Consider the following 288,358-nt stretch of genomic DNA (forward strand, 5'->3'; position numbering starts at 1 on the left):
TAGAGTGTTTTCTCTCCATCCTTCCTCCTCCCCATCTCAGTCATTGCATTTCTCTTGGGCATAAATTCCAAATGGATAAGCCATTTGAGAATATTACTACTCCATGAGTGAATGCCCTCAGTTTCTTCTTGTCAAGTCTAGACATAGTGGCTTTTAATCAGATTCTGTACCACTTCTCATAGGCTACATTCACTTCTCTGTTTCCATAAGTATCAGAAAAGTGAACCCTGAAGTTAATACCACTGGAATCATATGATACCAAATGGCACCCTGTGGCTTGAAAGAGTCAAAGGGCTTCATTGAGCATTTCACTTACTGCTTTAAGAATTAGGAACAGAAGAGAATATAGCTCATTAAATTTCTTAGCTTCGTTAAGGACTTAGTCTAAGATCACACAGCATTTTGTATATGCCTCAATCACAAAGTTAAAAGAAAAATTTATGAAGGCATTTTCATGACTTTCATGGACTTAGTTACAAAGTGTTCAGACCCTACGACTTTTCTGGGAACACCTAAGAATTAGAAATGAACTAGGAAAGGTCACCGATTAGACGAAAAATTCCATCTTTCATTTTTGCTTACCTTTAATAATAAATGCATATCAGTTACTGAATCTAAGAATATTTAGAAAGACATGATGTTGAGTAAAATCAGTAAGGCTTGCAATTTTTCATAATATGAATAAATGAGATAGGATTAAAAATATTTCCCACTTAAATTAACGCTGTCCAGTGGGAAAGAAAATTAGTTTATGCTTAGTAGAAAGATACATAAAATTTTACTATAATTCAGCCCTAAGGAATTTTTTAATTACCTCAGTAATGAAAAATGTAAAATTACTATGAGTGCATGTGCTGGGATCTTTCAACACCCATTCCTCAGCTTTAAAGCACTTGCCATTTTCATATCCAATTTCATAAATATTATATTTCCAAAATGTTTGGCTCTTCAGAAGACAGGCATGAATGCAAGATAACATCTAGCAATAGTTTGCACTCAATAAGGAGGGAAAAAACGTAATACCCATGGACTGTGCAGATCCATCTGAGTTTAAATGCCAGCCAGTCATTTCTTAATCAGGAGCAGTGACAAAATCACAAATTCCATTGCTGCTTTGTCTTCAGAATTACGTCCAACGAATCAAAAATAACGACCTTCGCTAGTTTGTGTGGTCTGGCAAAGGATTAAGCCAAAAAAAATAAAATAAAATATTTTCCCAATCAGCAAATGTTCCTATGAATGGATTGGCCAACAACCCCAAGTTCATTTCTTTGAATTATATCTTGCATGCAATCCCGTTTTTCCAATGATCCATTAGTTAACCAGAAATACTGTACATATTTTAATGGGTTAGGAGACCTTAAGGGAATTGATGCATCTCAAATGTGATGCCTCAGGGGACTCTGGTTTATTGCATAGAAGATAATTCTTTCCTGAAAAGGAGCAAGCTTCATTTGAAATTAAGATTTGAAGATCATAAACGGAATCAATTGAGCCAGGAAGTCTTTTGTAATGTATGGCACAGGGGAGGCAAATGAGTGGTTTGCAGGTTGAGGTGGGGGGTAGGGGAGGGGGGGCCTGGCAGAGTGAAAGAAACCCTTTTCCCCCAATCACGTCACTTCAGAGGTGTAAACAGTATGTTTTGTGATAGAAATTTAAAAAATTTTCTCGGTCAATGTGCCGCACTAAGCTGACCATTAAAAGAGAGAAAGAACGAGAGAGGGAGAGAGAGAGAGAAAAAGTGTTGGTTATGTTCCAGAATATCTTGACGCAGTTAACCACAAAATAAGTTATTAGCTTATTGTCAGAGCAGCCAGTTTTTAAAGTAATGGAGTAATCCACTGTGGATTGCAGCAAGGAAGTGGGACAAAGGGTGTGAAATGAACAGATGGATTTGATTTTAAACAAATTAGACCCATGACAAGGGATGTAACAAGTCATTTTTTCAGTTTTCCATGCTATGGGGTAACTTTCCTTGTGACCTTTCCAACCTGCGAGCTCATTTTTCCCCTACCAGGAACTCTGGGCTTTCTGGGAGAGCAGCCTTGTGCACTGCGATTGTAAACCACCACTGTCTCCTGCTTCTACTAAACTAATCAAACGAGGCACCACAGGGGACTGCCTCCACAGAGGGCTTGATTACTTAATTTCTAAACTATTTGTTCTCTCAATCTCAGACTCATTCCTAGACACACTAATAGGAATGAGAATGAGAACAAATGTTCAGGAGATGTCATACCTTTGTAACTCTGGTGTCTGAGCATCCCCGACAATCCCATTTTGGCATTTACTCATCAACATGGCTGCCACTAACCCCAGGCTGATCCATGACCTGGGCCATCTTTGTTCTTTCCATCCTTTCTTTAAGCCCACCCCCTTCCTCCCTGCCTCAACTGCATTTGTTCAGTGGCTGAAAGGTGCCAAAGGTGGCTCCTCTGCTGCGAGGCACACCCCCTCCACTAAGCCTGAACTCCCTGGCAGTACCCACTGCCTCAGAATATCCTCCTGTCTCCTCACTGCCTCAGTAAAACTCCCATCTCCTCATTGCTAATGTCAACTAGAGCTTTGGAGAGAAATAATGGGTATATATAAATTCATACTTAGAGGTGAATGGCTCTTTTGACCTAACTTACAAGTCTTCTAATTGAACCTTCTGCCTCCACAGAGCTGCTGTCTAAAACGAAAACTTGACCAGATTCTATTGGTCCCCTTCACTCCATCTGTATCACCATCCTACCCAAATACCTACCAGTGTGGTCCAGGCAACCCTGCTCTACTCTCTTCCCATCACAGGATCATACTGAAATATCTACCTTTTCTCTAAACTTTTTAAATTCCACTTAGAACACACTTCAGTTGAAACCATTTGGCAAAAATCTGAGTTCAAGCATCACCTTCTCTGGAAACTTCCCTGACTCACATCCACCAAGCAAAGGTCATGGCTTACTGGCTTACTTCATCTTCTTCTTCTTTTTTTTTTAGGGCCGCTCCCATGGCATATGGAGATTCCAGGCTAGGAGTGTAATTGGAGCTACAGCTGCCAGCCTACACCACAGCTCATGGAAACGCCAGATGGTTAACCCACTGAGCGAGGCCAGGGATTGAACCCGCAACCTCATGGTTCCTAGTCGGATTCATTTTTGCTGCGCCATAACAGAAACTCCCATGGCTTACTTCTTAGTGTCAAATTTTTACCATGTATGCCCTCAAACCGGTCAGCATAGTCATCATTAAGAAAAATCTGAAAATAGCAAATGCTGGAGAGTATATGGAGAAAAGGAAACTCTCCTAGATTGTTGGTGGGAATGTACATTGGTGCAGCCACCAAGGAAAACAGTATGGAAGTTCCTCAAAAAACTAAAAATAGAGTGGCCATATGATTCAGCAATCCCACTCCTGGGCATATATCCAAACAAAATCATAATTTGAAAAGATAACATGCACCTGTACATTCATAGCAGCACTATTTATAAGAGCCAAGACATAGAAACAGATGAATTGATAAATAAGATGTGGTATATGTAGAAAAAGGAATATTACACAGCCACAAAAAGACTGAAATAATGCCATTTGCAGCATCTAGAGATTATCCTACACAGTGAAGTAACTCAGAAAGAGGACAAATACCATATAATATCACTTATATATGGAATCTAAAAAAGACACAAATGAACTTATCTATGAAACAGAAACAGACATATCGAACAGACTTGCATTTGCCAAGGGGGCTGGTGGATTGGGAGTTTGGCATCAGCAGATTCAAACTACTACATGCAGAAAGGATAAACAACAAGGTCCTACTGTATATCACAGGGAACTATATTTAATATCTTGTAATAAACCATAATAGAAAAGAATATGAAAAAGAATGTATAATGGAATCAATTTTATGTACAGCAGAAATTAATATAACACTGTAAATCAATTATACTTCAATAAAACAAAATTTATAAAAATTCTTACCTCATCCATGACAGCAACTCTCAGCAACTTTCACTTAATTTCTGCAAATTCCACCCTGTGGAAGTTGTTCCATTAATGAGCTATAAGATGTGACTGATATGGCACTTATGTATTAAGTACAGAAAAACAAAATATTCCAGTGTGTGAACAAACATGAAAAATGAGCGTGGTAGAGGGAAGCCAATCAAAGGAGGCTGGTAGCTTGCTCCAATTTCCAGAATGAGGGACACAGGGCCTTGTGCTTTGGTCTCATCCCATAGTTAGATGCAAGAGAAAAGGCCCAATGATACAAGGTTCCAGAGGTTATGTCCACCTGACAGCCACTGGGCAAGCCAGAAAGGATGGCCTGTCTCCTAACACAGCCTCCAAACCCCTCTCTACCCTCCAGAGAAGATGGTTTCTGCCAGCCTAATTCTTGCTTGGAACTAGTTTGTCGCTTTAGGGCTGATGCAGAATCCAAAAAAAGCATAGCAGGGACAGCATGAAAGAGCCAACAGGACAGTAGAATGCCATCTGCTTGCTCATCAGCTCTGCCTTGTTTCCAGAGCACAGGGAGACCGTGCAGGACAAAAAGGGAGTTAAAGGAGGAGCTGGCAGGTCACTGAGAGTGAAGAGGGGGAGGGAAGCTGAAAAGGTACAACGGTCGAGTCCAGGAGATTATTCAAGATGAGCAGGTAAGCGGCTTTGGAAAGGCGGTGGGAGCAAAAGTGGCTAACAGGTGAGAACGGCTTTGTCAAGTGTTACTGTGGGGAAATCTCTCGAGAACTGCAACGACTGACTTCCTCCAAAATGGCGCTTCCCGGAGTTCCTGTCGTGGCTCAGTGGTTAGCGAGTCCGAGTCGGAACCGTGAGGTTGCAGGTTGGATTCCCTAGCCTCGCTCCGTGGGTTAAGGATCTGGCCTTGCCATGAGCTGTGGTATAGGTCGCAGACGTGGCTCGGATCCTGTGTTGCTGTGGCTGTGGTGTAGGCCGTGGGTACAGACTCCTAGCTTGGGAACCTCCATATGCCCCCGGTGTGGCCCTAGAAAAGACCAAAAAAAAAAAAAAAAAGGCGCCCCCGTCGGGGTGTGAGTGTCGGCAGAGAAGGAACACAATGGGGTCTTCTGGGGTTCTGGAAATGTTTCACATCTTAATGCGGGGGCTTGTCACATAAAACTATAGGAAACTCAGTTAACTATTTGGGACAACTAATGTCCCCCAAATTACTTGTTTATCTGAAAGTCAAAGGTAACCAGCTGTCTTGAATTTGCTAAATCTGGCAACCCTAAGGTGGTACTTACATGAGAATAGACCAGTGCTTCTTAATTGGGGATGATTTTGACCCAGCAGACACGTCTGATGACGTTTGATGGTGTTTTTGGCAATCATGACTTGGGTGGGCATGCTGCTGGTACCTAGAAGGTAGAGACCAGGGATGCTGCTAAACTCCTACATGGCATGGGGTGCAGCCCCCACAGCAAAGAATCATCCAGCACAAATGAAGATAGTGCTTGTAAAAACTCATAAAGCTGACATTTATTTGTTCATATGTTCTTTTTACTGTATGTATGCTCCAATAAATATAACAAAAAATAATTCTGAACCAACAAAATTATTTACACTGCACTATTAGAGACCTTAAAATGAGTAAAAAAAAAGAAAGAAAGAAAGAAAAGAGAAAGAGAACAAGAAAAATGGGGTAATGCATCTCAACAACAGGGGGTGGGGGAAGAACTACTTTTAACTTCATTTGTTCTGTTGAACTGTTCTTCCCTAAATTTGAGTCCATGAGGAGATTGGGCAATATGAGGCTCCAGGGTTGAGGTGCATATTTCTGCAACATTTGCATAAGGTTTCATGGCATGGTTTCCTGTGGCACCCCAGCAAACTCAGGGACACCAGGAGATACTTTACATTTCAAAGGAAACATAGTTATTCAACAACTGCCAGACATTGTACAAAATACTAACCTGAGCTCATTTACAGTTTTTAACATTAGATCGGAAAAATCAATATAGAACAGGAAATGAAGAGTGACAGTATTCAACCTGCTTCCAAAACCTGAGAAGTTGTAGAGTTCCCCAAATGGTGCACACATCCCGTTAGTAAGCATGGTCATCTAAAGTTTTTTTCCCTGTGATTTATGTATATTTGTTTTAAGTGGCTACCAAGTTTATAGGACGCAAGTATTATAAGCTGTTTGGACCTAACTTCTTCATAGGTGGAATTGTTAGATATTTCTTTTGACCTTTGGTGCTATGAACAGAGAAAATATGGGGAGCTCTGCCTAAGGGAAATGAATGGCTGTATAAATTCAGTGGTATTTATATATAACATATATCATGCTATTTTAGTTTTTGAAAATAAGTGTCTCTCTCCTCCTTAAGGAAATCATCTTTGCCTACCTAAAGACAAGGAATGTTTGCTAAAAGACTACTGTATGAAGGGGAGAAAATGCCCTCCCTTTTCTCTATTTTTTAAAGCCACTTGTATTGATATATGATTAACATACAAAGAGCTATACCTATTTAATGTACACAATTTGATGAGTTTGGAAACTATCAAGACTAAGGTGGGGTGGAGGTGAGGAGCGGGGGAAGCCTCTTTAGAGAGAACTTGTTACTCCCAGAAGAATGTAGCTAACGTGATTTCAATCAATGGGATAAAATGTGAAAACCCACACAAAAAAAAAAAAAAGAGAGAAGAAAAAAGGAAAATTTGGGACCAGAAGATTTGAGGAACAGCGTTTTCTTTCTTCATGTTTTGACGTGACAGTGCAGACACAGAAGTTCCTCTGTTGGTGGGAGCAGCTTGGCCTGTGTGAGCCCAAAAGGCACAAGATAAAAGTTCTTGGGCTGAGGATTAGAGCGGCTGATGTCACCACATCTATCTCATAATCACCAGTGGAAAACAGCCCGTTCCTCCACGAGTTAACACAGAATTTTTCAGTTATGTTCAAAGCATTGCCACAGATACATTCATTTTGTCACCAGTTTCTCACTTAACAAGCAGAAGGAACATTACCAGGCCCCCACGCCTGTCTAGGTTCAAATTCCCTGGCTTTCTAGAAGGCATCCAGTCCTCTATACTTCTGTCCAGGGGAGTATCCCTGTGACTTTTTGCAGTTTTTCATGGTTGTGTCACTCACAGGCAAGCACAATTAGTTGCACTGCCTAGTGCCAAGGGAGAAACGCCAAGCTGGTGAGGAAATGAATCAAAATGAATTAAAATTACCTGCAGAGAGCTAATGAGGGAGACTCAAGCTGCAGCAAAAAAAAAAAAAAATCAACGAGTGGAGTTCCCCTAGTGGCTCAGTGTTAACAAACCTGACTAGCATCCATGAGGATGCAGGTTTGATCCCTGGCCTCGCTCAGTGGGTTAAGAATCTGGCACTGTTGTGAGCTGTGGTGTAGGTCACAGATGCAGCTGAGATCCTGCAATTGCTGTAGCTGTGGCGTAGGCCAGTAGCTACAGCTCCAATACGACCTCTAGCCTAGGAACTTCCATATGCTGGGTGTGGGGCCCTAAAAAAATAATAAATAAATAAATAAGTGAAAAAAATGGTCTGCCTGAGAAAATCTATGAAACCAAAATGAGCTGACCATAGAGAAGATTCTTTCATACACACAGGCCATGCCTAACTTTAGATATGCTCAGCAAATACAACCTTCATCCAGCTTGTTGAAGAGAAAAGGACCTTGCCTCTGCAGCGGTGCTTCTTAAACTTAAATGTACATGTGAGTTACCTGGGGAGCTTGTTGACATGCAGATTCTGATTCAGGAGATATGGGGTGCTGAGAATCTACATTTCTAACAAGCTTCCAGGAGATACTGATGCTGCTGCTGTGTGGACCACACGTTGAGAAGCAGGCATCTAGAGGCTTCTCAGAGTGGTTTGGTCCCTGAACCAGTGGCATCAGGGAACTTGTTAGAAATGCAAATTCTTGAGCCCCACCCCAGACTGACTGAAGCAGAGATTCTGGGGATAAGGTCTAGAAATCTGAATATTAACAAGCTCTTCAGGTGATTCTGATGTACTCTTGCATTTCTGAACCACAAATAGATGGTCCCTGATCATCTCTATTATGAAAACTTCCCATGGTAGGCAAACCCTATGATCCACCACCTTCCTCTGAAACCCATTATCTTTTTACTCTCTATGTTGTTAACTTTTCTCATGCTCTTCTTCATCTCCTAAATTATATCAAGAGCTACTCGAGATGAGGGCCATAAGCTGTTCAACTCTGCATCTCCAGCTCAGGAGTGTTTGCTATACAGCATGTGATCAATAAACATTTGTTGATAGGCTGGTGACATTATGTGGATTCATGTTGAAGTCAAATATGATTGAAGGGCAGAAACTTAGTTGCTAGTGAGCATCCTCTTCAAGGAAATTAAAATGTTGAATTATCTAGTGCTGCATAACAAATCATCCCAAAACATAATGGCTTAAAACAATACTCATTTGTTATCTCTCGATCTTTCTCAGGATCAGGAATTTAGGGCTGGCTGGGCTGGGCAGTTATGGCTCAGCTTATGGGTCTCTGATGAGATCGTAGTCAGATATTGGCAGGCTGAGGTCAACCAAAGACTGGACTAGGCCTTAAAGATCTGCTTCTAGGATGACTCACAAGCCTGGCAAATTGGATCTGGGCTACTTGAGTGACCCCACAACATAGCAGCTAGCTTCCCCCAAGGGAAGCCACCCGAGAGACCAAGGCAGAAAGTCCCACACTGTCACTTTCTTAGTATTCTGGTCACTCAGGTGAGCCCTGGCAACACAAGGGCCTGACTACCAGGAGGCAGGAGTAGCAGGAGCCCATGGAAGAGGCTGGTTGTCATGTGTATACCTTCAGCTTACCACAGATACTGAGTTTGCTCTCAAGGAATTTACAGTCTTGAGGAGGAAGAAAAACAGTAAACAAGTTCCCAAATAAGGACTTAAGACAGAACACATACATGAAAAAATAAAACAATAAGAAAACTGGATGAGGGGAAGATTAATTTTGCGTAATGATGTCAGGGACTCTTTGAGGTGGTGATATTTGAGCTGAATGATGAGACAGAACCTCCAGGTGGCCACCAGGCAGGGGGAGTTGTTTGTGCAAAGGCACTGGACAAACTCGAACAAGCTTGGCAAGTTTCAGAAACAGAAAGAAGGCAAGTGTGGCTGGAGGGTAGTAAAGAAACAGGGAGTGCCAGTAAGGAGTCGCCAGCATCCACAGAGACAAGAGGCAACCTGTTTGTTGTCACCAAAGCCAAGACAAGAGAGTGTTTCTAGGACAGAGTAATCAACTGTTTTAAAAAACTTCTGAGAGGCTGAACAAGAAAACACTCAAGAATTGGCCAATGGATTTGGCAAGGAGAGCATTGGCGATCTCGTCAAAAGCAGTTTCCGAGGCGTGGCTGGGATTAAAAGCCTGATGAATCTGTTGAACTGAGGCTGGAGGTGAAGAAACAGAGGCAACTGGCATGGAGGTATTCTGGAAAGAACTGATGCAAGAAGAAGACAAACAGAACAGCACCCCTGAGGGTGTGGAGTCAGGGAAATTTTGATGTTGAGCTTCTGGTTTAGGGTTTCAGTTTTAAGATGGGAGATAGGACAGCCTACGTCAAGTATGCTAAAGGGAATCTGATGAGATATAGAAGTCTCTGGAACATGGCAATCTCTCAGTGTATGCAGTTCCCATCCTGACCCTCCCAACTGAATTTTACTCAGACCCAACTAAAGTGAGACAGCTAGTTTGGCAATTTGGGACAATTTTGTTCCTGATTTCATTGAGAATTATAGGTCTCTTTTTAGCTCTTCTCATTTAACCCATGAGTAGCTTTTTTTTTTTTAATTGAAGTATAGTTGATTTACAATTTGGTGTTAGATTCAGATATATAGCAAAGTGATTCAGTTATACATATTTTTAAAGATTCTTTTGCATAATAGGTTATTATCAGATATTGAATATAGTCCCCTGTGCTATACAGTTAATCTTTCTTGTTTGCCTATTTTATATATAGTGTTGTGTATCTATTTATCCCATACCAGGAGTAGCTATTTAGACTTTTGTGTCTAATTTTGTAGAATTTTTAGAAGTAATAAAGCCATCTCTTTTCCACAGTATGCAACTTTTCAATCCCATTGATTTAGACTAGTCTCCTTACACTCTTCTGCTATTCCTACTGAGTTTTTGTGACTAAATGTGGCTGGGTACAGAGCAGTCATGGCTGTGCCCAGCCTACAGTGTCTCCTGGGATCTTAGAGGGTAGTGAAAACTTTTCTACAGATTACTGAAATAGTTGATGTTTATTTAGTTTAATTACATGTGTATGCCATAAAGGAAGGCTCTATTTTAAAAAACAAATAGCCAGGGAGTTCCCATCGTGGCTCAGTGGTTAACAAATCCGACTAGGAACCATGAGGTTGCAGGTTCAATCCCTGGCCCCGCTCAGTGGGTTAAGGATCCAGCGTTGCCATGAGCTGTGGTGTAGGTCACAGATGCGGCTCAGATCCCTTGTTGCTGTGGCTCTGGTGTAGGCCAGCAGCTACAGCTCTGATTTGACCCCTAGCCTGGGAACCTCCATATGCTGCAGGAGCGGCCTTAGAAAAGGCAAAAAGACAAAAAAATCTCAAAAAAACAAATAGCCAGGACTTCCCATGGCTGCTCCAAGACACACAAGGGAAATGACAGGTCCCCACAGTAGTTGCGATACTCCGCATGAGCAGCCCCTGGCTTCCCCCACTGTATTGGATGAACACTTTCGTTTTCCGCATGTGCCACAACCTGAAGAAGATTGTGAAATACAGATTTGAAAACACTGAGTGGGAAGTTTACATTGTAACTCAGTGGGTTATGAACCTGACTAGTATCCATGAGGATGTGGATTGGATCCCTGGCCTCACTCAGTGGGTTAAGGATCCGGTATTGCTGTGGCTGTGGTGTAGGCCAACAGCTGCAGCTCTGATTCAGCCCCCAGCCTGGGAACTTCTGTATGCCACAGGTGTGGCCCTAAAAAGAAAAAAAGAAAAAGAAAATAAAAATAAAAACACTGAGTGGGAGTCAAACATCAGTCCAAGCCTTCTTCCTTTTTTCCTGACATCTCATAGATGGGCCCCTGGGCGACCTCTCAGCCTCCATCACCCACCCTGCCCCTCTCCCTTGCAAGGTCCTACCCTCCTTCAACTCAGCACCTTGCATAAACAGGGTTATACTTAGGTTTAAGGTTGCTGCCTGAAGAAAGAGGCAAAGGAAAAAACTTCAATAAAATCAGTGATCCACACATGCACATAGGTAATGTCAGCCTCCATGGTTGCTGTGAGTTAGCACAAACCCTACTCCAGAATCCCTACTCCAGAGGCAGTCGATTAGGAAGTGAAGAACCCTAATCAAGGGTGCATCCTCCAGAGTCTGTAAATCCTTCAAATATTATCTGAATCAGCACCAAATATTTTGTGATTAGCACAGAGATGTTAGGTTTAGTTTTTCCTTGGGGCTATAGGTGTTTTCAAGCTATCTGGTTGGTTAGAATGATTATGTATGTACCATCATCCTGTAGGAACAAATCAATAAGCACAGGAAGGCCTGCAGCTCAACAACTCCAGAATACCATGTGGTCCTGAGTGGTCTTATTGCCCATCCAACTAGAAGACTTGCTGATCCCTCCAAGCAGAGTGCTGTTCACAATGCCCATAAGGATGGAGACCAGGGTTGTACCAAGCATAGAGGAGAGGTTGTATTGTTTCTAAACATGTTTTCTTACAGAAGCTAGAATACTCTGAGAATAGCTTCTATTTTTAACAGACCACCTGTCTCAGTTATCTGCTGCTGTGTGACAAACTACCCCAAACTTACTAGCTTGAGGCAATGGTTTATTAATTTTCATAATTCTGTTGGTTGGCCATCTGAGTCATTGTTGTGCTGGTCTCATGCAGGTACGGTTGTCTGATGCTTTGCCTGGAGCTCTTCCTCTAAGTGAGCACTCATCCCTCAGGCCACTAGACCAGACTTCTTCACAAATGATGATCTCGGACTTCTGAGAGGGTAAGACTGGAAGCTAAAAGGTCTCCAGAGATATTTGCTCAATATCACTTCTGCCATGTGCCATTTATTACTCAAAGGATGTCATGAGGCCAGCTCAAATTCAAGAGAGCAAAAAAAAAAAAATAGACCCTGGCTATTGATGGGACTAGCAACATCATATTACAAAGAAGCATGGTCATAGGAAGGAATAATCCATGGGGGAGGTGTTAATTTAATCATATACTCCCCTATCTGGCAGTGAGGTGGTAGTGGAAGAGACAAGGAACTCCTCCCCATTTCTAATCATTTAACAAAAAATTCAACACCTTAAGTTGAAGTGTGTCCCTAACCAGAGTGGAAGTAAACCTTTTTTTTTTTCAAAGAGTCTTCTTGATAATTTGGAATTTTTCTTCTGGAAATCCCAATTTTTTTTTAACTCATAATTTATAAGAATTCCAAATATTCCAGGTAGGAAAAGGGGCAGCACTAGAATTTTGGTTCCTTGTGTTTACATCATTAGTATTATTGTCAACCTCCAGTTCAACTGCTGGAAAGTTTTTAAGTCACCTGCACAAGTGGTATGTGTTAGTTGCTAAAAATTAGATGGCTTAATATAAAAATCCACTTGCCTTTCACATGGAATCTACAACACATCACAATTTGCTATTAGGATGCCATTACCAAGCCTCCTCCACTACCCCTGCCATTCCTTGAGACACTTTGTGAACTGAATGGAACATGTGGCTTGCTGACATAAGGACCGAGTAGCAGTTATATCATTAAACCTGCTTTATGTATTAGTAAGCCTTACATTATTATTGTAGATTACAAATAAATAAAGAAATGTATATGCATATTCTATACACATACATTTGTATACATCAATATTTTCTTCCCATGCCTTCCGTGGAACATCTTTTACACCTCTCTTTGGAGACTCTACAATTACCACAATGGAATGCATCATTTGTTACTTTATTTTATAATTAGCTGTGTGTGGAACATCTGTCATACTTAGAACCAGAACTAGGGAGAAGTGAGAGATGCACACATCAGGGACAGAAAAATCTAAGGGTGTGCCAGAAAAATCTGTAATAAGTATAAATAATATTTTAAAGCAATATTAAAACAAATTGATGTCAAAAATCCATGATGAACACATCATCAGTATTTTAAGTAAAGATCAGATCCAACATGACCAGTATTAGGTGGCAGCAATGTGCAAGAACAGGGTTGGATATGCTTTTATTTAAAATCATATTGTGTTTATCATAGATTTTATTTTTCCTGAATAGTTTGAGGTTCAGCAGAATAGAGTAGAAAGTACAAAGAATTCTTGTATACCTACTGCTCCCACACAAACACAACTTCCCCACTATCCTACCATCAACATTCCACACCCAAGCAGTACCTTGTTACAACTGATGAACCTACATTGATACATCTTTACTATTCAAAATCCATAGTTTACTTTGGGCTTCACTCTTGGTATACATTCTGCATAGACTTTGACAAAAGTATGATGACATGCATCCATTGTTTTAGTTTCAAACATTTTCACTGCCTTAAAAATCCTCTGTGTTCCACCTATTCATCCCTCCCTCTTCCCTTCTCCCCTGACAGCCACTGATCTTTTTACTGTCTCCAAAGTTTTGCCTTTGCCAGACTGTCACATAGCTAGAATCATACAAGTATGTAACCTTTTCAGATTGGTTTCTTTCACTTAGGAATAGCATTTAAGTTTCCTCCATGACTTTTCATGGCTTGATGGCACATTTCTTTTCTTTTCTTTTTCAGTTTTGATCACCCCAAGGCACTTGGAGCTCCCGGGCCAGGGATCAGGTCCCAACTGCTGTTGCAACCCAAGGCACAGCTGCAGCAATGCTGGATCCTTAACCCACTTTGCTGGGCGAGGGATCTAACCTGTGACCCAGCCCTTCCAAGACACTGCCGATCCCCTTGGGCAGGAGTTCCAGCTCATTTCTTCTTAATGCTGAGTAGTATTCCTTTGTTTGGAAGCATTGAAGTTTATCTACTGTATTGTTCTGGGTTCTCCAGGAAAATAGAACCAATATATACATAGGGTGGGGGTGGGAGGAGTAGGTTATTTGGAATTTGGTTCTCATAGCGATGGAGCCTGAGAAATCTCAAGATTTGCAGTCAGCACCTAGAGACCCAGGAGAGCCGATGGTGTAGTCCCATTCAAATCAGAGTTTGAAGGCAGAAGACTGTTCCAGCCTACAGATAGGCAGAAAGAATAAAAGTTCTCACCGAGTCTTCAAGCCCTTACCTACTAAATGAGGCCCACTATAGGGGAGGGCAGTCTCCTTTACTCAGCTTACCCATTCACATGTTAATCTTATCTAGAAACACATTCACAGACACAACAGAATAATGTTAGACCAAATATCTGGGCACCCTGGGACCCAGTCAAATTGACACTTAAAATTAACTATCAAATACACTCACCTTCTAAAGGATGTTTTAGTTGCTCCAAGTTTCGACAATCATGAATAAAGCTGCTATAAACATCCATGTGCAGGTTTGTGTGTAGACATAACTTTTCAACGCCTTTGGATAAATACCAAAGAGCATTGGATTGCTGGATCAAATGGTAAGAGTATGTTTAATTTTGCAAGAAGTTGCCAAACTATCTTGCAAAGTAGCTGTACCATTTTGCACTCCCACCAGCAATGAATAAGATTTCCTCCACGTTATTACAGATTTTTGCACTAATTTTGGTATTTTAACTATTGTAGTAACTTTGCTGCACACCTGAAACTAACACAGCATTGTAAGTCAACTATATTTCAACAATGAATGAAAATTAAATTTAAACTTTTAAAAATAAAAACAGAAAAAATTATAGTAAAACATAATTTATCTTGATCATTGAGATTTTTGGCATTATGTTAAACTTTGAGCCCCAGAACAGTGCTTTCCTCATTTCACCTTAATCCTGGCTCTGGACACAGCTCCTTCAGGGCAGAAACCATGTCTTATTATTTTTAAATGAAATATGACACTTAGTAAAGTACTAAGTAAAGGGTACTTAGTAAAGTACCTAACATACAGTAAGTACTCAATAAATGTTAACCATAGTGTGATTATGTCTCTTAAATAGCACTTACCAGAGCTATCTGCACATAGTAAATGTCTGTTGAATGAAGTAATGGCTTTTTACACAAATATTATCTATCCTCTTTTCACAGATTTTATTTTATTTTTTTTTGTCTTTTGTCGTTGTTGTTGTTGCTATTTCTTGGGCCACTCCCGTGGCATATGGAGGTTCCCAGGCCAGGGGTTGAATCAGAGCTACAGCCACCGGCCTACGCCAGAGCCACAGCAACGTGGGATCCGAGCCGCGTCTGCAACCTACACCACAGCTCACAGCAATGCCGGATCCTTAACACACTGAGCAAGGCCAGGGATCGAACCCGCAACCTCATGGTTCCTAGTCAGATTCGTTAACCACTGCGCCACGACGGGAACTCCAGAGAGGTTACGTTTTTAAAAGACAAGTCTAGTGCTTTTAGGTAACAAATGCTTCCACTGAGTCTTGGATGGAGAAAAGATTTTCTACATAGGCTGGGGAAAAAAAAAAAAAAAGCTCATTTCCTTTGCCTTTCTTGTTATGGAGTGTGATGCAAATATGCATTTGCTCTGGGATTCTACTGGTGATTAAAATAACATTATGATTCAATAAAAAGTGCACCAGGCAGTGTTGCTTACACATGACTACATGTCACTGTGGTTGTTTTCTATTTAAAGTTCAAAAAATAAACTATAACTCAGCACTGACTTTGGGGTTTGCACTAATGTTTTTATCAACTCTAGTTTTATTTGACTGGCACTCATTTCTTCTATGATTTTCTTCACATGCTGGAATTATTGAAATGTTGATCCAAATGACTTTGAAGATTTCAATTACTGGCGAATTATAGAAGTGTATTTCCTAAAACTGAAATAGCCATAAACCAGAGTAGCTCAGAATATAGATATTGATGACAAGAGAATCTTGTGAAACAGCCTATGGAGACGCCAGGAGAAAAATCTCTCATTCTAACAGGATAGACCCTGATATTCTTGTTACTGTGCCAAGAAGCTATTCCAAAAGTTCTTGCACTTACGCAAGGCAAGACATTTAATAACCTACTTTTGAACAGCTGTCAATTGCCAACATAAGGAACCACACACAGCACAGACAATGAAATTTCTGTTTAAATCAAATCAAAGGCATATTTATACACATTTCTGTTATCTCCCAGCCTAACTCAAAGAAGTCATACCTGCCTCAAGGGCTTTAGATCAGCCAAGTGGGACTTCAGCTTCACCCACTGCATGGTCAATCTGAGGAAGAAAAGAAGGAGGAGCAGAGAAAGTGGTAAGTTTAATGTTTTTTAGCTTGTGAAAATATTAGCTAACTGGTGATTTATCTTCATGTTTCTCTGCCCCGAGGAGGGAAAGAAAGGCCAGCACCAAAATCCATTTCAGCACTTTTCTCATGTGAGTCATTCAAACAACCAACCAACTCTTCAACACCTCGCCCTCAGAAAATGTGTTGAGTTGTGGCTAATGGGTAGGAAAGCGTCCCTTGGCCCAGGATGTTAAGAGGAATGTGGCCAGCAAGGGCAGCGTGGTCTCTGGTTCACGGTAGAGGGGTATTGCTCTGCAGATGTGTTTTTTCAGACAGGCAGGTTTGTGCTAAAGAATTTAAGTGTATGTATTTCATACCACCATTAATAGGTAGTAATGAATATCTACTAATAATCTATTGAGGTTTAAAATGTAAACAGTGAACATCTAGTCAATTTAACCTAAATAATTTCGGTCTAATGTTAGGAGAGGAGTCCAGAGTAGATGGGATTCTGAAGTGTACTTTTTTTTGTCTTTTTGCCATTTCTTGGGCCACTCCCACGGCATATGGAGGTTCCTAGGCTAGGGGTCTAATTGGAGCTGTAGCCACCGGCCTATGCCAGAGCCACAGCAACGTGGGATCCGAGCAGAGTCTGCGGCCTACACCACAGCTCACGGCAACACCGGATCGTTGACCCACAGAGCAAGGGTAGGCATTGAACCCACAACCTCATGGTTCCTAGTCAGATTCGTTAACCACTGCGCCAGGATGGGAACTCCTGAAGTGTACTTTTATTTTAACAAAAGCTGACTGGAAAGACAAGCATTCATGCTGTGAGTGATCTAACATCTCTATGCAGCAACGGTATAGGCTGAAATCACTTTGAAGCACTCTGGAAGTGTCCCTTCTGCTACCAATTTTCCCACATTACCAAAAAATAACCATCCCCTCTTGAAATCTTCAGTTGTACTAAGGCCATGACAAAGCTTTTTTTTTTTTTTTTACCAGCATTTCCTTTACCTGTGGGGGATTCAGCTCCACAGATGCTAGGGACGGCCTAGAACTTTTCGATTATTTGGATGCAGATGTTAAGACCTAGAATGATTTCATCCTGAGCGTCCATACCTTCTAGAAGGCAAAACATCTGAAATGGATATAAGTGAATACACAATGGGACCACATGTTTAGGCACTAATGCAGAGATTAAAAACAACACTGCCATTTACATTCGATATATTCTGAAAGTATGAAAAGTCCACATATTCCAAGTGTTAAAATATCCTATATAATAAATTACAGCCTAGAGGAGATAGTCATCATGCTGCTAAGCATGAGTCCAGAAATTAGAAAGACAGGAGTTCCCATCGTGACTCAGCAGTTAACAAAACCAACTAGTATCCATGAGGATGCAGGTTTAATCGCTGCCCTTGCTCAGTGGGTAAAGGATCTGGCATTGCCAGAGCTGGGGTGTGGGTCACAGATGCTGCTCATATCCTGCATTGCTGTGGCTGTGGTGTAGGCTGGCAGCTGTAGCTCCTATTCAACCCCTAGCCTGGGAACTTCCATATGCCGTGGGTGCGGCCCTAAAAAAAAAGAAAAGAAATTAGAAAGACAAACATGGTAGACAGGGTCTACACATTGACAAAGTGGCGATGATAGAAAGCAGTAGTAATCACCTGGACTGTATTCCTGAATTACTGTTCGATAAAAGGTCAGAAGGACAGACATCTTGGCTGGATGAATTCTATTTTGTTCACTCTTCAAATCAAAGAGTCTTTCCAGCCCAATGATAAGTCATGGGATCGTACGAATTGGCATTTGAGGATATCAAAAGGATGTCTGCCACCTAGAGAGACACGTGAGTTTACTGTCAGTTGCTGGCTTGTCTGATCCTGTTTCCATGGAAATTGACATTAGATAGCGGAGGGGAGGGGAGGGGAAGTTATGTGTTCTTATTTCATTATTTCAAATAAGATGTTTGAACCTTTTACCTTCTTTGCACCCATCTGATACCGGTTTCCCTGGTAACGGAATCAGGATGCTCCCCTCAACCCCGCCAGGAGCTGAGAGCAGGATCTCTTACTTTGTTGATCTCAGAAGATAGCACTGAAGGGGAGAATCAGGGAGGCTATGATTCCTGGGCCAGGTGAAGGGGTGAAAGAAAGAAGAGGAATTGGACATGACCGGAAACTTCATAAGGTTTTTTTAAAACAATAAAACAAGGGTTTCTTTAATTCAAAATCTAGTCATTCAAGTAAAACAAATATACAGGCGATGGTCTGCCAGGACCTTAAAAGCTACCATCGCACAGGTCTAAATAGCTCCTCTCCTCTCCCCACGGCTCAGACCGTTTTTACTCATGCATTTTCTTATACATCAGGCTCACTTTTCTTAGAGGGAAAGAAAATAAAAAGGAAAACTCCAGACTAGGGCTCATTGGGTCATTTTTTTTCCATAGATCAATGTTTTCTCATACTGAGTGATTTGCTTTCCAAGGGGCTATGGTTGTTTTTAAAAGGATTTTCACTGCAAAGGGTATGTTAAATGGAGAATGTGGTGGCACTAAAATGGCAGTCTGCTTAAAAAAAATAATATGCAAGAAACCATAGGGGAAAGAAAAGAGTGGCCATTAAACTAAACTATTAAGAATGGTTGCACTTTACATTCCAAATGTGAAGTTATGTATTGGGGCTATTACAATTGCAGAGTGCTGTACAGTGGATTCAGTAGAATGGCCATGTAAATTGAAAAGCAAACTAATGTCTCTTCAAGCTCTGGAAACCACAGAAGGAATTTGCTCCCAAGTGGGAAACTCTAGGCAATCAACCAATGAATCACTCACCCAAAGAACAAGAGCTTTGTCTTTCTCATCAACTGTCTTTTACACAGAAGTAAGATACGGGTCACTTGATAACAATATCAGGGAGAAAACCAGAAGGGCATAGATTTTGGCACATAGAGCTCCCTTGAGTGCTGATGATTTGTATTATGGAAAGGAATGCAGTGTATTCCTTTAATTTTGCCATATAAAACGTTCTCATGAAATATTACACCTGAAATGCTGGATAAAAATACTCTTGATTGGGATGCTTATGTTGGTTAGAGTGAAGAGATTACACACAAGAAAGCCAACTGCAGAAATGAAAAATAGGCTTATAATACATTTACACCAGAGGATCTAACAATCCCATGTTTGAGGTTATAATGAAGAAAAAAAATTCTGTATTATGAAGATGCTTAATGCAGGAGTGGTTATTAGAGTGAAATGTGGTTAAAAATATAATCAAGCAACACTGCAGAACTAGAATACTGAATAGTGGTGTATCATTTGATGGAACCAATAAAAAGAACTGAAGATTATGCAGAAAAATGTGGGGATAAGAACTTGTGAAGTTCCCATTGTGGCTCAGGAGTAACAAGACTAACTGGTATCCATGAGGACGTGGGTATGATCCCTGATCTGGTTCAGTGGGTTAAGGATCTGGCATTGCTGTAAGCTGTGGTGTAGGTCAAAGATGCAGCTTGGATCTGGCATTGCTGTGGCTGTGGTGTAGGCTGGCAGCTGTAGCTCCAATTCAACCCTGGCCTGGGAACTTCCATATGCCACAGGTGCAGGCCTAAAAAGACAAAAATAAAAAATAAAAAATTAGAACTTGTAATAGCTTACTGTGAAGATTTGAACACTACAGAATGTAAGGAGCACTGAGCTTACAGAGGAATGGACATAGAAAGAGATTTAATGGAAATACATCAAAAATAGAAATGTTGAGATAGAGAGGTTTGCATGGTTTTTAAATGCTTTGTAGCCCTTTCCTTAATGATGTTGATCTATCTATCTATCTATCTATTTACCTATCTATCTATCTAAAATAAGATAGTAATTTGATTTTTGGATCCTCTGGCCTCACTTTTGTAAGTGGATTTGCATGTTGGTCATTGCTTACTATATCAATTACAGAGCATACAGTAAAGCTAGGTTGTTACACTGGTTATCTCTCTAACTAGACACAGAATGAGGAAAATAAATAGCAGTATGCTCTGCTCACAACCAGGGTGATGGCCACGTGCATCCAAAAAAATGCTGGCAATTAACTGAACAGGTGGAAATTGTACAAGCTTTATAGTTCCCTCCTTTTTGGTGAAATGCATAGTATAGCCTTTAAAATTGCAAGAGGGAGTTCCCGTCGTGGCTCAGCGGTAAAGACCCCAACTAGTATCCATAAGGACATGGGTTTGACCCCTGGCCTTGCTCAGTGGGTTAAGGATCCAGCATTTCCATGAGCTATGGTGTAGGTCGCAGATGTGGCTCAGATATGGCATTGCTGTGGCTGTGGCGTAGGGCAGCAACTGCAGCTCTGATTTGACCCCTAGCCTGGAAACTTCCATGTGCTGTGGGCATGGCCCTAAGAAGATTAAAAAAAAAAAAAAAAAGCAAGAGATATATGCCACCCAAACTCTAAGGGATATTGAAACATTTTCTTCCTAGAGAGAATGGTCTAAATGATCAGAGTTGTAAGAAATGAAGGTACCCTCCCAACCTAACCTATGAAGTTAAAATCCATTTACCGACACTGTCAGCATTTTTTTCCACAGCTGAGAGATGCTATGCAGAGTGGACAAACGCCACTTGTCAGCAGACGGTGTCAGGCCCAAAACAAGTCTGCAGCACCCCTACAAGTGCTGCAAAGCAATCCCAAGTTTCTTTAGAAATTGCCTTTTCAAAAGTTGACATTTGAGTTTGGTAATTTCTAGGGAAAGACGACAGTTCAGAGGGTCCTAGATGCAGAGGCCTGACTTTACAAGATCCACAGATGTGTTTGAACAGACTAAACCAGAGTTGCTGACAGTGCCAGTTACTGATGTGTGAGCTTTAGTTCACTCTGAGACCATCTTCTCACTGCCCCAGGCAGTGAGTTCACTCTGAGACCATCTTCTCACTGCCCCAGCTGGTGAGTTCAGTGGTCAGTCCAACCAGACTCAAGTGGCCACTTCGCAGAGAAAATTCTGAGCAGTACTGAGTTAAATTCTCAACGTTGTTAAAGTCTCAAAAAAATCAAAATTCTTAAAATTTATTCTAAAAATCTCAAATTTGTTAACATTGTTTAATCATTGAATTCTCAAAAAAAAAAAATGACATCTCATTAACAGTCCTGGAAGGTAGGCATTTTTATTCCAATTTGGCAGTTGAAGAAAGATCTGGAGGGACTAAAGGACTTGCCCAAGGCCATACACGTGTGATAAATATGAATCACCCCAGGATCCTTACCTGATGGGAGTTTATTTGAAATGCAGCGTTCTCCTAACTCTACACTGCCCAGTTTGTCTTCTCATTACAGGCAGGATGTTACTCATGCAACTTCAGAAGAACCCATTATTTGAAACAAAAACGATATAGAAGTTGGTTAGAGGTCACCGTTTTTAACTCATTAATAAGGTTTACCATCATTTTGGTTTCTAAATCACCTCTTTGAGGCCAGCAAAGAATAATGATGGAAACTAATTAACACACTTAATTATTAAAACTATTGATTCTTTTTTTTTTTGGCCTTGGCGTGTAGCACCTTGCTGTGGAATCTCAGTTCCCAGACCAGGAATTGAACCTGGGCTGCAGTGGTGAAAGCACCAAGTCCTAACCACTTGACCATCAGAGAACTCCCTCACACTACTGTTTTTTGTTGTTGTTGTTGTTCTTTCTAGGGCCGCACCTGTAGCATAGGGAGTTTCCAGGCTAGGGGTCCAATTGGAGCTATAGCCACCGGCCGACACCACAGCCACAGCAACTTGGGATCCAAGCCTTGTCTGTAACCTATACCACAGCTCTGGGCAACACTGGATCCTTAACCCAATGAGCGAGGCCAGGGAACGAACCCATGTCCTCATGGATGCTAGTCGGGTTTGTTAACCGCTGAACCGTGCATGATAGGAACTCCCACACTACTGATTCTTAATATTGAAAATAAATCCACAGATTTACACAAGAGAAAGCTAGCTTGAAAAAATTGGACATCCATTTTAAGTGGCTAGAAGAAGCTCTCAAGGGTGGGTCTATGAGGGCTTTCTAGGAATTGCTAACAAAGACAGCCATCTTAAGTATAGGGACAGGGGAGTTCCCGTCGTGGCACAGCGGAAACGAATCCGACTAGGAACCATGAGGTTGTGGGTTCGATCCCTGGCTTCACTCAATGGGTTGAGGATCCAGTGTTGCCATAAGCTGTGGTATAGATCACAGACACAGCTCAGATCTGGTGTGGCTGTGGCTGTGGCATAGGCTAGCAGCTGTAGCTCCGATTAGACTCCTAGCCTGGGAACTTCCATATGCCACAAGTGGGGGCCTAAAAACCAAAAAAAAAAGACAAAAGAAAAAAGTATAGGGGTAGGAAGATCAATGAGCTGAGCTCTTCAGCATCCTTCCAAAGAATGAATCTAATGAAGAGCAAAACTAAATGGGAAAATGAGATATCATTTATTGCCTATCACTAGCTGAATTTTTTTAGAACAAGAACAATGTAGCCAAATGAAACAAGCTAGCATTGCCAAGCTTTGCTGGGGGTTAGCATAAATGGGCCCAATATTTCTGGAAAGCAAGGTGACAGTGAATAATATCATAGATCTGAAGGAGTTCCCTGGTGGCTTAGTGGGTTAGGGACCTGGCATTGTCACTGCTGTGGCTCGAGTCACTGCTGTGGCATAGGTTCAGTCCCTAGACTAGGAACTTCTGCAATTTCATTCTATCTTTTGATGTAGTAATTCATTTCTTGGGACTAATTTTAAGGAAAGGTACAGGACTAAAGAGGGAATATATCAACATTTTCTTTATAAACACTCTCTCAGTGTTTGAAATAGCCTTTATGCCTAATAAATTAGATAGGGCAAATTATAGTAAACCCAACACTGTAAGTTGTTTTTTGGAAAAAATAAAAATAAAGTCAACTCAATAGCCAAAACACCCCCCAAATAACCTAATTTTTAAAAATGAGCAAAGGACCTGAATAGACATTTTCCCAAAGAAGACATACAAATGGCTAAAAAGTGCATGAAAAGGTTTTCAAGATCACTGATCATCAGAAAATACAGATTAAAGAGTTCCCACTGTGACATAATGGGATCGGCAGTATCTCCCTGGCACCAGGACGCAGGTTTGATCCCCAGTCCAGCACGGTGGGCTAAAGGATCTGGCGTTGTTGCAGCTGTGGTGTAGGTCGCAACAGTGGCTTGGATCTGATGCCTGGCCTGGGAACTCCATATGCCACAGGGCCTCCAAAAAATAAAAATTAAAAAAATGCAGATTAAAACAAGGAGGTATCACTTCACCTCTGTTAGAATATCTATAACTAAAAAGACAAGAGCTAGCACTCATGAGAATGTGGAAAAGTAAGAACGCTTGTGCACCATTGGTGGGAATATAAATTGGTGCAGCCACTGTGGAAAACACTATGCAGGTTTCTCAAGAAATCAAAAATAAAACTAGTTTATGATCTAGCAATCCGACTGCTGGGTATACATCCATAGGAAATGAAATCATCTTGAAGAAATATGTGCACCTCCATGTTCATTGCAGCATTACTCACAATAGCCAATGTGTGAAAATAGCATCAGATCTTGTGTCCATCAACAGATGAATGGATAAAGGAAATGTGACCTCTGTGTGTGTGTGTATGTAATGGAATATTATCCAGCCTTCAGAAGAAAACTGCCATCTATGACAACATGCCAGATAAAGATAAATACTGCATGCTATCATTTATATGTGGAATACATATTTTTTAAAAAGTCAGACTCATAGAGTAGAAGGATAGCTGCCAGGGGCTGAGGGGGGTGTTAAATATAGGAAGAGGTTGGTAAACGGTACCAATATTGTTATAACATAAATAAGGTCGAGGATAATAACAAAGTATTGTATAACTGAAATTTGCCAGCAAAGTAGAATTTGTGTTCTCACCAAAAAAAAAAAAAAAAAGGTAAATATGTGAAGTGATGCATGTGTTAATTAATTCAGTGTGGGGAATCCCTTTACAATGTACACGTATATCAAATCATGATGTTGGACACTTTTACAGATGTCTTATTTGTTAATGATACTTCAAAGTGAAAAAAAAGGAAAAAGAAAAGAAAAAGTGAGAAGCAGTTTCTAAGACCACATGGACAAGAAGGTAGAGAATTAAGACAATGGGCTCTGGCATCTGACCACATTGGTTAAATATCACTCCACTAACAATTAGCTGTCTGATCTGAAGCTAATTACTGAATCTCAGTTTCCTCATCTGTTAATTGAGCATGAAACCAGTAACTGCCTCATTGGCCTTTTATGAAAATTCAGTGAGATAACACCAAGGGCTCAATTGTCCTTGGCAGAGTAAACACTCAAAAAATGGCTCACTATTATTCATCTATACTATAGTTGACATAATTGGCATAAAAATGATAATACGTTAACGTTGCTTTTAGGTGGTACATTTTCACGTTTTTATTTTTCTTCCTTGTACCTTGCCGTAGTTTCCAAACTGAAAATCAGAGGTGTACAATAATTCCATTAATGAAAAAAAAATTATCATGAGAAATCATCTGGAAGCCCTTGGCCCAGAGCCTGGCACATCAGAGTTCTTCCAAATACTTGCTGGAATGCACCCCCCCTCCCCCGCCCCGCCCCTGGGTGTCCTAGCCATCTAATGTCAAATGAGTAATTCCCATCCAAGACCGCTGAGAGGTGCCTGCCCACCGCTTACACTGGTCTCCTTAGGGAAGTGCCTCACCCACATCCGTCTCTGTTACCACCAGCAGACTCTTTCCCGGCGTCCCCTTACTGGAATAATTTCACTTTAGTCACCAGTCCAGTGACCACCTTGCTGAGGTCACCCACTCAGTAAATACGAGCTGACTGACTGAACCTGATAATTTGAAGAATAAAAACATTCTATAAAGTCAGCATCTTATGGTTCTACATAGAGTTAAGTATTCCAGTTTTTGAGGAATAATTTCTAACTTTTAATTATGCGTCACCACCCCAATTAAACATTGTATACACTCTCAAGGCTTCTACCACATTAGGTCATTATGGTAGGTTTTCCAAGCCTTCTAAGACTCACATAATTCACACTGAGTAATGAATGGCTAAGTAAATAAAAAGCAACTTTTTTAAGAACTCAATTTTGGTTTAGACCTATTATAATATCCCACTTCAGAAGTTAGTTTTGGGGCAGTTCCTGTTGTGGCGCAGCAGAAACAAATCTGACTGTATCCATGAGGATGTGGGTTCAATTCCAGGCCTCGCTCAGTGGGTTGGGGGATCTGGTGTTGCCATGAGCTGTGGTGTAGGTCGCAGATGCAGCTCGGATCCTGCGTTGCTGTGGCTGTGGTGTAGGCCGGCAGCTGTAGCTCTGATTGGATCCCTACCCTGGGAACTTTCATGTGCCACGAGTGCAGCCATGAAAAGCAAAAAAAAAGAAGTTAGTTTTGGGGAGTTCTCATGTGGCACAGAAGGCTAAGGATTCTGCAGGGTCACTGCAGTGGCTTGAGTCGCTGCTGTGGTGTGGGTTCTATACTTGGCCACAGAAACTTTCACATGCTGGGGGCATGGTCAAAAATAAAATTTTTAGGAAAAGGCTAATGTAAGAAAGAACAACAACTTCAAACAATCTGCCTTAGATTTTACTGTCATCTTACTTTTAATACTCAGGCCAAAGCCAAAAATAGAGGATTCTTTCAGTCTTAAGAGGATATGAATATACCCTAATGGCTGATCGCTCTATAGGTAAACATTGATAGGTTCTACTGTAGATTCTTGCTTTAGATGAGCAGTTCTCAAAGCGTGGTCTCCAGACCAGCAGCCTCGGGAACAACTAGGAACTTGTCTGAGAAATACAAATTCTCAGGCCTCAGTCACCCTGACCTACTGACTCAAAAACTCTGAGTCTGGGGCCCAGAAATCTGAATTTTACCTAGCCTTCCTGGTGATTCTGATGCAGACTAACGTTTGAGAACAAATTCTCTAAACACAGGCACCCAATTAGCACCAAACCATTTAACTATTTAAGTGTTAGGACAAAATTTGTAGCCAGAGAAGCTTTGGTTGTCTTGCAGAATAAGTTCCCTGGGGCAGAAAATGCCACCCCTGCTTTTTTAAAACAGCTTTATTGAGATATAACTGATATATTAAAAATAATATATTTAATATACACTATTTTCTTAGTTTGGACATATGCATACATTCATGAAACCATCATCACAAACAGGATTAATAGACATATCACCTCTTATTTTCTTTGCGCCCATCCGTTGCTGTAAGAACACACAACTTGAGACCTACTCACTTAAAATTTTAAGTGTACAATACAGCATTGTTAACTATAGGTGCTATGTTGTATAGCTGATCTCTAGAACTTGGACAACTTGCAACTGAAACTTTATACCCATTCAACAACACCCCATTTCTTCCTCTCCCCAACCCCCTGATAACCACCATTCTACTCTCTTCACTATGAGTTTGACTGTTTTAAATGCCACATATATATGGAATCATGTATTTGTCTTTCCATGAGAAAATACCCTTTATACAAGCCTCAGCTTGCTCAAGAATCCCTGAAACTGTGTTGATCTGACAATGTCATTGCCAAGTGGACAGGAGATATCCTTGAGAAACAAACAGGAACTCAGTGGCTCAGTGGGTTGGGAACCCGACTAGTATCCAGGAGGATGTGGGATTGATCCCTGGCCTTGCTCAGTAGGTTTAGGATCTGCAAGCTGTAGTGTATGTAGGTTGGCAGCTGTGGCTGCAGCTCCAATTTGGCCCCTAGCCTGGGAACTTCCATATGCCCTAAAAAGACAAAAGGAAAGAAAGAAGGAAACAGTCCAAGGACATACAGCAGAATAGAGGGTTTGAAATGTTCTCCCTCAAGCTCAAGCTAATAACAGAGGCAATAATCCCTCAATGGAATTAAATAGCATGCTGAAATTAAGAATTTGAAACCTCTCTTTGGTTTGTTGAAAATTTGGGAGGCAAGACACCACCTTCGGCGTGCCCTTAGCCAAAGTGCAACTTTATCAATCCCTGTATGAATGCTTTGGCGCCAGCTGCTACTTACCAGTCCTGAAATCTTCAAGGCATTAACCCATCAAAAATCCCATCTCTCAGACACTGTAAGGATTGTTATGTCCAAAACTTCCCTATCACCTGTCAACAACAGAAACTTTAAAAATATTAATTACCATATTGATGAAATATTTTGCCTGATTATGAAGTACTAGAAACATCTAGTTATGATAAGGGCATTACAAAACTAATCTCACTAGGCCTTTAATTTTTACCCAGCTAACTTCAAGTCCATGGAGGAGCCACATGACATAAACTTACATTCAAAGTTAAGACTTAATGGAGTTCCCATCGTGGCTCAGTGGAAACAAATCCAACTAGGAACCATGAGGTTGCAGGTTCAATCCCTGGCCTTGCTTAGTGGGTTAAGGATCCAGTGTTCCCATGAGCTGTGGTGTAGGTCACAGATGCTGCTCGGATCTGGCATTGCTGTGGCTGTGGTGTAGGCCAGCAGCTGTAGCTTTGATTAGACCCCTAGCCTGGGAACCTCCATATGCCGCTGGTGCGGCCCTAAAAAGAAAAAAAAAAAGGAGTTCCTATCATGGCTCAGCAGTTAGCAAACCTGACTAGCATCCATGAGGGCGCGGGTTTGATCCCTGGCCTTGCTCAGTGGGGTAAGGATCCAGCATTGCCGTGAGCTGTGATGTAGGTCACAGACACGGCTTGGATCTGGCATGGCTGTGGCTGTGGTGTAGGCCAGTGGCTACAGCTCCAATTGGACCCCTAGCCTGGGAATCTTCATATGCCGCGAGTGCAGCCCTAAAAAGACAAAAAGACCAAAACAAAAAAGCAAAAAACAAAAAACACTAAAGTTAAGATTTAAGACTGAGTGATAAAAAACCCAAGATTAAATATATATAAAACTTATTAAAAGGAATGGGAAAAACAATTACTTGCATAAATTAACTCACAAATTCATGAACATAAACTTATTCATATACCTATATACCATCTTATACCTACATGCCAATTTATACCGATATACACCTATACATATATCAGGGTAATGTGTCAATACCTCAAATGAAGTGAAGAGGAAACCTGGAGTGCTGGGAAGTCATGGGTCACTTTGAGACTTGAAACAAGATAGGACTCTTGTAAAAGCTGAATCCAGTTCTATCTCCCATGAGGCTGGGAGGACACAGCTTCCCTGAGCCTTGGTTCCTGAAACATCATCTCTTGATATTTTTTATATGTGAAACTGTCTTGCATGGTTCTCAAAGTGAATCTGAATTTTCTGAACCCTAATTAATAATCATCCATATTCAAGGCAAGAGATACATAAACATTTGGCTTACCCAGGTCTCAGCAATCACATGCTTCCAATCTCCTGAGGGAGAAGAATGGGGCCTCCTAACTTCACAGTTTAGGAAGAAATCCCCTGCTCCCTTCCTCCGTGTGTGAGACAGTTGGCGCTTACAGGTGTCACATACCTGATTCTGACCCTCAAGACCCTGAGAAGTAGGCATGACCTTTTTTTTAATTATAGTCGATTCACGATGTTATACTAATTTTTGCTGTACGGCAAAGCGATTTAGTTATACACATACATACAGTCTTTTTTAGTATTCCTTTCCATTATGGTTTTTCCAGGAGACTGGACATAATTCCCTGCACTGTACAGTAGGATCTTGTTGTCTATCCATCTAAGTGTAATAGTTTGCATGTACTACTCCTAGACTCTCAGTCCATCCCTCTCCCTCCCTGCCCTCTCCTCTTGGCAACCACAAGTCTGTTCTTTAAGTCTATGAGTCTGTTTCTCTTTTGTGGATAGGTTCACTTGAGGCATGACTCTTACTGTTTCCATTTTGCAAGTGGACAAACAAGTGTTTAGGCAATTCCCCAACCCCTGCCCCCCAACCGGAGCAGAGGGACTAGCTCTACAAAATGCCTTTTCTGGGACTAGACTGGAATCTCATCCAAAGGCAAATGGAACTGGTTTCATCAGATTCAAAATAATTGATAATTGATAAGCTCATGACCCTCAGAAAATCCCCTATTGGGAGGTTAGGAAACCATGAAGCATGAAGGGAGAAAATGCACCAATAGAAAACCGGAGAGTTTTTTTTGTAACCAGAATCTTTTCAAAGGTGTCCCCTTCTCCCTGGGTACTCACTGCACAGCAAGAGACTACATCACCCAGTCTCTCACATGACCAAGTTCCCACCGTTGGACCAGTAACCAAAGTGATGGACAAATTCCTAGTCACCTGCTTGAGAGCATACCTCACTCTCTGGACTTCTGTTCTTTCCCCACAGCTGCCTGGGAGTGCAGGCCACTGGGGTAACCACAGAAGCACAGAGCTGCACCACTGGCCTGGGTCTCTGGGTTGCGGATGGGCAAGACAACCCTTTGTGGTCTCAAAGCCACTGGCACTGTTGGTTGCTGGTGGGGCAACTTAACCTCTACGGTACATTACAGAAAGGAGGGAGGGTGAGGCAGGGAAGGAGGAACAGAAAAGAAGCCAGCAGAGTCTGTGGTAGAGAAACCTACTTCATTACACAAGGAAGGGATGAGAGAGAATCAGCTTTAGTAATTAGGGCTTTGCCATTTGCTTAATGAGAAGAGAAAATATTTAACAAACTGTACATAAACATTATTTTGGCAAAAAGCAAACAAAATAATGTTAAGTGTATAAAAACAAGGAGGTCTGGATAACAAATGAAAAATATTAAGACAAAACTGCCAACAACTTACTGGATCATAAGCAAACAAGAACATTAAAAAATTCTTTAGGTGCTATTTTTAAACAGCCAGAAAACCTTGCTCAAAATTATTAACCATTATTCTCAAAAATATCGCAGTAAATAATAGGTATATAAAGAATGAGTCATGCAGCCGTTTCAGAGGGAACCATGCATGGCAACTTATTAAAAGCCCAGGGTTACAGGTTTCATCTAATCAAATTAGTAAAAGCTTGTCCACAAAGATAAAGACCAGACTAATGACAGGGAGCAAGGGCTGTAGCTGCAGGGAAAGCCTTAATGAGAAGGATGGAGTGAAAGTGCTGGGTGTGGTTGGTGCAAGTCAATTAATATAATAGATCAAATAAGTATTAATGAGACAAAACCAGCGGGCATCCCACCTTTCTTTTACAGGTTAATGAACTCCACAGCTTTGTGGATATCATCAGTCTTAACACTAAACACAAGGCACCTCCATTTCTTAAATTGGGAAGCTTGTGAAGGGAAAGACTATAGGTTTGAAAATGTTGGGCTTTCCTAGAGAAAAGAATAATCTGTCTCCCAGTGAATCACCAAGAAAAAGCTGAGCTTTAATTTGTGCCCTCGAATCACAAGAGTAGCCAAACAAAAGAATGAATATTGAAGTTATTTTTGCTTCTCAAATAAAATCATCATTAATAAAGCTTCAGTTACTCATTGTCCCTAGTTCTGAGTTCCTGGTAACCCAGAAGTGTTAATTAAGTTCTAGTGCAGTGGGAGTCTGTGGCCAAACACATTTATAAAACACAAAGTGCATTTGAAAAGTTCCTCTGCACATGTCTAAAGTTTGCTTATGATAGAACCCACACCAATGATTCCACAGCATTGATAAAAACAACAAAGGAGAAGAGAAACCACTTATTGGTACTAAAGCCTTTACTGTAATAAACCAAATATATTTACAATTTATACAAATGTTTAACCTTCAACAAAAATACAAAAAAACATTTCACAAGATGCAAAACCAGGAAACAAGTTTCATTGGAGACACCACTGCTCTACCAAGGGCAGGCAGCCAGGGAATCGCAAGGAACAGAAAGTTGATCTCAGCAGATCACACAGAAGAAAAGGATGGACTCTGCCCTGGTCGGCAGGCTCCATTCCTCAAGCCGCAATCCTTGCCCCTCTGTCCACCCTGCCTTGGCGCTCCATTTGGTCTTAGTAGACGGGTGGCCTGCTGATGTGCTGTTGCCTCCTCTTTGTAGACGCAAAGTACTGTTTTGTGTCAAGGCTTGGAAACAGGTTTTTGTGTTTCTTAAAGTTACAACGTTTCTATTTCTACAAATTCAAAACATTTTGGCCCAATTCAACTATAAACGTTAAACCACATAATGTTTTCAGTAGATGACTTCATAGACTGTTGCCTTCTTGTCCCCTGAGCCAGTGACTATGTACTTATCATCCACAGAGATGTCACAGCTGAGCACGGACGAGGACTCTTTGGACTGGAAGAGAGAAAACAATGGACATATGTTTAATGTGGAACAGACAGAGTCAGGGGCCCTGCATCTTCACTTCTGGAGCCATCGGGAACACTGTGGTCCAACTGTCATTCTAGATAAAGAGCACCGACTTACCTGGAATATACTAGCTCCATAGGGGGTCCGCCAAGCATTGAGGAGGTTATCTTTTCCAGTACTCACAAACCATTTACCTAGAATTAGCAAAGGAACATGTGGTTAAACAAGATCATAATCCTTGCTATACATTAGCTACATCGACTTAAATTAGAGCCTTTTTAATCATGAACTGTCATGTGCAAGGGGTTGGGCTATGACATGAGTAGAAAGAGCAGGTTTTAAATTTGGGCTCCGGTGTGAACCAGCTATAATCCTGGGTTTAACCAAAGTGGTGGGAGGGACCATGTCAGCCCCATCAGCCATCAGATACGTGACAGGTAGTCTCACACCCAGCATGCAGTGGGTCCTCAAATAGTCCATCAGTGAAGTTGTTTCCCTTTACTCTCTTTAGGATAAAAACGGGACCAGGAAGGATGAGATGACAAATCTAAGTAAAATAGCAGACAGGATATATGGTACACAGAATGTGGTTAACATGTGATAGCTACTCATCCATCCATCCATCCATCTCGGGAACAAATATTTAACTCCCCATGAACTTCCTCCCTCATTATCTTCACTGAAGAGTATAATGGCCTGGGTACAGCTAAACATTTCCTTCTCTGACCACAGGTTCCTCATTCTGGCCAGTCCATTGCCACCTCCTCTGCTCCTGTTCCCTTCTCCTCCAGCATCCCACCCACCCCTCTCAGACTGGTAACTAAGTGCCCCCCACCCACACCCTTGACTCTCCCCACTAAAAACAAACATGTGTCAAAACCCTGTATTAGGCAATTTTATTGCCTGCTGACTTTTCTCAAATTAGGGAAACAGACTGAAACCGACATCGCTATGCTCTGAGGGACATTTTAAGACAATAGAATTATTGCATCCAGCTGCTCAGAGAACAACATTTTTTCCAGATATGATCTCCACTGTATTTTTGTAGAAGTATTTTCCATTCAGGCCATCAGCGTCCTCCAGTTTCCTTTCAGTTGAACTCACCACAATAAGCAAATTTTAGGGACAGCACACAGCTCTCATGGAGATGCAGCTGGTACTTGTCGGGTTTGTTCACGTGGAGAACTTCCACGTTGCTGCTCTCCATGCCCACAGCCAGCCATTCTCCGGTTGGGCAATAACCAAGGGAGAATATCTATAAGAAGCAGAAGAGGCTCGCTGAGTGTTTTGCCCAATGAACTTAGGAAGTGACCAGACAAAAAAAAAGGGAGGAAAACTAGCAGGAACAGGATGGGGAGTTCATGTCGTGGCTCAGTGGTAATGAACTCAACTAGTATCCACGAGGATGTGGGTTCCATCCCTGGTCTCACTCAGTGGGTTAAAGATCTGGCGTTGCTGTGACCTGTGGTTTAGGTCACAGACACAGCTTGGATCCCAGGTTGCTGTATCGGTGGCATAGGCTGGCAGCTGCAGCTCCAATTCGACCCCTAACCTGGGAACTTCCATATGCTGCAAGGTACAGCACTAAAAAGCAAAAAGCCAAAAAAACAAAACAAAAAACAAACAAACAGGGAGTTCCCGTCGTGGCGCAGTGGTTAACGAATCTGACTAGGAACCATGAGGTTGCGGGTTCGGTCCCTGCCCTTGCTCAGTGGGTTAACGATCCGGCGTTGCCGTGAGCTGTGGTGTAGGTTGCAGACACGGCTCGGATCCTGCGTTGCTGTGGCTCTGGCGTAGGCTGGCGGCCACAGCTCCGATTAGACCCCTAGCTTGGGAACCTCCATATGCCGCAGGAACGGCCCAAGAAATAGCAAAGAAAAAAAAAAAATCCTTGTTAAAAAACAAACAAACAAACAAACAAAAAACACCCCACAAAAAACAGGAGGATGGAACAAGCAAACTTCAAACTGTGTGATAAAGTCTATGGGATAAGCAACCCAATCCAGATAAGGCAAGTGCTGAACACCTTTATGAAATAATTAGAAGGAATAAAGAAAACAACATATATGTGTGACTGGGTACATATATGTATGACTGGGTCACTTTGCTGTACAGAAGAAATTGGCACAGCCTTGTAAATCAACTATACTTTGCTTTTAAAACTACAAGACAAAATGAATAAATAAAAAATAATTAAGAAATTATTCTTCATAACAGTACTCATGTATTTTGTTTGAAAAGACTCCTTGTCTTTTACTGACACTATCAGAAATATGTAGGGACAAAACAGTATGATGTCTGGGGTTTACTTTAAAATAATCCACTGTTTGGGAGCAGGGAAAACCGATGAGACAGGACTGGTCATGTGCTAGTAACTGTTGAAGCTGGGTGATGGGCATATGGGATTTGTGGTTTGGACTTTTATATATGCTTGAACATTTTCTGCTCTCATATATATTTGAAATTCTCCATGAGAAGTTAAAAAAAAAAAAGGGCAGACCAAAAATAGGATCTTACCCATAACAGGAACAGGGCTGGAACACGAGAGACTCAACAAAATTGTGACAGGGCCATGAAATTTAGTTGCATGTATAGTTGCTTTCCATTTCTGTCCTATTTTTCTGAGTGGAATTACTTTTATTACCAAAAAAAAAAAGTAAGGAAATAAGCGATGATAAAAAGAACAATTCCACCATCAGAAAGCACTTAAAATGGCATGCCCTGTCTTTCCCCAAACAGGCTTAGAGTCAGACATTCAACATGTAAATCATCTCCACAATCCACAATCAAAGTTACCATTTTTATGCCATTTCAATACTCCATAAATCTGGGCAGGCATGAGCCCAGTTTTTAAGGGATGAGTAATAAGACGGGCATCCACTGAGATGCCTGATGTATGCGAAATAAATTAACTCTCAGACCTATCATGATTATCACTGCGTATTTTTCAAGGTCCATTTCGATGTGGACCAAATCATCATCTCATCTCTCAACCCCATGTTAGATGGTGAGAAGATGGACAGCAGATCAGACCCTGTATGTTCTTCCAGGCGCAGATTCCTGAAGCAAACTCATATACCACTAAAACAACCCACAGGTTGTTTAAACCACAGCAATTTTAAAACACTGTAAGCATTTGGGGGTGATTTCTGGGGTCTGTGTGTATGTATCTCAAATTAGAGCCCAGACTGTTTGTCTGGCTACTACTGTGCTGGGGATGGGAGGGGGGAGGTGGCTGCACAGGGAAGGACAAGCCCACACCTGGGAGGTGAAGTCGTGCTGCTGCAGCTGCCGCCCTTCACGCAGGTCCCAGGACCGGACTGTGTTGTCCAAGCCGCCCGTCCAGAGCTTGGTGCCATCGTTAGAAATGTCAATACAGCTGGCCCCGTCCGTGTGGCCCTGGAATTGCCTGATAAAACAAACCAGATTGAATAACGATTTCCTGCCAGGGCTCAGGGTAAACACTGTTGTGTTGTTGGTTTTGGACCTGCCGAGCATGTGTCATCTCCTCAGTGTCTGCTGATGTGCAAGATCAGACCAACCTTCCCCTGAGGAGGAGAGGAAACAGCACCTGCAGATTTTCTTCTTTTTTCAGGATCCAAGTGCTGAAGAAACTGAATGCCGTTTTAGGTCACCACACAGGAGAAGTTAAATACGCTCCTAGAGCTATTCTTACAAATTCGTCTGGAACGAAAAATTCCTCCCAGGTCTGGAAAAGTGTTTAAGTGTGAAAAGACGGGGGGAGGGAAAAAGGCAAACACACAGAATCCCAAGTGTATTCCTCCCAGAAAGAGGCAGGCTTGGCCTTTAACCGCGTGGGCCTGAATCACCACATTACCAGCTCAGGGCCCAGAAGCACTCCTGTCTCCATGAGTGAATAACACAGCGATGCCCTTCCTGCCAACAAAGCATGAGCTCATGTATTTACTCAACCTCGCTTTCTCTACTAGAAAGAGCCCCGCATTAGGAAATGTGGACTCGCAGAGACAAAGGGGCATGCCGGCCTCCTGACTCAGAGGCGCAGAGCAGAGACAGAGCTGATTGCTGGGACCGGCCCCTGGCACAGCGTGGCCTCGAAGCTGAGCACAAGGCTGTTGTTCTCTTAAAGAGGATCCTCGTGCTTTGGTCAAAAACCACCACCCAGAACAAGCGACCAACCAGGATCTGCCGGGCGCAGGTACCCTGCCAGGTCGCAGGTGGGGCTTGCTGTGGGCAGGGGGAAGTAAGCCACCACAGGGCCAGAAGGTTGGGGGTCATGAGTCTGGTCTGGTCCATGCCAAGAGGGAGCTGGCAGGGGAGAGCCGGGAACCAGAGAGAGGTGTTCGGAGGCCTGAAGAGGATGGCAAAGCAGGCAGCATCCAGGAGTACTTCGTGGGAACCTCAACACCCAGAGAAAAGTTTCCAGTGCCTCCCCTTCCTGTTACCTTCTCACAGAGCGGCAAACTTGAAAGCTGAGTCCAAAATTTAAAGGGCCTGGAGGGTAAGACAAGAGCAACCCCAGTGCCCTGAATTCAGAGATAAGATGTGAACTGCCACATCAAAAACAGCCCCTCTGGAGCTCCCATAGTGGTATAGTGGAAATGAATCTGACTAGGATCCTTGAGAACCCAGGTTCGATCCCTGGCCTCACTCAGTGGGTTAAGGATCCAGGGTTTCCGTGAGCTGTGGTATAGGTCACAGACACAGCTCAGATCTGGTGTTGCTGTGGTTGTGGTGTAGGCCAGTGGCTACAGCTCCAATTTGACCCCTAGCCTGGGAACCTCCATATGCTGGGAGTGTGGCCCTAAAAAAAGCAAAAAAAAAAAAAAGTCACCTCTGAAAACCATTCAGAACTTCCATCCTGGTCCTCTCCTCCATGCACCCAACTCTCCTTCTGAGGCTTCCCCTCTGGTCCCCCAGGCCTGGAGTAGCCGCATACTCCCCCCACCCGTTTCCAAATTGCTGCTTTTCTGCCTTCAAATAGCGTTTGAAACCCAGGGACCTCCCTCTTCATTTCATCTTCCGAATTCCTTTTACCTCTGGAACTCAGGAAATACTTTGATTCCTTGAATATAGAAATTTTTCTCTGCTGACTTAAGCACCCAGTGGGTATTTCTCCATCCCTGCATCCACCTATCTCGGTGCTGTCCTCAGGCTCCTCTGGGTCACAGCAGATGCAAGATATTAAGGGAGTTCTTGTCGTGGCTCAGCAGTAACAAACCCAAGTGGTATCTGGGAGGGTGTGGGTTCCATCCCTGGCCTTGCTCAGTGGGTTAAGGATCTGGTGTTGCCTCGAGCTGTGGTGTAGGTCGAAGATGCAGATCAGATCTTGCATTGCTGTGGCTGTGGTGCAGGCCGGCAGCTACAGCTCTGATTCGACCACTAACCTGGGAACTTCCATATGCTGTGGGTGTGGTCCTAAAAAGACAAAAAAAAAAAAAAATCAGTAGACTCTGCATTGCCCTGTCACGTCACACAAAGTAGCCACTAGCCACGTGTGGCTAATCCAAACTGAGAGATTTGTGAAGCAGGACTCTGTCATAGCCATCAGGTATTGAGACCCTGGCGGTCAGCAAAGAGAGAAGTTCAGAGCACACCCAATGGAGATGGATGCCTAGGCCCTATCACAGCTCCTCCATGATAAAATCAGGGTAACAGCAATGAAGAAGCAACTAGGGTTAAAGAGATTAACATTTGAAAAAAGCACTCTGAATTAATATTTTGGAAGCGGTTTTATTAAATTAAAAAAAAAAGAAAGAAAAGAAAAAACGGCCAACACTTGCTAGGCTCAAAGTTTGAAAAGGCTGTTGGCTCTGGCTCCATCTGTCCATCTGTCCATTTTGCTCATTCTAAGTTGCCCAGTGAGCAACAAGAAAAATAACTCCTGCGCCATCACCCTCACATAGGGGCAGAGCCTAGCCCAGTGACACTTACTGGATTTCTACAGATGAGGTTGAAGAAAGAGTGAGCTGCTAAAATGAATTCCCTAATCCGTCCCTTCCCTCCAGCTATGGGCGCGGAAGAACTGGAGGAGCCCTGCTGACTCATGTGTCTAAAACTGTGTCAAGAACCATGTTTCTGAGTGAAGGTGACACAGAAGGGTGAAACACATGCCTGTTCTGCCTTAGATGTTTAATTTCATGCTTCCTTTTCTTTTCTTTCCTTTTTTTTTGTCTTTTGTCTTTTTAGGGCTGTGCCTGCAGCATATGGAGGTTCCCAGGCTAGGGGTCCAATCAGAGCTGTTTCTGCTGGCCTACGCCAGAGCCATAGCAATGCAGGATCCAAGCCGCGTCTGCAACCTACACCGCAGCCCACAGCAACACTGGATCCTCAACCCACTAATTGAGGCCAGGGATCGAACCCACAATCTCATGGTTCCTGGTCGGATTCATTTCTGCTGCACCACGACGGGAACTCCAATGCTTCCTTTTCTAAAGGCTTTTCTCTAATACTGTTGATGTGAGCGCTCCCTTTGCCAGATGGGGCGAGCTGGCCAAAGCCAAGGAGAAGGTGGTAGATTCCAGGCAGCTGGGCTTGCTCCTGGATAAAATGACACCTGGACAGGGATTATTTAGTTATTGAGAAACACTCGATACTCTTAAACCATTTTGTGGGTAAAGTTCATGGAATCTCCTCTTCTAATGTTCTTTTGTTGATTTTCTGTTATTCTTTTATCACTTGGCTCCTGTTTTCACATAGGAGGGTCTAAGCAAAGCCAAAAACATCTAGTATTGAAGACCTTTGGTACCTCCATCTAATTTATGGTATGCCACCCTTTAGCAAGAGGCAGGAATGTTTTTTAAACAAACCTGGCATCTGTACGTGGCTGAAGAATGAGAACATGAGGGAAGGAAATATAAAGTCTGGGTGACATCCAAGCACAGCAGCAAGACCGTAAGCCCCAGCCCCATGAGGACGGTGACACGGTTTCGTCTTTTTACTCCTAATTCTAAGCCTGGCATACGGTAGGCTCTTAATGCGTGGGCTGTGCGCCTGAGGGCAGCAGCCAGAGAAGTAGGAATAAAAGGGGGCCTTCTGGCCCAAGTACTCCGGGAGGGAACCTCCCCTTGGGAAACCACCTCTGCTCACCTCACCAGCGTCTGGTTGTGCAGGTCCCACACGGCAATGTTGCCATCACTGCAGCAGGAGAAGCAGACCTTGGAGTCAGGGCTGATGGCCAGGGCATAGCAGGCGGGGGCCGAGGATGTCAGCTCTGCCTTGATGCGTGGGGTGGGAGCCGCCAGGTCCCAAATGGACAGAGTACTGGCTTCTCCTCCCACTATGAGAGTGCAGCCATCAGGGAGCAATTTGCAGGAACGGATGTAGTTATCCCTGTTCTGTGAAATAAACATAATTCAATTGCTATAATGCATGACCAAGCAGTCACAATGCCATTTTCTCCAACTGCTATCTTGGCTGTTGACTTAAAAAAGTGGTATTGCATGGACACTAGCAAAGCACGAGTCTTGTGATAAAGATCAGGATCTGACGGCCACTGGCTCTTTAGAAGCGGTAAACAAACACCCAGGGTTGCTCAGGCATGTGTGGTTACCCAGAACTGCTTCTGATGCCCAATTTCCTGCCGAGTAGACAGAACTGCAAAGGATCAGGAGACGTAAGGTAGGTGCCCACGTACTTCTCCGTGCAGAAACCACTTTTCAAAGCTCGTTTATAAATCTTTGACCTCATCACCCTCCGTTATTTACTATATAGAAATGGCAGACCCGCTGCCTCTGTTTTGGTTTTCATTACCCTTAACTCTCTGCCTAAGGCTTGTACTGTGTCTTCATTAGCCAGATGGATCCTTGTCTAAGAATTTAACAAACAGCTGCTTTCTCAAGATGTAATGAGGCTGCTGTCATATTTAAGCCTCTCAATCCAAAGGCCAAAGAAATGAATAAAAGAAGGCATATCTCTCTCAAAAATAACACATTAAAAAAGGAGGTGGGACCTAAAACAACACCCCCCGCCCCCGAAAGAAATAACTGCTATCCTTTAACTCAACAGATACAGGTCAAGTCTTTACTATGCTTTAACTGTGGCCTGTTGTTCAAAGATTAGAGAAACATTAAGCAACGCAATTTCAAAAAAGGTGAGAAGTGTTACAAAATTCTCCTACCACTGTAGTCTGTTGGTCGATGTTTATGTATGTTTCCCTATGTTTACATTGCATTAATGGAGATATTTTTAAGTTATCTGATTGAAAAAATAAACTAAGAACTATCCCAAAGAATCTTTTCATCACAAAAACAATCACGCTTTTTTTTTTGGAAACACCATCTCGGGAACCCTTGCCATTTCACTTGCCAGGCAGGCAGCGGGGACAGTGAACCAGCTGCCACAGCAAAGTGACACCCTACGGGAGCAGAGCGGCCTGCAGTCTGCCTATGGCCAAAGGCAAATGGTCCATAAATCCTGTGGTCACTGCACAGAGAATATGTCGAGACATGTACTATGATGCTCAGAAATGCAACATGGTATTGTCACACTTCGGGGAAGGTAGACTGGTGCCTTGGGGAAGCACTGCTCCCACCCCCACTCTGCTGATGACCGCCCTGATTTTTCACTGTGATCTATTAACTCTTTCCTGAAGTTAAGATCATAAAACCCAGCCAGGTCTCCCTGAAAACACAGACCCTGTTCAGAATGGTTTTATGCCACATTATCAAATGTTTACTCTTCAATATTTATCCTAAGGCTGTAGGGAAATTACAAGTCGAGTGGATTGCAGGGCTCAGAGTCCAGGCCTAGCTGTGCTCCATCCATTAAACGGGAAACCCCCTTCTGAATACATTCACACAAGGACAGCTTCTGTAAACTACTGTGAAAATATTTTTTAAGAGAAATCCATCAACTCTGGGATTTAAATCACTGAAATAGCAACAAATGAAACCTTCACACTGAGGGGAGAGGGTGGGGAGAGCTCAAGAGCTAACACAGGAAACAGAATGGGCTTCCATTTCCTCATAATGGGAATAAAACCCAGGCCCCGACAGCGATTTCCTTATTGAGTCTCCAGGGGGAAATTACCCTTGTGCACCGGTGCCTTCTCACTCACCAGACAGTCGAGCTGAGAGACGGGGCTCTTGTTGCCGGGGTGGCTGATGTCCCAGACCTTGACGCAGCCCTTTCCCCCCGTGTACACGTGCCTCGTGGGGTTGCTGATGGTCACCGCACACACCACCTCCCCGTGGTTCAGGGTGTTGATCTGGCGAGCGTGGCGGGGGATGCCGGGGCCGATGAGGGCGTCGGGAGGGAAGGGCACAGGCTGCATCTGACCATCTGCAGTAACGTGGAAGGAGTAGGCACTTGTGGAAAGGAGAGGATTAGGGAGGAGAGGAGAACAGGAGCGGAGAGAGAAAACACATTTATCATAAAGCCATTAGTCATTACCCACCCCCCCACCACTTGCGCAAAGGAAAGAGGCTTGCTATGATTTCCTTTTGAAATCAATATAAATTGAAGTATTTGCAGATGGAACAAACAAAATAATAGCCACAGTCGAGGGTGTAACTGAACTATATTTTAAATTTTTTAGATGTTTAAATTGTGCTTCTTCGTTCCATAAAACATTCCTCCAAAACCCATTATGAAACAGTGAAATGTGCTTCCAAATTAACACAGAATACCTCCCTCCATGTACCTTGTATAACTGTATGATTTCTTAGAGTGATATAACGTGATGATTTTTGATGCTTAAGATGAAGCTGTCATACTATTAGCTCATAATAATTACACATAGTAAACAGTATGCTTCAACACTGACAACAACAGCTTTCTAAACATAGCATTTTAAGTTTTGGACTTAAATTCTCTTTTGCCTAATTCAGAGAAAATAAGAGCTTCTCCTACATCAAATGGCTTTGAGACAAAGACTTCAAGTTTCCTCCTCGACAAGATCTTTGGCCACAGAGCCCAGTTTCAACCAAGGCAGCAAAGCTCCCAGCCAAAAGACTATTTCCCAGCTTTGCTTTAGCCAGCTGTGCTCATGTTCTGACTGATAAGATGCGGGCAGAAACTGTCATGTGGCCCTTGGTTCATAACTTAAAAGAAAGGGGGCCTTGAGCGACATGGAAACTATCTGTCCTCTCCACTCAATTTTGCTGTGAACCTAAAATAGCTCTAAAAAATAAGTTTATTAATTAAATAAAAAAGAAAAGAAAAAGGGTTTAAAAAGAGGAAGAGGGGTATTCCTGTCCTCCTCTTCCTTCTTCCTGCTACCTGAACTACAAGCAAGATAATTGGAGCTCCAGCGGCCTTTCTGGGCCACGAGGTGACTTTGAAAATGAAAATCAATTCCCAAGGAGGGGAAGAACATTAAGATAGGAGGCAGAGGCCCTGGTGGCACTATGATGCTATGATAACTTCCTTGGGCACGGAGAGAGATAAACTTATATGTTATTTAAGCTGTTGGTAAATACCAATAAGCCCAATCCTAGTGCACGCTTCCACCCAAAACCGTAAAGCATACTTGTTCCCTAATGATCTATTTAAACTTCAAGCACTAATATATTATAGACACTATAAAATATGCACAAAGAACTTATAGAGGAAAGAAGACATAGAAGTGCTACTATTTCCCACCCAAATCTGAACAAGACACACTGAAGACCACTGCTTTCACTTTCTTCTTATGCAAAGCTATCACTTGCTGATTTAGAAATTTAACATTCAAGGAGTTCCCGTTGTGGCACAGTGGTTAACGAATCTGACTTGGAACCATGAGGTTGCAGGTTCGATCCCTGCCCTTGCTCAGTGGGTTAAGGATCTGGCGTTGCTGTGAGCTGTGGTGTAGGTCGCAGACGTGGCTCGGATCCCACGCTGCTCTGGTGTAGGCTGGTGGCTACAGCTCCAATTGGACCCCTAGCCTGGGAACCTCCATATGCCGCGGGAGCGGCCCTAGAAAAGGTAGAAAGACAAAAAAAAAAAAAAAAGTTCAACATTCAACTTTTTCTATAGGTCTGCTGTACACATAAACAATAAATGAAATATGCAGTTTCCCCCTTCCCATAACCCTCTGGGATAAGTCTAGGCTCTTTCTGGAACTTATCACTAGCACCCTGCAGTCCCTTTACAGATTCTAAAGACCATGGGTATTAACACAGAACTTAAATTTTCATTTTAATGCTAACTCAAATTTGGAAAACTAACTTAGCATGCACAAAACTGAAAACCGATACAAGATATCAGGTTTCTACCTGCCTGCACATAGAACCCACACACTTCCTGGCTTGCAAATAAAACATATGCAATTATTTTCTTTCTAAAAAAAAATATCCAATATATGAAAAGACTTTTAAAAGAATTTCCCCTTCCCTCTACCAAAAGATATGTAATCTCCTGGTAAACTGGTTCCAATAATGAATATGAAATGGCTATTTGGCCCAAATCCTTAACATTACTCTTCATATGAATGACTGACTACACACAATGGGAACCACACCAAATGTCATAGGAAATGAATACACATAAAAAACCACCACAGTTCAAAGCCTGTATGTCACCAAACCACTAAATCTCCTATTTTTTTAAAGTATAGTTGGTATTTGTTTGCTTGTTTATTTATTTGTGTTTTTTCTCCTTATTTATTTATTTATTTATTTATTGTGATTTTTTTTTTCCTCCTTTTCTAGGGCCGCTCCCACGGCATATGGAGGTTCCCAGGCTAGGGGTCGAATCAGAGCTGTAGCCACTGGCCTATACCAGAGCCACAGCGATGCGGGATCCGAGGTGCGTCTGCGACCTACACCACAGCTCACAGCAATGCCGGATCCTTAACACACTGAGCAAGGCCAGGGATCGAACCTGCAACCTCATGGTTCCTAGTCGGATTCGTTAACCACTGCGCCATGACGGGAACTCCTATAGTTGGTATTTAATATTACATAAGGTACAGGTGTGTAACAGTGACTCACAATTTTTTTTTTTGTCTTCTGTCTTTTTAGGGCTGTACCCGAGGCATATGGAGGTTCCCAGGCTAGGGACTGAATTGGAACTGTTTCTGCTGGCCTACACCACAGCCAGAGCAACACAGGACCTGAGCCATGTCTCTGACCTACACCACAGCTCATGGCAACACCAGATCCTTAACCCATTGAGCAAAGCCAGGGATCGAACTCATGTCCTTATGGATACTAGTCGGGTTTGTTAACTACTGAGCCACAATGGGAATGTTGCGATTCAATTTTTAAAGGTTATTATACTCCATTTACAGTAATAAAATATTGGCTATATTCCCTGTGTTGCACAATATATCCTTGCACCTTATTTTACACAAAGTAGTTTATACTTCTTAATCTCCTACCCCTATATTGCCCCTCCCTCTTCTCTTCTCCCCCAGGTAACCAGTAGTTTGTTATTTTCATCTGTGAATCTGTTTCTTTTTTGTGATTAAATCTCCTATTTTTTTTATGTCACAGTATCCTTTGATATCCTTAGTAACGTATCAAGCCCACATGATATTTATTTATTTTTGTCTTTTTTTTTTAGGGCTGCACATGATATTTAAACATACATACATTATAGTTAGTTAAACCTATGCCATTTATTTGGAGTTGGAATCAAATAGGATTGTATCAGTGTCCTGGAAGATGAGACCACAAGACTGGGGTTTAAGGAGTTCCCGCTGTGGCACAGTAGGTTAGGAATCCCATCCACAGCTATGACTCGGATTCAATCCCTGGCCCAGGAACTTACAAATGTTGCAGCTGCAGCCATAAAATTAAAAGAAGAAAAAAAAAAAAAAAGACTGGGGTTTAAGTCTATTCACATTCTAGGAGAACTCTTCAAGGTCCAGAAGCAAGTTACGTGACCCAGGCACCATGACCTGGGTCTGAGAATAACAAGCAAATAACGAGATGGAGCTGGAGAAAATGACCACTAAATTTTCATAAAATAAAACAATCAAATGGAATGTCTTTTCTGAAAATGGTGGTTGACGTGGGGAGAGAGCTTGCCTCTTAAAGCTTTCTGTGCTGTGAGAATAACAGCAGATGTAAATTATGTTAGTTATTCCATTTGCCATAAATCAAGGTGGGCACCTCCAGGTAGGCAGTCTCCATCAGATCCCCTTTTAGCAATTCCAGATTTTTATTGGAAGAAAACGTTATCTTGCTTCAATTGAAACCCTTCTTCTTACAGAGTTAAATGTTCCAGATTAAAATAGATGCACGGAGGACAGACGGAGAGCTGTATGCTTGCCTCTGGAAGAGCCCCACCTCTCTCCCAGGTGTCCTCTTCTTCAAACTGCACAGGAGGTCTGTGATCATCACACTGAGGTGGTTTAAAATTGATTCACAGTACAGCGAACTGCTGCCAGAAGCTGTGAACATTCGTCCGTCCCAGGGGAAACCCATATGGATGTTAATACATCAGTCACAGGGGGCCTTGGAGGAAGCTGGCGCTGCCCGCTGTGCTGGAGAGCCTCATCAAATGAACAAACCCGAAAGAGGCAAAAGGCTTGGGGGTGGGTAGAGAGGGGCTCACAGAGAGACTGATGGGAAGGGACAACCAGGGGAGCAAAGGAGACAGCCTGGAGTCACTTATTCACCTATCCGCCTCCAGGAACAACAGGAATGTCTTTGAGAAAAGGATACCTACCTTGATAGTGACCATGTTAAAGAGATTCCAGAAGGACACTTACCCTCTTGACTGACTGAAGAACTAGGAAAAGTAAGATCAACCAGGAGGGGGAATTTATAAACAGATAATGTACGTTCATAAATAGCTATCAAGACTGAATTCAGAGAGAGGCTGCCACAAAAGAATGCATATGGCACGGCTGCATTTACAGGCAGGATTCACCTCTGGTATCAGAAGTTGGGGTGGTGGTTCCCCTTGGCAAGTGGAAGGGGGATGGGGGGGTTTCTTGGGTGGCTCTGGGTGCAGAGTCACGGGGCTATACATGCACTTTGCTCATGTATACCACAATGTGAAAAGCTTAGATTTATGTGTGTATTCAAGAAAAAAGCAACAGGAGGGCTTCTGACCAATGAACACAGTAGATTAGGTCACAGCCAGGGTGAAAGCCTAGACTCTGGCATTAAAGGGACCTGAAATGTGGAGCCAGGGTTCATGGCCCCACTGACTATGGTCTCTTAACTACCTGTGGCTTATAATACGTCTGTTTCCTGATTGACGAGATAGAAAAAAATAATATAATATAAGAGTGGCAGGGGTTGTTGTAAGGATTAAAAGATACAGCAGCTGCAAAAGTGCAAAACAGTTAACACTATGCTCGACACCTGCAAGGGCCTTCGGGAAATGACAGCATCGTTATGAAACACCCATGACTTAAAAAGAGGAAAGTGAGGCTAGGCTGAATCCAGGGCTCTTATCTCGACCAGTGGACAAGTGTGAGGGCCAGGAATGCGGAAAGGGAGGACGGTGCAAGGAAGCAGCCAGGAAAACACGAGGCAATGATGCGGCCAGGAAAATCAGCAAGTTCATAAATCTTAAAGGCGAGGTGGGGAGATAGCACCAGGCAAAGGGGAGCAGAGGATGTTCGGAGAGGCTTGGGACAAAGTGTGGGGGAGAAAGGAAGAGCCCCTCAGGCTCTGGTTAGCGGCTGCCCACTCTCCTCCTGGAGCCTCAGAAAGCTGAGTCCCCAACCACTACCTCGGCTGCTTGAATCAACTCCAGATCAGGAGCTAATTCTGAGATCTGGCGGCAGAAGTGAGGGGAATAAAGCCCTCTGGACATCACAGATTTAAAAACTGAATGAAATCAAACTCCTTTGGAGCAGGGCACACAGCAAAAGTGAAGGAACCAGAGTTGCCACAGGCGCTGCCAACGGGGAATCAGGACAGAGTTGCTGGGAATCAGGTTGTCCTTCCCTAACAGAGAGGCCCCTGCTAATAAAACCATGCTGTGTTCTCTGGCCAAAGGAAAACAGGTGTTCAGAGGTGCTGGCTTTCTGGAAACAGGTCTGGCAGTGGCAAGACCCAGCAAGCAGTAACGAGGAAGCAAGGATCCAGGAGATAACGGCTGCGGCCAAGGCCCCGCTGCCTGTGGACCTGGCCCTCTTGATGGAAAATTTCTTGCCATACAACCAGGTATGCAAAAGAATTCTGCTCACATCAAAACCTTCACTCGCTCTTCAAGCAGTCAGTGAGCCCTTCACGACTGAGTGTCAAGGAGCCTTGATTCCTGTGACCGTCTTGTCTCCTCAACTCTCAGCCGCCGGAACAGGCCAATCCCCTAAAATATCGCATGCTGTCACATCTTCACAGTGCACACAAACTGTTCCCTCCTGCGGAGAACAGTGCCGCCTCCTCCTCAGCGCATGTCACTTCTTCCCTTCCTCCTTCCCTCGGCAGCCTGCATAACCCCCCAGGCTGAATGAATCCTTTCCAGGGCCTTGGCTTATCCTATAAATTGGAATCATGCTGAGGACTTCTGCCCACGTTTACATCTGTCTGTCTCATTCCCCGGTCGTCCGGGAACAGGTGGGATGACTTCGCCCGCAAGCATACAGTGGGCCCTCAGTAAAAAAATCCAAATGCCCTATATTGCTATTTGCTATCGAATGACAATAGATTAAGGCGAGAGAGGCTGTTCCATCAAGGCGAGGAAAGTCAGCTCCAAGAAGGTGGGGATCCTTTCGCCACCAGGGATCTGCCAGCTGATGTTCCCAAGTTGTCCTACCAGATTAGCCAGTCGTCCTGGCTAATAGGTGGTACCAAGCTTCCCAAAGAGGGAAAGCAGTCCGCAGAGACTCGGAACTGGCCACAGGCAAAACAAAGACAAAGAGAGCAATGGTAATCACGAAATTCACAGCCCTGCCCCAGCAGCAGGGCCCAGCAGACGCTGGACCTCCTCAGACACCATCTGCAGTAGAAGCAGCTGTGAGTCACATGTGACAAGCTGGCTCCTTGAGCCTAGGTGCTGAAGAACATATAGGACAGTCCTGGAAGTGAGGAGACCCAGATGAGAGTTTCAGTTTAATCACTAATAAGATGTAGGGACCATATGGAACTTATTCGGGCCTCAGTTCCCTATTTTTATAACATGTCCTGATGAAATGTACCCTGTAAATGTGACTGCTGAGGCAGGGGGTAAATGAAATCGTGTGGCACAGTCCACGCAGAAAAATACGAAGCATAATAGAGACGCAACCTTTGGTTCTCATGTCACAGGGGAAGCTCGCCGCTGCTTATTATTTAGAGAGGAGAGGAAGCAGTACAGGAGACAGTAACTGATCCAACTCTGTTCGAAAGTAGGAGGTCAGGCCAAGCACAGAAGCGGGGCTCTAACCTTTACCGTAGCTTCCACTACCTTTGACACTCTCACTGCAAGAGGGTCACAGGAGTGCGATAGAGTCACCTACCCTACACAGAACGAGAACACCAGGCGTGTCAGCATCTTCCCTGTGCTTCCTTACGGAGCCCTGGGCAGAGGACTGGGGCATCTAGCTCACTTTAAGTCAAATGAGAATAATAAGACCCTAAGATTTTGGAGGATACTCTCAGCCTCAAGAACTAGTGCAGTGAAGGTGGTGGCTGGGGTGCTGTGATGTGGAGTCATAAGAAAATCAGAGCCATATTATTCAAAGATTTCAGGGGAAAAAGGGTCTTTGGGTGTATCACCTACTTAGGGCAAAATCTCTTTCTTTGCCAATATAACAAGCTTTACCTTTAACATGTTTTAGGGTCTGCACATCTAACCCATAACCTCTGAGAAGTCTTGACTTCTTCCACAGGACTTTTCCAGTTTGACTTCCAGGCATCCTCCCAAATAGCAAACCTGCAGATCAAGGCGCAAGCCCTGCCCTATGTGAAGACAGCAGTTCTACATTAACGAAGGGCTTTGGTAACAAATTACAAGCTGAGGACTTCAAAGCATTAAGACAGGAGACTTTGTTTGTTTCTTTATTTAGGTGAATACACGACTATTCTCATTTTTTAACAAGGCAGATACAGAACTTCTTAGAATAGTTAGGAGAAAGAAAATTACTAAACAAAGCAAACAAGAAGAGACAGCCTATCTGATACACTAGAAGGTTCCTTGGCCAAAGTCGGCATTTACGATTCTGATCTCTAGGCCCTACTTTCTCTATAAATTAAATGTTTCCAAATTGTAAACATACTGGGCAGCAACAGGGCTCCTATGCAGGACAAAGGTACAAACCGAGAAATGCCTGGATGAAAAGTACAACAAAGGTAAATCTGAAATATGGCCACTTCAAAGCTCAATTCAAAAATCCTAGCAAAGGAACAAACCACGACAGGCAAGCAGTATTTATCCGAGCAAGAAAAAGACAAACTGCACTTACACCTGGTAAGCTGAAAGCCATTTCTGAAGAGGTGAGGGACGAGAGAGAGAGAGAGAGAGAGAGAGAGAGAGAGAGAGAGACGTAAAGGGAGGGACAATTGTGCAACAGCTAAACATAAGTCACATGAACAGGAAGGGCCTCTCACCTCAATATAATCCTAAGAAATTAGCCTCACATTCCAGACCTTCAAAAGGTAGAAAAACAGAAGTCAAACCAAAACCCACATGGTGATAACATCGCACAAAACCAGCATGTTACTTTTAGCACTTAACAGACCGAAAAACACCCAAATATCAGAACAAGTAAAGAGGATGCTGAATTAATTTTCAAATCCACTAAATAGACCAACAGTGGAATCTAGTCATGGTCAACAGAGAAATGAGAAGCAAAATCAGGCGGGGGGAGGGGGTGGCCCCTGAAATATGCCTTCTCGGCCAGAAGCCAGGAATGCCTCTGTTCACTGCTGCAAAACATGTTTTCCTAAGAGGCAATTTTACCCCAAATGTAGCTTAGCTTTTCTCTTCTCTTTAGGCTCCAACTCCAAAAAGGCAGTTTAAAGATTTATTTAAACACTAAACAAGTGGGTGGAAGATTTCTCAATTACATGTCTGGCATTAAAACACAGGGTAAAGGAATCTGGAACTTAGCTGGAATCTTAAGCCAAGCTATTATTAGTGTGAGTTACGACTGACCTCTAGGTGCTACTATACGAGGCAGGTAGAGCTCGGCCCCCAGGTATTTATGGAGAGAAAAAGCGGTGCCAGGGGACTAGGAACACACCTTGAGGGGAGGGTGGCGCAAAGCACAACAAAGATGTCAATCTATCTAAACCTCAGGATGCTCTTTTTTTTTTTAATCAGTGATCTCCACAGAATTCAGGGAATATATTTCCTGAAACTGAAGTAGAGCTTGAATAAAGTTGACCAAACAATAGCAATTAAATTTCACCTTGAGGGTTTGGAAACACAGTCAGGGTTACAGCTTCTAAGTCAGCACTACCCATCTCTAAAATGCAAACTGTAACTTCCTTTGGAAAGAGGATGAGTCATAGGGTCTTACACAATCCTGGGCTCATCTTCCACCCATCAACGAAGCAAATATTCATTCACTGGGAATCAGTGCTCAAGGGAACTTTAGAAGCTTCAGTTCTAGTGGGGAAGAAGCAGATAGAAGTAGGACCTGTACACTTGATCACAACTCAAGACTAAAGTGCTATAAAATGTCCATGGAGAGGGATCACATGTGGGAAGGAGAGGGGTCACAGGTGGGAAAGCATCAGCAAAGGCTGCATGAAGGAGCAAGCAGCTGAATGGTCTTCTTTCTTTCTTTTCTTAAAAATTATTAAAGTATGGTTGATTTACAACGTTGTGCCAATTTCTGCTGTACAGCTCAGTGACCCAATCTCTCACACACACACACATTCCTTCTCTTATATTACCTTCTATCATGGTCTATCTCAAGAGACTGGATATAGTTCCCTGTATATAGTAGGACCTCATTGCTTATCCATCCTAAATGCAATCGTTTGTATCTACTAACCCCAAACTCCCAGTCCATCTCACTCCCTCCCTTCTCCCCCTTGGCAACCGCAAATCTGTTCTCCACGTCTGTGAGTCTGTTTCTGTTCTGGAGACTGGTTCCTTTGCGCTAAAATAGATTCCACATATAAGTGATTTATTTAAACATGCATTTGTCTTTTCTGACTTTGAGTTGGTCTTTGAAGGACAGAAAATATTTCCCCAGGAAGAGGTGAAGACTGGTGAGAAGGGAAGTTGCTCCAGGTGGAAGAAGGAGAACTCTTCATGGAATAGGGGGTTGTCCCACTTGGCCAGAGCATAAGATGCGAAGAATACAGGATATGAGGCTGGAAAAACAGGCTGAGGCTACCTTACCAGAGGGGCTACCTTGGAGTTTATATGCACCTTTTGAAGATTTCTGAGTAAGAAACAGACCAGGTCAGATAAATATTTCATAAACGGAAAACTCACTTAGGATCTCCATGAGGATTTTAACAAATAAGAAGACTGAGTAAAAATGGGAGTTATACAAGGAAGAATCAAAGGCTAAAGTTTGGGCCCAGATGTTGTACAGAACAGGGATGATGCCTTGAACAAAAAGAAGCTATGAGAAGTTAGAAATGAGGGAGAGAAAAAATGTCCAGGTTGACATTCTCACCATTCTGTACACATTTTCCAAAAAATGTGTACAGAATGGTGAGAATGACATCTTGTTCTAGGTCACTTTGATAAAAAACAATGGAAGGCCACAGGGCCTTTGCATATGCTGGTTCCTTTACCTAGAGGCTTATGCCCTACCCCTACAGATTTACTGCAGCACATAAAACACTTTGAGAATCCTCCCATGACCCTCCAGATGAGATCAGCCCTTCACAGGGTTTCACAAAACAGTACTCCTCTGTTATAGCTCTTATCTCCATTATGATTATACATTTATTTTTGTGATTACTTGATTAATGCTGCACTCTATCCTAGGCTGTGAACTCCCAATAGGATTCTCTATGCCTATACAGCAGATCTCAATGAAATGTGCAGAAGAGAGAACAGGAGGGAGGTGACTGACCAGACTGTGGTGGGCAGATGGCGTGGGAACCGGAAATCACATCCAATGGAGACAGGGCTGAAGCAATGGCCATATTCAGCCAGAAGAGATGCCTAGTGGCCAGATGGTGGTCCCCAAAGATCTGAAGAGCTGTCTGTCCTGAGGAGGATGGATTAATGGCACACTGTGTGGTCTTAGCGGGTGGGAAAGAACAGGACTGAGGGGTAAAAGTTCCAGGGAGAGACTGGAAGAGTCTTCACACAGCCAGGGAGCAACTCTGTTTTTTTACCCGGAGTGGCTCTGGGCAGCAGGTTGTCCCCACCACTAGGTGCTGCGGCTGAGGCGCACAGCCACTTGGCGAGAATCTTGAACCACAGTTGAGCAGTCACACGAGAGGCAAGCACTTTGAAGGTAGGTCCCTCCAGCCCCAGCTGAACTCTCCTGGCTGGGCTATACCACTCTTCTCACACCCTCATCCGTCTGCCTGTGAACCCTCAAGCTCCTTATCTGCCGGGAAGCCAGTGACCCTTCTGCCTGCAACAGCCCACCCTCCCCTCCCACTCTGCCCAGTGGGCTTACTCCTTTCAGCACAAGCAGCAGCTTTCTGCATATCTACCCTCCCCCAAGAAAGTCCTTCCCTTCCTAACTTTGGTCCCTCTTTACTTGTCTGCTTATCACCTGCTGCTCTGCCTTCACAGCACTCAGCATTTGTCACAAACTTAACTCAAGTATTTACTCTTCCTTTCATATTTCCCTGGCATCAGTAGCCACTCCTAGCCCCCAAAGCCGGGAAGATGAACATTGTCTTTCCTGGAGCATGCCTGGCACCTAACAGTTTTTTGTCAAACATCCATGAAGAGCCTCCAGCTGCCCTTCCCAAATATTATTTCAATTGGTTTTTCTCAGAGAACGATGCTTGCAAAACCGTTACCACCTTGTTCACCCTAGCCTGGACATGCTCACTTATAAAGAGTTAAGTGTCGAGAAACTTTTACACAGCAACTCAGAGTCAATTCACAACTGCTGACTCTTGTAATAAAAAAACTGGGACTTGTATTTTCCATCTTTCCCCTCCCATTTGTCTGTGTTTGTCTATTAAGAGAGTATCAATCTTTGTCATATTGGGAAAAACCGGTCTGTCATCATAGCTGGTTTGAGAAGCACTGTCTCAGGTAGTATAACTTTACCAAATGATGAGAACAGAAAGTCCTCTCATCCTAATTAACGGATTAATATGGGGACTAAGGCTGCATAACCCAGATCCCAGACAATAGGCAAGTTCATTTTTCCCTCTGATAACAATTAATTCCATCTTCCTTCCCAATTAACTCAAGCTTCCTCCTGTAATATGACTCACCTCAAACTTGAAAGGGAATCCAAAAAAATTATTTTAACTGTTTAGAGAGCAGTGAGACCTCGGATCCACAGACCATAGGAAAGCACTGTCACAGGTGAGTCTTACAACTTCACCTCTCTGCCTACTGTCCCTGGGCACATTGGATCCTACCTTATGTAGCTGTGAACACAAAGATCCAAGGCGCTCACAAGTCAAGGATGACGGTAGTACTATCATTCACTGAAGGTGTAAACTTCACGTCTAACTGCATTTTTAACACATACACAAACTGTTAGGAATTGAGTCTGAGTTAACCCTCCCCTACACACCAGCCTTCAAGACCAGCACTGTAGCTCTCAGCTCTGCCCACCACACCCCAAATGACTCACATTTCACATTCAGGGTGGGGACCTTGGCAGCTGGACAACCCCCACAGCTCTGACTCCTCAATCTGGCTTTCACTAATGGTTAATTGAACTTGGCCTTGTCTACTATTTCCCTGAAGATTCATCCGTTATTATTAATTACTACCATTTCTCTTAACATTACTAGTTTGCCCTTTATCCATTCACTGTATAGTAGGACACACAACAGCAAGCCACAATGTCAGCAACCACAGGTGACAAATACCCACAAGTGGGGCATTCCAGTCTGGACAATGGGGGACATTTCCAAGAAAACATAACACAGTAGTCCACGGTATTCAATCAGAAGAGATCCACCAGCTGAGAAAGTATTGCAATAGTGTTCGGCTTCTCAATCCTGGTCTTCCCTGGGTTTAGATATTACCATGAATTCTTAACATCTCTACTAGTTCACAGTATAAACCAAAGCTTCATTTCACCATGAATCAAATTCCCATGAAATAGAGCAGGAAAAGAGGAGCAATGGGAATCTGCTTTTTAAAAGCAGGGGACAGGGGAAGGAATTCCATCTTGCCTCATGCTATTGGTTTGTTTAAAGCAAGGCTACTACAATGAAAACCACATGAGGATGACCAGATAGTTGAATGGACCACTCAAAATAGTGCAAGATGCAACAGATAAGTAATAACAAAGCAATTACTACCATTTCTCTTAACATTACTAGTTTGCCCTTTATCCAAAGGGCAAAGGTGGAGGGATAAGCAAAACAAACAAACAAACAAACCTGAAGACCTGTGACATGTATCTCTATATGTGGAAAAATCAACAAATTGGAACAGGCTTTATTCCCTGTCATCTTCTAGCCTAAGGAGCGACAGAGTATTTGCTGAGAAGTTAAGACAGACCCTCAAATTTCAAGTTTGTACAGAAAGTGAGGACTCAACGAATTCTTTGAAATCATGCTTCTAATTACTAATATTATGGAAAACAGGTGATTTTAAGTGACCCCAGAAGAATAACCAACAGGGCTGTTCAAATTTTGAATGTTCTCTTGCCCTTTAACCTATCTCTTTTGCTTCCCCACCAAAGCCATGCTGCACTTTGTAATCCCAGATCTCTCAGAGGAAGGCACTCACCAAAACTTTACTTGGGGGTCAACCTCTGATGCTGGCATCCAACAGAACCTACCTTTCACATAACCCTTGGTTCCACCAAAATAAGGAAAAGTTAGCAATGAGCTGGATTAAAGAGACAATGTGATTCACACGTCTGAGATTTTTGTGACAGCTTATTGTCCACCACAGCATCCAGTGGAGTATCTCCAGTGGCTACCCTCTAACTAAATGGCAAAGCAGAGCAGCTTTCTGAGGAAGGATCAAGTGAGGAGGGCCAGCCACCCCGGGTTTATACCTCCCTCCTCGTCCTTGTCTCCAACACCTTCTCTGCAGAAATCACGAAATGCATGAGATCACCCACAGTGAGAAGACAGAGACGTGACACCTACCAGGTGCCTATTTATAGAAAGTGTTAACACTCCTCAGGAAAAGACACTAGAAATCTCCTTGGAAACACCCAAGCCCATGTTCCCTTTGGAATTCTAGTCTGCCGCTACCCATGACTAAGTAAGCGCCTTTAAAACAAAACTAAAGCATTAAGGTACTTACGGCTTCCCCCCTGGGATTCCTGCCAGGTTTGGAGGAATTGTAGGTACGCGCATGTGAGGGGGAGGATCAAACCCAACCTGGAAACAAAAGAAAGCATCGCATACTCAGTTTATGCAGGGTAGGCACTTCGTGACATCTCTGAAGACTTGGCAGTAGAAACTCAGAAATCCCCAAAGCAACAGAAAGAGGAACATGTGCTAGCATTTTTTTCAAAAGAAAAAATTACAATGGGTGAGGTAACAGAGCCACCTCTAAACAGCACAAGACACACTTCTTTTGGGGGAGGAAGGAAGGCTTGTGATCTATCTGTGCACTGAGAACCAGCCTCCCATGGTAAATTCGCCCTATGGACTTAGGATGTCCTGCCCATCCAAACAAGTACAAAGAGCAATATGCTGTCAGCCTGAGGACAACCTGACGATCACCTTCGGCACTATCGATATTTTAGGCCAGGTATTTCTCGGTTGGGGGCAGGATAATTAGCAGCATCCCTGGCCTCTACCCTTTAAGTGCCACTAGTACCACCCCTGTTCAGAGAAACAGAAGTGTCTTCTGATAGTACCAGATGTCCCTAGGGGGCAAAATTACCCCCAGTTTCACACATGGATTCTCTATTTTGTGCACCTTAACGAAGGTACCTAGTCCTTCAGCTACCCGTTTGGCTTTAAACAATCCTGCTGCCCACTGCACAGTCTTTCCTACTAACACAATATAAGAGAAAAAAAGGTAAACTTCTATATTACCCCAGATTAGTGGAGGTCGTGAAGGAGGGAGAGGAAAGAAATGCAAGGGACAGATTTCAAAGAACCCACAGAAATGATTCAGGAACTTCCATGTGCTATGAGTTATAATCTAGTCCCTTTTCCTGGTACAATCACGGACTAGTCAGTCAATTTTCCCTTCACGGTCTCTCTTCCTGGTCAAACACAAGGCCATCTACACACTGGGAGAAGGCAGGACAAGGAGAACCTGCCCCACTGTTTCAGTCCCTTTGTGATTCCCCCTGGTGAACTGAAATCACTTCTTAAACCTGAGCCATGCTATTGGGTTTAAAGAATAATATAAGCACGGAAAGAGAAAATTACAGCTTCTCAAATATTTTTTCCTAAGAATTAAGGAGGAGAAAAAAAAAAAAACCCCAAGAAACGAATGAAAAGGCTTCTGTGAGCTACTTGAGTCATTTCATCGCCTTCCAAAAAAAAAGTCTACTTCGGTGGGAGAAAACCAGATGTCCCTGAACCGCCGAAGCAGCTCCTAAACACTGCCTTTTTTCATCCACAAAAACAGTCAAACAAAACGCGTTTGGCCTCAGCTTAATGAAGCGGCATGTTGATGAAGGCGGACAAGAGGGAGGCGGGTGCGGTGGGGACACTGGGTCTTTGTCCGCAGGTTGGGGGCTGCCTACCACCGCCGCTGCCGCCGCAGCTCCCGCCCGCACCCACCTTCGCCCCGGCCATCCCCGTCGTCCCTACCATCGGAGAGCGCCCGTAGGCGACCACGGCAGCGGCGGCGGCGGCTGCGCTCATCTGTGGTGACATGTTGTGGAGGCTGGCGTAGGCGGCGCTGGGGCTGGTCAGCTCGCCGTTCATGCCCGCGTGGGGCACCATCCCGAAGGGCGCGGGGTACGGGCCGGGCACCGCCAGGGGCGTCCTCAGGCCGGCTGCTGCAAGGAAGCACAAGCAGCTGTGACTTACCTTGGTTCAGGTCCCAGCCTGACCAATGCCAGGGTCCTCTCCAGCGCCCATCATTATAGGAAAGGAGGGAAGGCTGGGGTGGTATCCCTTCCAGTTCCTCCATAGGATCCCTTCTTCCCATAGAACTGAATTCATCTCCAGGGAAGAATGGACCCCAGGAGAAGCACTGCCCACGCACTTCCTCCTTGGTTAGAATACTTGGCAACACTGGGAGGGAAGGCAGTTTTAAGCAGTATCACTGTACCCAATTCACAGAAGGCAAACTGAGGCACAGGTACCACCTAATGTGACTTGAAGGAAGGTATTCTTGATAAAATCCGAGATGTCTCCTTGAGCTCAAGGTTTCCATTCCCTGTTAACAACTCCAAATGAGAACCTGATCCTGGATTTATGCAAACCAGAGCGCAGCTTTAGGAGAATATTCTGGGGCCTCTTTTCCCCTGGGCCCAGGGTGTTACGTTTTTCCTTTCCCAGGGAGGAAGATAAAGTTAAAAGTTATGAGTTTATTCAGGGGCTGGAGGCGCCTCAGGGAAACCCTCCCAATTTCTACTGAAGGAGAGACCACTGACTCCTAAGGGATGTACTAGCAGAATGCTAGCCAACGAAAGCAAGCAAGAAGTATACTTGAGCTGGCCAGACCGGCTGTTTCAGTCAATATTAGCAAACTCAGACACACAATGATAGTTTGGTAAGGAGCTTACATGCGGAATAATTATCAGAAACTTTATTGAAGTCCCTGGGATTTGGATTATTTGGAAATGAAAGAAAAGCCAAATGTAAACAGTCGGAGACTGAACAGAGTGCAGCTGCTGAAACCCAAGGACAAACATCTGTTTCTTATCATGGCTTTTCGGAGATAGGAAAGAGGGAGGCGGGCAGAAAGTGCATTTCATATTCACGGGGAAACAACATCATGAGACAACAGATGAATCAAGTCGGAAAGGGGGAACACAAAACACAGCACACGAGAGGTGATGCCCTACCAGCCTGGTTAACGAGGGGGTCCATGGTTGGAGGCTTGCCGAGGCCTGGACGGAGTCCTGGAGTGGCACTGGTGCCCGGCGTTGGCATGTCACTCCGAGGCGTCGGTGTGCTGGATTTCAGAACAGGCGTGCTGGCTTTTTCATGCTGGTATCATTAAACAAATTAAATGAGTATTATTTTTAATCCAAGCCATATTACACAATTTATCACAACAGCAGCTGGGACACTGGGCACCTTCTAGCTACTCCCTCAGCCAATTTTCATAAATCCACACAATGTTGACAGCATTAACTTGTGAGCGAGAAATGTTGACCTTTCCTCTTCCTGCCAGAATTAAAACTCTAGCTAGAGACACAGAACATGATCACACTCCTTCCTCCGCAGATTTTATTTTAAAAAGTATTTTTCCATCAGGCTTGTGGACTTTGGATCTAGGCCAAGTGGGAATGATGACCACCCCAAGGAAAGTTCCCGGTCACTCAGAAATGAATACCCCAGTCATTCAGACTATCTGAGGGAAGACTCCCTTTCTACCCTTGCCTTTTAGCGGCAGTGGGATTGAGAGTAACAGTAGAGACAGCAGGCCATCAATTTGATGAGAAGCAAGCTAGTATCTCACAGGCAAAAGCCCTAGGACTGGTCCTATCATTTTGAGAGATGTACCTAAAAAAAATAATTCTTTGGCATTAAGCAGCACCACCCACTTGCCTAACATAAACAGTATGGAGCCAGAGTCCTCATCATGGCTCAGTGGAAACAAACATGACTAGTATCCATGAGGAGGCAGGTTCGATCTCTGGCCTCGCTCAGTGGGTTAAGGATCTAGCATTGCCATGAGCTGTGGTATAGGTCGCAGACATGGCTTGGATTTGGCGTTGCTGTGGTGTAGGCCAGTGGCTACAGCTCCGATTCGACCCCTAGCCTGGGGACCTCCGTGGGCCATGGGTGCAGTCCTTCAAAAAACAAACAAACATGTGTGGACCCACTGGTTCAGAGGCCCTTAGGAGTCAAGATAGTAACAGGGTTGCAGGGCATCTTCTGCATCTCAACACTTAATGTCTTTTTTTTTTTTTTTGCTTTTTAGGCTGCACTCACAGCATATGGAGGTTCCCTGGCTAGGGGTCCAATCGGAGCTGTAGCCGCCAGCCTATGCCACAGCCACAGAAATGCCAGATCCAAGCTGTGCTTGCAAACTATACCACAGCTCCTGGCAGCGCCGGATCTTTAACCCACTGAGGGAGGCCGGGGATTGAACATGCAACCTCATGGTTCCTAGTCAGATTTGTTTCCACTGCACCATGATAGGAACTCCTCAACCCTTCATGTCCTTTTAATCACAGTCTGAGAAGCGCCACCGGGTAGCAGAGAACATGGGCTAGAGCCCCAAGCTCCCTCTGACCTTGGATCTGATGAGCTGGGTAAACTTGGCAAGTTCCTTAGGCTCTCCTCCCCATCAGTGAAATGGGATAATGCCTTGGGGGACTATGTAAGGACTCACTGCAGGGTTGTTGGGGTGTGTTATGGAGAGTGAAAAGATGACACACTCCTCAGTGTTTATTGAATGACTTAAAGCATGAACGGGCCTGCAGCACCCCTCTCCCTCCACCAGTTTCAGGCTTCCCCCAATGCTGCCTTCAGTACATCACCACCTGCCCAACAACCTAATCACAACATGGCCTGACAGGATGGGTCAGTCTAAAACCAGGGGAAATGCACCACTGAAGAAATGAGGCTTTCTCAGGACCTGAGATGTTTGAACCATTTGCCAACTAGGAAGCTTCAGAAAGCCTGTGCCGGGAATACACGAGGCAAGAAGGCAATGGACCTGGAAGCTTGTTATCTCTAACCATGGTCCAAAATAGACAACCCAGAGGGAAAAAGTCATCACCTTGGGGACAGAGAGCAGGACAATGAGTTTCACTTTTAAACACTTTAAAAACTTAACTTTCAATCAGTAAAAACCCCACATTTCAGATACTTTAGGAGACCTCTGGTTCCCAAAAACTACATTGCTATACAGGCAAGTGACAGTTCTCATGACCTACCAAGCTCATTTCTTTGGATTTCAAAGAAGTGGAACTTCCCGAGGAGGCCGTGGACGCCGGGCTGCTGGAGGCGTCTTTCTTTAGTAGGCGGTTTTTATCGATCCCGTTTTCCCTGGGCGAGTGGGCCGGGCTTGCTCTCGGAGAAGAGGGGTCCTCAACAAACGTAAGCAAAACTCTCGTGATTTCATTTATAAGGGAGAGTATCCTTCCCTTTAACACTCTATTCCTACGTTTAATTTAATTTAATTCTATTTGATTCCCCAAAGGAGAGCACTGAACATCCTTTAGATTTGGGGAACTTGAGGGAGAACACCTTAACGCTGCTTTTACAACAAACAGGAAGGTGTTTGCAAGCACACCCATGAAGACGCCATAAAGATAAAAAATCTAGAAATAATCATATTCCCCCTCACAATCAAATACTTTCCCCAGAGGGCACAGGACAGAAAGGAGCACCAGACACCAACTTAGGAATCCAAAATGGTTAGGGGAAGCAGGTTTCTTTTTTTTAAGGAAACAAAAGTTTGTGTCGGTCTTAGGCTATTAATGCTCTGTCCGTGAACAACCATTAAATTCTTCATGTGTAAAGTTGCAAAAGACCAAAACAGTGGGCTCTACTTCCTTTCTCTCACAAGCCACTCTGAAAATAAAAGTCTGATGAAGGGAATGGTTACCTCATTAGACACATCCACAACTAAGTTGTCATCGCTTTTGTCACCATCACTGTCCTGAAAAACAGAAATTTTAATGACACTGACTAAAGGGTTTGAGGTTTAATAAATTTTTATAGTTCTTGGTAGCAAACAAACTAGAAAACGACCTGGGACACACCTACAGGTTCCCTTCCAGAGTGCCAGCCCTGGTAATTAATACCACCTTCTCCTCTTCTCACCTGACCTAGGGAGGCACAAAGCCCCAGCAGGAATTCTGTTACAGCAACACACCAGCTTATACAATCACAATGTGTATACAGATGATGACAAGCTGTAAAGCTTGGTGCAAAGGCTAAGTAAACACTTGGAACAGCACAATCTCTCTTATCAATCTGAAATCTGCATGTCCTTATCTCGGAGAACTTCTACCATTAGATTTCAAATTAAGAACACAATTTCATGTCATAGCTCTTATGTATATCACCTTGAAGACTGCCAAGAATGCCAGGGTTCATGGACAATTCTTAATTATAAAGACAGACTTAAGGAGTTCCCGTCCTGGTGCAGTGGAAATGTATTCAACTAGGAACCAGGAGATTTGGGGATCGATCCCTGGCCTTGCTCAGTGGGTTAACAATCCGGCATTGCCGTGAGCTGTGGTGTAGGTTGCAGACGCGGCTCAGATCTGGTGTTGCTGTGGCTCTGGCGTAGGCCGGCAGCAACAGCTCTGATTGGACCCCTGGACTGGGAACCTCCATATGCCTCGGGTACGCCCTTAAAAAGGACAAAAAAGACCAAAAAAAAATAGACAAACTTAAACCTGTTTCCATGGGGTTACTAATTACTGCCAAAAAAAAAAAAAATTCAAATAAAGCAAACAAAAAAACAACAAACAAAGCTAGCTATAGTTGGAATAACATACCAAGATCTAGCCACCTGTTAAGAATAAAGCTCTTTAGTAACCAGCTTGGACTATTCCAGAGATGGAGGGAAGACAGGATAGCAGTACCTGGAGGGCACCAGAATCCTGTGGTGAGGCTTCTGTTTTCTTGTCATGAAGCCATAAAATTTGCTAATCAGAGGAAACACCCAGGTTGCATTAAATTTGAAAAAGCTTCAGAAAAACTGCTCAATTTAACAATGTGATCGCTTCTACATCAAGCGCAGAGCAGGCTGAAGAAATCTACTTTCTTAGCCAAAAGGCCTTATTGTTCTTTAGCGCAGAGCCAAACAATGGACTTCTGGAAAAATAGGATATTGCAATGGGTCCTCATTCTCAAAAAGGAGTAGACCCCTACTTAATGATTTATGCAATTCTTTTACTGATGTCACTGTCAATTAAGAATACGCAAATAGGGAGTGCCCTTGTGGCTCAACGGATTAGGGATCTGGTGTTGTCACTGCAGAATGCATTGGCTTGGGCTGCTGCTGTGGCGCAGGTTTGACCCTTGCCTAGAAACTTTCATGTGGTGCGAGTGAGGCCAAAAAAAAAAAGAAAGAAAGAAAAACACACACAAATAACGTTTGGGAAATATTAGTACAACTGCAAATATTACGCATTAGCTTAGCTTTTTTTTTTTTTTTTTTTTTTTTTTTAAGAGCTGCTCCTACGGCATAGGAAATTTCCCAGGCTAAGGGTCTAATCAGAGCTACAACTGCTGGCCTATACTACAGCCACAGCAATGCCATATCTGAGCTGCATCTGCAACCTACACTGCAGCTCATGGCAACACCAGATCCTTAACCCACTCAGTGAAGCTAGGGATTGAATCTGCATCTAGTCAGGTTTGTTTCCACTGAGCCACAAAAAAGGAACCCCCCCTTTTTTCCCATTAGCTTTTTGTTGCCCCCAAGTCCAGCTAGAAAGGTACTCTCAACTTTAAACTCACATCTTAAAGTTTTATCTAATTGTATTTGGAACATTATGTACAGGAGATCCAACTTACTTTCTTCAATAATGTGTTACTAGATATATTTTAGTCATTGTTATAAAGGTACCATGCCATTCACCAGCAATAACAAAAAGTTATAACCAATGAGGAAGCCTGGGTAATTCAAAGTAATGGTCTATTAAACGAAGTATTTTCATGCAATCAAAGAAAAACTTAATACTAAAGAAAATTTGCTTTCTCTTAGTAAAGCCCACAGAAAAGCACAAATGTTATCAGGTGTTAAGAAATACAGGGTAGTACTGACAAAATATAAGCCAAGGAGATTCCACTGTGGCTCAGGCAGTAACAAACCCAATTGGTATCCATAAGGATATAGGTTTGATCCCTGGCCCCGTTCAGTGTGTTAAGGATTCAGCATTGCCGAGAGTTGTAGCGTAGGTCGAAGACACGGCTCGGATCCCGTGTTGCTGTGGCTGTGGTGTAGGCCAGCAGTTACAGCTCCGATTAGACCCCCAGCCTGGGAACTTCCATATGCTGTGGGTGTGGCCCTAAAAAGACAAAAAAAAAAAAAAAAAGTCAGAAAATGATTAATGTAATGTATAGACCAAACTGGCAAAAAGTAGCAAACAAGTCATTTATTATAATGGAACTCTGAAGTGAGACCTCAGGTAGTCTAAAATCTAAATCTGATTTGTATTGGACCCTTCTGCAAATATAACCCTTTACACCTATCACCAAACATCTAAGCTCTGAGTCTTTTGCCCCAGGTTCTCTAGCGTCGTATCAATATACTGCCCTCCGCTACCTATACAATTAGCCATAACTAGTATAAGCAGGTTACAACAAAAGTCATGCAGCACTATGGAGTCTAGATCACTCACTACTAAATGACTTTTCGACACAGGCCTCATACAGAGCAACTCAGAATTGTATCATTGGCAAAGCTGCAAATTTCTGCAGGTCATGGACTTTTTTGACTAGCTTATACCAGTTGATGCCATATATCAAAGTACTTGTGTGGAACACTGGCTCTGAGTAAAAGATAAGGGACAAATATGTGCAAAAAAGGCTTGGGCTGGGGTGGGGGAGATCACAATCTGAGTGCTGAGGATGTTATTACGGTACAAGGTATGGACCAGTTTGAGAACCTCTGGCAAAATATCCAATCCTAGGCTCTTGCTTCCAGAATCCTAATATAGCAAGAGAGAGCGTGGATTCTGGGGTTAGATATCTCCAGGCTCTGTCACTAATTCTGACGTTGAGCAACTCACTTAAGAACTCAGATGCTTCAGATTCTTCATATATGAAATGGAAAGACGGTACCAAACTCAGAGGGTTGTGCTGAAAGTTAAACAAAACAAGCCACATAGAAGCAGAGCATGCCTGGCACTAACTTGAAATGTTGCTCAAGAAATGTTCCCTGTTGTTAGCCACAGGCTCAACCCCAGTCAGCAGGAGGCAGAGATTCACAATCAAAACCTTCACACAGCCTGCACACCAGCCAGAGGTGCACATTTCTTCCTCCAGGAGCAACAGGGAGAGGCCTAATTCGCCTTCTACTCTCATACTGTTCCTGAAAAAGCATCTATCCTCAGACTCAGGGACATACAAGGATACTGCCAGCTGCAATGTTTATGACCCCGAGACCAGAGCCATCTGGCTTGGCTTGCTCTCCTTGTGAATATGGTTTTAGTTAGGTTTGAGTCAAGAGTCCTCACTCCATCAGCCAGTCATGTGATCTCATCTGCAGGGTTTCAATGAGATGCCCGCAACATTTCTTCCACTTTTACCTTGGACCTTTATCACTACACTGCTCACTGTGGAAGAGGACGAAATCTGCCTTAAGGCCTAATCTGAGCCTGAATATATTACCAGAATGGCATCCAAATAGGTAGTTTGTGCCACCAAAATTGTTACACTCGTTATTTTAGCGGGACACGCTACCAAATTTGCAAGGCCCGGGACAAAACACAAATGCAAGCCCTGGCTCAAAAAATGAGAATCTGAATATGGCTGAGAGCAGAGCATTAAACCAAGGGCGAGACAGGGTCATTGCTGCTGTGCGCACTGTGCAGCATGAAGGCGGCCCTGCATTTTGTATCCCCTCTCATAAGTAACTACAGTAGAAAGCCCAAAATTTAATACTGAGTCTGGCAGATACATAATTTACAGCTCTAGAGGGAAACAGTATCCAACACTGTTAGAATCTATCCTCTTGATACTATTATTTTAAGGGATGTGAAATTATCCGTAAGGTCTGAGAGTCCTTTGTATACTCACTTAGAAGGTGAGTAAGGAAGCAAACAAATATTTCCCCTCTTTTGTTTACTTACATAGTGGCTGGAATCCTTATCGTCCACCTTTCTTTTTTTGATGTCATTGGCAAACTCAGGTCCATTTCTGCGTTTATCTGTGCTTCTCAGACTGTCTGGGACCAAGAGGGAATTACTCTGTAAGACAAAAAAAAAAAAAAAATCAAAGATTTCTTCCCAGGTATCTCCGTACACATGAAAAGCCAATCTGGGTGTGATACCTGTTTTAAAAAGGTGATGCCTATGCAGCCTTTCATTCCATTTAATTCATCTCATCTGAAGATTTTGATAGCAAACATTTATAGAGACTTAAGCACTTAAAAGGGAGACCATGACTATGTAATCACACCATCCAAAGCCTGGTGGAGCCTGCAGGCCCTACTCACTTAAAAAGTTCTTCTGTTCTGTTTGTCGTTAGAGAAATGGGAGCTTGCTGTTTATATGTGGCTGTGTTTTTATTCTTTCCCACCGAGACTTCCTGGTCAGAAATATGAATGGCCTATAAGCAAAAACCCTGAGATCACTCTATTAGACATATTCTGTGGTTATAAGAGTCAATGTGTGCCTCTCTGAAAAGACACAAAGAGAACGGGTGGGATTAACAGCATGGCTTCCGAAAAGGCAAATCACATTTTCCACAGCAACAATGAAGGAACTCTTTTGAATTCTTTTAATTTATTGTTGAAAATAAGATTTGGTGTTCCTTGCCAAGAGTCCTGAAATTTAAGACCCAAAGCAGGAATTCCAGCAGGCCAGCTCCCACATACAAAAGCAGGAACAAGGACTAATCTTTTCCACAAACCACACAGGATACTTTCATTCACATGCGCTGAGTATGAACTGTTGACCCAAGGAAAACAGGCATTTTAGATATTTGAGGGTCACATGACACAATCTGACATCCCTTCAATTCCCACCTCCCCTCCAGCTAAAGCATCAGAACAAGTTACAAAGAGTTCTTTTAAGTGCATGATTAGCATATGCAAGGGGGCAATTTGTTCAGTGATGTGTTACTGCCTTGAACAATGCTGAACGAGCTGTGCAAAACTTCCTTTCTCAAAGCCCAGATAACCCCAATTTCTGAAAGACATTTGGAGAACTAAGGCAGCGATGTCCAGGGCCAACAGACAATGATGTTACCTTTCTCTGCCACTATTTAAAATTGAAGGAAATCTTTTAAGTTAGACCACCTCTAAGGCAACAGTAGGCACCAGGAGCAAATTTTTAATGGTACAGTTTTAGAGGCCTCGGATGGGTCTTCATTCCTAACCTGCCTGAGCACATCAGCCAGGAGTCTGGTTCTCAAAACTCCCCCGTGACAACCGTGGACCCCACCATGGGAACATTCTCAGCTCAACCACATGCAGGAGGAAATCAAAAGTGGGAACCAGAAGCCCTTCTGATGCCTCCTTGCCCACTTCAGAGGCTGCCTCTGATTGGAGCTGAGCTTTCATTCATGACCATTCAAGCTCCACAAATGCCAGGAGGCTTACTACATAAAAGCAGGGGGCAGGGTCCAATGCAATTCAATATGGAGAAGCTCAGAAAAATGTCTCTAGCACAATGTGGGGCTGAAAGGTGAGCTGGCGGGACCCCTGAACTAATTACCTTGGTAAATGTCTGCTGAAAACTAAGCCCTCTGACCCAGTGCTAACATGCTGGGGAGGGGAGCAGCATCTGGCATGCACTTGGGAAAAGTGTCCAAACACACCTGTCTATGTTCTAGATTCTATCAGCCCCAAAGTTTCCACCTCCAGACTCAGACCAGATGCATTAAGGGCAGGTCCGTATCCTACCCACTCAACTTGACATCTACCCAGGTACCCAGCAGAACATACCACTGCAATTTCCCTGAGGCCCCCTGTGTAGCCCTCCTGCTGAAAAGAGCACTAGGCATCCATACCACTGAGTCAATCAAAGAGAGCTTTTTAATAATCGGATTTTTTTTTTTTTGTCTTTTTTCTATTTCTTGGGCCACTCCCTCGGCACATGGAGGTTCCCAGACTAGGGGTCTAATTGGAGCTGTAGCCACCGGCCTACGCCAGAGCCACAGCAACTCAGGATCCAAGCCGCATCTGCAACCTACACCACAGCTCATGGCAACGCCGGATTGTTAACCCACTGAGCAAGGGCAGGGATCGAAACTGCAACCTCATGGTTCCTAGTCGGATTTGCTAACCACTGTGCCACGACGGGAACTCCAATAATCGGATTTTTTTAAAATGTCAACTGGCATTATGAACATAAAAGTAAATGACACACCTCTTAGGAACAATGCAATTTGTTAGAAACAGTAACATTTCTCCGTCTGGACCTGTAAGCCTGTCACACTTTGAGGTCTCTGCCATCTCCAAGTTAAACGTTAAATTCCTGCTTGAGCTGCTTAAGTGAGGCCCATCAACTGAAAGGGTTTTGAAAAGCTTCGAAATTTCTCTAAATTTGGACTGGGCTGGTAATTAGCACCCCTGCTTATCTGAAAATTGGCTCCATTCAGATGGAAGACTGAGTCAAGTTATGAAACAAAAGGTCTCATCATACCTTTGATGCTGTAAAACTGATTCAAAACAAGGCAGGAAAGAGTGTGGGCTGCCAAGGCCTGGGAGAGCCATGGTCTGGAGCCAGGGGGTGCCTCACGCATAATGCAGCCCAAGGAACCACTTTCTTTCCCCCTTGTTCCCACGAACCCCGTTTGCTGCTTGTAACTGCCCCTGACATTTTCCAGCCCTGACATTGCTTTTACTGTTGTTCTTGATTTAAGCAAACAGTTTCAGCTTAATGAATTTCACTCACCGTTGGCAACAACAGTTTTGGTTAACTACTACCTAAGTGACCCTCATCTTCACTGTTCCCTCATTTGCTCCCTAGAAACCCCAAAGTGACTTCATGATCACATTCTTGAATGTCTCATGATACCTAAGTCTTCTTCCCACAGGCTGTGTTTTGTCCTCATGTACCATCTTATGTTCCTCAGGGCTCAGAAGTGGAATACAGTCATTCTGATGGTCATTCTGAGCCATTTTACACATATTTTAAGAATGAAGAACTTATACCTGGGTACTGACTGAATATCCTTTGGATCCTTTAAAATCTAGGGTTCTATCTTGATTTGTCAGATTTGAACGAGGATAAGACAGAATCATGCTTAACGTTAAAATTTAATATTTAGCCAATATTTAAGAAGAGTGTTTGCAAAAGAATAAAACTGAGGACGCTTCGCTTTAAGTTACTGAAAAAGTTATGCTTTCTAAACACACAAGATAATTAGAACCAAGCCTCTGAAGAGGCCAAAGCAACCTTAACACATACTCATCCTTTTCATCCACTTCATTTTATCTAGAAGATGAACAGAGTGGGGAGGCGATTTGCTGAAAGTCAAAAAGCACTAACCATTAAGTCAAAGTGCCTCCACTCCCAGAAGTGATTTTTTAAAAAAAAATTATTGAAGTAAAATAAAATTTGCTTTACAAGGTTTATTTCTGCTATACAGCAAAGTGCCTCAGTTATACAAATACATTCTTTTTCATATTCCTTTCCATTATGGTTTATCACAGGATACTGAATATAGTTCCCTGAGCTATACAGTAGGACCTTGTTGTTTACCCATTCTATATATAATAATTTGCATCTGCTAATCCGAAACTCCCAATCCAACCCTCCCCCACCCCTCTTGCCCTTGACAACCACAAATCTGTTCCCACAAGAGTGGTTTTCAAACTTGGTTTATGTACATCAAACACTAGTACCCAAATACTTGCCCCATAAATACTTCTCACTTAAAAGTCACACTGGCTCCGTACTTAACCTATTGCACTGTTAAGCTCAATTTTAATGTGACATAATAATGCCTAAGACATGCTTTCTGATTCCCCTCACCTCCTGATCACAGACACACAAACTCACATATACACACACGCACGCCCTGATTTACTTGGTTATATGCCCACCATAACAAAACTGTGAACACATTATAAAAAACAACAACGACCTTTTACAGCCTATTTTTAAATGACCTGAAAATATCCCCAAATTCCTAGCTTTCCACTCATAAACCAAGATTCACACTAAATAAGACCCTGACATAGAACAAAAAAAAAGCCAGGAACCCACAACACCAGTTTCATGCCACGTCAACCACTGCGAATAGTGGTTCCAAAGACCTATTTGCTGTTGCAGGCTTCTCTTCCCACAGTCCATATTTTGAAAGATATTTATCTACCAAACAGCATTCATCAAGTAAAATTCACTTTTCAAATATTTATTTGCCAAATAAATATTTAACTGTGAATCAGAGTTTTTAATCAGCATGGGAACTAGTGTTACCACACTGACTGATATACTCTAACTCTAGCCAAGGAATTCTAATTCTAGCCAAGATGTTTTATTTCACCTTGCAGCTGGTAAAATTTAATTATCTGCCAGAATTTTTCAAACACTGTAATTATTGGGCAGACTTCTACTACAAATGTTCCGAGAACCAGGATTTCTAGACTGTATGTAAGTTTTCCTTTGTTTAAAATTTTTAAGAACCAAACAAAATCATCTTATTTACCTTATGTCTTCTGCAAGAACTCAAAATAGAAGTTTTATACAGCCCACGGGGAATATTAAAAGTCTGAGCAAATCAAGATCTAAAAACACATTATGTTTTCAAAACAAGCTAAAATTTGCAAACCATGATGATTTTCTGCACCTTACAAGTTGCACACACTCAAGTTGACTTGAGAGCCAAGTCAAACGATAAAGAGAGGCAGACTGGACAAGTCTCTAAAGAAAACAAGATCCCCCAGAATGTTCAGTGCCAGAGACAGAGTGTCTAAAAGACCCGTCAGCCCAACTGGCATGCTTTCCTCTCCATCTTTAAAGAGACTGCACATGAAATGAGTACATGAGGTGTAAGAACAGAGAAAATGTATGAACCATGAGAAGGGACTTCTCCCTCCTAAAATCTGGAACTGTTTGAGAACCAAAGACCTCAGTGAGCATCTTCACTAACAGGCAAATGGTTCACTACAATTACCCTGTGCTTCTGGTCACTTCTCTCTCACACTACCAGTGATGTGATGATTAAGAAACATTATGAGAGTGAGCAAAAAAGCTACTCAGAAGAGCAAAGGAAACGTAGGAGGTCTTGCAATATTGCAATCAGTGTGCACTCCTTGAGTGGTCAGATCCAGAGCACAAATTTCCCAATTGGGTGAACCACGTTTTATAAAAACACACACCAGAGCCATTCCCTGCTGTAGCTGAGGGGGCACAAGTTAACTAAAGGCGGTAGTGTTTGAACCTAGTGGGCAGAAGTGGACAATACATTCTCTTAAAATAAAGCAAAAATAAACATCCAAACACTAGTATTGAACCTTCATATAAGAACTTACAATGTCAGCAGAATGGCCTTTTGCACTTCAAGGAGCAGTCGGTCAAATCAAAAGAAAACACCAAGATTTGGACGTTGTGTTGCCTTTATTCTGACAGTTCTAGACAATGATAATTCTATTTCATGTTCTGAATACCCACCCACATAAGACCAAGATAGGGAGACTCAGCTGCTTCCATATGAATAAAAAGCAGTCTTTACAGCCTTGTTCCAAGAATTTTACTTTTCTTGAGCAATTTAACAGGAATGGTTGTGCATGTATACTGAGGTGTTTTCAAAAGGTAAACTCCAGAATGTACAAAAGAATGCGAATTTACATCGTCAGTGCTACCAGAACACTTTATAAGAGCCTTCATGTTTCCTTCAACTATCCTGAGACCTCAAAGCAATTCTTCTGCCAACCAAGCCTAAACCTGGAAGCCACCAGCAGCAAATGTGAAAAGAAAACCCACTCATGGAGAGAGCAAAAGCTAGATGGCCTTGCCTAATGTGAAAATAATGCACATTATTCAAACAGATTTCTTCAGCTGCCATGCTGACTCCCCTGGGGACGGTCTCCTCCTCACAGGAAAAGTGTTTGTGTCAGAGGTACAGATTGGAAACTCATGACACCTCATTTATCCTCAGTTACACCACGGCGGTGGGAACCTAATTTGCTAGCGCACTCTACACTGACAATTAACTTCTCGGTGAACATTAAAACAATTAGGTAGCGACGCACCCCATCACATCTGTGTACCTTCCCATCCGCACCTGGTCCCAATTAAGCCATCACCCTGTGTGGGACTTGGTGCTGCAGTCCAGTTGGTCATTCGCATGTTCTGCCTGACACTTCGACAAATGCATTTTTAACCCATAAAACTAACGGGATTCCCCACCTGTCAAGGGTGAAAAGTGGAGGCAAGTGGAGATGTGTGGAAATGTGGAAATCGCATCTCGGAAGCCCAAGCGGTGAAGTGAGTCTAAAGGGTACAAGTCTATTTTTCATATGGTTTAAGGGCTAAATATGGGCGAGGGGGCGGGGGGACCAAAAAACACAAAAAACTGTGTGTACTTGCACCTCAGTCTAGGAACTCGGCACTGTTGGATGCAGAGTGGTGACTCAGGAGGGCTCTCAGAATGAAACGTGGCCATAGCCACATAAGACCCAGTGAGTATTGGAGCTGGAAGAAGTGCTAAACCAGGCAATTCCTTTAGCATCACTCCCTCTATCCACAGCTTGCCCTTCCACCTTCCTGCTCCAGACAAAAACGAAGTAAAACCAACAAAAATTTATTATAGAAATATTTTTTCTTTTTCTTTTTTGGCCGCCCTGTGGCATATGGAGTTTCTGGGCCAGGGATCAGATCTGAGCTGCAGTCCTAAGCAACACTGGATCCTTAATCCACTGTGGGCGGGCCAGGGATCAAACCTGCATCCCAGCACTCCCAAGTTGCTGGCGATCCAGTTGCACCACAGTGGGAACTCCTAAAAATAATTTTTAAGTGACCTCATAACACCTTCATTCGCCTCATTCCTTGGTCACAGCAAAAATCAAATCTGTACTTCAAACCTTTTTTAAAAGCATATTTGACACGCTCTTAGCTGTTCCTGTCCCTCTTCATTCTCCAGCCCCTGAAGAGGTGCTTCCACTGCAAGAAAAGCCCCTCAAACTAGAAAGCGCTGCATCAGGACTTGACTGTGGTGTTTGGATGTCTGACAGCCCTCACATTCACCTCTCTTCATCGGAAAGACCAAGATACAAAGTTCATTGCTTACTATATCCTAGAGGGAATGCTGAAAATGATCATGGGGCCTAAGTGGAAAAATATGTTCTTAAAATCTGCTCCAAAAGTCAGGCATTAAGTTTTCTAATTATGGAACATAAAGTGAAGCCTAAAAAAGGTTTTGGAGGGAGAAATTAGCCTCTACCAGTTTTTTTTGTTTAAAGATGCCCTATGATCGCTGAGCTCACAGTGAGACCTGAACTTTTCTTCAGTCACTCATGTCCAACACCCAGCAGTGAGCACACACTCCCACCTGGCACAGGTACACACCACTCCTGACCAGCGAGAAACCGCCAGGGACACCACTCCTGACCAGCGAGAAACCGCCAGGGATTTCCTTCCTTCACCTTTCTCGTGGCAATGACACTAGTCTTCCCAGTGGATGTTTCTCTTAAGCACAGCATCTTAAACTCTGCCAGAAGAAAAACTACTGAAGCCACTGCTTAAGAAAACAGTGTTTCCCACTGTGCCTTAGTATTTTGAGATGTCAGGTGGGACTCATCTCAGTTTTATCCTTGGCTTCCAGGCAATTCCTTGACATAAGTCAGGTCAAGATAACCTGATAAACATTTAGGTGAAAACACCTCCTCCTAGTCCCTGTTTCCCCTTGATGAACATGAGTTATCATGAGACTCATGAGGACCAGCCACCCAGTCACATGGGCCCTCATCTCCAGAAGAGCCTCATGCCTTGTTTAAAAGGGGAAGGAAACCACAAATAACTATGCTGAGGTGACTAATGATGCATTTACTGTTGTCTGGTTACCCTGAAGGTAGAAGTGGGAAGGATATTCCTAAAGGCTTGCTGTGATATATCTGAGGACTTCCCATGTATGGTCCCTAAAGCCACACCATCTGAGGCATGACCATTTTATAGAAGAGAAGGTTCAAAAGGATGAGAATTCTTGTTGGTGCAGCCACAATCCCACTGGGGTCTGCCTTTGTCCAAAACCTATGTTCTTTCTATCACCTCCTCCCTCACCCCCAAATCCATGCTGTCATAGCCCTAAAGAACCACTGGGAGACATTGTGATGTTGAAAAATACATTTTGTAAAAAGGCCAAGAGTAAAGTACTCCCCAAAGCAACGCTCACACCTTATTTCTTCCTTGCCCCCTATATTGCGGAAGGTCATCTGAGAAAAAGTGAAATGATGGGTGGTTCATAACTAGGATCTGGTCCTTCCTCTGCCAGTTAACTAGTCAAGTAGCACAGCATAAATAAAGTGATAGTTGTCTTAACTTCTTTACTTTTATTTTCTTTGGAGGCACCTGTGGCATATGGAAGCTCCCGGGCCATGGACTGAATCCCAAGCTGCAGCTGCGATGTACACACCACAGCTATGGCAACACTGGATCCTTATTAACCCACTGCGCCACAGTGGGAACTCCCATAACGACTTTTAAATATATTCTAAATGTGAACATGATCATTCTAGAGGTCCGTTACAGAGGAGAAACAGAGTTCCTCAGAAAGATACGATCTAAATCTCTACTGCATTGATGTTAATTAACTCCATGACCACAAGCAATCCAACCCCCCTTGCCCTTGGGGTCACTGAGAAAATGATAGTGACACACCCTTTTGACCACTAAAGTAGATAAAAAGTGCTTAGACTTTTCTGGGCCAGGAAACTTTAATGAAAGTTATGATCTTTCCCCAGCATTGTGCAAGAGCACTGACCCACAATACTCTGCATACAATTTTACAGGGGTTCCAGGACTTTCTCAAGTCCACGTAGGAACCCGCCCAAGACTACAGACCGTCCCTGTTCTGGAGTTTCTCCCAGACAACCCTCTCATGTCTCCTCCCTTTCCCAAATGTACGAAATAATGATCTCATGAGTGAGGTATTTCAGTGTTTTTCATTCAACAGATAATCTGACTTTGACATTAAAAGGTATCACTGCAAAATGGCAGCAAATATACACAGCGCCTCCACCAGTGCCTGACACATAGTAAGTGCTCAATAAATACATGTGAAATGAATGAGTATTTAAACATATATTCTATCCTATCTTCTTAAAAGCCATGCAACTCCTTGTCAGTTCTCTAACTCCAGGTTTTTCAAGCAGACATATTTAAAGGACATTCCCTTCAAATTTAGTGCAATTCACCTTTAAATTAACTGGAATATCTAAAGTTTTTATTACTCCTGAAGAAATAAAGGCTCTTGTTAGTTCATTTCTTAGCTGAGAAGTAGTACTCTGATAAGTAGGCTTACGTTAGGAAAAAAATTAAAAAGCTCACCAATTAGAAAAACAGTCGTCAAATCTTAATTTGAAACGAACAGCCAAAGAGCAAAATACAATCTCAAAAGTTAATAGCTTTATCATTCACCCCTTTCAGAAATAAGAAACTTAAAAATAGTGTCCGTATTTTCACTCTGTTCTTAGTACTTTCATTTCCTGGGTTTTCCATTAAGGTTCATTTGCTTTCCCACCATAAAACCTTAAATGAGCAAATGGAATAATCCGTCACTAAAAATAAATAAATATAAACTATCTAAACTATCCATGAACCAGCTTTAGATTCCCATAAAAATTCACACACACTCACATTCCCTCTAGATCTACCTAAGTCCCCTGTTTTCGTACTTGATATAAAAAATACGTTTAGTCAACAGAGAAAGAATACCGGAAGAAAAAATAAAGACTATATGCCAGCCTAGAATTTTTCATAACTTCTCGGACTTATTTATGGATTTACGGCAGAGATTCTCAGAGTTTTGCCCAAGGACCCTGAGGGTCTCTCTTTGTGGGCAGATTTTCTTCCAAGACTTAAAACAATGTATGGCAACAGAGAGAATGCAGAAACTGATGAGAATTCAGCTACCCTCTTTTAAGTCAGGTACTAAAGACATTTACAAATGTGCAAAAAAAAAAAAAACCCCAAAAAACAAAAAAAAAGCTACTCTTCCCATCACATTTTTTTTAATTTGGATAAAATTATTTTTCATTAAAAATGTGATTTAAGATAATTAAGTAGCTCTTTATCTGTTTAAGTAATCTTAAAATCTGCTTTATTTCTAACCCAGAAAATTTTCATAATACATGACCCACATATACAAAAGTTCTGTGGGGCCATCAATAACTTTGAGGGTATAAAGATTCTGAGACCATAAGGTTTGAAAATCACTGCCCTGTAATGACTGCACTTAACCCCACTGAATGAAAACAAAACACAGCAGTACAGAGCAATCATTTTTTACCTGTCAAGTAAAATTCAACTTCTTAATTCAAACCTTTTCACTAAATAGATAAGCACTCTAATATTTTGGGTGCTGACAGTACACATTTCTTTACCCACTGTGTCTCCTATTTAATTTTACACAAAGTTGGAAGAGCTCATTAATTCTATATAACTGTAGCAAACTCCCACTTATATGGACAGTGAACAATTTAATTCCTCTCAATAGACTGATTTAAGTGTTTGGGTTACAAATTAGTGCAGTTCCCCCATTTCATATCATCACCATGCGTTTTCTGCAATAATGTGGCAGGAAACTCAGTATATATACTTACTAGGAAAATATGCATCGACATAATCATTAAGACGTGCCAAAAATTTGGTGTGTAAAAGGAGACATGGAAATAACACATTAAGTAACCATGTATTTTATATCATTTTATAGATTGGTTTCAGCAATGTATTTATGACATTTTGACTTGAAAGTTCACTGACTACTAGGTCAACACAGACTTACTAACCGCTGGACTTAAAAAAAATCCATAGCCTAAAATTCAAGAACTATTTTGTACTTCCTGAAGGGTACAGTTCATCCTCCTTCGTCCATCCCACCCTCCCTTCCTCCAGTCTCAAAGAGGAGATTATTAATATACTCAGAAACACAAACACACCGAGTTATGGAAAAATGTCTCCACAAGCTTAACAGTACAAATTCTACTCATTCCTGCCAGTGGCATTTCAGAGAGGCACACACTTGGTATCCCTTCCACAACTGCCTAGAACTCTTGCTGAAACTTCCTATAGTCTTGTATCTTCTAGTATTTTTGTTGCTTTTCCTTGGTCCTTTGAGAAAGGGTTTGTGACACATATGCCCACATTTCCCTTACTATAGATGCCTTTCCTACATTAACTTATATACAGTGAACACTCCATAAATACACAGTGACTTAACGTCAAACAGTAGTACTGAGAACAAAAAGTTGAACTAAAGTCTCAAACCTAGAATAAATTTGATAAAATTAAAACAAGCAGCAGACTAAAGGCCCTGGGCACACCCATTATCATCTTCTGCCATCTCTGTTCTCTAGTCCAGGGCTAGGGTTTTTAACATAAGATGACAGTCTATGGGGCCACTGAGGCAGCAAACCAGAAAGGTCACCTCCATATATCAATTTACTCAGGTCTGTGAGTAGGATATTTTAATCCCTAACTCCAATTTTTTCTCCCCCTTTTCTCCTCCCAACATTTTCCAAAGACAACTTAGAATTTTGAATTGCAAAGATTTACATATCTGCCCCCAAACTTGTAAAAAAGTATCAGAATGATTTAAAAATTCAGTATCCCATTTTCTAACCATATTTAGATTAAAGATGATCGAAATACTGACATTTGTTCAGAAAGAAAGAAAAGGAGACAAAAATTACAAGTTATCTTAGTTGAAAAGGGGCCAATTCCTCACTCTATTTGCTCCACAACGTTTGAATCCATTTTAGAGAGAGTAGCTGTCCCCACAAATAACTGGTAGATCTGTGTATAGGTCAAACGTACATTACATAAGATGGGTAAGATTTAGGCCGGTGAAAAATGAACTCGATAAACACAGAGCCCCGAATTCTGAATTTCCTTGTTTTTGAGAGCTGACTCAGACACCCAGTTCTTTGGACTAAAATAAAGTTCAAGTTCACACTTCAAGGACATTTATGAAAAGAAAACTAGATATAGAAACCTAGCAACTAAGATGCTCTGCAGAGCATAAGGAAAAGTTTAGGTAGAAATAACATACCAATTTCACATATGGATTGTGACCTCTTGCCTGTAGACTTGACTAAGATAAAAAAAAATTAATCCTCTATTGAACTACAGGCACACCTGGACTCAAAGTGCAATGATAAACATATTTTTTAAATGGGTCTGTGGCACATAGGGATCAAACTGTATTTTCAGGTCAATAATCATCACAGCAAACAGCTTTGTCTCCAAATCATGTCCCTCTCACTTGATGGAAGTTTTATAAAAAGGATGGGGAGCGGGGTGGGGGTGGGGAACAGTCATATTAAAAAAGAAGAAGAAAGAAAAAGAAAACAAAACACAACAGTAGCTAAGGGACAGGAGAATGTACGTGGTCTGTGGCTGTGTTAAAGAAGGGCAGCTGGGGGTGCACTGCGGGGGTGGGGGTGGGAGGGAGACGCGTTTATGTGCAGCAGGCGTCAGGGTACTTACTGTGCCCGGTTCTCTGTCTGCTCCCGAGGTTACCAAGAAACGCACAGACATGCCCGTTCAGACACAGAGGCAAGAACAGAAATAAAAAAAAGGGGGGAATAATTAGAACACAAGCCCCAAACAGTTTTAAAAATGGCTTTTATTTATATAAGTCATTGCACATTCCTAATACAGTGATTTCCTGAAAATTACAGTATTTTGTAAACATAAGATTTACAGCTTAACCATACACAAAAGCCTATTTTTTAAAAATTTCTTGACAGAATAAATTACTTTTTTTTTCAAAAAATTAGTCAAGTGCAATTTTGCCCAATATTTAATGCATACTAGAATTAAAGCCTATGAAACTAAGTAGTAACAGATGCAATTATCAAACCTTTCATTTGAACACATTCACTTTCAAATTTAACTTCTTATTTCGCCCCATTTAACAACATTACTTTCTTTGAAAATTACCCAATTAAGCAGTTAACAGTTTTCCATAATATGGTACAGGCCACTGGCATTAACGAGGCAGTTGCCAAGATGTCAAGATGCCTGCAATCTAAAGAGATCGAGAAATCTACAGATGCCCACGTTAAACCCTGAAAACCTCCAGGGTGAACTGTGTTTCAGTGGCCAAGCTTTGCGACAGTTCCTCTTAGCTCATTGTTTGCTCTCTGTATGGGTTGGGGCTCTCTTTAGCGGTGCACAAACTTTGCAGCACTGTAAGAGTGTTAGGACAAGGTCCTAATCTGGCTTGCCCGGCCTCTCACCTCTGTGGTGCTCTGCATCGTGGTGCTTCTTGTCATCTTTAATTGCCAAGTGAGACTGCCCACTCAGAGCACTAGACAGCGCCAGGAGGCCGGCACTGCCGCCGAGGGGTGGGATTCCAGGAGGCTGAAGTCCCGAAGGGTGAGGGGTGAGGGGCACTGGAGGTCCGTGGCCGTGAGAAAGATGCTGGGCTTGCAACTGCTGCTGCTGTCCGTGGTGGTGGTGGTGAGAGGGGGAGAGGAAGGAGGGGAGAGTGGGGGAGGGGAGCGGCATCCGGGGGTGAAAGTAGACATGACGACATGACGTGAGAGGATGGAAGACACAGACCAGGAGGTTGGACACACACACACACCCACACACCCACACACATACATACACCAAGGGAACGAAGAGAGACAGAGGGAGAAGAGGGAGAAAAAAAGATGTGGTTAGCACTTTCAGTCCATCAAAAGCTTTCATCTGCTCAGTTACCTGCTATCATATCATCATCTCAAAATATAATCCTCAGAGTGACATTGTCACATTCTGCCTAACTCACCCCCCGAGAGTGAAGCTGTGGATTATGAGCAAGTCTAGATAAGTTAGTCAGTTCCATCTCTAAGCGCCTCCAGGAATGAAATGCAGTGTGTCACTGAATCTAAAATGTCACCGATGTAAGACGAATCCTGATTTCAGAAAGGTGAAAATGGGAGAGGCACAGATACGCATCCTACAACACAGTAACTTTATTTTCAACCAGTCACCAGTAACTCAGTGACTCCGATTCACCCCAGCATTCTTTCTTTCTTCCTTTTTTTTTTTTTTTTTTGCTTTTGAGGGCCATACCTGTGGCATATGGAAGTTCCCAAGCTAGGGGTCAAAGTGGAGCTACAATTGCCTCTCTATGCCACAGCCACAGCAATGCAGGATCCAAGCCAAGTCTGCAACCTACACCACAGCTCATGGCAACACCGGATCCTTAACCCACTGATGGAGGCCAGGGATTGAACCTACGTCCTCATGGTTGCTAGACGGGTTTGTTAACCACTGAGCCACAACGGGAACTCCTAGAGATTATCTTTCATTAACAGAACTTGGAAGGCAGGAAGAACTAGCATCCCTCTTCCACTTGTGCGTCCTCAACCTTATGGAGCCCTCACAGAACTGAGGGAGTACTGTTACTCCCATTTCACAGAAGGAACCAGGGCTCAAAGCCTTGAGTGTCTCCCACCAGGTGGGAGGGGAGTGGAGTCAACACAGGAAGAAGGAGCCCCATGGCTGTGCACTAGTCACTGTACCACACACACACGGAGGCCTCAGGGAGCCATGCAAGCCACAGCTGGAAGAAACCTTCCTGGCAAAACTTTTTATCCCCTCTTTTCTCCTGAGCTCCATGCCCCAAACCCACCCCCTTCCACGTCACAGAGGAAACCATCGGGATGCAGAGGCCAAGAACCTTGCCGAGAACGCTCTCACCAGCCATGTGGGACTCCAACCACGATGACCGAGTTCCCTTCCCAAATGCCGTCTCCTCTGTGGTTTAACCCATTGCAGACCTTGTAAATCTGTTCACATCAAAAAGCATTGTTGCGCTCATATATTATATTTAAGACAAGTTGTCGGAAATGAAAAAGTATCCAAGAAAAAGTATCCCTGGACCATAAATCTGGCCACGTTTCAGCTGTCCAACATAAAACTCGTTTTTGATGAGACAGTAAAAACGATTAAAGCTCAATTTCTAAGGTGTAATGTTAGGAAATTCTTAAGATTCTGATTTGTGCTCACTTCTCTGGGACTCAATTACTCGTTTTATTTATCACCCCCTTGCATGATATATATTAGATCTTCACACCAGCGTGTGGGTGATTTCCACACCGACCACTGATCTTTAATTGAATCTTAAACATGCTTCTGGCCCTTAAGAGCAAGAGAAAACAGCACGTAAAAGGCAGACATCAGTGTCCACACTCATTTTACAGTAGATTTTCAACCTAGTATCTTTTAAAAAATCTTTAGGCGCCAACCTTCTCTTTAAACTTCCATTCCTTCTGAAGAGAGTATAGTTCTAATTAGAGGAGAAAATGGAAAAGAAGGTGAGGTCAGAGCGAGCAGCATCAAGAGTATTCTTGGAAAGTATTTATAAACTACTCATTCTCCACTTACGATCATAATAACAATTTCCTTTCGCATAACATCACCTTCCTGTCATCCCAGAGACACTAATTCTTGCTCTGTCACCTTTTAAGAGCTCAGCAATAGCCAGACATAAAACTGAAGGAGCTGGCAGTGGCATCACGGTCCACTAGGCATGCTCATTAGCACTTAATTAGGAACTAGACACCTGCCATAAGAAATGTGCTTGGAGAAGGATGAGGAACAGGTCTGCCCTACCAGCGATTACTATCATTACTCTGAGAGTAAGAGCTATGTCCGGCTTCAGGGTTGGGGAAAGGCAGTGATGCATACACAAGTGGGTGCAGCGGGGTAATTAAGCACGGCACTGATTAAACCAAGATGAGAGAGGCTAAGCAGGGGAAGGAATTTAACTACATGGTGGAGGATACCACCCTATCCACCCTTCCTCACATCTAGTCCCATCCCCCTGCCAATGGAGTCCTCAGAAGATGACTCCAGACCTGGGATTATTTATGTCAGAGCCAAGGCAGTCTCAGGTGATATTGGGATATGCTGGAAGAGAGCTGATTTTCTGCCAAACCCAGGATGGTTTTTAGAAAGAGGAACAGGAAAGCATTCTCTGATGTACTGTTGAAAAGAAACACTGAGCTTATAAAATAAAAGGGATTTGCCACACCTGTGAAGCAGGCGTGAAGAGAGAAACCCAACATTTAGGCAAAGAGCTCTCAACAGGGCTATCCAACAGCCTAACTGGCCATGGGTAACACCCACTGCTACCCTGCTCTAGCTTTCCAGGCCCCTTGAAGAGATAGCTCACTGTCTATTATTAGAGCCAATTGGGTTCTTCCATCCTTAGCTTAGCCATCTTGAAAGCTCCTTCTTCCTCCTTTTTTAAAAAAGCAAAATCCTATCAGAATGAGAGGAGTGTTAACTAAGTATTGACAGGATGAATCAGCTATGAAGATGCTATAGACCCAGAAAACGTGGATAGTGCTGCCTGACATGCGACTTCTTTAGCCTGCCAGGCAGTGCTCCCAGGTAATATTTGTAGCTTCACTACCTGGCCTCAGCTCAGAACACCGGAGGGAGGGAGGGTGGGCATCACAGCTCCCATTTCACAGATGAGTGGCTTGCCGTGGGGCTCACAGCCAAAGCAATGACTGCAAACCTTTTGTTCCCTGAAACAGGAGAAATCCTATGGCCCCAGAGCGCCTTGTTCACAAGGAGTCTGTTACAGACCTAGTGTTCTCAAGCAAAGGGAAGGACAAGGGCGATGTCTTTCTCCACCAAAAAGACCTCGTGTTTCTCCCTTCCCTGGTAAGGAGACACTCTTGCAAGAATGCACACCCAGAGACAGTCCACCCTTCACCACCAGACATTTACGGGGAAATAAAATCATCTTCACGATGTGGTCTCATCAGCAGTGACAGATGAGGATTTGTTCAAAAGATTTACAATTCACAAGGTGCCATCTCTCCAGTCCCCACTTCCCAATTCCCTGAATTGGAGAAAGGAAAATACCTTTTGCTCTCCCTCTCTTCCAAGGAAGCCAATGAAGAATCAAGCCTAAACCGAGAGAGCTCTGGCTTCTCTCAGCAGATAAAATATTTTCTAAAATGAATAGAGGGCCCACATACAGAAGACTGAAACAACTGACTCCACAGGGGTTGCCCCATGTGTCAATCTTGTACCCATCACCTTCACCAAAGAAATATGAATGCTACTTTAAAAATGCACCTTAGGACAAGAGATCCTGCCGCTGTTATATAGCCAGCAACACCTCAAAAAACCTAACGGCTCTGCCGATGAGCAGACTCTACATGCATCAGTCCTCCACAGATCCAAACCTGTCCATAGCACTGCAGAAACTATAAAATGTTTCATGACAGCAAGGCTGGGAAAATTCAACCTTCTACCCATTCATTAGCTTGTACCAATTAGTAAACTTTTTTTTTTTTTTTGCCATTTTTAAGGGCCGCACCTGTGGCTTATGGATGTTCCCAGGTTAGGGGTTGAATCAGAGCTACAGGTGTCGGCCTACGCCAGAGCCACAGCAACGCAGGATCCGAGCTGCATCTGCGACCTACACCACAGCTCACAGCAACACTGGATCCTTAACCCACTGAGCAAGGCTGGGCATCAAACCCTTGTCCTCATGTATCCTAGTCAGGTTCAGTACCACTGAGCCACAATGGGAAATCCTAGAAAACTTTTTTTTTTAAAGTTAATGCTCATAGATTTATATACCACAGAACACAAAAGCAAAATAGTTCATGAAGCTATCAGAAAAGGCCTTTTTGATGAACAGTGGTGGTTTGTGGCAGTATGTATCAACCTAGACTCAAAGAAAGCAACTGCGACACCCCTTTCCCCAACCCAGGGACATCTAGCAACATCAAGAGACATTTACAATTGTCACAACTAGGAGGGAAAGAGGAGGAGAAGTGCTACTGGCATTTAATGGGTAGAGGCAGGTATGCTGTTAAACACCCTACAATGCACACAGGACAACCCCCAGGACAGAGAATGAGCAAGCCCAGAATGTCAACAGTGCTGAGGCTGACAGATTTTGGTCTACATCTAAGCTGGAATTCTGTCCCATTGTATTAGAACCCATGTTCTTATACGCCAAAGGACTTGCCAAAGTGTTGCTTAAAAATACTCCCAGATGGCAGCTATACCTCCAATTTGACCCCTAGCCTGAGAACTTCCATATGCTGCAGGTATAGCACTGAGAAGCAAAAAAAAAAAAAAAACCCAAACAAACAAAAAAATGAAAAATATTCCCAGAAATACTTTTCAAGGGAGTTCCAGCTGTGGTGCAGTGGGTTAAGAATCTCACTTCAGTGGCTCAGGCCACTGCAGAGGTACAGGTGTGATCCCTGGCCAAGTGCAGTGGGTTAAGGATCTGGCATTGCTGCAGCTCTGGCATAGGTCATAGCTGTGGCTCAGATTCAATCCCTGGTCCAAGAACTTCCATACGCTGCGAGTGCAGCCATAAAAAAAAATACTTTTCGGGGAGTTCCTGTCGTGGCTCAGTGGTTAACAAATCCAACTAGGAACCATGAGGTTGCAGCTTTGATCCCTGGCCTTGATCAATGGGTTAAGGATCCGGCATTGCCGTGAGCTGTGGTGTAAGTCGCAGGCGAGGCTCAGATCCCGGGTTGCTGTGGCTGTGGCATAGGCTGGAGGCCACAGCTCTGATTAGACCCCTAGCCTGGGAACCTCCGTAGGCTGTGGGTGCGGCCCTAGAAATGACAAAAAAAGACCAAAAAAAAAAATTAAAAAGTACTTTTCAATATTCGACTCTTCATTGTCCCTTCCCCATCAAGTACCTTGTTAAAATTCAAAAAACTGGAGATCCCGTCGTGGCGCAGTGGTTAACGAATCCGACTAGGAACCATGAGGTTGCGGGTTTGGTCCCTGCCCTTGCTCAGTGGGTTAAGGATCCGGCGTTGCCGTGAGCTGTGGTGTAGGTTGCAGACGTGGCTCGGATCCTGCATTGCTGTGGCTCTGGCTTAGGCCGGTGGCTACAGCTCCGATTCAACCCCTAGCCTGGGAACCTCCATATGCCGCCGGAGCGGCCCAAGAAATAGCAACAACAACAACAACAACAAAAAAAGACAAAAAAAAAAGACAAAAAAAATTCAAAAAACTGACTGAGCATCTTCTTCCCAATGTTGACCCCACTAACAATTCAAAATAAAACAAACAAAAACTTCATTATTTTACAAAACAATTTGGGAAAGAGCTACACCGGGAACTTTTACATACTGATCTGCTGCCTCAAAGGTGATCTGGCAAAAGTTCAGGTTGAGGGATAAGGAAATAAACGCATTTGTTCTTACCTCAACAATTCGAAGAGGCTGAGAATGAGACAAGTAAAACAAACACCAAACCCTGAGTTAATGATACTGAAAACCCACAAGGAATAAAATAACCTCATCCATGTCAAACAACAGCCATGCATTTAGAATTTTAATTCACATTTTTACCTAGCGCAGACTGGGTCAATTATGTTGCTATAATGAACCTGACTTTGCTATTTATTCAGAGCTCTAATATAATAGGGCAGTGGTTTCTACATTTTTGTTTCTAAAACAGGTGGAGCACATGGTTTACCACCAAAGAGCAGCCTATATAAGTGGAAAGGACACCCAGAATAAAAACGAAGGCCAACATCCCCCTCATGCCCACTAGATGCCAAGGTCCTTATCACCCACCACTGAATCAACTGGAATTTCTGAAATTTAACCCACTTTATCTAACCTTTGGGAAAACTATGTCACACAGATCACAACTCAACCCAACGAGAACTAAAACCATGCCCCAAAATAGCATCTCTAATGCTAAAAGCATGACCTTACGTGACATTCATAGCACTTGATATTTAAATACTTTTAAATGGAGAGGGGGAAAAAAGTAAAAAGTAGCATTTGTTGACAGTTCTCTCCAAATTGCTCTTCCTTGATTTCTGCTATTTCCTCTGTTCTTTAAAACACTCAGTTCTTATCTGGGGAGAGTACAGAAAAAGAAAACTGGTACGCTACAATAAACAAGCGGGAAGAGTGGGGACGAGCTGTGTGGCAGCAGAAACATCAAGGACACGACTACAGGAGTTATCGGAAAACCTCCCATTGTGTGGATGGCCTCTCGTGTGGAGAGAGACAAGGGTGATAAACAGGCAGAAACTGCTTGCTGGGGCCAAGAATTCTCAAGCCACTTGAGGACAATAAAGAAATAAATAAAAAATAAATCCACCAAAAAGACCCCATCTCATCGGGGAAGTGCACAGAAAACGACACACAGAAGCAAAGTGGATGGGCTGTGCGTAGGCAGGCACCAGGATGAAGGCCACCAATTCTGAAAAGCATCTAAACTCCTCTTTCCTCCTTCTGAATTTCACCTAACCCACATAGGCCCACTCATGCTGCATCATCACCCTGACTTATTCATCCCCACCTGCTCAGGATGCCTGTTTTGGTTGTGACGTAAAGGCCTGAATTAGACTAGGTTTTAACCATGTTTACTTAGGTAGATCCACTTGCAAAACCACGGATGGTTTCAATGAAAAGATGCTCAGCATCACCAGCCATTAGAGACACACAAATTAAAACCACAAACGAAGCAGCAGAGGACACCCACTAGGACAGCTAGAATCCAAACAATGGACAGTAAGTGCTGGATAAGAAGAGAAACTGGCATTCTCAGCCCCTGCTAAGGGGAACGTAACATGGGAGAGCCACTGGTTGTGCAAAATGTTAAACAAAGTGACCAAACGACTCAGAGATTCCATTCCTAGATGTAAATAACCAGATAAAAGAAAACATGTCCACACAAAAGTATGTATGCAAATGTTCACAGCAATATCATTCCTAATAGCCAAAAGGTGGAAATAACTTAAATGACCATCAACTGATGAATGGATAAAAAAATGCAGGAGTTCACATGGTGGCTCAGCTGTCACAAACCTGACTACTTTGATCCCTGGCCTTGCTCAGTGGGCAGAAGGATCCGGTGTTGCTGTGAGCTGTGGTATAGGTTGCAGATGCAGCTCAGATCTTGTGTTGCTGTGGCTGTGGTGTAGGCTGGCAGCTGCAGCTCTGATTTGACCCCCAGCCTGGGAACTTCATATGCTGTGGGTGCAGAACTTAAAAAACAAAACAAGGGAGTTCCCATCGTGGCGCAGTGGTTAACAAATCTGACTAGGAACCATGAGATTGTGGGTTCGATCCCTGGCCTCGCTCAGTGGGTTAAGGGTCCAGCACTGCCGTGAGCTGTGGTGTAGGTCAACAGGTCACAGGTGCATCTGGGATCTGGTGTTGCTATGGCTGTCGAGTAGGACGGTGGCTGCAGTTCCAATTCAACCCCTAGCCCAGGAACTTCCATGTGGCAGGTGCAGTCATTAAAAAATAATTAAAAAACAAAACAAAACAAATGTGGTATATTGATGCAATGGAATACTGATCAAAAAGAAGGACTGAAATACTTGCTGCAATGTGAATAAACCCTGAAAACATTATACCAAGTGAAATAAGCCAGACACCAAAGGACACATATTATTTGATGCCATTTATATGAAATGTTCAGAACAGGCAACTCCAGAGAGATAGGAAGATTAGCAGTTGCCAGGGGTTTGAGAGGAGGGGGCAGGAGGTTTGACTGCTAATATGGGTTTCTTTTTGGAGTGATAAAAATGTTCTCAAATTAGCAGTAATGGCTGTGCAAGTCTGTGAATATACTAAAAACCTGTGAGTTGTATGCTTTATTTTGTTTAAGTTTTATTAAATAGAGTTAATTTACAATGTTGTGATAATGTCTGCTGTACAGCAAAGTGACTCAGCCAAACATATACACATATCCATTCCCTTTCAGGTTCTCCTTCCATATAGATTATCACAGAATATTGGGCAAAGGAGTGCTATACAGTGTGAGTTGTGTGCTTTTAAGCGGGTGAATGATAAAGTAATGATAAAGTAAATCACATTAATTTTAAAAACTGCATAGATCTAATTTCTAAAACAAGATACTCTACTTTCTATTCTGAAGAAATTTTTTCTCCCACTAAAAAGAGGGAAAATATTATAATGACTTCTAAGAAATCCAAGTAAAAATCATATGAAAATGCATGGGGGTGGGGGCTGAACAAGTAAACAACGCTTCAGCAAGTTTCCTAGTAACTAAAGAGCACACTGCCTATACAGAGGAACCCAGATGCAGAAGCCAAGCTCTGCGTTTGTCAGAGATACCTAGTTATACTCTCAGTTAAAAAACTAGCTTGAACTAAGGAAGGAGGATGCATAAAAAACTTCTCTGCAGTACTGCTTAATCCCTTTGGAAAATTAATAAAAGGGCTGGACTACTGGAATTTAGGTGGCAGGTATGTCACTACATAGAAGCTGGGAGAGCTGGAAGATCCATGTTTGTTGTCATCATTTTATTTACTCCATTTGATAGCAGGCTATGTATTATTCTCCAAGGGCGAATTTGTTTTATAAAGAAACTTACAGCTGGGTTATTGATGGGCTTTCCAGGGATTAACCACATACTCATAAGAATAAGAGGCTAACCTCATCCTCTTAAACTTCACACACTACAATCCTATAGATGGCTGACAGCTATGGCCTGGAGGAGAAAAATAATCCAACGTTTTTTTTTGCTAATCCTTAAACCAATCATCTCATGCAACAACAGGGAGGCCTTTAGGTCTACAACTCAATCTGTTAAGGACATAAAGGCTCCTATGGACCCATTGCGAGTTTGTATTCACAGCCATCCCCTACACAAACATAGTAGGGAGACACCACTCTACACCTTTTTTATTTCATATTACGTTGTTTTAAAGTATAGAGACTTACCAATTTCCCTATGAAACAGAAATAGACACATCTGACCAATAACTGGACCCCAAAGGCCTTGACAGAAATTATATTCATGGAAAGTAATTAAGACCCCATTCAAATAAATGAGAAAGGACAACAACCTTGCTGACATTAACCCCAAATTTCCCCCGAGTTTCCAAAGTTGACAGCATTGCTGTGGGGAGTTGTTTAAATTTTCTTATATCCAACAGTTAGTATCAAGGCAGCTCTCAGAAATCTAGCATTTCGTGGTAAAGAAGGACAAGCCCCACTGGTCACCCAGCCATCTCTTCTTCTTCCTCTTCTCTCCTTCCTATTCTATCACAAGGACCCCTGCCACCTCTTGGTGCCAGCCAAAGGCCTGGTTCCCTTTCCTCTTTACGTTGAGAAAGGAAGCCAATGATGATGCCTTGTCCACACATTTTTGCTTCTCAAATCTCTCTCCATCTGTTCCTCAAACTTAACTTTTCCCCCCTGGTTTTGATCTTTTAAGTTTGTTCATCAAAAGTTAAATGGCAGTGCTTTTGTGCTGCTGTGTCCTTATTAAAAGTCATTCAAGCACAACAACTTAATAGCAGGAGCAGAGCATCTGGCTGGGTCTAATCTCAAACACAGACATTCATGTTAACCACCATGAAAAGACAAAGGAGGAGGTGACCTGCTGCTCAGAGCAACAGCCCCTCGCAGGGGCTTGGCCAGTTGGACCCAGAGATCTGCTACAGGCATTGAGAGAAACCACGTAGCCAAAACCACAGTTCAGGGAGATAGGACCATGTGCTGGGTGAAGGCTACCAGCCAAGGGCTTACCCCCACAAAAGCCTTGTGAGCTAAGTGGTATGATCCATCTGTAGACTAATGCTAACAGAAGTTAACTGACTGTATGAGGTCACAAAGCTAAAAAGTAGCAGTGTCCCAACCAAGTCATTCTTATCCCAGGTCCACACTTTGTCCAAGGTAACACAATGCAAACAGTCTTAGAAAGATGAGCTACTAGGTTAGAAACAGATATACAACCATGCGACTGTTTTCTTTAAAAAAAGAAAATTGCACTTTGCTAATTATTCTTTTACTTTCTAATCAAAAAGCAACCATGCTTCTTCAGGAGGTAGGACCACTTGGCTGAAAAGAAACACAAGGGGCCTTTCTGGGGTGGTGGGAACCATCTGTACCCTGAGAGTAGTGTGGGCTACAGGATGTGTGCATGGGCCAATGATCCTTAAGACCTGTGCACTTCACCCGTGAATTACACGTCAATTTTTAAAAAATCATGTGTGCACAGGTGTCTATATCTACATTATATATATTAGTTACATGTGATATAAACCCAGTGAAAAGGTAATACTAATTATCTGGAATCCCAATCTTGATTTAAAATCAATTGTTTAGTATCACAGCAGGCAGAAGAGAGCTCTTAGCTCCCAACTCCCCAAACACTACAATGGGGCGTGATCTTAGAGTCCTTCGGTCAATCTTCCTCACCTTCAGGTAGCCATTAGCTATTCCACAAATAAAATGTTCTCTCCATCAATAATCTACTTTGTTTTCAGCATGTGAGGTAGCGCTCCAAATTAAAAAAAAAACACAAAAAACTTTGAGAAATGCTGCTTAAATTGTGGAGGCTGATGTTTAAAAAGAAAAAAAAAATTCAAGTTCAAATAAATAAGTTCTCTTCCCACAATGAACTTGTTTTCTAAAGTACAAGTGAGCATGTACCAAATCAAATAAACTGCGCCTATTTAGATCTCTGCATTATTAAATACTTTTTATCGTTACAAGAACATAACATGTTTGACAGCAAAAGAGCTTAAAAAAGCAAAATTCAAAAAAGTTAGGTTGCGGTTATCATTCTGCCAATTATCAAATTTGCCATCAGTCAAAGCTGTTAGAAAAAAAAAGCATTAACAAAAAACATTTAGAGTTTCTCCAAATATCAAATATCTAAGAAGCTTATCTTTCTTAAATAACAGTAATCTATTTAAGCTGAAGGCAGGTGCTGTTGTGGAAAGTGGAAAAAGATTTAAAATTCAGTATTTTCTCCCAGATATAAGAGGACTAAGTTTCTATGCAGTGAGAAATGGGCACCATTAGTTCATGCTAACAAAAACGAAAAATAAATAAATAAATAAATAACCTCTCTCTTCCTACTAAAAGAGCATCCACAGAGTCCCAGGATATAGCTGAGCTTACCTAGAAGCTTGGTGTCCTTGAGAAGATTTAACTTTTTCCAGGTTTGCTAAAGAGAAATATCTTTAGCCCTGTCAAGCAAGCAGTAAGCTCCTTGATTGTACCTTAAAGGGAATGAGAATGTTTCGGCTCATTTGCATTTTAAAGGGTACTCTTTCATGATCTTTCACACTTGTAATAGATGTCTAAACCGTTAAATTACTATTTCTTTTCTTAGCCTGAAAGTCGATGCAGACGAAGAGCATGGCCTCTCCCATTGTTCTTTACCCTAAGTCGGTCCCTGAACAATACTGACAGCTGCTATCAAACGGGGGCAGCATTTACTCAGCGCGCAGCTGCTGCTTGTAGGAACAGACAGCCTCCCGGAGCCTCCTCCCCTCTGGGGAGACAGGTTGACACACTGCATGTTCAATGAAGGGGTGCAAAGGTCCACTGAATTGTCAACCCAATTTTATGCTACTTCGATTTTCCAGGACGAGCACAATTCCTTTCAAGCAAAAATCAAGCATATGCCAGAGCATGAAACTTACGGAGCGGGATAATTATTGATCACTACAAACTTTAAAAGAGCCTGCTGACATAAATTAATATACTGATCCAAAAATTACAATTATAAAAGCTGCACATGCCAGTATGCTGAAGACACACAATTGGCGTTAAGTCTTGTGCTGGGCCCAATTCACTGATTTGGGTTATTGTTGCTAGCTATCAGAGCTAATCTGCCTTTATAATCTCAACAACATGTTTCCTGGACGAAAGCCATTCATAAAATTAGCGATTCATCTGCCCTTCCAAAACAACCTGCTAGTTTTATTTTCTGATTCAACTCAAAATGAGTATTACCTATAAACATCTGGTTAACACGATTTCCTCCTTTCTAATGGGTAGGATTGAGCAGTGCCTTTGAGGATGTAAGAGTACAAAGTTTTACCATTAAGAAATGATATGTAAAAATCTAGAGCCTATCAGAAAACAAACATGTTCCACAAAATTTAACTGGGTACTTGAGAACTGCTTTGCATATGTTTTCCTTTAATCAAAACAGGCTTTTCCATCCTCATTCATTTGGGTTAAAAAAAATTCTGGGCTCGAGCTACAAGTACAATTTGCTATTAGTCTTTGCTAATCAAACACGGTACATGCAAAAGTACCAGTGAATATTTGATTTGATCTCTGAAATAAAGCAATTCATTACACAAGAAAAGGGTACAGAAGGCAGCAGACAAATGCAGATGTAATTGTGTTTTTTGTTGAATGTGATTAGAGAGCCCACTAAGTAACAGTCAAAAATGTGATACTAAGGGGGAGAGATGCAGAGCCCGGATCTGGGGGGAAGAGGAGGAGGGGAGAATTGTTTATGCAGAGCTAAGCTGTCAAGTGTAATAAAGCAGCTTGAATAAAATTTAAGCTGAAAATCCACTGAAGCTCCCCATTTCAGGGAGGAAAAAGCTATTAAAAGGAAATGAAGGTCACCCTCCCAGTTTATTTCACCTAATTGACTGCCAATAGCTTACCACAGGCAACCCGACTGCAGATCTGCAATTGAGAAACTGATGAAAGGAGAGTTTTCAAGCTGAGGCTCATTCTTTAATCCTCCTTGGCTCTTATGTTTTTTCTCCATCTCCAGTTGGGATGTAATTTTAAACCCTGATGGATTAACTGGTTCCATTGTCTGTGGCCGTCACTGCACTATGGCACTCTTAATCCGTACAGCAGCATGTCTAATTATCATTACAAAGTGTCTGAGGGAACTATAAAGACCAGCAGGGCATCTTCTCACAAGCAATTAACATAAATTGATAAATGAGTGATTTGAATCCGCTCAAGGCACTCACATATGAATAAAATCAGAAAGGACGGTCCCTTGTTTCAGCTACTTCTTCTCTGCTTAGTCTGGAAGGGCAGAAAACATGAGAACCGTCCCAGACCCTGTAGTTGCGGGGGTGGGGAGAGATGAACTCATGCCTGGGATGGACTGAAGGGTTCACAGGGCTCATTAACGCAGAGCCAAGGACTTGTGATTGACAACCAGTCGCCAGCAAGGAGCACTGACTGAACTCAACCTAGGAGTGCAGAAACCCGGTAAAAGGCTAGAGGGCACCAGGACAGACAATTATCACTTCTTCGACAGCAAGAGAGCTTGCTTCTCCATCGAGGTGCCACTTAAAAATTCATGGAAGAGGCACAAGAAAAGCAAAACAGTTATTTTTAGAACGTAGGTTCTAATACCCTGGGAAGGCAAAAGGCAAAAGGCCACTAAATGAAATCATTCTGAGACGTGCCTTGACCTCACTGAGATCTAAGGTGATACAACAGATGTGAGGAAAGTATATGTTTAAAGTGCTTCCCTAAAGCTTCAACTGGACTAAGGAAGCAGGAGCAACTACGTTTATTTTCCCAGTGAAAAGAAGAGTTATTCTTCTTCCCCTCCTACAAATGTTTCTGTCATCTCCCTTATGCTAATTTCTGTTCACCGACCCACCTCAGCATACCTGAAACTGCCATCCCCGCCCCTGCTAATCAAATGGGTCCGGGTTAAGCTACATAACATGACATACAGAGATAAAGATTAAGCCATCAAGTTAAGAAGAAATGAAAGCTGGTTATACACACTGTAGGAGGTAGACCTGGTAGGCCACGTACCCCGATGATGGCATTCAGCTCTGCCATGGTCACCTGTTTGGCTCGTTCAACAGCCTGGGCCACCTGTTGTTGATGCTTGAAAAACAAGAAGAAAAAGTGTTAGCGAGGAGGCCAAGAACTTTCCTGTACCCTCCAAGAAGACAAATGCTACATGTGGTGCAGACTGAAGTGTCATACGGAGTTAAAGGTGAAGCTGCTGGAGCACACATGATTTCACAGAACACACAGACAGTGGGAAAGGAAAACAGCCAGTGATGCTTTCCTTACTTCTAACCAACAACTTCTGATGGGAATTTGTGGCTCGGAATAGTAGAAAGTCAAAAAAGGACATCAAAAACAGTAACGTGAAGCCTTGAAAAATAAATAGTATGAGATGCGGAAGATCACCCTAGTTCTCAAAAGCGGTTTGTGACGATACGTTTGAGCAGGACAAGTTTAGAGTCATTTAAAAACACTCATTTCGACACCTAAAATTTAAATATTAAAAGTGCAACTGCTTCTCTGGTCAACAAATCTCAGTCCACTAGTTGGTTTTGGAAAACTCTGGAAATTCCTCTCCTCCTTCAGTCCTTAGATGTTTCATCCTCCACAGAAGAAAGGAAGGGCCACCCCCTCCATTACACAAAGCTCTGAGATCACAGGCTGGAAACATCTGCATACCTCCTAGTCCCATCCACAAATAAAAACAAAGTTGCACTATTGGGGGACTGGTCTCTTTGGGGGAAAGGAGATTAGAGCAGAGACCAGGATTACTAAAGTCTAACCAAGGACAGCTTCACAAGGCCAACAAATCTAAACTGCAACATCATGTAAATGCTATGCTGGAAAAGGCTGCCATGAGGATAGGTATGGCGCCACCTTGCTTGGAGCAGTAGATGCCAAGGAGAACAGACACTCAGTATGACATCTCCAAGGCCTGATGCTTTTCACTCTGTGTCAAGATGTATGCATCCTGTATACATTTAAAACACAGTTGTTCATTTCTTAGTTTGGATCCAAAAGTAAGAAACATTAAGGCAAATTTAAAATCTACTGGGTTTTTCAAAATACTTTTTAAATTTTATTCAAGTATACTTGATTTATAATTATTGTGTTAATTTCTGCCACACAGAGAAGTCATTCAGTTATATACCTATATATGTATTATTTTTTCATATTCCTTTCTAGGATACTGAATACAGTTCCTTGTGCTGTATGGTAGGACTTTGTAAAACGTATTGGGTTTTGAGTCAATTTCATAAATTACTCATAAAAAGAGCTTTTCCTTCTCAAAACATTAAGGTTAAACTTCTAGGACTTTGTAACTTAATAATATGCCTTATTCATGTATACGGCTCCGTAAGCTAAGGTAACGAGAAATGTGTAACATGAATGCTCTTATCCTTAATTGTATCAGCATGCCCTCCTTCCGGGGAAGCCTTACATCAACCTGCCTTGATGTACAAGGACAAATGAAATACCTGCTTCCATGGTCAAGTCAACCCTGATGGAACCATTTTAAAAAATGCAGACTAAGAAAAGCTGCCTAGAGAAAAGACACCCGTATCATCAGTAGCTATTGAGCTTATACTACTCCTCTAAGAAAAGGAAAGCTTTATGCTCGAGAGTCATTTTGCAGTTTTCCACAGAAAAAAAAATTAATTTAAGGTTGAGCTATTGTCACCACTTCTACAGTGTGCCCTCAGATCTCTTAGATGGAATAGCAGGGGGTTTACACACTTCAGCTATAACAGATGTTCTTCACACTTGTTCCTCACGATAAAATTAACATCTTAAAACCAGCTAATTTGCAAACAGAGAAGCAACATAATTGCACTTTAACAGCTGAACAGTTTTACTTACTTCCTGAGACAGAAATGGGATGACTTGTGCACAAATCGTATTCAATCTCTTGGCGATTTCGGTCTATAAAGACAAAGCCATATAAATGTTTAGTATATTTCATAATCAGTTCAGAAAGATAAAACTTCATACCTAACCCTTGAGTCCTCCACTACCTCGCTCTTGAGGGCATAAAACTGCTTTCCCAGGCTACATTAGCAATATTTATCTTGAGATAAACAGTAGATATTAATCCCACTTGCAAAGTAAGACATAATCGCACGCTTTATTGGTCACTTAAATAAGAGATAATGGGTAGTTTAATTGAGTCGGAAAATCTGCGTGGTTTAAGGCTATGTAATCATTTAACCTGGTGATTGCAAACCCCTCCATACACTTATTCAATTACAGGGCACATTTATGTAGCTCCAGCAAGTCCATTCAAACTGGAGTCAGAAACCTGGAGCAGAAGCAACTACCCAGGCAGTCAAGCTCTCAAAATAAGTGAGAAGGCAAATGCAATAAATGAGAAAGCAAAAGAAGACCTCCTTCCCTCTTGTCCTAGCTCCCGCACAGCTGAAACTTTAATGTCAGTAAGGCTTCATTCACCAAGTCTCACAATTTCAAGCAAGCCTAGAAAATACTGCTGAAACTGAACTCAAGTTGTGTCACAATCAAGTCAAGGTACTCTGGGCTTTTGCAGTTTCACCAGAACGCAGCATCAAATGCCAGGATCTCACTGACAGGCTCCACGGTTCCACTGAACTCATTAAGAAAATGTGTCCTGAGTGTCTGTGGTATAGGCTATACTAGAGAAAGCAGGAAAAGTCCCTGCTCAGCTCCAAATGCACAGCAGTCCCTGGCAAGGGAAGAAGTAGAAGGTGCTCTGCTTCCAGCCTAGGGTAGGAGCCACCTGCCCACCCTACCTCAAACACTCTCCAGTGACACAAAGCAGCCCTGCTTTCCTCTGAAGAACCAGTTCTGCTTCTTAATTTTTATTAATTTTTTGAAAAGAATTCTCTTGTGATGCAGCAGATTAAGGATCCAGCATTGTCACCACAGCGGCCCGAGTCACTGCTGCAGCAGGGATTCCATGGCTCTAGGAACTTCCTCATGTTGGGGGTATGCCCCACCACCCCCAAAGTCATCTGAGGAGTCCCACTTATTTATTTCATCACTTTCTGTCAATGCTTACTAATGCCGCCTCTATTACTGATTAGGCAATGAAAAGGATTATGAGAAGAAAATTATGAAGCACACAGCCCCATGCCCTTGAGAGAGAGAATGGAATAAGTGAGATAAAGTAGAAACCTCAGAACTGTATAGTCAAGTACATTAAAAAAAAAAAAAAAAAAAAAAGAGCTGCCTTTTGTCCTCTGAGATGATTCCAGTTAACTGAGCACCAAGCCTTTGGTTTTATGGGATTGGACTGAGGCCAACCCAACTCAATTCTCCCTGACCACCAAAGAGATGGGGTTATAGACCGTGGCTTAGAAGAAATGTACTGGAAGGGAAATGACTGGTATAGAGAACAAACCCGTGACCTTGCTTGAACAAGCAGGGCAAACAGGTATATATATGCAAAAAGGGTGCAGCTGGACCAGGTGCAAACACAGAACTGGGTCAGCCCCACCCAGTCCATTTAATCACCGCCACCCACTCAAGCTAACTCAAGGTCATGGCTCTCCTCGAAAGCAGGCACACACTACCCTTGCCTCTGCAACAGAGTTCTACACTATATATTTAATGGTGACCTCTGTGGACTCTTGCTCCCCACTATCCTACCTACCATACATTCCAACAGCATTCTGTACTTTCCCCGTCTCTAAAACTCATTTTTCAAAATGATATCTGTTCCCTCTGCATACGCATACACAGATGTATGGTATACAGAAATACACTCGAAAGTTAAAATAACGAAGTCCACCATCCAGAAGATAACCACGTGTAACATTTTTCCGTGATCTGCACTCCAACATCTGTCATAGATACCCTCCCACTCAATAAATACAGATATGAATAAGGACATCATCAATATATTCCACTATACAAGCAAACAGGTGTCTAAGCACTCCAGATATCAGGGGATATTTATGTTACACCTAAAATTTTCCAGTTATAAACTCTATGTCAAATAACACTCTCCCTAGATCTCTAAAAGGAATCCCTAGACGTGAAATTGCTAGGTCCAAGTGTATGCATATTTTAAACTATAATGCACGCTGATGAACTGCCCAGTGGAAAAGCTTACCAATTTACATTATCACCAGTTTATGAGGGTACATGCTCCCCCACTCAGTGTCAATACTGGATTTTGTTGACCTTTTTTTTTTGAATCTTTATCCATCTAATAGATGAAAACATTACCTCATTTTTATTTGCATTACTTGGATTCTTCCTGAAGTTAAAACTCTTTTCAGATATTGATTGGCCTACTGTATTTTTCTTTTCTCTCTTTTCCTCTGTTATTTACTCATCACCCGTCTTTCTGTAGTAATTCTTTCCATAGGACAAATACTGACTCTCTTTCACAGTTTTTCCACTTGTCTTTTAACCTTTCTTACTATGGACTTTTTGCTGTGCAAAAATGTAAGTTTTTGTTTTTGTTTTTTTTTGCTTTTCAGAGCCGTACCCATGGCATATGGAAGTTCCCAGGTTAGGGGTTGAAACGGAGCTGGAGCTGCTGGCCTACAGCCACACTGGATCCTTAACCCGCGTCCTCGTGGATATTATTCAGGTTCCTTTCCGCTGAACCATGACAGGAACTCCCAAAACTTTAAGTTTTTATGTGCTCAAACTAAAGAGTGGTGTTTCTATGTTCCTGGCCTTTGGAACCCCAAATTATAGAAGTCATTCTTAATTTTCTCCCAGAGTTGCTATGACTATCCTTTCTACACTTAATTACTTGACATAAATGGAATTTATTTTAGTTTTAGACATAAAGATGATCTCCTCTTTAAGTAATAATTATATATGTTATAACACGAAGTGGCTTCAAAGTAAAAGTGAACTTGACTGTCAGGGGACAGTTAAGACCTGGTTTCAATGAAATGAATTCATAAACCTTTAATAACATTAGAGTTATTAAGAACCAAATTAAAAAGTACAGATTAAAACACAGACAATAGCCAAGACTGCAACAGGAGGCCGAGGGTTAAATATCAAAGCTCAAACTGGTGAAGAAACATCAAAAGCCTTACCATTTGTCCTGGGAATCCGAAATAAACGGACTAGAGAAGAAAGGGAAATAAGGACTACAGAGAAGGATCTTATCCCAGCTGTCTGACTCTTCCCTCTGCCAGGTCTCTCTAAACTCTAATCTTAAAACTATGACAAGTGAGCTTGATGAGCCAGGAAGCCTAGCTTCAAATTTCACCTCTGACTCACCTTGAAATTGTCCAAGCAAGCTGTCCAGGCTTCAAGAGTACCTACTCCTGGCAGCATGAAGATGCAATGTGTGCTATCTGAGTTCTAAAACATCACCACCACCGAAGGAGGGTTTCACAAACTTTGTGCCCAGCCCTTAAAATAGTGTGGATGGCAGCATAAAAACTGAGAGCGATTCTTTAGTATTATCTCTTGCTTCAACACAAGGGTATTCTGATAAGACCTTTAATATAGCGCCAATTAACGAGTAGCAGCATTTTCCACCTGCCCTTCTAGTCCTGACCACAGTTTATAAGCAGGTTAAACTGGATAGCACGTTAACACCGCTTAAGCAGGTGTTAAGAAAGTTCTGTAACCTTTTCAGACTGCCTTCTTTCCACCTCCTCCAAAGACTAGACAACTCCAATGGAAAAAAACTATATTTTCCGCCTAGAAATCACTTTCCTGCGCAAAGCTCAAGATATATTTGGTATCTGCTAATAGTCACAATGTTTATGAATAAACCTACCCTGTACTACTGACACCATATAAGGCAACAACAAGTCACCATTCAAGAGCTATCCCTGGAACCTCTGGGCCCAGAAAAGTAACCAGCTTGGTAAAGGCCCCAGTATCAGACTTCACCTCAGGGCCAGCCACTACTTGCTGAAGCAGCAGGAAGCAGGAGTCCAAATTATCAGTCCAGAACCATCTTTACTTTCCTCATCAATGCCAGCTCCCTTCTCACTGATTTCTTATGGTAATAGAGTCGTAATCCAAAAACTTGGTTTGCATGTCAGCAGACAAATGCTAAGTTAGGTGTTCTTAGTTAAGTCATTTCAACTGCTGAGCCCCAGGCTCTTATCACCAATCTGCTTAAAGTGTTTCATCAGAATCAAGTAAGCTAATATGTAAACTACAGCTGTACTACTACAAAATGCTATTCTCTTATCCGAGTCCTTCAAGGCCTACCTCAAGTCCACTTAGAAGCTGCCTTTCCTCCCATAATACCAATAAACACACTCTAAGCCCTTCAAGTTCCTCCACGGTGTTTATGGTCCTTTGGCAAACTAAGACTATTTAAGATCACATCTTATGTGAGGCTTCTGTACATTTTTCCTAACAGCTTCTGGCATCAAGTCTTCTCAACACAATAAGGTGGGAAGCATAAGAAGACTTGTGCCAAACGTTCGGGTATAGCCCCTCCCAACCCTCCCCACCAAAACTGACCACAGGGCACACATTCCACGTAGGGTCCTTCCAAAGGAACTAAAATGGAATCCCCGCACACCCTAAACTCAATGACCAACACGTAACCGGGTAAACCATTCCTAACCAGTGTCAGAAGAAGGCTGTTTTACTGTAAGAATTCATATCTTGGTAGGTACAAGATTCAGGTACATGTATATATTTTCTTATTTATTTATTTATATATTTTCTTATTTATTTATTTATTTATTTCTGCTTTTTAGGGCTGCACCCGAGGCATATGGACGTTCTGAGGCTAGGCGTCTAATCGGAGCCATAGCAACGCCAGATCTGAGCCACATCTGCGACCTACACCACAGCTCATGGCAACGCCGGATCCTTAATCCACTGAGCAAGGCCAAGCATCGAACCCACAACCTCATGGTTCCTAGTCGGATTTGTTAACCACTGAGCCACGACGGGAACTCCAAGTTCATGTATATTTTAACTGAGTTAAATCAAATTCCTCAAAGGCCAGGAACGAACCAAACCCCGGTTTTGCAGAGCTCTTTAAACTGAAGACATGGTCTTCTGGGCAGCTGAACTTAAGTTTTAGGACTTCATCATTCCCGAAAGCTTGGCTCTCCACATTTTCAAACTCCGTCCACCTCATCTAATTACCAGACTGAAGAGCCAGCCTGCTCCCCAACGTCTGCCCACTTTTCCACTACACACAGAGTAATATATAATGAGGGTTGTTGGAGGCTCAAAGCAGGGTGAGGACTGCTTAAGAGTAATTGCCCATGGGTCTCAAAGCAATCCAATGGCACCTTGCCCAAAGTCAGCTTAGGGAGGGGAACTCCACCACCATTAAATTGCAAATTGATGGATCATAAAAAATGCCGCTTTATGCTGAGGGCTGGCAAACTGATCTTTTGGTTTCCTCGAACCAAGCGGGAGGCCAGGAGAAAAAAACAGAGTGGAGAGCTGGTAAGAAGTGTCTGGCAAGAGATAAACGGGCAAGAACATGAAAACAAAGCACACAAAGGAAATAAATAGATAATCTCTAAATCCCCTGACTAGAAGGTTCAGAGTCTATGAAAAGAAAGCCTTCAATACAGAAAAAATGTTCAACCTCACTAGCAACCAAATAAAACGCAAATGTCTCTGTAAGTAAGGTGGGTCACTCTGCACCGGTTAAGTTAGTTTATTCTTTTAAAAAAAACTAATGAAATCCAGCGATGATGAGTCCTCTGGGAAACTGGAGCAATCATACATTACTGATGACAGAGTAAATTGGTACAGTCGTCTTGGAAAGCAACTGGGCAATGTATTTCAAGAGCATGAAATTATTCAAACCTTTTGGTAAGGCTTCCCACAGCTAAGAATTTATCCTAAGGAAACAGTTCAAATGAAAAGCATTCCATGCATGAAGCTGTTCACTGCAGCTCTGAGTTTCAAAGCAAAAGAGACAAAGTCAGGTGAAGATATAACAGTAGTAGTTCAACACATCACAACCATCTGCAGTTTTGGAAAAACTTAACATTTGCCCTACTGATAAATCAGATGTCTAATACTAGGAGAATGGTTAAATACACAACATCAACCCAAAGGCATGGCAAGCAACCATTCAAGTCATATTATGATAATGATGCTTAAATGGCCAACACATTTACTAGATGAAGCAGGATGGGAAGAAAGAACAAAGCTGTGGTGTTAGGGTGCCTGTGTGGCTTTTTTATTTATTTATTTTTTACAACAGGAGCAGTGTTCAAGCACTGTAATTTGATACCCCAAATAAAACCAGTGATTATCCTGGTGTAGCAGGGTTATCAGTGCCTTCCCCCCCCAACCCCCGCTTCCAATGACCTTGTAGATGCTGCCCTTGATTTACCAGCTTGGATGTATTATTAAGCAGGGAAGGGAGCAAAGGCTGGTCAGGCCCACCACTCCCGTAATTGACCCTGGCACTGAGTCACAAAGATGCTGGCCAACCCTGCTGGCAAACTCTGAAACCCTCTGGATGTCTGGCCCTCTTAGAATCCATATATCACACATGAAGAGGGCAATGCCTAAAGGAAATGATTTGCCCAGGATCATAAAGACTACAAACCATGTTCTCTGCCGAGTCCTTTCTCCAGGAAGTGGAAGTGGGAAATTGGGATGTACTCGAGACCAGAAACAAAGCTGACACACTCAGCCTTGTCTGCCAAGCAATACAGCCCTAACAGGATGGCAGCAATAAAAAGTCAAGGCCATGTCATTCCCTCAGCCAACAAGAGGACCACAACAAGGTGCCCCGGTCTGTCAACAACAGGGTCCTGGTCCTCTTGCTGCCATTGGCATAAGTACTGTGCCTTTTATGAGAAGTTTCAGTGATACACCTTGAACCTTAAATAAACAAGTAGCAGCCAAACTTCACTTTTTTTTTTTTTTTTGTCTTTTGAGGGCCACACCTCGACATACGGAGGCTCCCAGGCTAGGGGTCTGATCGGAGCTGCAGCTGCCAGCCTACACCACAGCCCCAGCAATGCCAGATCCAAGCCTTGTCTGCGACCTACACCACAGCTCATGGTAACGCCAGATCCTTAACCCACTGAACGAAGCCAGGGATCGAACCCAAAACCTCGGTGGTTCCTAGTCACATTCGTTTCTGCTGTGCCACAACGGGAACTCCCAAACTGCACTTTTGTCCTCCCCTTCCCTTCGCAGGCAAATAGAATTAGTGCCTCGGCCCTTATGTCAGACAATCTGGCCCATTAGGAAAGCATAGTCCACAAAAACACATCCACAAACGCATCTCTCTATTTCATGAAGATGACACCTGATGTACCAAAAGAAAATCCAAGATGTTTTAATAAAATTGCATACTTCAAATGATATATGTGAAACTCTGCAAATAATCTTCCAATACCCCTCGCACCCCACTCCTTTATAAGAGGGGGAAAAGTTCCTTGGCCTAGAGATCTCCTTCATAACAATGGCTAGTCACCAGCCTATCTCTCATCCTAGCACCTTGCTTCACCAGCACACTCATGAAAAGGGGATTTTTATCTTAGATTCTAATGCATCAGAGTAGTTTTCCGTTTAACATATAACTATGTCAATAAAAGACTAACCACAATTTTGGGGAAATCCAAATGAAAAGGACTTGGGGTCTCTTTAGGTCAAGGTTATAATGGTTATGAGGTTATTGGCGGTTTTCAAAGGTAGGGGTGCAACAGGATCAACTGAAAGGCTTGGTAAAACACAGAGGGCTAGGCCCACTCCCAGGGTTTCTGAGCCAGGAGGTCTGGCAGCCCCCCCGCATCTGCATTTCTAACAAGGTCCCAGGTGATTTGTGGCTTGTTGGGCTGGGGACCACACTTTGAGAACTGTGGCCATTGAATAACCACAACAGCAATGGCAGCAGTTTCTCCAGCTTAGCACACACCGGATCCTCTTGCATTCAGGCTCTAAGTGTCAACCAGCGAAGGTGCTCCTGGAGACTACACCGGAAGGTTAAAATAACTCACCTAGGGTCAGAAACAAGCAGGAGGGGAGTTCAGACCTGCCTTTCTCCAAATTCTTGGCACAGACAGAGATGATTGCCTGTCTCCATGCATTTTTAGAAAACAAGACCGAGGCAAGAACATAGACGGAACAGGGGTGGAAGAACCCATCTGCCTACTGTGGGAGACCCCAAAACAACATTCATTTAAATGAGTCCACCTGTGGCAATGTAATCTTGCCCCTTCTTCAACCCGATGATTAAAGCAAAACAAAGAGTACCAGCTGACAGAACCCTCCCAGCGGCTCGATTAATCCAAACACAAGTCGCCAATTATGGGCAGATCACTTTTATGTTCCGTCTCCCCCTCATGTGGGGGCTCCGGCAGCCTCCTAAACCCTAGCCCTTTCCCACTGGGTGCCCACTCTCTCCTTCCACGGCTCACCCTTCACCTTTGCAGCTTCTCTCAAAACAAGGAGGGGTTAAAATAAAGGAAAATCAAAACCTGCTGAAGGCTGCTGGGGCGGAGATAGCAACACTAATTGCTCCCATTCTCTGGCTCCTTGCGAGGCAGATTGCAGGGCCTGCGTCTCCGGAGAAAGCTCTCGGATCTTCGAGGCAGCTCTCAGCAGAGCAACTCAAGTGCCCTTAATTGTTTATGTTCTTAATGCAGAGCCTCTTGAATGCATTCATTTTTAATAGCAGGCTTGAGTGTGGGGCCCATCAAAGAATGACAAAGCAACTCTATTCATTGGTTCCCCTTCCCGCAATGAAGGCCTTCTGATTTATTTGCAAATGACAAGCTTGGCAGGCCCCACTTGAGAACTGCCCTCCCCCGCTTTTTTTTAAAGAATTCAGTTGCATTTTCCAAGATGAAGTTGAGTCTGCAACACTGTGTATTTGTGTAAATTCTTCCCCCTTCAGTTCCTTCTAATTAATGACTTAAATGTTTTGACCCAACTGTTGCCAAGCAGAGCATTTGGGCTTTAATTTGTCATTTTGGTAAAGATGCATCCTTGACAAAAGCATTGCAGCTGTCTCAGTGCCTAAACAGCACATTTCCATTATTCAGAAACCCTTGTTATGGAGTTCAGAAAGTGCTGTTCACAGGAAATCATCTCGGCTTGTCCCATGATGGAAAAAGACAGCATTTCGTAGCATCAAAGGAAAATGCACTCTGTTGCGCCCCAAGAAGGGTTTCAGGACGAACACCCGCAGGGTGAATCACAGAACACTACCACGAAGTCAACGCCTATTGCCCTGGGAATGGAAAGAGAGCCAGCCTACACCTTTCACCCTCTTCACAGGTCTTAGTCATTAGGAAGCTCACGAGAGAAATTAGATAATACCATACAATAGCAGGATCGGTGGGAGGAAGAGCTGGCTACATCACTATGGCATGAAGGCTAAAATTGCAATTCTGAAAATAATACATGCCTGTGAAGTCAAAGACTGCACAGGAATATGCAAAAATCAAGTTGCCTCTGAAAACCCAGTTTATGAGTATGGTCTTTACTCAAAATGTGGAATGGGAGTTCCTGTCGTGGCACAGTGGTTAATGAATCCGACTAGGAACCATGAGGGTTCGATCCCTGCCCTTGCTCAACGCCGGTTAAGGATCCGGCGTTGCTGTGAGCTGTGGTGTAGGTCGCAGACGCAGCTCGGATTCCGCGTTGCTGTGGCTCTGGCTTAGGCTGGCAACTACAGCTCCGATTAGACCCCTAGCCTGGGAACCTCCATGTGCTGCCGGAGTGGCCCAAGAAATGGCAAAAAGACAAAAAAAAAAAAAAAAAGAACAAAAAACGTGGAATGTCATCTTCCTTGCAGTAACACTTAAACCCTTTCTTTTTCATCATCGCAACCGGTTAGGCCTGTGTGGTAATCTGCTTTTGGATGGTACTGACTCCCAGTGGTCTGCATTCCATGACCCTGTATTCCATCAGGAGAAAGCAAACGTCCAGTGCACACAACTATGACACACCATTTATCATCAGCTTTAGCATTTCTCATCATTCCCCTGCCTACATCTTGTGTGGATGGAGATCACTGGATAGCAGTTTGGGTGTGAATGTGTCCTTAACAGATTGGATCTTTAGCCAATCTAGACAGTGGAAAGGAAATGTCTTGACCATGGGACAGTGGTTCCCTGATTTTAAAGCATGCTACAGCTGAATGACCCACACATGCATGACGGCTGCCACTGTTCTTCTAAGCAACTTCTTAGGGAAAGCAGTACTCCATCAAGAGACCGGTGCCATCAAAGCCATGTGATATGCCAGCAGAATGGTCTCAAGTTAGAAAGATGTGTGTGTGTGTGTGTGTGTGTGCGCGCGCGCGCGCATGTACTATGTGAGCCCCAAGCTCAGCCGTAGTTGGAAAGCCCCATCTCTGGGCCTTCCTCCTCACAGGCCAAGATGCTAGAGAGGTAGTCCTTTGGGAAGGAAGACAAAGTTCCTGGCATTCACAGTTGAAACCTAGGATTCTTTTCAATCAACATCATGTGCCAAGAAAGCTGCGAAGCTCCAGAATGCAATTTACTCCCAGAGCGGCCAGAAGATGAATGTGAAGGGAGGAGGCTCAGGAACAGTGAACCCAACAAGTGCCAGCAGGGCATCAAAGACTGGGAGCCACTGGGATAGAAAAAAAACTTGTGTGCAGTGAGGTCAACAGTCAAGAAAAGAGTTTTTATCTCAAAAGCACCTTAGATCATGATTTAAATGAATCTGGGAGGCTGGTGAAAATTTACAAAGCATGCCTCTTTGGAAAAGTTTTTAAGTATTTACAAGATGGTAAGTGCAAGGATCCTAGACTTCACTAGTGCATTAAAGAGTCACAGAATATTAGCTCAGCTATGCAGGTGGAGGCAAACAGAAATATCGTTTTAAATACAAATTATTTCTTAAACACACACACACACCTGATCATCACAACACAATACAATACACAGAGAAATCTGAGCAAGAGGAAAATAATCACCATTTTTCCAAGATAACAATCAAGCTATTTTCAGGGAAAAAGTGTGCTTTGTTAGGATAATTTATTCAAGGGTACATGGATTGACCACAAATATATATAACCTAAAGTATTTAAAGAAAAGTCCCCAGTCATATCAACTTGTTATTTTATTTTATTTATTTTTATGGCCACATAAGCAGCATATGGAAGTTCCTAGGCCAGGGACTAAATCGGAGTCATAGCTAAGATCTATACTAGATCCTTTAACCCACTGCGCCAGGCTGGGAAATGAACTCACACCTCCTGAGCCACTGCAGTTGGATTGTTAACCCACTGCACCACAGTGGGAACTCCTCAACTTATAGTTTAGAAAAGATACGTTACAATGTGCTATCTAAGATATACTGGGGAAGCGTTAAACAAGAAGGGATAAAGACACTAGGTCATGGAAGTGAGAATCGTTTATAAACCAGGGGCCACCACAAGTTACCACTCCTATCATTCACCAGTTATTACAAGTGGACAAATCAATTTATGTGCTTGTGTGTGTTTTTAGAAAGCATCCTAGATATTCTTCCATTAATTATGTGGGTTCAGGACATGTCAATTCTTGTTTCCCAGAGCACAAGCAACCAAATTTAACCCACGTATTGTGTTACACTGGTCTGCATTCGCATGGTTCCCACAGGGCTGGGCTGGCTCAATAAAGCCAGGCTCCTTCTGGAAGAACAGAATAGACTTCCTGCCATTTGGACTGTGAAACACAGTAATCCACCAGGGAATAAAGGTCAATGTTGCACTTTTGGTCATTACTGAATCATTTGAGATGATCTGCGGTGAGGATGAGAGGAAAATCGAAGGCTGTGAGAACGCTGCAAATGGCTTGACCTCAGACCAATTTCCATCTCCATCTGTCTAATAGACATGTGGATAAAAAGCCTCCCTCCTTCTGGACTACTCGGCTGTTTTCAAATCCGAGGCACAAGCCAGGAACCAGTTAAACAATACATTAATAAGGGGAAATAACCTTCTAAGCCCCAGTCTGACACTTATTCAGGTTTTAGGTCATCAGCTCAAGTTTGGAAAGCAATTTTCCAGTCTGCAAGCAGTACTGCAAAGTAGAAATTTTAACGAAAATGGAGAATCATCTGCAGTGCAGGGGCATGTGCCAAAAATCTCCTTATTTGTACATGCAAATATATGCATGCTTACACCTCCACCCCCCACCAAAAGATATCCACACAATTTCTATTACGTCTGCTAACACACACACAAAGGGGAACAGCCATTACAAAAACTGCGTGCTGCTGAAACAAGTCTCTTTTTTTCCAAGTGTCCAATTAATGCTGCTTAATCATGATTAAGGCATTTCAATCCTTAAAAACAAAATATTCCTAGGAAGCCAGAGCTTAATCCTCATTTAGGTTATGGAACAAATGTTAATATCTTGACTTTATACTAATACTCCCCTTTACCGGTTAGGACAAGCTCCTTTTTGAAGGTAATGCTGTGCCCTATATAAGTTTAGGCCCCCACAGTATATCAATGTCAAACAACATCGTGTCAAGCTAAGATTCAATTCAGGTAAGTGCCACTGCCAAATTTTCTTGTTCCCAGACGGGCTTTAAGATTATTTTATTGCTTAAAATTTAATTTGTTCCAACTCGTGTCTCCATGACAACGTTGGCTAACCCTGCAAATCATTTGGGTAATTGGATATCTTATCTTTCTATTGCTCTCAAATCGAATGATTCTGCTAGAATTGTAACAGCCAATCAAATTTACAGTCCTCCTGAGTAATAGACTTGGAAAAGTAGCCACATTCATCTCCTCTTTACAGCCATATTAGCCAAGATGCAACACACAGTAGAATCTGGTCTTCAAACTATACTCCAAATTGTAAATGGTGTCAATACCAATACTCTCACAGTGCAAAGTCTACTCAAAAAGCCCCCTCCCTTTCACACTATTTTAATATGAGAAGCAATAATTGTTACTCATTCCATATAAACCTTGAGCAATTTCATTACTTTGAGGGAAACTGACAAGAGTAATTCCACATGCTAATCAGAAAAAATAATTATAAAATAAAAATCACAGCTTTTGGGGGGGGTATTTGACCTTGTGACTTTGACCTTTGGGTATTTAACATGACCACACCAATGGCTACACAAGATGACGACGACATACCAACACCTGTTTGCAGCTCTTTAAGATGGGTAAACCACATCTGACTCATTGTAAGAAATAAGAATGAATACATATTTCACAACCAGTTCAAAAATCACTATTCCCTTGAAAAAATGCACAGCTAAAATGTGACATCCCGTTATATTTCACTTAATTCATGAATATCACAGCATCCAGCGTAGTCAATTATGGAATACAGAGTTCTTAAAAGATTCACAAGTCAGCAGTTCCACTCTTGAGTTAGTGGTATGATTTTGGCCTTTGGTCAGCTAAAAAGTACAGAAGTTGGACACATTTCAGGAGTCCACTTCCAACCTTCTCAGTAGCTGTGCAAGGAGATTTGGCTCCTTGGGAGCTCAGGGCCCAGGCACTGTAAGAGAGCCAGCCGGCTTACAAATGGAAAAGGCTCCAGAACCCTGGCCAACTGGCAGGCAGAGGGAGTTGTCAGGAACCTCGTGCTTCGCCTACAGACACTCAGAAGACTTCAGGACCACTTCCCAAGCTAAACACAAAGAGGCAGCAACATGGAGCTTCTCTGCACACTGATGTCAGCAGGTGGCAGAGCTTCTAAGCAACTGTGGGAGCAGGTACTGGCACCATTTGTCAGAGCTGTGCCCTCTTTCATCCCAAATACTTACAGAAAAGTTGCTACTGCATCATGCTCGGCAATGAGTCAACTACCTAAACCCTGTACATCCAATCCCAAAGGGCTCTGCTTTCTTCCCTCCTGTAAGGTTTTTTTTTTTTTTTCCCGTTTCCTCAACTATTAGCACATAAGCAGCAGCTGTGAATCAACGGGCCACAGAAATCTCAAGCCCATGGAGCACACAGAGAATACTGCAACCCAACTATCCAAACTTTGCCCCCACTTCACAAGTTTTCATAGCCAAAGAAACCTGTATGTATGCACAGGTCATCAAGGTGTGCGATTGTTTTTTCTTACCAAACACAGCAAAAACAGCCTTTTTACTTTTCCCCCCTAAGGATAACAAAAATCTCTCTTCAAATTCAAAGTTAGATTTGCCACATTACATTAAAAAGAAAAAAATTGGAAACACATCTCCTATCCTTTATTCTGCCAAAACTCGGAATAAAAGGAACCAAATCCTCTTTGTTGGTCTTTGTTGTTCATCCATCCTCTTAAACAAAAAAACTCAACCCAAGGCTATTCTCACTGGTGGTTGTATTAACTACTTAAGGCTGTTGCCTTCCAAGGGCACATTTTCCTGTTTGGCTTAAATAAGGCATCTTAATTCCTCTAGATTCCTCAGACAACAGAGGCTGCCAATAGGGGCTTAAAAAAAGAAAAAAAAAAAAAAGTTTCCTTTTGAGCTGAAATAAACACTTCTGATCTTAGAAGGAAACAAATTTAAAAACCCTGTCATTGAGAGGAAATAGTGAAAAGTGAACAGTTCAGATGCAGGAAGGAAGGAAACTGGGCTTGGAAAAACAAGATGGAAACATGACCTAGAATTCCGACAACGGGGTACAGTTTTAAAGGGATCAATGATGGAGTCAGATAACAGATTTCCAAGAACAGCTGTCCCTGAGCAGGACACATCAGTCACTCAATCGTGATAACACCCCTATCCAGCAGGTGCCTAACCTTCTAGCCTGGTTTTTCCTTTGCAAGGAGGAATAATTAATATCCACACAAAGGGAGGCTGGAAGGATTTACAGAGAGCTTCTACAGCAATTCCTACGGCACGAGGAGCTCAATGGATGGACTACGACTACTGACTCTTAGGTTCCCAATAAGCTTACTCTACAATAATAAATCCAAGAAGCTGACTTTTGAAAGCCAAAGAGCTGAAACAGACAAACTATCTGAAAACCATGCAGTCACCTGTAGCTGCAGGCTGGACGGGGGATTGGACACCCTTCCTCCCTCCTGGTGGCCCATCCATTATTCTCTCCATACCAGACCAGGACACAGATCAATGTTAAGACCCCCTTTCCTAAACCGAAAGCGACCTTTTTTATTTTCACTCACTAATCCATAGACGCCTTTCAAATGGCACAAATAAAGGCGGCTGCATTTTGTTCTCTAAATCAATTTTCTCCCCAGCCATCAACTAGATGTTCCTGCACAGAGAAAGAACAGCCCTTCCCTTCTAATTCAAAAATCCATACTGCCACTGCCCTTGCAAACTGCTAAACAAGCAGTATCGGCAAGTCACTTGTGTTCTGTAATATATTTACTGCAAATCCCAATGGCTCACCTCCTAATGCAGTTTTCTATTGTGTCTGTGTGTGTCAATACACTGGCCGGTCACCTTACTTGTAAGGGGCTCTGCGAGGCTGTTTGCTCAAGGCATCAAGAGGGCGCCGCGGACAGACAAAGGCTGTGTTTCTGGAGGCCCCGGCCTTGGAGAGCCTCCTCTGCACGCTGAGGTCCTCAAAGAGGTTTTCTTTTCTGGTCCTTCACACCCCTGCACCACCCACGGCCTCTGAGACAGCTTCAATTCTCCACCAGGACAGTTTCCACTCACGCAAAGCTCAAAATCGCAGTCCTTTTGCACCATGACTTCCCAGTTTCCACCTTACCACCACTAAAGCTGTTCCTCCAGCAAATACAGGGATAGCATCTTAAAGGTGCCTTTTCAAGGGCCAAAAGGTAGGAGGGCTTAGGAAGTAAGGGGCATCTGGCTTTTCTAAGTCTAAACCTCTGCTTTAAGGTGACAGCTGAAAAAGCAAGCAGCCTAACACCATGTAATGGTGGATCACTTAGTACAACCACACCAAAAACACAAAGGGCAAGTCTAGGAGGCAAATGTTATTAAAAAAAAAAAAAACAAAAAAAAACACCTGTTCGGATGGGATTCTTGAAATGTCCCTGGAGAAACTCCCCCTTTCGTGTGCATCAGTCTAAAATGGGTTGGGTTGCTAAAAGAAAGGCTTGAATTTTTTCTTTATCTTTTGGGGAAAGGGGAGGGCAAAAGCTCTGTGCAAGATATGTGACATATTACATATTACATATTACATATTACAATATGTTACTTTACAGATTCCTGGTATCAAAGAGGTAGGTATAAGACAAGGTGTTCACTGTACATTTCTTTCTCCTTTTCTGTATATTTGAAATTCTTCATAATAATACATTTGTGGGGGAAGAGACTCTGTAAAGACTAGAAGTAAATAATGTGTATAATCAGCATTATTAAGAAACTGACTAAGTCAAGGTCAGTGCCTTTGGAGAAACTTGTAACACAACTTATCTACAACATTATTAGTGGCTGTGGTCATCCTTAGGAGATAAGCAGTGGTTCCTGGGCAGTGATGCATGTACCTGCTGAATTCACAAGGAAACCCAGGCCTCAGCAACATGCTACTTCTGCTTTTTCTCTCTTTCTCTTCTATTACAAACCCAAATATATTACTAAAATTAAACTCCCCATTAAGAAGCTTCAGTGGGAGTTCTCACTGTGGCACAGCAGAAATGATTCTGACTAGTAACCATGAGATTGCGAGTTCGATCCCTGGCCTTGCCCAGCAGGTTAAGGATCTGGCGTTGCCATGAGCTGCAGTGTTGGTTGCAGACTCAGCTCGGATCCTGCATTGCTGTGGTTGTGGCTAGGTGGGCAGCTGTAGCTCCGCTTCAACCCCTAGCCTGGGAATCTCCACATGCCGCCAGGTGTGGCCCTAAAAAGCAAAAAACAAACAAACCAAAAAACAAGCCTCAGTGGATATTTGACTGTAAATCACTTTTCCAAAAGAAAAACAACAGAGCAAAAGCAATCAGATACGATTAAAACCATAATCCTATATAACACCTAGTAAAATCAAATAGATTTCATTCTTAACTTTGGCATAAGGATCCATACTGGTACTCTAGATTTAGATTTTTAATCTGGATGCCATGGACTTGCTGGAAGATCTTAAAATGTCCACACACAACCAAAATTGTTGGGCAAAGCAATCTTAGGTATAAAAATATGTTTGGTTTTTGGCCAAGCAGCTTTCAGCTGATTTTCATATGGGTTCAGGATCCCAAACATTTACAATCACCACTCTACCTAAGGAGCACCTTAAACACTACTTAACAAGTGCCTCCTCGAACTCACTGGGAAGCAAAGTGGCAAATCTCAAACTCAAGCCTCAAGCAAACTGCAACCCTGCTGAAGAAACGGGAAAAGCCACATGAAAAAACATTACTACAAAACTTAGAGCAAAAATAAGCCATGTGACAGCCCCCTACTGGAGCTGACACGGAAGGCCTTCATGTAAACAGACAGTGTTGGTACTCGAACTATACCTTGAAGGATAGTGAAAAAGGCCATGTGAAGTTTGACAAAAAAGCCTGGACTTTTAAATAAACAGAAAAAACACAAAACATCTTTTAGGTACAAAAAAGAGAACTTTAGTCCATTTGGCTGGATTAAAGGACCGGGAGGGAAGAGGATGGAGGTGGCCAAGAAAGACTGGCATGGACAGTAATCAGCAACAGACAGAGGCTGTGAGTGATGGCCAAAGAGGCAATTACTAGAGTGGGAAGTCACAACCATAAAAAACAGGCATAACTAAGAGGCCACAAGACCCAGGCCCCTAAAGAATTCTGCATGCACTCCCTTCCATTCCAGGGCCAGCTTTCCAAGAGTGTTTAAAATGTAGACTAGGAGTTTCCTTCGTGGCTCAGCGGTAAACGAACTATGAGGAGCACTGAGAACATGAGGACTTTCATTTAACCCCTCCATTAAAAAAGTCCATTTATTATATATGTACACAATCTATCAGTATAGTAATACATTTATAGAACTCATAAATTCATAAGTAAACATATCTGGCGATATGTTTTGAAACTTCTTGACAAGCTGCACAAAACACTGCAGACTAATAATCTAGTTAGATCAGGAATGGCGCTGATATCAAACCTGGTCTAGAGCCACACGTATTTCAGCCGTGTAACAAATTGCATGATGGGGACATGCAAGTTCAAATTTACTTACATTCTCAAAAACAACTGATTCCACTTTATCCAGTGAATAATGCCTATCTAATGAGTATCTACTAGTACACTGGACATACTACACCACCCCTTCCAGCATTCACAGCTGTGTACACCCACCACCCTGAGGAGCAGTACTTTCACCGTGAACAGCAGTTCTTCTCCATTTGGCAAGTGAAAAAAATTAATTCAATGAACAGAATTCTTCTAGTGTGTCCTTATACCTAAAAAAACCCTTCATCCTACCTTTTCTGGCTAACAAATTTTATAGTCAAAGAATGACTATGTAGCCAATGATACTACTAGAAAAAACAAAAAAAAAAGTGTCGGTTATACCTAATTTGAAAACATGTAAGGGAAGGGGGTAAGCAATGTTTTCACAGTTATGATTTTATGCTGCCTCAAAGCAGGCAAACAGAATTAAAAACTCAGTAATTACTAAAAATTGAAATGTAAAATAGTGAAATATAAAATAAATTATTTTATAAAATAAAATAATGAAATATAAAGTAAGTTATTGCATATAATGAAATAATGAAATATAAAACGAATCATTTTAAATAATAAAATAATGAAATCATAGGGTATTTGATAAAACTTTGTGTCAAACTCTTGGAGTTTCAGAAAAATTGTTATGGTGACCAGGTGATCTATAACTAGAGCAATTCCATAATCATCGTGGTTTTGCAAACCATTTTAGAAATAATTTTTCTTTTTTTCAATTTTAGTTTTTATTTATTTATTTTGCTTTTTTTTTAGGGCTGCATGCACAGCATGTGGAGGTTCCCAGGCTAGGGGTCAAATCAGAGCTACAGCTGCTGGCCTGCGCCACAACCACAGCCACGGCAATGCAGGACTCAAGCTGAGTCTGTGACCTACACCACAGCTCACAGCAACACCAGATCCTTAAACCATTGATCGAGGCCGGGGATTGAACACCCGAAACGTCATGCTTCCTAGTCGGATTCGTTTTTGATGTGCCATGACGGGAACTCTCATTTTTTCTTTTTAACCAAGGGAATGGCAATACATGAATATCTTAATCTATGCTAAAATGTCAGTGTAACTTTTTTCCATTTTTTAGACCAAACCATGCCTCAGAAAAAAATATTAGAAATCTCTCCTATACTGAGAGCCCATTCCTACACACACACACACACACACACACACACACACACACACAGTCTCTACTTCAGGCATCAAGACATTATTCCTGGAACAATCCTATGGCACATTTCTTCCTACAGAATTCACTGATCTCATTAACGAGCACTATTTTGAAGCTACAAATGTCTAATCTTGCCAAATAAGCCAACCTCCTAAAACAGCTAGCTAAAGTTTAATTAAAAACCATCACACCAAACACTTTCCATGAAAGGTCCTAGTTCTGAGAATTCCAGTTTTTAACAATCTGAAGCAACAGTAAGCATCCGGGAACGGAAGGGTGGCAGGGGACACGGACACCACTGAGTCAATCAAGCATTAACGACAGCCCAGTCAGTTTCTCGGTTTCCTCCAATATAACCCACTTCTGGAGACCACAAAAGTTTAATAATAGAAGAGGTAGAGACTCGGATCTAAGGAAACTTAAAATGGTGCCAAGAGCCAGTAACTGAATATACCTTTATTTTTTTTTTATTTTTTATTTTATTTTTTTTTATTTTTTTGTCTTTTTCTTGTTGTTGTTGTTGTTGTTGCCATTTCTTGGGCCGCTCCCGCGGCATATGGAGGTTCCCAGGCTAGGGGTCGAATCGGAGCTGTAGCCACCGGCCTACGCCAGAGCCACAGCAATGCGGGATCCGAGCTGCGTCTGCAACCTACACCACAGCTCACGGCAACGCCGGATCGTTAACCCACTGAGCAAGGGCAGGGACCGAACCTGCAACCTCATGGCTCCTAGTCGGATTCGTTAACCACTGCGCCACGACGGGAACTCCTTTTTTTTATTTTTTATTTTGGTCTGTCTTTTGCCATTTCTTGGGCCACTTCCTCGGCATATGGAGGTTCCCAGACTAGGGGTCGAATTGGAGCCATAGCCGCTGGCCTATGCCAGAGCCACAGCAACTCTGGATCCGAGCCGTGTCTGCAACCTACACCACAGCTCATGGCAACACTGAATCCTTAACCCACTGAGCAAGGCCAGAGATCGAACCCGCAACCTCAGGGTTCTTAGCCGGATTCATTAACCGCTGAGCCACAACAGGAACTCCTGAATATACCTTTAGTGTCACTAACACACAAAAAGACTTATTTGAATATTTGCTAGAAGAACAGATTTTTCCTTTCTGTGTTTCTTAATAAACACTATTTGGAGGAACATCTTAAGCCCTCTGGACACTCTTTGCAACTGACACACACAAAGTGCTGAGTTCCAAGGCCTGGCTGGGATGCCTTCCAAGGGATGAGTGCCCTCTGGTGAAAGGCCCTACTTTAGGGCCTGCCTAGTCTAACCCTCTTCACAGACTACATAACCAGGGCCAGGCCACTTGTTAGCAACTCACCGATGTCTCTCAATAAGTGACCTCAACCAACTACCTCACCCCAAGGTTGGTCCTACAGATCATCAGAGCTCCCATGGGACATCCCCCTCCCTGAAAAACAAAGGGGAAGGGAGGGAGGCTCTCCGACCCCACACTGTCTCTCTGGTCTCCCTTAACCCTATTCCCAACCCTGTCACTACATAATTGTTGATATTTTGTTCCATGTGGATTTGGGGGATTTAATTTTGATTTTTTGCTTTTTTTTTTTTTTTTTTTTTTTTGCTTTTTAGGGCCACACCCAAGGCACATGGAGGTCGCCAGGCTAGGGGTTGAATCAGAGCTGTAGCTGCCAGCCTAAGCCACAGCAACTCAGGATCCAAGCTGAATCTTCGACCTACACCACAGCCCATGGCAACACCGGATCCCCTACCCACTGATGGAGGCCAGGGATCGAACCCGAATCCTCACCGATACAACTGATTCATTTCTGCTGCACTACAATGGGAACTCCTAATTTTGAATTTTAAAATTACTCTTTATTGGCATTCTTTTGTGATGCAGCTGGTTAAGGGTCTGGCGTTGTCACCATAGTGGGCTAGGCTGCTGCTATGTCAAGGGTTTGGTCCCTGGCCTGGGAACTTCCACATGCCATGGGAGTGGCCAAAAAAAAAACACTGTACATTTTGAGTGGCAAGTTTTTTGACACCTCCCTTAAATTCCATGCCCAAGATAAGTGATTTACTCAATTCACCCTAGTCGAGGCCCAGGATAGAAACCCACAACTAATCCAGCTATGAAAGGGGTCAGGAGGGTGCTGGTTAAGGAGTGAGGCATCCTCCCTGCTTGTCAATGAAAAACAAAGGCTAATCTTGCATCTTGGAATCTAGGCTCTAAACACACAGAGAGCTTTATCTCTTAACTCCTACTTGTAAAGGACAGGCCTGGCTAATGAAATAAAGTGGGGGGCTACTCCAACCTTGATGACAGCTACTTTCTTTGTATTACAAGGTGGAGCTTAAAGCTAAGTGCCTATACTCCAGCTGATCAGTTGCCATTCTGAGATACTGACTTAAAACACACATGGTTAAAAACAGGAAGAAAGGTAGAACAGACAACTAGCAAGTCAAATCTCAGGAACTAACCCACAGGTGAATTCCTAACAGTTTCACCTTAACACATTTAAACACTACTAAACAACAATTTATTTCTCTAAAGAAACTTTAAAGCACACATCAAAACTGTGAAAGCAGTTTCACTCCAGAATTTATATGGTCTGAGACAGGGTGCTCGCTGAAATATCACACAGAGTTTGGAAAGGTTCAGCTCTCATCTACTTTTTTCTTTCTCCTCTCCTTCCCCACCCTACAATCAGGATTGCAGAATACTTTCCTTCCAGAGCTAGTCCTTTCATTTATTTTTAAAATTCTCCACTGCTCTAGAGAGCCCTAAGCAGTAACTCTCTGCTCTAATACAGCACGGAGAGGCAAAGTAACTGATCAAACTTACTGCATTGCTGAGTCTCAACCAGGAGTCCTGACAACACACTTCAGATTGTCTTTGATTCCTAGGCATATTTTAACCTGCAGAGAGTATTGCTTGGTTGGTTACAACTATCTACCCATGGCTGGTCCCAGAGACCAATCAGTACTGCTGATTTTCCTAATTCTTAGAACATGCACCTTGCAGGTGGTGAAGCTGGTCAAACTAGACAAAGAACAAGAACAGGAGGGAAGTCACTGAGGCAGACTTGGGTCTGCTAAGCACAGGTCCAACGGTGAATCCACCACTGGCCTTGTTTTCCAATGACAGCAGGGTGGGTAGAGTCAGGGAAAAAGCTCTGGACTGGGGACCAGGTGATCCAGCTTCAAGCTTCAATAGATGCTTGGCCCTGACAAGTCCCAGATTCTGAGCACATGCCCAAAGCAAAACACCTAGCCCATCTACTCCACAGGATGAGGCAAATCGCTTTTGTCAACTGTTAAGTGCTGTACAAATTCATGCCACCGACGACAACTTACGTCATGGCCTTATCAGCACGCTGAAAAGGTATACAAGTGAGATAAATAAGGCTTACATATGTATTTACAGTGCAGCTTGTTCCCCAAAATATCAAACGAGGTGCACCACACCACGTGACAGAAACAAAAACTTTAAATATCACACTGACAAGCACACTAGGCACAGGCCTCAAAAATTAGACTCACATGAACCTGCTATTTTCATGTAGGTAATGTGGTATCAGAACTGCTGTCTTTCAATAGAAGTCTCTGCTTCTCTGTACAGAGAAATCAAGAGTTTATAAGACCTACCTAGAAAGAGGAGGACAGGCAGGATTCTAAAAAAGATTCGAAGAAAAAAAAATTGTCTCCATCCTATAATGAAAGATTTCAACATCCATTACCATCCTGATTTCGTTGACTTTTGGGTAACCAGCCACAAATGGGAGCAGAGAAAGTAAGAGGAAGGCTTATCAGGAAGTGTTGACACAACATAAACACGGACTGTGGGCACCAAACCAAGTAAGGAAACCACAATTATACCATTCTTGATGTGGACGCACTTCCACTTTAAAACTTCCAGCCGGAAAAGTCAGTGGTGAGATTTGACACTGAAATCTCTCAAACTCACTCCGACAAAGCCGCTGAAAGGTGGGGAGTAGAGCGGTCGTCACATTAGAGACAAATCTTAACAACATTAAAGTTTCCCCATCACTGCATTTTTTTCTTTTTTTGCAGTAACAAAGATGTTGTCAGAAATGACAATTTTTTGTGTCCCCTGATGATGCCTTGCTAGCATTTGGTTATAAGCCATAAAGCAGGACTAATTTCAGCCTGTCAGGAGTCTCACTAATGCCCAGTTTCCCCCTAGAGAGAATTCCTGTCAAATCTAATGAGAGCTGCAAAGGCCCTCTCTACAATATAATGAGCACTTAGGCCATGCTGGTGATCAGGCGGCAAAAAGCATCAATTTGAGCCTGGCTACACCCTGGGGGCCAGACGTCACCAGTTTTAATAAGAATTATGATTACTAGCTGCACCAAATGCCTCCTCAGAACTTATTATTAATGTGTGACATTCAGAAGGATGTTTTTCAAATGTAAGGCCACTTTAAACTGAATTACAGCACCGCTCTGCACACCACTCTAGTTAAGGGTCTGTCAGCATTTACAATATAAACTAAATTTCAGGGGGCTTAATATTCTACTACGAAGAACCCTACGTCTCTCAGCTTTTCACATTTTTCAAATTACTGAGCCAATTATACACAGCATATTATTAATGCACAGTGGCTCATGGACAGACAATATATACCCACAAATGCCCAGTGGAGTACAGAAACTCATTAGAAAACTATTTTCACACCATGGGGTTCCTGACCCTCCTCACCCCTTCTTCCTTCTTCCTGTGCGATAAAGAAGAGGTCACTCCACCAAGTAACCTACAGGAACCCAGAAGAATTTCACACCTCTCTGTAGTTACCCCAATAAATCCAGCACCAGCCTACAACATCACAGAGGTGGGGCTCCCTTGTATGGCGTCGTGAGGTTATTAAACCCTTTGAGGTTGTGAGTGTAAGAGAAAACTCAATCTCCTCTTATGCTTCCAGAATATGTGTTAGCAAAAAAAGAAAAATAAGTGCCCTTAGGGTAACTTTTTAAGAAGTGGCAGGTCAGAACTCTTCAACCAATTTTATTTGCATAATTCATTTAAATGACCACAGATCTTCTAGCTCAATTACTACCAACAAGTTACAATTGCCTCAATCAGGCACTAGCCCTTTAAGCTCTCAGAAACAAAAGCACAAACCCAACATAAACTAGGCTACCAACTTTGCAAATCAGAATAAAATCAGCACTTTTAAAGACCCAATTATACCGTTAATGAAAGGTCCCGAACATAACCAGCTTCTTCCAAACATATATCTGAGAACAGATCTAATGTACACGATAACATTACAAAATCTATGATGAATTAAAAATCAAAGAGCCCAGAGTTACAAAAGCAGAATTCAACTCTGAAACACACTTGCTTAATGAAAGTCTTTGAATATGAGGAAGATCTGAAGGCTGAACTAATCAATTTCTCCACTGTGCCCCAGCCGGTCAGCCATGCTCTTTAATTTAATGAAACAAGGGTTTGAGATGAAATAGCACATATACATCAAGTAAGAATTGTATTGTTGCACTTTGAAATGTGTCCAACTGTGCAACTTCATCTGATGATAATTTTTTAAGAGGCAATCGATTTCTAAAAGACTTATTGTACCGGAGTCTTGATGAAAAAGTGAATGTCAGCATATCTCCAGAATACTTACACCCTGCCATTAATGCTTTCTTTGGCAGACAATGACTACTCAATCGAGGGTCCTTTGGGCTGAGCAATCATTTAGCTTTTCTTCTCTTATGAGGTCCTTAGTGCCTTGTTCCAGCTCAATACTCTTTTTATACACCATTATAGTAGCCATAAGTGTGAATTTTATGGGAACTTGCAAACTCATAGTCATAGCTCGAGCTTTCCAGTCACTAATCTTTTCATGCTTTTAAAACCACCAGGACCGAAGAGACTCCCAACATATGCTGTGGTCATAAAAGGATGCTTTTTTCCCCTCTAAACCTTTATCAACTGAGACATTTTTCAAAATGATGTTTGCTAATAAGCCACTAATCCTGAGTGTCGCTTTTTGTAGCCCCAAAGCATAGAGAGAACCCCCAGGTAAATCATTTACCTGTATAACCTGAATAAAGAAACTCCGGAAGACCTTTCTTTCCCCTACAGGTCCACACTTCTTTCCAAATCAGCACAAAAACATTAGTTATTCTGAACTTCAGAACTCTACAGGATACCGAGATCTTTCAAGAGAACAGTGTATCCACACAGAAAAGTCAAGCAGAGCCTCAATTCCTATGTGCCTATAAACAGGCTAGTTTACACTTCCAAAGCACCTCTCATCTAGTAACTTAAACATTCTACAACTATTAAGAAGCAACTCCTGCTGCAGAATACCACCACCAATTCGCAGGAAGGGAAACCAAGGCTGAATAGCGGCATATAAATCCCCCCACTGCTGAAGTCAAAGCCAGTACTATAAAATCATGACTTATTTATCATTTCAACTTGAGATTTAACTAAAGCTTACCTGTTTATGCATTTCTATGTTTAATCCATATGACATTTCATAATACTGTAAAAAGGAAAAAGAACCAAGCATTTCATTAACTCATGTTTTGCAATGCTCAGAACACATATTTGTTAATATTACATGGAAAGGAAAAAGCTTAATCTTTGATACCTACCATCACGTAGTGCCTCTGCATTTCTGTCTTTTCACTTGCCAGTTTCTCACATTCCAATTTAAGGCTACAAAAACAAAACAGGCAACTTAATGTAAACATTATGTCACTTGTTTTAACATCTGCCTCACATATTTGCACTTCAAGTAAAAACACAGACCAATTTGGAAAAGCCATAAACTATCTAGGTAAACACCCAAAAGCTTTGTCCTTGCATTTAATAGGGAAAAGGAATACAGTAAACAGTTCAGGGTATCCACTAAGCAACTATTCTTTTTCTTCTAGGTGCAGACCTGGTCTGACGCCAAGAATGAAAAAAATCTGTCAAAACCTCAGATCTACACAGAAGACTGATTTCTCCTCGTGGTCATCAGTTCACTCCTATTTCCTTCCCGGAATCAAAGTTTGGTGCCCTGGACTCCACCAAAACCTAGCCTTTGTACAACCTTCAGTTGAAGGCACAGGCTGTACTATCTGTGCCAACTCAAAAAGTCTCTAAGTTTGAAAATTGTACCTGTAAAGTTACTTCTACAATTGTTGTTTCCTTTTAAAACCTTTGTTTTTAACTCCCTGACCAAATAGGTCACGTAACTACTGCAATTAAGTGGGATGAAGTCCTCCCTACCTGATAAACATGGTGTGGGCAGGTATGCGTCAAGCTCTAGAGATTATTATCTTCAAGTAGACAAAATGTCAATAATCAGAAAGCCCCTGACAAAATAAGAAAATTCACACCCAAGTATCTGTGTGCTTTTGCTCAAGCACAGCAAACATAAAACCTGTCATTACACAGTCATTTCTTAGCTCTAATCACCTAAGACTTCATAGAAACAAAGGAAGAAACTAACATTTCTGCAAAATCCACTATGGACAGAGTGCTTCACAAATAGTTTTCATTTATAAATTTTCTGAAGCAGGTCTCTTCATTAGATAAAGAGACTAAAGCTGAGATGGACATAAATGGGACTCAAATCCCTTGTGCTACCCAATGCAACCCACAATGAGGCCAAAGCAGGTGAGCTTTACCCTACACATATCCACACCCTCACTAATGATAGGAACAGCTAAAAGCAGCTACCTTTCCATAACGGACTTTGTCTCAAAGAACCCAATTCTAGTATGGCAAACAGCGATTTCAACACCGGCTCTGCCTCCCTGAACCTGCACTCCAGAGCTGGGGCATCGATTGAACCAAGATTTCAGCTCAGCCTGTTGCAAAATAAATAAATGAAGTGCAAATATTGACAGTTCTCATGCAACTCCTAAATACACGAAAAAAGGCTCCCTGGAACAGCAGCAAACGGGCAAAAGGGAAACAATGGGAGGAGGAGGAGACAAGAGAAGAGGCGGCCCAGGAACAGCCAGGAAAGTGGGTAATGTGAATGACAGGTCTTAACTGCGACTCCACACGCCACCGCCTGGACGCAAGTACTAAGTACAGCCACCGCCGACACTGGGATGGGCGACCTGGGGCAGGGCGCTGCCGGGGCGACCACTCACCGGGCACGGACGGACACGCACCTGTGATACTGAGCCTGCAGGAACTGAAACTCCTCTTTAATCCGGTCCAGGGACTCCGGGATAGTGAACTTGAAGGGCTGGCCTGCAGCCTGGTGCGGCGTCTAGAGACGACCAGGGGGACCGGAGGACCGGGGATGCGGGCGGAGGGATAAAGAAGTAAGTCAGAGGACGAAAGAGTGGGTGGGACATAAACAAAAAATGAAGTTAGAAGTGGAAGAAACCGGAGCCACGGACTCGAGTTTGCCCTTCACTATGGGGAGGGGGAAGGTGGACCTCCCCAGATCCGAAGCTTCTAAAATGGCTTGGAGCCTCTTCTAGCCTCTAGGACGAATCGCGTTAAGTGCGAAAGGGTCACCTGGTTGAAGGGATGGGGGCTCCCTGGCGGGCGGCCGAGAACTGGGCCAGACTGTCGCTGTCGCCGCCGGCCCCTCCCTCACGGGGGCGATAATGACCCCAGGGACCAGAAAAGAGAAACAACTCTTCCCGTTCCCAGAGCCGCCGGGGCCACCTCCAGCATTGCTGGAAAGGGGGCCGCATTGACATGTAAATAGGCAAGACGAGAAACAAAGGTGGGGGCGCCCTACTCGCCTCTGGGAAGGGGGAGGATGTGTCTGCTGGAAAGAAACCCCAGTCTCTCCGGGCGCCCCCACCCGCCCAGTCTAGACCTCAAGTAGGAGGGGGCACAGAGCAAACGGGGAAATTTAGAGTTTCAGCCCACTCCCCAACCCAGGAGAGGAGGGCCCTCGACCTCCCAAGCCAGGGGCTCGGCCAGAATTCAGCACCCACCCATCTCCTTACCGCACAGCAAGAGCGCCTACCACCCCTCACCACCCTGTCCCCCACTCAGCCAGCCAGCCGCGCCTCACCGGGTGCCGGCTCTGTGGGAACATCGCTCTGGCGGCGGCCGCGGCTCCGTTCCCGGGCAACTCAATTCTCCGCTCAATTTCCAACTTTAATCCCGCCGAAGAAAATTAAGCTGAGAAGCCGGGCAGAAGCGGGAAGTGCGGGGGGTGCGCTGGCCACGCACGCAGGCGCGCTCCGCTGGGCGCAGAGGCCACTCGGCGCCCAGCAGCTCCTGTTCCCGCCGGTGCGGGCTCCCACCTTCAGGGCCACATCACAGGGCACCCCGGGCCCCGCTGCACCTAGAACCTGCGGGGCGCCGCCGGCGCCCGGGGCCGCACTCCAAATCGCGAGCCTGGGCCGCCGGGGCGAGGAGGTGGGGGCGCGGTGACTCGCCGCGCTCCCCTCGGCGATCCGCCTGTGCCGCACCCGTCCCGGGCAAACAAATCCAGGCGGGTTGCTCTCCACTGTTCTTCTCCTGGTCCGCCTCCTAGCCGGGTTTTCCCCGCGGCGCCAGCAGCCGGGGAGGTGCAGGTGGCAAGCGCCCCCGCTAACCCCACAAAACAAATGTGACGACGTTCACAGCCGACCCCTGCAGGTCCGGGAGGCGCCCAAGACCGGGCGCTCGCAGGGTCCCTGGAGGCGGCGAGGGGCGAGGTCCGGGCCCCAGCGGAGGCTCCGTGTCCGGCGCTCCGCAGGCTTAACCCGAGCGGAGGAGCGCGGGATGACGACGAGGTGGGCAAAGTGTGGAGGGCGCGCCGGGAGGCGTCTCGGCACGCCCCGTGCGGGCCGCTCTTGCTGTTTTCCGCGGTTGTACAAACCCTCTTGGCCCGACGGGGCTACTCGGCGGAGAGTAGTCCCGCAGCCTTCCGCTGCTCCTCGACCCCTGGGCGCATCCGAGCAACACGGCCCGCCCGGCCACTCCGGACCCCTTCTTCCGAGCCTCTCCGTCAGCCCTCTTTCTTTCCTTCTCTTCTCTACCTCTCCGCAAAGGGCGCTCCAGCCCGCTCCAAAGTTCTCTCACGACCCAGGGAACGACATCCACTCGATGGTAGGGAAAAGCGCAAGAGTGCGCTCCGACGCTTGGCCTCCTTACCCGGCAGGCAAACTCCGTGGGCGAGTCCGGAGTAATCGCCAAGGGCCAGCGAAGGTCCGGGCTGGTGGCGAGGGAGCCGCCCGGCCGTGCGAGGGTGGGGGTAGCGCAGTCAGCTGCCTCAGGGACGCGGGGCAGAGGGTGCCCGCCGCCGCTGCTGCTCCTGCAGCCGCCGCCGCTCCCGCCGCCGCCGCCCGCGCCTCTCGCGCCGGTTACATTAACACGCGGTTTCACACTCCGGAGCTAACCAGCGCCGGCCCCGCCCAGCCCTGCGCGGGCGGGGGCGAGAGCGAGGAGCTGGCGGGGTACGTGGGCCCGGCGAGTGGAGAGGGGGAGCGGGAAGGCCCGCGTCAGCCAATCGCATGCGCCAGGCCCAACGTGGGGTGGTGACGCGTCACCTCCCCAAAGCCTATGGCAGCGCGGCCCCGGACGGCGGTCTCCCCTTCTCCCTCCTTTCTCTCCCGCCCCGCTTGCTTCCCTCTCCGCCGTCTCCCCCGTCTCTCCTCCCATCCACCCCCACCTCCCCTCCGCCAGCCGCGTCCTCCCGGGCTCGGCGAGGAACTGTTCCTGAAGGAGCCGCGGGACGCCGAAACCAGCCAATGGAAAGCGGCGAGACGCGGAGATTGGCACCCGGGATGGGAAGGTCGGAGAGAAGGAGAGCGGCGGGGCCGGGCTGTCAGTCAAAGTAACGTGGGGCAAGCAAGGGAACGCGCGGGAGCGCGCAAGCGGGAGGGACAGGCCAACGTGCAGCGGTCGAAGCTGGGGGCTCGAATTTGCAAAAATGCTGCCCACTTGTCACTTTTCCCTTTAATGAAAATCTTTAGATCTCAGTGAAACTCAGAGACTAACCCCGTAGGTTCTTATGAGGGAGAAGGGGTGCTTTTTGCCAGTTCGAGCCAAAGGAATCTTTCGGTGCTTGTCCCCTGTTTGATGCTACTATTGAAAGTGAGGTCACATTCAAAAATTTCTCTGAGGATTGTTTTTCCTCGAGCTGCCTTTTGGCGGATGCAGGAGAAGTGGACTGTGCACTTGGTGGAAAATGCGTACATGAGCAACTCATTGGCTGGCGTACTTACAGCAGCCGCATAAGACTAGGCTTTTAATGCCCACGCCCCCTTTTGCACCCAAGGTGGTAGGAGTTGGTTTTTATTAGAAAATTTCAAACCACCTTGCAAAAAGATCGGGCTGCCTTGATTTGGCGGGAAGGAACCCAGGGTAAGGCACGCGCGTCGTAGTCTCAGATGCGATATTTCGCCCGCGGCGCGAAATTTCGGTTCTTCTGTTAAAAGTCCAGATTTCGCTGTGTTGGGAGATAGCTGCTCAGAGTTCTAGGGGCTTCTCAGCAACATGACCACGAGTCTGTTTCCAATTAGTAGAAACAAAGAGAGTGTGTGGGATAAACAGCATCTAGACCTGAACAACCTGTCCTGCCCACCCCACCTCCACAGTTCGGATGGTACCCCCACCCCCGCCCCTGGGCCGGCTGAGCTGTGTAAGGCATTGATTGGGAAGCTTTGGATAAATGACCTGGCTAAAATTCTTATGAGGTGGAACTTAAAAGGGATTCCAAATTTTTAAATAGACAAGGCAAAATGTATAAATCTCCAGTTTGGGTCTGTTTTTCTAAATACACCACATAGCAAATAACCCACATAGCAGAAAATCTTATATATTGCCGCATTTATTTGAGTTATTTCCACGTGATTGGTAAGTGAATAATGCCGTTTTAGCCAAATGGTGGTGAATTCTTCCATAAGAAAGACACATCTTTGACAAGCATTTATCTTAGGTTGGAACGTACTGAATTTTTTGGTGTTAATTGCCCCAATGTTCCCATTATTTTACCTTCAAGAGAGTTATGGGAAGGCATTTATTAATCAGAAATAACGTTCTATTTTGAGATTTGCTTTTACGGAGATCTTTTTCTGGAAATATTAAAAGAATCATTTTAGACAATACATTTCAATGGTGGAGTTCTTAAAAATGTTTAATATTGATTTGTCTATAATTGGATCAATCTCAAATATCAATTATAAATGAAAAATTAAAGGAGCGATTTTAGGCAGTCTGTATAAGGTCATAGTAATTCTCCAACAAGTTCAGCATTGTGGCTTTACCATGTTCTCATTAAGTGAGGTTGGAGAGTGGTTCCTATTATTCATTTTGCTAACTTGGAAAATCAATAGGAAGGAAGCGCTGCCCCTTTTTTGGTTAAATTTGGTGATGACAAGACAGGTTTTCTCCCTATACAAGAATTTTTGAATTATATGGCTATGGGCAATTTAGCTTTGTCCTTTGGCTGCCTGCGCCTCTTGAAATCATCTAGTGATTGGCCGGCTTCTACCAGTCTATTGTTGGTTCATCCCATAATCAGCTCCAGGATTGTGTAGCAAGTGCCACACATAGACCTGTGCATGCTGGGACAGCTAGGGCAACTAAGACTTCTCCCTGGCTTATCCACACTTTACTTTGATTTACTAGCACAAGCTGGTAGTTAAGTTTAAATAGAGAAGTTAAAACCGGAGCAAAAGGGTTGCTGCTTCTCTTTTTCTCCCCTCTCCCATCCCCTTCAAAAATCAGTTCTAACACATTACCTTTAAATGTTCTCTAACATAACTGTTCATAGCAAACATGTCTACTCACCATATTTCCTAGTTTGCCATGGGTAAAAATTAGAAATTCTCTTTTAACAAGTGTTTCTTTTCCATTAGAGTCTGACACTCCAGGTCTTCTGATTACCTTATGATATAGTATCTGGAGAAAAGAAAGAGCAATGATTTGAAAATTGGAAGGCCTTTAATTTTGTACATGAAGATGGTTGGTTTTTCGATGGTTTCTTTCTCTTACAGTGCATCCTCCTTGAGAGAGGAGGCTGGGCCCCTCTTCAAGGTCATGTTTTCTCTGTGATTGTCATGCTGTAATAATTATACTACAAAACTCTCATCAAACTGCATTACAAATGATGGTGTTTAAACAATCAAGTAGCTTTAATCTTACGTTTTAAATAAATAATATATGTGCAGATTGCCTACAGCCTGTTTAAAGGAAAATAGTCCTACTCATGAAATCTGTAATTTTGGTTTTCTATTTAAAGTCTGTTAACCATAATCTTCCTTACCTTTAACATATTCATGTGTTGATGTTTTTACGTGAAGTAATATTAAGTACTCTGCTTCCCTAGGAAATTGTCTCTGAAAAAAAAAGTTCCTTCTTTATCCTCTACAAAAGAAACAAAGATTGCCAGATTGTTTATTTTCTCATTGACGCACATATGCGTATATTTCCATTCATTTGTTGCTGAGTTATCAAGTTTTCAACTTGCGAATAGTATAAGTAGTGACAAAAACTATATGTATCTGCTAGTATAAGAGAAAAATATGAATGCTGGTCATAGACGTTATGCATCTTTTAAGTCTATTGCTTTTTTATTTGAAATAATGCATGTTTTTTTAAAAGATCCCTTTTGTCATTTTCTATTCCTTTCAGCTATTATTAGTTATACATTTCATCATTTGAAATTTTTTTTAAACTGGAGGTTTTCTTAAGAATGAAGGATCCGGAAGGAATCTTCCCAGCGTTGCTTTCTTCCCTCACCACTTTACCAAAGAAAAGGGCAGGATGGCATGGGGTGGGGGTTGGGGGAGGACAGAAAGAAAAAAAATCAGTAGCAGATCCATGCAGCAGTAAAACCTCAAATAAAATCACATCCAAAGACTCTCTTGCGGTTTCACACAATATGGTAAAATTAGAGATTGCAGGAAACCAACTAAATTAAACTGGGAGCATGTGAAGAGAAACGAGCAGACTTTATGAAAATGACACGTTGACTGACCAGTATGCTTTTTTATCAACAATTTCTTTGTTAAGACGCAGATCAAAGAAACCTGCATATGTTTTCATTTTGTTGTAACTAGAAAATTACATCCAGATGTTTAATAGGCATTTGGTTGGTTTTTCAGCATTGATTAGATATGTTGGTTCTGTTTGCTTACAAGTGTAGCCGGATCATTAGCTAATGCAAAGAAATGTTTGCTGTGAGTTGCTAATTAGGGCTTTTGGAAAACCTCCACGCTCAAGAACAATTTGTACAGTGGCCAGAGAACTTGTGGGACTTGGGGAAGTTGTTTTCCCTCTTTGTCAGGGTGGGGAGAAGCAGACAGCCCAGTTCCCTAATCTCTTTCTGCCTAGGGGGATTGCGATGCTATCCCTGAGGAGTGGAGTACAAATAAATTAGGAGGAGACCACACAGGCACTCCTAAACACAGAGATAAATGTGCTCTTTCTGGAACCACCACTATGCAGTCTTTGTGGGGTGGGGGAAGCGAACATCTAAAATGCTGAACATTAACATGTGGAAGATGCTTGGTGCTAATGTTATCAAATACACAGCCTTTTAAAGTATACTTTAGAGACAGATGGGAAAGCCCTTTATGATAAACGAGTGTACTTGAATTCATTACTGTAGTACTTATAATTAAAAATGTCTCCTTTGCAATTTCAGTACTTTTCCAGGGTACAAGAGACCAAGCTTAGGAAAGGGAAGGCTGGGGCTAGTGAAAGGAGTGAAGGAGCAGGATTTTGGAGGTGAGGATGAGACTGAGAGGAAATGCAATGTTTACCTTCACAACCCACCCATTTGTTTACCTTGTTAAAGCCCCCCAAACTTGTAGGAGATTAGCCATTCACACAGAATTCAAATAAACTGTTGGAGAATTTGAGGCACCAGGCAGATAAACTTCTTAACTAGCCAGTCACATTTTTTAAAAACACTTGGCCTGCAGAAGAACCCCACCTCAGCCAGGGCAAACTTTTGTTTATTTAAGTCTATATTTCTGGAGAGGTATAGGTCCAAAATAGCCTGTGTTTATAAGCCATCCTAGAAGTGCAGATACAAATGCTCTTCTACATGTCACTGCCTCTTCTCAGCCTGTTTAATCTCCTGCCCATGTATGGCACATGTGTTAATTTGTTAGTGTAGACTGGTAAAAGTTGGGATAATACCCTTTTTTTTTTTTTTTTTTTCCTATCAGTTTAGCATTTTAGGCCCAACAGAAGCAGAAGGACATTTGGTAGACAAAAGAAAAAAGTAGTTAAAGGAAGCACCTTTGATGGTCTTTCCTACATATTCGCATAACAAGAGCAGACCTTGGCCCCTGAAAGTTCTCTGCAGTGACCCAGTTTGCTGCAGGCCTTGGACTTGCTGGGAAATCTACCTTGAACTGGAGCACCTTTTCTCTGACCTTAAAAGCCTTTGCTTTGGCAGTATCCTTGAAGCTGAAAACTTTTTTTGAAGGGTTAAAGCTGAGTTCAGCTAATCTCTGATCTCTTGGTGTTCCTTAAGGTGGAAGGCAGGTGAGCTCTGAAGATAAGAAAGGGGCTAGAAATCGAGAGAATATTCCAGATACCTCCAAGGTTTCTAGAGTGCTATGTCTAGACCTAGGTGAACAAGTCAAGCGAGGTAGCAGAATGTTGGGACATTCCACAAGACCACTAGCATGGGCTCTTAAAAAAAAAAAAAAAAAAATGGGGGAAGGACTATTCCCTAAACACAAAGACATATGAATGCAATATGGGAACCTTTATTGGCTCCTAGTTGAAAAAAACAGAAACTCAGCAGCTATGAAAGACATTCTTGGGCGGTTTTAGTGTGGAGTGAATATTGGGCAATAAGGAATTATGATTAATTTTTTTTTAATGTGGGAATTGTTGTGTCAGAAGATGTTCTGAGAAGGTGCATGGTGATACATGCAACTTCAAATGATGTCTACAGCTGCAAAGAAAAGTGTGTGTGGAAAAAGAGAAAGCAAATCTGATAAAAAAGTCAGCAGTTGAATTTAGGGGTAGAGTCTGTAGCTACTAATTTTACTATCCTTTCAATTTTTCTGTTTGTTTGAAATTTTTCATGATAAAAAGTGGGAAAACCATTTTACATTCATTGTCTACAGCATTTTCTTCATATGTTAAATGGAAATTCCCTTTATAGTTGAAAGATTGGCTTGTGATGTTCCTAGTTTTAAAAAGTACGAAAAAAAAAAGGTGAAACTTTTTTTACTGGTCATGGAGAAGGTATTGTACCAATATCCAAAGTATTACCCAGTGTTTTTCTCTGGATCTCTTAGCTCTTTTATTATTAGTGCTATTTTTTTTGTCTTTTTTTTTTTTTTTTTTTTTTTTTTGCCATTTCTTAGGCCTCTCCCTCAGCATATGGAGATTCCCAGGCTAGGGGTCTAATCAGAGCTGTAGCCACTGGCCTACTCCAGAGCCACAGCAACTCAGGATCCAAGCCTCATCTGTGACCTACACCACAGCTCACAGCAATGCCGGATCCTTAACCCACTGAGCAAGGCCAGGGATGGAACCTGCAACCTCATGGTTCCTAGTCAGATTCATTAACCAGTGAGCCACGATGGGAACTCTGAGTGCTATTTTATTTTTGTTTTTGTTTTTTCTGCAGTCTTAAATGTCCCTAAGTTATCAATTAATGTAAAGTGGAAATCTTTAAATAAATTAGGGTATTACATTAGCAATCCTCTAATGCATCATTTTGTGGGCCATCAAGCTCCGAATCACCAGAAAATATACTATAAAATAAAGAAGAAAATTGCTTACATATTAAGAATAAGGTAGTAGCAAATACATTTTATTTCAGTTTCTTAATTCCCTTTATAAATAGTTGCTCTGCTGATCTTTTCATCACTTAAACCCAGCAGTGAAATTTATAAATTGTGAGTTTGAGTTGGAAATTTCCGTAATATTTTGAAATATGATACTGAAAAAGATTATTGCTCTGTGTTCTAAGCTTTAAATATTAATCTTGAAAAGAAAATAACCCTAAACCTTGGACGCTGATGTTATCCTCATCTAGAATCACAGAGGCACATATATATGATGTGTTAATAAATACATAGTTTTCCAAAAAGTTGTGAAAAGTGACAAGGCATAATCTGAATGTTGACACTGGGAATGCCCCATCCATCAATTTTTTTTCCTTTAATCGTGCCTGTTTAGAATGATTTTTGTTTTTCCTATCACCATTATGTTTATTAAAGGAAAATTTTCTATGGCAGTGGTAAGCAGATTCCAGTTTGAGTGTGAACAGATTAAATCCACAACTTCCAGTAAAAAAAACTTGAGTGCCTTAAAGCAAGGCAAATATGAAAGTACCAGAAAACGAGGACTTTTTACACAGTGTCCATTATTTCCAATCTTCATCCACATAAGCAATGCTTATGTAAAATGAAAATGATAAAAATAACTGATTTACCATGACAGGAAAAGCCCCACGAGGATAGAGTTATCCTTCTGGTTTCCTCCATTGGCAGTCTCCACACTTCAGAAGAACTGGCAAGCTACAATTGGCACTTGAAAAAGTGTTACAAAACACTGACAAGTATTAGAGAAATGTTGATTCATGTAAACAGCCTGCCCCAATACCTTTCTTAAGAAAACTGGTTTTCTAATTAGCATTTCTATGGAGACAGGTATCTCTAGGTAACTGCAGGAAGTGTTTCCAGAAGTTATTTGCCTTTGCTGGAGAGAGGAGGTATCATATTTATGTCTTTAATTTCTGAAAACGTGAAAAAAAAATTGACGGGTTAAAAAGTCAATGGGCCTTCATAAAAAAGAATGACATTTTGCCCTTTGCAACAACATGGATGGCCTTGGAGGGCTTTATACTCAATGAAATGCATCAGACAGAGAAAGATAAATACTGTATGATAATCAGTTATATGTAGACGCTAAAAAAATACAACAAACTAATGAATATGATAAAAAAGAAGCAGACTCATAGATGTAGAGAACAAACTAGTGGTTACCAGTTGGGGTAGGGGGGTCAAGATGGGGATGGTGGAGTGGGAAGTACAAACTATTTATTAGGTGTAAGATAGGCTACAAGAATGTATTGTACAACATGGGAATATAGCCAATACTTAGTAATAATTGTAAATGGAGTGTAATCTTTAAGAATTCTATCAGAAAGAAAATAGTAGTCAATCACCAAATCTTGGGAGTTCCCATTGTGGCTCAGGGATAACAAACCCAACTAGTATCCATGAGGATGCTGGTTTGATACCTGGCTTCGACTTCTATATGCTGTGGGTGTGGCCAAAAAAATGGTTAAGATGATAAATTTTGAGTTGCCTGTATGTTACCCATTAATTTTTTTAAGTCAGTAAGATTCCTTCTTTGGGTCATCACCAGTTGTACAGTGGGTTCTCATCCTATTCACATACTGAATGTGTGCCTTCCATTGTTTGTTTATCAAGCACTTACTACAGGTCAGGGACTATTCTAAGTTTATATTACCTCATTTGACCCTCAAGGCATTTCTGTTAGCAAGTACTATTACCAGCCCAATTTTACTGACCAGAAACTAGAGACCTAGTCCTTTCCCAGTCACTTGTAGGAGAGCTGGGTTTTGAGCCCTGACACTCCAGAGAGCTCACTAGTAGCCGCTGGCCACAGTGAGTACTAGTTCCCCTTAAGAATGCTATTTCTGGATTTCCCTTCATGGCGCAGTGGTTAACGAATCCGACTAGGAACCATGAGGTTTCGGGTTCGATCCCTGGCCTTGATCAGTGGGTCTCGGACACGGCTCGGATCCTGCGTTGCTGTGGCTCTGGCATAGGCTGGTGGCTACAGCTCTGATTAGACCCCTAGCCTGGGAACCTCCATATGCCACAGGAGCGGCTCAAGAAAAGGCAAAAAGACCAAAAAAAAAAAAAAAAGAATGCTATTTCTCACTCTCCCCTCATACCTCTTATTGATCTACTGATGGAAAAAAATGTGTATTTTACTCACAAGCTTGGTGGGCTTTCTCAGTACTTTTGAGGTGAGGTTGATACTTTAAGAATTTATTTTCCTGCAGACAGAGCTGCCTCAGGGCTCTAGAACTGTGTCCACCAGCAGAAAAGTGCAGCCACCTTCAGTTGTGTGCTTTCGGGCACACCTGATTCATACTCCTAACTGCCGGTCAGCAAAAAAAGATTGGCTCAGTAACCAGCTGAAGCAGGGAAATGCCAAAGACGGCAAGTCTTCATTTCAGCTAGGACTAGGACAGCAGAGCAACCATCCTATTTACAACTTCACAAGTGATAAAAGTTTTAAAGATAAGGGAGTTCCCATTGTGGCTCAGCAATTATGAACCCAACTAGTATCCATGAGGAAATGGGTTTGATCCCTGGCCTCGATCAGTGGGTTAAGGATCTGATGTTGCTGTGGCTGTGGTGTAGGCACGCAGCTGCAGCTCTGATTCAGCCCAAGCCTGGGAACGTCCATCTGCCATAGGCACGGCCCTAAAAAGACAAAAAAAAAAAGCAGGAAGGTGTATAGAGTTTTGTGATTAATAATGGTTTGGGGGAGTTCCTGTCATGGCTCAGTGGTTAACAAATCTGACTAGGAACTATGAGGTTGTGGGTTTGATCCCTGGCCTCAGTGGGTTAAGCATCCGGTGTTACCATGAGCTGTGGTGTAGCTCGTACATTCGGCTAGATCCCGTGTTGCTGTGCCTCTGGCGTAGGCCAGCTGCTACAGCTCTGATTAGACCCCTAGCCTGGGAATCTCCATATGCCACGGGTGCATCCCTAGAAAAGACAAAAAAAAAAAGGCAATAACAGCTTGGGATGTCCTGCTAACATGTAGTCTGGGACCTAATAACATGTTTGGAAACATTGGAACTGTTGAATGGAAATAGATTTGTTTCTGTCCTCCAAAGTCCTCTTAAAATTGATTGCTTTCAAATATCTTTGACCACAAACCACATACTAAGAAATACTTTTTTTTTTTTTTTCTGTCTTTTGTCTTTTTAGGACTGCACTCGCTGCATATGGAGGTTCCCAGGCTGGGGGTCAAATTGGAGCTGTTGCTGCCGGCCTACACCAGAGCCACAGCAGCGCCGGATCCTTAACCCACTGAGCGAGACCAGGGATCGAACCTGCAACCTCATGGTTCCTAGTCGGATTCGTTTCTAATGCTCCACAAAGGGAACTCCCAAGAAATACATTTTAAAAATCTCAGTCCAGTTCTCTCTTTCACATACATAGATTGCAACACACAATTTTAAAATGCTGCTTATGTTAGTCAGGGCTCTCCAGAGGAACAGAACCAATAGAAGAGAATGAGAGAGGGAAAAAGAATAGCTTTATCATAGGAATTGGCCCATGCAGTCCTGGAGGCCGTGAATCTGCCATCTGTTAGCCAGAAAATTGGGAAAGTCAGTGGTACATTTCAGTCCAAGTCTGAAGGCCTGCGGTCTGAGGGACTACTTGTATAAATCCCAGAGGCCAGAAGCTTGACATCCCAGCTCAAGAAGAGAGGAGAGCCCGCCTTTCCTCTTTTTGGTTCTCTTTGAGGGGCCCCAGTGGATTGGATGAAGCCCACCCCCTTTGGTAAGAGTGATCTTTACTTTGCCTGCTGAATCAAATGCCAATCTCCAGAAACACCTTCCTAGACCCACTCAGAAATGCTTTTCTAGCTGTCTGAGCATCTCTTAGCTCAGTTGACACCTAAAATGAACCATCACAGCTATAGAATTTTTCGATTCGATTATTAACAACTTCAGCTTAATGGAAAGCCATTAACCCCCAAACCATGTTCATGAAAAATGGCAACCCAGGTTCACTCAGTAACATTAGGACAGATTGTTCCTTCCTTTACACTTTTGGAAATGATAAATCATAATCCCTGCCTGAAACGCAATTACAGTCTCAGTTCCAAATCAGTAGGGTTCAAGCTCTTTAGAGAATTTTCTGCATAATTCTTTTGTCACTTCTCGTTTTTTTTTTTTTTTTTTTTTTACAGCCGCATCTGCAGCATTTGGAAGTTCTGGGCTAGGGGTCGAATTGGAGCTGTAGCAATGCTGGATCCTTAACCCACTGAGCAAAGCCAGGGATTGAACCCACATCCTCTTTGATGCTATGTTGGGTTCTTAACCCAATGAGCCACAGTGGGAACTCCTGTCACTCCCTTCTTTGCCGGCCCTTTTCTGCCTCAAGTTTCCATCTCCTCTCTCAGGCATCCCCTATCCTCCTCTGCCCCTCCCCATCCTCGAGCTTAGAGTGCCTTAACAAAGAGAGCACCTGGCTCGGAGACAGAGGGTCCTGAGATGGAACTCCCATCTGCCTCTAACTGTGTGACCTTCAGCAAACCACTCCCCTCTCTGAGCATCTGTTTCCTCACCTATAAAATCAGGATAATAGCACAGGTCTCTCAAGGTAGTTGCCTGGATGGAAAGAGATAAGCTGAGATAATACAGTCCAGTACTTAACTCAGTGCTTGACCCTGAGAACTTTATTCCTTTTCCTTTTTTACCTGAGGCTGAGGAATTACCACCCCTGCTACTGTGCATCCTCAAAAATCAGACAGCAGCACAGATTCCAGAAGTGTGTTCCTTGGAATTGTAGCCCAGCCCACGGCCTAGTATTCTGGGACCTATGAGATAAATCGTCATGGTATTTCTTAGAGGCAGGATAAATGGATCTCAGGGAAAGGCAGGAGTCTTGGATCTTGAATGCCCTTCCATTCCAGACTGTTTCATACTCAAGAAAAAAAAAAAACAACCAGAAAACCACAGGTATACATATCTTTTTGGAAGTAAAAGTACATTTTGGGGTGGAAGTGCTATGGAAACCAATAATGAACACCATACAGTGATTATTTGGGGTGGCTGAATGCCCTGAGTTGCCCATGTAGATAATACAATAAGGCAAAAATGGCTAACCAGAGAGAGGTTAATGGAATTAGGTCTCAAATACACTCTTTTTGAAAGTCACACCGTCTTGCCCAATGAATGTGAAATGCGTTGGAAAAGACCCTGAGAAATACATACAGAAATTAGGAAGTCAATTAGATATTAACTGAACTCTTTTGAGGAATGTGATCTGGCCTAGGATTCTCTTTGAACTGGGAACTTCCACTTTCCTTTCACATCGTCTTATTTTATTAGCGATGGCCGAGGTCTCTCAATCTGTGAATAAGGTTTAGTGAGAATTGATGAGCCCTGGCTAAGTAAGAATCCTAATGGCTGTGGGTTGCTGTTCTGTGGTAGAAGTCAAACTCAATTATCTTTAAATTCAACAATTCTTTGTCGGCGGAGGGACTCTTTAGGACAGACCTCTTCTGTGTGTCTTTCTTCATTTGAAATATTTTGTTGGAAATCAGGCCTACTTTAGAGAGACCAAAAAAAAAAAATCGAAATACAAAACCTTCATTTATGAGGGGAGTGAAAGAAAAAGAGAAAGGGTTTCTCTTTCTGGATTTGGCTTTTTCCAGTAAGGAACAGTTAGACCATCCAGTAAACAATCTTGGCTACTCAGATCAGGCTTTAGAAAATAAACCACCAATTATCACAACATTGTAAGTCAACTATATTTCAATAAAACTTTAAAAAATGGAGAAAACCACCAAAACCATCATAATTTATAAAGAATAGTATGCTTAGCATTGCTGTATACATAGGCCGATTCTACAGGCTTTTATATCATTGTTGCTCCCTTCCACCACTGTAGTCATTTAAGGAGGCGTTCTATTTGGGAAGATAGAACAAAGCCTATCTTTATGCTGTGAACAGTGCAAAGAGGAGGGGAGAAGAGGAAAGAATAATGAACAAGGGGAGAAGGTGGTACTTCTTAAATTTTACTCAGTAAGAATTCCTTCAGTGTCAAATAAGAGGCATATCTAGAATTTGCAGTCTGTCAACTCTTATTCAATGTCTTCAAACATATCCATGGAGACACAGCTCTTTTTTCAATAAGCATATTCACACAGTAATACATTAGCAGACATTAGGACCAGCATGGAATGGAAGGTCCACAAAGACACTAGGCTAGAATCAGGAAATTATTATTATTATTTGATTGCAGCAGCGGTGTGTGGAAATTCCCAGGCCAATGATGGAACCCGAACCACAGCTGTAACCAGAGCCACAGCAGTGAAAATACCAAACCCTTAACCCACTGAGCCATTAAGGAATTCCAGAAATTATTTTCTAGGAATGATGTATTCTCATTTCCATCATCCTTTTGGGTTGAGTGTGGAAAACAAGATGGTTTGGGGGAGAAAGGCCAGGGGTGGGGGTATTGGTTATGGAGGGAAGACATTGATGATGGGAATTTTTTATTTCCAGTGTAAAAAGAGCCTAAGATGTTCCTTCCATTAACCCTCTCATTCACATTTCTGGAAAATGTTTTGAAAGGAATCTGCATAGTTCTATAATCTCATCAGATACTCACTAGGAATCTCAAGCTGGATTTAGTTTCACTGAGTCTAGCTCAGTGGTCTGTACAGTTCTTCCATATGTAAGGGGAATCAGTAGAGAATTGAATATTGGCTTCAAGACCCAGAAAAGTACAAATCCTTTCCAATACAGCAAGCCTTTAAAGTAAATGGAATTTCTTTGGTGAAGTGGGTTTTTCCCCAACCACAGAAAGTCTTTTAAGGGCTAATGCCCTACTCATGAAGCTCTACTTGTAGACCTTTTCACGATCCATCCAGATAGTGTGCATCCACCTGAGCTGTTGGTCCTCAGTAGGTGGGCATTTTCTAATGTATTACTCATTAAGACTTAGCTGCCCCATGTTTCATTTTGGGAGATTAAATGGAAATTAAAAGTTGTGAAGTGAAATTCATTCCAGGTTACAAGTTATGAACCATTGCATTTATTTGGATATACTAAAAACACAATTCTGTCCTAGGCTTTGATGACATCAGGAACTATATAAAAGTTCATTCCTCTTTCAGAGAGCATATAGGATAACTGGGAAATTAGAACTTATACTTTAAATGATGAGTACTAATTTTAAAAACCTTTAAGACACTGGATGCCAAGGATCAAATGAGTGTTACTTTCAATGAGCCCTGTAATAATTAGTGGAGCCGTGTGCCTGGAGATGGTACTATAAAGGCCTCCAGCACCTCGCCAAGGGACTCCAATTATTTCAGTGACCCTGAGCCTTGATGCTATGCTCCTGCTAGAGCACCACCAAATACTGGTGTATTTCATTCTCTTATACAAAATAAAGAACTAATTTTACTAGCAGAAAATGGCCCATAGCTATGCCATCCAAAATAAAAGCAACAAGTGGGAGATCCTGTTGTAGCTCAGCGGAAATGAATCCGACTAGTATCCAGGAGGATGGGGCATGCCGTGGGTGAGGCCCTAAAAAGCAATCAATCAATCAATAAAATAAAAACAAAGAGTATAGCTTCATGAAAAATAATCTGGCTATCGAGCTGGGCCTGGGTGTCTGTTTTTGAGTTTTTCCAACAATAATTTTTTATTACTCTTTAATTCCTTCCAAATACTCATAGCATCAAAGGTATAAAAACTTCAAGGATGAAAATTTAAGTTTAAAAGTTCTGTCTCAGAGTTCCCGTCATGGCTCAGTGGAAATGAATCTGACTAGCATCCATGAGGATACAGATTCGATCCCTGGCCTCCCTTAGAGGGTTAAGGATCCAGAATCGCCGTGGGCAGTGGTGTAGGTCGCAGACATGGCTCAGATCTGGTGTTACTGTGGCTGTGGTGTAGGCCAGTGGCTACAGCTCCAAGTGGACTCCTAGCTTGAGAACCCCCGTAATGCAGGTGCGGCCCTAAAAAGACAAAAAAAAAAAAAAATTCTGTCCACTAACTTAATTTGGTATGCAGTTTGTGAAGAATGGGCACAGCAAAGGCTGTCATTGTTTGATTTTAGCAAGGAATCACTTTGGCCCAGTTCCTAGAACACTAGCATCCCCTCAAGCATACTTTTGGGACCATTTCCAAATTGTAGAAGTGGTTAGAGGAGGACCTTCAGGTACCATGGCAGGTTGAAGGAAGATGCCTTTTGACAGCTTTATAGTTCTCCTTATCATCATTTTCTAACCCATGTTCCTGAAGTTTACTGTTCTAAGTACGTTATATATATGAATTCATTTTTTTCTTCACAAAGACTTTAAAGTCAGTACTTTTATCATGTCCTGTGCTGGTTAATTTTATGTGTCAACTTGATGAGGCTAAGGGATGCCCAGATAGGTGTGTCTGTGAGAGTGTTTCTGGAAGAGATTAGCATTTGAGTCAGTAGACTGAGTAAAGAAGAGAGTCTTCACCAATATGGTTGGGCATCACCCAATGCGTAGAACAAAGAGGAAGGCAAATTAGCTCTTTGCTTGAGCCCAGACATCTATCTTCTGCCTTCCAACATCAGCATTCCTGGTTCTTGGGCCTTAGGATTTGAGCTGAATTACACCACCGGTGTTCCTGGTAATCCAGCTTGCAGACTCCAGATCCTGGGACTTCTCAGCCTCTATAGTCATGTAAGCCAGTTCCTGTAACAAATTTCCTCTCATCTTTCTCCCTCTCCCTCCCTCTCCTTTTTTTTTTTTTTTTTTGGCCTTTTTAGGGCTGTACCTGCAGCATACGGAAGTTCCCAGGCTAGGGGTTGAATCAGAGCTGCAGCTGCTGGCCTGTGCCACACCCACAGCAATACAGGATCCCAGCCACACCTGTGACCTACACCACAGTTCCCAGCAACTCCAGATCCTTAACCCACTGAGTGAGGCCAGGGATCAGACCTGTGTCCTCTTGGATGCTAAGTAGGTTCATTACCGCTGAGTCATGACGGGAATTCCATATATTTATATATCCTAGTGGTTCTATTTCTCTAGAGAACTCTAATGCACCTCCATTTCACATTTGGGAATACTGAGGCACAGAGTTAATGGCTTTCCCCAAATCGCACAGCTAGTGAGTGGCAGAGCCGTTCTGCAGTCAGTATTCTTAACCAGGGTGCCTGCCACCTCTCAGGTAGATTACTGATGACCCCTTTGAGCTAAGGCCTAACCTCTAGAGTTTAACTGAAGGAGCTGGACCTAGAGAAGTCCAGTTTGGCGATGGTTGGAGTTCCTTTCAGCTAGGAGCATCAGAAAAGCCCTGGAAGAAGAGACTCTCTTGAGCTCATGGACGGTAGCCACAACACAGGAGCGGCATGTTTGTGGGCAGGTGCGAAGTTTGTCAAGACAAACCCTATCTGCTCTGATTCTTCCCTGGCATCTTTTTTTCTTCACTTCCAGTCCTTAAGGAAATTGAAACAACTTGTAGCAAGACTTGCTCTTTCCCAGGGCCTCTCAGTCACCTGTGAAGTTAGTTTGAGTGTGCTTTACTACTGGGAAGGGAGAGTAGACATGGTTGGAGAATGTACATGGTAGCACTTTGGGGAGGGAATATCCACTCCCTCTCATCACAAATGGTAACTCTGGGAGGCTCCCTTTGCCCTTGTACTTCTGCTTCCTTTCTCCCCTCTTGTTGGCTCCTCACCTCACCATCCTCCCTAATATGGTAATCGTGGACACGTTTATTGAAAGGTGGTCATTAAAGTTAAGAAAGGATATTCCATCTTTCTCTTTTTTGCTTCTTGCCCTTCTAAAGGGCCATCCTAGCTTTCCTGGTGCCTTCTGAGGGTGCCTAGACTAACAAGGTACACAGAAATGTGGAGCCTTACTTAGGAGTCCTGGCCTTGGCTCCATCCTTCTCTATAAAGGAAGCAGAGACACACTGATTTGGAAGTGGGTAGGCGTGGGAGCTGGTTCTGGCACTTGCTTAGCGAGTTCTTTCTTCCCCATTTGGCTGTTGTTCAGGGTGTATCTGTTCTTCCCTTCAGCAAAGATCCCTGAAAGAATAGAGACGGCAGGGATAGGAGTTGTCCCCCAGAACTCTTTCCTGAACTTCTCAATATCAGGAAGACAGTGTTAGGTAATGCTAAGGCTTTAATATTACCAGCTGATACTGGCTGGGGGAAGAAAGTCATTCTCTGTAGTCCCAGCACGGCTCACAAATGGTTGTAGCTTTGTCAATATTGAATCAAGAGCCCTAAAATATTTCATCTTCCTTAATCCAATAATCCTACCACTGGAACTGTGTCCTGAGGAAAGAGTTCAAAGAAAAACAAGGTAATTATAAGTATATCCGGTGCCCAGATCTTAGGTTCTAAATACTATTATTCATGAGTAGGTACCAGAGCTCCTTGGAGAAATCACTTATTCAGATCTGGGGCAGGGAAACCTCTCACTGTCAGTAAGTCAAATGGTGCTTGGAGGGTGAAGAGTTTTGACTGGAGAGGCAGTGAATTCTGCTTTGGATTGAGTTTGAGGTACCTGGGAGATACACAGCTGGAGAGGTTCAATGTGGGGGCTGCATAGATATGGATGTAGACATATAGGTATAAGTGCAGACATGGTGCAAATGGATAATAGGCCTGAATAGTTCCTGCATCACTTTGCAGCAAAATTGTCTCAGATACTTGGTGAACATGCATATCTCTGGGTCCTACCTCCGGGAGCAGGACAAACTACATTTTAAGGTATTTCCGCCCCCCAACCCCGAGTCACTTTTTAAACACATAACAGACTAAGAAATACTTATTTAAAAGATCATGAGGAGTTCCCACTGTAGCACAGTGGGATCGGCAGCATCTTGGGAGCACTGGGATGCAGGTTTGATTCCCAGCTGGCATAGTGGGTTAACTGTCTGGTGTTGTCGCAGCTGTGGCTTGGGTAGCAACTGCGGCTCACATCTGATCCCTGGCCTGGGAGCTCCATGTGCCATTGGGTGGCCAAAAAAGGAAAAAAAAAAAAAAAGATTGTGAAAATGTGAGGAGCCATTGTAGGACAGATACAGAAGTAGGAGGTAGCCCAGGATACCACAGTACACAGCGCCAGGGCACAATGTTTTATTACAGAGCCCTGTGCCATCATACTGAGAGGGCAAAAGAGTTTCTACAAGCATAAATGTAAAAAGGAAAACCATAAAAGTGCAGAAGAAAATATAGGTAAAGTTTACCTGATTACAAGGTAGAGAACTTTCTAAAAGCAAAGGAAGAAAAAACAGTGTTGCCATGTTTGACTGCATGAATTTTTTCTTTTTCATTTTTTTTTGTCTTTTTTGTTGTTGTTGTTGTTGTTGTTATTGTTGCTATTTCTTGGGCCGCTCCCGCGGCATATGGAGGTTTCCAGGCTAGGGGTCCAATCGGAGCTGTAGTCTCCGGCCTACGCCAGAGCCACAGCAACGCGGGATCCGAGCCGCGTCTGCAACCTACACCACAGCTCACGGCAACGCCAGATCGTTAACCCACTGAGCAAGGGCAGGGACCGAACCCACAACCTCATGGTTTCTCGTCGGATTCATTAACCACTGCGCCACGACGGGAACCCCTCTTTTTCATTTTTTAAAGTTTTATTAAAGCATAGTTGATTTACAGTTTTGTGATGCATGCTAAATATTTCACCATGTGAAAAAAAATCATGAAAAACATTAATATAAGAAATGGGGAAATGGAGTTCCTGTTGTGGGTCAGTGGTTAACAAATCTGACTAGGAACCAGGAGGTTGCAGGTTTGATCCCTGGCCTTGCTCAGTGGGTTAAGAATCCGGCGTTGCCATGAGCTGTGGTGTAGGTTGCTGATGCGGCTCGGATCCCGAGTTGCTGTGGCTGTGGCGTAGACTGGTGGCTACAGCTCCGATTCGACTCCTAGCCTGGGAACCTCCATATGCTGTGGGTGTGGCCCTAAAAAGACAAAAAAAAAAAAAAGAAATGGGGAAATATAGCAAAGTTAATCAAATAAAGTAATATCATTAATATATGAAACTTTCATAATCCACTCAGGAAACTATGAATATCCTAGTAGAAAAATGAGCAAACACATGATCAGGAAATTCTCAAAGGAAATACAATTGTGTATATATATATATATATGTATATATATATATACACACACACACACATATGAAAAAATGACTATGAAATGCATATTAAAACAAAAATAAAATGCCTTTTTAAAATATTACACATGTGAGATCATGCAGTATTTCACTTAGCATAATGCCTGAAATGCTATTTTTTAGCTCAAGTTGGTAAATAGTTTAGCAATGCTCTAGCAAGAGAATCAGGGAACTAAGCAAAGTCCTCCACTCTTAGTAAAATGTATTTGGTGGAATTTTTCTGAAAGGAATTTGGAAATCTATATCAAAAATTTGAAAATTTACATAAAAAAGCAGTTCTGCTTCTAGGAATGTATCTTTCACTGTTACAAAAAGATGTTCCTTCCAGTTTTATTGCTAATATCAACAAATTGGAAACAACTTGAATGTCCAACAGTGATTTGGTTCAATAAATTATGGAAGTCATATAATGCTATATTTTTTAAAGCCTCTGCAGAAGAAGCATGCTTTAGTAAAAGTATTTCAAACTTGGGTGCCATGCAATAACAGAAGTGAGTGAAGTAATCTGGACATTTAGTGGAGAAGAGAACTGTTTCATTTTTCTCTTATTTCTATCATTATTTTTTTTTAAAGAATGTAAAATTATAAACAGCAATTGACAATCTCAATTGGAGACAATAGGGAACAATGGGGAACTGCAGTAAAGTAGAAAGCATGGGTGCTGTCATATAGGAACAGCTGAGCTCCATGTGGTTGAACACCCGGTGAGCCAATCAAACTTATTTATTGGCTACCAGTTTACAACCTTTGCTTTAAAATTTTTGTTGGCCAAAAAAAAAAAAAATTGTTTAAAATTGTTAAGTAAAAAAAAAAGGGTTCTGCAGGAGTAAATGTATAAGAGTAAATGTAATATATCATAGTATGATGTTGACTTGGATAATACTTATGGGTATTTGTGTGTGTGTGCATCTTAATATGTACACAGAAAAAAAGCTTAGAAGGAAATAAGCTAAAATGTGGTTTTATGTAGGTCTTATGATCACAGGCTGTTTTACTTTTTTCTTTAATATCCCTGTATTTTTAATGTTTTCTATACAAATGCATATTATTACTTTAAAAACAGTTAAGCAAATGAACGGAAGTTTTTTTTTTTTTTTTTTGTCTTTTTGCTATCTCTTTGGGCCGCTCCCGTGGCATATGGAGGTTCCCAGGCTAGGGGTCGAATCGGAGCTGTAGCCACCGGCCTACGCCAGAGCCACAGCAACGCAGGATCCGAGCCTCGTCTGCGACCTACACCACAGCTCACGGCAACGCCAGATCGTTAACCCACTGAGCAAGGGCAGGGACCGAACCCGCAACCTCATGGTTCCTAGTCGGATTCGTTAACCACTGCGCCACGACAGGAACTCCCCGGAAGTTTATTTTGAAAACACCTATGCTCAGTTTTGACAGGAAGGATGTCCCTGAAAAGCTCCGATGGAATCTCTCTAGAAGTTGTATTGTCAGCTCTTGAACCTGGGTTTTGTACCTGGTGGTGGTTATTATTATTTATTATTCTATTGTGTTTAAAATGCTTACTGGCTTTTGCAACCTTGTGCTTATCACCATTGCCAAGATGTTTATGGACATGTAAGCCAGTAAGAATTTGCCTGTTCTAAGTTTTGAAAAAGTTGTATTACTTCATAGAGATGTACACGTTAATAAAGATAACTGTACAGATACATATTATCAACTCCAGACCCGGCAGCACTACTAGTTTAAACAGCACAAAACCATGCGCTATGCCTCAATCGTCCAAATGTCCATGTGAAAACATTGCCACTCATGCAGTTACCTGGGCAATCTTAAAACACTGATAAGCTGGCTGTTTTCCCCTGGCCTGGAGAATGCAGCAGATTCACACTTTGTAAGTCAGGCCAGCAAATCCAGAGAATGCAAATAGAGAGTCGCAAACCTGTGAGCACTTTTATTCCCTTCCCAGACGTACAGAGCAAAATGGATCACTTTGCAATGGTGAAGGGAGAAAAAAGAATTGAAAAGAAGAAAAGAATGTGTTGGTTATGTCTCCCAGTGGCTTGGGTAGCAGGGGATCTTTTTTTTTTTTTTTTTTTAGGAAAAGCGGGATCCTAATGGGCACTCCCAGTTGGCAGAGGCAGCCTCTGAAAGCTCCTCTTGTCAGTGGATAGAAGGATCCATTGTTTTCCCAATCTGAAGTTATCACGCTTCCCTTTATCCTTTCTTTTGGACCTTTTAGTGTTTGCTTTATCAGAATATTTTAATCCCTTCTGTGGTGACTGGTGTAATTTATCTCATTAAGCCTCTCCTGTTTTCTTCTGTTTACATGACTAATATTATTATGTTTTATGGAGCTTATACCAACAAGCTCCTCCTTTGTCCTATTGTTCCAGCCAAAAATCAACAAAGTTTTATCTTTCCAATCTTGGGCCTCACCTACTTGTCATTCAGTTTGTACAGGTTGCGTGAAGAGCATGTTCCTTTGAAAACAAAGCAAGGATTCATTTTTATGACCTAAAACCAAACAATTACCTTTCTCGAAAAGTCCTGGTCATCTCTTTTTATGAGTATAGACTGGCAGAGACTCACCTTATGAGGGAGGGAAAAAGCAGGTACTTCCTTGTTGGTCGAAAGCCCAAAGTCCCTGAGTAAATAACGCCCTGCTCCCTAACCTGTATTTTTTTCATGGTGTATAGAGTATCCTGGAAGCAGAGAACCTGCACCCAGGAAGACACCTGGTGAGTTTATCGCATCCAAGCCCCTGCCCTTGAGCAAGACACACCCAAGCCAGACTGAGCCAGACCAGAGGAGAATGGGTCCTGTTTTTAAAGGTACATGAAGGAGAGTCTTCACTGAACCAGTCACGTATTTGAAATAGCATGTCAGAAAATTCGTTCTCTAAAAAAAACCAGCCTAATAAAAGCTTTTATTGTCATTTCCTCAATTACGCTGCTTCTTTTCCAAATTGAAAATACCTGGGTGCCATCCTCAGGGAATCAACAACAATTTAATGAGCAATAACTTCCCACAAGGCAGTGATTCTCAAATGTTAGTGCAGATCAGAATTACCTGGAGGCTTATTAGAAACACAGGTTGCTGGACCCCAACCCCCAGAGTTTCTGATTCCTGAGATGGAGCAAAGCTTAAGAATTTGCATTTCTAGCAAGTTCCCAGGTGATGCTGATGCTGTCTGACCACAGATCCCGCTTTGGGAACTGCTGATGGCAGGAACTCTAAAAGAGAAATATGAGGATAATTAGGAGGCAGAAACAAGTGGATTAGCAGCAAGTTAAACAAGTTGACCTCTACATAGAAAATGCTAAATGCCTATCAGAAAATTTCTGTGCTGTCAGAGTCCAGGGGGGGAAGGCTGACCATGAACAGTAGTTTAGGATGTTAGCCATTAACATAGGGACCTGCGGGAGCAGAGCTGAGGAGCAGTGTTCAGGCCAGTTGGGGAAGAGGCCAGGAAAGCTTCCTGCAGAACCGGAGGCCTGAGGAGTCATTGCTAAGTTGTTGCTTAAGGAAGGGAAGGTATGTGCTCTGCCAGCAGAAGGAACTGTATAGGATTAAAGAGGAGATGTGGGGTTTTCTTAGAACAGCAGGTCATACAGTTTTGTCAGAGGGGAGAGTGGCAAACAAGGTGATGATGACAGAACTGCAGAGGTAGTCAGGGGCTAGCTAGATCAGCTGGCTTAAGGAGCATGACAGTGTTCCAAAGACCATTATTTGACGTGAGATGAAAAAAGAATAGAGGACACAACTGTTCCCAATCCTGTACTTCCTTCTCTGTTAACTGGGACTTCTCTACCGAGTTGACTCTGGTTTTCAGCTATGTCCAGGCCTTAACTTTCCAGCCTAAGTGTGGACAAAATTCCCTTTCCGTTTAGTTGAGAGCTTTTAGAGTTTCATAAAGGGATATTTGTGAAAACACTAGGCAAACATAAAACCAAAGTGAACAAAGAATACTAGAGCTTGGTTCTGGAAATAGGCTTCTAGCTCTGTCTTTCACTAGCTATACTGCCTTGAGCTTGTTAACTAACTTCTTGTGCCGTTGTTTCTGTATTTAGATAGAGACTTAATTCTGTAACAAGAGCCACAAGATCTTACATGGTTTGACCCCTACTTGTCTTTTTCAGCCTCATCTTATATCTAATGATTTTAACTTTTTCTGCTCCAGCTGCATAAGTCTTTGAACCTTGTGTTTTTTCATGATCCCTTCTACCACAGGGTCTTTGCACATACTGTGTCCTCTGTCTGGAATGGTCTTGCCTTCCTCTTCAGTAATTACTAGATTTAGATTTAAGACCCACTCCCACTAGAAAATCTTTGATTTCCCCGAATAGATAAAATCCCTCCTCTTATAGATTTTTTTGGGGTCTTTTTGTCTTTTTCTAGGGCCATACCCACGGCATATGGACGTTCCCAGGCTGGGGTCCAGTTGGAGCTGTTGCTGCCAGCCTACACAAGAGCCACAGCAACACTGGATCCAAGCCGCATCTGCGACCTACACCACAGCTCATGGCAACACCGGATCCTTAACCCACTGATCGAGGCCAGGGATTGAACCCGCAACCTCATGGTTCCTAGTCAGATTCGTTAACCACTGAGCCACGACAGGAACTCCCTCTTAAAGGTTTTTTTTTAGTGTGATGAACTTATTTGATAGCACTTAATATTGTTTTTTTTCTGTGTAATTAATATTTCTCCTTTCCTAGACCAGGAGTCAGCAAACTATTGCCAACTTTGGCTGGCAGCTTGTTTTTTTCTTTATTTTATGTAATTAATTTATTTATTTTTGCCTTTTTAGGGCCACACCACAGCATATTAAGTTCCCAGGCCAGCAGTTGAATCAGAGCTGCAGCTGCCAGCCTATGCCACAGCCACAGCCACAGCCACAGCCACGGCAACACACCAGATCTGAGCCAAATCTGCAACCTATGCCGCAGCTTGCAGCAAACACTGGATCCTTTAACCTACCGAGCGAAGCCAGGGATAGAACCTGCATCCTCATGGACACTAGTTGGATTCTTATCCCACTGAGCCACAAAGGGAAATCCAAGCAGCCTGTCTTTTTAAAATGAAGTTTTGTTGAAACACAGCCAACCCACTTAATTACATATTATCTGTGGCCACTTTTGTACTAACTACAGTGGTAGAGTTGAGTAGTTGCAGCAGATTTTATGGCTCACAAAGCCTAAATAATTGCTCTGGCCCTTTAAAGAAAAAAAATTTGCAAATTTCTATATTTAACTATGATCTGCGTGAGAGCAGGCACAAGGTGTGTTTTTGCTTACTCACGTACCTTCAGCATCTATCTCAGTGTCTGCTACATGGAAGATGTGTGGTAAATAAATGAATGAATGAATAAATTTTCAAAAATAAATATTGAGATGCAAGTGAAACTGTTTTACTAGCATGTTGAAAGGGTTAAGTAAGATGATATATGTAAAGAACTCAGCAGTGTAGTGCCTGAAACTTAGCAGATGGTTAATAAATGTTGACAGTTATTATTCTCCATCTTTCCTGAGTGCATTTTAGTCTTCTCTCTGGCTCTGGACTTAAGCTGTCCCCTGGCCTGATTTGTGTTCTTGTCCTTCACTTGTCCTATTGTCTCTTGTCCTCTGACCTTTGCCTCATGCATGAGAAAGGCATTTCTCTTTCTGACTCCAGGGTTCTTTCCTTGGTCTCAGATTCTTAGCATTGTCTTCTCTACTGTTCCCAGAGATTTCCTTTTAGGATATTCAGTCTATTTGAAGCATGTTTTTCTCAAACCTTGTCATAGCCTTAGGGTAACCTTCCTTTAACCTGTCCCCCAGGGCTTAGCTTCACCAAGGGTCATCTAAGTGATGGCACTTTTGTCTTATTTTATGGCCAACTCCTTCAGCCACAGCAGACAATTTCTTCTTTTCCGATTTGGCAGGAGGAGCTGTAGGATTGGAGGAAAGCTCCTAATGAGAGAGCAATGAACAGAGGCTGGAGAACTGAATCTGTGTGGTTTTGAGGCAGGAAGGATCAAAGCCCAGCCCAGAGATTGTTCAGCCTGCATACAGCCCAGCTGGGGCAGGGCCCAAAAGGAGGGGTCTTAGTGAAACAGGGGTCAGAGAACCTTAACCTGTGAGCCAAATCCAGCCTGCCTCCCATGTTTCTGTGCTCTCATACTAAGAATGGTTGGGGAGAAAAATCAAAAGAAGAATGATATTTTATGGTGCATAAAAATTATATGAAATTCAAATTTCATTGTCCCTAAATAAAGTCTTACTGGAACACAGCTGCGCTCATGTATTTACATCTATGGCTGCTTTCACGTCACAACAGCAGAGCTGAGTAGTTGGTGTTCTGGACCAGAAGGCTGAAGATGGGAGTTTGCATTGTGGCTCAGTGGGTTAAGAACCTGACGTAGTGTCCGTGAGGATGCGGGTTTTCGATCCCTGGCCTTGTTCAGTGGGTTAAGGATCTGGCATTGCTGCAAGCCGCAGTATAGTTTACAGTTGTGCTTTAGATCTGGGATTGCTATGGCTGTGGTATAGGTAGACAGCTGTAGCTCCAATTCAGCCCCTAGCTTGGGAACTTCCATGTGCCGCAGGTGTGGCCCTAAAAAGGAAAAAAGAAAAAAAGCTGACTATGTTTACTGATTGTCTCTTTAGAGAAAAGGTTTGCCATCCCTCCCGAGTCACACCATTAGCCTGAGCTGTAACAGTGACTTTGACCTGAGCTCATCAGAGCATCTTCTGTGTTCAGTGTTGCAAGGCCTCTACAAACACCACTAAGTCCAAGCCCAAGCCCAGGGTGTGTCAGGGAGGGAATGGGTTAATTAGGTGGGTTAATTAGAGGAATCATTCCTAGAGGAGGTGGGAAGGGATGAGATGAGAGAACACAACAGTCTGGTTCGAATGCAGGTTCTGACACCTACAGCAGTGTCTTACCTTGAGTCAGTGTCTTACCTTCTCTAAACAGCAGTTCCCATATTTAAAATAATTATACTCTCAAATATATATAGTGATGTGGTGAGGACCACATGAGCTAATCCATGGTACAATACCTGGTGTGTAGTAGGCACTCAATAAATATTCGCTACTATTACTGTGCATCATGAAGTACACCAGTGGAAGGGTTGCCTTTGGGGAGGAGAAAGCCATCTCACTTAGTGCACTGTGTGGAACAGAGTAAAACACATAGACATTGGAGACAAACATACCTGGATTCAGTTCTGTCTCTGCTAGTGATATGCGTATACATCACTACTGTGTGATCTTAGGAAAGTTGATTGACTTCTCTGAGCCTCAGTCGCCACCTCCCTTCCTTTATGTAACTCAATTGGGACCTTCCCGCTCTTTGATTTAGGAAATATTTCCTTATGGAATCACCTGTCTCCATCTCACGTGAAACACACGGCGCTTCTGTTTCACCCTGGGCTAGTAAGCCCATTCAGAAAATTCTCTTTCTGCAAACACTGCATGAATGTAATAAATATACTGGAGATTTGAAGAGCTCTACTTTTGAGAGTGGGGTCATTTGGTGTCCTGCACAGTCTTTTTCCAAACCTCCTGCTTTCCTCTTGCCCCTCCCTTCTTTTTGAGTGAAGAGCCCACAGTGCTCCCCGCCCGCCCCCCCCCCCCCATTTTCTACCCGTTTCTCTATAACCTACTCCTCCCACTGTGGCCCAAAGAAGCTGGTCACTGCATTTCCCCACAAAGATGGTTCTGTCCCCAGGAGGAATTCTCCTACTGGCTGCTGAAAGAACAAATTTCATCTATCCCTTAACAAGCAAAATAGGGATGATTGTGACTACTTCACAAAGTGTTTGTGGGAATTAAGTGAGGTAATGTATCTGCCAGCTCCTGGCATGCAGAAGGCGAACCCTGCCTTGAGTTCTTGAGTCCTCCTTTGAGATCCGAAGGAACAAAGAGAGAACTGAGATATTTTGAGGTGGGGGCAAGCGTTGATCCAGCAGCCGGAAGGTCATCTCCTTGACCATCACCCTCCAGTGGAGTAGAAGAGATCATTTGCCAAGAGAAACTGGGAGAGGTGGAGGGACTCAGGGCGGAAGCCAGACAAGTCTGGTTTATCTTGGAGTCCAGCCAAAAGGGTTTAGTTACTAAAACAGCAGTTCCTCTACATAAATCCTTCAGGTTCTTGAAAAATATTACTAAATCACTCCTGAATCATAAATAATCCTAATTTTATTAATCTTGCCTTTCAGGCCAAGGCACAGCTCCTGCAGGCCTACCCCTCTTGAGCATAAACCTGAAGAGGGAGGGTCCCTGGGCAGAGGGTGGTACCCGTGCCCTGCGCTGAATGGTGTTAGGTGGCCGGCAGTTTAAAGCTGGCATTCCCTGATGTTTTCAAAGTGGGCTCTTCTTAATAATCTTAAGCACAGGACTCAGAATTGGAGGTTTATTGGCAATGTTCTGCAGGCAGGGGCATGGGAGTTCTGTTACTTGCCTACTTGGACTTGTTTGATGTCCTGTTTGTATTAGTATTCTTTTTCTTTCTTTCTTTTTATTTTAACCGCAGAGGTTTTTTTTTATTTATTTATGTGCTTTACTTCTTCCAAAAGAGCTGATAGATGGCTCTCTTCCATTTTGCTTTGGGCCAAGGATGTTTCTACCCAATGTTGTGAAAACAAATGGTTGTGATTAGTCAATGCCATGTTGTCTTCTATACCTTAAGAGGCCCTTGCTAGCCTCCCTAACTGCCCCTGCCCATCTCTCTCACTCTCTCTGTTTCTTTTTTTAAGTGAGAGATTTTCCATGGTTTTCTTTCCGAAGCAAAGCAAAGGGTTAAGAGTTAGCAACACCTGTCTCTGTTATGTGATGTTGTTTGGGGCTAAAAAAAAAAAAAAACAACCAAACAAATTAGCAGTCTGCTGTGTCTTCTGAGTCTTTATTAAATGTTTTGGTTTTATGACTTAATGTTTTCTCCAAATAGAAAACTAATTTGTGTTTGTGTATAAAATGGGGAGACACCAAAAAACATAAAGAAATGTAAATAAAAAGTATGTGTTGAGTTTTTCCACCATGGGAATCACCACTGTTAACATCTTGACTCATTGCCCTAGACTTTCTTTTCTCTGCACATGTGGGTAGTTACCATATGTGGTCCTATTTATGCACATGGTTTTGAAGCCTGATTTTCCTTTTTTTTTTTTTTTTTTTTTTTTTTGCTTTTTAGGGCCACACCCACAGCATATGGAAGTTCCCAGACTAGGGGTGGAATCGGAGCTACAGCTGCTGGCCTATGCCTCAGCCACAGCAACTCGGGATTCGAGCTACATCTGTGACCTACACCACAACTCACAGCAACACTAGATCCTTAACCCACTGAGCGAGGCCAGGGATTGAACTTGCATCCTCATGGATCCTAGTCGGGTTTGTTAACCACTGAGCCACTAAGGGAATTCCTGAAGCCTGATTTTCTACATACGTTTATTTCATGAGCATTTCCTAATCAATAAAAATTCATCAAAAGCACTCTTCTTGATGGCCGCGTAGCATCTGTAGTATTTGCTGTCCCTAACTTAATCACTCTCAGATGGTTCCACATGTAGGATATACCTACCATATAAACAATGCTGCAGTGAGCTTCTTTGTACGCTGTCCTTGTGTATCTGAAAATTCCCATGGAAGGTAGTCCTAGAAGTAGGATTACTGGTCAAATAGAATCCTGGAACCTCACCTGAGTCTTCACTGACTTTAATCAGCCCAAGATGTTCACCTTGGATCACATAATAAAGAGTTTAATAGCTAAAATTGCAAATGGACTGGCTAATTTTTGCCTATTGGTAGTTTCATGGTATGCAGCTTGAAGACAATATAATGATGTTGTATCATAATTATGGTTTGGAGATATTCCAAAGTGATGATGATAATAATAATAGCTAACATTTACTGGGTGGTTCCTATGTGCTGGTCTCTGTTTTAAGTGTTTCGCAGATATTAACTCATTTAATCTCATTAGAACTCTAGGAAGTACAAAGTACTTTTATCCCCATTTTATAGATAGGAAAACTGAGGCAACAGCAGGGTTAAACTGCAAGATTAGTGGCTGAGCCAAGGATTCAAACCCAAGCATTCTGGCTGGGAGTCCATGCCCTTACCCACTCAGTCTGGAAGCAACCAAGTAGATGAGATTCCTCACCCCCAGCAGACCCACTGAGGCTGCAGTGCAGCTGGAAGGGGGATGGTGAGTCCACGCTCACTGCCTGGTTACAACCATCCTCTCCCCCAGCTCTTGGTGCCCCCTTCACTAGCTGTGCACCTGCTGCAGAGCACCCAGTTCTGTATCTGAAAGGAAGAGGAATATATATCAAGGTAGTGTCAGGAAGCTGCTTCCTCAGGAGGGAAGGGAGGAAATGAAAAAACACTGCTGCAGGGTCTTGGGGTTTTTGTTTTGTTTTCATTTTTGTTTTTGACAACAATCATTAGAGCGTTAGGTTTGCCTAATGAGAAGCGATGTTTCCCAATTTCATTTCATTGGGTTCCTGGCTCATCTATTGGTGCAGCTCCAGAAGTGAGCTGCAGAGCAGGAGTTCCTGGAGACGCCAGTGACCGTGAATCCTGAAGGAGGTAACTAATCATTTTTGATCCTGTCCACTGCTGAGTGCCTTGGTTACAAATGACCTCCAGACAACTGTTCAGCGTGGATGGTTCTAAAGGCACCTCGTAGAGAGCGCTGCATGGGACTGGAGTTCTGATTAATGGCCATTTTCTTTTGTCCCACCTCCTTATGTTTCCTTAAAATAATACTGGTGTTACAAAAGACTACACAGGGTGTTTCTATTTAGGCAAAGTTGACTGGTGCGGTTGTGAAACAAAACATGGCACAACCACTGCAGCAGAACACAAACACAGAGCAAATCCGTCCTGCTTCACCTCCCACCTGGCCAGGTTTCCTCGTGAGGAAACCCAGCCAGAGTAGTTCCCTCGGTTCACATTGGCTCAGGATTGAACTGTGGAAAATCTTTGAACAGCACCACAGTGACCAGGGAAGAAATGAACCACAGAACCTTTCAGGGATGTTTGCAGCAGAGAAATCCTCCCACGGGTGTAGCTCTCTGCAGTGGGGTGACCCCATGCAGCCAGAAATCAGCCTTCAGTGGCTGCTCTGCCTGGATCTGGCACATAGAGGCCATCAACCAACGAAGGCTGAATTGCTGTGGGTTCTGTTGAGTTGAAGTGGATGGAATAGTAAAAGGCAGAAGTCGGAGGCTTTTCCTTTTATTTTGTGATGAAGTACTAACAGCACTAATGATTATTGTAGTAATAAAAATGACAGTTAACGTTGTTCCTGTGGGCCAGGCCCTGTTCCAAGCAGTCTCCCCACCCCAGGAGGGACTCTTCTAACTTTTAACACCATAGGTTAGTTGGCAAAGGGAAATTTTTAATTGGGGAGAAATTATCAAAGTTCATCAAGAGAGGGAGTTCCTGCTGTAGCTCAGCAGGTTAAGAACCCGACATAATGTCTGTGAGGATGCGGGTTTGATCCCTGGCCTCGCTCAGTGGGTTGAGTATCTGGCATTGCTCTGAGCTGAGGTGTAGGTTGGAGATGCAGCTTGGATCCCATGTTATTGTGACTGTGGTGAAGGCCTGCAGCTGCAGCTCCAATTTGACCCCTAGCCCGGGAACTTCCATATGCCATAGGTGTGGCCAGAAAGAAAGGAGGGAGGGAAGGAAGAAGAAAGGGAGGAAGGGAGGGAGAGAGGGAGGAAGGAAGGAAGGAAAGAAGAAGGAAAGAAAAGAGGGAAAAAAAAATCAAACTGAAGCAGCTGAGTTGCTGCGGAGGTGTGGGTTTGATCCCTGGCCAGGTGCAGTGGTTAAAGGATCTGGCCTTGCCACCACAATAGTATAGGTCACAGCTGCAGCTCAGTTTCAGCCCTGGCCTGGGAACTTCCATATGCCACAAGTGCAGCCATTAAAAAAAAAAAAGTTCATTAGGAGTCCTCAGTTTCCCGAGTGCTTCTGTGCTAATCAGAGCTGTAGCCACCAGCTTATGCCAGAGCCACAGCAACGCAGGATCCGAGCCATGTCTGCAACCTACACCACAGCTCATGGCAGTGTCGGATCCTTAACCCACTGAGCAAGGCCAGGGATCGAACCAGCAACCTCATGGTTCCTAGTTGGATTCGTTAACCATTACGCCACGACGGGAACTCCAGGAAGCAGTATTTTAAGGATGACTTGTTTCCTTCTTTCTGGAACCATCTTATCTTTTATTTTGCCATATAATTAGGTGTGGATCCAGTTAAAATCCCTTGCTGTTCATAGTGAAAGTTTTCTGGTCATCTTATTTTCAGACGTCATTTGTAAGCATATCCTTTCTTCCTTGGTCAGTGAGGTTTTCCCTCCAACTGGACTCTTCTCATACTTTTAATAAATAATAATCTAGGTGTTCAGGAACCAAAATACTCCAGAGCTGTAAAGTAGGCACTAGTGAAAGATGTAACTCCTTCAGGCCTCCAAGGTGCTTTTTCAAATGTTATTGCTTCATATCCCATAATAGAAGCTTGAACCTTGTTGATGACCTTTCTTTATGTGTGTATATGGAGGGTGAAGGCTAGGAGAGGAAGAGTCGGTGACCTGGAACAGCAAGCTAAATTAACTCTTTCAGCAAGGCTTAAAAGAAAAGAGTTTTGTTCTATAAACTCTAAACCCTGAAAGATGCTAAAGCTTCGAGAATAAATCAGTACCTAAGATGGTGTTTTTAGATGTAATTAATTATTAAAATGATAAAATCCTTATTGATGCTGGCTAAAAATAGGTACATTCTAGACTTACTTTATAGCCACATGTCCAGTACTGGGCTATAATGAATAAAAATACTCACATTCTGATTACATATACACATTCTTATTACATATAGAAAACTTCAAATTATCTTTTTTATTATTAATAAAGGTTACTCAGGTTTGCGCAAAAATCATGGGTTCAGCCTGTTATTTGGTATGTGGAATAAAAAGATAAGATTGTTGATGGCAAGTTTTCAAAATTCTTCGTGTAATAATAAGTGAATATGCATGAATATAGGGGCAGCCTGAATAATAGGTTTATTTTGGATTGTATGTAACTAGTGGTCTGGTAAATTTTTGCCAGCCAGCTCTGCAGGGCCAGAGGGCTGGAGGGTCTTGACTTACAGCATTTGCCATTTTCTGTGGTATAAATATTTCCACCATGGCTGAATTCATGCTATCAGCAAGACATGACAGAATGCAAAACTGGGAGGAGACATGCTCAATGGGCTCAGTTGAGTTACATGAGCCATTCTTGTACCCCACTGTTTACAGTTTGGGGAAAGTTAGTTGGATGACTCCTGAACAAACCTTGCTATAATACTAGGGAAGAAAAAAGATAAATTTTCAGTGGCAAGATTTGCAGCAAAGCATTTAGTGCCCATTGAGTCTCCATTTACTCCCCCACATTTCTCTTTGACCGATGGACTAGAAACAGAGATGGAACATTTAAAAGTTGGTATGCAACCCCTAGCCCTCTCTTCCCTTGCCACTGCACCACTGCAATAAAGGAGGTCACATGTTCTCAGTGGTGCAGATACAAGGTGGTAGAACCTGTACCAACGTGGTTCCATTAATGTCTGTGTGGAGCTCAGCCCCCATACACCAGCACTGGATGTGTACCATATTTCAGTTAATGATTGATGCTTAGCAAGCCATCCCATACAGAATGGCTTAAAACAACAAGATCTATTGTTATAGCTCACATTTCTGTGAGTTGATTGGACTCCCCTGGGCAGTTCTTCTGCTCTTCTCACTTTAAGCGTCATGTAGTTGTAGCCAAAAGATGGCTGGGGCTGGAGCCCTTGGAATGCCTGACTGGGACTGAACTGAGGATGGCTTCTTCACTCAGGTCAGGAACCTAAGTGCTCCTCCTCTCATTCTCCAGCCACTTGTGAATGGCCTCTCTTTGCAGTGGGATGGTCACAGTTCTTATATCTTGCGTGATTTCAAATTCAGAGGCTGTCAAGATTTCCTAAAGCTTCTGCTACATTTTCTTGGTTAAAGTGCATCATGAGATCAGTGCAGAGGCAGAGAAGGAGGTGACTGGACAAGGGTGTGACCACCTGGAGGTAAGAGTCATTGGGAGCTCTCTTTGGAGACTAGCTATCACATACCACAAGTAAGAAGTAAGCCTTTGTTATGTTAAGCCACTTAGATTTCAGGGTTAATTTGTTCCCTTGGCAAAACCTAATCTGACTAATCCAGAAATTGGTACTGTTTTAGTGAAGATAAGGTAGAATGTGTGGCAAAAATAAAGCCCCAGGAGTTCCTATTGTGGCTCAGCAGTAACAAACCCAACTAGTATCCGTGAAGTGTGGGTTCAATCCCTGGCCTCCCTCAGTGGGTCAGGTGTTGTCATGAGCTGTGGCGTAGGTCGCAGAATGGCTTGCATCTGGCATTGCTGTGGCTGTGGTGTAGGCCAGCCACTGTAGCTCCGATTAGACCCCTAGCCTGAGAACTTCCATATGCCTCGGGTGCACCCCTAAAAAGCATAAATAAATAAATAAAACCCCAAATCTTAGCAGCTTAACACATGGGCCTCTAGGGGTCTGATGGCTCCCTTGCAGGGGTGACTTGGGGGTCTCGGTCATCAAGTGGTGACTCAGGCTTGCATTTTGTTTGTACACCATCTGAAACGTGTCTTCCTGCTTACCTGGGCAGGAGGGACGAGAGCAAGGGGAATTCATGGCTCTTATGTATTGGCCAGAGCTAGTCATTTGCCTCTTGCCCCAACTATAAGGAGGCTGTAAAATTTGGGGGATCACATGGATATTTGGTAATTAGTAAATGTCTCTGTCATAAAAATAGGTGGAACTCTTCGCCTCATTCATTTTTCCTCCCTTCCCCTTACCTCACCCTCTATAAGAAATTAAGAAAAAGAGTGCAGAGGGTGGAAGGGTGTGAGGAAGGAAGGAAACACTGAGGGAAGGATGGAAAGAAGGAAGCTGGGAGGGAGGGATGGAAGGAAGAATACCAGAAGAAATGTAAAGGATGCAAAATATAATCATTAAGCTATTAACAGAACAATTAACAAGCACTGCTAAACAAAATCTGTTAACACATGACTATAGTAACAGAGCCTTTCACTGTTTTTAACTGTTTTTTTTTTTTCTTTTTAATCAGCAATGATAAGGAAACTAAACCAGATTAAGTGCTATCTTATTGGAGATACAGAGGCAAACAAGGGGAAAGAAGTGATTGAAGAGCACTTCAGAAAACTCAGTACATTCAAATCAGCAGGGCCTGATTACTCACATCCAGGGCACTTACAGAATTGGCAAATGTAATTGCAAGACCACCAGACTTTATCTTAACAGAGGAAGGTTGGACAGGAGCAGGGCCTGACAAGTGGAAATCTGTAGATGGAGTCCCCCCCACACTTTTATTTTAAACAGGAAAAAGCACAACTGTAGTAATTATAGACTATTCAGCTTATCTTGGATACCTGGGAAGATACAAGAACAAATCATCAAACAATCAATTTGCAGCCACCTAGAAGAGCATGAGGTACTGGGTAGTAATCAACGTGATTTTGTGAAGTACAAATTATGCCAGACCAATTTAATTTTACCAGGAGAGAATGATGAGCCTGGCAGAAGAGGGGAAAGCAATACCTACAATTGGACTTCAGTAAGGGGGTTTTTCATTTGTTTTCTTTTCTTTTTTTTAAATTCTATCCCCTGACATTTTCAGTATCAGCTCTCCGAGAGAATGCTACCTAGATCAACAGTTGGGTGGGCCTGACTGTTTGATGTAGCCAGAGTAGTAAAAACAAAATTGTCTCCAGGTTGACACAGTTATTAGTAGCAGTTATTATTATTTTCATCATTTCATGTGGACAAAGAAGAGGACACTAGTGAAGAAGATGTTGCAATGGAAATGACATTCTCCACTGCTGAGGGGAAGTATGAGAGAAGAGAGGAGATACAAAAACCAATCTAAGAAAACCCAACAGCTAAATAATACGGAAAGGAAGAACAGAGAAAATGGTAAAGGGAAACTACTAGAAAAATTTTATAAGAAAATTTCCCAGCAAAGGACATACATGTTTACATTAAAAGAGCCCACGGAGGGCCACCTACAATAGATGGGGAAAATAATCCACTTGGACACAACTTTGTAAAATTTTAGAACTCTAAGAATAAATAAAACTTCTAAAGTTTCCAGAGAGAAAAATTAGGCCACCTACAGAGGAATGAAAATTGAGCAGCCAAATTCTCATTAACATCCCTGGTTGCTATAAGATAATCGTGTGGTCCTTTCAGTTCTGGGGGAAATTGAATTTAAAGCTGTTTTCCGTATTCAGCCAACCTGTCAGCTGTGAGAGTAGAATAAAGGCCTTTTACACAAACTGGTACTTCCCAGGACTCCTTTATTGAAAAGTTACTTGAATGTATATTCCAGCAGAATGAGGAGGTTATTCAAGAAAGAAGGCAGCAGGGTCCTAATCAGAAAGGGAAGGAGAGGATGACACAAAGTCTTCCATTTGGGAGCAAGAGAATGAAATGCTACAAAGGGAAGGACTCAGGAGCAAGAGAGAACTCCTGCTGTTCATAATGTGGTTGAAAGAAAGAAAAACAAACAAAAAACAGAAGAAACTTGAGTGTTATGATAAAGTATATATTTAGACAGTAAAAAAGATAGGCAACTAAGAATTCCAAAAAACCCCAAAAAGCTGAGAATGTTATGGTCCAGTTTTAAAGAATAATAAAATGTGTGATTTTTTTTTTTCTTTTCTTTTTAAGGGCTGTACCTGCAGCTTATGGAAGTTCCCAGGCTCAGGGTCACATTAGAGTTACAGCTGCTATTCTGTACCCCCGCCACAGCAACTTGGGATCTGAGCCATGTCTGTGACCTACACCACAGCTCACGGCAACACTGGATGCCTGACCCACTAAGTAAAGCCAGGGATTGAACCCATATCCTCATGGATACTAGTTGGATGTGTTTCTGCTGCACCACAATGGGAACTCCTAAAATGTATGATTTTTCAAAAATTTATGGAGTGTAACAAAGACTGGTCCATGGTGCTAAAACATTTTCCTTTGAGTAGATGATGACACTTTAAACTCTTACAGTCAGCCTAAGAACAGAGTAGGGAAGATCTTGGTTATGTTGCAGAAAAAAAAAGCAAACATTAATCTTCATAATATGAAAGTGTAGCTGACAGGAGTTCCCGTCGTGGCTTACTGGTTAACGAATCTGACTAGGAACCATGAGGTTTCGGGGTCGATCCTTGGTCTTGCTCAGTGGGTTAAGGATCCAGTGTTGCCATGAGCTGTGGTGTAGGTTGCAGACCTGGCTTGGATCCCACGTTGCTGTAGCTCTGGCGTAGGCCTGCGGCTACAGGTCTGATTAGACCCCTAGCCTGGGAACCTCCATATGCCACGGGAGCAGCCCAAGAAATGGCAAAAAGACGGAAAAAAAAAAAGAAAAGAAAAAAAAAGAAAGTATGGCTGACAAAAGGTAGGAAGTGGAAAAGGAAGGAGATATGAAGAGAATAGTATCACTGATACCCTCAACTTCTATAATGACAAGTCAAGATAATTCAAGTTTTTAGAATGAGAAATTGAGGTATAACATAATATTTAAAGTCATAGGGTAGGCACAATAAAACTTAAAGATGTAACTACCCCAAACTAGGAAGGGTTGTGAGGAAGAAGATAACATGAATGAGCTAAATGCTTATTTTTTGTAACTAGAGGCCATTCATAAGCAAGAAATTGAAAAGAGGAATCATTGTCCAAACACCCAGTATAGTCAAAGAATGCGTAATTCACGAGTGATTGTTCATAGGCATACGTGTAATGTCATGGGGCATGATCTCAAAGCCTAAGTATCAACAGTCTCTGTAGTTTAAGGACACATCATGCTGATGATCTTGCAGCCTTGGCATTTTTTTCCCCATTGCATTACCTATGCTCAATTATAAGACTATATTTGCAAGTGTAAAGTCATGTCTGCTCTAATGCTTTCTAAAATTTTCTCAGAATTATTTCTAATATTTCACAGAGTACTCTCTCCAAAATTAATAGCAAGGTATATGGCCATGTGGCCTCTTTATAGTATTTTATTATATCTAATTTCTGTTCCCAAAGAATACATTCTTGAAATTGAGGTTTTCGCTCCCATTGAATGAAAGCTTAGATGATCTTGTTATAGGATAAAAACTATTTTAAAATTATAACTCCAAAAATTAAAATTAACGCAATAGTCACTTGAATCACTTCTACACATTCCTGTGCATATAAAAACAGTATGATTCACGAGCTGCTGTTAAATGAGGGTAGATGCAAGTAAACCTCTGCTGAAACTCCCAAAGCAAGTCTCAGAAAAATTCATTCGTGTCATGTGTGGGCCCAGCCTAGTGCAGAATTAATGAAACGACTGACGTGAGTTGACTGCAGGAGGGCAGAGCCAGTCACCAAACTCATCATATCCAAATTTCCATTATCAAGGAGTGTGTACTTAAAATTTCCATTGTACTTGTGATTCCGGCTAGAATGGCAGCCACATAGCCACACAGATAAACACAGTGGCCCTACACATTGCGTGCCAGCTTTAAATTATTCAGTTCTTGATTGCTCTTGGCAAGAGTTAAACTATTTCAAATTTTGCACAAAAGTGGTACTTACCTAATAGGTCAATTACACTATTTTAAATATTCATTATTCTAATTTATCTAAAATATAAGTATATTGTAAAAGAGCAGTATTTACTCCTTTAAATAGGAGAAGTCAGAGGGGAGAAGGACCAGAAGAACTAAAAGCAGCAGTCTTTAAAATAGTGTTCACAGGTGCTGGGACTAGGGTTGGGAAGGAATCATCATAAGCATCTCTGTCTCATTTCATCCATACTGTTTAATTTATTGTAAGGTGCATTTACTGTTAACACAGTAAGTATTGTATTGTAGTAATTAAATTCATAAAAACAATAACATTTGCCTCTCAATACTTTTCAAAGACTGGTCCATGCAATACCTGTTAAAAATGCAAAATCCTTGGAATTCCCGTCGTGGCTCAGTGGTTGGCAAATCAGACTGGGAACCATGAGGATGCGGGTTCGGTCCCTGGCCTTGCTCAGTGGGTTAAGGATCCGGCGTTGCCGTGAGCTGTGGTGTGGGTTGAGGAGGTGGCTTGGATCTCGTGTTGCTGTGGCTCTGGTGTAGGCCAGCGGCTACAGCTCCGATTAGACCCCTAGCCTGGGAACCTCTATGTGTCGCGGAGGCAGCCCTGGAAAGGGCAAAAAGACAAAAGAAATAAAAATTAAAAAAAAAAAAAATCCTTGATTCTAAACACAGTCCTAATGAATTTGATCCCCTCTGCTGGGGCCCTGGAAACTGCCCTGGAACCATGAGTTTAAACACAGATCTTAATACAGACAATCCAATATTTTAGGATTGAACTTGTAAAACAGTCACATGCTGTATTGCCTTCTGTGGTAGTTACCATATCCCAGTATCCTTCCTTCCAGTTCTTTAGCACTGAGATTACGAAAAAAGCTAAAATGACCTCACTCTCTTACTGTGTTTATGTATGATCTTTCTAGGGAACAACAGTTTTCAAAATCCTTTAAGCTGTGCCGCCTTTTGAACATGTAACGGCTAAGAAAATCTAAGTTTTAAAATTCACAACAGTGACTGGTTTCTTACTTATGTAGGGAGAAATATTTTGAAATGGTCTCTGTATCTTATTTTGATGCTCATCATTTTTTCTCATTCTTGTGACTACAGGAATATTGATCTCAGCGTTACTTTGACCATTAATGAATTATGATGGCAATAAGCAGAGACACACACCTCCAGCCTCCTGGGAGCTTAATCTTCTGCTACAACGTTAGCATTTGTAAGTCAGCACCTGTGTAATTTATATTCTAACTATTTGTTATTCTCCTTTAATTACTTATTGGTGGTGATCCATTTGTAGCCTGAGAGCAACCAACTGGAGAGTCAAAGAGATTATTAAAATATTGACTTTAAATTAGAAGGCTGAAAGCTGGGTTTGTTCCTACTCATTTCACCATGATGGTTCAGGGACAGTTTTTGTTTGTTTGTCTTTTGTCTTTTTTTGAGGCAATGCCGGATCCTTAACCCACTGAGCGAGGCCAGGGATCGAACCTGCATCCTCATGGATACTAGTTGGGTTCCTTAACTGCTGAGCCACGACGGGAACTCCTCATTTATCTAAAAAAAAATTTTTTTTTCTGCTTTTTTTTTTTAGGGCCACACCCACAGCACACGGAGGTTCTCAGGCTAGGGGTCCAATTGGAACTGCAGCCACTGGCCTGCGCCACAGCCACAGCAATGCCAGATCCAGGCCGCATCTGCAACCTACACCACAGCCCGTGGGAACGCCAGATCCCCAACCCACAGATCGAGGCCGGGGATAGAACCCGCAACCTCATGGTTCCTAGTTGGATTTGTTTCTGCTGAGCCACAATGGGAATTCCTTATCTTAAAAATTTTGAGGAAATGATTGTGTTACATTTCTTAGAAAGGTTTATATTTTAAAAGAGGAAATGAGGTACTTCCCTGGTGGCTCAGTGGGTTAAGGATCCACGGTCGTTACTGCTGTGGTTCAGGGTCACTGTGGTGGCTCAAGTTCGATTCCTGGCACCAGATCTTGGCAAAAAAAAAAAAAAAAGAAGAAGAAGCAAGTTAGACAGCAGTGCTCAATAAAAAAAAAATATTAATCATAGAATGTTACTTAAGATCACAGGATCACAGACTCAGCCACCCTCAGTGTTGTAAGAGCCTGAATGTATGTGTGAATAGCCCACTGGTTTAAGCAACGGGGTGGTAGAGACTGGACTGAACTGGAGGCGGCAGGCACACCTAATGACATTTAAATTAAAATAAATGAACACTGGGCAGACCAAGGCAAAACTTGCTTATGATCCTTGTTTACCAGAGGGCCTCCTGTTAATGACTTTTGTGTTAAAGTAAAACTAAACTAGTCGTTTTACCATTGTGCTTGGGGTAGCCACCAAAATGCTTTATGGAACTCTCCTGGGGGCTCTGGGAACACTGTGGAGAGATCCACTCTCGTCCTCCCCGTCCTCGTCAGTCAGAGTCGTTTCCTTATTATTTGTTTGATGTGACGACCGCTGTGTGAGAAGACCCTGTTTGAAGGAAGGGATCTGTAGATTTAAAACAAGTACAAAAACCCCTGATGTAGTCCAGCCACCTGATCTTGCAGATTCTTGCAGATAAGCAGGCTGAGGCCATCCAGGGATAGCCAGTATTGCCTTGATTATTGGTGGCAAAGTTAAGTCTTAAAACCCAGGTCTTCTGATGCTTGTCCCAAACCCTTTTCCCTATATAAAGTTGCCTCAGAGTTCCCATCGTGGCTCGGGGGAAACAATCTGACTAGCATCCATGAGGACACAGGTTCAATCCCTGGCCTCGTTCGTGGGTTAAGGATCTGGCTTTGCCATGAGCTGTGGTGTAGGTCACAGACGCAGCTCGGATCTGGTGTTGCTGTGGTGTAGGCAAGTTGCTTCACCTCATGGTGGAAAAACAGGTGCTAGTGTAGCAGGTTATTCTAATGTCATTGCATGTATACAGTAGGCCATTTCTAAGTAAAGATGTCCTTGTTTGATAGAAGTACACAGTCCTTCATGCTCTAAGACATATATCCATCTGGACTCTATAAACTGAACACGTAAGTGAATATTTAGGTAGAAAAATCAACTCATCAGACACTTTAGACAGTGATTAGCATGTTAAAATGATACTTTCATCCCTAAGGAGGTTATTATTGCTACTAAATACATAAGTTAATTTTTCAAGTGTATTCATAAAACTAGAAGTTTTTTTGTTAATTGACAAAATATCAAAGAATATTTCCTTTTCTGTTCTTATGAAATCATCCTTTTAAAAACCATGATAAAGTTTTTCATTTCTCCATTTAAAATTTATATATTTAAAAGAAAAATGGTAAGATCTATTATAAATCATTATACAGACATCATAAATCATTTTAAAAACAGATATTTTAGTCACTATAGTGTTCCATAAAACCTCTTTTTATTACAATATAATAAGTAGCAGCTGGCAAACTCTTACCTACATATTTCAGTTTTAAAATTTTTAGCCTTTATCTATACAAAACTTAAAACTGGAGTAATTATCTGAATACTTTTGCAAGGACAGTTCAAAATTCCTGTATCTCTTTTGTGTTTTTCAAATGAAACTGAGCTTTATCTTCAGTTGTCTATTTTATTTCCCCTGTGTAGTAAAAGTACAAATAATATTCAAGTTTTTAAGAAGAAAAATATTATTAAAATATATGTTATATGTTAACACTTCTGAATTGCTTATAACACCCTGAGATGATTAAAACAGAAGAGGCCAGTAAGAATTCAATTTAAAGTCCTTGCAAACTATATTTAAAATCTAAAATCTAAGATCAAATCTAAGATCAAATGTGGTTCTGTTGAAATATAATTTACTATTGATAAATGCTAGATTGTTCTTGAAGAAAATGTTATTTCAGTCTTTTGTGGATTATTTTCTTAAATTTTAGACTTTACCATTCATTCCTTTTACTTTTTATTGTCATTATTTTCTTTTTCCTTATTTTATAAGAAGGGAGTTTTGGTGGGTTTTTTGTTATTGTTAGTTTTTTTTTTTAAGGAAATACTAGACATAATGAATGAAAATGCAAACAATCACATATTAGTACTGAGCCTAAAATGAATTGCCTAGCAGTAATATCTTTTATCTAATAAATTATGGTGCTTATATATGCTTACTTATTAAAAATGTTTAACTTGCAGATACTTATATTCAAATTAGTGTTCAGATTTTTTCCTATCGAACAACTTATATTGGATTTGTCACTTTAGCAAGCCAGTTTATTATTGGACATGTGAATTTCCTCTTTTATTATTAATTTTCATAATCACAAGACTATGTGCATAATTATTCTTTTTTTAATCAAGGAACAATTCTTAAATGCTCACAGGATTCATTGATGAATCCAGTTGTTATTTTTTCTTTTCTTTCCTTCTCTTCCTTTCCTACCTTGAGGTTATCTCTACCTATTAACCAGAAGGGGCAGGTCATTGGAAATAGATTTTGTAAAATATAATACCTGCCTCATGGGACTATTGAGAGAACTAAATACAGTAATGGATATGGAAACTCCTAGCACAGCACATGACAACAGTATGTATTTTTACTTTTTGTCTTTTAAGGAAACGTACTTCCACAAACTTGGCAAGTCCTCAAAACTGCTGTTCTGGGCAAAATTTCACTTTCAGGAAAATGAAAGCCTGTCAGTAACTGAGTATGGGGCTTGTAGGGGTTACATTTAAAGTGTAATGGGTAAGTTATGCCAAAGGTGGGGGCAAGACAGTGTTGTATGAAGGGCGGAGACTTAGTCCTGGGACGAAGGACTCAGACTCAGTCACTGACCTGCCGGGTGACCTTAGTCACTTTGCTTTGGGGCTTCAGTTCCTTCAAGTATGTTAGGCTGTGGATGATCTCCAGGGTGCTTTTGGTTCTAGAACCTGGTGATTCTACAAATGCATCATTTTTAAAAATGGATTTATTCTTGGGGTGAAAAAATGTCCTAGAGACTGTACAACACCACACTCATGCTGGGTGTACCCCGGGTGGTGGTAGGAGAGATGGCTGTCTTTCCTATTCCGTGTCTCCCTCTTTTCTTCCCTCCTACCTCCTCCATCCTTTCCTTCCCTTCCTGTCTTATTTCTTCTTTCAGCAATTATTTATAGCACCTTCCATGAATCAGCCACTATACCTAGGCCCTGGGATGTAAGAGTGGACAGGAATGTCTCAATCCTGCATTCATGGAGCTAATAGTCTTTTTATCTATAACTTTTTTTCCTCTAAAAAAATATCAAGTATGTAGAGAACCTAAATGCACAGTACCATGAATACCTATAATCCCCGAGGTTCACCAGCTGTTACCGTTTTTCATTCTCTCTCCCTCGTGTGTGTGAATACATATGTACACACACACACATTTTTTTTATGAACCATTTAAAAGTTGCCAACACCATGCTTCACCCCTCAGTAATTGAATGTATACGTCTAAGAGTCAGCATACTCTTGTAAGTAACTGTAATACCATTATCACACCTAACTTAGGTGACCTACCCCCCAAATTAGTACCAATACTGTAGAACTTTATAATGTCTCTTCCATATTCAGATTTCTTTAATTATCCCAAGAATGTCTTTTATGGCTCTCTCCACCAAATCCTGGTTCAACCAAGGTTCACATGTTACATTTGGTTTTTATGTCTCTGTCTCTTTTAATATAAAACGGCTCCCTCATGCTTTTTCTTTTTTTAATGACATTGGCTTTTTTGAAGAGTCCAGGCTCATTGTCATGCAGAACATACATACTTCTAGATTTGTCTGATTGTTTCTTTATAGTGCCATGTAATTTATTTCTTTTGTTTGTTTGTTTTGGTTTTGGTTTTGGGGTTTTTTTTTTTTTTTTTTTTTGGCTGTTTAGGGCTATACCCATGGCATATGGAGGTTCCCAGGCTAGGAGTCCAGTCGGAGCTGTAGCTGCTGGCCTACGCCACAGCTACAGCAATGCAGGATCCGAGCCGTGTCTGTGACCTACACCACAGTTCAGGGCAACGCCAGATCCTTAACCCACTGAGCAAGGCCAGAGATCGAACTCGCAACCTCATGGTTCCTAGTTGTATTCATTTCCACTGCGCTACGTGGGAACTCCACATGTAATTTATTTCTATATTCCTTGTATTTATTGTAATCTGGAAGTTAAGTCTAGATGTTTGATTAGACTCATGTTAAAGTTTCTTGGCAAAAATGTTTTGTAGATGAAGTTGTGCTATCTAGTTGAAATTTTCTACCAAGATCATTTATTACTAATGATTAAGTCATGGGAATAAATTTCAATTTGTATTTTATAATACCTTAAAATGTGGTGGAAAAAGCATGAGTTTGCTAGCAGAAGCCTGGATTTGATCACAGACTGTATGCTCTAGCAGCTTGACCAGATTAACTAACCTAGTAGTTTAGCTCTTTACAAAAGACCAGAGAAGACAGAATCACTCCAAGAACTTTCTTGAAATGTGTATGCTTGTCCCTCCACTCCACTCCCTAGTATTTTTTTTAAAGGGAGGCTCTTTTATATTACCCCTCATCCCCAGGCCACCCTTCTCATCCCCAACCCAGGCTTAAATGCCACCAGTTTTCTGCCAGGTGTCTTTAGCTGAGAAATTTGGAATTCTCTACCTTCAAGGGTTATTGTAAGAGTTGGATATTAGTAATAATATGTATAAAGTACACAGCATAGTGTCTGCCACATTATCATAAGCTCAGTTCACTGCCACTGTTATTGTTATCACAGCAGTAATTTGCAAAGAAAGGAAAGAGGATTTGAAAAAGGACAGCAAAATGGTATAGTACAGAAGAGCAGAATATTTAGTGTCTAAGTGGTTACGTCAGAAACCTTCCAAGAGTATTTGTGCTTATGCAGTGACCTCAATAAAAGTTCAGTTGGGACGGTGCCCTCACTCAGTAATCATTAATATTTATGCAACCCTTTACAGTTTACAAAGCACATCCACATTCATTATTATGTTTCACATACAACCTCTTTCATGAAGATTAGCTGTGCTTGATGCTTCACCCAAGGACACAGTGTAATAAGGAGGGGAGCTCAAATTAGGAGTTCTGATTGTAGAACAGACTTCTCTCACTGAAAATGTGCAGCCTGAAACAAACACCAAATGTCTCCTTTCCAAATTTCTGACCAAGGGACTCTTTCCTTATGGTGTAGGTTACTGAAATGCTTAGTTTAAAGCTCTTTGAGTCTATTTCAGACTTACAGCTCCTCATCTGTCATATTTTATCTGCATGGGGTGACACTTCCAGTACTCTCATATGTTGTCACTCAGCGAAAAAGGCCTTAGTTATTTCTTGCCCTTTGCTCTAACAGAGATGTACTGGTTAATGAATCTGAATTAACACCATCACATGTGTATTAAAAATTCAGTCAAACCTTTTAGCTAGACTAATTTCCTTCCTAACATTGTATAGCGTTGGGCAAATTAAAGACTCATCCAAAGATTGGCCCTTGGGTTTCTTTGTTTATTTGGCTTTTTAGGGCCATATCTGCGGTGTAGGGAAGTTCCCAGGCTACAGGTCCAATCAGAGCTAAAGCCTCAGCAATGCCAGATCTGAGCTGCGTCCTCGACCCACACTACAACTCATGGCAATGCCAGATCCTCAACCCACTGAGCGAGGCCAGTGATCGAACCTGCGTCCTCATGGATACTAGTTGGGATCCTTACTGCTGAGCCATTATGGGAACTCCATGGCCCTTGTTTTTTGAAGCAGTTAGAATTAGTGTTTCTTGGTGTTGACCTTTTAATTTGGTCATATATATAGCTCTTTATTGGATAAGAAATGTATTATTGTTTTAAACAAAAACCGACTATCTTTGGTTTAGCAAACTAGTGTAGCATAAAACATCTTAGAAGAGATGATGTATTCTTTATTATTCAGTTCAAGGTATTTTCTAGTTTCTTTAGAGATTTCTTCGTAGTGTCATAAGGTATTTAGAGTTTATATTTCTTAATTTCCAAATGTTCGTGAACTTTCTAATTAATTTGTTGCTAATGGTATCTATTTTTCTCTTCCTATTGATGTTTTAGCATAATTCTTGGACGTTTAGGGAACAGATTCTGTGAGATTTCAATCTTGTGAAAGTAGCTGAGACTTGCTTTCCTGTCTAGCGTGTGTCAGTTTTTTAAGTACTCCAAGTGCACTTGAAGAAGGAAATGTTTTCTGTAGTTATTGGCAGGAATGCTCCTTATATATCAGTTACACTGTGTGTTAATCTCATTTAAATCATATGCTTATTTTTTTGCTTGACTGTTTGCTCACTCTATTATTTCCCAAGAGAGGTGTGTTAAAATCTCTCACTTAAAAGTATCAATTCACTTCTTTCTTCAGTTTTTGTTATATATATGTTTTGAAGGTAAAGTTATTGATTGCATACAAATTTAGAATTGTTCTGTCTTGTGAATGTAACCTTTTTCTCATAATTTAGTGTCCCTCTTTGTCTCAAGGGGTGATTTCTGCTTCAAAGACTACTTTGATTCTGATATTTGATACTAATACATGGTGCTTCCTCTGGTTAATCTTTGTATCCTTTTTATCATCCTTTTTCCTTTTTCTGTCTGATTAGTCTCAATATTTTTAATATTTCACGTCTCTCCTTAGTATTTTGCCATTTTTATTTTACATATTTTTTACTCATCTTTTAAAATTAAATCATAGACATTGTGGCTTTAGCATACATTCCCCCCAAATAATCCCCTAATATCATCTCATACCCAGCCCACACTCAAATAACCATGGTTGTTCATAAGGTGACTTTTATAACTTGTGTGGGTCATTGCATTTGACTATGTGGCTCTTAGTCTTTCAAAATCTAGAATAAGCTAACTTAATTGATACATTATTGTATCAAGAGTGACCGTAAGAAAATGGAGCAGATATAAGACTACTTGTGTGTGTGTGTGTGTGTGTGTGAAATACAGTCAGTCATCCCATTTGTAATAATAATTTGAAAAACACAGAAAGTAAAAATGAAAAAATAACAAATACTTTTATATCTTCCACCTTAGAGCATGGCTATCTTCTTGGTATATCTCTCTATTTCTAAGCTTTGAGGAAATCTTAGTTTGTTTCACGTTATAGGCTCATTTTAGAGGCCGAGAAGTGAAATTTCTGAGGCTAAAGGTATAACCTCTTTTAAGACTTTCCAGGAAAGTGTTCCAAGTTTTAACAATCCCAATGTGCCAAAGCTTACTGCATTAGAAGGAGGGTCCTCTTCAAAGTGGACACCGCAAGAATAATTAGTTATCATGAATATTTAGCTGAGGTGGATAATTAGTTACCATACACTTATAGTGGATACTTGTCTTTTATCCACCTGTGGTTAAAAACTGAAAATGCCAGGTACTTTCCCAGGCTCCCTTGATGCTAGTCATCAGTAGATAACCTGGGATAAACCAGTCAAATTTGCCTCCTTTAGACTTTGAGGCTGAAGTCATTGATGTAAAGAAGCAAGCGTGGTGGAGAACACTGGGGGATAGCGTTGCAGCTGCTGGGAGCAAGTCTGCATCTGATATTCAGTGCTGAGGTAGTAGTTCACATCATCATGTCCAGCATGCAGTGGTGGTGGCAGCAGTGTCCTTACCAGAAGCGTTCTGGCATGACTTTGACTCTGGTCTTGGCCCATGTCTTATTCTTTCCCATTTCTTGAGCCTGATTGTCCAGCCTTCCCTGATCCCCTGTCAAGTCCCAATATCCTGTAATAAATTACCACTCTATTAACACCAGCCAGAGTTTGATTCCTTTGATTACAAAGAAAGAACTTGACTAAATTTCCACGCAGGGATTCCCCCCTGTATAGCAGGACCTATTTCGAATAATAGGAGGACTAGGATGCACGAGGGAGATCTGGGGTAACAGAGAAGCCTCAGCAAGTTAACTTCTCAGAACTGGGTGTTTGTAAGAGTCTGGCTGAAACTGGGTCAATACTGAAAGGAAGGTAAGAGCACCTTCTTAAAAAGGTAGAAGTTATCATTCTTTGGGCACCTGATCTAGTTGTCAGCAGAGTGATTGGAAGGCCAGTTCGGGAGTCTAGCTCTTGTAAATGACACCGGAAATGTTAGGGCTCCAGATGGATGGCATGCCAGGCGGCCCTGGTTGGGACTGGCTATACATCTGAGACTGGAGGTAGGATAGAGGTGGGCAGCAGATGAAGCTGTGAAGCCGACAGTCACCATGGGAGACCATGCCACCATTTTTGGAAATTTTCTTTGGCAATTTCTCCAGAACCAATTTTCAAGTACGAAAACCAAAGCAGCCTCAATATGTAAGAGGTCAACTGTGTGTCCGACCCAAACCAATATTGCCCCAACTTGATCACCTTTTCCGTGGGGATGGGCTTGGAATTAAGTAAAAACCTAAATTAACTTTGGCCATTTCAAAAATCCAGAAATCCAAGGTTGTAACCCTTGGAGCTACTTGAAAAAGCATCACTAGCTGTAAAGGCAAGCTTTAGAGTAACTATTTATTTAGCCTTTATATGTTTCCAGAGTTATGCCAGCTCTTTGCATCAACTATCTTCTCTAAATCTCTCGACAACCCTTAAAAGTAGGTCTCTGTAACCTTGTTTTATGGATGAAAGCACATGCTGCGAAGTTAATTATCAGATAAGACAGCACATGAGTGGTAAAGTTAGAATTCAGACCCAGATCTGGTTCACTGTAAACCACATGCTCTTTGCATAGGCAATGCTTTGGGACGATCCAGAAATAGTTTAAACAATTTCAGCATTACTGTTGTCTCCTCAGGAGACTGCTTTAAAGGGAACAATATACACCTGACTGTATAAATTCCAGATTTTAAAAGTCACAGTTAACATACACAGAAGCCCATTTGTGAAATAACCCACAGAACTCTGCCCAACTGCTGTGAAATCTTTGATTAAGGGCTTAAAAACAGTGAAAAGTAATAAGCAATAGATCTGACTACAACTCCTGATTTTCATTCTTGGCAAAAGCATTCTTCATGATAAAAAAAAAAAATCATAATCCTCACTCTGCTAACTCAATGACACATTGAAAAATTAGCCAAGCTGTGTAACCCTAAACGCAGCCACACTCTCTGTGTGGGCATGGTGCTTTCTGCCAAGGTACAAAAGAGCGAGCCCACTTGTGAAGGAGTTCTTTCTGGGCACTTCTTTCCAGGATTCTTAATGTGTATTTGTTAAGGACCACACACACACATAATAGCTAAAAATCTGACCCTCCTAGGTTTCATTTGGCTAACAGCAGGCCAGTCTTCAGACTGCTGCTAAAGCCCACAAGAAAGGAGAAAGAAGGGGGCCAATCACTTAATTGCAGGGCTTTTACACTTCCTCCTGCCAAACGGTGGGGGCTGGACCATTGTGTAGATTGTTGGGGGAGGTGGGGAATATGTTGTTGGGATCAGGAGGTGGTGGAGATTTGAGTTTTTCTTTTTTAAAACATTAGTGTGCTGGGAGTTCCCTGGTGGCACAGCAGGTTAAGGACACAACATCACTGCTATGGCTCTGATCACTGCTGTGATGCAGGTTTGATCCATGCCCCAGGGAACTTCCACATGCTGTGGGTGTAATACACACCCCAAACAATAATAGTTTGCTACATGAGGCCCAGCAGGTGGTAGGGGGGGTACCAGCCTTGCTCCTTGGGGCTAGTGCCACAGACCTTTTCACCACAGGATTGTCTCTGTGTTAAGATCAAATGGAGAGCTAGGACGGGCTTGCTTGGCGGATCAAGTCTTCATGGGTTTTTCCTCATTATGGGTGGTGCTTTGTCCTTTTTACCTCCCATCAGTGACCTGGTGGGGGTTGTTAATTCAGTGCCCTTGCTGTCTTAAGGTTTCCTAAAAACAACCACCACCTCCTCCACCACCAATCAAACAAAATCTTTCTGCTTCCCAAATCTGCCCCCCAGGGAAGATTCAAAGGCTTTTGTGATCCAGATGGGTTTCTAGTGTCTTTGCTCTCTTATGAATATAGGTTTGGTGGTGGGGGGCAGGAAGGAGCCAGGCAAAGGGGTCTTCCATGTCCTTGCCTCCCTGCTACAGTCGCTGCAGACATCCCAGCTCCATCCAGACAGCCCTAGGTCTCTGCACAGCATGCAAAACCCCGTTTTGTAAAAATAACTTCTTTGATTTCTCCCAGCAGTGGATCCTGCTTAGTTAGGGGCGCTGACCAAGAGACAGTCATCTCTGGCTATCCTGGGGAGTGAAGAGGGGACCACCCATAGCTTCCCAGCTGCACTGCCTGTGGAGCAAAGGGTTCAGAAGCAATAGAACTTTTTTAAAAAATATATAATAATATAAACAGAATGGAAGAAAGAAGACCTCTCTAAAATCCTGTTTCCTATCTCCTACAGCGACCGCCCTTTCATTAGTGTGGTATAACAATGTGGAGGGTTTTTTCTCACTTTGATATCAGCCTAATTCTTGAGATTAAACTTGTGGCAACCTATCAAAGTTAGCAAAAAGAAAGTTGTAACTGGGAATCACCCCCTAGCTACTAGCTATTGTACATTTTCATGTTCATCCTTGGAGAAGCAAGACAATGATATATTGTTTTATCACTCAGGATTCCCTTGGTTGCTGGTAATTGAAATCCAAATTGAATTTGTCTATGAAAAGGGGAAGGTTTATTGGGAGGGTATTGGGTTATTTTAAGTAACCAAAAGTGGAGTTCCCCTTGTGGCTCAGCAGAAACAAATTCGATTAGTATCCATGAGGATGCAGGTTCCATCCCTGGCCTCATTCAGTGGGTCAGGGATCCAGCATTGTTGTGAGCTGTGGTGTAGGTCACAGACATGGCTCATATCTGGTGTTGCTGTGGCTGTGGTGTAGGCTGGCAGCTGCAGCTCTGATTCGACCCCTAATTTGGGAACTTCCGTGTGCCACGGGTGAAGCCCCAAAAAGCAAAAAAAAAAAAAAAGTAGCCAAAAGGTAACATTAAAAGTCAATCTATGGGAAAGACCAGAAACAGTCAAAGATTTAGTACAAAAGAAAACTGGGAGCCAAAGTGCTGTCATGGGTCTCTCCCTGTCTTCGTCTCTGGTCCTTCTGGTTGTTCTCATCATTCTTTCCCAATGTATATCCTGAGTTTCACAGTTGTCAGATAGAACACCAAAAGGGTCCTGACTTTATTTTCTAATTCCAGATAGGGAAATCTGATTGAAAGCCAGAAATTGAAAACCTAAATCAGCAGTTCCCCTGGTGGCACAGTAGGTTAAGGATCTTGCATTGTCACTGCTGCAGCTTCGGTCGCTGCCATGGCATGGATTCGACCCCTGGCCTGGGAACTTCCACAAAAAAACCCTGACATCAGGCTGTGGGCCCAGCCTGGTCCACTTAATTTTGTCAGTGGGATGGAATCATCTAAGAACATGAGATCCCAACTCTCTTGAACCACATGTTTGGAGTGTGAAAATTCCCAAGAAGGGAGTTTTCTTTCTTGGAAGGAGGGAGGGGTTCTAGTCAAACAAAACAGCAGATGCCTAGCATATATAATACACATGCACATAGATCTGGAAAGAATTCTTTTTTTTTTTTTTTTTTTGCTATTTCTTGACTGCTCCCGCGGCATATGGAGGTTCCCAGGCTAGGGGTCGAATCGGAGCTGTCGCCTCCGGCCTATACCACAGCCACAGCAACGTGGGATCCGAGCTGCGTCTGCGGCCTACACTGCAGCTCACGGGCAATGCCGGATTCTTAACCCACTGAGCAAGGCCAGGGACCGAACCCACAACCTCATGGTTCCTAGTCGGATTCGTTAACCACTGCACCATGACGGGAACTCCTAGAAATAATTCTTATCTGATTTTGGCCATCTTGGCAATCAGAGTTTTGATAAAAGCCAGAAATTGAAAACCTAATCCAGGAGTTCCCCTGGTGGCACAGCCGGTTAAGGATCTGGTGTCATCACTGATGCAGCTTGCTTCACTGCTTTGGCAAGGGTTCAATCCCTGGCCCAGGAACTTCTGCCAAAAAAAAAAAAAAAACTAATCCAGATATATATGGCAGGAACAATAGGATTCATTCATTCATTCCTTTTAACTTGGGATTCCAAAGAAGACAAAATATTGAGAATGCCTGGACTCACATTCTAAAGAAAACCAAATATGTACTAGTTTACACTCATATTTATACACACTATTGTGTAAGGGACTTCAGTGAGTTTTTATGTTTATCTCTGGTTCTTATTCCTTAAAGAAACCATGACCACTGCACATTCATGTAGCTAAGGGAATTTTCTATGCCTGTCTGGACTGAAGTCTCTGCTGCAAGCTCTCCATTGTTTGTGTCTTATTTGGTTTGGTCTGAGATGTCCACTCTTTACCTTGGGGCTCTTATTTCTGAGTGTTGCCTCTGCCAGCCTGCTGGGAACAGCCGTATTCACTGTGGCTGCCTGGCCTAACAAGTTCCCTCAGTACATTCTCAAGGTCATCCATTGTCGTTTTGCGGAGGTGGCTTCTTCTCCAGGTGCTGATCGTGGCTGGAATGTTGGAAGCCCCCTAGGCAGGAAGAACCTTCTCCACCTGGTGTCTGAAGAGCACATACAGAGATTGTTCCTTTACTCAGCTCCCTGGTGTCGTCTTCTGCATGAAACACTCCTTCTGTCCACCACCCATCTCGCCAGACTCGCTGCCACATTATGTGGCCAGCAACTAGATATTACTTTTCATTAATTCATGCCTAACATGCAGTGGCTTATACTAGGTGTTATTGAATGTCTAAAAATAGGCACAGAGCCTGGAAGTGAGAAGTGAAAATTGCAAAACGGCTGGGTGGAAAAACTGATGGGACACAGAACAGGCCTTTTGATATTTTTCCCTGTGGTTATCTTTTACAGTTTAAATAAGATTAATATTCATAGTGAACCAAGGGCAATTAGCCGCTTCAGATATTTTACTTCTTAGCCTTTTCCAAAATCTGTTTTATTTATTTAATGTAACAGGACTTTGTCTTGATTGGGACCATTCCTATAAGACATTTTGCTTTACACATTTGCAATCATGTTTGCATGTTTGAATTTCTGAAGTTCTGCCTGTTAAATCGGGCAGCTAATTTCAGTAAATATACCTTTATGTACACATGATCATGATCGGGGCATAAGACTGTACTAAAACCCACAAAATGGTCTTTAGGAATAAAAGGCTTCATGTTTTCTTTTTTTTTCTTCTTTTTTTTTGGTCTTTTCTAGGGCCACACCTGCGGCATATGGAGGTTCTCAGGCTAGGGGTCTAATCGGTCTAATCGGAGCTGTAACCCCCGGCCTACGCCACAGCCACAGCAACTCGGCATCCGGGCCGCATCTGCAACCTACACCACAGCGCACAGCAACGCCGGATCCTTAACCCACTGAGCAAGTGAGGCCAGGGATCGAACTCGCAACCTCATGGTTCCTAGTCAGATTCGTTAACCACTGAGCCTTGACGGGAACTCCTTATGTTTTCTTTTTATAAGAAGAATTTGGGGAGAGGGAGGAGGGTTTGGCTTTATTTTTAAAATTGAGTTGCTCACAGCAACGCTGGATCCTTAACCCACTGAGCAAGGCCAGGGATCAAACCGGCATCCTCACAGACGCCAGTCGAATTCGTAACCCGCTGAATCACAACTGGAATTCCCTGTTTTGTTTTGTTTTGTTTTTAATTGAAATATAGTTGAGTTACAATATTATATTAGTTTCAGGTGCACAACATAGAAACTCACTATTTCAATAGGTTATCTCCATTTAAACTTATTACAAAAAAAAGTTCCCATGTGGTATAGTGGGTTAAGGATCTGGCATTGCTGCAGTGGTGGCACAGGCTGCACCTGGAGCCCGGATTCTCTTCCTGGCTGGGGAACTTCCATATGGCACCACCAGGAAAAAAAAAATAAAATAAAATAATGGCTATGGAGTTCCCGTTGTGGAGCAGTGGAAACAAATCCAACTAGGAACCATGAGGTTGTGTGTTCAATCCCTGGCCTCTCTCAGTGGGTTAAGGATCTGGTGTTGCCGTGAGCTGTGGTGTAGGTCAAATCTGGCATTTGGTGTGGCTTAAATCTGGCATTGCTGTGACTTTGGCGTAGGCCAGCAGCTGTAGCTCCGATTAGACTCCTAGCCTAGGAACTTCCATATGCCATGGCTATGGCCCCAAAAAGCAAATGAAATGAAATAAAATAATAAAATAAAGTAATGGCCATGACCTTTCTGCTTTTCTTTCCTCCCTGCTTCCCTGGGACAGCATGTTTCATGAAGTGTTAGCCCACTGCTTACTCTCATCCTCTGTTTTCTAGGAGACCTGGCTAAGGCATCTTCTAACATGATGAAAACATGATTTCACAAATAACCTTATTAATATGATTTTATTTCATATTTCCAACAAATCTGTAAAGTAAATAGCCTAGTCCCACTTGTTGTAAATGTTAGAGCTGAAATGCATATCCACAATTTTTGATTTTAAGTCAAGGGCCTTTCTCGTCATTCATATTTCTCAAATTAGGGTCTGAAGATCCTTGAAAGTCTGCAGTTGTATTTTCAAGGGGCCTTGAGTTCTCTGCGAGAATTTAATTTTGTGTTTTCATTTTGATGCTAATAATAAATGACTATCAATATATTTTGGTTCCTTTGGATGATCAACTTAACAGCTGCCATGTGCTTTCAGAGGCTGCATTTTTGTCTGTTTGAGATTGTGTTGGTACCAGGGAGTGCCACTTTTAATTGTTGGAGGTAAATGATTTGGAAAACATAGGCAATTAACATGAAGGTGAAGGTGGTGTTCTCACCAAGTGAAGGCCAAATGTACTAAGAAGGCTCTGCATAGTTCAAATGGAAACGAGGTGGGAGCATTGAGTCATTACACAACAAGAGGTCAACACACTGGACTCAGTGGTGCCTGCACGTTGTGGGGAGTGCCATATTCAGGTTGTGGGGCAGAATAGCCATCTGGGGGTTTCTATATGGCTCAGCGGAAACGAATCCAACTAGTATCTATGAGGATATGGGTTCAACCCCTAGCCTTGATTAGTGGGTTAAGGATCTGGCGTTGCTGTGAGCTGTGGTGTAGGTCAAAGACGTGGCTTGGATACCTCATTGCTGTGGCTGTGGTGTAGGCTGGCAGCTGCAGCTCCGATTCGACCCCTAGCCTGGGAACTTCCATATGCCTTGAGTGTGGCCCTAAAAAGAGAAAAAGAAAAAAAAAATGGCCATCTGTACATGTCCCATTAAAATTTTAATTTAATTTGATTTTTTTAGGGTAACACCTGCTGCATATGGAAGCTCCCAGGCTAGGGATCAAATCTGAGCTGCAGCTGCCAGCCTACACCACAGCCACAGCAGCAAGGGATTCGAGCCATATCTGTGACCACACCACAGCTCACAGCAATGCCAGATCCTTAACCCACTGAGCACAGCCAGGGATAGAACCCGTATCCGCATGGATACTAGTCAGGTTTGTAACCCACTGAGCCACAACGGGAACACCATTAATTTGAATTTTAAGAGCCCTACATTTGTTGATCATCATCTTAGTTCTAATTGTATTGTTGTATGATATCTATATGCAAACATTCTAGTTTTTCACTGTCTGAAATTATCTTTCGATTTATTAGTCAGCTTATCTATTGCCTGCTTTTTTATATTAGAATATAAGCTTCTGAAGAACAAAGACCTTTCTTGTCTAATTTGCTCTTTTTTCATGACAGTTGGAGCCTTGGGGATGGAAGGAATCTAGGGAGACCTTGTAGACCAAAGGTAAAAGAGGGTCTAGAATATAACTCTAAGAATAAGTATTTGAGAGGTGAATAACAGAGGGTGAGCTGGCCATGGAGACCAAAGGAACATCCAGGCTGAAAGAGGAGTAGTATCATGGAAAACAATGGAAGACGGTTTCAAAAAAGGAGGTCAGAATCGATAGTATTAGAAGATATAGTGTCTGTTGTCTGTGGTGACTTGAGGTCATTGGTAACCTTGGAGAGAGTATGTTTCATCAAAAAAGTGGTGTGGAAACCATCCTGGAGTGGACACAGAGAGAGGCATGAGAGATGAAGAAGCTGAAACAGCAAATGTGAAAAACTCAACTCCTCTTTGAAATTTGGCAGTGGGAGATCCAAGGATGTAGCTAGAGTTGGAGCTGAGGGAGGAATTTTTTTTTTTTTTTTTTAAATGGGACATAGTTGAGCTGATGGACTGAAGCTGGAAGAGAAGTCGAAGTTGAAAGAAAAGGAGAGATGGGGGATGATGGATGTCACCAAGTCTGTGAGAGACAAGAGGGATGGAATTGGAAGACAGAAAGAAGTGGGCTTTTTTTTTTTTTTTGTCTTTTTACCTTTTCTAGGGCCGATCCCACGGCATATGGAGGTTCCCAGGCTAGGGGTCGAATCGGAGCTGTAGCCACCAGCCTACGCCAGAGCCCAGCAACGCAGGATCTGGGCCTCGTCTGCGACCCACACCACAGCTCACAGCAATGCCGGATCCTTAACCCACTGAGCAAGGCCAGGGACCAAACCCGAAACCTCATGGTTCCTAGTCAGATTTGTTAATCACTGCACCACGATGGGAACTCCAGAAGTGGGCTCTAAAATGAGCAGGCCACCACTTCCATTCTGAGAGGAGAGAAGGCAGGATATTTACTTAACACCTGCTATTAGGAAACTGCAAGGAACATGGTCTCCATCCTCAAGAAGCAATAGTCTAGTTGGAGTGGAAAGACATTGCAGCAGAAAAGAATAATAACTCAGTCTCTGATAAGCCCACGGTCAATGAATGCTGGAATGTTTCAGAGTGGAGCAAGATCAGCTCCTGATGCTGTGATCAAGGAAGTTTTCACAAGAAGTGGCATTTGATTTGGAACTTGAAAGCAGAGTAGGATTTTACTAGCTGGAGATATAAGTGGTAAGAGAAAATAAAGGAAAAGAGTGCATTTCATGTAGAGGGACTGGCATGAACAAAGGATTGAAGTACTGTACTTCAGTCAGTTTATCCATCAGCAAAGAAATAGGGACTACTTTTTTTTTTGGATCTCTGATAAAACAGCAATTTAGAGGAAGAAAGAGACCTTGGAGATAAGCGCGTCTTATGTCCTTATTTTTGTAGGTGTCCAGGGTGCAGAGAGATGGAAGTGACTATTGAAAACCACAAAACTCTTAAGTGAAAGTTGGGCTCTGGCTCACAAAGGTAGTTTCCACAATAACATTGCAGTACATGGAAGGATAGAACACGTTCAGAAAAACCGCACCTGATTTTATTGAACTACAAAGAGGTATGATTGAGTAAAGACCGGAAGAACTTCAGATTTTTTTTAAAAAAGGGGATATAGTTACATAGTCATGGTGATGATAAGAATTCTGAGTTTTGCTATGGAGATATTTCATTGTTACCTGCATTAATAAAGAGATAAGGATAATTTGTTATTAGGAGATTTATGATTTCTTGCAATTCACCAAACATACTATTCACCTATACCTTGGACAAATTAAGCCTTAATGGCCAAAAGTGAATTTGTAAAAAAAAAAAAAAAATTGTCAACTCAAAGTATATGTTTATAATAGAGGAGGAGGAGGTATTTCCTATGGCAGTTGTAACAAATTACCACACACTTAGTGGCTTAACTCAAGTATATTAACTTACAGTTCTCAAGGTCAGAAGTCCAACACAGGTCTCCCTGGACTAAAATCAAGGTGTTAGCAGGCTATGTCCCTTTTTGGAGATTCCAGAAGAGTATCTGCTTCCTGCCTTTTCCAGCTTCCAGAGGCAAACCATGTTCTTTTGACTGTGGCCTCCTTCCTCCATATTCAAAACCAATAACTTGTACCCCTCTGACCCTTTTTCTCTAGTTACCAGAAAATCTGATCTCCCTCTAACCACACCCAGGAAAAGAGATTCTCTAAAAGATTATCTTTTAAGGATTTATGTGATTATATTGGGTCCACCTGGTTAATCCAGGATTATCTCCTCATCTCAAGATCTTTAACCTTAATCCCATCTGTGAAATTCCTTTGCCCCTGTAAACAACTTCACAGGTTCTGAGATTAGGACCTGGACATGTTTGGGGGGAGGGGCATTATTTGGCCTAACCTCAAAGAAGGAGAGGGAGGAAAAGAATTATTATGGATTATTAAAGAGATTACAGATAATTAGGAGAGAAAATGAGCATCAAGAGCCAGTACACATTCACTACATCATAGCAAATATCATTTACTTATTTAATGGAGTTACTGGGCAAATAGATGGGGCAGGGGAGGTGCCAGGAACAAATTTGTCAGCCTGGTTTTCCTCTCAGGATGTTCCTGGGGAAGATGAAGGAATGTGTGTCAGATGTCAGTGCAGTGAGCTCTATTCACAACTCATTAAACATCTGATGAAAAGTGGAAATAAACGTAGACCTGGATGAAGGCCTCCTGATGTGTCACAGGGCTTTTTGCCTTTGGTCCTTCTTTAGTCAAAGCTTTCTCAGTGACTCGGATGAGGACTTAAAGGTCAGGTTGATCGAATCTGCAGGCGACACAGTAGGATGGAAAGTTAAGAGAAAATCTTAATAAACTGGGAAGAGAAGACAAAAACACACAAACTGTTAGAGTAAATGCAAAGTTTAAATTTCAGGGAGAAAATCAGTTAAATACAGGATAGATGGGACTATATTTGGTGTCAGTTTATGTAGGGGAAAAAAGAGAAAAGTAATTGCTGCGTCTATGAAAGTAGAAGCGATATTAAAGGCACCAGTTAATGGTTTTTGAGCTTTTAGTATATATCGGGTACTGTGGTAGGGGCTTTACACATGTCATATACATTTTCACTCTCAAAAAAATACCCTTATAGCTGTCTCAAAGGTGGTTTTTTTTTTTTTTTGGTCTTTATAGGGCCGCACTTGCGGCATATGGAGGTTCCCAGGCTAGGAGTCCAATCGGAGCTGTAGCCACTGACCTACACCACAGCCATAGCAATTTGGAATGTGAGCCCTGTCTGTGACCTACACCACAGCTCATGGCAACACCAGATCCTTAACCCACTGAGCTAGGCCAGGGATTGAATCTGCAACCCTATGGTTCCTAGTTGGATTCCTTTTCACTGCGCCACAGTGGGAACTCCTCAAAGGTTTTTTGTTTTTTGTTTTTTTTTTTTTTGAGTTTAGAGATGTGAAGTAATGTGCCCCAAATTACAAAATTTTCTATCAGTACAACTTGGGGTCTGACTCCAAAGCCTACACTCATATAATAGAATCACAGGAGGATTTTTTTTTTTTTTTTTTTAGGGTAGCACCTGTGGCATATGGGTGTTCCCAGGATAGGGATTGAATCAGAGCTGCAGCTGCCAGCCTACACCACAACTGCAGCAACCCTGGATTCGAGCCACATCTGTGACTTATGCTGCACCTTGTGGCAATGCCAGATCCTAACCCACCGAGTGAGGCCAGGGATCAAATCCGCATCATCATGAATACTAATTGGGTTCTTGACCCACTGAGCCACAACAAGCACTCCCCCAGGAGTACGTTTAAAAAGCTGAAGAATTATAGCTGCATTAGTAAAAATACAGTGCCCAGGACATGGTAGAAGAAATCTCAGGTGTATCTTCCTATCTGGGCTATTCATATTAAGAGAATATTTATTAACTTTTTTTTTTTTTTGGTATTTTTAGGGCCATACCCATGGCATATAGAAGTTCCCAGGCTAGGGGCTGAATCAGAGCTGTAGCCAATGGCCTATGCCACAGCCACAGCAATGCCAGATCCAAGCTGCATCTGTGACCTATACCATAGCATAGCACACACAACGCCGGATCCTTAACCTACTGAGCAAGGCCAGGGATCAAAGATGCGTCCTCATGGATGCTAGTCAGATTCGTTTCCACCAAACCATGAATGGAACTCCTGAGAGAGTATTTAATATACTTGAATGTGAATACAGGAGTATGGACCAGGTCGTGAGTGGCTTGGACACAAAGCATATAAGGAATGATGGAATAAACTTGGTATATTTTGTCTGAAAGGGACTTGGGTTGGGATAGATGGCCCCAAAGTATAAGTACTCCCTAAAAACATTTGAAGACAGAAAAGTTTTCTCTTCTGGAACTTGTGTGAAGGTAGATTTTGTTCAAGAGAACTTGATGTTAATGATCTTTTTGTCATAAAGTCAGCATTCAAGAACAGGCTTGGTGTGAGTTCCTTGGAAGTAGCAGCCGAAGAACTTTCAGCTTTGCCATGCTCGATTTGTGTGTGTTGAGTACATTAACGAGTGACTTTGTCAGGGACATCATGTAAAAAACTAGTGAATCAAGAAGCAATTTAGAAGAGGTGGACTCGGGTTATTACCAAGTTTGGGATTTTCTTTGATTTGGTTTTGATTGTTGCTTTGAGATAAGCATACCACAGCCGTGGGTCTGCTGTCCTTCTTTGCCTAACTGAAATGTTAGTGCAAATTTCTAATGCCCTCATTAGAACTCAGTTCTAATGACCTGAATATCAACATCAAAAGTATTTCATATTTGCATTACTAACAGGTCTCTTTCTAAACATGTTGACATTTTAATGGTTCTTGAGTAGCCTCTATTATTTTTTTCCTGCATTTTGGCAGGATTGATTGGATAAATCATAGAAAGACAAATTAAATTTGCAATCTAGCCCTTTTCTATAAGCAAGCTAGCAATATAAGGGCCCTGAGGCTTATAGCTATGACAATAGATGCCTTGAGTCAAGTGGAATTGGTTTAGAGGGTTCATTTAAAAAATGAGTCATAAACTGTGGAGCAGTTAAGATGGCCAAGAGGATGCAGACATGGGAAGAAGATATCACAGAACCAGGACAGCATTGGCAGTGGCCTCTGTTATATATTTGAGTAGCCTCAAGAAAGGTCATTGTCCAGCTTTATTGTGCCCAGAAATAATGTTGAGGCCATATGTGTATATCAGAACTCCATCTTTAATGCAACAAGATATATAACTATTATTAATTTGTGGTTCCAGGAGAGGAGACAGCTGAATTTATCCTAACCTTCCTACATTTCTTTTGCTCTGTTTTGATTCTAGCTGTTGGACTCAAGTGGGGTGGATTTCACTGAGTTGGCGAGAGCATAGAAAGGTCTCTAGCTAGGAAGTGGCAGGATTATGACTTTTATCAAGTATTCTAATTTAAAATGTAATGATCTTCCATATGGGATCCGAAGGCTTTGGGATATTCCTGTTGGAAGATAGTTGGGTGGACCTAGGTCTTGATTAGTCTGGGCTAGATGGTAAGAAAAATATCTCAACAAATCCAAAAATATTTAGGGAGAAAGAAACTGGAAGTTCTCTAACCTGGCAGTAAGGACTGGAAAGGGAAACTATTCTTTTAGGACTTTCTATTCTCAGATGGCTTCAAAGGAGTAAAAACAATTGAACTGCAAGGGAGAATAGAAGACAAGACAAGGTCGATGATCAAAGGGGATGGCAATGTAGGAAAATATCAACATTTCATACACAGCCACACACTGAAAATGTGTCAGCAATTCGAGGTCATTGTTAACTGCCAAGAATAAGTCTAAAATAGATTGTTAAATGAGAGACAATATTGTCAAGGCTGAGTTGTTTGCCTCCCTCAAAAGGATAAAATTCTGAGAGGTGGAATGAAAGAAAATTTACCCAATTGATTATAAAATGGAAATATGATGGCTCCAGTGCCGGACATAGATTAGAACTTTTTTTTCATTTCAGGAAACTTGAATAGTTTGGAAGTAACATTTTTCTTCTCTACATAATTATAAATGAAGAATTTTGTTTTTCCAAAAAGAAATGCTTTTTATTAAAAAGCTAGGAGATAAAATCCTTGTATTCCTCTCAAAAAAACATTTTAAAGTTCAGTTATGATGATTACAGAATACATGTTTCAGGAAAGATTTAAGCTATACGAATATAAAGATGAAAAATATAAAAAAACAATTTTTTCACGTTGTATAAATCATATTATGAAGTCTCAGAGGTAACTTTTCTACTTTGTAACTTAGATTCACACAAGTTTTTCCTAAATAGGAAAATATTGGAAACATGAGTAAAAATAGTGTTTGATAAAATTAGGGGTTTTGGTTGAGGAAGCACAACTTTTTTTTTTTTTTTTGGTCTTTTTAGGGCTGCACTCACAGCATTAGAAAGTTCCCAGGCTAGGGGTCAAATTGGAGCTCCAGCTGCTGGCCTACGCCAGATCCAACCTGCATCTGCGACCTACACCCCAGCTCATGGTAACACCAGGTCCTTAACCAACTGAGTGAAGCCAGAGGTTGAACCTACATCCTCATGGATACTACAGGTTCTTAACTTGCTGAGACACAATGGGAACTCCAAGGAAGGTAGAACTGTTAAATGGAAAATTACCAATAGCAATTTTTTTTTTTTTTTTAAGGGCTGTACCTGTGACATATGGAAGTTTACAGGCTAGGGGTGGAATCAGAGCTACAGCTGCCAGCCTACACCACAGCCACAGCAATGAGGGATCCGAGTCACATCTGCAACCTACACTACAGCTCACAGCAGCACCAGATCCTTAACCCACTGAGCAAGCCCAGGGACCGAACCTATATCCTCATGGATACTGCTAGATGGATTCTTTTCCACTGAGCAATGATGGGAACTCCCACCAATAACAATTTCCTTAGGTTTCATTAGTTGAGGTAAATATATACAATATATACACTTAAATCATCTTCTACCATAGTATCTCTCTATCTTTAGGGATACTAAAATTCATACTGTTATGGATTGAATTATGTCCACTACAATTCTTATGTTGAGGCCCTAACTTCCATTGTGACTGTATTTGGATAGGACCCTTAAGGCTTTTATTAGGGTTAAATGAGGGCTTTAAGATAAGAGTTCTAATTTAAGGGACTGGTAATCCTTGTAAGAAGAGGCAGAGACATTAGAGAGACATTAAACATACCTCTCCCTCCCTTCCCCACCCTGCCTTGCATGCATGGACATAGGCATACAAGAGAGGCCATGTGAGGACATAGAGAGAAGATGGGTGTTTATAAGTCAGAAAAAGAGGAATCAACAAAATCCAACTCTTCTGGTGCCTTGATCTTGGGCATCTGGCATCCATAATTTTGAGAAAATAAATTTCTATTGTTTATACCACCCAGTCTGTGGTATGTTGTTATGTCAGCCTGAGCAGACGAATACACATACATATGTAATAAAAATGGGAAGACAAGTATGGGAGTGATAAGTACCAAACTTAATTCAGGGCTTAACTCTAGGGTCAAGGGAGAGGAATAATATAGAATATGGGCGCACATAGGATCAAAAACTTTTCAAAGTGTTTGTTTGTTTGTTTGTTTTGCTTTAGGGCTGCACCCATGGCATATGGAGGTTCCCAGGCTAGGGGTTGAATTAGAGCTGTAGCCACTGGCCTACACCACAGTCACAGCCATGCAGGATCCAAGCCGCATCAGGGACCTACACCACAGCTCATGGCAACGCTGGATCCTTAACCCACTGAGCAAGGCCAGAGATCGAACCCGCGTCCTCATGGATGCTAGTCCATGATATGAACAGGTCTGAATGGAAGGAGAAACCAGTTAGGAGACTGTTACTATTACACAGGTAAGAAATGGCGAAGGGGGGGGGGTACCTGTAGTGGCTCAGCAGTAACAAACCCAACTAGTACCACAAGGACACGGGTTTGATCCCTGGCCCTGCTTGGTGGGTTAAGGATCCAGTGTTGTCATGAGCTGTGGTGAAGGTCACAGATGCAGCTTGGATCTGGCATTCTGTGGCTATGGTATAGGCCAACAGCTGCAGCTCTTATTCGACCCCTAGCCTGGGAACTTCCATATGCTGCCAGTACAGTCCTAAAAAGATAAAAATAAATAAATAAATAAATAATGATGGCTTTCAATAGGGTACCATAAATTCAAAGGAGAGAAGTGGACACATTCAAGATATATTTTGTCAGTAGAGCTAGCTTGCTAATGAATTTAACATGGAGTGTGAGGGTGAGAGAAGAATAAAAGATGACACAAAAATCTTGGACTGGAGTTCAAGGGAAAAAGATGCAGAAAACTATGACTGGATAAATAGAATATAAGAATTTTTCCTACTTAAATTCTTTAAAATAAGTATGACTATCAGAGAAAAAAATATAATATTTCTGATGGGGTTTTCATTGTAAGTAAATGTAATATGTATGACAAATACAACATAAAGGGGAAGGTTAAAAGGACATATATGGTTGCAGGATTTCTGCATTTCACTTGAAGTGGTAAAATATGAATTCTAAGTAAACTGAAAAGTTAGGTATACACATTGTAATTCCTAGAACAAACTCTAAAATATTTAAACAGAAAGGTATAATAAAAAGCCAATAGGTAAAATAAAGTACTAAAAATATTTTAAGCTCATGTACATTTCATTAAATGTAAACCCTCTAAACACATTGATTAAAAAGATGGGGTTACCTTGCAGTTTATGTGAATTTATGAAAAGGATCCCCTTGGTTATTGAGTGTAGGATAGTGTCATTTAGAGAAACTGAGGCACATTATCTCTTCAGTACAATTGAAAGTTGAATAATCATCCAATCTCTACTCATCTTTAAACATCTTAATGAACTAGTCAGAGATATGGATCAAATAATTCAGTGCTGTTCTTTTAGTAACATAAAAGCCCTATTCTGACATTATAATAAAATGTTTTAATGTTTAAAAAAACAGATGTGGTTGAAAAAATATAGGACCTAACTATAGAATATAGACAAGTTTGAAACAAAGTAATGCAAGTGTATACACAGTATAGATACTAATAAAAAGAAAACTGAAGTGGCTTTATTAATATCAGATCAAGGAAAATTACTAGGGACATTACATACTGATAATAAATGTCAGCTCATCAGGAAGATATAGTAATGTAAAAAACAAACAAACAAAAAAAACAAACCCAACAACAACAAAAAAGAAGTTCCCATTGTGGCTCAGCAGAAAGGAATCTGACTAGCATCCATGAGGATGCAGGTTTGATCCCTGGCCTTGCTCAGTGGATTAAGGATCTGGCATTGCCTTGAGCTGTGGTGTAGGTCACAGAGGTGGCTCAGATCTGTCATTGCTGTGGCTGTGGTGTAGGCCAGCAACTACAGCTCTGATTCGACCCCTAGCCTGGAAATCTCCCTATGCCATGGGTGCAGCCCTAAAAAAAAGACAAAGAAAAAAAAAGATACAGTAATCTGAAAAGTGTATACATCTAAAAATAGAGCTTCAAGATACACAGTAAAAACTGATAAAATGGAGAAATATACAAATCTATTATAGAGACCTCAAAATTCCTTTCTCAGTAATCAACACAACAAGTAGAAAGAAAACCAGCAAGTATGTAAAAGATATGAATAATACTATCAACTGATTGACTTTTATAGAAGTTTTCACACAATGAAAGTGGAATATACATTCTTTTCAAGTGCATAAGGAACATTCACCAAGATATATTCTAGGGCCATAAAACAAACCTTAAAATTTTTGAACGTATGTTTTCATACTTTAAAACAAAGTATATTTTCTGGTCATAGAAAAATTTAACTATATAAAGATAACTGGGAAACTCCAAATATTTAAAAAGTAAAAATAAACTTCTAAATGATTCATGGGTCAAAGAAACCTCATAGGAAATTATAGAATATTTTGAACTGAATGAAAATCAGCATATTAAAATCTGTGGAATGCAGCTAAAACAGTGCTTAGAGGAAAATTTATAGCACTAAGAATGCTTACATTGGAAAAGAAGAAAGTGTCAAATCAATAACCTATATTTTCACTTGGAGAAACTAAAAAAGGACAAACTAAACTCAAAGCTAGCAGAAAAAAAGAAATTTGCAGAGATAACAGAAATCAGTGAAACTGAAAACATTCAAACATTAGAGAAAATTAATAAAACTAAAATCTAGTTATTTGAAATAATAATAATAAGATAAACGTCTGGCCCAAAGACCAAGAAAAGGAAAGAGAGAGATGACCAATATCAAGGAAGATAGAGAAGGTATCACTACAAACCCTAAAGACACTGAAAGTATAATAAGGGGATGCTATGAACAACTCTATGTCCATAAATTTGACAACATGATGAAATGTCCAATTCCTTGAAAAACAGAATTTAGAAAATTCATGAAGAAATAAATTACCTGCATAGTTTGATTTCTATGAGAGAAATTTAATTTGTGGATACCAACTTTCTCAGAAAGAAAACTCCAGACACAAGTCATTTAATTGGTGAATTCTACAAACACTTATGGAAGAAATTATGCTAATTCTACACAGTCTCTTCCAGAAAATAAGACAGAATACATCTCAACTCATTTTATGAAGCCAGCATTACCTGCTGCCATAACAAGAACAATACAAGAAAACTATAGACCCTCATGAACATAGAAACTCAAAATCTTCAATAAAATATTAGGAAACTGAATCCAGTCATATGTAAAAATGCCTACAACAAAACAGAGTTTTTCCTGGGAATGTAAGATTATTTTAACAATCAGTGTATAAATGGAATTTACTGCATTAATAGGCAAAAGAAGAAAAATCAAAATCGCTTGATTATTTCAATAGTAGAAAAACTTTTGATATAATTTATAGCATTTATTCATGATAAAATTATCAGTACTCTAGAATGAAAGAGAACTTGTTTTACATGATTAAGGACATCTATAGATACTTGTAGCTAACATTATACTTAATGATGAAAGACTGAATGTTTTCCCCTAAGACTAGGAACAAGGTAAGGATGTCTGTCTTACCACTTCTACTCAGTATTCATAATGGAAGTCCTGGTCAGTTCAAAAAGGCAGGAAAAAGAAAAGGCATTTTGAATGGAAAATAAAACTTTCTAGGTTACATTATTGCCTAAGAAGCTCTCAAAGAATCTACCAAAAATGCTCCTAGAACTTAAAATTGAGTTTGGTAAGGTCTTAAGCAATGAAATTAAAATACAGAAAGTAATTATATTCCTATGTACAGTGATACCTTGTTTTATTACCCTTTTGTGCTTCCAGATACTGTGTTTTCCAAAAATTGGAGGTTTGTGGTATCCTTGTGTTGAGCAGGTCTATCAGTGCTATTTTTCCAGCAGCCTTTGCTCACTTCATGTCTCTGTGTCACATTTTGGTAATTCTACAATATTCCAATTTTTTTCATTCTTATATTTGTTATGGTGACCTGTGATGAATGGTTTTTGAATTAGTGTTAAGATTCACTGAAGGCTCAGATGATGGTTAGCATTCTTTAGCATTCTTGAGCAATGCTAATTTTAAATGTATTTTAAAATTAAGGAATGAGCATTGTTTTTTAATTTTTTAATTTTTTTAAATGACTGTACCCACAGCATATGGGAGTTACTGGGCCAAGGATCTAATCTGAGCTGAATCTGTGATGTATGCCACAGCTGCAGCTACTCCAGATCCTTAACCCACTGCACTGGGCCAGGGCTCAAAATGGCAATGCCACAGAGACAAGCTGGATCATTAACTGTACCACAGCGGGAACTCCCTACCATGTTTTCTTTAGGTGCAATGCTGTTGCCAACCTAATAGATTACAGGATAGTGTAAACGTAACTTTTATGTACACTGGGAAACCAAAAAAAATATGTTTATTACAACATTTGCTTTGGTTGGCCTGGAACAAAACCTGGAATATTGCCAAGTATACCTGAAATGACAATAAAACATTGGAAACCAAAATTCAAAATTAGTGCCACTTAGAATAGTGCCCAAAATCAATCAATAAATATTTAAATATAAATTTATCAGGATCTATGTGCTTAAAACTACAAAACACTAATAGAATAAATGAAAGGAAGACTGTCCATAGATTAGAAGATTCAGTATACTTAAGATGTCATTTCTCTGAGTTCTCACTGTGGCACAGTGGGTTAAGAATCTGACTGCAGTGGCTCAGGTCATTGCAGAGGTGTAGACTTGATCCCTGGCAGTGGGTTAAAGGATCTGGTGTTGCCACAGCTGCAGCTCAGATTCAGTCCCGGGCCTGGGAACTTCTCTATACTATGAGTGTGGCCATTAAAAAAAAAAGCCATTTCTCTTTGGTTTGATCAGTATATTTGGTGCAATTCCAATAAAAATACCAACAAGTATGTTTGGCAAATTGATCTTAAAATTTATATAGAAAAGCACAGAAACATATCCAATAAAATTTTGCAAATGAACAAAGTTGGAAGACTCATACTATTCAATAGCAATACTTACTGTAAAGCTGCAATCATTAAGACAATGAGGTACTGATGAAAATACAGATACAAGATCAATAGAATGAAATAGAGACTTTAGAAATGAAATCACAGAATTGCAGTCAGTTGACTTTTGAAAAAGATGCAAAAGCAATTCCATGGGAAAAGGATAGTCTCTTAAAAAAATGGTGCTATTTACAGTAGCCAAGACAAAGCAGCCTAAATGTCAATCGACAGAAGAATGGATAAAGAAGATGTGCTACATATATACCATGGAATATTATTCAGCCATAAAAAAAGAATTAAATAATGCCATTTGCCATTTGGACCTAAAGATTATCAGATTAAGTTAGTGAAAGACAAAAATATGATATCACTTATATGCACATTCGGAAAAAAGGATACAAATGAATTTATTTGCAGAACAGAAACAGACTTACGGACTTTGAAAACAAACTTATGGTTAATCAGAGGGGACAGGTAGAAGGGGGAGGGGTGGACTGGGGTTTGGGATTCTCATATGAACACTGTGGTATATGGAATGGTTGGCCACGGGGACATGCTGTATAGCACAAGGAACTCTGCCCAATATTCTGTGACAATGTATGTGGGAAAAAAAATCTGAAAAAGAATGAATGTGTATATGTGTATAACTGAATCACTTTGTCATACAGCAGAAATTATCACGTCAATCAACTGTACTTCAGTAAATTAAATCTTTTAAAAAGGAAAAAAAACTGGCACTGAACAACTGAACATCTATGTGCAAAAAAAAAAAAAAAATGAACCTTGACCTATACTTCACATTTTGTACAAAATTAATTCAAAATGGATAACAGAACTAAATACAAGGTGTTCCCATGGTGGTGTAGTAGTAACAAACCTGACTGGTATCCATGAGGACACGGGTTTCATCCCTGGCCTTGCTCAGTGGGTTAAGGATCTGGCATTGCTGTGAGCTGTGGTGTAGGTCGCAGACTCAGCTTGGATCCTGAGTTGCTGTGGCTATGGCTGTGGTTGGCAGCTACGGCTCTGATTCAACCCCTAGCCTGGAAACTTCCATATGCTACGTGTACAGCTCTGAAAAGACAAGAAAGAAAGAAAGAAGGTAGGAAAGGAAGGAAGGAAGAAAGAACTAAATACAAAACATAAAGCTATAAAGCTTTTAAAGAAAACCTAGGAAAAAAATCTTTGTGGGCTTGAGTTAGGTAAAGAATTCTTTTTTTTGTCTTTTTTTTTTTGCCATTTCTTGGGCCGCTCCCATGGCATATGGAGATTCTGAGGCTGGGGGTCGAGTCAGAGCTATAACCACCGGCCTACACCAGAGCCACAGCAACCTGGGATCCGAGCTGTGTCTGCAACCTACACTACAGCTCACGGCAACGCCAGATCCTTAACCCGATGAGCAAGGCCAGGGATCAAACCCACAACCTCATTGTTCTTAGTTGGATTCATTAACCACTGCGCCATGACGGGAGCTCCAAGAATTCTTAAATATGATAATAAAATCAAGATTTATATGAGAAAAATTATAACAGTCTTTATCACAAAGACTTGTCAAAGTTGCTGTTAAGAGAATGAAAAAACAAGTCATAGGTTTATAGAAAAATATTTGAATCATGTATTTGACAAAGGCCTTGTACTTAGAATACATAAGAACTTTGGAGTTCCCATCGTGGCTCAGTGGTTAACAAATCTGACTAGGAACCTTGAGGTTGTGGATTTGATCCCTGGCCTTGCTCAGTGGGTTAAGGATCTGGCGTTGCCGTGAGCTGTGGTGTAGGTTGCAGACGCAGCTCAGATCTGGCATTGCTGTGGCTGTGGCATAGGCTGGCAGCAAAAGCTCCGATTCAACCCCTAGCCTGGGAATCTCCATATGCCATGGGTGCGGCCCTAGAAAAGACAAAAAGACAAAAAAAAAAAAAGAAGAAGAAGAATGTATAAGAACGTTCCAAAGTCAATGATAAGAAAACAAGCAACCCAATTTGCCCAATTTTCAAAAAAAGAAAAATAATTCAGCGGATTCTTCATCAAAAGAGACATATAGATGGCCTTAAGTGCATGGAAAGATTTTCAGTATCATTAGGCATTGGTCATTAGGGAAAGACAAAATCATGAGAAAAACTACACACCTATTAGAATTACTAAAATTTAAAACAAACAACTGATGTTATGAGGTCTTGATGAAGTTCTAGAGCAACTGGAACTCTCATACATTGGTGTGAGAATGCACAGTGATACAGACATCTGAAAACCACTTTGGCAGTTTCCTATAAAATTAAACATATGTTTGCCATATGTCCAGCTATCTCACTCTCACATTTCCACTTTCAAGAGAGTTTTTATCATAAATGGTGCTGAATTTTGTCAAAAGCTTTTTCTGCATCTATTGAGATGATCATATTGTTTTTATTCTTCAATTTGTTAATGTGGTATATCACACTGATTGATTTGCAGATGTTGAAAACTCCTTGCATCCCTGGGATAAATCCTCCTTGATCATGGTGTATAATCCTTTTGATGTAATTTTGGATTTGATATGCTAGTATTCTGCTTGCTTGCTTGCTTGCTTTTTCTTTTCTTTTTAGGGCAGCACCTGTGGCATATGAAGGTTCCCAGGCTAGGGGTTGAATCTGAACTGCAGCTGCTGGCCTCATCAAAGTCACAGCAAATGAGGGATCTGAGCTGTGTCTGCGACCTATGTCACAGCTCATGGTAATGCCAGATCCTGAGCCACCAAGCAAGGCCAGGTATAGAACCAGCATTCTCCTGGGTACTAGTCAGATCTGTTTCTGCCACACCGCAGTGGGAACTCCAGATATGCTACAGTTTTCTTGAGGATTTTAACACCTATGTTTATTAGTGATATTGCCCTGTAATTTTATTTTATTTTTTTGTGGTATCTTTGTCTGGTTTTTGTGTCAAGGTGATGGTGGCCTCACAGAATGAGTTTGGAAATGTTCCCTTTCTCTGCAATATTTTGGAATAGTTTCAGAAGGATAGGTGTTAACTCTTCATTAAGTGTTTGATAGAATTCACCTGTGAAGCCATCTGGTTCTGGACTTCTATTTGTTGAAATTTTTTTGATCACAGTAGATTTTTTTTGGTGGTAGTTACCATGAGGTTTTGGTATCTATCTATCTAGAGACACAGAGATCTGTATGTCTGTTTTTGTGCCAATACCACATTGTTTTGATTACTGTAGCTTTGTAGTATTGTCTAGGAGAATTATATCTCCTGCTTCCCCCACTGCCACCCCCAGGATTGCTTTGGCAATCTGGTTCTTTTATGGTTTCATACAGATTTTTGGATTATTTGTTCTAGTTCTTTGGAAAATGTCATAGGTAATTTGACAGGGATTGCATTAAATCTGTAGTTTGCTTTGGGTAGTATGAACATTTTAACAGTATTAATTCTTCCAATTCAAGAGTGTGGGGTATATTTCCATTTCTTTGAATCCTTTTTAATTTCCTTTATTAATCTTTTGTAGTTCTCACCATATAAGTCTTTCATCTCCCTGGTCAGGTTTATTCCTAGGTATTTTTGTGTGTTTTTTGGTGCTATTTTAAAGTTTTTTTTTTTTAACATTCCTTTTCTGTTATTTCGTTGTTAGTATACAGAAATGCTGCAACCAGTTTCCACATGTTAATCTTGTATCCTGCTACTTTGCTGAATTCATTGATCAGATCAAGTAGTTTAATGGATTCCTTAGGGTTTTCTATATGTTGTATCATATCATCTGCATAGAGTAGTAATTTTACTTCTTCCCTTCCAATTTGGATACCTTTTATTTCTTTTTGTTGTCTGATTGCTGTGGCTAGGACTTCCAATACTATGTTGAATAAAAGTGGTGAGAGTGAGCATCCATGTCTTGTTCCAGATTTTAGCAGAAAGACTCTCAGCTTTTCTCCATTGAGTATAATATTGGCTGTGGGTTTGTTATAAGTGGCTTTTATTATGTTAAGATATGTTTCCTGTACCTACTTCTGTAAGAATTGTTGTCATGAATGGATGTTGAATTTTGTCAAATGCGTTTTCTATACCTATTGAGATGATCATGTGGTTTTTGACTTTTCTTTTGTTAAAATGGTATATTACACTGATTGATTTGCATTTGTTGAACCCCATGTGAACTTGGGATGAATCCCACTTGGTTGTGGTGTATCATCTTTTTAAAGATGTTGTTGGATTCAGTTTGCTAAAATTTTGAGAATTTTTGCATCTATATTTACCAAGATACTGGCCTATAATTTTTTTGGTAGTATCTGGTTTTGGTATTAGGGTTCTGGTGGCTTCATAGAATGTCTTTTGGAGTGTTCCTTCTTCAGTCTTTTGGAATAGTTTGAGAAGAATATGTATAAGTTCTTTGTATGTTTGGTAGAATATGCCTGTGAATCCAGGCAGTGAATTCACACTGTGAATTCTTTTTTTTGTAGGGAGTTTTTTTTTCCTTACATTTTCTGTTTCACTTCTAATGATTGGTCTGTTCAATTGTCTATTTTTTCTTGATTCAGCTTTATGTATATCTCTAGAAAACTGTCCATTTCTTCTAAATTGTCAGATTTGTTGGCATATAAATGTTCATAGTATCCTCTTTTTTTTTTAATTTCTGCAGTATCATTTGAGATTTCTCCTTTTTCATTTCTTATTTTGTTTATTTGGGTTCTCCCTCATTTCTTCTTTGTGAGCCTGGTCAGTGGTTTGTTAATTTTGTTTACTGTTTAAAAGAACCAGGTCTTGGTTTTACTGATTTTTTTCTATTTTTTTTTAATTTATTTTTTATTTTTTTGTCTTTTTGCCATTTCTTGGGCCACTCCCGAGGCATACGGAGGTTCCCAGGCTAGGGGTCTAACCGGAGCTGTAGCCACCACAGCAACGCCAGATCTGAGCCGCGTCTGCGACCTACAGCACATCTCACGGCAACTCCAGATCCTTAACCCACTGAGCAAGGGCAGGGATCGAACCTGCAACCTCATGGTTCCTAGTCGGGATTTGTTAACCACTGGGCCACAACGGGAACTCCCTCTATTGTTTTTTTAATCTCTGTTTTATACATTTCCTCTCTGATCTTTATTATTTCCTTTCTTCTGTTGACTTTAGATTTTTTTTCTTCTGCTTTTTCTAATTCTTTTAGGTGGTGTGTTAGGTTGTTTGAGATTTTTCTAGTTTTTTTTTTTTTTTTTTTTTGAAAAAGGTCTGTATCACTATGAACTGCCCTTTAAGAACTACTTTTGTGGTATCCCATAGATTTTGTACAGTTGTGTTTTCATTGTTGTTTGTTTCAAGGTATTTTTAAATTTCCCTTTTTGATTTACTCATTGACCCATTGGTTTTTTTAGTAGCATGGTGTTTAGTCTCCATGTATAGGTTTTTGCCCTTGTTGCTTTTAATATTTTCTCTTTGTCAATTTTAATAATTTTTGTCTATTCAATTAATATGTGTCAATGTGTTCCTCCTTGGATTTATTCCTTTTTTTTTTTTGTCTTTTTGCCTTTTCTAGGGCTGCTCTCTCGGCATATGGAGGTTCCCAGGCTAGTGGTCTATTCGGAGCTCTAGCCATCCACCTACACCAGAGCCACAGCAACTCGGGATCTGAGCCACATCTGCAACCTACACCACAGCTCATGGCAATGCCAGATCCTTAACCCACTAAGCAAGGCCAGGGACCAAACCCACAACCTCATGGTTCCTAGTTGGATTCGTTAACCACTGTGCCAAGATGGGAACAACTCCTTGGATTTATTCTTATGGGATTCTGTCCTTCCTGGACTTGAGTGTTTCCTTTCCCATGTTAGGGAAGTTTTCAGCCATTATCTCTTCAAATATTTTTTCCAGCCCTTTCTTTCTCTCTTCTCGTTCTGAGGCCCTACAATAAGAATGTTGATACCTTTAATGTTGTCTCAGAGGTCTCTTAGGCTGTCCACATTTCTTTTCATTCTTTATTCTGTTCTGCAGTTATTGCTTTCCACCAATATATCTTCCAGATACACTTATTTGTTCTTCCTCATTTATTCTGCTATCAATTCCTTCTAGTGTATTTTTCATTTCAGTTATTTTATTGTTCATCTCTGATTCTTTGTTCTTTAAATCTTCTAGCTCTTTGTTAAACAGTTCTGTATCCTCTCAGTTTGTGCCTCCATTCTTTTACTGAGATCTTGGATAATCTTTTCTATCATTACTCTGTTTTTTTTGCAGCAGCTGCTGCTGCTGCTGTTGTTGTTTTTTCATGTTGATTACCTGTCTCCACTTTACTTAGTTGTTCTTCTGGGGTTTTATTTTGTTCCTTCCTTTGGAACATATTTCTCTGCTGTCTCATTTTGTCTAACTTTCTGTATTTGTAATCTTCGTTTTGCAGGCTACATAATTGTAAGCAATAATTCCTCTTGCTTCTGGTGTCTTCCCCCTCATCGTTGAAGTTGGTCCAGGAGCTTATGTAGGCTTCCCGGTGGAAGGGATTTGTGCTTGCCCACTGTTGGGTGGGGCTGGGCCCTGTCACTTGTGTTTAGAGGCCCCCATGGGCTCAGGATGACTTTAGGCTGCCTGTCTGCTAATAGATGGGTCTGTGTTCCCACCTTGTTGGTTTTTGCTCTCAGGTGTCCTGGCACTTGAGCCTGCAAGTTGTTGGGTGGAGGCAGGTCTCACGCCAAAGAATATACCCTCAGGCCTCTGCTACCAGTGTCCTTGCCTTCACAGTGAGCCACAGCTGAACCATGCCTCCCTGTGAGTCCTCCAAAACCCACAGGTGAGTCTCTCCAAGGGGACTATGGACTCACTGCTTTGCCCTGGGTCTCAGTCCATATGAAACCTTATGTACACCCTCAAAAATACAGTCTCTGTTTCTCTCAGTCCTGTGGAGCTGCTGTGTGCAAGCCTTACAGGCCTTCAAAGCCAAATGCTCTGGGGACTTCTCTTGGTGCCAGACCTCCAGCTGGGAAGCCTGACCTGGTCTCAGAACTCTTACTCCTGTGGAAGAAACTCTGTAATATAATTATTTTCCAGTTTGTGGGTTTCACACCTGGTGGGTATGGGATTTGATTTCATCACAAAAATGCCCCTTCTACCATCTCATTGTGGCCTCTTCTTTGTCCTTGGATATAGAATATCTTTTTTTCATAGGTTATAGTTTTTTTTGTCTGTGGTTGTTCAGTAGTTGTGATTTTGGTGTTTTTGTGAGGAGGTGAGCTCAAGGCCTTCTACCCCTCTAGTTTGTTTCTTCCCCCTCTGGTGAGCCAGGATTCCAAAACCTAAAAAATGGGAGCCACAATAATTCTATCACGAACATAATTTGTGCACAGATACACACAGGTTAGAAGTGTATTTCATAACAATCTTGAGCTGTTGTCACTGGAGAGCAATAATGAGCCTTTATTGCTTAAGAAATTGGAGTTCTGGAGTTCCCATCATGGCTCAGTGGTTAACGAATCTGACTAGGAACCATGAGATTGTGGGTTTGATCCGTGGCTTTGCTCAGTGGGTTAAGGATCCAGCATTGCTGTGAGCTGTGGTGTAGGTTGCTGATGCGGCTCAGCTCCTATTAGACCCCTAGCCTGGGAACCTCCATATGCCATGAGTGCAGCCCTAGAAAAAGACAAAAAAGGAAAAAAAAAAAAAAAGAAATTACCTGCACTGACAGATTGAAAGCTAGGAACAGTCTCATTATTCTATGTGTAAGATCCAGGGAAACTACATTGAGAAAAATGATGAAGGGACAGTTAAGGGCTACTGGTGGGCATTTAGAAAGAATTGTACATATATTTCTATAAGACTGATAAACTTTCTAGAATTATGCAATAGATACTGTTTCCAAACAATCCACTGGAATCAAAGCAATGGCTATGTTCTAGCTACCCACTCTGTACCTCTTTTTCTAGCCAGTACCTAATATTCTACCTTTTGAGCTGCACATTTTAGCATTTCTGGAGTTAGACTTCAGTCTTACAGTAAATATAAAATTTAGTGGAGTATTTTTTCTTCTCTTCATTCTCTTTCCTCTTCTCTTCCTCCCTTCCTGCCCCCCAAAACCCTCATTAAAGAGACAGTGCATTTTAAAGATGGTGTCTTAGAATTAGAGGCAACTTATTTCCAATTGTTTGACGTCCAGGTTGAAGACTTATGTCTCAGTTTAGTTTTCCCCATTTGGTTTACAAGGTGGACTCTGATAATTTGCCCTCTAGGACTGAAAAGAACCTTGATGAGTCTGTGTTCTGATATCCTCTCAGATCTCAGCTCTTAGAGGAGCTCTTATCAGAGGTGTGTCCTAATAAAGTCCTGAGAAGACTAAGCCTGCCAAAGACTGTATGATGTGATGGTAGATGCCAAGTTCCGGAAATGAACACTGCAGCCTTGATGACAATACAATGTAACATCTTTTTGCTTCAGGTCTATACAAAATTATATTGTATATTTGTATAAACATAAATTTCAGAGAAAACCTCTTTTGCAAGTAAGGTACATTGGTATGAGTGTGTGTTTGTGTGTATATGTGTGTGTATATATATATATATACACACATTTATAAATATAAAAAGTAAAAGCTATCATCTTGTAAGTCAGAATAAAAGAAAATTGTCACTGTAATATATTAAATAACTCATTACATCAAGAATAGCCTAGGAATTAGTCCTCTCAAACATCCTGCTTCATAGATTAACATTAGAGTTTATTTGTATATATGCTATAGACATATATGAAAGAGAGAGAGTGTGTGTATATACATATACATAGATTATATGGCATATATAGTGTTTTAAGAGAGTAAACACCATGTAGCTAATTTCTGTGGCCAAAGATAATTTCAGTGTTTTTGCAACATTTGACAATCATTTCATCTTTATAATACCATCTAAATTAGCATTTTTAAGAATCCCACATATTACTTAACAGAAAAGGCCTAAGTGGTATCAAAAGAGACTGGAGGCAAATTAAGTTTCCTTTTGTCCAACTTTGTGTCACTTCCTGCCTCCATAAATAGGGAAAGCAAAATATCTGTGCTTCTTATTCATGTACATCTGCCAAACCAATTAACACCTCCTGAATGTTATCTTAATTGCATTTATTAACATAACATTAACATAGCAGGGAGATAACATTCAGGAGGTATTAATTGGTTTGGCAAGCACTCTTGAATGGGAAGCATAGAGGAGGGCCCCTCTCAGTATCTTGTGTGTGTGGTTGATTTTTTCTTTTTTCCCTTTGGTGGTAGAGAGGAAATGGGATTACACTGAAAGAGAGAAAATATATCTTAACCAAAATTGTAGCCCACATCACAGGGTCACCTGATTCTCCCTTCTGAAAGCTGCAAAGAAGCATCTGCTCTAAAGCCTGCCTATTTGACAGTTTACCCAGACGCCCTCTCCGCCCCATTGTCCGTCCCTGTGTAGTTCTGGCTATGGAGGCCTCTGGAGGTGTGGAGGCACAGACATGCTTCTTGGGGATGCACTGAGCTACACACATAAATTTTTACAGCAACTCAACTGCTTTCAGAATAATTCAAATGTGTTCCTCTGATGAGAATTTAGTAGGGCTCCTACCCTTATAGAATTATAGAGCTATGAAGTGCTTTAATTAGATGCATCTATTCATTAACTAATTCAGTAGGCATTATTGAGGACCTCTGATAGCCTAGGAATGTGAAATACTGGGGTAAATAGATAAACAAGACTCAATACCTGGCTCAAGATGTCAAGCTGACACAGGAATTGGCCTTGCAGACAATGATGGTAGGTGAATGGTTCATCTAGTCAATCCATACATCTTTATTGAGTGAATAAATTAGTTAAATATGATCGTCATGGTTCCCCTCTGGTGGTGGTATGGAGTATGGGGAGGGTGAAGATGTAGGGATATGTGTATAAGAAGGCAAAACCGAAGACAGCAGATGGCTCTGAAAAGTTAAGATGAGGAGGGACTGAACTAAGACAGAAACACTAGGGATGGAGAGGATGGCATAGATAAGGAAACCTGCAGGATCCAAATAGCCGCTAACGTTTATTGAGAGTTTTCTTTCTGCCAACCAGTGCTCTCACCATTTGAAATGAGTTTCATTTTCTCAGCAATCATGTGTGCTGGTCGTATTATTATACCCGTTTTAAAGATGAGGAAGTTGAATTTGGTAAGCTAAGTAATGACCCTTCAAGGCTGTTCACACTCTAATCCCCAGGACCTATGAATAGGTTACATTACATAGCAAAAGGGACTTTGCAGATGTAATTAAGGATTTTTGCAATGGGGAGATTATCTTGGATTATCTGTGGTGGGCCTGAGGTAATTACAGGGCCTTTATATGAATGGAGCAGAAGTAGAGTCAGAGTGAGAAGATAAAAAGACAGAAGCAGGAGTTCCCATTGTGGCTCAGCAGGTTAAGAACCCAACTAGTATCCATGAGCATGCAGGTTTGGTCCCTAGCCTCACTCAGTGGGTTAAGGATCAGGCATTGCTGTGACCTGCAGTGTAGGTCACAGACGCAGCTTGGATCCTGCGTTGCTACGGCTGTGGTGTAGGCCAGTGGCTGCTGCTCCAATTCAACCCCTAGCCTGGGAACTTGCATATGCCACTGGTGTGGCCCTTTGGAAAAAAAAAAAAAGGAGAAAAACAAAGAAGCAGAGGTCAGAGAAAAGAGAAAATACCATACTGGAGTCTTTGAAGATGAAAGGGCCACAAGCCAAGGAATGTAGGTGGCCTGTAGAGGGGCTTTCCCAGAGCCCTCTGTATAATCAGAGTCTTTCCAGTTACCCATGTTTTCCACTGTCTTTCATTTTCATTCTCTTTGGGAAAGTACCTTGTTTAATTGTACAATATTTTTCTTACTGAAAAGCTGTTTCACTTATTACATGATCATTTCCATGAATGCTATTCCTATGTTGTTCACTGTTGACCCAATGTGTAGCACTGTGCCTGACACAAAAAATATACTCAATAATTTCATGTTAAAAGAATGTAGGAAGAGAAGAAGTTCTTATATTTGCTGAGGATGGCTTATTTCAGGGCTATCACGGTGTCCTCTGAGGGGGTCTTGATGTGTTGAAATAACAGATTTATAATCACCTCGTGATAGGAAGGTTCACCTGCCCATATCTTCAAATAACCTATTGACTCAGCTGCTGGGGATGTGGTTTTGCAGACAGCTTTAAGTATTAGCCCCTTCATGGATTATATCACCTGCAGAAAACTGCCTTGCTTAAGGTCATACCCTTTTCAGGGTGGCCCATATCCAGCAACTGATTGAGATGAGCTTACAGGCCTGGCCAATTCAGTCTAGCATGGAACAACTCTGGCAGGGTAGTTTAGCTACAGAGTTCCTTATAGGGTGGGCCAAGGTTGTCATTGGGCCCATGCCATGCTTGATTTCTGCCTCACCCAGTCCTGTTCCTAATTCTCTTCCACAGATATTGATTTCAAGGACACTCTTTAATAAACATCCAGCATACTAAACTGTCTTAAAGTCTACTTCCTAGGGACCCAAATCTCAAACAATCACTAAGTGTAGAATTATTTTGAACCAGGCATTTATAAATAATTTGAAACAGAATCCAAATTTTAGTGACAATGTATAGAAGATCTTCATATGAAGCAAATCCTATGTATTAATTATCTTTTCACTGAGTTATGAAGACTGCTACTATTAATGATTCTTTTTTGAATTAACACTTTATTTTATTTTATTTTATTTATTTTTAGGGCTATAGGTGTGGCATATGGAAGTTCCCAGGCTAGAGGTTGAGTCGGAGCTGCAGCTGCCTGCCTATACCACAGTAATGCTGGATCCAAGCCATGTCTGTGACCTATAGCTCATGGCAATGCCAGATCATCAACCCACTGAATGAGGCCAGGGATCAAACCCACATCTTCATGGATACTAGTCTGGTTTGTTTCCACTGAGCCACAATGGGAATTCCTGCTAATGACTTGTGAGTAGAATCTGTCAACCTGGTGATGCCCCCCAGAAACATGGTTTGGCAGTCACATCAGAGCTTTCTCCTGAGTATCTCTTGAATTGTCTCCTTGACCCATCACCCTCATCACTCTTAGTTCAGGCTACCCTTTACCTCTCTCTGAACAACTTTCAGTCCATTATTTTGTTTTCCTCCAATTTTTCTCCATGCTGGAGTGGCCATTGTCCCAAATAGTAGCTCCCCACCACCTGTAGCATAGAGTCTTAACTCCTAAACATGACATCCAAAGCCTTTGCCAATTGACCTTCTCCCGATTTCCAGACTCATCTCTCACACACTCAAATCAACCTATCTGATTCACCATTGCCTTCTTTATCTAGAGCCTGCCAAATTCTCCAACCTCCCTATGCTGGTACATAGGCCCATCATGACCTGGATTATCTTTAGAGCTCTTGCCTTAAATTTTGCCACCACTCCTTTCTAGTCTCAGCCATCCTGAGTGACAAGCACTTCATCACTGTGCCTTGTCCTTGTTTGCTTCTGGGCATTGTATGCTGTTTCCTGTCTGGACTATTTTCCCTTTCTCTGCTCACCCACTTCCCTGGCCTTCTCCTTGCCAAATTGCTTGCTACTGATACTCACTGTTCCCTGATTGACTGAGGATGAATTTGGTGACTCTCCTATGTGCTCTTATGGCACCTTTTTGCTTAGTCTTTTGATAACAGCTGTACCATTCATAATTGCCTCTAAACTTGACTGTCTCAGCCACTAGACTGAACTCCTTATTCATAGCCGTGAACACAGCAATGAACATAGTGCAAAGCACATAGAAGCTACTTGGAAAGTATTTGTCGATGAATGGATGAAGAACTGAAGTCTCACAATGACCCTAAGGCATAGGCAGGTAAACATTTCTGGCCACATTTTAGAGATATAGAAATTAAGATAGACTTAGCAAGGTTATATTGTATTCTGACTGTAAATCTAGTGCTATTTACTCTAAATGCCTCAATCTTTCATTCGTTCCATATTATGTCATTCTACAACTGTGAGTGTAGGTCTGCTGTGTGGCTGTGTGTTGGGCTCTATTATAGGTGTTGGGTTGATATGGTCTCTCTTATGGAGCCTACATTCTAGAAGGAAAGATTGATAGTAAACAAGTAACAAAATAATGTTGAGTGGAGGTAAGTTCTGTGAAGGAAATATGATGCAGTGATATGGTAGAGTAGTGGTGCGGAGGGGTAGTTCTTTAGCATTGGAGGTCAGGGAATGACATCTGAGCTGAGATCTGAAAGATAAGGAAGGAGCCAGTCATGAGACAAGACAAAGAAGACCCTTCCTGGCAAAGGGAAGAGCATGTACAAAGTGGGAAAGAACTCACTGTGTTCAAGGACCAGAAAGAAGACCAGAATGTCAAGACTATAGTGAATAATGGGGAAAGTGATGGAGAGAGCATCAGTCCAGATCATGTAGGGCAAGTAGATCCTGACGAAGAATTTGAATGTTATTCTAAATGAAATGGGAAGGCAATGAAAGATTTAAAAAGCAAGAATTGGCAGTTACTTAACCCAAACTGCAATCCACTGCAAATCCTAGTGATACAAGAGATTTGGATGAATCAAATTTCAGGGGATAAAATCCCATGTAATTTGGAAAATGTAGCCTAGCAGGATTAGAGCTCTAGAAGCAGTGTGGACCCAGTAGTCATTTTCACTGGAGAGTGGCAGGTGCTTTTATAAACCATGGTTATGATGTCCACCAATGCCTTCATACTGATAAATTCTACACCTCAACTTCCAATTGTTTCTTATTTCCAATTACCTGCTGGACAGCTCTTCCATAATGTCCTGTGATTTACGTCTAAAGGTAGATCTGTTGGCTTGCCCACTGACTCTGCCATGCAGTGGTGTCCTCCTTCTTTGTTAATGATCTGTTTATTTTCTTAAGTTACAGGCATCCTAGTGACAATCCTGTAACAAAAGCCCAGCTGACCACCAAGTCCTGATGTCTTCCGCCACCCGATATTTCTTAGATTCAGCTTTGTGGTCCTTCTCTCTTTCAGGTTCTCATCTGCTCTCTCCAGAACTTTTGCAGCCGCCTCCTAAATATCGTTCATCGTCTTTACTCCAGTCCCATTTCAAGCTACTGCCAACCTAACTGGTTTTTTCCCAAATGCAGAGTTTTTTATATTTTAACTCAAATGCAGAAGTAATACTTTCCTGTTAAGTAGCCAAATTCCAACACCAAATGAAAAGCCAGTGTGTAATCTTCTAGGCTTTTTTCTATGATTATGCACACATAAACACAAATTAGATTACACTATAATTTTGTTTGGTGATTTGCTTTTTTATTCAATAGGTTGCATTTTTCTAAATGAATAAGCACACAGCTACATCATTTTTGGTGACTTTACATTATTTTATTATATGGATGTACTATAATTTACTTAAATAATTTCCTTTTAGAGGTCCCTTGTGGCACAGCATGTTAAGGATCTAGTGTTACCACTGCAGCGGCTCAGGCCACTGCTGTGGCATGGGTTTGATCCCTGGCCTGGAAACTTCCATATGCCACGGGTGCAACCAAAAAAAAATTTTTCGTTTTGAAAGCAGTTCAAATTATTTTGCTTTCATGAATGATATTATATTGAATGTCGCTCTATACTCTTCTACTTGTATCTCTTTCAGTTTCACTTTCTTCAGAAGATTTACTGCAAATAGAGCTATGGATTACGTATCATTTCTTTTATATTGTGGTTTCACGATGTGTAATTGTTTTTTTGTGTGTGTGTCTTTTGTTGTTGTTGTTGTTGTTGTTGTTGCTATTTCTTGGGCCGCTCCCACGGCATATGGAGGTTCCCAGGCTAGGGGTTGAATCGGAGCTGTAGCCACCGGCCTACGCCAGAGCCACAGCAACGCGGGATCCAAGCCGCGTCTGCAACCTACACCACAGCTCACGGCAACGCCGGATCGTTAACCCACTGAGCAAGGGCAGGGACCGAACCCGCAACCTCATGGTTCCTAGTCGGATGCGTTAACCACTGCGCCACGACGGGAACTCCGTGTAATTGTTTTTAATTGGAAATTTTTTGGCATGAGGTGTGAGACAATGTTTTGAACTTTATTCTTCCTAAAATGGTTGGCTAGCTTTCTAAATATTATTTATAGTTTAACCTAACATTTTTTCAATGATTCACGCCACCAACACTATCATCCAATAAGTTCTTATATAACTTTGGTTCTATTTCTGGGCTTTCTATTTTGTTCCATCAATCTGACCACCAGTTGCAGCAAAAATGCTCTTTTGTTTTGAATCTAGTGGCTTGCTAATGGGTTTTAATATTTGACAGGCCAAGTCCTCCTCTTGGCTCCTTATTTATTTATTTATTTACATTTTTGTGTGTTGCAGAGAGTTATTTTTCCCCACATTATGTTTTTCAAATAAAATTTAGCATCATTGTATCAAGTTTCCAAAAAAAAAAAAAAAAAAACCACTTATTGAGATCTGGTTTGTTAGTTGCATTAAATTTATACATTACTGTGGAAGAAATTGCCATTTGCAGAACTATCTTTCTATACTAAATCTGTTCTTATCCTTATTCTGCTTAAAAACCTGTCATAGCTCCCCTAAAGGGAAAGTCATATTTTTTTGCATGGCATGCAGCACATTACATATTTTGACTATTGCATTCCTCTTCTTATGCTTCAGAGATTTAGAAAATCTTAGATTACAATGCCTCAAAACTATGGAGTAGTCATTTGAATCTCAAAGTTAAGGCAGTGGGGGAGGTGGGTAGCAGAGGATATATTGGCAGGTTGAAGATGTAATTTGGAAGTCTGTATTTACCTCATTTGTAGTTGTAACTGGAGCCAGGAGCTCCTAAGCTTGATTGCATTTTGGCCTGTAAGTCCATCAGCTCTAACCTACAAGCATTCCAAGAAAATGTGCATGATCAAGGCTATCTTTCTTGTAAGTCTTGGGAAAACTGTGACTTTGCAAAGTTTGGCTCCTGCCTCTTGACATTGAAGAAGAAAATTCTACTAACTGCAAAATAAATAATTTGGCTGCTTAGTGTTTAGCCTGTGGCTTAATCTCTAAACCTGGCCTCAGTAAAAGTTTCTGTTGGCTCTAACTGTCCCTCTTCACCCTTTGTCATTCCTGGTGTGTTTCCCATTCTTTGCCATGTACAAATCTGGGGGTGAGATTTGGGTCAGTGATAGTGAGTGAGCGAGAAGGAAATGAAGGAACAGGGAGAAATGTTAAGAAAACAAAGTTGGCAGTGTTAAAGCTTGCTGAGACAAGACCTAACTGTCTTCTAAAAATTTACTTGCATTTTTGTTTGTTCATTTTTGTATTTTAAGGGCTGCACCCGTGGCATATTGAGGTTCCCCGGCTAGGGGTTGAATCAGAGCTGCAGCTTCTGGCCTATTACCATAGCCACATGGGATCTGAGCTGCATCTGTGACCTACACCAAAGATCCTTAACCTACCGAGTGAGGCCAGGGATAGAACCTGTGTTCTCCTGGTTACTAATTAAATTCATTTCTGCTGAACAATGGAAACTCCTACTTTCATTTTTTTTCAATTAAAAAATTTAAAAATGTTTGGAGTTCTCGTGTGGCTCAGCAGTGACAAACCTGACAAGTATCCATGAGGATGTAGGTTTGATCCTTGGCCTTGCTCATAGCCGTGAATTGTGCATGTAGCAGATGTGGCTCAGATCTGGTGTGGCTGTGGTTGTGGCATAGTCCTGCAGCTGTAGCTCCAATTTGACCCCTAGCCTGGGAACATCCATATGCCACAAGTGCAGCCCTAAAAAGGAAAAAACAAATAACAACAACAAAAAAATTAGAAACGTTAAAAGGTTTTAGCAAATTAAATTTTCAGCTGCTCTTTGAGGCATTTTTTTTTTTTTTTGTCTTTTTGCCTTTTCTAGGGCCGCTTCCCATGGCATATGGAGATTCCCAGGTTAGGCGTCGGATCGGAGCTGTAGCCACCCGCCTACACCAGAGCCACAGCAATGCTGGATCTGAGCCATGTCTTTGACCTACACCACAACTCACGGCAACTCTGGATCCTCAACCCACTGAGCAAGAGAGCAAGACCAGGGATCAAACCCGCAACCTCATGGTTCCAAGTCAGATTCGTTAACCACTGCGCCACAATGGGAACTCCCTCTTTGAGGCATATTTTAACATCTAGGAATTCAAATGCAAACACTCTAATGGGCTATAGACTGTGATTTTTAGACATCTAGCTAGATCCTGGACACTTGCAGTGTTCTTGTTTATATAAACCATGTTAGCTGGAAAATCTTGTAAAAATTCAGTCACAGTATTTGAAAATTCGATTTCATGGTTATCTTGTTAAAGCTGGGATATAAAATCAACTCCCTCATTGCTTTTAGCATTGGGAGAAGGGTAATTGCATGGGGCTTCAAACTCTAGAGCTTTGATTTTGGTCAGTTGTTTCAAGTTTCCCTTCAAACAGTCTTATGGGAGAGATGCTAAAATGGGTACAATAGATTAGCTTGCATTTTTCTTCCTACCTTGATTGATTGCTTTTTGTTTACTAAAGTTGATACTGATATTGAGTAACAAAGTAATGAAAAGATGAACAGAACAAAAACAGGAATAGGAGATGAATGCAATTTATAAACTGGATCATCACCATTAAATAATTGAAAACTTGGTATCCTAGTCCATATAAGTTGAGGTTGAATTTCTCTAAGACAAAACAATGCCAAAAAGTTTACTGACCTTTATTTCCAATGTCTGTTGTCTCTGGATGTCCTGCATGTGTTTCTTCAAAGAAGAGAATTCTGCTTCAAGATCACTGTTAAGATGAGGTTGTGAAGCTGTAAAACAATTAACTGCTAGAGGAATTGGCATATTTTTGAGAATGATCTTTCAAAAGTCCAGAATATCTGGAATAGTGAAAACATGATTATAACTTGACAATTTTTAAACATAACAAGTCAAGGAAGAAATAGAGAGAGCATGTATAACAAGGTTTTTATCGTTAGGAAATGTATATGCACCACAAGTCTGATTTCCTCTTTTGCGTGCAGAAGCTTAGTCATATAAGCAGGAATAATGAAAAAAAAAAAAAAAAAAAGGAACCAAGCCATTCTGCTCTCCCAGGATCCTGAATTATAGAGCTGGGGGTTCAAGGACATCGATTGCCCATACAGCCCTGCAGGATGTTGAACTGAGCTCCATTTGAGGTCACAGCAGGATGGCAGAGGACAGAGGTAATGAAATGTCTGAGCAGTTGAGTAGCTCATAAGCTGCTCATCTGAGAAATCCTGGTGCCTGGATGAGGCAGATGTGATTCACTGATTCGACTTGAAGAGGGAAGAATGGTGACTAAGGAAGGGGACCGAGGAATAACTCAGGATGGTGGGAGACAGCGAGATGAAAAGCAGTCTTTACAGAGGGCCTTATTTTAACTAGGGCTCAGAGTTAGAAATGCACATTTATCTGCCACTGGTCCATTTATTTGAAGGGAATTACCCATAGAAATTGGAAGGGAATCTCATGCAGTAGAATCAGCATATGCATAGACACATTAATAAGTTACGTCCTTTGCATAGGGAAGATTCCAAGCTATCAACATTATAGAATCCATATTCAGGTTTTTTTTTTTTTTTCATTAATAAAAGAACATTTCAGATATACACAAAGGGGAGTTCCCATTGTGGCTCAGTAGAAACAAACCCGACTAGTATCCTTGAGGATGCGGGTTCCATCCCTGGCCTTGCTCAGTGGGTTAAGGATCCAGCATTGCTGTGAGCTGTGATGTAGTCAGGCAGCTGCAGCTCGGATTCGAACCCTAGCCTGGGAACTATCATATGCGCAGGTAAGGCCCTACAAAGATAAAATATACATACATACACACACACATATATATATATATACACACACACACACACACACACACATATACACATATGTATACATACACAGAGGTAAAGAAGAAAAATATACTGACCCTCCTATACTCATTGCCAATCTCCATTAATCATCAATTATACCTATCTTGGAGAAAATTCTTTTTGATGAAGGAAGTTGGCATGAGAAGAGATCTGGAAACACACTCTGAAGAGGGGGGGAGCAAAAGGCCCACGTTGACAGCAGGGCTTCCTGAATCCCTCCGGTGTGACATTATTACAGCATTACTGTGTTACTTACTAAATGAAAGGTGTTAGCTCTGTGAATAATCAGGTAATCAAAAAGTAGTTACTACTTTGACTTTTTATTACAGGTTCTTCAGCCACTTACATTAAAAAAATTTTAATATATCATTATTTTAAACACACATCATTATTTTAATTATATCCAATTAAATATACCTGCATCTCCTCAGCATGCATCATTATGTACTTTACTAAAAAGCACTTTGAATCAAATTGCATACTGGTGTTCTTTATTATAATTTATGTGTACCCATCTGAAGCGGATTTATACGTTTTGGAGCTTAATTATCAAGAAGTTTGTTTAGATTTTCAGCAAATGTGAAACTTAAACTTCATTTCACTTTGGTATTTATAATTTGGTAGTATTATGTTATTGCCCTGTAAGACACCATTTTGGTTTCTTATCTAAGGAGAGTGTGGGTACATGAAGAGAAGTCATAACAGTTGCCAGAACCATTTGTGCTCGAGTCCTTATACTTTTTTCATCTCTTTTGGTTCCCCCTGAAACTCACTCTTTTTGGATTCTGCCAAATAGTGGACTGAAAGATTGCTTGTGACTTAATATTGCTAGGATATAGGAGTTTAAGAAAATATAGTCTCTAGTGATTGCTTTTAGCTCCTGTTGAGGAATCTAAGCTCTTTTTACCCAATAGTGTGTTACTTTTTGTACCTCCTTTTGCATCACTCAGAGCTAGGCATAAGAAAGTCTTACTGCTGGTGTTAGGCATGTGATAGAATTGTGCAAAGATCCTTAAACTAGAATTCAGCATGTAGTTCTTATATTCTAGCTAGCTCTCTGCCATCAACTACTGCTCAGCCCCTGGCTGTTTGAAACAAACTGATCCACTAAATAAACTCACAAGGGAAGTCCTGATCACTGGAGTTAATGGGGGCCAACACTTGGTCCAGGTTGACACTGATCTCCACACATTCCATTAGTCTAGATTCCAGATCCTGAATCCTTCCCTTTCCTCAACCCTTATCCCCTGGTTTGGGCATGTTTCTTTACTTCCTCCAGTATATGGAAAAAAAAAAAAAAGTTTCCTATTTGATTTCTGTATTAACTTATATCTCAAAGCTTGGCATCTCTTGTTTTCTCAAAGGAGGCTGCCTGTTGTCAGAGCAGCTCTGCCCTGATCCCTACCTTTCTTCTTTAAATGGGCATTAGGTGTTTGAGACTGGATTACGCTGGGACTGAGTATCAGTTACATTCTCTTATCTCAGTGTCATCCCAAAGGAGGGATTTGGGACTAGGTCATCTCTAATGGTCCTTTCATTGTTAACATTCTATTTTATTTGTGATTTTGCCCCATTTTAAAAAATATTACACAGTAATAATATACACAATATATAGAAAATGGCTGTAGAGTCCCTGGAACTTCACTGCCCTTCCCACCCACTCCCTTTTATAGCCAAAGATAACTACCCACATTAACATTCCTTGATTAATTTGTCTAATAAAACTTTGTCATATAAAGTTGCTTCTCTGTGGCCTTTTAGCAGCTGTGATTGGTACATCCTATTTTGGACACTGTTAGTCATTCAAGAGGCTGTGCTGGTGAGAAATGGTGTGGGTGATCTAAAAGACAAGTTTTCAGCAGAAGACCTGAAATATGAACAATGAAGTGTTCTCCTTGGTTTGAATAAGATCCTGTGAAGTTAGTTCTCTCCCTTTCCAATGACAAGGAGGAAGGAGGTGATGGTGAGAAGAGTAGAGAGGGAAAACTCTGTTCTCTGCCATCTTACAGATTTCAGTGTGTAAAAAAACTAGTCATTCAGAGATTTTGTTTCTTTCTTCGTAGTATGCCATGAATCTTATGTGGTGAATAGTATTTTTTGGATTAAGTGTTGTGATGCCAATGACTAAGTTTTCTCTTGACTAGAGTTATTGAGAACATAGGAGTAAAATTCTATGTAAATAGGTGTTTCTCTTCAAAATGCTATTAAAATGGGAGTACCCCTTGTGGCTCAGCTGTAACAAACCCAACTAATAACCGTGAGGATGCGGGTTTGATCCCTGGCCTTGCTCAGTGGGTTAAGAGTCCCGTGTTGCCATGAGCTGTGGCGTAGATCACAGATGTGGCTTGGATCTGGCATGGCTATGGCAATGGCATAGGATGCAAGCTGTAGCTCCAATTCAACCCCTAGCCTGAGAACTTCCATATGCTGCAGGTGCAGCCCTAAAAAGCAAAAAAATAAAAATTAAAAAAATGTATATATATGGTATGAAAATAATGAAACATGACAATTTTTAGTAGCAAATTATTGTGTTAACAACAGAGTACTTTAGAGCAAAATTTAAAATAATAGAAATATGCTCTGGTTCCCTTGTTAGTAGCATTACCTATTACCAATTGCTAATTATTTTAACAACAGTACTATTGTAGAAAACAATTTTTACCTTACCCTGGATCAGACCCTTCTAGAGTGAATGTAGTTCCAAGGCTTTTTAGAAAGGGATCAGAATGGCATATGCAGCTCTTGCTGTTTCCCTTATATTGTTAATCTCTTCATGTTAATGGATGGTACTTAGAGCTCATTCTATGTAATATATATAAGAATGTATCCTAGTTTTAGTTGTTTTAGTTTCAGTTTCTTTTTCTTTTTTTTCTTACCTTTTGTTTTGTTTTGGTTTGGTTTTTGTTTGTTTGTTTGTTCTTGTTTGTTTTAAGGGCCGCAGCTGTGGCATATGAAAGTTTCCAGGATGGGGTTGAATCAAACTGCAGCTGCCAGCCTACACCACAGCCATAGCAATGCAGGATCCAAGCCTCATCTGTGACCCACACCACAGCTCACAGCTCCTTAACCCACTGTGAGATGCCAGGGATCAAACCTGCATCCTCATGGATACTAGTCAGGTTCATTACTGCTGAGCCACAGCGGGATCAGTTTGTTTGCTTCTTTTCCTTGTGCAAAATTAGAGAGGGAAAAAAGACAGCTCCTGTATGTATTCACCATCAACTTCAGTAATTTTTTTTCCCCAAGCGAGGCAATTTAACACATTTTTTTCTTTCAAATTAAAAAAAAAAAATCAATGACATCATGCCAAAATACTAAAGAGTATCTATTACTAAAAGCAGAAAATTTTGCACCTCAAGTTCTATTATACCCAACCAAAATTTGTACTCCAGTGAAAGGACAAAATAAAGATATTTTTGCGTATGACCACAGACTCTTTTTGAAAGTAATCCTTGGACTTCCCTTTGTCACTCAGTGGGTTAATAAGAACCCAACTAGTATCTTCGCTTACTGGGTTAAGAATCTGGCGTTGACAGAAGCTGCAGTGTATGTGGCAGACGCAGCTGGGATCCCATGTTGCTGTGGCTGTGGTGTAGACCAACAGCTGCAGTTCTGATTTGACCCTAGTCCAGGAACTTCCATATGCTGCAGGTGTGGGCCTAAAAAGAAAGGAAGGAAGGAAGGAAGGAAGGAAGGAAGGAAGGAAGGAAGGAAGGAAGGAAGGAAGGAAGGAAGGAAAGAAAGAAAGAAAGAAAGAAAGAAAGAAAGAAAGAAAGAAAGAAAGAAAGAAAGAAAGAAAAGAAAGAAAAGAAAGAAAGCAAAAGGAAAAGAAAAGAAAAGTAATTCTCAAAATATATTTCTGTAAAACAACAAGTAAACCAAAATGAATATAGCAATTAACAAGATCGGGGCCAAAAAAATAGTAAAGTTCTAGCCAAGTCTATTTGCCACGAACTATTGACACATAATATAGATACAACTGTTAATACTGTGGCACTGAAACCCCAGCCTGTAAGTATTAGGTGTGCTTGTACATGGATCAGAGAATAGAAAACAAAGTTGGGGCTAGAATTGAAGGTGTCCTAAGTCTCACCTTGACTAGGAGGATGATAGAGATACTGATTATTTCTATATATTAAGATATACACATTTAAATGTGAATATTAAAATGTCAAGGCAATTCCTAAGAATAACAGAATACATATTTTTTTAAATATTTAAGAAAGAGGGAAAAAATGGAACAACTAGATTAATTTTTTAAAAAGGCAGAGAGCAAAAAAGAAACTGAATGCAAAAGAATGATACATAGGAATTCTGTTGTGGCGCAGTGGTTAACGAATCCAACTAGGAACCATGAGGTTGCGGGTTTGATCCCTGGCCTTGCTTAGTCGGTTAAGGATCCGGCATTGCTATGAGCTGTGGTGTAGGTCGCAGACTCAGCTTGGATCCTAAGTTGCTGTGGCTCTGGCTTGGGCCGGCATCTATAGCTCCGATTAGATCCCTAGCCTGGGAACCTCCATATGCCACGAGAGCAGCCCTAGAAAAGGCTAAAACACACACACACAAAAAGAATGATAAATAGAAAACATAGAAATAGGTGGTTATTGATGCAGGAGATAGATGGGTCTCTGGCTGAGCAACTGAAATCTGTACCCTGTGGACAGATACTTCAAGATAAAGATCATGGCAGGTGCAAGGAGGAGCTGAGTCTTGCCTGGATAAAAGATAAGGAGACCACATATCTCTCATTCTTGAGGTCACGCAGATCTCCAGAAATACACATGTGTAGAAAGGTACCTCAGAGGTCAGAGCAGGGAGGGGTGCCAGAGCATAATACATCCTGTCAACTTCCCAGAAGCCCTTGCACTAGAATCCATCTTGGCTAAAAGATGCAGCGTTTACACACAGGGGAGGTTCCTGAGTCAGGCCAGATATGGACTCAGGGCCAGACAAAGCAAGATGATTGGCCAGAGGAAGCCCAGAAGGACTGACCTCATAAAAGTGATGTAAACCACCTCCAAAGTAACATGTCACACTCTTTCTCTCTTGCTCTTTCTCTGTCTTTCTCTCTCAGCACCTCCTACCCCCACCCCAGGAAGCCAAATCATGCTTTCTCTGCCCCATCTTCTCTCATAATAAACACCTTATTTACCTCACTACTCTGAGTCTCTTTGTTGAATTTTTTCTCCAAAAAGACAAGGATTGGGGGCCTACATCAAGCCTGCTGGCTCTTGAAATCTAGTGGTTAGGGTTTAGCACTCTCACCTCACAGCCACCTGAGCACAGTTGGAAGTCCGTCAAACATATAATTGGTCACGTTAAATGTTACTTAATGTGATTTAATAGCTTAAATTCTCCTTTACAACACAGACTTCCAGTCTAGATAAAGAAAAAAAAAACTTTGTGTTATTAAAACATATGTCATCCCCAAAGAAAAATGATACAGAAAGTTTGACGGGAATATGCAATAACTATGAAATTATATGCAGGACAAAGTTATAAAATATACAGCAAAGCAAAGGAAAAAAATAATGAAAATACAAAGAGGATGGTTAACTCACAATCAGTGGGAGAATTGAATACAACTTGTTCAAAAAAGAATAAATACAAGAGACAGAATTTTAAAACATTTAATAATCCTGCCGTAACATATATAATACACATTTTAAATATTTATAAACTTCATCAAATAGAGAATTTACATTATTTTTGAACATCCATGGAACAGTTACAAAATTTGTTCATGTGTCTACTAGGAAAACCTCCATAAATTCCAGAGAGCCGAAATCATACTTCATATTCTCTGAACAAAATACATTAAAGTTAAATAGTAACAAGAAAAGGAGAATCCTCTAGACCTTATATAACCATTAAAAAAAAAATACATTCTTTTAAGTAACTCTTGGTTTAAAGAGGAAATAAAGACATAAACTATTAGCCATTTACAGAAACAAAAATGAAAGCTCTACCAATCAACATTTGTTGACTATGGCACTCAGAAGAAATTTTATAGCCTTAATTCACTTATTAGAAAATAAGGGATTAAAAAACTCAGTAATTGAGAAAAAGCAGCAGTAACATAAACAAGAATGTACAAGAAAGGAGATAATTATGTAGAAAAAAAAAAACTTTGTCTATAAAACTGAAAACAACTTCTTTGAAGTGGTGTGTGAATTAGACAAAACCTTTGACAAGTCTCGGAGTTCCCATCGTGGCACAGTGGTTAACGAATCTGACTAGAAACCATGAGGTTGCAGGTTCGATCCCTGGCCTTGCTCAGTGGGTTAAGGATCCGGCATTGCCGTGAGCTGTGGTGTAGGTCGCAGACGCGGCTTGGATCCTGCGTTGCTGTGGCTCTGGCGTAGGCCGGGGGCTACAGCTCTGATTCGACCCCTAGCCTGGGAACCTGCATATGCCGTGGGTGCGGCCCAAGAAAAGGCCAAAAAAAAAAAAAAAACCTTTGACAAGTCTCATTAAGAATATAGAGAAAATGTACAAGATATTTTAGAAACGAGAGAAAAGTACAGATTCAGAGAAAAGTGAAAAATGTATCGTGTTCTTTGACTTTGAAATAGGTTCAAAATTATACAGTTAGGAACACTTTCATAGGAAAATATAAATAACTAATATTATTTCAACAGGTGGTAGAAAACCTAAAGAGAACAATAATCACAGAAGAAATTGACATGATAATAAAAAAAAATCTACGCCCGAAAGATACAAAGCCTTGATTTTATGGGCTTTAAATCTTCAACTACTTAAGGATTAGTTAGTCCCTACTGTAAATAAATAGAAGGAAATCCCAACTGAACTGTCATTCTGTATAGTTGAAGTACCAAAACTGATGCATATGCATGCATACACACACACACACACACACACACACACACACACACACACAGACCACTTTCAGTATGAACATAAATATAGACCTCTAAGTAAAATATTATCAAATTGAATTCATTACCAAGTAGTAAATTAATCCCAGGAATGCAATAATATTTGAACACTAGGAAATCTATTAATGTATTCTAATACATTAAAAAGTTAGAGGAAAAGCCATTGGTTCATCCCAATAGTGTTAAAACATATATGTCAACACCTATTTGTGATTTAAAATAATCAAAACAAAATGACTTCTAGCCTAGTCAGAGAAGGAAACTTTGTAACCTTGGTAGAGGAAATCTACCAGAAATCTGGTAAATACAAAAATTTTTGATATAATAGAGCATATGACTGAAAGCAGGAACAAGACAGGAAGGCTTGTTATCACTACCCCTACTCAAAATTATAATGGAAGTCCTATCTAAAGTTTTTAGATAAGAATAAGAAATAGTGTAAGAAGAAATGGGCATGATTTGGGGAAGGAAAAGACAAAATGTTTCACTATAATATGTTCACAAAATCCAAAAGAATCAACTGAAAAACATTAGAACTCTTAATAGTGTTTAGTAACTTTTACAGTGTCAATTTGTAAAAACCAAAGCTTATCTGGATCTCTATTTAAGTAATCAGAAAATAGCACAGGAGTTTCCATTGTGGCTCAGCGGGTTAAGGATCCGTTTGTGTCCATGCGAAGATGCAGTTTTGATCCCTGGCCTCGCTCAGTGGCTTAAGGATCCATCGTTGTTGCAAGCTGTGGAGTATGTTGTAGATTTGGCTCAGATCTCATGTTGTCATGGCTTTGGCATAGGCCTGCAGTTGTAGCTCCGATTCAACCCCTAGCTTGGGAACTTCCTTTTGCTGCAGGTGCGGCCCTAAAGACCAAAAAATAAAAATTAAAAAAAAAATAATGTTTATCTCTATGCTTTGTAGCAAGAGCTTTAAAAGAAAGAGAAAATGTGCAATATTAGCTATGAAGATTTTGGAAAAAAAAAAATGAAGGAGGACTTGTTCCACCAGATATCAAAACATGACCTGCAGCCATAATAGTTGAAATGGTGATGAAATGAAAGGAGAAGAGATCGATAGATAAACTGCAATAGACATTAGGGAGTCCTAAGCACATACAGGTATTTACTATACAGAACAATTCACATATAAGATTAGAGAGAAAAGTGTAGACTATTTAATAAATGGAAGTGTATATTGATAGTTATTTTGCAGAGCCAATTGAAATTAAAACCAGAGATTTATTTCAATTCAAAATTTCCACCATGTACACATATGAATGTTTGTGGCATTATTGACTATAATAACCTCAAACTGGAAATGACCTAAATGTCCATCAATAGAGAAATTCATAGTATTTTTTTTTATGACTACACCTATCTTTTGTCTTTTTAGGGTTGCACCCATGGCATATGTAATTTCCCAGGCTAGGGGGTGAATCAGAGCTGCTATGCCAGATCTGAGCCCCTTCTGTGACTTTGACCACAGCTCACAACACCACTAGATCCTTAACCTATTGAGCAAGGCCAAGGATTGAACCCACATCCTCATGGATACTAATCAGGCTCTTAACCTGCTGAGCCACAATGGAAACTCCAAATCCATAGTATTTATGGACCATCCATATTCTTGTATGCTGAGTGGCAATTAAAAAGAATGAAGTCGAGTTCTGTCTTCTAGCTTGAGGAGATCTTTCGCACATACTATTGAAAAAAATAAGTGTATGTACATATAAGTATATATATTTAGTTATACTTACATATAATACTTAAATATTTATATACTTACATATAAAAGAAATATATCTCATAGAAAAAGAATTGGAAAGATACACACTAAACTGCAGAGGTAATCCATCTGGAGATGGGGGAAGGTAGATTGTAGGGGATGGAAGGGGAACTTTGCTGATATTTATATAAGCTTGTAGATAAGTTGAAATGTATTGTTTATCATATTCCTTGTATTTTAAAAACTTCTATCTCCTTTCAATCATAATTTTTAAAAGAGAAAAGTTGTGATTTCACTAGTTTATATTTGGTACATTTTTGGAAATGACATAGCATTACAAAAGAGGACTAGAGTATTTTTATTCTGTGTGATGCTCGTTATTTTTTCACTTGATGATCCCCATCAGTAGCCAGTATGCACATAGAACGCTGGCTCCTTGGGCGGTGCCTGGGAGGTTACACGCTCTCACTCCACTTGGAAGTGAGTGAGACCACTTGCTCCATGACAAAACATCTTGCCCTGATGCTTTTGTGGACCTTCCCTCATCTGCCGAACAGAAATTTCTTTGCACTGAAGATCAGCCCAGTGCTGTTTTGTGTGTGGCAGGGGAAGAAGACACTCTGAATTGCATGTACAGAGCATCCCATCTCTTTGCCTTTCCATGTTTGCAGGATCTGTCATTCAGAGAAGGAAGTTAGATTGTCCAAAATAACTTGCTCCACAACTAGCCACAGTGGTTATCAATGCTTTGTACTATTCCCTGGGACAGTAACTAATTTAAACTGACCAGTGTACTGTTCCCAAACCAATTTCTCTGTTTTGCTCTCCTCTCTTGAAAGATAGGCATTTTAAAGTGCCTGTTTCCTACAAATACATTATATCCATTTGTCCACAGGTCTTTTCTTTCTTTCTTTCTTCCTTCCTTCCTTCCTTTCTTTCTTTCTTTTTCTTTCTTTCTTTCTTTCTTTCTTTCTTTCTTTCTTTCTTTCTTTCTTTCTTTCTTTCTTTCTTTCTTTCTTTCTTCCTTTCTTTCTTTCTAAATGGCCACACCTATGGCTTACGGAAGTTCCCTGGGGCCAAGGATTGAATCCAAGCCGCAGTTACGGCCATGCCAGATCCTTTAACCCACTGCACCAGGCCGGGGATTAAACCTGAGCCGCTTCAGTTGGATTCTTAACCCACTGCACCACCGGGGGAAGTCCTGTCCACAAGTCTTAAACCCAATAGGAATTCAACTTAAGATTTTTCAATATGAATACACGAAGCTTAAAAAAAACCACACCTCTGCCATTCCCGTCCTTTAGGAGAACGTCCCTGTGTTAGAGCAGAGAGGTGCAGCAGAAAGGGGACTGAAATGGAAATCAGAAAACTTGTGTTTGATGTATTGGGGAGATAAAAAAAGAGAAAACTTGTGTTTGAAGCCTGCCTTCTAGGACTTTTTGAAAATTGTGTAACTTCTCTTAGGCCTCCCTTTGTGTCATCTCTAAAATGGGAAGATTGGGGAAAACAGGCGGAAACTGGGTAGTAAGGGAGGCAGAGAGAGGAGTATAGGCTTGAAGGAGAAAAGGCTTTGGAAGGTATAAAGCAAAAGACCAACCTGAGACTATGACTTTATATAAGCCCATCGCTGTCCATCTTACACACACACACACACACACACATCTATGTGCATGCTTTGGATTTCCATTCTCTCTCATTTTTTAAAAAATTATAGTAGAGTTACAAAGTTCTGTCCATTTCTGCTGTACAGCAAAGTGACCCAGTCATACACATATAAACATGTTTTTTCTCATATTACCTTCCATCATGTTCTATCCCAAGTGGTTGGTATAGTTTCCTGTGCTATATAGCAGGACCGCATTGCTTATCTATTCTCTTTCATTTATGTTCCCTTCAAAGTAGGCATTTGAATCCCTCCTAACACATTTGTCTCTGTTTTCTGTCACATGTACCCATTGATCTCACCAGCACCTGAGGCCTTGGATTTATTCCTGCCTTTCTGACAGCACCTGTTTTCTCCCAGAGGTGCATTTGGCTTCGTGTTGAAAGCACAGTGTGTTCCCCTTTTGTTAACTTAACCTTTGTGTTGTTTTTGAAAAATCAGATTTGAAAGAACAGGGACCCTAGAAAGCCTGTGATATGTAAATATTTAGCCAGGCAGGTAGGGATAGTAAGCATTTTCTCTCTTAACACAAAACATGATTTTATTTGCTAAAGCTGTAATCTTGTTTGATAATCCATCAGTGTATTATCAGCTATGTGGTGAGACAGAATGCCACAGGGAGATAATCAAGAACCTTCACCTGATACTCCAGGGTTGATTACAGTGACTGGAGGAGGGAGAATCTTCTGGAGAGGATTATGTTAAACATAGCCTTTCTATTTACAGTTGATTTTCTCCAAACGCTTTAACCATTCTGCTCCCTGCCTAGGTAAGTAGGTCATCTGAAAACCTATGAAGAAGGGGAGTCTTTGCAGGTGTCGAACAACTAAACCTGCCTCTTTACCAGGTCCCATGAGTCATTGTTTCATGCTCCATGCATTTGTGAATCAAAGGAAAAAAAAAAAAAATTGTAGGTGCTCCATGGGAAGTCAGTATTTAAAAAACACAAACCAAAACCAGAAAGGTCCAGTTTGAAGACAGAACAGGAAGTTCTCCCATACCCCAGGTAACATCAGAATCCCAGCTCAGAATATTAAGTCAGGAAACCAGATTCCTAAACTGAAATTTTAATATGACATTAATCTGTAGGCCTCTCAAGAATGTAATCTGTGGTTTCTGAATCAGGGGCCACACCCTTCTGGGGTATGTGTCCTCAGAGACCCTCAGGGCCAGCTCGATTGGAATGCACAACTCCAAGGGGCAGAAATATTACCGGCAAATGGTTCTCTGAGAGTTCTGGAAAAAGGCAGTGTGACTTGTGGTCCCTGGTGGGAGGCAGAGAAGCCTTTCCTTCCAATGCTCATCTTTGCCTACCCCATTCTTTTCTGCCTTGAATTTATCTCCTCAGGATTATCTACCATGTAGGAAAAAATCCATGAAAATCCACTCCTCAAATGAAAGGCCTGTGGGGTTACTTGATTTCTGGCTACTGAAAACAGGCTGTGTGGTTCCACAGCCCTCTGCGATAAGAATGTATTCTCATATGTTATCTCACGCAAGCCTTTCCTGAGACAAGCAGATGAGGAAATTGAGTTTCAAAGAATTTAAGTATCTTGCCTAAGTTTACACAGTGGTGGTTTCTTACCTTCTTTTGTTCCTTTCTTATCTTCTTTTTCTCCTTTTCTTTTTCTTTGGAAGACATTTTCTTCAGAATGTGGACTCTGGAGCCGGATACGTGGTTTTAAATCCCTGACTCTGCATTTTTGTGTGCTTTGGTCCTCACCAGTAAAAAGGGGATAACCATACTATTTACTTCATATGATTATTGGGAGGATAAGGCTGGTTAGGACAAGTGTAGCATTTAGAATAGTGTCTGGCATGTAGCTAACCTTCAGTACGGTTTAGATATTATTGCTACCGCTATTGCTGTTTCCTTCCACTCCCCTCTTTGTCCTTTCATCAAATATTAATTATCTTCTCTCTGATGGGCATTGTGCTAAGCTGGGGAAATGAGTAAGAAGGCATCCCTTTTCCATGAGACTCGCTATTTACTAGGAGACAGAGAATTGTGGGGGATGGCCACACCATGGAGGTGTGTTAGGCCTCCGTGTAATCACAGGTCAGCTGTGGGGTGCCCATGATTATCTGGAAAGGCCTCGTGGAGGAGACGACCTGGCATTTGTGTTGAACACTGGAGTCGAAGAGGTATCCATGAGGACGATGGTCAGGGGGCCGTGTCTTCCAGGCTGAGGGGCCAGTGTGAAAGACTATAGCAGGGCTTGGGAATGAGAAGCTGTAATAGCCAGTGCTGCCATAACAAGATACCACAGATGAGGTGGCTTAAAAAACAGAAAATAATATTCTTACAGCTCTGGAGGCTAGAAGTCCAGGTGTCAGTGGGTTTGGTTTCCGCCGACGTGCCTCTCCTTGGCTTGACAGCTGCCTTCTTGTTATGTCTTCGCATGGTCTTCTTTCCATTTTCCAATCTCTTCTTCTTTTAAGGATACTAGTCATGGTGGATTAGGGTCCAGTCATAGGACATCATTAATCATAATAACGTCTTTTAAAGTCCTATCTCCCAATATAGTCACATTCTCAGGGACTGGGGGTTAGGGTTTCCATGTATGAATTTTTAGAGGGATGCACTTGAGCCCATCATGGGAAGTCTCTGGAAATACGGCCGGAGTCGGGTGTGTGTGGATGCGTGTGAGGACCCACAGCCAGAATGCCAGGCAGCGCCCAGATCTTGAAAAGCTTGGCTTCTAATCAGGCTAAGGAGGATGTCAATGGGCAGAAATGGACACAGCGACCAGATATGGGCACCCTTGGCCCCCTCAGGCTGTGGTGTGAAGGGCAGACTTCCTGGGAGGAGCCACTCTGTGATATGTCCGAGGAGACACTAGTTTGCTTGTTTGTTTGTTTTTTGCTTTTTAGGGCCCTTGCCCTCAGCATATGGAGGTTCCCAGGCTAGGGGTCAAATCAGAGCTGTAGCTGCCAGCCTACACCACAGCTCACAGCAACGCCGGATTCTTAACCCACTGAGCAAGGCCAGGGATCGAACCTGCGTCCTCATGGATGCTACTCAGATTCATTAACCGCTGAGCCACAACGGGAACTCCAGAGGAGACCCTAGTTTGAATTTCAGTTCTCTTTCACCACAACTCCAAGGCACATGTGGTGGGTACAGGGTGGCAGTAATTCCCCAGAATCTAGAGGATCCCTGAGAATGAAGATGTGTGGGTGGAGGGGTACAGGTGGGTGAGGAAGGTGGAGGCAGTGGCTGTGGGAACAGCCCATTTTGCTGTGTCAGCCTCATTTGGGGTTTGCCAGGCACACACAAGTGAAGTGGCTTGGGTTTTCCTTTTCACCCACAAGGCCCCTCAAGTGTTCTTAACGTGATCACATATCTTACTACTGTACTTGGTAAATGAGAGAACAGCCTCCCTTTCATCCTCCTGCTAGGTAGCTGCGCACAGCAGCTCGTTGTTGACAGTCACAGAATGAGATGATTACTCCTCTGCATTTTTAGAATCCTGCTCAAACGCATGCATTTCAGTGCAGAGAGGGGCTGCTGCCTTTTGTATAGTTCCCCGTGGTTGAGAGGCCTGAGACAGCGGTGTCCTGCTCTGGTTTTCCTGGTTTCTGGAGGAGCTACTTCGGCACCATCCCTTCATCTCTCTTTTGTAAAATGGGATAAGAAGGAAAATGGTGAAGAGTCTATGAGAAAACATGGAAATGTGAGAGTTCCCATTGTGGCTCAGTGGGTTAAGAACCTGACATAGTGCCCATGAGGATGCGGATTCTATCCCTGGCCTCGCTCAGTGGGTTAAGGATCTGGCATTGCCATGAGCTGTGGTGTAGTTTGCAGACACAGCTCAGATCTAGCGTGGCTGTGGCTGTGGCGTAGGCCAGCAGCTGCAGCTCCATTTGGACCTCTAGCTTAGGAACTTCCATATGCTGCAGGTGGGATCCTAAAAAGAAAAAGAAAAAAAAAAAGTCATCATTTGTTTCTTCTAATCCCAGATCTGAGCTTGTGTCAGAGCCTTGAGCAAAGCAGTGGCTAACCCAGCTTTTACTGCCCTGCTTTGTAAAGTGGGAAGTGGTCTTTACTCCCTCTACCCCTCTTCCCTTCTCTCTTCTCTCCTTCAATTCCTCTTCTCTCAGATGTAAAGATTAATTGGATGCGGTGTGTGCTGTCTGCCAGGAAGCTAGAAAGTGTGAAGCATCATCTGGATGGGTTTAGTAAGCATAGATTCTCCTTCCTCTGCTTTTGACAAACAGAGTGACAGCACATCGCTGTGTTTAAACAAGTTAATGTGTACGTTCCTTGACATAAGGAAGCGCTCTAATCATGAAATACAGCTTGCATGTCATTTGGTTCTGAGATTTTATTGAGTACTACTAATCTTGACATATTTTGGTTGGCACCACATTCTTGGTGTAGTGGGTTAGCGTTGAATAGTTTGCAGACTTTGTGAAACAAAATCCTCATTTAATGGTTTAGTTTGGCTACATTTTGAAAATACACAAAAACATAATGCGCTCCTATTTTATAGGGATTTTTTTTCAACTTGTGGCTTTGGTTTGGTTTGGGGGTTGTTTTTTTTTTTCCTTTTTCCTCAGTGCCCTTTCCTTTTTCTTCTCTGTCTGTCTCTGTTTCCCCATCTTTCTCTCTTTTCATGTTCCAACTGCAGAAACCTACCAAAAAAAAAAAAAGACAAGCTTGTGAACTAACTGAACTGCAAGGGGAAGAATCCTCTTCGTACTTGATTTCAAGATTGTGTTTACACCCTGGCCTAACACTCTGAACTTCTGCATGTTGAGTTCAGGGATTCAGAACATCTGAAGGCCACCAGGCCCTGGAGTGACAGGTCTGAAGCTCCCCAGTAGAAGTACCTGGACTAAATGTGCCATAAGACTTTAGTCCACACCAACCCCCAAAGTCACTCAACTCCATTGACAGCACAGGCGGGAAAAGTCAACAGGCCTCTGGCGTGTCCTCCTCCTCTGCTTCCTGATCCCCTGCCCCTCCAGTTCCTAACCCATGGACAGTATTTAGAAAGCAGGGCAGGTCTCAGGCAGCCCTCTCAATTCCTTTGGGCCAGAACCTTCCTGTGTACATTTTGCTATCTCTTTGTGTTGTAAACAGGGGCACTCAGTGTTGGCAGGGGGTGTTCTTTCTGTTTTAATTATGCCAGGCATAATTATAGTTCCAGGGTCTGGAAGCAGCATAGAGTTCTTTGGAGAACTTCACAGGGATTTTTCTGTTATGACATAGTTTATCTTGGGGGAAAAAAATTAAGGCAAAAGTCATTTCCAAGGGGAAATAATAACACGATTCATGCTAGCATTCCATTCCATATTGAGTAGATCACAAAATCAGAGTAGACTTTTTTTTTTTTTGGTGGGGGGGGGCAGTGTCTCTAAGTGTTGAACTCATAGAATGGTGGGAAAAATCTGGATAAATTCTGATGAATGGATGTGGATGGAGAAGGATATAAAAATAAATGTTTTTACTTAGGAAAGCAATAATGAAGCACCCAGCTGTATCTGAGTGAATTTGTTAGTACCCTGGGCCCTGGGGATATGGAAAAAAATCTCACCATAATAATAGTAATCCTGCCTGAACCTGAGTCATAAAATTCCTTCTTGCCCCCAGATGTTCAGTTAGAGGCCACTTCGTTGCTCTGCTGATGTAGCGAGAAATCGCAGAACTGCCAGGGTAATGGAGAGAACAGTGACAGAGGGGGAGAGCTAGGACTGTTTCTCTGTTATGAAATGTATTTTTATAGGTAATTCTGATGTACGGTAGGTATTAAATAGAGCAACGGAAAGATGTTTTATTTTAGATTAGTGCTAGAGTGATATTTTCCCCCTGGCACTAATAATCCAGCAGCTTTCACAAGCCCATTTTGCCTCCCAGTTCCTCTTAAGCACTGTCTATTCTGGCATCAGGGTGAGCCCTTGAATCAAAATTTCTGCCTTACAAAAGGAGAGAATCACCTTTACTACCTCTGCTTGTGATATTTAGGAAAGAGGGATAGTATGCTCGTTTTTTTTTTAAGAGCAGTAAGATATTATTCAGTTCTGCTGCTGCAATTTAGACATAGGGATATATATATATATATATATATATATATATATATATAGGCAGCCTTGGGTAAAAATAATAATAATAACATTTCAAGAATGGCATTTCGTAATTGAGTGATCATTTAAGATGCCCCTTTATGCGCATGTGCTGGTTTGAAATCCAGGGAACGGACCATTTCAGCCTAACATCTCCGCTGTGTGCACCACGCAGGACTCACAATCCTTGTTTAATTGCGTGCTTCTTGCATATTTCAAGGGCTGTCACAGGAACAACAATGAGGCCTGTTGTTGAAACCACAACGCTTCCATCATAGTGGAAAAAAAAAAATAAGGTCACTGTGAGCTTGGAGCATTGTTCGGCTTGAGCCTGCTCAAATTATTTCATTCATGTTAAAATTTAAGGAGATGAGAAGCATATTGCATGAAAAGACAGAAGTTACTTTACAGCTGCCCCTTCCCCCACTGCAATTTTGGGGAGCCTGCCTCCATCCTATCACCTTTTAGCTGGAGGGTGAGTCCCCTCTGCCACCACCTATACCCACCCCACTCTACTGTTTTTTTGTTTTGTTTTGTTTTGTTTTTTCAATTTGTTAAGATGCTAAAATCTGCTTTGTGTGATATATGAAGGAACTTGAAGCGATTAGTTTCACAGTGCATGAAAATTCCTCAGGTTCAGGGGGGATGGCCAATCTGTTACACTGTTTGCCATGGACTGGATGGGAACATGAGCAGCTCCAAGCCATAAGGAGATTGTGTTGAGTTATTAAACACTTGTGGTAAAGCTGCTTATTGTTAATTCCCCGATGTCCTGCTGAAGCGATAGGATAAAATCAGATGGATTAGATCAAAGAGCCTGGGAGCCAGCCTTTGGAGCAGATTCATTTAATCAATAAAGAGACCTCCTGAGCGAGGGGGAGAGAGTAGGGGGCGGTCCTGGTCGCTTAGGAGATTAAGAGGGGGGTTGGGTGGGGGCAATGGTGGGAAAGAAACAACAATTTATGTGTATTTATTTAGCTCTCCTTTTTGAGGTGTAATGCTTGCCCCTCTCAATCGTTTTAGTTATACCAATCAAAGGGTATAAACATTTAAGATTTCACTACTCTAATACTTCACTACCCCTATAATGCCCTGTAAACCAGGAGGTTATTTAAAAAAAAAAAAAAGAAAGAAAACAAACTTCTGTTCCGTAAAAGGTATCTCCACAAAAGCAATTTAGGCTCAGATGATTCCCCAAGAAACATTAATCCCTTATGAGTTAATCTGCAAAATTTCCCATTGTCTGTTTGTGAGGAGAAATAATAAACACCAAAAGGCCAAAGTCTGTCTCCACCCCTGCTTTGTTTTTGCCCCATGCCCACCTCCCAACCCCTGCCAATAATTATAAAGCATTGTGTATTAAGAGGTATGATGTCCTTCAGCCATGCTTAACACTTAAATGATGCATATTCATTCATCTCTTAGCCCTACCCCAACCCCACTGAAACAAGGACTTGCCAAGAAGGAAGTGACACCCATTAGAAAGTTAACTACAGAAAATGAGAGAAAAAATGAAGGATGGAGCAAATTAAGGATGCAAGTCCCTCAATGGTTATTGGCCTTAATGGTGTTATAAAAATGATGTCGGCTTTTACCAGGAATAATTTATATTCTGAATTAAATAAGGATATGTATCTATAAATCCATTCTATAAAACTTAATTTTCCATCTAGATATGCTGATTACTTCGGGCCCAGCATACCTTTACCGGTTGTTAATTACCGCGGGATGGTTTAACACTATTTTCCAAATCAGCATGCATGCATAAAATGACTGCAATCCAATTTGACACATTATTAGTGATGATTATTGTCATAGATAAATTAGATTGAACAGAAAATAACCTTCATCCTTAGCATGTTTTAGCTCTCAGAATTAATGTGATTTGGTGAACACATATAAATAAAAATCTGATGAGTCCCTGCTGACTACAGGGCCTGCTGGTGCTGAAGTGTATCAATTTCATGCAGATGATGAATTCCTTAAGCATTCAATGATAATCATGCTTGATTTGACAAGACTTTCTCATGCTATTTTAGGGCCTTAATTTTCTGTGAAGTTCTGTCAAGTGCTCATCAAGCACCCACTTATCTCTGTATCTTAACCTGGCAGCCAATCACAAGGTTGCCTAACAGAACAGCTACTGAGTGCCAGCCCATTAATATTCGTGTCACGTGACTGTCCAAGGAGAGAAACCAATCAATGGCTGATTAACATTCAGGTCACATGACTCCCGAGGAGAGTAAATGAGTTACACAGTAAGACATCAAACAAATTTTCATCTTGAAAGAGTGATTGCTTTTTCTGCTGCTGTGATGTTTGTCAAATTCGCTCTAGCCTTGTCCAATTAAGCTCCATGAGCTGAATTAATAATGAAGAGATGTAAGCACTGTGCCAGCATGAGAGCTGTGAGCGGTGCCATGGAATAAGAACTGCTAAAAAAAAATTTTTCGTAAAATGATTGAAAAATCACATCTGGATAACGAGAATAATTGCTTTTGCAATCTTGATGCTGTTTTGTACTCTCCAGTGCAAAGTGTGAACTGGAGTATGCTGGGATATGGTACTTTTTTACGTTGTACTTCAAAGATAGATGTGGTTTGGGGCTTAGCATGATTTTAAAGGCATTACTCAAATACATTTTAATTGTATTATTGTTTGTCACCCTAATATGGAATTTCATTTGCACACTCAATTATGTTCTGAGGCCTTCTAAAGATAGGATCTCTCAAGATTTTTACACTATCTGTAGAAGGGAAGGAGATTATTCTGTAGTCTCATGTCCTGTGAAAGAAAGGACGAAACCAAGTACTTTAGAGAGAATTTATGTGTATTTATGTGTCTGCTGTTTCTTATATTAACATTCACAGGTCAGTAAATTAAATTCACTGAAGTCTGTCAAAACACACAGGTGAACTGAATGAGAATTTCAGAAAAGGAAGATGCTCTCCTATTGCTGAAAGCCAATGACAGCTTTCTTATAGTTGCAGAGAAAGTTCTATTCCATCACAAAGTCAATAGTATTTCAGCACAGATGCACTACTAAATTCAGGTGACATGTTTAGAATAGAGACCCTCAGACTAATAAAGCTTTTATTCCTTCCCTGAAGGGAGTGAGTCTTGACTAATGGTTTATTGGAATTATCAAAGAGTGTCAAATCCCACTTACTAAGTTCCAGCATGAAATTAGCCAAATTCCCCAAAGGCCTTTCTAAAACAATATAGTCAAATAAAAGGTGTTGGGCGTGCTGGAAAAAAGTGTTAAAACCAGTTACTTGGAAGTGATGAGAAATAAATCTAACTGTAGGCAGGAGGCAATGTTTATGTGTACAGTTAATAACTTTCTTAATAGGACTTCTTGGCTTGGTGATTCTCGTCTGGGGAGGAAAGTGAGGTGTGGAACACAGGGCAGGCGTAGGGCCATAAGTCAATTCCCAGCACTGTTAGTCAAGGATGGAAATTGCAAAGAGAAAAGCAATGAATTTAAAAGCCCCAGCAAGCGGAGAGAATGGAAGGAGAGATGTGCTGTTCTAGGGCAGGAGGTGGATGGGAGTGATTGAGAATCCAGGTTGGACCATCCTAATGGAAGGAACAACCCACTTAGTCCTCAGGACAAGGAACTCCACCAGTTCCCCAAGAGTGATTCCTTTCTGATAGTTCCTTACTCAGAAAATAATGTTACTGTTCATAACGTCTCAGGGTGAGGGAGGCCCCAGAGGGGACATATTATAGAAATGTTTTTTTGTTTTGCTTTTTTAAAAGCAGAAGTAGAGATTCCCAACCACAAGGCTCAAATTGAATTTCAGATACCTGTGAAAACAGCTGCTCTGAGTTTGTGTGAAAAAGACTGGTGGTACTCAAGGTAATGTAAGTTTAACTGATACTCTTTTCCTGAATATTTTACCCTTGACTTGCTCTGCAGCACACTGGCAGCCTGGAGCTCTGCTTACATTCAACCCACATGCAGTGGAGCTGTTTCCTACAAGCACCCCCACTTCCTGACACTTGAGAGCCATGCAATGGAAGGCAGCTTGGTGGCTGTAGAAGGCCCTGAATAAAAGCGTATTCCACTTTCTGCATAACTTTACATAATTAATAGTTTTCCATGCAAACTATTGTTTGCCTTAATTGTTGTTCCAACAGCTGTTTTCATTAAATTGTAAAGCCCGCTGTGTCTAATCCTTTGAGCCCACTATTGATAACAAGAACAGCTCTGAAGCTTGCTCTAGAGGAAGAGTTTGTTCCCTGCCAAGCTGGAAAACCGTCCTGAAGTTACTTGAAAAATAAGGCCTACAGTGGGACTGGTTGTGTAGCTAATCCATTAGGCTTTTCAAAAGAGCCATGCTCTGTACCCTCATGGCTAAATTGACCCAACAACCAATCAATGCCTTTATTTGCTGCGTGGCTGCCCCTGAAGGGTCTTAGAGCTGGTCCAACTCGTAATCAAAGCCTCCATCAGTACCAGGGCCCTGATGACATAAATGGCCAAACTTTCAACACGGCTGGCCCCGGTCCAGTCACACCATTTTGAAGATACAAAGAGGCTGTGTTGCTCGGTGGAATTCATTTTCTTGTTTACTTCCTCCAGAAACAAGAGCATCATCAGCACGCTCAGTGCATCGGATCAGACCGCGGAGTTGTTGACAGAAGCTTGGCGAGGCTTGCCAGCTTTCCACACGAAATGCTGGCTTTCTTCTCACACACCCCCTACCGTTTGTGTCTCTGCCAATTGTAGCACATCAGAGCGGCCATTGAGATAATGACCGTGAAGTCTCATGATACACTTTGATGAAGTGTAACATTTTTTAAAGGATTTTTGTCTGTGCCAAAATGATCGAGGCAGCTGACTAAAAATCGCCCCATCAAAATCAAGGCTGATTGATGAACAGCAGGCGGAGGCATGAGCCTCCCCAGAGAAGATGGGGGGGGACAGATTTTGCAGCCAAAGTGTCTTTCTTTCCATGTCTATGTACAGCACAGATTCCTTTATTTTAAAAGTCATCTTTGTTTCAGATGACTTTACGTCAGTGGCAGATGCTTCAGCCTCCAACCTTCTTAAATTCTTTTTTTTTCAATCAACCCCCAGAAGATACAACGAGTGATTCCTTTCTGACAGTTCCTCACTAATGACTTCGAAAATAACATTGTTGTTAATAACTTGGCGTTGGGCACACTGGACATTTCAGGGCAGCACAGAGGTTTTCGGTCAGAGGCTGACCCTGGTGTCATGTTCAGGTACATCTGGATTTCTCTTGTTTAGCTGGAATTGAGAGTCTGATACACAGAAGTGGTTCTGAGCCAGTGAAAACCCAAATCAAGCTGGTGTTAAAAACCAAAATTCAACCAAGTAAATTTTTAAAATCTTACTGACTTTATTCAACAATCCATGAATCCAGCAGCATCTCTTCTAGCAGACAGGAAGGAGCTCAAAGGAGCTGTACTCAGTGAAGGACTTCTGTATGCAGACAGGAGCAGGAACAAGGAAGTTACGGGAGCAGAGAGTGAACTGGTTGTGACCAGGCCACTTTCCTTTAGAGGGTGGAAGCAGTCTGTCAGGCAGATGACCTCACCAGTGCCAATTAGGCAATTCCTGATTGACTCGTTTAAGATTCCATCTCTGGGAGAGGCTCAAACTGTAATAAGTATTCGTTTGGTGATGTGGGGCTTAGCACAAACCACTTCATTCTGAGCCTGTTGTCTTATTTTTAACACCAGTAACAACATATACAAAGACTGTGACCTTCTTTGGGAGAAAAATCATATTGTTTAATTTTTACCGCCCAGACCATCATGACTGTCATTTATAGAATACTTGCCATCACCCAGGGATTGTGTATCAGGTGATTAAAGCATTCACAGAGGAGTTCCTGTCGTGGCTCAGTGGTTAACGAATCCGACTAGGAACCATGAGGTTTCGGGTTTGATCCCTGGCCTTGCTCAGTGGGTTAAGGATCTGGTGTTGCCGTGAGCTGTGGTGTAGGTCGCAGATGTGGCTCGGATCCCGCTCCCGCGTTGCTGTGGCTGTGGCGTAGGCCGGTGGCTACAGTTCCGATTAGACCGCTAGCCTGGGAACCTCCGTGTGCCGCGGGAGCAGCCCTAGAAAAGGTGAAAAGGCAAAACATAAATAAATAAATAAAGTATTCACAGAGAGTGAGAATGTTCACATGGAGTCTGTGATCTTCACCACTCTGTTTACTACCACCGTTTTAGATGAGAATACTAAGGTCCAGATGAGGAACCTGAGGCTTGGAGATGGTGAATAACTTTGCCAAGCCCGGAAAAGTGGGGAAGGCAGGATAGGACCTGTGTACTTGGTCACAAGATGTGTTCCGTCTGCCTCTCTGGTTGACTGCTTCTGATAGAGCTCATTAAACAGCGCTCCGTGGGAGAAGAGGAAGCAATTTGTGGTTGAATTTGTAAAGGCAATGAATAAAAGGGATTTACCTCTCAGCTTTTCAAGAGGACATTTGCTACATGACATCCTCTGATACCAGTTTAACCAACGTTTTGCTCAGAAACCGGGTTTGAGTGTGAGTGAAGCTGCAGTGAGGTTTTGGCTGACCTCCATCTGTCTGTGGCTTACCTTCTCATTCCAGGTCACGGCACAGGACAGGTCCTACCCTCGCGAGGAAGTGTGGTTGCTGAGCTCTAGGACTTCTCAGAATGTCACAATTCAATAGACACCTGTGCTGAAGCAAGTGCAAAAACCACAAGTGCAAAAGAGGGTTACAGTTCAGTTACCTTGACAATCTTTGTTTCTGCTTGGGGAGCAAGAATGCGTGTCATAGTGGAGTGGAGGGCTGTAAACTGGAGAAGAGTGAGAGTAAAGGAAGTCAGGGGTAGCTGAATAATGATAAAAAACGCTGGTGTTTAAATGTGCAAATAAGATCCCCTTGGGCTTCTTTTAAATGTCTTCATACTGTTTCTCTAAGTACAGTCAAATAAAAGGTGACAAAAGCTCAGACAACAGAACAAAGGCACCGAGCTAATTTTGTGCACACATTGCAAGGAATAAACTGCAGGGTTTCATTATCCTCTTTCCAAAGAAAGTATATTTCAGGAGTCCAGATAGATTCATCCCAGTTTGCACTAGATTTTATGCATTATTTAAATTTTAAAAAGAAGCAGCACCCCAGATCCAAGTTTTGCAGAGAAGTTTTGGCAACCAAATTTGTACACGTGTGGCCCAGTGAAAGAAAATGGACAACAGAGGCTAAGAGATGGCAGAAGTGAGGAAAAGGGCCCTCCATTGCATGGGAGCCAGGTGGGAATTACATATATCCATTTGCACAAGGAATAATGGACCCAGAGAGTTCTTTCAGCCTTCCTTCGGTACCAAGTATGGGCATATGCTTTTTATAGAGAGTGAGTATTCTGTTGGGAGAGTGGATCACAAACTCGTTAGTTCTTTTCAAATAGAAAGCACTCACTCCAGAGGAAAAGGGCTCTAGTCTATTTCTTTCAGGAGCCCTTGAGTGAGGGAACCACAAAAATCCACCTGATTTTAAAGAAAACTCTATCTGTTTGAGCCCATCCCTTAACCTCACTGTCCTCATTTGTAAAATGATGGTTTTATACTCTCTGAATCCCTCCCAGCACTAAAAGTGGATAGTTTGGGAATTCATTAAGTACAGACTAATTCCTTTCATTTCCATTGATTCTAAGAGGATCTTGAAATTAATTGAATCAGTCCAAATTGACAAATAAAAGGATCTATTTGTGACTTTCCAAAAAGGCTCTACTTCCCAGAGTTTACTCAAGTCAGAGTTTCTCAAAATGTGGTCCCTCAATGGTCCCTGATTTCATGGCCTGAAATCAAACCACTTATGGACGGTGTTAGAAACTCTGGAAGTGGGGCTCAGCCATCTGCATTTTAACAGCCCTCCAGGTGATTTGATTCCAGAGTTCCAGTGCCCACACCACTTGCTCTAGCTGTCCCAGCTGCCTGAAATGCTTTTTTTTTTTTTTTCCCCCCAGGTCTATTTGAGACCTGGCTCAAATTTTGCTTGCTTCAGGTAGCCTTTCCAGCATCCTCCAAAGGAAATTAAATTCTCCTTTTCCTTCTGTTTGGGAGAACTTCCCTTCTACCTTTGTCAAACTTCTTTGCATCTGCTGTAACTACATGTGATTCTCCATGAGGTGGAACCTGGCAGGGTGTGGTCAGCAACCTCTAAAATGGCCCCCAATGACCCCTGTTTGTTTCCCTTGTCCGTAGTGTGAGTTGGTCCAGTAAGACTTCCTTCTATGGTGAGGGGATGGCAATTCCAAGATAAGGTTATAAAAAGATTGGCATCTATCTTGGTCATGTTCTCTTGCTGGTCCTTCCTCCCTCCTTCTCTTTTTCTCTCTCACTCCTCCCCTCCCTTTTCCTCCTCACCCCTCCTCCTCTCTCTTCCTCCCTCGTCACCTCTCCCGCCCACCCCAGCCACCATGTAAATGTTAGGGAACTGTGGGCCAAAACCACCTGTCCTGGCCAGGCATGAAAATAACCACTTGCATAAATTGCCTCACCACAGGAGGTCCCGATGAAGAATACGGAACTGATAAACTGCCGCCGAAACCAACCAGAAGAATTCAGGAGGGGCCAAAAAGAGGGAGATGCCAGCTTCCTGCCAGCCTCCCAGAAACCCTCATGCTGGAACCCAGCTTGTCTGAGAGATGCGCGTGCAACCAGTGAGGGCCCCGAGTTGGATCAGATATGGGCACGAGCAAGATGATTGGTCAGAGACAACCCGGAAACCCACCCCCACCTCCATAAAACCTGAGACCGCGAGGCACGAGCCAGAGCAATTCTCATGCGTTGCATTACTCTGCTGCTCTCACTCCAGTGCCCCTTTCCAGTAAACTCTTCTCTTTTGTCAATACGTGTGTTTCCTTGCACAATTCATCTCTGAGTGTTAGACGAGAGCTCACGCTAAAGCTCTGGAAGGAATTCCCTCCAGGAACATAAACAAGTTCAGGCTATCCTAGGCTGTCCTGCTAGGTTGGCCCTGGTGGATGAGAGGTCACATGGAGGAGCATCCAGCCAGCCCTGAGGAGAGGCACATGTAAGTAAGCTCCTCCCTGGAGCTGAACCTTGAAGTGACTTTGGCTCCTGGGGACACCTTGATCAGTAGTCTTGTGACCTTGAGCTAGTACCACCCAGTTAAACCTCTTCTCGATGCCTCAGCCACAGAAACTATGAGGTAATAAGTTGCTAAGTAATTTGTTGTGCAGAAATAGAGAACTCAAATGCAGGACTGGCATGTTTTTGTATTCTCCAAAGCACGTAATTGGATGCTTTGTTCATAAAGGAGTTTATTATATGACTGTTGGAATTGGAGGAATGTTGCCTTGAGAAATTTTCAAGAGTAGTTAATTTCTAGGTTTGTACCGGATGTATTCACTGTAGATTCTGGGGAAAATATGTCTTAATAAGTTATTGGAAAAAAACAAAAAGGTTGGGGGTTGGAGTGGGGGTTAACATATGATAAGTCTGAGGAAAACATAGGCTTCCAGACATTTTGAGTTTTCCTGCAGTTGTGGTTTTCTAACTTGATGAAATGAGACTTTTAAATAAATAGCCATTTGAGGAGGATCGAGGCCCAGCAACCCAAATATCTGCAGTACAATAAAGCCTCAAAGTACCACAATGCGAGCCAGAGGCCACTATTTGAGAATCAAGTGCAGCAGGGAAGAGTATGAGTTTGCATTTAGCTGTGACAAGTATCCAAAGGACTCTGCCTCACACCTATTCTTTCCTCCACTCCATACCTTTTCTTCAACATCCTGACATTTATATTTTTTTCCTTTCTCGGAGTTCCCGTCGTGGCTCAGCGGTTAAGGAACCTAGCTAGTATCCATGAAGATGCAGGTTCAGTCCCTGACCTTGCTTAGTGGGTTAAGGAACCTGCATGGCCGTGAGCTGTGGTGTAGGTCACAGATGCAGCTGGTATCCTGAGTTGTTGTGGCTGTGGCGTAGGCCAGCAGCTGTAGCTCTGATTAGACCCCTAGCCTGGGAATTTCCACATGCCACAGGTGCAGCCCTAAAATTACAAAAAATATATTTATATTTTTTCTTTCTTTCTTTATTGAGATATAGTTGATTCACAGTATTATACATTATATAAGTTTCAGGTGCACAGCATAATTGATTCACAACTTTTAAAGGTTATATTCTATTTATATTATAAAGAATTGCTGTATTCTCTGTGCTGTACAATATATCTTTACACTTTATTTTTTTTGTACATAGTAGTTTGTACCTCTTATTCTCTAATCTTTCCCTTCCCTCTGCCCCTCTTCCCACTGGTAACCATGAGTGTGTACTGAATATAGTTCCCTGTGCTATATAGTTGGATCTTGATTATCTATTTTATATATAGTGGTTTGTATCTGCTAATCCCAAACTGCTCATTTATCCCCCTCTTTCCCTTGTGGTAACCATAAATTTGTATTCTATGTCTGCAAATCTGTTACTGTTTTGTAAATAAGATAACTTGTATCATATTTTAGATTCCATGTATAAATGATATCATATGGTATTTGTCTTTCTCTGACTTTGTTCACTTAGTATGATAATTTCTAGGTCCATCTATCTTGCTGCAAATGGCATTGTTTCATTGTTTTTAAATGGCTGAGTAGTAGCCCATTGTGTGTGTGTGTGTGTGTGTGTGTTTATGTGTTTATTCTAATCAACAACTCCCAACTTTGCCTTCAATGATCATCTGAAAGGAAGAACAACAAATCATGAAGGGATTTGGGAGTAGTTAAAATTCCATCTTCCTTCCCTTATGTGAAGTGCACCTCTTGCCTGGCTCAGTGTCACTACAGTTTCTTTCCCCTTTCTTGTATGAAGGAGTGCTGAGAGTGCCTGAGAGGAAGGAGATGGGGTTGAAGACAGGCTAGCAGCTCACTTCTCACACAACCAGAGCAATGATCTGCTGTTCACACTACCCTTTAGGACTAGGACCAAAAATGTTCCCTGGGCAGTCTGAATGCTGCTCCTGGCTCCTTCCAACACACACACACACACGAACGAGCGTAATGCACTCTGAAAAGTCTGCTCTGGGGAGAGTGCAGCCAGCTGGAAGCAGCAGTGGAACGTCATTCCCCTGGTACTTTAAGACATAATGGAGACTGACCTTCTGGGAGACTGCTGACTGGGAGAGAAATGAAGACCTTAATTTCAAATGAGTTTGTTTGCACTTTCCTGGAGAAAATTCTTGGCTTGGATGACACCCAGTGTAATATGGTTTATTTGGTGTAAGTGCAAGAATTTTTCTGTTCATTTTCTCATTTCCTGAATGTAGGGCTTTTTGTTTGTTTTGAGAATTTTTTTTTCTTCCCCCTTTTGTCATGTTTGGCCTTATTTTGAAGAGTAAAAAAATTATTTATGGGAAAGGCTCAATTAAGTTTTATATATTAGCTTCATTATTGCTTGTGTTATTCAACCAAGACTATATACTGTGATTCAAGGCACAGCATTTATGGAATAAGTGTCCAACAAAATTCTTTCTTCTATGGTGGGGGGTGGGAGGCAAGCAAGCTTTTTTTGAGTTTGGAGGGTTCTGGAGTTGTTGATTTACAGAAACTATGATCTTGCTGGAGAGATCCTTTGGGCTCTACATGCTGCAATTTCTCCCTTGTCCTTTTTTTCCCCTGTACTTGGGCTTCACTCTTCCTGTAAACTTTCCTCTCCAAGGGGCATTGGCTAGAAATAGCTGTCTCCCCTCACCCTGTCCTGGGCTCTCCCCACTGAGAGGGGAAATGTGAGATGATGACAGCTCTGCACCTACCAGTCCACATCACTCAGATGAGTGAGCTAGTTGATGAAGTTACTGTTGGTGCATGGCTGGTTTCCCTTGCGATCTCAGTTTCTCGCGAGATCTCAGTGGATCCCAGTTACACGACATCTCTATGGATGCAAGTTAGATTTAAAGAAAAAGAAAAAAGATAGCTATTTCTCTGCATATCTCACCCTCCCCTACGGATTTACCTGTGTCTGCATTTCAAGGAAAAATGTAAAAACCGTATTGGTTATAACCAAATAGTTATTCCTAATACATACTTGTTAGATATTAGAAAATGATAGTTTGATCCTTCTTCCAGTCTTGTGTCCTGTCTCAAATGGCTCAGCCAATCAAAGCCTGGACCACAGCCAGCATGCTCTTTGGCCACTGCAGCTCTGAGGACTCGTTATAGCTCATCAGCCTGTTCATTCGAACCTAACCCTTTCCAACCTTGTTTCCTTTGTCCTTGGAAATACTGAGATGGGTTCTTCTCTTGCCCATCCCAAATGTATTCCTGCCAAGGGAGATGCTGAGCGTAGGCAGAGGCCACACAATGGTGGTTGGCACTGATGGTATTGAAAGAAGGAGCGCAGCCTAGCCCTGCCTCCTCCCTCTGTTTATCCTTTTGACAACTTGGAAGACATTTGCCAGGGAAGAAAAGCCACGCATTCCTGGTATAATTTATAGGGCAGTGTTAAGCAGATGGTATAAGTGGTTTATTTTTAAGGAGGTTATTACTGGTCACAAAACTTCAAGTCAGCTATTTGCAGGGAACCCTCATGAAGGAGGCCCCTGTTTGTGGCGTCCACCCCCCAGAGTATCTGACAGAGGGCTTACTGTGCTTTTGCACCCAACCACATTTAATCCATTTATAAGACCCCTTTGTATGAGATGCCGTACAGGGGAAATTAATGTAGGATATGGCAAACAGCTTTTAAGAATGTCTTTTCTATAGAAGAACTGTGTCATTCAGAGAGCGAAGTAGGCTTTCCTCCCCACCACCCCTGCATTGTTAAGACTTGACATCTAGTGGAATATTTCCACAGCAGAAGAAAGCTATTGTATAATTTATTCACTTACTCTCCTGCTGTAAATATAAGTACATTTAAATTTGGGGTCCAAGTTTGGGGAAAAGCAGCAACAGCACTTAAAAATCAGTCAGGGAGTTCCCATCGTGGCGCAGTGGTTAACGAATCCGACTAGGAACCATGAGGTTGCGGGTTCGGTCCCTGGCCTTGCTCAGTGGGTTAATGATCCGGCGTTGCCATGAGCTGTGGTGTAGGTTGCATACGCGGCTCGGATCCCGCATTGCTGTGGCTCTGGCATAGGCCGGTGGCTACAGCTCCGATTCGACCCCTAGCCTGGGAACCTCCATATGCTGTGGGAGCGGCCCAAGAAATAGCAAAAAGACAAAAAAAAAAAGTCAGTGAAAAATTGAAAGTTCAAGGTAACAATGACTAGTCACATAGACAGTAGAAGATAACATATGCCTTACAGGAAGGAAGGTATTTTCTCACCCAGCATACATTTTAGATTTTAAATTTCTGGAAATGAAAACAAAATTTTAAATTAAAAACTAGCATCAGATGCCAACCTTTTGAGGTTTTTTTGTTTGTTTTGTTTTCTGAATAAGGTATTGTGAAGAAAGTAACTATCATCTTCCATTTCATCATCCCACAAAATAGGGACAGTCTGATATAAAGAGGAATTAAAACTAATTCCATAAAGAACCATTCTTTAATAAAAGCATCTCTATGTAGAATGTCACTATACTGGCCTTTGGGGGTTTTGTTCTTCCTTTCGCAATAGGCAGTGAACTTGCCCTTACTGCCTGGCCCCAGTTCAAGACCTAGTGATGGGAACTCTGCTCTGGGCATTTGAGTGCATCAGCTGTGAAGTCAGATGACCTGTGGTCAAGTCTATGGGTTGTACGGGTGGGTATGTGACCTTGAGCAAGTCATTTCCCTGGGTTTCCATTTCTGCATGCACACAGTGTATATTGGAGTGGTACCTATTCTTCATAAGGCTGTTGAGAGGTTTACATGAAGAAAGGGAAAATGACTGATGCATGTGAGTGTGTGGCACGAGACTTCTGTTATTAAAGACCTGACATAACACTGGACCATTGCGAGGACAGAATCCAGAGTTAAAGCAGAAATTTTAAAAGAACTGATGTTAGAAGAGCATGTTTTGTTTTTATTTGCTGATGTCTCTTGAATTTTATCATTTGCGCTTATAAGCAAACCATTTAGTAAATAGTTTAAGTTTGAAAGAAAATAAACAATGTCTTATGAAAGTAGAGGTGGCCAGTTTAGAAAATGGAATTCATAGAGACAAAGCTTATTGCTTTTTTCCTTTTTTTTTTTTTGCCTTTTCTAGGGCCACTCCCGCAGCATATGGAGGTTCCCAAGGTAGGGGTGTAATTGGAGCTTTTGCTGCTGGCCTGCACCAGAGCCACAGCAACACAGGATCTGAGCCACGTCTGCGACCTACACCACAGCTCACCTGAGCAAGGGCAGGGATCGAACCCGCAACCTCATGGTTCCTAGTCAGATTCATTAACTACTGCGCTACGACGGGAACTCCTGCTTTTTTCTTAATTGGAATATGGTTGACATAACATTATGTTAGTTTCAGGTATAGTACATAGTGATTTGACATTTGCATACATTATGAAATGATCACCGTCTGGTAATCATCTGTCCCCATACAAAGTTATTACAGTATGGTTGACCATATTCCTTGTGCTGTATGTTATTACAATATTGTTGACCATATTCCTTGTGCTATAGATATTTATTATATAACTCAAGGTTTATACCTCTTAATCCCAGCCCCCTCTGGCTACCACCTTTGTTCTCTGTATCTATGAGTATGCTTTTGTTTTGTTTGCTTTGTTTTTTAGACTTCACACAGAAGTGAGATCATATGGTATTTGTCTTTCTCTGACTAATTTCACTTAGCTTGGTGCTCTCTTGGTCCATCCATGTTGTTGCAAATGGCAAGATTGCATTCTTTTTTAATGACTAATATTCCATTGTATTTTTTATATACCATACATTCTTTATCCATTCATCTACTGATGGATACTTATACTGCTTTCATATCTTAGCCACTATATATAATACTACAGTGAACATAAGGGTGCATGTATTTTTTCAAATTACTGTTTTTGTTATCTATGGATAAATATCCAGAAGGGAAATTGCTGGCTCATATGGTAGTTTTATTTTTAGTTTCTTGATAAGCCTCCATGCAGTTTTCCACTGTGGATATGCCAATTTATAGTCCCAACAAAGTGCCTGAAGTTTCCCTTTTCTTCACATCTTTGCCAAGTTTTTCCAAAACCATTTATTGAAGAGGCTGTCTTTTCCCTATTGTATATTCTTGCTTCCTTTGTTGTAGATTAATGGCCACATGAGTGTGGTTTTATTTTTGGGCTCATTATTATGTTCCATTGATTTATGTGTCTGTTTTTGTGCCAGTACCATACTGTTTTGGTTACAGTAGCTTTGTAGTCTACTCTGAAGTCAGGGAGAGTGATAGTTCCAGCTCTAGATAGTTCCAGCTCTATTCTTTCTCAAGATTTTTTTGGCTATTTGGGGGCCTTTTGTGTTTACATAGAAGTTTTAGAATTATTTATTTTAGTTCTGTGAAAAATGCCATTGGTATTTTGATAGGGATTGCACTGAATCTGAAGATGCCTTAAATGGTATGATCACTTTAATAATATTATTTCAATCTATGAACATGGTATGTTTCCATTTGTTTGTGTTGTCTTCAGTTTCTCTCATCAGTGTCTTAGAGTTTTCCGGGTACAGGTTTTTTACCTCCTTAGGCAGGTTTATTCTAAGGTATTTTACTCTTTTTGATGTGATCGTAGATGGGATTGTTTCTTTCATTCTATTATTTCTTCACATAAATTCTCTGCCTTTTTTTCTCTCTTCATTATTGGGACCAAATGATGCAACTGTTAATGCACTTAATCTTCTTCCCAAAGTCTCTATCCTTTTTTTTTTTTTTTGTCTTTTTGCCATTTCTTGGGCCGCTCCTCTGGCATATGGAGGTTCCCAGGCTAGGGGTCGAATCGGAGCTGTAGCCACCGGCCTATGCCAGAGCCACAGCAATGTGGGATCCGAGCCGCGTCTGCAACCTACACCACAGCTCACGGCAATGCCAGATCCTTTAACCCACTGAGCAAGGCCAGGGACCGAACCCGCAACCTCATGATTCTTAGTCAGATTCGTTAACCACTGAGCCACGACGGGAACTCCCATCCTTGCTTTTTTAAACAAAAACAAACTTTTTTTTCTTTTTTATGTTTAGCTTGGGTGATTGCCAGTACTCTGTCTTCCAGATTGCTGAGCTGTTCCCCTGTATCATCTAATCTACTGTTGATTTTTTTCTTTCTACAGTATTGTTTATTTTAGTTATTGTAGTCTCTGGCTCTGTTCGTTTCTTTGTATTTTCTCACTCTGTTGGAATTCTTATTGTATTCATCCATTCTTCTACCAAGTTCAATGATCTTCATGATCATTACGTTGAATTCATATTGGGTAGATTGCCTGTCTCTATTTTGTTCAGCTCTTTTCCTGAGATTATGTCTTATTCCTTTATTTGGAATATATTCCTCTGTCTCTTCATTTTGTCCAGTTCTCTTCTTTATATCTATGTGTTATGTCAGTTACATTTCCTGATCTTGAAGAAGTGGTCTCAATGTAGGAGGTGTCTTATGGGGCCCAACAGTACACTCCTCTCTAGTCAGCAGAGCTATATGCTAGGGGTGCCACATATGTGGGTTATATGTGCCCTTCTGTTGAAGGCTGACTACTGTGGGTATACTGGTAGGTGGGGCTGATCCCCAGCTTGGTTGACTGTAAGGCCCTGCCTCATGTAGTTGCTGCAAGCTGCTGTGGGATAAAGTAGGCTTCCTGCATGGTTGGCTATATAGCCTAGGATGTGCACAGCTTCTTCTCGGTCCCACATAGCTGGCTGCATGACCAGGAAGTGTATGGCTTCTGCAGACCCACTGATGGGCAGGGCAAACCCCTGGTGCTAATAGGCTAGAGAGAGGATTCCAAAATGGTATTTGCCAGCAAGAGTGTCATCATGGTAGAACGAGTTCCACAAAATATCTGCTGCCAGTATCACCATCCACAAGAGAAGTCCTAGGTGCCTTGTGTCTCTCTGGGAGGCTTTTCAAGATCAGCAAGTAGGTGTAACCCAGGCTCCTTTCCAGCTACTGCCTTTGCACTGCGATGCAGACCAGGTGAGATTTTGCACACACCCTTTAAGAGTGAAGTCTCTGTTTTTGATGGCCCTCTTCTAAATATAGGTCCCACTGGTTTTCAAAGCATGATATTTTGGGAGCTTATCTTTGCAATGCGGGACCCCCTGGTTGAGGAGCCCCATGTCAGTATTGGACACCTCACTCCTTGGGAAGAACCTCTACAGCTGTGATGTTCATTCTATGTGTGGGCTGCTGATCCAGGGGTGTGGATCCAGAATACACTGCATCTCCACCCCTTATACCCATTTCATGTGACTTTTCCTTTATATCCTTAGTTGTGGCTTTATAAATGGTATAATTTTGGTGTGCCTATGGAAGCAGCTGAGGGTCAGGGTCTTCTTACTCTGCCATCTTGGGGAAGTTCCAGAGCTTATTGGTTTTTTTTACCAGAGACATAAAATCTGAGTAACAAACACAGTCTGGTCTCTAAGAGCTATTGTTCTTCGTGTTCAGTTAGAGATAGTTCAGTGCCCCCTTCAATCTTTAGATTCAAGAATACTCCCTCCACTATTTATTTTCTTTCTCCCCTTGTGATTTTGTCATCATTTGTCAACTTCTGATTAATCAACTGGCTTTCCTGGTACTTTGGCCTGGATCTTCATTTCCCCCTGCCATGTCTACCCTTCTCCTGACAAACTCTTCTTCATCCTTCGGGATGAAGGATCTTTGACAAAGATTTCTCTAACTGTCTTTTCTCTAATTCTTTTATACCAAATTGTAATTTAAAAAAATTATCTGTTTTTTTTTTCCCCTCTGAAATTGTGCGCTCTTCAGGAATGGCATTATTGGGAAGTTATGCTATTTCCCAGATGCCAAATCTATTATAAAATATGCACTTAGTAAATACTTGTGGACTGGATATTGCATAAATACATTGAATGAGTGAAGATCAGTTTGTAGTGAACAAGTTTTAGCTAGTATATTGTATCAGAGCCATATATGTGGATGAGCTATTTCTGGGGGAAAATGTTGATGTATTTTTAAGCTGAGGTGACGAGAGGACTTTCTTTCTTTTTTTTTTTTTTTAGGGCTGCACCTGCGGCATATGGAGGTTCCCAGGCCAGGGGTCGAGTTGGAGCTATAGCCACTGGCCTATGCCACAGCCACAGCAATGCCAGATCTGAGCCGTGTCTGAGACCTATACCACAGCTCATGGCAACACCAGATCCTTAACCCACAAAGCAAGGCCAGGGATCAAACCTGTGACCTCATGGATACTAGTGAGATTTGTTTCCACTGAGCCATGATGGGAACTACACAAGAGGACTTTCTTAAAAGGAAGAAGTTACTTAACACCAACCAAACAGTTATAACAATAGCAAGTTACATTTATTGAGTTTTTACTACATGCTGACATTCTTCAAAGTGGCTTATATGCATCATCTTCATAAAATTTTACTGTAATCCCATGAGGTTGTTATTATCATCCCTATTTACAGATGAGGAAACTGAGATTTGGAAGGGTTGAGTAAAATCTTAATAGACCCCACAGGTGCTGAGTAGTGGAGCCGGGACTTGGACCCAAGCTCATGTGCCTGTTCCACATTATCGCCAAGTCATATCCATCATCCTAAAAAGCACTCTCAGAGCAGCAGAGAGCAACACCGTAGAATTTGAACAGTCTCCAGGGCATGCTTTACAAAAGCATTACACTTCAAAGGAACATGTCTTTAGAAATACATGGATCAGCTGAAGATATTCTGAAAGTTTGCTGATGGGTGAAATGATATGTTTGGGTGCTTGAGAGGACTTTTAACGGGTCAAATTAATTTTGCAGTAGGCCACAACTAAGTGGAAAAAAAAACAGATACAAATGTGAGGCATGCAAAAAATTGTGGAAAATTCAGCCTAAAACAACCTCAAATAATTAGTATGTGAAGAGCTTAAACCCTCTATTCATCTTACCTTGTGGCAAAGGAACCAATGCCCAATTGCAGAAATGCAAAGTTGCCATGTTGTCCTGTGAGTGATACGCAGAAAATGAACTCGGTCCAGATCTTTTTATAAAAGATCTAGGTCTTTTTCCTTTCCAACAAAATTAAACTTAGTAAACAAAGATTTTTAAAATCTTTTTTCTCATTGAGAATTTCTTCACTAAAAGACTGTTAACTAGCTTTAAAAAAAAAATCTGTATTTATTAAAACTCATTGCTTAAGTACAATCTTCAAGTAATTCCAAAATCTAGGAAGCATCTATTAACTGGAAACTCAACACAGTTTCGAAAATAAACCACAATGAAATCCTGGAAGGACAAAAGCACTTTGCTACAAATGTTTTTGACCTCTTATCATCCCTTTAATGTTCACTAACTTTCTTGAAGACTGGGTTTATGTTGACTATTACTTTCATATTATCCACAGTTTCCAGCAGTGGTTGAATTCTCATCTTCTCAGAACTGATCCAAATATTGGTTTCCTTTGAAGTCATTTTAACGGTGCTTTTGGGATGGCAGAGGAGGATCAGGACTATCTTCCCAATTTTCCTGACCATAGCTGCTTTTGGCATATTTTTGTTTGTTTGTTTTTGTCTTTTTTTTGCTATTGCTTGGGCTGCTCCCGCGGCATATGGAGGTTCCCAGGCTAGGGGTCGAATCGGAGCTGTAGCCACCAGCCTATGCCAGAGCCACAGCAACGCGGGATCCGAGCCACGTCTGTGACCCACACCACAGCTCACGGCAACACCGGATCATCAACCCACTGTGCAAGGGCAGGGACCGAACCCACAACCTCATGGTTCCTAGTCGGATTCGTTAACCACTGCGCCACGACGGGAACTCCTGCTTTTGGCATATTTTAATGTGAAAAACCTTCCTTTTTGATTTTTAAAGCCATTCCAATGAGTCACGAGTTTGATTGGCTTGAACAGCAAAAGACAAATACTATATGACATCACTTAAATGTGGAATCTAAAGAAGCTGAACTCATAAGAACAGAGTAGAATGCTGCTTACCAGGGACCGGGGATTGAGGAATTGGAGAGATGTTGTTTAAGGATACAGATTTGTAACTAGTAGATAAATAGGTTCTGGAGATCTAATGTGAGTGTTTATAGCCAACAGTATTGGATTATAAACTTCCAAGTTGCTAAGAGACTAGATCTAAATTGTTTCTATTATAAAAAAGAAATGATAATTATGTGATGGATAGAGGCATCGGCTAACACTAAGGTAGTCATTATATTGCAATATATAAGTGTATCAAATCAACATGTTTTATGCCTTAAATGTATACAATATTATTTATCAATTTTTATCTCAAAAAATAAGGATAAAAAGAATATGACTGGCTTGAAATCTGTATGTGTTATGGCAAAATGTGATTTTAACTTTTAAAGACAAGAGGATACCCTTTATCATCTACTGTTCTAATTTCTTCGGTGGAAAAGACTAATTGCAAGGGGGAGAAATTTGCTGCCTGTAATTATATGGTATGTATAAGAAAAGCCTAGGTCAAGTGCACAAATATAGCTTCTTTTATAAAACAAGACCTTGACTTGGGTGGATGAAAGCAACAGTGGGAATCAGACTAAGGAAAGAAACCAACCCAGATGTCACTACATTTTATTATGAAAGTAAAAATAGCATGAAATCACTTTAAAAGAAATTTAGAAACAACCTACATTGATTCTCAGTTAGGACTCATTATTGGTCCCCCGTTGAACTTTAGAAAGATTTAAGCTAAAGAAACCCAGTGTTCATAAAACACCGGTGAATTTCTCCTTAATTTAATGATCAGAGAAGACTAGGATCAGAAGGTTAGATGTAGCATCAAATCCTTAAAAAAAAAAACAACAAAAAAAACCTAAAAGGCCACACGTTGTCTCATCAACTGGGACTAGGTGTAACACTGATTTCTTTCAACAGAATTGGGTAAATATTTGACCTCCAATGTCATTATGGTTAATGTATATTCTAGACCTCAGAGGACACTGAGACGAAGGCTTTGCTTTCTGATCGGCTCCCTAATAGCCTTTGCTTTCTTGGGAAAGACTGATAATATACTGTGTCCTTAACTTGGTGAAGTCCAACTCTTAGCTGTTCAATAAATAAAGCAATAATGATCTCATCCTTTGATTTAAGTTCATGTGATTTGTAAATCAGTACATAATAATAACCTCTGGGTTACCTATTAACTCAGAAAATACTCGTGGCTAATACAATTCCTTTATTTAATTCTGAAAAGATTGAAGTGTAGTCAGTGCACATACATGAATATTCCATAAAATAAAAGTTGAAGACAATTACACAAATATTTCTAGAACTTGTGTCTTTCTTGCAATTCCCTATAAGGATACAACAAACTCCCCCATGTTAAATTACTCATTTTGATAACTATGTGAGAAGAACAGGCACAGATGGTATTTCTGAGAATGGCATCAAAGCATTTAAAATGCTCATTGGCAACATATCACATATTTATATGTGAGTAGAAAGTCATCTTTTGGCTACATTAATGCTGCAAAAATAAACACGCTCTGGTCTCTGATGCAAAGTTTAAAGTTTTCATGGCAATATCTGTTTCTTCATTTTGCTTACCAGGTACAATAAACTAGTCAACATTTATCAGTCATCTGCATGCATTAAACACCCACGGTGTGTTTAGCATCAGGTGCTATGGAGCCTTAGAGAGAAAGACATTCAAGGACTTTATAGTTTAATGGGGGAGAAGGAGAAACACAAATGTGTACATGTAAACAAGCAGGGCTGGAGATGTATAAACATACACACAATCCTGACCATCTGTGCAAAGATAGAGGCGGAAAGTGACTGGAAGGATAAAGGTGGGTGGGTGGAGGGAGTGAAGCAGCTGAAATGAGGTGAGGCTTGTTTTGTCAAGGCTATGTTGGGGTTTGAACACAGTGTATTTCCCATTTCTCCAAAAAAATGAGTAAGATGACAGTACATGAACAGAATTTTTCCTTCTCTTTTTGATGCAGTGAGTAGGGGTTCTATGAGATTTGAGGGGGAAGAGAAAGGAACCCCCAGAGCAGTGGTTTTCAAAGTGTGGTCCCAACTGTCAGCATCACTGGAGCCCTTGTTAGAAATACAAATTCTCAGGCTCCAGCCCAGACTTCCTGACTCAGAAGCTCTGGGAGTGGTCCAGCCAGACGCACTATACTCCCCCAGCCTGAGGACTGCTGTTCTGTGAGGTGGTTCTGAGGCTGCCACAAGAGTAGTATCCCTTTGAAATGACAAATCCAGAGGCCAGCTGTGTCCATGGGAGGATTCAAGAAGACAGAAACAGCTGGCGAGGAGGGACAACTGGGGAAGGCCCCAGAGCTCGCCAGCAGGAACTTCATGAGGCTGTGTTGGAGCCCTGTGAAATGTGCCAGAGCCTCTGATTCTGAGTTAATGTCTTCAGAGAGTTCTAACTTGTGCATTTCCTGACTTTTATGAGCGTGTTGAGTATTGTAATTCCGTGAGGCTTTTAAATGTAATTTCCGCTGCTTTTAAGGAAAAGTTGAGATGGTGGGGAGGAGGTCTGTAGGGCTTGGGTGGTGGCTGATGGTGAGATAGTAAAAACAAGGAAACCATTTTCAAAAGGAATAAAGCTTAAAGCAAATTTATTCTGTAAAGACAGTGCTGCAAAGCCTGTATATCTTTACTGAAACATGAAAAAATAAATTAATAATAAAAGCTAATATTTATATAGCTCTTGTGATGTGCCAGGTGTATCCTAAAGTATTTACATATACTGATTCATTAATCCTCACAGCAAGTTCTGAGGTAGGGCTTATTGTTGTTCCCATGTGATAAAAGAGGCAACGGTAGCACAGAGAGGTTAAGATACTTGCTCAGGTTTACATAGCCAGAGCTGGGACTTGAACCTGTGCTTTCAGGCTGTGTTTTCTGCCAGTACACTATGTTATGTTGCCTGACTTAAACATTGCATAACAATTTCTATTTTCAAAGAGTGACTCATTGTTCTAAATTGTTTGGCATTTGAGAATTAGGCTTCAGGGCCTGATGACTTTCTTATTTAATTTTCTGGTTGGCCAGCCGAGTATTTCCTGAGCCTACCCAGTTCTCACAGAAGGTAGCCGAAGCTGACTTCTGGGTAGAGTAAATCAGTTACAAAATAAAGGTTAGGCTCAGTGCCAGAGCAAAGCTTGGAAAGGCTTGGGAACCCCTCAACCCAGAACAGTTTAGCCCGGCCTCAGCAAGCCCTGAAGTTTAGATGCTCTGAAATACCTGGTTCCCCTCTGAGTGCACAGAGAGTGGTTTCCATGGAGTGGAGGAAGGGAGAGGGAGGAGAAAGAAAGGATGCCATCAGTTTGTGGATACTCTCCTGTCTCTTGTGGGTTAGTCTTGGGACAGACATTCCTTGGGGAAGGGTATGGGCTTTGGGGTTGGATGACAGCCTGGGTTTGAGGCCCAGTTCCTTCCCTTGCCCTTGCCAGATCTGGAAGCCATCTGCTATGCCTTGGTTTTTCCTCACCTATAAAACACAGATGATATTAGTGTTTGCCTTAGTGTCGTTGAGAAAATTAAATAAACGATACACTTGAAGTTCTTTAAACAAAGCCTGGCACAGAGCAAGCACCAAATAGGTGTCAGTTCTCATACTTCTTGTTTTCTGACCTCCTGCTAGATGCCTGGCATGGTTCTACAAGTCTTCAGGAACACCGATGAGCAAGTACCGCTATTTTTCACAACATTGTGACTTAGGTGTCTGCCATTTTGCAGGTGAGGAGACTGAATTTCAGTGGGGTCATTTGCCCAAGGTGACACAGCAGGGAGTGGCTCACTGAGACTTGAACTAAAGTGGGCCTGAGCCCATGGCTGGGGGCACTGCCATCCCCTCTCCCATAGGCAGGTGTTGTGCCAACATGCACCCCTGCTGGATTGAAATAATTGGCTCCAGGTCCCTGGGGAAACTGATACTGAATTACTGTTTTGTTCACACTTGCAAAAACTGGATTTGAAGCAACTTTTAATCACTTTACCTAAACTGTTAGCACTGTGGAAATACTCCCAACGCGTTGTCTTATGGCTATATCAGCACAAGAAATGTCTGATGGGGCCTGTGATTGGCTTGTGATTTTTAGGCTCCCATGTACTTGATAAGTAGTTTAAGTCACAAATGAATGAGATTCTCTCTGAGGGAATGAGTGTAGACATTGACATGTCTCACAGGTACTGTTGTCCTGTCACTAACACACTGACACCACAAGCTTGGAGCTCTCTGTCCACTGTTTACATACAAAGGGCCAGCTGATCCAGATACGGAGGGAGGTCTGCCAGGACCTCTGTTCTCTTCTCAGGTCTGGATTGCTGTGAAGGTCATTGCCAGGCACAGCACTCAGACTCCTGTTGCCGTATATTTAATTTGCTTTTCTCTGACTAGTCACCCAACAGGTTTGGACTTCTCCCCTTGGTGCCTTACTGTGTTTGTGTCAGACCAGGCAGTGAAGTATTGGGGACCCCAAAATAGGTGCCATAGGTGTGTTGTGAAAAACTGAAATTCAAGTGGTGTATTAATGGATGTTTAGCTTGTATCTGTCCATGTTTTACTGCTATTAACACAGCAAATCTTTCAACTTTATAATACTTTAAAGTATACTGTATGCCAAGAAAATGCAGAAGCAAGAAACAAAATGCACAGTACCAATGACTACATAAACCTAGAAATAGAGTTTTCATTATCAGGTTGAAACATATAAAATTGCTATTATACAGTATTTTTGACCTATACAAACAGACTGTCCCTTGGGGAACAAAGGAGTTAAAATTAAGTGAGAAAAAAAAAATTCAAAAATATCAATATGAAAGTCCCCCTTCCACCCTCTGTATATTATCAAGACAAATGATAACTATCTGAAGAATTATAGCTAGAAAATTTAGCAATATCTTTATTGGAGAGGGTCAGAAAATCTTTTTTTTTTTTTTTTTGTCTTTTTGCCTTTTCTAGAGCCGCTCCCTTGGCATATGGAGTTTCCCAGGCTAGGGGTCTAATTGGAGCTGTAGCCACCGGCCTATGTCAGAGCCACAGCAACACAGGATCCGAGCTGTGTCGGCAACCTACACCACAACTCACAGAAACGCCGGATCCTTAATCCGCTAAGCAAGGCCAGGGATCGAACCTGCAACCTCGTGGTTCCTAGTTAGATTTGTTAACCACTGAGCCACGACGGGAACTCTGAGGGTTGGAAAATCTTTATAATTTGGGAAATATGAGTTTTTTAAAGTTTTTTAAAATTGAAGTATAGTTGGTTTACAATGTTGTGTTAATTTCTGCTGTGTAGAAAAATGATTCTGTTATACAAATATACTTTCTTTTTTATATTCTTTTCATTATGGTTTATCACAGGATGTTGAATATAGTTCCCTGTGCTATGCAGTAGGACCTTGTTGTTTATCCATTCTATATATAACAGTTTGCATCTGCTAACCCTAAGCTCCCACTCCATCCCTTCCCCATCTCCTTCCCTCTTTCCCACCACCAGTCTTTTACTCTGAGCCTGTTTCTCTTTCATAGATAAGTTTATTTGTGTCATTTTAGATTCCACATATAAGTGATATCATATGGTATTTGTCTTTCTCTGACTTACTTCACCTAGTATAAGAATCTCTAGTTGTATCCATGTTGCTTCAAATGACATTATTTCACTTTTTTTATTATTATTATTGCTGAGTAGCATTACAGTGGATATTTGTACTGCATCTTCTTTATCCATTCATCTGTCAGTGGACATTTAGATTGTTTCCTTTTCTGGGCTCTTGTGAATAGTGCTGCATAGGGATGCATGTATCTTTTTGAATTATAGTTGTGGCTGGATATGTGCCCAGGAGTGGAATTGCTGGATCATATGGCAATTCTTTTATTTTTATTTTATTTTATTATTTTGCTTTTTAGGGCCACACCTGTGGCATATGGAAAATCCCAGGCTGCAGCTGCTGGCCTACACTACAGCCATAGCAAGACGGGATCCAAGCCACCTCTGCTACCTACAGCTCACGGCAACACTGGATCACTGACCCACTGAGTGAGGCCAGGGATTGAACCCACATCTTCATGGATACTAGTCAGATTCACTTCTGCTGCACCATGATGGGAACTCCCCTATTTTTAATTTTTTGAGGAAACTCCATGCTGTTTTCCATAGTGACTGCCCCAACTTACATTCTCATCAGCAGTGTCAGAGGATTTCCTTTTCTCCACACCCTCTCCAGCATTTGTTATTTGTAGACTTTTTAATGATGGGCATTCTGACTGGTGTGAGGTGGTACCTCATTGTAGTTTTGATTTACATTTCTCTAATAATTAGTGATGCTGAGCAGCTTTTCACGTGCCTACTGGCCATCTGTATGTCTTCTTTAGAGAAATGTCTATTGAGTTCTGCCCATTTTTTGATTGGGTTGTTTGTTTTTTCATTTTTGAGTTGTATGAACTATTTGTATATTTTGGAAATTAAGCCCTTGTTGGTTGTATTATTTGCAAATATTTTCTCCCATTCTGTAGGTTGTTTCTTCATTTTGTTTATGGTTTCCTTTGCTGTGCAAAGGCTTGTAAGTTTGATTACGTCCCATCTGTTTATTTTTGCTTTTCTTTCTATTGCCTTGGGAGACTGACTTAAGAAAACATTGGTACGATTTATGTCAGAGAATGTTTTGCTTATGATCTGTTCTAGTTTTATGGTGTCATGTCTTATGTTTAAGCCTTTAAGCCATTTTGAGTTTGTTTTTGTGTATGGCATGAGGGAGTGTTCTGATTTCATTGATTTACATGCAGCTTCCAACTTTCCCAACACCACTTGCTGAAGAGACTGTCTTTAGGAAAGATAAATTTGATAAGGCAAAATATCAGAGGAAAAAATATTATCAGAGGGCACTGACTTAACCCATCTGGGTCTCAGTTTTCTCATTTGTAGAATGAGAACATTGTACTAAATGATTCAGTGTGAAGAGTCTGAAACTTAATGAACACTCAAAATAGCCATGGGATTGAAAAACAACTCTCCACTAGTCAGGATGCTCCAAAATTGATAGGGAAAAAACAAAAACAAAAACACATTTTGAAGATGTATGGAAAGGATCAATTTGGGATTTGTGTCTTTATGTTTCCAAGTCCTATTTAAGCTTAACCTTAAAACCGAAGCATTTCTTAGTTGCTAGATTCCTGGGGATTTTAGACATAGGTCTCATGCCCATCATAAAAAAAAAAAAAAAAAAGGAAAAGAAAGAAAAAGAAAAAATCTATTTATAGCTTTGACCACAAACAGGAGGTGATTCCCTTTTTTTTTTTTTTTTTTCCATCTTTTCTAGGGCTGCTCCCACTGCATTTGGAGGTTTCCAGGCTAGGGGTCGAATCGGAGCTGTAGCCACCAGCCTATGCCAGAGCCACAGCAACGCAGGATCCGAGCCGCGTCTGCGACCCACACCACAGCTCACGGCAATGCCAGATCCTTAACCCACTGAGCAAGGCCAGGGATCAACCCGCAACCTCATGGTTCCTAGTTGGATTCGTTAACCACTGTGCCATGATGGGAACTCCAGGAGGTGATTCTTAGTACCATCAGCCTTGAAAACATCTCCCCCATCACAGTGTGGCAAAAAGCATAGAACACACACCCTCACCCTCCTCAGAGCATACCTGGGAGCTATGGTTGGCTGTGGGCAAGAAGGAGCCTTTTCTGGGCAGTTAATAAACCAGTTAAGTAAGAGTATTTTACAGATGTTTTGAAGAGAAGCATAGTCTCCTTGGCAATATCCTGCTAATGTCTATATTTTTTAGCAAGTCCATCAATAAGGACTAAAGTCAGTTTTTCAGTGTGATCCCCATTCAAGGTTGTGGCATGATGCTAAAAGGTAACATTTCCAAAATATCAATAATAGGCTAAGTACTCTTCCAGGTGTCTTAAATACATTAATTCTCTAAATCCTGATAACTCTCAGGGCTCAGTACTGCTTATACAGATGATAAAACTGAGGCCTGGCTGGGATGTAAAGGTTGGCAGTCCACACAGAAATGGATTAGGAAAAGCTGGATAACCCAGGGAGAAGAGAAACTTGATAAGGAGCAGAAGTACCGTTTTAGTTGGGAATAGTGGAAAGAAGTGGATGTTTCTATCCTACCCCACTATGATTCATTGAATAGAACAGTGATATGTCATTTCATTACATTATTCTTACACACACAAACACACACACACACACACACACACGAGTTCTCATTCTCAGCTATTCTGCTATCTTCATAAATCCTAAGATAATGAACCTTTCCAGGTATTGTTAGAGGTGGGTAACTGAACAGGTGGGGCTGCACCTGATACCACAGTATCAGTGTCAGGTTTGGTGTCCTTCTCACCTTGGTTAAATTCCCAACTGCACTATTCATTAGCTGTGTGACCGAAGCAAATTGCCTGATGTCACCCATATGTAAAATAGGCGTAACAATACCTATTTCACAGAGATGCTAGGAGGTTTAAATGAGATCATATGTATAAAGTAGTTAGCACAGTATCTAGCGCATAGCAAATGTTTAGGAAATGGTGACAATGTAGCTATTTCTAGAGTCACTTAAGAAGGTTATTATGGGATGGAAATCCTGTGAATGATCATTATACAACTACAGAGGTGATAAATTCATTTGAGTAATAAAAAAACAACCCCCCCCCCCAAAAGTAAGCCACCTCCTTTCACAATGCTCACTTTTCCAGGTTTAACTGGGTATGACACCTTATAAACTTGCTTCTCAAGTTACTTCAGTGGACCCAACATATAGAAATATATTTAAAATAACGAACATGTTCATTGTCTTACTAATTTTATGGGCTAATCAAACAGGATCTATACTGATCCTGGGAAGGAAGTGATAAAGGCAATGCTGCTAAGCTGAGATTTTTGGTGAGGCAGCATTTCCCATAAGATGCCTCTGCTAGACTTCCCTTTGCTTTCTCCACCCCTGTGCAAGAAGCTTGAGCTATGTGTATTTTCATCCCCAGTGTTCTCATATGTTGATTTTTTTCACCTACTAAAATGTAGTAAGCTTAAGAAAAGTTCAATTAAAATGAAACATAAATATTTTCATTCTTACTGTGTCATTAAAAACTCCCCACCCCCCAACTCCCGAAGTTACTTGGCATCCACCCAAAGGAAACATTTTTTCCTCTTGGCTCCCAGTGTTTAAGGCATAGAAGAAACAGATCTGCTTAGTCTATCTCAATAGGATCCTTGCATGTGAGAGGAGCAAAGTTTTCAAAGGACTGGAAAAGAGAGTACAAAGTAGAAATGTAAGCCAAGAGAAAAAAGATGGAGAATGAAAGCCAAAAGAAGGAGAGAAGAAAATGATTTCATTGAACAAGTCTATACTGGACAATTTCTGAAACATAACATCTTACTTTGGGTTTCTGCGTGGAAGGTATAAAGCTCACCATTAGGTGATGACCTCCTCCACAGAGGGTCCAATATAACATTATTCCTGATTATTCCTGGTGGATTCCAACATGATTCAGCCTGGCTAGTACTTCAGGTTCATGTTATAAGGTGATACAGCATCTTCACCATCAGCAGAAGAACTAATATTTATTGAGCATTTACTATATGCTAATAAAGTGAACAATGATTAGTTTCTGTAATCCTTAAAAAAAATTTTATGGAGTTTCTGTTGTGGCTCAGCAGGTTACAAACCCAACTAGTATCCATAAGGATGTAGGTTCAATCCCTGGCCTCCCTCAGTGGGTTAAGGTTCCAGAGTTGCTCTTAGCTGTGGTCTAAGTTGCAGACACGGCTCAGATCCCTTGTTGCTGTGGCTCTGGTGTAGGCCAGCAGCTGCAGCTCTGATTCAACCCCTAGCCAGGAAACTTCTAAATGGCACAGGCAGGTGCAGCCCTAAAAAGAAAAAAATATATATTATGAGCCATATATGATTATAATCCCAACCTGAAGATGGGAAGTTTAGGAGGTTATAATTAGTAGAGGATAGATCCTGTATTTAAATCCCAGCAATTTGACTCTAGCTCTTGTGCCCTGTGTCATAGTAGGTTGTACGATCCATATTGTTGGACACCTGTTCAAAGTTCTTCCTGCTCTATCTCTTCTCTTTCCTCCTACTCTTCTTAATCTTCTGCTTCCCTGGATGACATGGATCCCACCCATCGAGTCAGGTTCTATTTTGTAAGTAGTGGCTCACGCAATTCTATTTCCTATCCTAGACGTTAGGCCTTCCTACCAGTCATCTTTGCAATTGTCAGAAATCCTGTGGAATCCATATCAGTCTCCAGAAGAAAGTTCAAATAGAGGGAACTGCTCCATCTAGAGTTCCATTTTGCAAATAAGTAGTTGGTAATTTCCACACAATGTCCTTCTTCCCTTCCCCAGAAAGCTTTGCCTTGTCTAAACATTAGGCTTTTTTCCCAGGTTAGGCCCCAAATAAACTGATCAATGGTGGTGCACATGGTGAGTAGCTTCCTGTGGATATTGGAAGGGCAACACATTCCTTTTCATCTTCTCTTTTCTAAATAAATACATCTCTGTTTCAGTCTGTCTTCCCATATGTTGAACTCGCTCTTTTTCTTTCTTTCATCCATCCAGTCATTGAGCATGTCAATTTCTGTTCTACTGAGGAAAGCAAATGGTCAAAACTGAGGTGAGGATGGGCTACTGCTTCACAATGTGCTTGTTTTCATTGACTCGTCCTTATATTCATGTTGAAAAAGTTCATCCTGAAAAGTGACATGGAGGCAGCTGAAATCCAGCTAAGAGTGTCTCTGATCTTCATCTATTGAGGAGCTTGACGTATTTGTAAAGAGCACACACAGGATTTTTACTTTCAAAGTCCAGTTCCAAAGAAAATAAATCCCTGAACCTTAAAAGCAGTGGTTGTTGCTTAAACCCTTAAAAATTGTTGGGCAAAAAGTTTCCTGGAGCAGATTGGCTTCTTGTGGTTATGTATGATTATAGTATCTCTTCAGTTATAAGGTGTATCACATGTGTGATTTTGAGTAGCAAATTTCTATGTGGCTCAGTTTCCTCCTCTATGAGATGAGGATGATAAAAATAACTATCTCAAAAGGTGGTCATGAGAAATACATTATAAATATGTTTCAAAACTAATCTAACTTGAAAGTTCAGTATGTTGCCTGTTTTTGTCATTCATTTAAAATGCTAGGACCCTGCCCCCCTTTTTTTGCTTCTTGGGGCCACACCTGCAGTGTACAGAGATTCTCAGGCTAGGGGTCAAATTGGAGCTACAGCTGCCAGCCTACACCACAGCAACACAGGATCCAAGCCTCATCTGCGACCTACACCACAGCTCATCCAGCAACGCTGGATCCTTAAGCACTGATCAAAGCCAGCTATCTAACCTGCAACCTTATGGTTCCTAGTTGGATTCATTTCCTCTGCACCACCACAGGATCTCCGTCTTATTTTAATAGTGCTAGTTTTCCATTCATGCATTTATCCTTCCTCCCTTCCTTTGGAATGAGTGTATTTATTTAGTACCGAGTATGTGCCAGATACTCTGCTAGGCTGTGGAATATGATGGTGTGCAAAAAGAGATAGTGTTCCTGCCTTTACGGATCTTAAAATCTAGTGGGGAGACCAGGCAGAAATAAAACAATCACACAAGATTATGTAAATGTCCTGTGATACATTCTATGAAGGGTTCATGAGGCATTTGATGGTGTCAAGGGAATTTCACACACGGGGATTTGGCTTAATCAGGGAGGAGAGGGTATTCCTTAAGCGTCCCTCAGGAGCTGATATGGGTTAAGAGCTAAAAGGAGGTAGGACAGCCATAAAAAAGAACAAAATAATGTCATTTGCAGCAACATGGATGGAACTAGAGATTCTCATACTGAGTGAAGTAAAGTCAGAAAGAAAAAGAAATCATATATGATATCACTTATATCTGGAATCTAATATACGGCATAAATGAACCTTTCCACAGAAGAGAAAATCATGGACTTGTAGAATAGACTTGTGGTTGGCAAGGGGGAGGGAGTGGGGTGGTTGGGGAGCTTGGAGTTAGACACACACTGTTGCCTTTGGAATGGATTAGCAATGAGAACCTGCTGTATAGTACTGGAACTACGTCTAGTCACTTATGATGGAGCATGATAAAGTGTAAAAATAGAATGTGTACATGTATGTGTAACTGGGGCACCACGCTGTGCAGTAGAAAAAAAATTGTATTGGGGAGATAACTATTAAAAAAATAATAAAATATCACTTTCCTGTTTTTTTAAAAAAAGATTAGTCTGAACTCTTAAAATTAAAAAAAAAAAAAAAAAGAGTAGGAGACAACTGGGTGCAGCCAGAAAGGAGAAATGTTCCAGGCAGAGGAATCTGGGTGAGGAGAGCAGAGGGAGTGAGGAGGTTGGGATGTGATGCAACAAGAAGGGAGAAGAGGGTGGAGGCACAGAATACACAGGGCTCTCACTGCCAGATCCACTAGCTAAGTGCTTGGAGCATTGGCAAGCCAGAGAAAAAATTTAAGTTTGATTTTATATGGATGTGTGGGGGTATTTATATTTTAGTGGTGGTGTTTTATTTTCCAAAGAGTACTGAGGATGAATTACCCTGAATTAATACTGTGTATTCGTGAATTATTGTGATTTAATGTAAAGAAGGATTTGGTGGGGGCTAACCGGGGTGTGGGAGACCAGTTAGAAGGCTAGTGGAGTCATCTATGAGAGAGATGATGTCAGCTTACACTATGCTGGTGGTGGCCGAGGTGGGATGAGGTGGATGGATGTGAGTGGCGTTTAACAAATAAAGTTCCCAACGTTTGGAGATGGATGAGGTGGGGGGGGGGGGGAAGGAAGAGTCAGGTGCCATGGATGACTTCATTAATCCTATTGAAATCAAACAATTTATCTTCGGTTTCCTTACAGTGCTTAAGAAGTACAAACAGGTATAATATATGGGGTTTTTGGAAGAGTTGAAATTGTCAGCAGACCTGAAACATTTGAGAAAAGTCACTTAGGTATGGTGATTAGCCAAAATAAAAGGGGAAGTTGACCTTCAACCCTAGTCTTTATTTTGTTCCAGCTGTAGAAATCATTTTGGTTGCTCTCTGACTCAAGGCAACAACACTCCCTGTCACCTTATCCCCTTGATGGTCGGTTCCACTTCTCTATTTTCACTGGGACATGATTCTCACTGACAGTAGAAAGTTCAGCACCCAGACCTGCAGCTGTGAAAATACTTGCTCCTCTCCAGAACTATTAGTTCTTCTGGGAAATGCGTCACAGTGCCAACCACTCACTGGTCCTGAAGTGACCCTGTTATTTTGGGAGATAGTAAAGGAAATGATATTTAAATAAAACCCAAGTGGCGCTCTCTTTGGGCATTGAAAGGTGTAAGTGATAAAATGCTCACTATACTTAAAGACCAAGGGAGTAAACTGCTGCTCCCCAGACCCTGTGTGTCAGCAAAATATATTTGAGCTTGGCGAAATAACCCAGGACCAAAGTGTTCTCTTCAGTTGAATAATTAGCAATGAGAGGCAGTCAATTTAGAAAAGCTAATAACTCTCTTCTGTTTCTGTTACAGAATTTTTATTACAAACAGAATCCTTAGACCAATATGAAGAAAACTGCTAGATTTTGAATTGCTGTCAGTGGAGCCCATGTTTTATTTATCTCTGTCTCCAAGTACATCCATGGTGCTTGTCACTTGATAGATACTCAACGAATGCTGGTTGTTGGGTGAAGGATTCATCTGTGTTTTCATGGGGTATTTACATGGGATAGTAGATGTGGGGGCTTCCTCTACTCCTATATTTATTTTGAACACAATTTTACTACAAGAATGTTCTGAAACAAAATAATAAGGAAATCAGTTTTAGTACAATTTTACATATACAGATAGACACACTTGCTGACCAGGTGCACCTATGGATGCTCTCCCTGGAAGATGCTTTTGCAACCTAAATTGCACTAGAACGAGGTTATTGACATGGGAGGAAAGGAAAGTAAGATAAAATTCACAGCTTAATTTCTACATAGAACTGCTATTTTAAACATGAATTCCAAGTGCTTCTTGTACACCTGACTTAGGCACTGGAGATTTACAATGATTTGTGACTTGAAATAAGCCATAAGTCACAGTGGTTCCCCTGTTTTTTTTTTTTTGAAGCCGTTGGTCAGTTCTCTTGATTGCTGGTCTGTACTTTTCCACCCTCAGCTTCCTTCTAGTCAAGGCTCCATTCCTTCTGGTGTATCCTGTTGAAACAGTCTCTTTACTTCCATTCTCATATTACTCTAGTTTTGACTTCTTTTTGCTAGATTACTGTTACTGGTTCTCAAATTGAGGTTCCCAGACCAGCAGCATCAGCAGCGTCTGGGAACTTAATAATGAAAATTCTTGGGCCTCACCCTGGACCTACTCAAGAAGAAATTGGCTGTAGGGCCCAACAATTTTGTTTTAACAAGGAGGTCATCTCAAATTGAGAACCACTGCTGATAGAAAGTTCAGTTATGAGCAGCATATCACCTTTTTGTTCAAGACCCTCTATTGCCTTTCTTGTCAGCGACCATGTAAGCATGGATTTGGACGTCCTTCTTTAAGAGAGCACCAGCCTCTGTCTCCTGTCCACTTGGGGTAGGTATATCCTGCATTGTAATGCAAATGGTTACTTCCTCTTCCCTCAGCCCTCCTGCCTTCTCTCTCTGTTAATGTTGGTTCCTCTCTTAGGAATGTTCCCTCTTTTCCCTCTCTTTGTAGAAACTTTATTCATTCTTTGAAGTTCATTTAAAAATTAATATTGGAGTTTCCTTTGTGTCACAGTGGAAATGAATCTGACTAGTATCGATGAGGACTCGAGTTCGATCCCTGGCCTCGCTCAGTGAGTTAAGGACCCAGCGTTGCTTGAGCTGTGGTGTATGTAGTTCGCAGGCACGGCTCAGATCCTGTGTTGCTGTGGCATAGGCTGGCTGCTATAGCTCTGATTCGACCCCTAGCCTAGGAACTTCCATGTGCTGCAGGTGTGACCCTAAAAAGAAAAAAAAAAAGAAAAAAGAAAAAAAAATTTATCTAAGTAATTCATAGCGGTGACTTTAAAGTCAAATAGTTCTGAAAGGTTGATATGGAAACATGACACGCTCTACCCCATCTCCTAACCCCAATCCTTCCCATTCCCCAGGGAAGACCACCTAAGCCATTTCTATTTTAGTTCTTCTGTTGACTTCTATTTCTAAGACTAATATGCAACTACTTCTATTTAAACTTAACTTTAAAATATTATCTATTAAAAGCAATTTTAAAATACTTAATTTTTAGTATTCTATTTAAAAGTAATTTAAAACTTTTTCATCTTGCCACAGTAGATAAAATTTGAATAGATAAAATTTAATAGGCAAAATTTTGTTGCCACCCTGTTCCCCTCTTCACTCTTCTCAGCATATCCTCACTTAAACCTTGATTTCGTGCCAGGTTCATCTTGGAATGAAAGATGATTTTTTTCGTGTAATGTTTCAAGATACTGCTCTTCCCCCCACTCCCACAGAACTCTGCATCTCTCTCAGTGCACACAGTAACCTTCCCTTGTATTACAACAGTGTTTGTATTCCCATCCCAGCTAAATTGTAACAGCCAGGAATATCTAACCTGACTTTACTTTCTCTGGAACCTCCCAGGGCAAAGCACAGGGCCCGGAATATAGTACACATTGAGTAAATGTGACCAATTTAACCATAAAGTCAAATATTTACCTGACCTTTGAAGCTTGGTGGTATAACAACAGTACTAGAAATGAGTCTTCCCTTTCCAATGTGGTTTTCCAATATTATTGTGGAGAATCTTAAGCTGGAGTCAGGAGACTTGAACCAGACCTGTCTTCTTGGTGACTCCTTCTAAGACTTAGGAAGCCATTTAATGGCTTTGCTTCCGTTGTTTTTCGTCTATAACGTGGCACCGGAATTGTAGCAAGGACAGATTATAACAACACATGTTATCATATATAAGGTATTCCATTGACTCATTATATTTAAAACAAAAAGGCAACCCATTCTCTGATGCACATAGGACGACAAAGAACATTAAGAACATTTTTTAAATAGAAAACTTCATTTTAGATTATCCAGAGGGTCTTTCATTCAAGATCAGCCTAAGATTTTTGGGGGGCGGGGGGGGGGGAGTTGTGTTCTCACCATGTGAGATTTGGAGCAAGAAAATATAGTTGTTTTGTACCACTTGTCTATCCTTACTTGTTGATGAGAAATCAGCATTACTGCCAGCCTCTCAGGCTATGAAGAGATTTCAAGCTTTATCTTGATTTAGTGGTTGAGAAAAAAGAAATCAACCAAAGGCACATTTTCTAAGAGCCTGTCTGGTCCTACCCATTAGAAAAGTGTGAGCTACTGTTCTATCAAAACTAATTAGACCTTAAATGTATAACCAACTCTCAATTACCAAGGTTAATGGGACTACATGCATACATAATTATATCTTACATTTATATAGTGCTTTTAACTTCTTCAAAGCACTTTTCACTGTATTGCATATATAACACAGATGGGTTTTTTTTTTTTTAACCCACAAATAAAGTAAAAAAAGAAATCTTAGAATCAATAATTTCAACTTTGTACCTTTCTAAAGCTATTAGAACTAGTAACATTGTCTAGTAGGACTTTCACTTCCCTACTTTCTTCTTGACTCCTCTCAACTAAAGGTGAGAGAGATTTCAGAAGAAAGGAACCCAAGGACCTGGGCCATCCACAAACCAGATCATTAGCACCAGGGTAACTAAGAATAATGGACTGTATCTGGAAATCCAGAAAGAGATGAAAAGGCATAGGACACCATGATGAGAAATGGTATTTATAGGGCTCTTGTTATTATCATTCCCGCTATAAGCATTATTGAGTACCTACTGTATGCCAAGTGCATTCACCAAAGAGGATGGATACAGCAATGAACAATCCAGGCAAGACTGCTACTGTCATGGAGATGACCTTTTCGAATGGTGAAGACATAATAAACGAGAACATAAGTAGACAACTCTCATAATAACTTCAGGTAGCGCTAAGCGCTGTCAAGTCTATCAACATTGGGATGTGATAGTGAGTGCCTTGGGGAGGCGATGCTACTTTAGATCCTGTAGCCAGGGAGGGCCTTTCAGAATATCTGAGCTGCATCCTTGAGGAGGAGCCCGCCTTGTGTAGGTCTGCAAAGCAGAATGACAGAATAAGTGAACTCATCAAGTTCAATGCTAGAGGGAGGGTCAGGCCCCACCAGTCCTTTGATAATTCATTTTGTGTCCTTTTGCGGATATTCCTAAAATCTCTCCAGGACCCCTGACTTACTTCCTCTACAATAGGAGTTGCAAATACTGATCACCTTGACAGGGATACTCTAAGGAATAATGGGTAAACAATTGTGAGGAGCTATATAAATGCTAAATAATGATCACAGTAATAACCTTTTATTAAAGCCAATGCCTTGATAGGCAGCTCACACTCGGATGCCTTGGCAAATGTGGAAATCAATGCGGCTGCTCCCTGTACACCCCAGAGCCATCCTTTAAAATAGAAAAAATAAATGAGCCGATGATCATGATATTCAAAGTGGTTAGTGATCAAATAACTGTCTTGAGAGAAAGCTGGTGTGTGAAGTATAAAATGGGAGTAGCAAGATAATGATGGCACATTCCAGCCCAGAGCAGGTAGAGGGTAGCTGGTGAATGTAACTGGATGCTTGCTGGTACCCACGCCACCCGCTGCAGGGTGGTAATTCTAACCTCATCAGGACGAGGCACTGCCACCACCAAAAGCACTGGCAGACGGAAAGTGGGATGAGAAAGAGCTGGATCAGCAGCATCTTTGCCAGCAGCCCCATCTGGCCCTCTTGGCCTTGGTAAGCCTCCCTGGGGGGAGGACTGAGAAGCCAGCACCAAGGGGCCCTACCTTGGAAGGGCACCAAGGAAGTGGGGAGCGAGGGAGGAGGGGAATTGAGCACTGCCTTTTTTCCTTTCTCGAATGAACGATCCCAGTGCCGGGAAAGACTTCAGTTGTTTTCCTTACCCAAGCTTCCCACCCAATTAGAAATGTGAATTCACACCCCTGCCCCCAGCTGCTCCACTTCCTTCCCTGCAAACTCCTCCCAAAATGTAACATTAATACCACAAAACTAGGAGTTCTTTTTGTGGGTCCTATCATCTCTTTGATATAAATGTGCATGTGCCCAAACTTTCTTTCCTCATGCTGGCACACACACAAGCACACGTACACACAGATACCTATGTGCACCCAAATCCTTTGTTAAGCCCTGGCTCAGCTTTTATACAGTGCCTGTGGAGTGTAGGTCGCATTAGAAGAAAAGTCTAAATTACTGTTGCTGCTTCTCTGAAAAGTGGGGGGGGGGGAGGGGAGAAGACAATAAAAAAAGAAACCACTTATTTCAAGGCTGGTACTAAACACTTTGCTCCATATTGACTGAGCAAGTCACCCCCACCTTGGGACAGGTAGAAGCAAGGTGATCTGAGATGCTCAGAGCCCCCAGGGTGTACTTCACTTTTCGAGGCTTGACTAGAAATTAGGAAGGTTAAAAAGAATATGGCAAGATAATCCTAGCCTTCACAAAATTATTCACAATTTAAATTGGGGTGGAGGAAGATCAAAAGTCTCACAAAAATCTAATTGATTTTAACCAGAGAAAATTATAAATGTTAATCACACCGGGATAATATAGCTAAAGAACTTTGGGTAGGCATGCTGCATAGGATACAGTAAGTGCTCAGTCAGTTTTCTGCAGGTGAGTAAGGCATTTCCATCCTCCAGTGTGTCAGGCTACTTGAACCTGATCTCAGTTACTTACATACAGCCTGTCTTTAAGTGGTTTGTTTCACAAAACAGTCAAGGGAGGAATCTAGGGAGAGCTGTCCTCAGGAAATGTGGTCATCTTCATGGCCAAATCAGTTTGGACTAAACTGGTTCATTAGCAGGGCTGCCTAAATGGCTTCCAGATTTTGTTTGGTAGGTGGTTTTGATGCCTTGTTGATAATGGACTGGCAATTAAGATGGGAGACAGTCAGAAGGAGGGAAGGTACCTGCTTTTAAATTAAGCTAACTCATACTCAACCAAATCGAGTGTCAAACTCCAAGGAATGGTTCCCAGTTATTGTCTGGGACCCTTTATTTCACTCCCCCGCCCCCCGACTCTAATTCTGCTTTACCTGGCATTTGAATTTAACTGCCTTCTCCTCCCAGCTTCTGGCTCTGTGCTCACCCTTTTGGACTTGATGAGTAATTTCGCCTTTCCTGCTTTTCATCTTTGGCACTCCTTTGAAAATGGGTTATGTTTATCTTCTGGCTCTTTCTCCTTTTGGCTGCTCAAAACTTTTGACCCTACTCAGCCAAGTTTTGATCCCAGGACCTTTCCCTGGCTTTGACCTCTCTCAGTGGCATCCTCGCTGCGCTTCACTCCTCCAAATGGGGGCATGGGCAAGAAGAAAGATCAGGCAAGGAAACAGGAAGAATATCTGGCTCAACCTAAACTGTGCAGGGCCCTTAAGCCTTGCTGGTTGTACAGTCTCTGCCTCCTCATTCCTCTGCTTTAAAAAAATTCCCTCCTGTCTCTTACTCTTTATATTTCAATTTTTATTGTCTCCACCTTCTAACTGGCTGATCCTCTTCTCATATCCTTTTGTAAGATTTAAATGGGAATGAAAGTAAGTGATATCCATTAGCCAAAGTAAATTTGATAGCTGGGAGAAATTGCTGAATCTCAAGTGCCTTTACAGCACTTATCAAATGCCATTTTACCATATTAGTTGGCAAACGGCTCTAGCTTTCCAGAGAGTCGGTTGATAGGTAAGTCAATACATATCTGTCAGATGAAAGAATGAATGCATACTAGTTGCGTAGATTTGTATATGATTCTTTAAATAATACAAAGTATAAGACATCATCCTTGGCTTAAGAAGGACATCTTCTCATCCCATTCACAAAAAGGCTGTTTTGAAATTTCACTGAGGGCCAGACTAGGCTCACTATTTCTTCTAGAAAATAAGACATCATTTCTTAATGCACAACCAGCTTCATTTGGACAAAAGGGAATGAGAGCAAAGTATTGGGTAGGAGAGAAACAGACACCAGTGAGATAAGGAACTGTAGAAGTTGACCATTTTACTACAATCAGTGGGTTTTTTACATTGCATCTTCAAAATGCCTAAAAGATAAATGAATAGAAAGAAGTGGACACCCGTAGGACTACCACTCATGTCAAGTAATACAACTTGGATATCAGCCCAGAAGCCTCCACTCTCCTCTGATATAATAATCTTTTACTTACTTTTTTTTATAGTTTTACCATCTTTATAAACTTCCCTAAAAAGTTTAGTTTTACCCAGTTTTAAAGTCAAAATAGACAATAAAGGGAAAACAATAACTTGCATCCACATTCAACATTGGGCATGAAAAATAAAACTAATATTTTCAATAAGATTTTGCCGTGTAAAATTTTTGTTGGCGATCAAAACATTTACACTTTTCAAAAATTGAAGTATAGCTGATTTACAATATTTCAGATGTACAACAGAGTGATATAAAATTTTTAAAGATTATACTCCACTTAAAATTATTATAGAAGTTCCTGTGGTGACTTAACGGGTTACAAACCCAACTAGTATCCATGAGGTTGAGGGTTTGATCCTTGGCCTTGCTCAGTAGGTTAAGGATCTGGCATTGCCCTGAGCTATGGTATAGGTTTCAGACGTGGCTCAGATCAGGCATTGCTGTGGCTATGGCATAGGGCAGCAGCTGCTGCTCTGATTCCACCCCAGCCTGGGAACTTCCATATGCTGCAAGTGAGGCCCTAAAATAAATAAATTAATTAAATAAAAGCAAAAATAAATAAGTAAAGTTATTATAAAATATTGGCTATATTTCCTATGCTGTACAATATATCCTTGTATCTTATTTATTTTATACATTGTAGTTTGTATCTCTTAATCCCCTATCCCTATCTTGCCCCTCCCTGCTTCCCTCTCCCCACTGGTAACCACTTGTTTGTTCTCTATATCTTTTAGTCTGTTTCTGTTTTTTTATGTTCAGGCATTTGTTTTATTTTTTAGATTCCATATATAGAAGATATTCACTCTTTAGTCCACTTTTATGTTTGCTGTTGCCAATCACTGTGTTCCTTAATACTTCAAAGTATATTCTTCCCAAAGCTGCCTTTGGTCTTATACTAATGCTTTCCTGGACTCTATGGAACTTTGAAGAATACTGAGCTCTTCTTGATGAAATGGATGTTGACATTCCATGATCATAACTGTAATTATTTCTAATTTGTATTTTGCTTCAAAAAGTCCCTTCCCTTGCCCCCTAAATCTGTACTTTTAAGATGCATCTACAGGTTTAATTACATCTGGCAATAAACTTCCTTCACTACAAAATCTGTTTGATCATGTATACAACCATCATTATCTTCAAATATACTATTTTAAAAAAATCTCATTCATATTGGGCTCCCAAAGAATTCTCATATTACCAATGGTGTTTTTAACTGTTTCTGTAATTGCTATGTGTAATTATTGCAAATCAAATTTGTACTTACTGGTTGAATTATCTATCAAACTGAGGTGAAATTGTTCTTTCAACTACTATATACTGAATAAATCAACAGCGTCAAAACTGAAATGGAACTTGGATTCCACAGAGAATGAAATCAGATGCCATAGTGTTAACACATATTTCAGGTCCAGAATAATCCTGCGAATCACACTTGCAAATTAATCAGCTAATGTCATTTTCCATGAAGAAGAGATCTTCTTGGGATCCTGGTGAGAAAAGATTTGGGGAGGCAGAGGACAGCAGGGAAAGCTTCTGCTATTAGGATCAGTTAGAGCAAAGGATAGAAGACAGAAATTAAAAGGCTCTATTCAGAGATGATCTGGGCCATATAATTATGAACTTAGAATTTTGCCACACTGCTTTGTGAAACATAATATTTTTATTTATTATTTTCCTTGATTCAGATTTTATATTTTTCATGATGAGAAATAGTGAGATCTAGTCTCATTCTTCTATGTCAGGGTACTCTACTCATTGTATCCTATTCAGCTCTGGCTGAATCAGTTGTTTCATGCAGGGGAGACGAGAAACAATATTGGCAAAAAGTTATGTCAGATTATGACAATCCTTAAAGTGCTTCTATTGGACTTTATCCTTCAGAAGTCATTTAATGTTTGTGGGTTTGTTTGGTTCAAATCAAGAGCACCACAAAGAAAACAGTGGTTTTGACAAAGACTCTAGGCAGGGAGATCAGGTGAGATGACATAGCAATGATTCAGGCATTGAAAAATAAAGTTGGGGAAAAAATGTTGCTCAGTGCACGAAATGTGAAAAAAATAAAGTTGGACTACACTGGTAATGATGGCAGTGGATTCAAAAGGAAGGGATAAGTACAGAATCATAAGTGGGGAGATTTTTTTTTTTTTTTGTCTTTTCAGCCACTGGGGCTTAATACTGTTCAGTGTACTTGATTTATTTCCCTTCCCACTTATATTTTCCTTCTTCCCTTGATAACGTTTTTGTTTTGTTTTGCTTTGCTTTTTTTACCAGTCTTTCTCTTCTTTCCATTAACCGCATTAAAAAAATTCTGTTGTTATTTTACCATATAGGATGATGATGCAGGCAGATATCAAATGGGAGATATGGATAGAAATTAACCATATGATTTACTAACTAATTAGAATATTTTGGTGCTTATAAATAAATATATATACATATATATTTACCTTAAATATGTATATTTACCTTAAATATTTATATATACATATATATTTACCTTTTATCTTCAGCTATAAAGAAGGGAAAAAAGAGTAGGATGGAAAAACGAGAGATAGACTTTCATTCATTCATTCATTCAAGAAGTCCTGTGTTTCCAGAGAAAGAGACAGATCCTAAGAGATAAAATACAACAAACTAGTTCATGTTATTGTATTTCCCCTTTTAACTCATTCAGATGAAGTAGAGATGCCAGGATGGGAGGCAAAAGGCTAAGGTGCGATGGGTAGTCTCCTTCCCTCCCTGTATGTCATGTTGTTTCTTTCGTCAAAAAGTGGAGCCTAAATCTCTACTCCTAGGCCCTAGTGACTGGCTCATCAAATAAGATTCAGTGAAAGTGACTTTCTGGGACTTTGTAGGTTAGGTTGTAAGAAGCCTGGGTCTTTCGGAGCATTTACTCTTGGGATGCTTCCTTTTGGAATTCAGTTACCACTTTGAGAGAAGCCCAAATGTCATGGAGAGGCTGCATGTTGGTCCTCCAGCCACAAATAAGATAATAACCAGCACCTCCTGTCAGTCGTATGAGTAAACCATTTTGACGTCCAGTCCAGTTGAGCCTACAGATGACTGGAACCCCAGCAGACATCTGACTGCACTTCCTAGGGGACCCTAAGCAAGGATTGCCCTGCCAATCCCAGTCATTCCACAGAACAGTAAGAAAGAAGAATAAGTTATTCTTTTAAGCGACTATGCTTTAGCGTGTGTTTGTTATATAACAATAGATAATTCTTTCATCCTTACATGAGATATTTTTATATCATCTGTGTGAGAGATTCACAATGCCATCCAAAATACATGTTTATTTTTCTTTTAAAGATCATTTTATTACTCATTAGCTGTGAAATTGGAATCTGAATTTACATGAATCAGAAATCTTAGATAATTAAGCAAATAGTTTAAGCACTATCGAATTTTGAGGACAGGTTCAGGATAAAGTGACATAGATGTGACAAGAATAATTGATTTGTAGTCACAAGGTGGGGTTTACATTTCTAATTCTGTCACTCAGCACTGTGTGACCCAGGGCAAGTTATTTAACATCTCTGATTCCTAGTTTCTAGTGCTATAGTATGTTTGAAAGTATTTAGTCTTGCCTAGCAAAACACAGATAGTCAATAAATTTCCATTTCTTTTCTTCTTATGAAAGTCCTCTGCTCATAAGTGCAATCATGTCAAAGCTTAATACATTATCATACAGCTTACTAAAACTGAATATTTTTATTATTTATCAAATATTTTTCTTGATAAGTATTTCATAGGCTTTCATAGTGTTACCTTTTGTAGTGTGTTCTACCTTATTTTTCCTGTGGGATAACTTTAATAGATTTTGGGGATTCGTTCTATTGCTAGATTCTTACAAAAGCAACCTTCTTTTGTTCTCAAGGACATGACCCTATTTCACGGCTTAAATATGGTTCCCTACCCTGGTGCAAATGTTAATAAGTTAAGTGCATATCAAGTAAGAATTTTAATTCAGTTCATCATATGTTTATGTATTTAAATTTAAGAATCAAATTGATATAATTGGTAACATTACCCATTTGCTTTGATTTGAGATGCCAAGTGACTGAAAAAAAATTTTAATTTAGAAGAGAATTACCTCGCTTATTTGAATTTATCATTTTTGCATAATTAGGATGAACTAATTTAATTTACAGTTATCCTTTTAAATGACTTAAATGATATCTGCTGAGAAACTCAAGACCACATGATTAGTGGAGTCATCCTGAATATTACTCAGTCTCATGGTTGGAAAGTACAAGTGCATCTTATGAAGCTTGGAGATGCAAGTTGCAAGCTTGATCTTTTCTTCATTAACATATTTTTTTCTGTTTTGTTCCCCTCACCTCACTCTTCTGGGCTGCTTTGTGTTTTCCAGAAGAACCACACATTGCATTTGGTGGTGGTCCTCCTTTCTTAGCACTGTTCTGATTTTATTTTATTTTATTTTATTTCATTTTTGCTTTTTAGGGCCACACCCGCAGCATGTGGAGGTTCCCAGGCTAGGGGTCCAATTGGAGCTTCAGCTGCTGGCCTATGCCACAGCCACAGCGATGGAGGATCTGAGCCATGTCTGCGACCTATACCACAGCTCACAGGCTCCACCGTGAGCCTTTAACCCACTGAGCGAGACTGGGGATAGAACTGGCAACGTCATGGTTCCTAATTGGATTTGTTTGTGCTGCGCCATGATGGGATCTCCCTGATTCTGATTTTATGTCATTTCTATTCAGTGTTCAGATCATATCTCTGTTCTGCAAAGTGTAGGCTGATGATTCATTTGGTGAATTATGGTAGAAATCCCTCCATAAAGACAATGTTCTTTATGGAGACTGAGTTTCCTCCACTAAATACTTTATTTATGATGCATTTTAATAAGTCTTTTAAAAATTTGGACACCAGGCTACAGACTAAAGCAGCTGGAATCTATAGCTTTAGGTGTTTTTCAAAATGCAGATCTTGACCCATTAGTTGATTATAAAATAATTCTAGGGGTTGTGACAACAATGAAACAATGTGGAATAATGTAAACTATTGAATTTAGAATGGATAAGCACTGAGATCCTGCTTATAGCACTGGGAACTATATGTAGTCGCTTGTGACAGAGCATGAAGAAGGATAATGTGAGCAAAAGAAAGTATATATGTATATGTGATTGGGTCACTTTTCTGTACAGTAGAAAGTTGACAGAACACTGTAAACTATAATAGAAAAAATAAAAATCATTTTAAAAATAGAAAATGTGGAATAAATAATATTAGAATGCATTATATGGTAATTAAAGGTAATTATAAGGGTAATTAAAGTTTCATAAACCTTTCATATTCATTTTGTGTGTGTATACTGATTTATTATAAAAATTATTCTATGTATTTTTGTGAGTGGCTATCTAAAGTGTTTGAAATCCACTGCATTGGACTTAAAACTGTCTGAAGCAGCTTTACAATATATGAAAACTGCTTATATTGTAGTTTGAAATGAAGCCCCAACAAAATATTTGCAATATGAAAGTGTAGATAGCTTTTAGTTACATCTTTTAAAGGGATTGACAGGTTACTTTTGCCTAAAAAGCCTAGCCTTGGCATAGTGGGCATTTTTCAAAGGGCCAGGATCCAGTTACCCCCCAGTAAGTGATAGGAACCCAAATATTCTGTGCCTGGGAGGGTCAGAGGTGACCTGGCTGTTGCCTTGTTCCAGTTAGCTTTTGGAAGTATTATTATTCTGTAGCCAATTTAGAAGGACCTACTTTTCCCAAGGTCTCAGTCTTTCAGAAAGATGGCATCACACTTTGCCTCCATCTGTGGGACCTGTACTCGCATGGAGAACTGACAAAACTCTAACCCTTAACTCCCCTTTTTGCTAGAGAACCTCCTTTTTCTTCCATACTGGCTCGTGGGAGGATGGAAGGCAGCTACAGTTGTGTTTTATTCATACTATGTGAGTCTGTGTTTTTGTATGAAGGCCTACTCATTCAGAGAATCATTCCATCCCTGGGATTAGAAAATTAACCCTTCATCAGAGTAATGCAAGGTCACACTTTCAGTTTGCTAATGAGCTGTGGCGACAGATGACACGGCTTTCTCCAGTTGATGGATGCACCTTTTAGAGGATATACGATATCCTCACCAGTAGGTTATAACACACTACAGAGCCAAAAGAATCCTCAGAGCAGGAAAGGGTCCCTTCTTTTTTTGGATCTTGCCCCTTTGAGTTTCCCTGATACTCACTTTTCAGTCTACTTTCTCTCCTGTTAAAATGGCTGCCTATTAAACTCATTAGTGAAATATACCGTTATCGTGTCACTTAACTTTTCACATCTGCTTACTGTTTAAATTTTTTTTTAGTAGGAAGCCCTGAACTAAATTCTTTACTCTCTTTTAATAATGCTTGCTAAAAAAATCAACCCAACTCCTTCATCACTGTCCCCACCCCCAAATCTCTGTAAGTCTTTACCTGTCATTCAGGGTTTTTAATGTAGACTTAAGAGGTGGTCAACAAAAATGGACTCAAGTTTTACATGGGATCTTTTTTTTCTCTTTTCCTATCTGGGAAATTTTCAAGACTAGGAGCTTTCTCCTATTCTTCTCAAGAAGCTTTCAGATGAATTAATGAAACAAGGTAGATAAATTTGTTACCATCATTAGAAATCTTGTCCTAAAATATTCTCTATAGCTCAGAATGTGGCATAAGGCAGATCCCTGTTTAAGAGGAAGAGTTTTGGAGTTCCTGTCGTGGTGCAGTGGTTAACGAATCCGACTAGGAACCATGAGGTTGCTCAGTCGGTTAACGATCCGGCGTTGCCGTGAGCTGTGGTGTAGGTTGCAGACGCGGCTCGGATCCCGCATTGCTGTGGCTCTGGTGTAGGCCGGTGGCTACAGCTCCGATTCGACCCCTAGCCTGGGAACCTCCATATGCCGCGGGAGCGGCCCAAGAAATAGCAACAACAACAACAACAGCAACAACAAAAAAAAAAAAAAAAAGAAAGAAAAAGGCAAAAAAAGACAAAAAAAAGAGGAAGAGTTTTATTATAAATTATCCTGAAAAGCCTGAGATTGTTCTTAAAAGCAGTGCTATGGGACCATATGAGTCACAATCTTGGTCACCTTCGTGTTTAACTGAAACAGAGAAACTGAGATGGTCTCCCAAAGCACTGGACTTGATTTATCCTGAAGCCTCTCCTTGGTTTTAAATTCTTATGGGAGTTCCCTCTGTGGTGCAGCAGGTTAAGGATCTGGCATTGTCTCTGTGGGCATAGGTTCAAGCCCTGGCCCAGCACAGTGGGTTAAAAGGATCCAGTGTTGCTGCATCTGTGGTATAGGTTGCAGCGGTGGCTCAGATTTGATCCCTGGCCCAGGAACTTCCATATGCTGTGGTGCAGCCATTAAAAAAAAAAAAATCTTATAATCGCAGAATGTAGAGAAGGAAGAAACTTGGTGTTCATTCTTTCTCATTTTCTTTTTTTAAGTTTTTTTTTTCCATTATAGTTGATTTACCATGTTCTGTCAATTTTTACTGTACAACAAAGTGACCCAGTCATATATATATATACAGATATATATAAGTGCATATATATGTGTGTGTATATATATATATAAGTATATATATAAGTGTGTGTGTGTATACTTTTTCTCACTTTATCCTCCCTCATGTTCCATCACAAGTGACTAGATATAGTTCCCTGTGCTATACAGCAGGATCTCATTGCTTAGCCACTCCAAAGGCTATAGTTTGCATCTCATTCTTTCTCATTTTATAAACTAGAAAATTGAGACACAGAGGCGTGAGGTCATTAAGACCATTCAGTTATTTAGTGAATTACGTGGACTAGATGGTTTTAGAAAGGATGAAGAAACGTAGAAGTTCTGAGAGCTATTCATGGACTGTAATAATCAGCACTGATTGCCTGGTTGGATACTGAGAGAGAGGGAAGATTCAAAGAAGATGCTCGATTCTTCAGCCTGAGCAACCATGCATATGGGAGGCATTCATTTCGAGGGAAGGCATCTGAGGAAAAGTGTACTTGCAGTCTGAGAATGTTGAGTTTTGGGTGTCTTTGGTAAAATGCAAGAGAGCATGTTGCTGTTGAATATACACAAGAGGAAAACCATGAGACTACTGCATTATGAAAGTTTAGTAAAGAGAATGTTTCCAAGAGGAAGTTGTTGTTATTACCTCTAACTCCTGTGAGGCCAAGACAAAGATGGAAAGGTGTTCATTAGGTTTAACTAGAAGGAAGTCACTGGTGACCTTGACAAGTTTTAGTGAAGCAGTTAGAAGCCAGACTGCAGTGGGCTGGGAAATGAATGGGAGGTGAGGAAGTAGAAAAAATAAATATAGCAATGATCAAAAAGTTTGGAAACAGCCAAGGGAAGGGTAGAAATAGGGAGAAGTACTGCAGGAGAAGATGTAGAGAGAGGGTTTTATTTCGTATGGGAGAGAGTTGGGCATGTTTAAGTGCTGATGCTGAGACTAGTTTTTCTACTGAAGTCATTTTTCTTGCCTCTGTCTCCTTCTTTTTCTCTAAAGGTCTGTGTAGTTCTTGGTAACCTCAGAACAGATCTTTCAGGAGCATCACAATTATCTTTTACTAATACATTATCAACTAACTCTTAACAACTAACTTTTATAATCAACTCATAAGCCCACATTCCTCTCCAGCTATCTTCTAGATGTTCATGCTCACATTAAAAAATCTCTCAAATTTTTAATAGGGGTAAAGAGAACAAAATTAATCTCACATTTCAAATTGGCCTATATATAATCCAAAAAGAGAAATTATTAATTATTATAGTCTAATTATTAATAGTCTAATTATTTTAGACTAGTTTTTAAAGATTTGAGGAAATTATTATTTACAATTAATATTAATCATACATTTAGTCATTGATATGTTTTATATTTATTTCACTGTTATTTATTGACTTCCGAATATACACAATGTGTTTGGCATGAAATACCCAAAGATGACCTGAAAATCTTGGTTCTTAGGTATTTTACAGTTTGAAGATCAATTTCTGGGATTTATGATGATTTTCTACATTTTTGGTACCATGCTTACTGCTGTATCCAAACAGTATTCTTTATGGGACAGCCGAAATTTTTTTATTGACATTTTATATCCAAATCCCCTTCCTGTTTCTAAAATAAGACCTTTCGTGGGATTCTTAGGAAAAAAAAAGGACACTGCTTCCTACTATAGAAGTTGAGGAGCAGAGAGCTTCTCTTGATAACCACTGGCATCTGAGATGTGGACAGCTGACTTCAAATAAGCCAACATGTTCTCTCACTAAGGGTGTTACATCCTGGGGGAGTGGTAGAAAATCTCAGAGACACTGGGACTCACTCTTGATGATGGCAGCTCTGTCGAGGGCTCAGTGGTGATGGCGTCCATGGCCTTGATCTAACTGGGCTGCTCCAGGGAGCTGTCCCTGGCTATGTCCTCAGCTGCTCAGCCTCTCTTGGTTCCTACCTCTGTACTGAGCCTGCTTCGTGTGGAGTCGTTGAGCTCTCTGAGACACTTCGAAGAAATTTCTCTTCTGCTTGGGTTACCTAGAGGCAGTTTCTGTTCTCTGCTATCAAGAATCTTGACTGAGTCAGAGAGCCACAATGGAATAATAAAGCAACCAACAGGAACATTTATACTTTGCTAGCATGTGTAGACTGCAGGCATTGTGCTAAATGCTTTAAATAAATAATATTACCAAATCCTCAAAAACAACAGGATGAGGCAGGCATGTGGGTCTGTTCTTTTAAGAATCATCTCAAGGGGCCTACTCTTGTTAGAGGCTTTTCTGACCTCCTTTCCCTATTACAAGTAGACGAGTCCTTCTTTGTGTCCATTCTATGCCCTATAAAGAGGAGAGAATGTGTATGTATGTATGTATGTATGTATTTTCTTATTTGCAAGTTGTATATGTATAGATATAAAATGTATATAAGTATATATATACACATTATCTCTTCTTTATACATCACATATTAAAATGCATATAATATATATGACAATATATAATATAATGTATAACATACAATACATATATTTTATTTCCAGGTCATTTATTAAGCTCTTACTATGTGTCAGATATCATGCTTAGCCATTCACTGACATTATCTTGTGTCATTCCCACCAGAACTTTATGAATTAGATTTATTAGCTATTTTACAAGAGAGGAAATGAGAACAAGAAAGGTGAAATAACTTTTTCAAGATGTTACCTATGAACTCAGAGTTGAGCTTTAAACACATTCCTTTTTTTGTTTGTTTGTTTTGAATCCCAACACTTCTGTTCTTAACACTGTACAAACTGCCTTCATTGCCTCAATACACTCATATGGAACTGCTTCCCTCTTGGACTGGATTGAGGCAGGGTCTCCATTTCACTTGTCCTTTTTTTCTTACTTGCCTAGGAGGGAAGGCAAACCTCTGTTTCTTATGGCACTTCACCCAATCCTCTGTCCATGGCAGACAGCACGGGTCGATGATTATACTCTGTTCCAGGGAGCTATGTCAAGAATTCCTCTCCGTTTTTCTACAGGAAGTCACTCCCAGTTGGTTAGAGATGAATCCTCTTGCTATTCCTGGCCTCTCACATAAATGTGCTTAGCAAACTGTTGTTGGAGTATTGCTGTTTTCTTCATTTACAGATGAAGAAATAATGGAGAATTAAATAAGCCATTTACCTGGGGATATTAGTGGCTACCTCATTGGGTTTTTTGTGAGATTAATGGAATTAATGCACTTAAAACTCTTCAAATGGTGTCTTGGCACAAGATAAGTTATTAGTACTACTACTCAAAAGCACACATGTTGTGTCCATAGAGATAGAAAGGCAGTTGGTGGTTGCCAGGGGCTGGAGGGAGGGAGGAATGAAGTGTGACTACTTCTTGGGTATGAGGTTTCCTCTTGGGGTGATGAAAATGTTTGGAACTAGATAGAGGTGGTGGTTGCACAACATCGTGACTATTCTAAATGCCACTGAATTGTACCCTTCCAAGTGGTTAATTTTATGTTCTATGAATTTGCCCTCAATTTTAAAACAATTCACAGAGATTGTACTGGATAGGGCAGGACCAGGGAGATCTGAGAGGGAATATTGCCTTCAATTTTGCTCCCTGGGCCCCCTGCACACCTCACCTTAGTCCCAGCCCTGGTAATGTAGCCAGGATTTGGACCTAAGCCCTTAGTTCTCTAAATAAAGTGTTCTTTCTGCTTTAATAGGTTGCTTTAGAAATCAGGGAAAGTCCATCCTCACTGGGGGATAGTTGTGATTTGTGTGCTGATAATTGCAGCTGGAGGAGGAGCAGCCCCACCTCAGGCAGGAAAGCAAGTGAGTTTTCAAAGCCCTCTAGAGTTTACAAAGCAGTTTTAGAGAACAATGGGTTGCAAATAATAGGAACTTGCTGTACCTGAGGAACCCATCTAATGAGCAAAGTATCCGTGACTCAAGGAGAGGGGTGGGCAGGAAGAAGACTCTTGAAAGTTCAGAGACAGAAATTTCTCTTCCTGTAGTTGGGGTCTGTCTTTTACTGACTGCAAAGGAAATGCAAAGGCTTCAGAATGGTGTATATTAAAAGCAAAGTGACATCATTCTCCTCCCTGGTCTGTAAGCAGTTCCACTGAGCTTGCTTCGGCATTAATAGGGCTGGTGACAGCCACTTAGTCTAGGCTAAATAGCCCTTAGGGTACAGTCATGACTTTGCCATAAGCGTGAAGTGACTGGGAGAGTCCTTGTGAAAACAAATGAAATCTCAGATCTTCCACAGCTAATCTCTTTGCAGTTTGCTTTATTTATAACTGTGTAAATGTGTTGGAGCAACAACCCATTTTGTAAACACAGCGACCTCATTGCTCATTAATAAACAGGAAGATATTAACAAACAACCTCTCATTTTAAGGCAGCTTGACATCTAGAACATGACTAAGAATTAAGTAGCAAAAGGTCATTTTGATTTATTCTATGTTGGTCTTATCTTTGTGTTAAAGGTATTTTGAGGGGGGCTTGACCTGATTTCTGAGTCAAAGGGGAAGCCAAGGTCCAAGTGGGAGGCTCACATATCCACCATCTTTCTCCTTATAGCCCTTCCCTCATGTACCAGCAAAGAAGAGGGGAAGGCACAGGGGTTACTTATATTGCTTACAAAACCTTAAAGACATCTTGAAAAAATCTTTTTCTTTCTTAAGTATAAACCCCTCCTGCTGCCACTGGAGATGTGGAGATAAATGGTGTGGTTTCTGCCTTGAAGATATTAACAGTCTACTGGGAAAATGGTCACTGAAAAAACTAATTGTGATGTAGGTGATAAAGACCATTCTAAAGTTTAGGGACTAAGTACCAGATGAACAGAGGAGAGGGGATATTTAACTGTACTGACTATGTTAGGCATGAGGGGTGTGGTATGTGGAAAGATTAGTGGGGAGCTATGAGAAGAGATAACATTTATATTGGACCTTGGAGTTCCCATTGTGGCTCAGTGGTTAATGAATCCGACTGGGAATCATGAGGTTGCGGTTTCGATCCCTGGCCTTGCTCAGTGGGTTAAGGATCCGGCGTTGCTGTGAGCTGTGGTGTAGGTTGCAGACGCAGCTTGGATCCCATGTTGCTGTGGCTCTGAAGTAGGCCAGTGGCTACAGCTCCAATTCGACCCCTAGCCTGGGAACCTCCATATGCCGAGGGAGCAGCCCAAGAAATGGCAAAAAGACAAAAATAAATAAATAAAATAAATTGGACCTTGAAGGATTTCCTTGGATGGTGGACTGTAGTGGTAGAAGGGAGGGGGAGAGAGAGAGAGGAAGGAAGAGAGTGTGTGTGTGTGTGTGTGTGTGTGTTTGTGTGTTTGTGTGGTGGGGCCAAGGAAGAAAGTTTACAAGAGCAATGAAAAAACACAGAACTCTGCACTTAGTTGAGTTGGCAAAGAGTGTTACATGTTTGGAATGTGGGAACCTTTTGGGAGGGTAGTTTGGGAGAAAGAATGAGTTGAATAAATCTCACTTCCCTACATCATCATTGAGAAAAAACAAAGATGTGGAAAAATTAGGTGCCCCACTTTAGGTTCACAAAGATAAGAATGCAGAGTAATGGAAAAATGATGCAAAGGGAAAAATGATCCTTTGAGATGCTAAGAAGGACAAAGCTTTCTGTATTCTTCGGAGTACAGATGATTGTTTTGTGGTTTTAGACTTCAGGTGTCAAAAATTACCCTTGAGGGCCTGTCTGAGCAAAGATGTTAAAAGAGATGGTGCTTAGTGGTCTGTGCTGACAGGTCAGTGTGGGTGAAGTGGGTCCGGGGTTGGTGGCCTTCACTCGTGATCTTACATAGGATCACTGTCTCTTTGGTTTTCATTTATAGCATTTTTATTTCCAGATTTGTTTTGGTGGTTACTTTTATCACAGTTTAGGTGAATAATATTTGTGGTTAAATACATTTTCTATATTCTTATGGCTGACTTCTTTGGCCTGGGGTTAATTTTTTTCTCCTTGAGGAATATAATTTATTTTTGCTGAGATACTCATACTTTATCACCAGACTTAAGTAATTTGAGTATTCTGCACATCAATTACAATGGCATCTGTCAGAATTTAGAAATTGAAACATACATACCGAGTATTTGCCATTTGCCATTCCCAGCGAGCTTCTCACTGGTCTCCCTCCTGCTCCGTGCCTGGCACCAGCTGGGCTTTCTTGCCTGCTGCTGTTCAAGGCACCAGCACATCACAGAAAAGCTCAGCTCTGTCTCTCTCTGAGCTTGGACCACTGCTCCCTCCCCTTCACTCTGCAGGCCTGGGGGTGCTAAGTTTCCCTCTGTGTACCCTCTGGTGTGTCCCCCTCCTTGGTCTGTTTGCTGATCTTAGCCCCTCTCACATCTTTGTAAACTCCTCAGTTTCTCTGTTTGAATATTCCACATTTCCTGCAGGACCCCACCGATGCATTGTTTGGGTATGTTCACAGAAAGTACATTGAAGATACATCTGTGATAATTTGCATTCATATAGTAAGTTTATTCCATAAACTGAATTTAGTGGGGGTATAATTGTGAAACAACTTTTTTTTCTGGACATTAAAATGTGATGTAAATTTTTTTTTAGTGTTCCCACAACTAATTTGTGTTAGGACTTTTTCTTCCTCACCTCTTGAATATAGCTCAGGCAGAGTCATGTTTGGGCTATTATTGAAGAGTTATATTTTCAAGTATTAGAGAACCTACTTCAACCTAAACAAAGAAGAGCCACCCAGAAATTCTGTTCTTCATACACTTTAAAATTTTCACCCAAGGAGTTCCTGTCATGGCTCATTGGTAACAAAACTGACTAGTATCTGTGGAAACATAGGTTCGATCCCTGGCCTCGCTCAGAGGGTTAAGCTTCTGTCATTGCCATGAGCTGTGGTGTAGGTCACAGACATGGTTCGGATCTGGTGTTGCTGTGGCTGTGGTGAAGGCTGTCAGCTGCAGCTCTGATTCAACGCCTCGCCCAGGAAATTCCATACATTGCACATGCGGCCCTAAAGGGCACAAAAAAAGACTAAAAATAAATAAATAAATAAGAATTTCACCCAATTTCGCTGCTGACTCCAAACTTGGGATCTGGCAGTGGGTAAGATGGGCATTATCTGTTATTTCACTCTTTCCTTTCCTTGCCTGTCCCACCAAATTCCAACATTGTGGATTTTCCTAAATATCCAGCATGGGAGTAAGATACTAGCCTCCCTCATCTGACAAACTCCAGCTTCTCCAAGTGATTGGCTTGAAAGCATCCTCCATTGACTCCAGGCTGGGTGAAAACATCCCTCTCTTATCTCTACATATAAATTCACCTTTGAAGAACTTTCTTTTTAATGACTCTCCAGTTTTCTCTTTCATATGCTCCTGGGGAGGTGAGCAATGGATGAGTCTGGCCCCCTTCTAATAATTTCTGAGAAGTGTCCCTACAAGGATACTGTCATCTGTTTCAACAGCGTTGAGGCTTCAGCTAAAATTTCCTGGTTAGACATCAAGACATGTCTGATCTCACAGCCTGTTATGTTTGCATATATTAAAAGCTGTATTAAAAAAGAAAAAGGGGAATAAAAATGGAAGGAGGAAAGTGAGAAAAAAGACAGAGAGAAAAGTAAGGGGGAGCAAAGAGAGAAAAAACAAGAAACAAGCCCTTCACCTTGATGTCCTGAAATTCCTGCTGATGTATTAATTGATTCTCAGTCTAACGTGGCCCTTGAATGCTAAAGTATGATATTTTATTTGGAAACAGTTCAATATAGTTTCTGTTACATACACACTGCAAAGGATCAATACTAAAATCCCAAAAGCCAAACCTCACAGCCTCATTCACACAGAATAAGGACTATGAAATTTCAAGGAAAACAAACTTTAATATTAAACTTGCTTGAAGATAAAGAAAAAATTATAGATGAGCCAGGGCTGAAATAGTTTGAAAGAACACCAGCTACTTTGATATAAACTTCTGCCAAACTAGGCAGAATAGAAACGAAGAAAAACTGATGCCAGTTTAAAGTCTGCTGTTTGCTGGTTACTTTTGTAAACATTATCACACTGAATTCTTACAATAATCCTTTGAGGTTGCTATAATACCCTCTCCCACCTCCACCCCCATTTTATTTGCGGAAACAGGCTCAGAAGGGAAAAGTAATTTGTTCAAGATCATATAAGTTATTTAGTATCCAGGGCAGGATTTGAGTCCAGATTATGTTCCTTCTACAACATGGCTCTTTCTTTATAAGATATAGCAGGAAACTACAGGGATCTGTAGTGCCAGCCAGGGCTGGAGCAATTTAGATGCATTTAGTAGTTGCTTTGTGTGCAGGAGGTCTGTTATACTTCAGACCCTAAGCTTGAGCTTTTTCTGTATTATTTAATTTACAAACAAGTCTGGCCTCTGCCTTGGAATAGCAAACAGAAAGAAAGAATTGGATTCAGTTGTATTTGCTACCACATAACCTAACCAAACATAGGATGCCTTATTCTGATGCACTGCTTCCTTCTCGTTTTCCTAAAAAGATTCACGAACCCTCTGCCAATATGATAAGTGTTGGGGGAAATGAGTTTCTGAATTGTCATTCTAGGAATTGCCTTTTGCAGCTGAAACTTCACCACTTAGTCAAGCCTTCCCCTGCCATCTGCTTAGCTCCAAAACTGCTGCAAAGGTTGAAAGGATCTGCTTAAATTACAAAGAACCTTATCTGTGATAGAAATTCCAGGCCATGAAATCTCTTATTTTTCCACCTTACCAAAGGACCACACTTTCAGGATCACCAGGATACTGTTGCAAGATATCAGGTCTTCAAAGGCAGCCTTTCATCAACCAATCATTCACAGAAATTCATTGGACCTAACCTCATGATCCACACTTGCAAACTCATCCTGTCCCCAGCTCTGGAGCCAGTCAGGTCTGAGAGAATTTAAGGAAATCTCCATCAGTTTTGATGGCTTAATATCTTAGTCTCTTGGTTTATGTGAAAGTGAACTTACTGGGCGCACAGCAGGCATTGTTTTTCACATCTAACTGTTAGACTCTTCCCCAGTTTTGAGGAGCTAACCAGCCATTGTTCTAGAGCCTATATCCCTATCTTTTCTTCCTGGGCTCAAGCTGTTAGTTTAGCAAGGACTGAAGTTCTTTTATTATCAGTTCAGCCCTTGTAAAGGCCTGGGTAGGTTTTTGATCCTTATTTCCATGTCCCTCTAACATTTATTCCTTTATTCATCCATTCATCCACTCAATATGTTCACTTATTAGACAATTTTTGCCAGTTTGTTCATGCTAATCACGGTAATTCTGTGTCTTATGTCATGCTCTCTACAAGCAGAGATTGAGATAGGCATTCTTAGCAAGCCAGGTAGTCTTGTGGGAATGCTATAAATGTGGGAGGGAAAGAGAATAGGGTAAGAGAAGAAACCAGGCAATGATGTGATTTCATGGGCCACTCTGGAGCGTTAACAGTACCTTACAAGTTATTCTCCCCATTGGCGAGAGGGCTGGGCTGTTATGCCTCAGCTGTCAGTCAGTGGGTGGCTATAGACCACTCTTTGAGGTGGGGAAGGGTAGAGGCTAATGTGAGCTTGCAAGTACCTCCAGATGGTCCTGTCAGGCAGGGACGGTTCCTCTGGGAGACCCGGAGTGTGAGCCGTGCACTTCTGACATCTGAGGAATGAGTGTGCTGCCATGACCAAGTGGATCTGGTGGAGCATCAGTAGTATCTGCATCACAGTGATTCTGCAATACCAGTAGGTCATTGTAAAACAACGAGGAGATGGAGTGATAAAGCTATGTAAGGAGACTTAAACCAAGCTAGGTATGAGTGCATGGCAGGGATGGAGTGGAGGTGAAATGGAGGAGAAAATTTCCTCAGGGAAAATTTCCCCAAGGCAGTGACTCATAAATTGAGGCCCAAAGGGGGTAATGGAAGAGGGAGGAAATTTCAAGCAGATAGCATGAGCATGAACATTGGGGAATAGGGCTGCATTACAACTCTTGTGTGCTGTGAACACTTTGGACTCTCCTGGACCCCCTTCTTCATAAAAAAATACTAAAATTTTTATTTTATGACTGCAGCGATATAAATGTCAATATAATACAGGTTGGATTATGTATATTTTTTTTCTTTAGGTTTGAAAAGTGATCGAGGCCCTGTACCCCTTGTGCCTAATGGACACGTGGGCCCTGATAGAGAAGGTGGGGTTATTGGGAAGGTAGTCCGGAGTAGTTCAGTGCCGCTGAATGCCAAGTGGCAGCTGTTTCCATTTCCTGGCCTTTGCTCACAACCACTGCCTGCATTTTGACTAACTGTTATCACCACCTTCCCCATGTGATGATGGAGGTTGAGATTAGAGCAATACAACTCCAAGACAAGGAATGCCAAGAATTGCCTACAACAATCAGAAGCTCAGAAGAAGGCATGGAACAGAGTCTTCCCTAGAGACTTTAGAGGGAGCATGGCCCTACTGACACCTTGCTGTCAAATTTCTGGTCTCCAAAACTGCAGTAGAATTAATTTCTGTTGTTTTAGACACTCAGCTTTGTTACAGTGGTACTTAGTTATGGTAGCCCTAGGAGCCTAGTATAGATGGTCTCTATAAAACATCTCATCTGACTCTCAGGTGTTCCAGGTTATGACTGTCTGTGTACAGTCAGTACCAGATTCATCACCTCTTTTCCCCATTACTTTCTGAAGCAACTGTCTAGTTTCTTCAGGCCTAAAGAGCAGGTAGAGGAGCATACAGGCCAGAGTAGCTGCTAAGGTAGCTTTTTTCTCATGAGGCAGTTTCCTTCCTTCTTTCATTGCATCTTCAAAGTTTCCAGGAAAAATGTTTTCTTTGGGGGAAGAGAAGAGGAAGAGAGGAAGCTAGGTGCATTTACTGTCTAATATCTTTCTTTCACCCCTGAATCAGAAACAATTGCCATAAATACCCTGTCCATAAAATCAGGCTTTTCCAAGTTTCCTAGCCATTTAACAACAACATAAATAGTGTGTAATTAATGTGTAAAAAAATTGTTGCATATGTAGTACATGCAGATGTGAAGATGAAATGCTACAAGGTATTACAAACTTCTGGAGGGGAAAGACAACATCTTTTCTTAATGCTCAGCATCTGGCACAGTACCTGGACCATCATAATCTTCCAGTAAATGTCTGCTGAATAAATTAATCCACTGTTACATTTATTACCAAGGCGGTTTAGCTTAACAGGGTCACTGGCAGATGTCCCTCATTGCATCACATGCAAAGTCGTATGGTTGCTCTTTTAGATGGGACCATGCTTCTTGTGGTGGAAGTGTATGAATAAATAGCTATTTTGTCTAGATAGTATCTCCAAACAAGTTCTCAAGATCAAATACTCTCCACTTAAATGTCAATATGCTTGACAAAGGTACCATCCTTCATATGTAGTGAAACTAGTACAATGAAAATTTTTTGTTTGTGATTGAAAACACTTCATTTTTAGTAGGCTTACTGGATATGGAGAGTAATTTTAACATTCATTGAGTGTTTATTATGAACCAGGATTATAGTAAGCACTGTTTATGCAATATCTCATTCAGTCGTCATAACCTACCTATGAGGTTATTATTATCACCACTTTACTGGTAAGAAAACTAACGTTAGACAGATGAATTAATTTGTCCATAAATTGGCAGGGGTGGAATTCAGATAGTTGTTTTCCTAACTGAAAAATACTCTTCTGGTGAATCTCAAGCTTGAATGTACTAAAAATTATCTAGAGGAGTTTGGTAAAAATACATGTTCTTAGGTCTTACTCGTAGAGAACCAACAAGTCTAAGTTAGGCTCAGGAATCTGTATCTTTAAGTATCACCCAGGTGACCTGGATGCAAGTGGTCCATGAGCCACATTATAGCACTGCTTTGTACTATGAGATGTCAGACACATAGTGTGAATTATTTTTTATCTAACAACTTTGATTCAACATAATTTTCCCCCTTGTGGCTATCTAATTTTTCTAGCAGTATTTATTGTAATGGCCATTCTTTCCTCATCTCTTATAGTTTCATATTGTTATAAATCAAGTGTCCATTTACACATGGATTCTGAACATAACTCTCCTGTTTTATTTTTTCTATAAAATTCTTATTGTCATTCATTTAAACATTCTTGGAGAAATTCCACCATGGATCAAAGGGCAAGAAGAAACCTTGGAAAATGCAATGTGACTGAACATAATATCTGTAAAGTTTACAAAAAAAAAACACGAGAAAACAAACAAACAAAAAAAAACCAAACATGTAAGGAGTTCCCGTCATGGCTCAGTGGTTAACGAATCCGCCTAGGAACCATTAGGTTGCAGGTTCGATCCCTGGTCTTGCTCAGTGGGTTAAGGATCTGGCATTGCCATGAGCTGAGGTGTACGTTGCAGACATGGCTCAGATCCCGAGTTGCTGTGGCTCTGGTGTAGGCCAGCAGCTTACAGCTCCGATTCAACACCTAGCCTGGGAACCTCCATATGCCGTGGGAGCAGCCCAAGCAATGGCAAAAAAAAAAAAAAAAAAATCTGTAAAGTTTAGAGATGGCCATTTGCAAAGCAATGACAGGCATTTCCTTCATTTAAGGATATCCATTTGATCTATCAAGTACAATTTCTGGTATTTTTAGGAATCTGTCTACAGTTCAATAACACTCAGGAATTACTCTTTTTAGCTCTCCATATTTGTAGCTCTCGATCTCCAAAAACCTCTTTTTATCAAGTAAGCATTACAGTATTTTAGGAAAAAAGTCACCTTTTATTAAGAGCATCATTTCTTACATTCAGATGTCATTAGGAAAGAATGATAAAATATAGACATAGTATTTACCTCTCAGGTGCTCTTCTTTTGAACGAAACTTTCCCCACCTTGCAATTTTCTATTTCCTCAAATACCGTGCCTATTATAAATTTAGCTTCATTTAATTTGATTTATAAGTGAAAAAAGATAGATTATACGTTTTTGCCCACTGGAACATAAGACTTCCATTTAAATATGGTTTGATGCCAACACGTAATTTTAATATCCTGTCAAGCAAACTCTTAAAAATATCTTTTCTTTTTATAGTATTATGTGATACAGCATTTGTGGTGAATTTCAGGTGAGGAAACTGAGGCATAGAGGTATGAAATTATTTAGCTAAAACTATGAAGGAAATTGTATAAACAACTCAAGGTTTCACTGTACTGCTTTTCAGTAATTTCGAGGTTAGAGGCAGCTACCCAGCTGGATCCTCAAGAAGGCAAAAGCTTTGCATTAAAAATGGTCCAGGCCAATTTTCTAGAATCTTACAGCCTGCCAAAACTGAATCAAGTAGAAACATACCAACTGAACAGACCAATCACTAGAAATGAAATGGAAGAGGTCATAAAATCACTCCCTACAAATAAAAGTCCAGGACCAGATGGCTTCACAGGTGAATTCTATCAAACTTATAAAGAGGAATTGGTGCCCATCCTCCTGAAACTCTTTCAAAAGGTTGAAGAAGAAGGAATACTCCCAAAGACATTCTATGATGCCACCATCACCCTCATTCCAAAACCAGACAGAGATACCACCAAAAAAGAAAACTATCGCCCAATATCATTGATGAATATAGATGCAAAAATTCTCAACAAAATCTTAGCCAACCGAATCCAACAACATATCAAAAAAATTATACACCATGACCAGGTTGGGTTCATCCCAGGTTCACAAGGATGGTTCAACATACGCAAATCAATCAGCATCATACACCACATTAACAAAAAAAAAGTCAAAAATCATATGATCATCTCAATAGACGCAGAAAAAGCATTTGACAAAGTCCAACAGCCATTCATGATCAAGACCCTCGCCAAAGTGGGTATAGAGGGAACATTCCTGAACATAATCAAAGCCATTTATGATAAACCCACAGCAAATATAATACTCAATGGGGAAAAACTGAAAGCCTTCTCACTCAAATCTGGAACAAGACAGGGATGCCCACTCTCACCACTGCTCTTCAACATCGTTTTGGAAGTTCTAGCCACAGCAATTAGACAAACAAAAGAAATAAAAGGCATCCATATAGGAAGAGAAGAGATCAAACTGTCACTGTATGCAGATGACATGATACTATACATAGAAAACCCTAAGGACTCAACCCCAAAACTCCTTGAACTGATTAATAAATTCAGCAAAGTAGCAGGATATAAGATTAACATTCAGAAGTCAGTTGCATTTCTGTATACCAGCAATGAAATATTAGAAAAGGAATACAAAAACACGATACCTTTTAAAATTGCACCTCACAAAATCAAATACCTCGGAATACACCTGACCAAGGAGGTAAAGGACCTATATGCTGAGAACTATAAAACTTTAATCAAAGAACTCAAAGAAGATGTAAAGAAATGGAAAGATATTCCATGTTCATGGATTGGGAAAATCAATATTGTAAAAATGGCCATACTACCCAAAGCAATCTACAGATTCAATGCAATCCCTATCAAATTACCCATGACATTTTTCACAGAACTAGAACAAACAATCCAAACATTTATATGGAACAACAAAAGACCCAGAATCACCAAAGCAATCCTGAGAAACAAAAACCAAGCAGGAGGCATAACTCTCCCAGACTTCAAGAAATACTACAAAGCCACAGTCATCAAAACAGTGTGGTACTGGTATCAAAACAGACAGACCGACCAATGGAACAGAATAGAGAACCCGGAAATAAACCCTGACACCTATGGTCAATTAATCTTTGACAAGGGAGGCAAGAACATAAAATGGGAAAAAGAAAGTCTATTCAGCAAGCATTGTTG

General features: G+C 41.5%; 1 protein-coding gene and 1 long non-coding RNA gene across 7 annotated transcripts; one reads left to right on the plus strand and one right to left on the minus strand.

Moving 5' to 3' along the window:
* Positions 1–30,978: 30,978 nt before the first annotated feature.
* On the minus strand, positions 30,979–123,323 carry LOC125120087 (transducin-like enhancer protein 1). 6 transcript variants are annotated; one of them, XM_047767825.1, is made up of 20 exons: positions 122,050–123,323; positions 121,184–121,284; positions 119,666–119,729; positions 119,509–119,553; positions 93,780–93,842; positions 91,938–92,012; positions 77,637–77,838; positions 76,882–76,898; positions 64,357–64,473; positions 60,153–60,206; positions 59,479–59,631; positions 57,433–57,577; positions 56,228–56,418; positions 54,756–54,832; positions 40,618–40,867; positions 38,649–38,896; positions 34,842–34,989; positions 32,685–32,835; positions 31,698–31,774; positions 30,979–31,565 (listed from the first exon to the last, which is right to left on the minus strand). In XM_047767825.1, exons 1-20 carry the CDS (start codon positions 122,071–122,073, stop codon positions 31,458–31,460), a joined length of 2,310 nt encoding a protein of 769 aa, XP_047623781.1. In that variant the 5' UTR covers positions 122,074–123,323; the 3' UTR covers positions 30,979–31,457. The 6 variants fall into 6 exon arrangements, with proteins under 6 accessions (XP_047623781.1, XP_047623780.1, XP_047623779.1 ...); XM_047767824.1 differs by having other exon boundaries at positions 77,637–77,841; XM_047767823.1 differs by having other exon boundaries at positions 91,908–92,012.
* A 290-nt stretch (positions 123,324–123,613) lies between these two features.
* On the plus strand, positions 123,614–235,595 carry LOC125120088 (uncharacterized). Its single transcript, XR_007133242.1, has 3 exons — positions 123,614–123,801; positions 161,564–161,675; positions 234,300–235,595. It is a non-coding gene; the product is annotated as an uncharacterized LOC125120088 (long non-coding RNA).
* The last annotated feature ends 52,763 nt before the right edge of the window (positions 235,596–288,358 follow it).

The sequence above is a fragment of the Phacochoerus africanus genome, chromosome 2, assembly GCF_016906955.1.
Source record: "Phacochoerus africanus isolate WHEZ1 chromosome 2, ROS_Pafr_v1, whole genome shotgun sequence".
NCBI classification, from domain to species: Eukaryota; Metazoa; Chordata; class Mammalia; order Artiodactyla; family Suidae; genus Phacochoerus; species Phacochoerus africanus.

Bases quoted from the DNA above. Each gene is read 5' to 3' on its own strand.
- LOC125120087 (XM_047767822.1), bottom strand. From the start codon at position 122,073: ATGTTCCCACAGAGCCGGCACCCG. The intron at 119,554-119,665 runs GTAGGTATCAAA...TCCTTTTTACAG, and splicing joins TGCAGAGGCACTACGTGATG to TATTATGAAATGTCATATGG. The intron at 59,632-60,152 runs GTAACCATTCCC...ACGTTTGTTGAG, and splicing joins TTGTGGATGTGTCTAATGAG to GACCCCTCTTCTCCGAGAGC.